This window comes from Bacillus rossius, chromosome 10 (assembly GCF_032445375.1).
Source record: "Bacillus rossius redtenbacheri isolate Brsri chromosome 10, Brsri_v3, whole genome shotgun sequence".
Taxonomy (NCBI): domain Eukaryota; kingdom Metazoa; phylum Arthropoda; class Insecta; order Phasmatodea; family Bacillidae; genus Bacillus; species Bacillus rossius.
The window spans coordinates 42,940,905-43,215,899 of NC_086337.1; the positions used below are offsets into that span (position 1 = coordinate 42,940,905).

A 274,995-nucleotide genomic window follows, 5' to 3' on the forward strand; every position below is an offset into this window, starting at 1 on the left:
ATCACTCATTAATTAATTATCATTTTATTTTCACTAGTTGACCGTTTTTATGGTTCGTTAGTTGCTGTATATATCTGTCTGTATGATGTATAAATGGGTGATTAAAATTAAAAAGCCGGATCCCGAAAAGGATTACTCGATGACTTATATGCAGTCGCCGACAAAACATTTTTGTTGTATTCCAAAAGTTAAAACTTTTGCCCACTCTTATTTGTGTATTTTTATTATTTTAATATTTAACATATTTGGGTTATGTTACAAAAACTCCCTTGATTTGTTGATTTTAAAACTTAACATTTGAGAATGTTTTTTCCAGCTTTTAATTGGCGTCTTCAGAAAACATGTAAGTACGGTTTTTCAAAGCCACCAGCATGAATTCCGTGCAAACAATTTGTGCAATTTACTTTATGGCTCAACAAAGCTTTAAACTGTAAATAGTTTAGTAGTTTTCCTGGCGATTAAAACCTTCAAATCCATAATTTGTCATAAAAAATGTTAAAATTTTTACATCTGTGGATTTAATGTTTTTGTTCGGAAACACCTTTAATAGCACCATTTTGCGCTTTCAAATTCAAATTTTTCCGGGGGAGGACCCCCCGACCCCCCGCTTTAGGCTCGGGTCCGTGAATGACAGGGCTGTTGTGTAATCTGGCACCACCAATACTGAAGTCCTGCGCACGCCTATGATATATATATATATATATATAGTTTTTAAAGGTATTATTGTAAATATCACATGATAATTTTATAAAGTACGCACTATAATAAAAATTATATAAAATTTTGAAAATTGTGTTTTTGAGTTCCTCTCATTCTGTTTGATAACGGCTAAAGAGCATTGCAATATGATACCTAGTTCACTGTTTTGAACAGTTGATACAGTTAAATTAGCTACATTTAAAATGCTGTTAATTGTTGCAAATAGTTTGTTAGTTTAAGTTATCGAGATTAAAATCGCCTAAAAGTGTTTTCGGGCACAAGTATTTTAAAATACAATTTTGGGAGTTTTCTTATTTTTCCAGATGAGCACCTATTCTAAGAAATTAACAATTTTATCTTTTCTCACGGAATTATTTATGAAATAAAAAATTTTCAAAAATTCAGATTTAAAGTTAACTGAAGACTGCCATGCCAAAACGCTGTAAGTGCCAAACCGGGCGAAATGTGTATTCCTGTAAAAATAGGTTGTAAGTGCCATGCTTTTTCATGTGTTAAAAATTGGTGACGATTGTGGCGCTCCAAGTGGCAAAATATGTTATGTGAATCTCAAAACGTTGTAAGTGCCATAGTGCGAGTGCATCACATTTTTCCTTCTGAACATTTTAGTCAATGGCACTTACAACGTTTTGTCATGGCAGTCTTCAACTATGTTTAATTGTTAAAAGTTGTATGATTTTTGTACTTTGGTCATCATTTTTAAAGTTAGGTCATTTCTCATGATCTTTTAAGTCAGTATATTTTTGTAGATTGTGAAAAATTGTTTCGATGATGAATACACTGTTTTAATACAAATATATGGACGTAAATTAATTTCGCGATGACAGCAAGTTTAAGATGAGAGAAAATCTGTGCAGAGATCGCCTATTATTATACGCAGAAATTTGAATTTCGCGGGAGTTCTTCAGACGAAGCCGTTAGGATCGTTATAGTCAGGTTCACCATGTTAAAAGACTTAGTTTACTAAATATTTGTACTATAACATTTGGATGCACTTTTTATTACTTTACTTTTATTACTTTACTTTTATTAATTACGTGGCCTACAGCTTGCACCAACAGCCATAGTGTAATTTGTCCTTATTCGAATCTTTTATCATATCTTAACAATCAGATCTCTGTACCTATGTAAATTAACACCCATGCCTTACCCGGGATTCGAACCCAGAACCCCCTCGCACCGCTAGCTGGCGTGCATCCGACTGCGCTACGGAGGTCGGCCGATGGTTGCACTCTTATGACGCGATTGTGCGACTTTCCAAAACGCCGGCACTACCTACGTCAGCGCACTTGGGAGGGTCGGCGTTGCGTCACGTCTTCACGGTCTCTGGCCTTCGTTCGTGTGCGGCCAGACCTTTGCGACGTCGCCTTCGCATCGCGTCGCGTCGTCGCGCATCGTTCGTGCTGGAATCACAATGCCGCGGCGAGTGCGACGCGAATAAAATAATTTTCAAACCAATCATGCTGGACGTTACTGAAATGAGCGTCCGAATTTTGTTTTCAAATGATATTCAGACTGGTGCATTGGGGGAAGCCTTCTTTTCACAGACGAGAGAGCCAAAACCCGAAGTTCATGTTTTTTTTTTCCGTATCTTTAATGTAGCTATCCTAACCAAATCAACCGTCCACAATGTTTTAAAGTATTTATGATGTAGCTAACCTAACCTAATTGGCCATTAGTATCCTTTTATCAATACCGCCATATGTATTTACAATGAACAAAAAAAACCGAAGATGCACGGTCGGGCGTTTGGCTGTCTCGTCTGTGAAAAGAAGGATTCCCAGTGCATTGGTGGTGGTTTTATTATCATGCGGGTATTTTTTAAAGAGTTTTTTTTACCAAGTTTATCAGTAATATTTTTTTAAAATTAATTTTGAGCTAAACATTTGTTTTGTTTTTTGTTTCAATCATGTCGATTAAAATAAACCTGTAAACATTAATGGCTCTCATATGTGTTGTGGGTATGTAATTGTAAGAAACATTTTATACGTACCTAATCGTTTATTATAATATAGGATGTTTTACCTTAGTTTACACAGCTCACAAGATTTTTCACTTAAAATCTGAAGCTTAGTGCCCGCCAATGCTATGATACATGTTCGACGGTAAATGGGACATTCTGTTTCCGAAAGCTGTGTCTTGAGGTGTGGCGACCTCCAGAAATGGAATGCATTCATCATCACACTTTACATGCCAAATTGTGTCAACTGTGGCACCTAAAACAAAATATACTTTAATTAAAACGTTATGTTTCATGACTAGATATTTCATTCATGAATAAAGGTTTCACTACATATTCCTCTTGTGGTTTTTGAAGACTCGTATAGTTTGTTCAGCATTCACGTTTATGTACTTTTAATTTGCGTCTGCAGTTGTTTTACTTTAATTATTATTTCAGTGTTTTCTTTTAAAAAAAATCATTTCATTGTACATAACTTAACAATCAGTGTCTCTGATTCCATGCAGCTGTTTCAAAATCATCGTAATGAGTGTTACATACCAGCCAAGCATCCAAGTACTTATTTTTAAGGTGGTATAACGAGGCGACCTATTTCGTTACTTTTGACATGTAGATTAATAATCAACATTTAAAAACTTCAATATTCCTTCGCGGTACCATAATTCATGGTGAAATTAGAACTTTGTCCTGAATAATTTCAATTAAATGATTTCACTTCAGCGACAAGATTTGCAGAGATTTTTTTTTTTTCAATGAAACGTTACACAGATGCTTGACGATGATTCATCATAAATAATTTCTTTATTATTGTTCAAATAACCGCCTGTTCAGCTGCAACTTTAGACCGTTTGTCGTAGATTTTATCAACTTATTTTTACGTGACTTTGCTGCCGATGTTTGTCGGTCGAATTCAGAATATAGACGTATATTTATTTATAATTTGCATGAATTTAATGAGTGGTAGAAAATACCCAAACAAAACAATTTAATTTATGTTGAGGAACATAATGTCCTGAACCTGCAACCTTGCAAAGTTACAGTTACGAACAATAAGCACCAATGGCGGCTCCAGGAAGACCTCTCGGGCAGGATGCAGTTAATAATAATGACATTGCCCTTGGGATATTCACAAAATATATGGTCTCAAATACTGAAATTTAGTATTTTCGTACAAATTTTGATTGATAGAAGAGTTTAGCACATTGACGAAAGTATTTAAGTTAACAAAGAAATAAGAAGTAAAATTTGGGCTCGGAAGGGGCTATCCTCTGGAGCCGCGCTTGACCACGCAAGTTTGAATTTCCCGCGCACGGAAGGAAGCGCCACTCCAGTGGCTGAGAGGACCCCCGCGATCGCAGCGCCGTAGATTTCAAAAAGCTCCGCGCGAAGCAGGTGACGAGCGTGGCGCGGAATCTTCGTCAAATGCACTCGCGACCAGGTGTGTTGTGCGGTCCAGTGAGGGAGGGTGGTTCGCGGTACGTTCACACGGCCGGTTCTGGACGGACTGCGCAGTTTTGACGGGTTTGGTGAGTACGATTCCTGCACGTTATGTTAGACTTGACGTTCACAGCTATGGCCGATGTGCACGTGGTGTACGGGAAACCTTTTCACAGACGAGAGAGGCAAACTCCCGATCGTGCATCTTCGGGTGGGAGGGGGGGTTTGTTCATTGTAAATGTGTTGATAAAATGATACTAATGGTCAATTTGGTTAGGTTAGCTGCATTATAAATACTTTAAAACTTTGTGGACAATTGATTTGGTTAGGATAGCTACATTAAAGATAGAGAAAAAGAAAAGCGAGCATGAACTTCGGGGAACTTCGGGGAACTTCGGGTTTTGGCTCTCGTCTGTGAAAAGAAGGCTTCCCATGGTGTACGGGAAGGCAAGAGGAATTTCAGAAAGAAAGAAAAAAACAGTGCGCCTTTACCAAGGGCACGTTCACAACAGAAATGTACCGAATAGGCGACTGCCTGAAACTGGAAATCTCGTACCACGTACAGCGCATCCCATCCTTAGATCGCAGTACGCGTTTAAATGGGCATTTACTCTCTCTTTCCAGTACACGATTTCTGCCATTAGCTCTGTCCTTGTTTCAGTGTGCTCTTGTCACCAGACTTTACAACATTGCGCAAAGACGTTTCAGACAAAACCTTTTTAATGTAATGAAGAAGAAAAAATTTCAATGCGTGTCTGAAACGTGTTTTGTAAAGTTAAATTTGAGTGAAAATTTTGGAAACACACCTTCCTGTTTTATTTCATCGATAGAATCATCTAATGTTATTCATTCTAAGAAGTGGTAATTGAAAGAATCCATCTTGTATTAATTTTTTTTTAAATTTTGAATATGATTTAAATTTAAATTTTTTTGCTCTCTTGAGCATAGCGCATAATTGTATGGGATGCCTTGTTATTAATAGTGATGGACTGCTTCCAATAGTTTCTCCTTTAAAATAATAATTGGTGTTAAGTATTGAAGGATTTTTGTCAGATTATTACAGCTGTGATAATACTGCCAATAGATACTAATTTATACTCTTTAAAATAACCAACAGTATATTTAAAATGTATTTATAACATCTTATCACCTGTAATTAAAGATGCTGTATCAAATACAAATTTCATTGTTAAGCCAAGTAGTATCAATCTGGCATCAGTGGTCGCCATTTTCTCTGTACTGCAATCCAAGCGTGAGACAAAAAAAAAAGCTGTATCCGAATACATAGAGATGCGTCCAGAGCACACCCATCCTTACATCCCTTAGCAAATGCAGTTGCCGCGGATAATTACAAAACCACGAATAAGCCTCTTATATGCGTACATCAGACACAGGCATAATTAAGTAATAATACAGTATTTAAAATATCGTAGACTTTAGTTGCCAGTCACTTACGAGAACTTCCAGGCTTCTAGGTTTAGGACATGCACGCCTGTGGAAAAGTCGCACTGTCGTTTAATAGCGTCTTGCGTAAAAAATAATATAAAAAAATTAATGAGAAATTCATTTGTTTCATGAAGTTTTTCTTCCGATCCAACACTTTCAAAAATGTAAAACCTTCTATTACCAAAGGAAGCATGAACACACAGTCGAACCGAACTTAGAGGGAGGAAACAGCAAGTAAGACCATTTTCAACCTGTTTGAGAAAACGAATTACTTCTTATAACATTAACTTATTTTATTAGCCTTACAGATTTATACCAGAAAAAGGCTTGTTCAACGTCCTGTCGCCAAAAAATGAATACTTAAACAAGCCAAATTTTAAAAATTTTTTTTAGCGATCTTCATGCGCGAAGTTAGTTAACAGTGACTACTTACGAACACATTAATAATATTTTTTTACTAAGATGTACATATTAAAGGTGTAAAATCATACAAATATGTTCACTTGTTGTGACTAAAAGGGAGCATAAATAATGTTTTCGCCTAGTTTTTAGCAAGTTGGCAGTGCGAATAAGACTTGACAAACGGCCAGGCAGAGAATCGCACATCGCAACTAACGTTTGTTTGCAGGACAAGGAAACTAGTACTGCGTTATCTGCGTCGGTGTTCCGTAGATAGCAGCACTCACTCACCAGGGTCGTTGTTCACGTCAAAAACACGAAGACATAGTGTTAATCGCCAATGACTCACTTCTAAGTAACCGGTTTCACATGTCGACTTTATCAGCAGTTTTATTATCTAGGAACACTGAATGACGCTTTTCGTCAGTAAAATTTCGTCTAAACTCTAAACAACATGTAAAAATACTTACCTAAATAATCCTGTTTTGAAAAACTGTTTCTTTTTTACAGTATGGTTTCATATAACAGCCTTAGATAATATTTATAAGGTTTACAACCATTCGAACGGATTTGATAGTGTGAGTAAATGAGATGAATTTTTTTGGTCTCTCGACCCTAAATAATCTACCCCTTGCAATAATGGTATATATTAATGAAAAATATTTCATACTAAATTTATAGATATTATTTAGAAGGTTTACAATAATTAAAAACGGATTTGACAGTGTTCATGGTATGGAAATAATATTTTTCTTTGTTTTGTTCAACCCCTATTTTTTTTTCCTTTATCTCCTTGCAGAAATGGTTCTAGTTATCAAAAATAGTTCCAAACAAAAATTTATAAATTTTACGAACACATTGAATGGATTTTATAGAGTGCCTACTAAGGGAGGTTTGACTTTTTTCGTCCTCCAATACCAGTTTTATCCAACCTTTGCAATTATGGTTGGTCGTATAAAATGTTTTTTTTTGTATTACTTTAACGAGATACATCAACTTCATACGGATGTGATATTTTTGACATTGAAGGGTCTACAGGGACTTTTCTGTTTTTCAAAATAACTCCTTTGTTCGGATTTTGCCCATTAACGAACTCCACAGAAATTTTACATTACTATATTTTATTTATCAGTTTGAAAGTGATTTGTATAATGTTACGGAAGTTATCGTGTCCATTATATATGTAAGCGTGTGTGTATGTATATATATATATATATATATATATATATATATATATATACACACACATACGAGTCTACTGGAAGCGGGACCAAGAAGAAGTCCAGCGACCTGGCTAGCCAGCGATCTGACCCGTTAGCCCGCGGATGGGGTGCGGTCTATTGTCACTAGATGCCTAATTCGATTGGCAACGGCGGATTTCTATACCTCCCGCCATAGGCTAATATCTTTCTCTGCATCTCTGGAGGGTTCCTCCCGTTCCCAGAGCCTAGGCCTGCGTGGAGTGGCGTAACTGGGACGCCATTGTTCTGGGAGCTTCGGGTGTCGAGTCGACACATAATGACGCAACACTTCGAAGGGGTGCGAGATAATTTTTCATGAAGGGGGCTGAGGCGTGTATGAAAGGTGACGCCAGCCTCCGAGGCAGTGAAGTGAAGAGGGGCGAGTGGTTCCTTGGCGAGCGATAACGGGACGACGAGCGACGGACTTGGCGTGCGGAGACTGGTGCGTCGGGAACTGTGTCGTGTGACTGTGAGGCGGTGTGTTGGGACCATGGGCCTCTCTGGTAAGTAAATTTAGTGGGGGTGGGGGGCCATGGGATGTAAATATGTTTGGCGAACAGAAGTAAAAAAATATCCAAATAGAATGTATTGTATGTAATGTAATGATAATAATAGTAACAATGTAATGATAATAATGTAATGTTGAATGAAGAATTGTGCAGAATTCTTTGGGACGAGAGAATTCACACTTGGGGAAAATAGCACACAAAATGTACTTAATTCTAAGAGACAGAAACAAAACATTTCTTAAATGAAAGATATTTATTCTGAGAATCGTAGAAACTTGAAAATAAGAAAAATGAAAGAAAAAAAATTACCATTGAGTGCTATTCTGCTGAATATCACTCTCACTTCTTATGTATACAATGTTTGGAGAGGACATGTCCCCTCCCCCCATCCCCCCGCCAATGAGAGCCACTGTCGAGCCGAGCTCCAGTTGCGACAGTAAACTGTGAACTAAACGAAAGAGTGATTAATTTGTGAACAGACATTTTAAGTGTTGTAATATAATTTATATTGTAAATAGTAGTTAATAAATGAAACTGTATTTAATTAATCGGATGAACCGTTTTTCCCACTCGTAACAATATATAAACTTTTGAGAAGACGATGGGTTTAGGGTCTATGGACCATGAAACGAAAAACTAATGTAAAATATTTTTTTCGGAAGTCACACCATGGTAACGGCTACATTGGTAGTCTTTCTTCTCAAACTACTTAAAAAGCGACCGCCACGCGGGTCAGTAGTGAAACTTCGCACCTCAATGCATAATTCACTTGAACGATAAAAATAAACACTGGAGGTTGTTAGTACCGGGGGTTTACAATATTGTAACAAGCATGGAGACGAAAAATAACTACAAAGAGTTTTATAGTTGTCTGACTTTACTTAATCGTTATTAACCGCCCTCCCTCCCCCTCCAACCCAATTCATCATCGTGTGTCCTATTCCTGAGAGTTGCACTTTTCTTTACGTTCTGATCATTCACCGCATCGACATGTCAAGGGTGTATCTCTGTGTTGGTGAGGTGGGATGAAAAGTTAGACGCTCGCTGGTGCTTCTAGCGCAAAGGCTGTGGACTGACGCGCAGTCTTCTCGTCGTGCATGGAGCAGCTATGAGATTTGAGCGGTAACTGTAACATTATACGGCGGGGAAATTAAGATAAAAGGCGTGATGCAAGTCCCTCGGGTGCTTTCTATGAAAGCAGAATTACTCATCCGCCCTCAGCTTTCGTAGGCACACAGGGCCGGGTTCAGAGGCCTGGAGGCTTCGGAGCAACAGAGGAGCGGAGGCCCCCTGGCCCCAAATTATTTTCCAAATAAAATGAACAATTTTTTTCAGTCGAGTTTTCCAATAAATAATTTATTGTGAAATCAAGTAGATTCTCTTAGTATTTAAAAAAAAATAAATAAATATAATCGGCGACAAGAATTATATGAAATTAAATTTTAGTGTTAATGAATATTTATGTTAATATTTGACAATAATATAATCATGTATGTACAAAGTACTGTAAGTAAACGTAAAACAGCGAAAAAAGGAAAATATGTTTACTAGTGTTTACTTGTCGGAATTTAAAAGATTTTTTTTCCGAAGTGGGGGGGGGGGGGGGGGGGGGGGGCTCCGTTTCTGGAGGCCCCGGGGCTTTCGCCCCGGTTGCCTTCCCCTAAATCCGGCCCTATTAGGCACAACTCTTACATATGTTTTCTAATCGCGTGGTTTCTTCTGAAGCTCCGCACAACCGTATGCGCGTGCCTGTAAAGGAATTTTCGCTTGATGGGTTGGGTCCGATTTACTGGAAGGTACGACCGCGTGCACACGCCCACGCGACGAGAGCACGTCAGCTGCTGGCGGAGGTGAAAGCGACTGCATCCCCCTCTCCCCCCACTACATCCTTCTCTTCCCCGCCCTCCCTCCTGCTGCACCGCGCCCCGCAGCTCCAAACCCCGGGCTCCACCCCGGAAGAGGGCATCCCCCCGCGCGCGGGACGCCGGAGCGTGACGCTTCCGGTCACGCGGGTCCGCGCAGCTGCCGCCCGGCGCATGCGCCGTGAAGCGCATTTGCCCGACCGACTGCGCAGAGAACATGGGGAAGCCTACAACTCACATAGTTTCGGTTCCCTACCACGTTCGTGCAACTTCGGATTTCTCTCAAAAAATTGAAATTAAAAAAAATCGAAGGGTTAGGTTAGGTTAGGTCAGTCACAACATGCTTGTTTTCATTGGAAACTTCTGATTTAGCGGCTGAAGTGGCGTTAATACCAAAACGCAAAACTTCAGAAATCGGAAATTCTTGCAGGGAACCGAAACTACGTGAGTTGTAGGCTTCCCGCAGTGAACACGTGTCTGTAACCCCTGCGTTAGGCCCGTTCCACAACGACGCATGCAGACGGAAACGGACCCGTTAACGTTGCTCCGTGCTATCAATCGAAGCCGAGCGATGGTATCCATGATCAGGGACAGAGAAAAATTCGCGTTTTCAATGACCTCTAGGCTAGGACAGACTCCACGATCCTCTGCGTACTTGTGCATATTACACCTTTCTGATTGGCTACTCATCCGTGACACCTGCCAAATGGAATGCTTGTGATTCGCTGTTTATCTCCTTGATCAGGTAAACTGTTGTCCAATCACTGAAGCAGCATGAAGTCGAACTAGTTTGGATTCTAGCCTATCGCGAAATGAATCCGCGAATTTTTCCGGTCTCTATCCATGATTGTTTATGTTTTAAATACGTTAAAAATTGTTATCAAATGCAAGAATATCTAGTGTTCTATTACCTACTGTGTCGACGTTTATTTTTTTATTATATATGTGAATTCTGCCCGTGCTATGATCGATCTCAGTGAATTCCGCTCTAAAACTTATATTTACAATATATTTAAAAAAAAACACTATCAAATTTATGAAAGCATTATCCAGAGATTTTTCCTACAGCTTCACATTACTGTGTTTTTGGATCGGATGGCTCAACTTTTCAAAACTCTCTCTCTCTCTCTCTCTCTCTCTCTCTCTCTCTCTCTCTCTCTCTCTCTCTCTCTCTCTAGTGGCGTATTCAGATCTCATCTTGACGTAATTTCTAACTCAATCTTTCCCACCCTGTATTTTTTTCCATTTAGATATTTAAAAAGATATTAATTAAAATTATTTATTTATTAACTACATGGCTTTATGTATTGTCGGCATCTGGAACATTAAAGATCATGAGGGGTGACTGTATCGAAGTCATAATAACGAAGAATTGATGGAATTGATTGGTTGGTTTGGGGTTGGGGGGGGGGGTTACAGAAGTACTCCGAGAAAACCCACCAGCTCACGGCAACGTCCGCCAAGTCTCCCCTTTGCGGAAAAAAAATGGCGGTTCGATCTCTCCCCGGAAAACCTTGCCGAGCCGACATTTTATCTGATGAGTAATCAAAATAATTTTTTTTCCTTTCTCTTTTGTTCATAACGCGTGTCTCTTTAGGTGGTTAACGATAAGCTACGAACCAAATATCCCTTCTTAATGGACTTGTTACCAACAGTTCGGTAATTTTATGTTGACATTGTCACTGACTTTGAAATAAAAATATTTTTTGTGACTAATTTGGACGATATAAAGTCACGCCCATGCTTTACCCGAGACTCGAACCCGGAAACCCCAGCACTGTCCAAGCCGGTAATCATCCGTCTGCGCTACGAGAGACGGCTTCTCAAACATAGTGGTCCCGTAAAAAATAATTCAAAAATTAAACTATACGAGGGGTGATTAAATAATATATATTTAAAAAAACTAAAAAAAAAACACTCTTTTATTGTTATACGAACTAAAAAGTAAAAAAATTATAATCACTTGAATTTTCCTGACTTTAATAGAAAAATCTGGGGCAAATAACCTCCACTCGACGGAGGGTAAAGGAGGGGTAATCGAATCCGAGGCTCGTTTTAAACCATGCCCTGGCCTCTTGGAACGTAAACACTCTAAATGGATAGAGAATCTGTTTTTGAAATTTCCGAAATTCGGGTTTGTCCTCCAGTACGGGTGGAGGGGGGAGGGTGCAACTTTTGACCCCCAGATAAATTTTTCACCATGTCCTGGCCTCATGGATAAACAAAAAGCACTGTTATTGCCCATAGCTCGAAAGCTGTGTTTTTTTTTGACCCTCTGGACTCCCTCCCCATCCTTTATTCAGGTCATGAAATTATTGTATTGTGAATTAAATATACTTGCAAAGTTTAAAACTGATACTACAATTAGAAGTATGTTACAATCGACTTATAATATTTTTAATATATAGTTGCAAGTAAGGCTAATAACAGCGTTAAAAAAATACAGCGAATAATTTTATCACGAGCAAAGTAATAAGCTTACATAACATTTGAACTAATCTCCTTCAAAACAATCCCCTTGGCTAGCGATGCGCACTTATTCACATTTCTGGAAGACTTCTTTCGGAAGGGCCTTCAGCTGCTCTGTCGTGATCCTCTCAATGTCGGGAATTGTGTCAAACCTTTTTTCTTTGGCACGACACATTTTTCTGGTCTCTGTTTCGCAAACAAAAACTTAATGTTAACGCGTTATTCGAAATCCATGATTAGATACATGGGAATTTTGCGCATTCATTTAGTCGCAAGTTACAATGCAAACCTTCACACTATCGCACTGTGTTCGTGATTGGACAGCAGTTATTTGTGGACACGCCCCCTCTTCGACTGTGAGCCAACGAAGCCCAGCTAGGAGAGAAGCTAATCAGGTAGTGGCGTAGTGCCAACTAACAAGGATAAAAAAATGTCTCTGTTAGAAATCAATCGTTGTGAACGCAAATATGGGTTGAGCATATACCTAATGGATTTGAATTCTACCCTGACGACAGACGAATCCACGCAATCCAACTATCCATGATGCGCGACAAACACGGGTAAACGCGACCTCACTCTTCTCTTCCGTCTCTGGAAGCCCGACTGACAAGTCACAATTTGTTCAAACTTGACTCTGAATATCTCAATGGATAAGGCTATCGGGCTTATTTCTTCAAATAGATGTAGCGTCAGCAGTTGCTGCTATTAAAATTCATTATTTTTTTGATCACACCTCGCAGATTTTATAATGTGAGCCAAACTTATCCCACAAGATACGCACCCCTCCCGTTGATCCAAGTGATTTTAATAAAATGTGGGCTGCGTCAGAAATAATATGTACAAAATGAGTCATAGATACTTAAGTTTCTGGCTTCACACCAGTGGCGTAGCCAGGATTTGCGTATGGGGGGTGTTAAGAAGCATGCCCCCCCCCCTCCTCGTATTAAAGCGGGTGGGGGGGGGGGGGGGGTCCAGGGGTCCTCCGCCGGGAAAATTTGGATTTTAAGGTGTAAAATAGTGCTATTTTAGCAGTTTTCGGTATTTAAATTTAAATATTGTAATGGTAAAATTTTTATTAATTTTAATATTAAATTTGTTTGAATGATGAATAAGAAATTAATTAAAAATTTGGTGAAATGGGGGGGGGGGGGGGGTTGAACCCCTAAAACACACCCCCCCCCCCCTGGCTACGCCCCTGCTTCACACACACTAAATGCCTCGCATGGCAGTATGATGGATCGTTGGAGAGCATAAACAACACGCAATTAGTCAAATTAAAAATTTTAGCTATGAATTATTGCCTGTATTTTTGGAGTATCAACTTTGTATATACAATAGGATGTTGGCATGTATGTATGGCGTCGATAAACTCCGACACTGTTTTTTGTAACACGCCGCTGGATGGCACTGCAGCGCATCAGCTTCTAAACAGTTCAACCGATCGTCGTAGGTAAACAGAAAATCATAGGTCGTAGACATACAAACAGTAATTGTGTGTAATTTATCAGTGTCCACCACACTGTCATATAGCGCTATCCATTTCGATTTGACCTCGCGGGCAATATATCACCCTGTGTTTAGCTCAGGCAACGCCGGGTACTGCAGTTAGTATATATAAAACAAAGGCTTTAGCGCATAACTGGAGGTAAAATTTACGATACATAGAAGGCAATGATTATATGCCTTCAATGGAACATCCACACTGTTTGGCCTAAGCAGCGTGGTTGGAGCTTCAGAATTCGTCCGTAAGTCTGCTGTTAAGTTCTGGCTTTGAACGGCGTCTAAGAATCTTCACGCGTGCACTTATGTGTGTGTATGAGTTATTTTTTTCCCCCTTAAAAGCTCGTTAAAGTGTTATTTACGCTACGTGTTTGTTTAGCTAAAACGACATTTTTACGTAATTTTTTTTTTTTTTTTTTTTTTTTTTTTTTTTTTTTTTTTTTTTTTTTTTTTTTTTTTTTTTTTTTAAGAGTTTAAGCATGTGCACGAGTTTCAAGTTTAAAAACGTTCGATCAAAACGTCCGCCGACAAAGGCGTTGCTAACGTGGCCACTCTACGGGTCGTTCCGTCTCGGAGCGGCGCTGCCGCGGCTACGTCGAGCGCGTATTTTTATTTCAAAATCACCGGAAATCATGGCGACGGCTACAGCCCGGCAAACAAAAAAAAGAGAGGGGAAAAAAAAAAGGAAAGTGCCGTGTTTAAAATCACCATCCCGTCAGTTTTGGACTTGTTGCTTCCGGTGAGTGCGACCGACGTATTTTTATTATTATTGTTGTTCGACTCGGCCACGCGCTGCCCGCGAACGTTACGCCTTCAGCCTGTTCTCTGGACGGTTCTTGCAACGGGAAAGATTGATTCAAAACATTACAGCCTATACATTTTTTTTTCATCTCTCTCTCTTCCTCCTGTAAATGGAAACATAAATTAATACCTGTGTGAATTTACAGGTATTCGTGCGTTTGTAAACTCGCGTGAAAAAAAAAATTATGTCACTACAAAATTGTTGTTCACAGTAATGCTGGGCTCGGATTCTTACCCGCGCGTTTATGCTCTGTGTTGTCCCAGTGCTTCCAATAGTTGAAGTTATTTGTGAACCGTTTCCTGAACTGCGTGCACAATAAGCATGGTACAACATTATTTTTTCATGTTTTTTTTTAAATATATATTTGAATGAAACATCAATTAAAATGCATAATTATGCGCCAATTTTTGTAAGAAATACTCAGTTATCTCTTTAAAAAAAAGTATTTTATATATGCAAAAAAAACATAGCATGTGTTGTACAATCTTACAGTATCTTTCTTGTAGTAACTATTAACAAACTATTTATTGGAAACAGGTTTCCAAAGGAACCTTTTTTTAAAAGTCCGGAAATATCTTTTCCTGTGTATTTTTGACATACGCCATCTCTATATTACGCTGTGCGTCATAGAGAAAAACCGAAGAACTGTCTTGTCGTTTTCAGCCCATTGGGTTCGTCTGTGCTGTGATAATGTTATGAGTAATTCCTACAACGGATTTCTCTGTGCTGTCTGTGCAGTTAACATCGGCTGATTTGCCATGGCAATAAAATAAAGAGCGCAAATACGCAACATACGAAAAAAAAAAACAATAAAATGACGATAGTTTACAAAAACACGTGAGTTGCAAGACGTTACCATCCCTACAACTGTAGAAAAAAAAAATATTTGCATCGTGCTTCTTTTATAAATTATGTTTTCCACGAAAACGTGTGAAGTTCTTAATCACTTTGATTTAAAAGCGTCATTTGCGCTCACTGTGCAATGGTCTGATAAGCGAAAACGTGATCCGTGCGATAAATAAAAATCCGCAGCCTTCTATAAACATCGAGATTGAATATTAAAAAGTTTTCGGAACTCTTCACTTCAAATATGGAAAGCAGAAACGCAAGTAGACATGCAAGAGGTTGAAAGAAGGTCGATGCTTCATGTAACGTCATTTCCTTTTATTATTTTTTTTCCTTAGACTGTCGAAGTGTGACGTATAACTTTTAAATGCACCAGGTGTAGCCTATGAATATACTTATTAAAAGTGTTATGTGTAAATTCGTTCATGGGTTGGATTTTTTTGAAGTTTAACTTTTTTTTTAAAAAATTAATTAGCCCTTAGGTTTAATTTTCCTGCATACCCTCGTCAACTGAATTTTTGATGTATTCGATTGTTTGTTTTGAATAACGAATGCAATTTCAGGTCATTTAAACACGTGACCAACACAGGATCGTCGAAAGAATTTAAAGGCTCGGGAGGAAATAATAATACATAAAAGCGAAAATACTTTAAAAAAAATACAAAACCCCGGCTTTGTTCCTGATTCTCGACAAGTAATTTTATTAAAATACAGCCCATCTAGTTAAAATTTAAAAAAAAACAGTTAATACTATAAAGTTTTCCTTTGGCTTTGTGAACTTTAGTTCGCGCCATCCGCCACAGATGGCAGCACCGTGGTAACACATTACCGTTCCATCCACGAAATTGCACCTGCAAAATGCCGCATATCGAGAGCTAAGATGTTTTTTTTTTCACACCAAAAAATTACACATGTGTAATCATTTGTTTATGTTTGTCGCCCGCGTGAGAACGTGCTCACTAACGCCGCGATATTTGGCCGTCGCGTCGCGTCGCGTCTGTCGCGCTGCTTTGATGCCCGCATGAGGGTCTTAACCAGTAGGCGCGAGGAGTGTGCGTACTCCGTCGCGTCGGTCACGTGACCTTCAGCCAATAGGATGGCCCGAAAAATCCCATCCGTCCGTCAGCCACGAGCTTGGCAAGATCTAGCTTTTGAACGGACGGACGGATGGATTACAACTACATGTGTGGTTTTGGCCGGGGCAGTCAATTATTGTCACGAGAACACAGGCCTGTGGTGTTTGTACAGGTCGTTCAGATGTTTTTGTACAACAACATTGCTTTTCTTAAAACTCATGTTCACACCATGGCCCCCCACAAGTGTGTAAATAAATAAACATACTTGCTGTAGTTATTTTAAAGTAAAATAATTTTATAAATAAAGCTTAGTTTGGACTTATAAAATAGTAACCATACCCTGAATTTTCAGGTTAAATAACATTCTAAAAAGAGTGTAGGTTAAGAAATAACCATGCAATTATAATGTAGCACGTGAATGTAAAAATTCCACCCCTTCCCGCACCGACCCTGGGTCCAGGGACCGTAATCTTTGAATATATATACTGTATAGAAGTCGCCAACCCAGGTTAAAATTTCTAATACGGTTTTGAGGTAGTTGGTTAATTCACCGCCGCAATCGCCACCATCTCTAGGGCATCGACTTGTGGTGGTCCCTAGCGGACAAGTGTCCAACTCTTCAAACACCCCTTCCCCCTCCCGTTGAACGACGTTGAGCTGCAGTGAATGATGGATTGGGGGGGGGGGGGGGGGTGCGGGGAATGACAGCGGGCGACAGCGCTGCGCTCTAACGTGTAAATAACAACTAAGACGATACAGGGCTTTACGGCAGCGCACTGCAGCGGTGAAGTTCCCAAGCTGCTCATCATATGCTTCTGAAAAACGTAGAGTAAATCCTATCCACTCGCGACTTCTATAGGCCTACAGTATATATATTCAAAGCCGTAATCGAATGTGGGGGCCATGGTCCAAGCAATCAAATCACAAATATGAATTTTTTTCCGACCACATGCTAATAGAATACATACATAAAGATATATTATGAATCTCCGAGAGAAAGAGAGAGAGCGAGCGAGAGAGAGAGAGCGAGAGAGAGAGAGAGAGACAGAGAGAGAGAGAGAGAGAAAGGAACACGGATGCTGGCCAACACCTATTGGTAAAGTATTCTGAAGGATGGATGAGGTCAAGTTGTAAATCGCTCGACCGGGGTGCGTGGCGTTGACGGGGCGAAGATTGACGGACGGACGCCTGTAGTGCCGCGAACTGGGACGACCGCCGACCTTGGCGGGCAGGAACTGTCGGGTGAGGGTGTAGTTGAGGGGAAAGAGGGGGTAGAGTGCGCAATGGAGAATCCTCGTTCGCCGCGCCGTGGTCCGTGTTGGTTGTTAACCATCGCGGACCTGGGTATTTCCTCCGGCTCTCCCTCCCCCCACCCCCTGGGGGCTTGCGGCGTCGTTATTGTGCAACGTCCCAGCTTCTCGCCCTCGAGAGCGTCGGTCGTCCTTGCGACACCTGGACGTCTGACGTCACTCCGCGCCCCCTGCTGCGGCGTCGAAACCCGTGATTCACCGAGAGGAGTTGCCGCCACTCACAGGGGATTGGTCCTCAACATTCATTTCGAGCTTGTGTTCTCAATATTCGCAGAGTTGCTTGAAACTTAATAAAGAGTGCATTAACAACCCTTCCAGAGTTCTCAATATTCGCAGAGTTACTTGAAACTTAAATGAAACATCACAACAACCCATTCAGAGATGGAAACCAGTGCTGCCAATTATTGCGTAGCTTCCTTGTCTGTTACTGATTCGTCCCTACAGTTGCGGGATCACGGAGTGGTAGGTATTTATTTACTGCAGAAACGGAGGAACTTTGGTGACGCGTCAGAAATATCATGCATGTAATTGGACCAGTATATGCCAAAATAATTTTTGGTAAAATTCAGTTTGGTGGATTCCAGTTCAGCTTAGCACGTGTGCAATAAATAATATTTACCCTCAACAAGATTTAAAAATCTAAAGATGCTTGCTGGGTTATAAATTTTAAATTAGAAGTAACACCTATTACAAAAAATTTGTGTTTTGTTTCTGTGTACTTTTCAATTTTTTTTTTTTGCTATAAACGTGTTAGCTATTGCGTACAGTCTAGTTTATGGCGTAAACGTAATTACGTTTTCTTTACGTATGTTTTTGTTTTTTTGCGTGCGTAGATATTACTGATGAGTGTGCGTGGAGGTTGGCATCACTGGGTGATAACAATGTAACCAAGCTTAGAAAAAAAAATTGTCATTAAATGTTTTGTTTGTTCTTTTAGTTTTGAGCACGGAATGTGTGTGCGACGTGGCACTTTTCAAAAAAAAATTGGTTGTCTGTAAAGTCGGTTTACAGACGATAGTTTAACGTGACAACGTCATAACAAAACATTGATGAAATGATTGCATACTTTTATGAATAAAATTATATCATTTTTATTGAATTATCACTATTATGTACGGATACAAAGGAGTGAAATGAAATATACAATTTAATTGATAAATTTACTTTTATTCGCACTCTTTTATTCAAATATGTTTATTACTTTAACGAAGAGATTATTTTAACTATAACTTTTATACATGTTTGCTATTTAACTTCTTACAATCTGTGTTATTCTGTTAAGGATAGGACGATGATAGGGAAAGTAGGAAACAAATGGGAGTGTTTCAAGTTTAATGTGCCTCGAAAAAGTCAAATCTATGGTTTTTCCAATCGAGTGGAAGAGAGATAGATGCGGCGCAAGCGTACAATGAGCGTAACGGGACACAGTGTAACGGGATAATGTGCGTAACGGGACACAGTGTAACGGGACAATGTGCGTAACGGGACACTTTTTCGTGCGTGCAGCCGGCGTTCATCGATTTATTAGACGTTGTCACGTCAAAATCAAAACTCGCTCACCGCCGCCGCCGCCGAGTCCTCGTACGTCCTCTCCCCTCCCCAGCGCCCCTTTGTCACGCTTTGCGTGTCGTGATGCCGGAAGCAGGAGCTCCCACGAATCACTGGGTTGTTTTGTTCGCCGTCCACTTGCACGCATTTGGTCGCTCGCTCCTCCACCGCACGTGTAGCTCTACGTTGCTGCACGCGGCTGTCTTTGGTTACTGTAGCGGCCTGCCATGACACGTGCTAGTGCATTTTCTCTGGCGAGCAACGTCCTTCATCCATCCCCGCTCGCAATAAGCTGTTCGCGATGAGGCACTTTCAGCTTGCAGAATCACTCCGTAAACTTTGAAAGTATCTAGATAAGTTTACAGGGAATGAATTTAACCAACAAGACGGGAAATTCCTTCTAAAGAGTTAAAAAAAAAAAACCTTCCTCCCCCCAATCCCCCCACCCTACGCAAGTATCGAACCCCCCTCCACGAACTCAGAAGCGCATGTCTGCAACGTTGTTACGACAGATAAGACGCGAGGTGTCGAAAGCAAAGCCTGAATACAAATTCACATCAGATCGGACGAGGTTATTCATTCTTTTGTTTGTTTATCTTGACGAAGACGATCGATTTGACGGACGCTAATGAGTGCGGGATGGAACAGAGACTGATTACCCGTGCCGGAGCTCGCGACAAGAACAGAGCGAAGAGAAACAGAGAAGGTGTACACAATATCCCGATATTTTTTTTTGCAGAGGTTCGATTTATCGATTCACCCGCCCGTTGGCCCCGACGCGTCGCTGAAGTGCGAGAAGACGTCTACGTGTTTGGAGCCGCAAGTGTCCCGGACATCAGTCGAACATCCTGTTCGAGTAGCGCCTAATTAATAATTCATCCCTAGCTCGTGTTTCTTAAGTTGGCATTGAAAGTTTTTCAACGGAAAATCAATTGCGGAGGGGGGAAGGGAGGGGGAAAAAACTGTGTTGAAGGCCACTTAACATTAAAAATGTTACGCTTCGTGTGTGGAACTTTGGAAAAACGATTATCAGACAATTTTAATGAAACAAACATTTTTTTTAGTAAAAAATTATTTGCAACCGGTAGGGTAGGTCAACATTAGAACGTGTAAGCTCATGAGTGGCTTGCTCAATGGTGAAGTCAGGAAGGGGCAGGGGAGATAATGAATAAAGGAGAGTCAGTAACAAATATAATTTTTTTTTTGTTATTTCGCGTTCACGCTCGTGATCCTCCAGAGTGGAAGTCCATTGTGTACTTTATTGAAGGCAAACATATGCATAATTGGCTACGAATTAACTTTCCTGAAAACAAAGGCAGGATCAGCAGCGCTCGCGGGCATGTTTGCGTTAATAGCACGTTTGTACACTTGAACGCACACATTCTTATAAACTGGCATGCCAACATACTCGTCTGTACGCTTGTATATTTGCGCACACGTACGCGTGATTAAAATATTTATATAAACTACAAATTTCCTATAGGCCCTATCACTATCTGTGAAGTTTCACTTTTAACGCGCCCCCATTTTTTTTTGACGTGACAACGTCTAATAAATCTATGAACGCCGGCTGCACGTACGAAAAAGTGTCCCGTTACGCCGTGTCCCGTTACGCTCATTGTACGCTTGCGCCGCATCTATCTCTCTTCCACTCGATTGGAAAAACCATCGATTTGACTTTTTCGCGACACATGAAACTTGAAGCACTCCCATTCGTTTCCTTCTTTTCCTATCATCGTCCTATCCTTAACAGAATAACACAGATTGGAAGAAGTTAAATAGCAAACATGTATAAAAGTTATAGTTAAAATAATCTCTTCGTTAAAGTAATAAAGATATTTGAATTAATGAGTGCAAATAAAAGTAAATGTATCAATTAAATTGTAGATTTCCTTTTCGCTCCTTCTTTGTATCCATACAAAATAGTGATAATTCAATAATATGATTCAATTTTATTCATAAAAGTATGCAATCATTTCATCAATGTTTTGTTATGACGTTGTCACGTTAAACTATCGTCCATAAACCGACTTTACAGACAACCAATTTTATTCCTAGTGCCGTTCAACAGCTGTAGGCCATTATCAGGTCGACCATTAGGACCAATCTAAAGGTCAGGGGCTTCGACATTCAACCACTCCCGTACAAAGAGATTCCAAACGGGAGGGGTTCCATCCTGATGCCGAATAATGTTTACAGTTTCACTCTCTGCCAATTGGGGAAAGAGCCATTCATCATTCATTCGCGCTGCAAAGCGAGAAAACAACAAAGCTGTATTCGCGCATGCGCTCATCTAAAAAACCCGTTTGAGTTACTCTTTAATTGTGACCTTGAACCAGCATTCCACAACGCCTACAGTTGATACTATTCAATTCTATAACTGGGACATTATTTTATGGACATACTGTACAATAATTTAACACATAAAAATATTACACTTATTAACACGCGTTAAAACAAAAACATAAGCACAAGATATACACGAACACATGACAAAAGAAATGACAAAGACAAGGGTACCAAAAACAACAATTTAAAAAAAAGACACAGTAATAAATAGCAAGGAGATGTAATGTGGAGTGAACTCAAATAATGAAGCAGCGACAGGGTTATTTGTGGTGAGAAAAAAAGAGTACCTCGAGAAAACCTACCGAAACAAACTCGCCAGCAATGCAGAAGTAAACCCACCGGGGTTGGAATCGGGATCGCCGAAGTGGGGGAAGTCTAGAGGCTCTGCTTCTGACACGAAGCCGCACGACAGTGGCGTGTGCAGCAGACATTCAAAGGAAGGGCACACGATTCAGCTCATACTTTTTTTTTCTTCTCGACAGCTCCAACATATATTCACATTTACTTTGGGTAGCTTCAAAATTGCGTTTAGTACCATCCTCAGCTTTCAATTCTGTTTAATTTACTACTTATTTATATACATTTTTGACAATTTTATTTTTCCAATACATAAAGCTGTTTCAATACAGCCTTTCATTATTGTGTTGGTTTGATGTGAAATTAACATGAATGACAAAAATTTGATTTGGTAAACAAGAGGTAGCTAGGAGTACGTCCCTCCCTGCCACCCCTGAAATATCTTGCATCCCTTCTCCGAAATACACTATTGCAAATTTTTCCCTTCGCTGAAGTGTTTGCTTCGAATATCGAGCCAACAAAATTTATATATATATTTTTTCGTTTATGTAAATCTGCAATGTAACCGTGTGGTGACTGTATCTCATGCAAGGGTAGTGTAAAACGTATAGAAAATAAACAATTTGTAAACACTCGTTATAAATCTCAAGGTACAAGAAATTTCTTTAAATAATAAGGTTTTATGAGATCAGCCAAGCGTGAAGATGGAACATAGTATTAGCTGCACAAATTGCGCTTGGTTCCATCAACTCAGAAAGTTATTTGTACTATTCATGGTTTTACATCCAGGAGAGTTTGTTTTTAAGTTGTTTTTGTTTTTGTTTTACCAGACATGATTTTAGTGTTCAGACATTTTTTACTTCCTTGAAGGCATTACTTTTGAGTTGCATATCTCAGTGTGGTTTTCCTGGCAGACTTTATTTTGAGAACTGTAGGCAAGCAATGCATGGACAGCTACCGTAGGGACCCAACTATTCCACAAATGTGAATTTATTTTGAGTTAACTATTTACGGAAACCATTTTCTGTTACATGTTATCTATCATCAATTCTTAAAATCATAGTAATTTAGTGTTTCAAGAAGTAGTTTAGTTTTGTGACCTTGGGCATAGGCTTCAGACAGTGGATTGTGTACGGGGGTCAATGATGACCTCCCGCCAGCTTTGATTTCTGTGACTTTGACCTCGACCTTGAATTCTGAGCTCGAAAAACGATAACATCTACTACAATTTGACACCTAGAGTGAATTTTGACACCCCAAGTATGATTTTAAATGAAAACCAAAACGAATTATTTTACTAAAAATTAAAAATGTCATTTAAAATATGTATAAACTAAAAAAAATTATAAGTTGGAGCCTCAGCGAGAGGAAACGTAATTTTCGATGAAAAAACAGGAAAAATAATAATTAATTTACCTTAATAATAAACACATTTGTTAAAATAACTATTTAATAAAATATATAATAAAACAGCTGTTTATTGTGTGAAACAGAACGAATGTAAAGATCTGATCGGTGTGTTAAATTTCACACGATGTGCGGGGTTTCGAGGTCAGTGTTCAACAGCAAAGGTCAAGGTCAAAAAAATCCAAAAAGGCGGCCGGTCATTGAAATTGTACACTCCGAAACCTGGAGGTTGTGCACGTGGGATCACAACTATGCTAAGTACAGTAAAAAAAAAAATTGTTTATGACATTCCTGCGTTCTACGTCCCAGACATAGGCATGTTTAGAGCAGAGGTGTGCACATAGCATATAGGTTGTATTCCCTTCTAAACTGACAGCACGAAGGTTAAAGATCAGTAGTAACCCATTTGGGAATGCCAATACAGATAATCAATGAAATAAAAATTGTGTATAATTTTATGTTTGATTCCGAGCCGGAAAAAAAAAGACACGATGGCAGAACGGGTTACGGTTTTACGGTAGCTGAAGGAAACTATAAGACACGGTGAGATATTATTGTTTATGGTTAGCGCGAATTATCCAGAGCCATAAATACTGTAATTATATTATTTCACTGGAAGTATTATTTTACTTGAACACTAGATTTATCTTCGCGAGTGGGAAACGAGGTGGACGTTGCCGTGAGCCTGTGGGTTTTCTCGGGATATTCCCGTTTTCATAATTTTCTTCCCGATCTCATTCCAGGTTGTTTCACTGTTCGACGCCATGTGCAAATCTAATAAACTCATTGTTAAGGTATAAAATCTTGATAAGAATTTACATATGGAAGTAAATGATAAAAAAGTGTACATACTAAAAGGCCGAAACTGTAAATCTAGATAAACTTCAAGCAAAACTTTAGTTAGTCTTAAAAATTTGTTTAAAAAATTTATAAGCGAAACATTGAATACCGTTCATTTGAAAGATACTCTTAAAGAAATGCTTGAGGCGGTAGTGTTGTATTTATTCATTTCCTTATCCAACTAAAGCTAAAAGTGTAGTATGTTTAGGAGGGTTCTGAGCTAAGGAAGGATTTGACTGAATCTCCTGTGTAAGCACTTTATCACGCTGGGTTGTGTTTTGCTTGTGTTCTGTGTAGTTACATGTTCGCGTGCAGTCCTTTGTCCAAATCTGTGAGAGGGAAGCGCATCTGCGGCCAAAGCGGCCCTTGAGGGTTTTTTTCTTTTTTTTTTAGCTGGCAAGAGGTCGAGGGGAAAGGAAAAAAAAAGGATTAGACGAAAGAAAAGTTGAGGAGGGGAGATTAACAAAAAAAAAAAAAAAGAACCGACTACCTGGAAGAAGGGAGGGGGGAGAGGCTGGAATGTTCACCAACGCTACCTGTCCGCTGACGGCAGTACTACACAGCTCCGCGGCGAGTGCGGACGTATCCGCGTAGAAAGTCGGTCACTGTGCTGCTCGGCTGAGGTTGGGTTTTTTTTTTTTTTCGGCCGGACCCTAGCGTCGCATTGCCGTCGAGGCGTTATTATTTTCTAACCCCCCTCCACCTCTTTTCCAAGCCCACCATGTCACCACCCCGCTCCGCGGGAACGCGTTCGTGAGTCAGTGTTCCAGTAGCGTTCGAGTCAGACTGCGTAGTGGTTGCGCGTTAGTTCGCGAGAGAGCGCAGTCGACGCAAGGTTAGCGTAGCGGAGGGAACAGAAACTCGATCCCGCGCGTCTAAGCTTGTGCGCTCTGGTGGTTGCGTGGAAGCTTTACTTCTTTTTTAATTTATTTATTTTTCCTTTTTTTTTTACTTCCGACTCCGGTTGTTTGCCGGCGTTGGCGGTTCCTCTCCATACTCCGAAACACGGAGCAAAGAAGAGACTGTTCAAGGTAAGTGTAAGAATAAGGGGATAGAGAGGAAGAGCTCAGAGCTTGCCTGGACCAGTGCTAGAACAGGAACGCGTGCTTTGTGTTTTCAGGTTTGTTTCTTTTATACGTTTGTGTTTTTTTTTTCCGTTCCTCCCTCTCTCTTTTTGTTCGTGTTTTTTTTTTGTGGCCGGGGATCGGCCATCGGATCGAGTTAGGGAGGAGGTTAAGTAGGAAAATCTCAATCGTACCGCAAGGTGGCGTTCTTGCGTGGAAAATGTGCGCTTGAACCAAATAGTTTCTTACAATTCATTCGCGTACGTGTGTAAAACCTACGTAAGTACTTTATTTTTTTTCTGGGTTTTGTCTCACTTTCGTCAAGCAAAATAATAAATTATTTTCATTACAAGTAGAATAAGCAGTGAAGCAGTTTTGTATATTTGAAGGTCTTGTGATCAACACAGAAGGCATAAACCTGACATTTTTTGCTTTTCGAAACGTACGCTTTTTTTTCTTTTCGTTTTTTTCTAAACTAGGTAATTCTCATAACCCATGATACCAATGTTTACTGTTGTAGATTAACGTGTGTTTTTATGAAGAGACTTGTTGACATAACAGAACAGTTAGTAGATGTCAAAATTTTTTGGATTGAATGCAGTTAGGGCTTCTTATTGGCTTATTACATAATAACCTTTCAGGTCAATAAATTACGCACACGTTTGTAGTATGACCCATGCGTAAGATAACAACATTGTTCTAGTGTAATTCTTACGTGCCTGTCACAATGCTCCGGCCTTTAACACTAACTAAACGCTAACTGTAAAAGTGGATTAGATTCGTAGGTGCGAAAACTGTCGTGAGTTTTAAAATTATATTTTTGCACGATTCATACAGGTTACGTTATGTCAATGAATTAAAATCGATTTTATGGATACACTCCAGTGCTGGTTTTCACGTTGTCATAGAGAAACTACAAAATGGACGAAGAAAAAAAAAACACAAACATAAGAATCAGCATCGACTGATTTTGGCCCGTTTTCTGTGGGTTTGTGTAGTCATCTTTTTTTTTTTTTCCGTAAATTTTTGTGTACAAAAAGTGAAAACCAGCAATGGCGTATGTCCTTAAAAATGTTTTAAATCTAACTTCCCCATTGTTAGAACCAGTCAATGAAAATATAATAGTGGTGGTGGTGATTGTGTGTACGTGTGTATTCTCCCCAGTGATTTTTACGTTATACTTTTTTAGGCGCTTTATGAAAAAAATTATGAGAGTGAATTTGTTCTATGCGCGCCTCATGCAATGAAATTATCACAGGATGAAAAAAAAGGCCACATACAAAAATAAGGCTACATAAAAAAGGCTACATACAAATAAAAAGTATATATATATATATATTCTTTTAAATCTTATACTAATGATAGATATTGGATACTGGTTTATGTAATTACAAAAAAAATATTGTGACTAAGTGATATAAATTGTAATTATAAACTTTTCCAACCTAGGTTATGTGCTCGAATGTATATATTTTTTGCATTACATATTATTAATTATTATTTAATAAATAATTAATTTTATGCTCGTGTTTATATTAATATTGAATACCGAGTATTTATTAAAAATTATTTCAACGGTTTCAATTTATAATATCACTCCAGTCCTATTAATATTTTATTTCGGTTAATTATTTGCATGCAAAATAATTAAAGTTATTTTTTTTTTATCACGCCAAGTAAAACTTCTAACGGGCTTACGTATGAACACACTCCTTTTTTTTTTCCCTCCGTGCTACCTAGCTATGGTACTACATAACATACTGCGACCCGCAAACGAAGATAAATATTATATCTATTTCGACGTGATAACGGCTTATAAATCGACGAACGCCGGCTGCACGCACGAAAAAGTGTCACTTTCCGCCTGACCCGAGCGTGCAAGAACCGGCCGACCACCGTGCGAGAAAATCTTCTATAATATCAAACGGGTTAATGCGGGCTTTTTAACTAATTGTTCGTGATTATATTTAAACAAATTATTGAAATTAAATTTGCAAAAATCTGTAAATAATATTTGAAAATTAAAAAGTATGCAATTTTTCATCAATGTTTTCTTATGACGTTATCGCGGAAAAATTATAGTCCGTAAACCGACTTTACAGACAACCCCTCCCTCCCCCCCTTTTTTTTTTTCGCTCCGCCGCCGGTCTCTAGCAACAGTGACCAAGGAAGACAATGTCCTCAACACTACTTGTAGCAGTGAGCGTCCCGGCATTTAGCCCATTAAAGGCGAGTTGGCAATTGTCACCGACCACGCGCCGTGACAGCGAGTAGGTGTGCTCCACTTTGTCACTTGTCACTTGTCACTCTCGCCGGAGCATGTGACGGCGGGAGGGCAGTGCGTTGGAAGGAACTTTCCCGGAGAAATTAGCGCCGAGATTTTTTTTTTTTATGGGAGTTTACGTTCTCTAAATCAAAACAATAGCCGAGTCTAATTATAATTAACTCAGTATATAAATTAAAAAGAAAAAGTTCTTTCATTCAGGTTTCATTTTTTTTAAAGCAGTATATTATTATTACTGTAAACAAAAATTATTCGTGAAACTCTTTTGGTTTCTAGAAAATAATAAATTATGTTGCTGGGTTCATAGTAAGTAATTAATTATGGTGCATAAAAATCACTAGTCGTAAAACATTTCTTTTTTATTGCTGTTAAATAATAAATTCTGTTTCTCGGTGCATAGTAACAATTATTTGTAAAACTTATTTGATTCCCACTAAATAATAATTTTTCGATTGCTTGTAATATATTATGCTGTTCGGTACACAGCGCCAGAACTTTTCATTTTTATTTCCCTTGTTTTCTAGTTTTCTGTTAAAGAAATTCGGAAATTACAGAGAAAAAAAGAAATAATTGAATTTTCATTAGCATGTAATTTTAAGGTGCTCGCCAATACCTTTCGATTTCAATTGAGTTTTAATGTTTTCGAACTAAAAAAAATTCTTTGAAGGTTACATTGCCTCATGTAATCACATGATTTCACCGGAATTTTAACTTAGCAAGTATAAACCCAACCCGAGCGTAATATATCAGGAAATAATATCAATTTTTCTTAAGCTAACAAAAAAAAACTGTCGCCTGAATATTGGATCCAGAATGGTTTAAAAACGTTGTTTAAAGTAATTTTTTTTTATTTTTCCAAATTTCCCTAGTCCCCTTTTCTCTCTCTGAAGGCTATTCCATTCCTCCTAGGCCCCCGATAAGGTCCTTCTTCAAAATATTAGTGCCTCGCAAAAGTAACTTATTGGTTACTTAACTTATTAGATGACACCGTAATTAAGTGTAATTATGATCTGTACTGAGATAAAAAAAGCAAATGCAAGGTAGGTACTTTTAAGTTATTAATCACTATGGTAGCAGTTTTTAATGAAGCGTAAGAAATCAGTATTATGATTACGATGAAAGAAGTGTAATTACAATGTTGCGCTATAATCCGCGTGAGATGAGATTTAAATTTAATTTCCATAACTAAACAAGTTACTTTGGGGGATCATTATGTAAAGTAACGTAGTGGTATGATTGGTGTGTGTGGTACATGGGTGGTATACTGATCGTAGACCTCTAGTGCAGGATGCAAGACTCGGTCTGTAGCATATATTATCAAGTCCGTGATTGGTATCATAGTGTTGATACTACAACACGATTGTCTGCATACACATAATTATGTTGGCTGGTTCTGATGCTGGTTAACGGCCACATGTTAAATCTACTACAGAACTGTTGTGTTATGTCTTTTCTGTGTTCGTTTTTTTTCCTGTGCACAATATTTGGACAGCAGGAAATTTAACTGCAAACGTTCCAATGAACGAGAAATAACCATGGCACGTTGGCCATAATTTATTACCCGAATTATCATGAACGTCTTCATAGGCCTGTGCTAACAGTAGTATTTTTAATTCGAAACTATTTCTTATACAAATTTCGAATTTGAAATTGAAAGGAATGGAAAAGTTTTTTTTTCTTTCAGTTCATTTTATGATAGTTTGAAATTATTATCTTTTTCACAAATATTTGTGCGTGTTAGTTGAGATTTATAGCGTTATTTTTTTTACAGTTGTTGCATAAAAAATTTTCCGGATTGCAGACTGTCCCCCAATCCGATCATATAAGTTGATCTGCCGCTTCACTGTGCATGTGTTAAAATAAACTCTGGCCAGTTATATTGGCCAATGAATGTATTAAAATTAATATTGTACAACAATTACTTTAAACCTAAATTATTTCGATCGTTGCACGGAGTGATTATACACTTGAATACACACAGAAAAAAGTTTTCTATATTTCCAAAAAATATTTCTTTGGAAACCAGTTGCCAAGGAAAAGTTTGTAATACCTACTACAAGAAATATATTGCAACTTTTTACAACACATAGCCGTGGTTATTTTTGCATATATGAAATACGCTTTTTGTGAAAATATTCAGTAGCCTATTTATTACGAAAACAGGTGATAATTTTATATTTTGGATGATGTTTAATTTTTTCTTTTCATTAAACCATGAAAAAGATAATAGAATATTCCATAATTTGAATTTAATTTGTTTTATTATGATTATTAATGTGCGCAATTAATTACTGGAATGGTTTACAAATAACTTTAACTGTTGGAGGTACCTACTGGGTCAATACAAAATAGGAATTCGAACCCGGTATTACTGCGAACACTATTTTGTAGTGAAACATTTTTTTAAACACGTTTTTATTATCTTCAATTGTACCTAACTATGTAATAAAATCTTGTAAGTCGATTTCAACTTACTTATAATTGTCGTTTCAATTTGAAATTTTGCAAGCAAATGTAATCCGAAATATAAAACAATAATTTAATGAATATGACCCGAAGAGAAGGGGGAGGGTCATAGGGGAAAAATACCACTACTTTCAAGCTATAGGTCAAAACACCACTACTTTTATGCTACGGACAATAACCATGCGTTTTATATAGCCATGAGTCCGGAGCATGGTGGGAAATTCGCCCGAAGACGACTACCCCATCCTCCCTAAAAGGGGAGGAGGAGTCAAAGCCACAAAAATTTCAAAAATTTCAAAAAACGATTCTTTTTTTTTATTTGGAGTGTTTCCGAGTCATTCAGGGTCATCACCCCCCCCCCCCCTCCCTAGTTGATTCTTATTTTAAGCTTATAAAAAAATCACGTTATACAGAAGTGTTCAGTCTGTAGCTGTTGAACAAATTAGGTTCTTAAATTTATTAATTTTTTTAATTTTTAGTTCATACAACAAAAAATCCTGTTTTATTAGTTTTTTAAAAAGTAAAATTTTATTCATGCAAAGGTACAAATGTACGAATATCTGTATTTTACATGAATAGTTCTGTTTCATTTACAGAAACATATATCGAATATTCGTTATCTCGAAGTGTAAGTATTTGGGAATCGAATCGAATTCGATCAGTGAACTATTCGCCGTCGTTGGTTCAGAACGTAGATGGTTCGCGCAGGCCTGAGCCACTTCCCCCTTGGCTTCGCTCCAGAATGTTCGCGAAAATGCGTGGCGCGGCTTGCAAACCGGTATTCCGGCCACGCCCCTCTTCTGTTCGCACAGGGCTTAGTGCCCTGTCTCCTTGGCGCGTGAGGCAGGGTTACCAGCCCTTAGCCGCTGAGTCGTTACCACAACGTCGAAATACCACAACGCCGAACGTACAATAACGCCGAATACCATAACGCCGAATGTCAAAATTGACCACAACGCCGACAGCTAGAAAACTGCTGTGTACCACATCGCCGAATTGCCACAACGCCGAAATAACAACTGAATGAATTTGTGTGTGTTTCTTAAATGTACCTTAACGCCGAAATACCACAATCAAACCTAACCTTACCTTACTTAACCTAACCTAGCGTAATATAACCTAACCTAACTTAACCTAGCCTATCCTAGCCTAGCCTAACCTAACCTAGCCTAACCTAACCTAGTCTAACCTAACCTAGTCTAACCTAACCTAGTCTAACATAACCTAGCCTAACCTAACCATTGTGGCAGTCCTGCAATGACATTTTTCGGCTTTAGTGTATTTCGGCGTTGTGATAATTCGGCGTTGTGGTACACAGCAGTTTTCTAGCGTGTCGGCGTTGTGGTCAATTTGGCATTCGGCGTTATGGTATTCGGCGTTATTGTACGTTCGGCGTTGTGGTGCGTCCCCTTCCTGGGGCATTTCACCGCCGCGTCTGCTGCTTCTCCACGACGCACGGAAACGTCACACACGACAACCAGTGTGATCGCATTTTCAAGGTTACGAAATATTAATTGAATTAAAAAAAATAATGTAAATAAGTTTTACGACTAATTATTTCTATTCACAGAGATACAGAATTTATTATTTTAATAGCGATCAAAAAAGGTTGGACGACTGATGATTTTTTTTTAGTAGCGGAAACGTCACAAATGACAACCAGTGTGAGTGCATTTTTAAGGTTACAAAATATTAATGTAATTAAAAAAAAAATTGGTAGTCTGTAAAGTCGGTTTACGGACGATAGTTTAACGTGACAACGTCATAACAAAACATTTATGAAATGATTGATCCAGAAGAAAATGAAATATCATATTCGGCCTGAGAGTGAGCCGTAATAGGTTTTTGCAACCAAACCATTTAGGCATTAAAAATATTATATTCTTTGAGGAAGAAATTTTTTTTTTTTTAATTTTTCTTCTTTTGTATGATAAAATCTACCTCTGCATACTTTTATGAATCAAATTGAATCATTTTTATTGAATTATCACTATTTTGTATGGATACAAAGTAGGAGTGAAATGAAATCTACAATTTAATTAATAAATTTACTTTTATTTGCATTCATTAATTCAAATATATTTATCACTTTTGAATTGTCAAGCGCGCCGTATTTATTTTAACTAATAAAAAAAATGTACCGCATCGGCCGAGATTCGATCCGTCAACCTTTAAATTGATAGCCAGCGATGCTGATCGCACGGCCACGAGGCCATATTTGAACAATAATAGTTTCAGATGTTATATATACATATTTATAAAAATTTTGTTCACGGTATGGGAATAATATTATTTTGTTTTTATAACACAATTTTATAACAAATACGCATCCCAAATACACCAAACTTATTTATAACGTGTTACAATATTTTTAAAAACATTGTGCAAAAGATCCCGGGTGTAATTTAAATTATTAATTATTATGTGTAACTGTAAAACACCATTGTTGGTTCAAAACGTTTTGAATATTCAACATTACTTTTAAATAACCGTACCGATTGTGCTGAAAATCGGTGGACGATCGTTAAATTACGCAATATTAATAATTCAAACGACGAAAAAATGATTCAAAAGTCAAATCGATGGTTGTTCCAATCGAGTGGAAGAGAGATGCCACGCATGCGTACAATGAACATGAAGAGAGATGCCACGCATGCGTACAATGAGCATGAAGAGAGATGCTACGCATGCGTACAATGAGCAAACAGGATACATCCGTAGTGGGACAATGTGCGTTACGGGACACTTTTTCGTGCATGCAGCCGGCGTTCATCTATTTATTAGACGTTGTCACGTCAAAAAACTAAACAAGTTTTACGAATAATTATTATTATGCACCGATAAAAACAATTTATTATTTAACAGTAATCAAATAAGGTTTTATAACTAATGATTTTTTTATCGGTGGAAACGTCACAAACGACAACCAATGTGATTGCATTTTCAAGGTTACGAAATATTAATTTAATTTAAAATAACGCTTCGAAATCATAGCACGGACAATTTGTGCATAAATAATAAAAATAAACGACAAAGTAGTCACAGAACACCAGATATTCTTGTACGTACTTGAAACAATTTTTAACGTAAACGGAAGAGTTTTACCCATTACACGACGAACGTAAAACAACTCCCTCACGATGCATCCCTGTATTTTGTTACGTACACGTTATTTTTTTAATTTCTTTTTTTTCCTTCTTCATCCTTTTCGAGTCTGAGCGAATTCTGTATCCTAGAGAACGAAACGTTTCACGTTTTCAGCTCGTCTCGTTCGCGACATCGCGGAGTTATTTTGTATCTGGTTGAAGGTGCAGGGGCGGACCCAGATTAAAAATTTAGGGTTGGGGGATTTTGGGTGAGGGGTGAAGAGGGAGGGAGAGAATTGTGGATGACCGTAGGGCAGTTAACTGGTGTGTCTGATTACGAATAGCATTCAAGAGCCATTGCGCTTGTCCGTACAGGTTTCGTTCCATGGTTTTGTCTTTAACGTGTATTTTTTGGACAGTGAAAAAGGCTAAAACGGGTGTTTTCACGGATATTTTTAGTTTATGGAAATTTCAGCACCGACAGTGGATTTAAGTGGTATGTGGACGTGCAGGAAACTTTTATCTTTAATGTTCCGTCGTAAAATGATAGGAATCATAAGAGTCTTAATTACGGACGCGAATACTGCACGCAGAGTCCAGTGCCTGGCGCGTAGAGGCGAAAAGGCGTGTGATCCGCGAGCGAGTGTCGCCCTTAGCCCCCCAGTGGTTTGAGAGCTCGTGTGCCTGACCAGGCGGCCATTTAAACGCATTTCTGACGTTTTGAAAAGTATATATATTTTAAAAAACTTATACAGTTTTTGTTGAGGGGTTCGGGGGGGGGGGGGGGGGGGGGAGAGAGAGAGAGAGAGAGAGAGAGAGAATCGTCCTACCCACTGAGAGACGGCGGCACCACCATCACTTCGTCCGCGAACCGCATCGAGGAGAGAAACGGATGCTGATTGGTGCACGTGACCTCGATGCGCAGGGACTGGAAAACTCCGCTGGTTCAACGACCTCTCGGATGGACTCCGATGCGGATAGGTAGTTCTGCTTCCGTGTTTCGTTTATAAACTGTTGTTTTCAGGAGAGTGAAAATGGTCAAAACACGTGTTTCCTGAATAATTTTTAGACATGAAACGCCCGGTAAAGATTCTTGAAAGCACCCAAGGGCCAAATATTACAGTTGCCCTGCGCACGACGAGAAGACTGCGCGCCAGTCCAGAGGCGACACCGCGCTGGAAGCACCAGCGAGCATCGCCCTTATCATCCCGCCTCACCAACACAGACGCCTGAATATGCGGGCCGAAAATGGCTGATAGCGTGGATGGTGTTCAATTAAGCATGGATATATTGTGAACTAGTGTACATTAGTTTGTCTCGTTAAAAAAAAAAAAAAAAAACTTAAAGAATATTTACTGACAACTTGGTAAGGTTGTGAGTAGTCTGTTGTTATGGCGTGTTAGGACCTTCACTGAGAAATGTTAAATCAAACGAGCGGTCATAGATTATTTTTTCATTATTTTCGCATTTGTATAGGACAAAAGTATTGAACGCTACCGTGGGTTTTCACTAAAGTGGTCATGGGTAGAAGTAGTTAGGAGTTGGTATTGTGGTTTTCTGAATGCACGAGGTAAAATCACATTTATCTATTGCGCGTTTTTTTTTTTTTTTTTTTGCTAGGGAGTGGGAAGGGGAAGTGAGGAGGAGGAGGAGGAGAAGGAGAAGGAGATGGAGAAGGGAAGGGAAAGGAAAGGAGGAAATGGTTGTCCAGTGTTGTGTAAGGGTACTTACTTTTTTTTTTGTTGCGTGTTCGTGCTGTCCACATTATCAGCGAGTTATTTCACGTTTTATCGCCGTACATCGCCTGCCTTTGTATGCAACGTGGCGTGCTTGTCTGTGTAGCCGGCTGTGCATGTCTTACAATTCAGACGTCGCGATTCATTTCGACACACCACGTTGGAAGCAGTATATAGTCCTGTGTCGCGATCTTGTCTCAGATTTGTCAGTTCCCACGAGCAGTATCCTTCCGCCACTTTTGTTCTGTCAACAGACTTCATGTGGTTGTCAGTGTTAACGTTGCAAGTGACAGTTGGGTAATTGGTGCCTGGGTACTTTTTTCGGGAACTGTCAAATTTGAGAAAAGTTACGTGACACAGATTACCACTAATGTTGCAACGAGGAAATTTCTTTGGATAACATATTTTTGTAAGTTTTTTTTGTTGTTTATACTGTTGATAGATAGGATATATAAAACACGGAAATGTACTAGAGCGTGTTAGCGATGTTTAACGAAAAGAAGAGGTAAAGGTTGTTGGATGTATTTTATTTAATGCATCCTGGGTCAAAATGCCATGATAATTTTTTTCATTCCAAATATTTATGTCAAGAATTACGGCTATTCGTCGTCGACCTGGTAAACGTAGCGATTTGTTGCCATGGCATCGTTTGATTATGCGCAACTGTATCTCAGGGCGAGGCCTACTGTGTATTTTATGTTGTTTTTTATAGCTCGTTCGTTTCTTCTAAGTGTTTAGATTGGTTTGACTGACTCAATTCCTTCTTCAGGATTCCATATAGGCCTATTTACTTATTGATTTTTGTCAATTGCTTGTTTTCCGGTATGGGGCATACAGTATTTATATCTTTTTTTATTTATCGGTCTTGGTTTTCTATAATAGAAAAATTCTTTGAAGTGGCACATGTCCATAATTTTCGCCGTAAGACCTACAAACAAACTTGTATGATCACATGTTTAAGTAACCACCAACACCTCCAAACTACAAAGACAGCTAACTGTGCACAGCAAGGCAGATCAAACGAAACAATGACCAAGGCCGTGTCCGAATTAGCTTGTAGTATATACTTATATGCACTTGTCATCAGAAGTGACGTAGCGAGGGCTGTCACAACTTGACAGGTATGCAAGTAAACGAATCTGTGTACTTCTCGCAAACTTCCAGGCAAAGAAACGTCACCATTAAAAAAAAAATTGTAGGATTTATTTGATTGAACACTTAAGAAGTTAAAAACTCATAAGAAAAGGTTTCACTTTATTTATTTTTAACAGGATTAACATATTGAATGTAAAACAAAATATTTGAACAGTTTATAATGAAAGAATGTTTCAGCAAATAGATGTATAATATACCGATCGTAACTTCCGACATTTCGGTTGCGCGAGGTTTCATTCGAAATCAAACCATCTTTCCGCCTTAATAATCCGCGCGCATGTTCAATGACTGGGCGTACCAACTAAAACACCACAATCTACTCAACACATCTCGTTACATTAATTAGGTGTGTGTGATTAATTAGTCGTGTCTTCCGTGTAGCATTCATTAACGCGCGGATGTTGATGAATGATTCATTAAAGCTGCCCCGTAGGTGCAGGGCGTTAATTGTTCCGCCACTTAAAAAAAAAGAGTGCACGCGTGCGCTTCAATCACGTATGCGTTTATTTCGGAACGAAGAGATCCCTCGTTGCGTAACGAGGAACGAGTCGGGCACTTCGAAAGCTGTTGCGGAAACGATTCCGTGGAATGGAAACAAGTAAGTAAGTGTTCCGTTGCGTCAGCAGCTGTTCAGTCCACGCCTTTTCCTTCTTCTCGTTCAGATGACGCGGAGGTTCAACAACCAACGCTGGGAAGCAAAAATGGCTTGCCCTCGACCGTGTAGTCGATAGCGTGGCCGTACGTGGTGGGATTGTCTATGTCTAGAGACCTACAAAATTCGCGGTTTCGATGGCCTTCAGGATAGACTGCACATACCCCTATACACTCGGGCAAATAACGCAAGTTCATTGGCTGCCGACTTGTAAGTCGTCTCAGCTGGTTTGTCTGTGATACGATCCTTCTTTGGTTGAGGGTTTATAACTAGCTGAGATTTGTCCAGATTAACAGTAAGCCAATAGCAAAATTATCTAAGAGGTATATGTGTTTGAATTCTAGCCTATTACTGAATGAATCCGCGAATTTTGCAGGTCTCTATCTATGTCGAAGGCAACGGGCCCGCCGCACGTATGTTAGTTAAACTGCACGCGGGGGAAGCAAGCACAAACAAGCATCGTGCATTCTTTAACTATTCGTTAACGCGACATTAAAAATATATAACAATTTCACACCTAAGAATTCACGGAAACCAGGTTTAAGAAACATTCCGTTAAGGACCCTGTCGACGCTGTCAAATTTTCGCTCCCGACACCTTCCGGTATGTTGCGTCGAATAAAGTTTGGAGGGTTGTGACGTCACCGAAAAAAGTCACTGGGGCAGCCATGTTTGTTTTGAGTTTCCATCAAATATTTTGCATTTTTGACAGGTTTTAAAATAGTTTGGATCTTGGATACATTCAGCCAATCAAACTCGTGCCTGTCGGAAACAGAAATGACATCCGTTTCCGACACAACGAGTATTTAAAATGTCGAAGAACACATGGGCACTCAAAGAGGTCACAAAAGTGAAGTAGGCTAGCTAAAATAATGATCATATGAGTTTCGAATGCGAAATAATTTTATGTGTAAAGAGGAAGTTGTGTTTCGATAACTTTAAATAATAATAATCATCCGTGGAAGTTTATAATCGAGTAAACACTTCCAAAATTATTTATTTTTTTTCGTGTTTCAAGTGTGCAAGTAAAGTATTGTCTGGAGATTACGGGCTTTAATGAACTATTAGTTACGATCCAAAAACTGTGTCAGCGTGTGCGGAAATTTTCCATTGTTTTTTCTTTATTTCTTTCTTTTTTTACTCCTTTTTTTAAAGTTCTCGAATTACCGAATAATCATGTTTAAAAAAAATTGTTAGTAGAAAAAGCTATTGGAAACTAAATAGTATATTATTATGCTTCCTTTGTGTGAGATGACGCCGTTGCGTGCCTATCGTATAGTCTTGTCTCGTATAACTTGTCTCAAATTTTAACATTTCTCAAAAGTATTACCAATCGTCTGCATATCCTTCTGCCACTGTTGTTATGTTAACAGTGCTTGAAAACCACTTCTTATGGTTGTCGGTGTTTGTGAAAGAAAAAAAAAATCATGTGATACTTTGCGAGTGACAGTTGGGAAATGGATACAACTGGAACTACTTTTTAGAACGGTCGGACTATAGCTCGACAGAGAGCATAGTTCTTACGTAACGCCACGGAAGAAATGTCGTGCGATAAGAGGGAAAGTTAAATGGCAGTTGCGGTAGAAGGTCTTTTTTTTATCGTATATAATGTTTCATGTGCAGTTTAACTTGTTGTGCGGTTGAAAAAGTTTTGAAATCGTTCTGCTTAGACGTTGAAAAGGAAAGGATGCAGCTTATGTAGTTGGTTTTTTTTTTTTGTATATTTCTGGAAGACAGCTAAGTGAACGATTAGTTGTGCCATTTTGCAAGTGTTTTTTTTTTTCCTAATTAAAAACAGATGTAGAGAATTTATACAACACTTGTTGATTTCTGACAACAAAAAAAACATTTGGAAGGTTTATCATGTATAAATAAGTGCTGACTGGGAAAATTCGCCGGTTCAATGACCTCTAGCATATACTGAAGAGTCCTCTGAAACCATAAGCTAAAGGCAACGTGTTCACTGACTGCTGACTTAATGACATGTCTCAATTGGAATGCCAGGGATTCGTTACTTCTTTGAATTGTGATTCCTCATTGATAGAGACCGGAAAAATTCGCGGGTTCATTTCGTGATATGCTAAAATACAAATAATTATACCGTTGTGCTGCTTCTGCTATTGGTTCACTGTTAATATGTAGGACTCTTGGCCAATTAGAGACAGTCAATCAAAGAGGTATCCAACCACAAGTTACCCACTTGAGACGGCTCATAATTCAGTACCCAAAGAACGGGCGCCGTTTCCCCAAGTAGGCAGAGGATTGTGGAATCTATCCTGGAGGTCATTGTACTCGCGAATTTTTCCAGTCTCTACTCATTGACACGTAAACGATGAACCAAAAGCATAAGCAGCAGAAAGGTAAAGTGGTTCGAATTTTAATCTATCATGAAATAAATTTGCAAATATTTCCTGGTCTTACTTAAGTTGAGGAGATCAGCCACATAATTTTTGGAATCATAACATGCGTCATCCCATAATAAATAGCTGCCAACTTGTACTAAACATGTAACGATAATAGAATAACAAAACAAAAATGTTGTCTACAGTAGAACCTAGATTATCCATCACCAGATTAACCGAGCATTCGGTTAACAGGGTTCTCAATTAAAAATTAAACATTTTTTGGGGTGAAGGGGGTTAGGGTAGGAGGAAGAACCAAGCTCGTGAAGTTTAATTCGTTAGGGAAGGGATAATAAAGGAGTAAAACTAAAAACTATGTACTGAAATTAGAAACGAACGGACAAAGAAACTGACTAGAAATTTCCGTAATAGTTGTTAAATTGTTTTGTATAAATTACTTACCAAACTTTTGTTGAATTGTGTAACCTAAATACATTTGAATTAAATAATCCGTTATTTTCATTTATCTGTGCTGACCTCTTTCTATATATATCTCTCCCCCCCCCCCCCCCCCCCAATTACCCCGGTTAGTCAAGGTTCTATTGTACTTATTTGTGTCTACACAGAAAAAAAGTATTCTGTATTTCTGCAATAAGATTCCTTTGGAAACCAGTTTCCAATAAATAGTTTGATACACTACGAGAAAGCTACTGTAACTTTGTACAACACATGGCTATGGTTATTTTTGCACATACGAAATACTCTTTTCGATATAATCTCAGTATTTCTTACGAAAATTGGCGCATTATTTTATATTTAGTTGATGTTTCATTCAAGCATAAATATTTTTAAACCATGGAAAATATAATAGGATATTCAAGAATTTGACTTTATTTTGTTTCATTATGCTTATTAATGTGCTCAGTTAATGCTGGGAAGCTAGTCAGAGAACGGTTTACAAATGACTCGTAACTATTGGAGGCAATGGGACAACACAAAGCATAAATGCCTGAGAAAGAATCCCAACCCCGCATTACTGCGAACTCAATTTTAAAAATTGATAACAGTTTTCTGATTGAATTAAAACCACATTACGCAGTAGCCACCGGCGTGGCCTTGAAACCCAGAAATTTTCAGTTACTTATTCCATTTGGTTCTCCTTGCCCGTACTGCACAAAACTGTTAAAAATTCAACTTTGCCAGTTAAGTATGCGAAACATATGCACTGTATATGTCGTATATACATTTTGTTGGAAGTTTGGCCACTCAAAAAGTCGGCAAGTTAAACGTAAATGTAAGGTAATGACTTGGAACGAGATGTACCGACCTTAACGGGCCCGCCTCGTCAGGGGTGTATGTGTGTTAGTGAGGTGGGATGATAAGCGCGACGCTCTACTGGTGCTTCTAGCGCGGTATTAGCCTCTAAGCGCAAGGCTCTGAACTGGCGCGCAGTCTTCTCGTCGTCACAGGACAACTGTGAAAATTGAGCGGCGACCGTAACATTATATGGGCCGAGAAATGAAGATAAAGGTGTAATGCAAGTCCCTTAAGTGATTTCAAGAATCTTTACCGGTTGTTTTACGCCTAAAAATTACTCTGAAAACGTGCGTTTTTAGCAATTTTTAACTCTTCTGAAAAGACAGTTAAAAAACTTAATCCGAAATCAAAAGTACTTTTCGGCCCTCGGCGAACTCTTGAATGCTTTTTCTCAAGCAGATCCCACACGGGTGTCTTGAATGGTTTTCAAATCGCGTTGTTTTTCCTGAAGCTCTGCCCGCACCGTGTGTGTGCCCGGGTAGGCGGGGCCCTTGACGGCGCACGGTAGGAGGGGGGTCGCGCTCACGGGGGCAGCTGTGCTGGTGTCGTCGTTCCGCTGCGACGTCGGCCACATGGCGCTGCTCTGAAGCCACCTAAATAAACCGACGACGCGGCGAGGGGAGAGTGGAGAGATAACATAAAGTCCCTCTCCCCCCCAATACCGTGAACCCTCCTCTCTCTGTGAGGGTAAGTGGGCGGTGCGCCCCCCCGGAAATAGAAGGCAGGGGTACGTCCAGGTGCGTGGACTCTCCCCCCCCCCCTTCTTCAATTCTCCCCTTAGCAATCCGCCGAGTTGGAAGAGGGGAGGGGGGGGGGGGAAACTCACGGCATGATGTGACGTAGTTTGAAGTCACTTTTCAACCTCACCCATCGCCACAACGTTCCGCCCTTAAACACTGCGGGGAACGGGTGCTTGAACCACACGTCTGATGATGGTGCGAGCAAATAACAGTCGATTTCCATTTTTTCCACTGCCGAAGTTTTTTTGAACTGCATTCCTTCAACTCATTAAACGCACTATCCTAAACCAACGAGTTCTAGTTGTGGATGCAGTAACTACGTGTGATCCGCGTCCAGAAATTTAGCTGAAAAAAAAAAAAAAAAAAAAAAAAAAAAACAATTTTTTGTGCGTTCATCACGCTCGGCATTATTTTAAAGAATTCTACGTAAATTTTCGTGTCCGAGTTTCGTATTATAAGCGTATTTGCAACATGAGAAAAATTTAATGTGCTTATTAACGAGGTCAGACGCCACACATATCTGGCGAGTGCTGAAACGTCTGACTCCACCCTGCGTGACGTGTGCAGCCTGTCTGTGCTCGCACCGGACACAGGCCGCTGCGGTTTCCAGGTCTTGTTGCTCCACGGTGAGAGGGGGTTGAGGGGGGGGGGGGGTGCGGTCAGAGCGCGGGGAGAGAAATGTTTAGTCGCCGCAACCGAAGCTGTTGCCGGTTGCGTCAACAAGTGTCCAACCGGGTTGGATGACGTCTACTCCTGTGTGTGTGTGTGTGGGGTGGTTAGGGGGGGGGGGGGGGGGGAAATCTTCCTGCACCAGTGCACAGAAACAAAATTTATGTACTTTTACGAAAGATTCCCTTGAAAACCTGTTGCCAAGAAACTGTGTGCACAACACTCGGCTATTTTTGCATACATATATGAAATGTGTTTCTACGAGATAATACTAACAAAAATTGGCCCATAATTTTTTTAAATATTGTAATTGATGTTTCATTCAGGCATAGTATTCTTAACCATGGAAAATATAATAGAATCCTAATAATATTATAAAACGAAATTTGGTGTGTATGATTTGTTACTCCTTGACGCCCGAACAACTGAACTGATTTGGACGAAAGTTGGCATGCAGCTAGCTCATAACCTGGATTAAAACATAGGCCACATGTTACAATGAAATTCCATCTCTAATGGAGTGAAAAAAAAAGGGTAATTTCATTTTATTATATCAGAAAAATCATAGGTCATAGACTGAAATACAGTGAGTGTGTGTCATTTCTGTATGTCCGCCACACGGTAATACCCATAAGTACCTAAGGTCTGGCAACTTCCTATCCTTCTCCTTGGTGAGACCCGTCCGCTTAGTGGAGTTCGCGGCAGTTAGCGAAATAACGGTGCTAATAACAGTTCAGTTTTGAACTTCGTCAATGGATGGCGTTGTCTTGAATTGGGGCGTCCATCACGTCTTGAATTTTGGTTCGTTTGACCCGTATGCTTCCCTGAACAGCCTGACTGTCTAGTCGATTCTTTTTTTTCCTAACCTAACTAAAACTAAGTGTATTTTGGAGGGGTCCGGCTTAGGGAGGGACCCAGGTGCGTCTTAGGCCGAAGCCTATACGCCTAGTCATGCTGGGATTAGCCATGAGGGGAGAGGGTCGCATGCATCAGCCCGACTGAATTCCTTCCACGGAATTATCCGTACATTTACGAAGATCATTCAAAATGACTAACCAGTCCTAATCATCAATTTTATTACATGCATTTTATATCTTTATTTAGAGATGAACAAAATTACAGCTCTATATGCCGCTTCACATTTTGTTGTATTTTATAAAAAATAAAAAGATAATATTTTAACACTGAAAATATTTCTGCGTAGTACTTCAACACTATTACAGAGACAATAAATAATATGTTACGTAGTCAGTATAGTTACTCAAAAAATAATCAAAACTTGCATTTATACAGTATATCTCAAATTATGAAATATAGTTAGTCATAATCGGCTGTAGGGTTCTCATTTCAGAAATGTAGTTAGTCATAATCGGCTGTAGGGTTCTCATTTCAGAAATATAGTTAGTCATAATCGGATGTAGGGTTCTCATTTCAGAAATATAGTTAGTCATAATCGGATGTAGGGTTCTCATTTCAGAAATAGAGGCCCAGTTAGTCATAATCGGATGTAGGGTTCTCATTTCAGAAATATAGGCCCAGTTAGTCATAATCGGATGTAGGGTTCTCATTTCAGAAATATAGGCCCAGTTAGTCATAATCGGATGTAGGGTTCTCATTTCAGAAATATAGGCCCAGTTAGTCATAATCGGATGTAGGGTTCTCATTTCAGAAATATAGGCCCAGTTAGTCATAATCGGATGTAGGGTTCTCATTTCAGAAATATAGGCCCAGTTAGTCATAATCGGATGTAGGATTCTCATTTCAGAAATATAGGCCCAGTTAGTCATAATCGGATGTAGGGTTCTCATTTCAGAAATATAGGCCCAGTTAGTCATAATCGGATGTAGGGTTCTCATTTCAAGCTCGGTGCCACGGCTAGTGCGACAGGGTGCCTGCTAATATTTTTTCTGTGAAGAAATTTTTAACAGTGCTCGTGAGTATACGCAGATACGGTCTTTGTGACTTCTTCACTGGAACACAACACACGGAAAGAACAATTTCCCGTGCCCTCCTATACCTGGGATAACGGACTGCGTGACATATTACCGTCGTAAACGCGACCTCCTCTTCGCGACAGGTCAAAGCACAAAAGTCACGCTGCGTGATTTATGTATACATGCGTGATGCGGCTCGTGTAGGAAGGCAGTTCCGGAGAGAACAGTTACCCTTGCCCCATCCTTTCGCAACCGTGGATATTCCTCCGTTTATTTATGGGGCGTGTTCCCAAACGAAACAGCGTACAGGACAGTTCGTATATTACCGTGTCCACGGGCGTTTATGGGACACTCTCCAGTTGTCAATATAGTTTATGCCATGAAACTTGTCTAAAATTTGACAGTTATCAATATTAGTACCAGTTCCACCCTTTTTTTCCCAACTGTCACGTGCATGTCTTCACATGAGGCTTTTTACGAACACGTGAATATTTTTACTAACACCGAGGCCAGGGACGTCGGAACAGGGGGGGGGGGGGGCAGCAGGGGCGAGTCGCCCCCGTGCTGTTATGCATAAGGGGGGGGGGGGGCGAGAGTAGCATTTCGCCCCCCTCCTTTTCCCAGAATAAATGTTTGGTCCTAGTAGTATTTTTCTCAACCAGTAGTTACAAACGTTGCATTGGTGATCACATTGATTAGAAAATCAAATTTATGATTGTCAATATACTGTAAAATGATTGCAAATTTCTAGATGGTATTTTAATTTAAATTGTACTACATCTACTGTCAGAGTAGTATTTAATACATACTACGTCATCAAATTCTTGGAATGGTATATGTAATATTTTGGTTCGGAAACTCATTAAATAGCACAATTTTGCATCTAAAATTCCAAATTTTCCCGGACCCGCTCTAGCACTGAGGTAAGTGTGATACATCTTCCCCCCCCCCCCCCCCCCCACTCATGAAAACGTTCCGACGTCCCTGACCGTGGCCATTGGTTCAATTTTTTGAGAACTTTCACGTTTGAGACAAGTTACTTGTCACGCACTGTAGCAGCTCAGCCCAGTACTTTTAAACTACCGCACTTTTGAATTCTTAAATAATTTGATAAAAACTAATATTCACCAATAGTTCTAACACTTTTTTTACTATAATTTACCTACTGTTTTCTGTCTAAGGGACCTAAACATGTTTTCAAAAAACAATAAAAAAAAATAAAAAAATGCATTACAAAAAGCAGTTAAGCACAAGTTTAAATAGATGCATATAGTTCATATCAGCTAATTTAAACTCTCGGAATAAACTTCTAGCAGTTTTGTACAATTTTTATCTCCATGATTAAAATAGAATACCCTACGACGTTCACTGATAAAGGGCTTTATACTTTAAAAAAATTAATGACTAAATTTTAGGGGTACCTAATATATTGGAAATTAATAAAATTTCAACGCAATAATATGATTTTATATGCTGTTTAGTATGATGCATTTTATTTACCGTTTATATTATATTACATGGTAAACTATGTTACTACATACGACAGTCACAATAGTTTTAGTAAAATGTTCTACCCATCTTTGTTTTTTTTTTTAATTGGAAAAAAGGGGAGGGGGAAGGAGGGAGCATTTTGGAATACCTCATAGTTAAATGGAAAATCCGAAATTTCGATAAAAATAACAGTCCCTTAAAAGGCTATTATTTAACGCATTTGTGACGCCTTGAAAAGTCATTATCGAAACTGTGGAGTTTTTTTATATTATCTTTCAGTTTTTTTTTTTTTTTTTTTTTTTTTTAAGTTCTCGGATGGTTATGGAAAATGGGGCCCGGGGAGGGGGGAGAATCGCCTTCGTTGCCCTTCCCCTGGGACCACAACTGGTTTTACCTGAAAGTAAAAAGTGTGAACATACGTGTAAAATGCAGGCAGGTTGAGATAATTAACAGCTCGAAACATCTGCTGGTGGAACGCACGCATGTTTCTTCTCGATGAAAAAAAAAAAGAAATTCTTCAAACGTAATAAAAAAAAAAGGAAGCCAAAACTACACCTGCCGTGTGTACGGCAGGTGTGGGATAGATTCCACAGTCCTCGAAATGCTGGGCTGAATGTCGCCCGTTCATTGGCGGCTCACTCAGAATGTCCTGAGCAGGTGGTTGGCATACTTGGGACGGGGAGAGACAGTTTTGTTAGTTGCCACACGCTAGAAGTGACTCACAAACATTTAGTATCCTACAGATAATTTCAGGCGTGCCATGTACAGATCCCTGGGAAACAGGCTTGTTTACAAATAGATAGGGGCATGCATTTTTCGCGAAAAGATCTGAACACTTATTAGACTGCAACAAGGTATACCCGCACCTGTGGTTTCTTCCTTGTGATTAGCGGCCGTCTGCGAGAGAAGTCGTTGCCTTATTTGACCGAGCCACCCAGGACGCGTTTGCTTCCGCACTGGATTATCGTGATTGGGGTTGTTACGAAATACGTGTACCTGAAAGAAAATCACCCAATCACGAAACACAGACGATGCTACAGTGTTTTAACTTTCAGCTAGTCTCGAAATATTTTCGCGTTATCTGCATGCCCCTACAAATAGAGGGAAAAGAACAACCAACTGCAGCGCCGTACTACAGGACTGTGTAGTTTTTAGTCCGATGGCGCGAAATTGTAGCGTATCTTTACTACCAATCCCCCCCACCCCCACCCCCCGGCTACGAGTTTGACGAGTTAGACGCATTGCTGTTTCCCCCCGCGTCGCCGGTAAACAAAGCGCCTTCGCGTACAAAGGCGCAAGTATTTTCGGAAGACTAGGAAGGTCAAGACGAAGAGCACTGGGGGTTTTCATTGGGCCATAACCCCTCTCCCCACTTCCCAAGACATTCCTTTCTTTTCTAAGTCACAAAATCGTCGAACAACCGCCACCAAACTTTCAACAAGTCCGAAATGTTTTCTCTCGTAATACTACATTCGCATCGCGTTTCCTGCATTCACGATACAATTTTAGGTCCACTACTTAACCGAGTAACTGAAAATTTACAGATTTGTGATGCTCCGAATTTTTAAGTTTCTTTTGTAATATCGATCTTTTCTTCAATTACAGCAAATCCGTCTTGCTATGACCATCTTTTCGTTATATAGAGCTCACTACCCAATCATGTACATAATCCAATCACGTACGCATGTAAATTATGATAATGTTTTGAACGCACGGAATATTTATTGCATTTTTTAAAAGCACAAATTTTCGATGGAAATTATCAACATGTTTGTTCGCTTAAGTACGGGAATGCGGTTTTCGTGAAAACAAATTCTGATCATGTTTAAGACTGCAATAAGGTATGCCCGCGCTAACAATTGTTCCCTTGCGATTGACAGCCGTCTGCAAGAGACGCCATTGCCCTGTTTTGCCGACTATGATCGGTATATGCTGACAGTAGGCATGCACCTGAAATAAACCCAGCCAATAAAAATGACGCTAAAAAGTTTTAAATCACAGGTGGTATGGAAATATTGTCCCGAAAAGTACATGCCCCTACAAGTGAGGTTTCTCCTTGTCATTAAATATTAACTAAACACTGAATAAAATAACACTCTTAGAATTGTCTGTAGTACGTTTCAAACTATGTAATGTCTATGGACATGTATTTTAAGCAGGAAAAAAAAATCTGATCGTCTTTTAGACTGCAATAAGGTATGCTTGCGCAAGCAATTGTTCCTTTGTAATTGGCGGCCGTCTGCAAGAGAAGATATTGTCCTGTTTCGCCGGGCCATTCAGGACGTGTTTACTTCCGCACTGGGTGGCTGTGATTGTGATGTGCCGACAGTCGAAATGTACCTGAAAGAAACTCACCCAGTCACGAAACACAAGACGATGCTGAAAAATTTTAACACACGCTGCTGGTCTGGAAATCTTCTCGCGAAAAATTAATGGCCACGCTGTGTCTCTTCTGCGGAATTATCTGTTCTTGGGTGGTGGGGAGTGGGGAGGGGGTTGGATGAGAACCCGGCCATACGGGCTGCGCGAAGCCTCTTCTAGCCAACAATGGCGCACTTGAGAGTTCCTCTCCCTCCCCTAATTTTTTTTTGTCCCCGGCGAGGGAGGCGCCGATGAAGAGCAAACCAGCTGGTGTGGTCCCTGGTTGGGGGTGAGTCCTTCCACCTCCAGCGCGGACTTTTTATAGGGGGTGAGTCAGAATTCCACAGACAAAATTTAGATGCAACTTCATCGCGGAAAAAACAAAAACTTCGAAAACATGCTATCTACTCATTGTACAAAGTGTGCCATCACAAGGCTGGGTACACGCTTTTGAATTAGAAGCTGTGCAACTATTTTCAATTGCTAGAGACCGGAAAAATTCGCGAATTCATTTCGCGATATGCTAAAATACAAATAGTAATACCTCAGTCCTTCCTCTACTATTGGCTCACAACTCACCTGGATGACTCTGGGCCAATGAGAAACACCCAACCAAAGCTTTATCGAATCACAGGCTGCTACACTGGAACATCTCACTAGACAGCAGCCAATGGGTGGGTGACATTTGACCGAGTGTACGTAAAACTGTGGAGTTCATCCTGCAGGCCATTGTACCCGCGAATTTTTCCGGTCCCTATCAATTGCAAATACTAGATAAAAATATTTAAGACACTGACTATCTCAACGGATCAGGTTATCGGGCTTATTTCTTCATATGGATGTTACGTCAGCAGCTGTTGCTATAAAAATTAATTCACCATATTTTTTTTTGATCACACCTCGTACATCAGCTTCGCCCTCTAGAGATCTGCAGAAATTCGCTTTATTTTCTGGCAACAGGATAAACACCACTCACTCGTGTACTGATAATTCTGTGTCTGATTTTACAAATTACCCTCCGGCCGAACTGAATGTCATTGGATAAGTTCAATGTTGTTATTGGTTTCTTGTTCTCCAGGGCGTGCCGAAACTACCTTTGGACGCAGTTCACTTGCAGTGCCGTAGAGAGATAGTGATTGGTGAAGGCGGAAAAAGGGGGGGGGGGGGGATCCGGGGCCCGGGCTTGCCCTGATAGGACGAAAATTACAAATCTGTTGTTAATAGAATTCATATAAAACCTTAATAGTAATGCGATATGCATATATGAAATAGGATTTTCGAGATAAATTCTGAGTATTTCTTACGAAAATAGGCGCATAGTTATATATTTTAATTGATGTTACATTCAAGCATATTTTTTTTTAAAAACCACGGAAAATATAACCATATATTCAATATATTATTTTGTTTTATCATGCTTGTTATGTGCGCAGTTAGTACTGGAATACTGTCCAGGGAAAGGTTTAACTATTGGAGGTTCTGGGACAACGCAAAGCATAAATGCCCGGGTAAAAGAATCCGAGCCCAGTATTACTGCAAACACTATATTTTTTTGTAGTGATACAGTTGTGTTGCATGTAAGTGCGCAAATTTACAAGTATCTGTAATTTTATATGAACATTTCTGTTCCATTTAGAAAAAAAAAGGGGGGGTAGGGAGGGGGTAAATACTGTGTACACTTGGTCTTATGTTTCGGGAAGCCTTCTTTTCACAGACGCCGAGAGAGCCAAAACCCGAAGTTCCCCGAAGTTCATGCATTTTTTCCGTATGTTTAATGTAGCTATCCTAACCAAATCAACCGTCCACAATGTTTTAAAGTATTTATAATGTAGCTAACCTAACCTAATTGACCATTAGTATTTTTTTATCAACACCGCCATATTTATTTACAATGAACAAAAAAAAAACCGAAGATGCACGATCGGGCGTTTGGCTCTCTCGTCTGTGAAAAGAAGGCTTCCCTTATGTTTCGGGTGTCCCTCAAGCATGGCTCGGGCCGTCAGCTGGACGGGTTGCGACTTCACGCTCTGATCCACGTAGAAAAATGCATGCGGCAGCAGCTAAGCGAATCCTGACGCCTGTGACAGACAGGACGTTCCGGGGCGGGTAAAGACATCAGTTGCAACGTTAAACGTCAGTGACACATGTTCGGCGGTAAATTGCGTCCACATTCCAACTGCCCGCGGTAGGTGACCAGTTTTTAACACACAACAGCCTCGCCGCTGAACGTTCAGAGGATTGCATTTACGAGCTTGTCGCTGGCGGGGTCTGTCTGTCTTGGGGCGTTGGCAACACTGGCGTACATTCTGTAACGATGTCGTCGTTGTTTGGTTGGTACCCCTGCTCGGGAGGTACCGGCCGCTTCCTCCCCCATCCTCTTCTTCTTGCCCTTTGGGCTGATTGTGGCAGCGTTATTGTGGCGCGGCGTTGATAAATGGCACCCACTTCTTGCAATGCGGCCGCATATCGATCGGCAGATGGCGGGACGACGACATGCTAAGACTGCCTCGCGGAGACGAATGGAGTCATTAGTCGTTAGGGAAGCGCTTCTTCCTTTCTTCTCCCTCCCTCCCCCCTCTTTTTTTTTTTCATATTTATTACAGATGCGTGTCTCCCATGGTGTATGGTTCTCAGGTAAACAAGCCAGAGAACAGGCCTTTGGAGCGAAAGTTCAGGATTTTCCTCGGATTCCGGAGTTCTAAGAACTATCCGAACCCAAAGGATATTCTCTGGAAAGAAAACTAATGAAGCAGATAAAGGTCAATAGATTATTTCTGCCATGATGACGGTAAGAAGTTAATGCATGAGTGGCTTTGTGCAATCTGTACCGTGCTAATAATAATCGACCCTTCTGGATATCAAAAACATTGATCGTTTAAATGGCTGATTTTTTATGGTATTTGTTCTAACAATACTTACTTCATGGCGGTGTTTTTACCGTTCGTCCTAGCGAGTTCCTTTCAAGTTGTTTCAACAAACTTCACGGATTTAGCCTTTCCCCCCCCCCCCCCCCCAACACACAGTTCGACCTAAAATCTTAACTAACATTGTCCCCTACTAAATCAATATCCACACAATAAAATGTCTAGCGCGTTTAAGAATTTATTCAGTTTGATTCTATTCGGAGTTGGAAATTTTTGGAATATGTAACACGTAAGCCTCTATATATACCTTCTCCCGTTTTAGCGTATTCGGATATATATTAAAACGTCCTTTTTCACTTCATTAGGGAGATAATTAAATATAAACAAGTTAAAACATGCGCCTATTTTTATTTTAATGTAGATTAAGCTATCTTTCATACATTCACATATTAGTTTTTAAATATTTGTGTGCATAACCTATATTAATTTTTAATATTGACTAAATATGTTAATGCGCATTTTGCTTGCATAGAAACTCAACAACTACTAGCACACTGTTTTTTTGATGGTGTAAACAAAATGCATCACGCACGCACATATACACACACTTCTAAATACTACACTAAGCTTTCGATTGACGTAAAGCTAAGAGAGACTGTGTGAGTTTCAATTATGGTTCTTCGAAATCGGGTTGTGTGCGGGGCTAGGAGGAAGGTGCGCACACTTAAAAATAATTTGAAAAAATAAAAATCAAGTTTATTACCACTAGGTACCTTTTTTTTTATTTTCATCAGGAGGAATTTATCAATCTTCATCTACCTTTTATATTGTTTCACTTTCCTTGTTAGACGCTGAGTAAAAAAATAAAAAAACAAATGAAAGTACATGTTGGACACGTGTTCGTCACGTAATTAATATGCAGTAATGAGTTTTCGTTCGGATAATTGCCGCCGACGATCAGATTGCGTACTTAATGCTTGATTGACCACATGCCTTCGTCGAAGCGACCAGCCAGAAGAAGTTCCCAAATGTTTGGTCGTAAAACATGCAAGCGTTAATTCAGATGTAATTACGGAACGAGGACCATTGACCTCCGTCTTACTCTGTTCCGAACGTAAAAAAAAAAACCTATGTCAGCTTAAGAGTTCTGTGTTTTTTTATTGCAGTGTAGCAATTTTCAGAACGCGTTGTAGGAATTTTCGGTGCATAAAAAAATATTTTTGGTTAAAAGTAGAGACTGGGAAAATTTGCGGATTCAATTTGCGGTAGGCTAAAATTAAAATAATCGTATACCTTCAAGCTGATTTTGCAATTGGCTCACTGTTCATCTGGACGACTATGAGCCAACGAGAAACACTCAAGAAAAATAAAAAGTATCGAATCGCAGACAAACCAGTGGAGACGACTCAAAAGGCAGCAGCCAATGAACTGGCGTTATTTGCCCGAGTATACAGAGGCTTCTGTAGTCTGACCAGTAGGTGATCGTAACTCCGAATTTTTCCAGCCACTAGCTATTAGCAGAGACCAGAAAAATTGGCGGATTTAATGACGTCCAAGAACGACTCCACCGTTCTCTCCATACTCGGACAAACGTCGCCTGTTCATTGGCTGCTTACTTGTGAGGCCTCTCAGTATATCTTTGATTGAGGGGTCTCTGATTGGCCAAGATACCGCCAGATTAACAGTGAAGTATGCATAGGATCGTGGAGTCTGTCTTGGAGGTCATCGGATCCGCGAATTTTTCCTTTCCAGTCCATAAGAAACGAATAATGTTTATGTATTAACCAAACATCGAAAAACTTTTTAAGACTTTAGCAAAAACCATATTCTATCTTATGAGCTGTCTTGGCTTTCGAAGTTGAACTGCGTCCAAGTGATCGACTGCAGCGACGCGACGTTTCGTTCTTCATTTGCATGAGGCATCATCAGTTGGGACTGGAAAAAATTCGCGTAATCAGTGAGTGACCTCTGGGATGGACTACACAGTTCTCATACATACGTGGATGAAAGTCTCCTGTTCATTGGCTGCTAACTGGTGAAACATCTTGAAATCGGCTACTCCGTGATTCGATACTTAATTGGTTGATGGTTTTGTCGTTGGATCAGAGTCCTCTAGATAAACTGTGAGCCAATAGCAGAAACAATTTGAAGGTAGGAATAAGTGTTTGAATGTCAGCTAGTTTGCAAAACGAAACTGCGAATTTTTCCGATCTCTAAACTGGTCTGTGTCACGAATTTGTCTTAAATTGGACAGTTCTCAAAAGTAGTACTACCATGGTTTTTGCGTATCCTTCCGCCACTTTTGTTCTGCCAGCAGGGCTTGTAAACAACTTCACGTGGTTGTTAGTGTACGTAAAGCAAACATCATAATAATGCTGTGCAATGACCGTTGGTAAATTGGTGCCATTTGTAATTTTTTTCTTCAGAACTGTCAAATTTTAGACAAATTACCGTGACGCAGCCTGTACAGATAACTGTTCTGTTGTCCTCCCGCTTTCAATTTTTTTTCTCAGCGTGACGTAACTCAAAAGTCTGACATCACCAGTCAGAATACACCTACAACTCTTTTTGAAACATAAAAAAAGGAGAAGCTAGAATTACGACTTAAAAAAAAATATTACTGCGTTCAGCAGCAAACAGACTCTGGAAGACCTTAAATACAGTGACACAGCATTCGAGCGAAAACTTTAGAAGGTTCTTCTCGTAACGCGAAGGAAAGTTGAACGCTCCACTCTTAAACACCAATTAGGTATTATTTCACAGGAGAAACTATTTGTATCAGTTGGTAACTATTAATAACAGGTCATTCCATTTAAGTAAGTGCTATGCTCAGACAGAACCAAACATTTTAAAATATGTTGAACAAAGCTATTCAAACCAAAATGGCGTATTTCAGTTAACGCCTCCTTAGAAGTAGGAATGGAATATTGCCAGTTGGGGCATGTATTTTTAGCGAAGTAATCTGATCGCTCATAAGACTGCAGTAAGTTTTGTCAGCGCTAGCGATTCTTTCCTCGTTAATTGGCGGCCGTCTGCAAGAGAAGCCATTGCCCTTCTTGGCCGGGCCAGTCAGGATGGATCTGCTTCCACACTGGACGGCTGTGATTGGTGTGCCGACAGTATACATGCACCTGAAACAAACCCAGCCTACCACGAAACACGCACAATGATACAAAGTTTTAACGCACATATTTTCTGGAAATCCTTTTCGCGAAAAGTGCATTTCCCTAATTATCAGATCATGGGCGTGCTTATGAAACAGAGCACAGGACAGCAAATAATGGTAGAAATGGTGCATTGGAAAGGGAGAGTAAATGCCCATTAAAATGCATACTTCAAACTAAGGATGACAGTCGCTAGAAGTTACAGCAATGCTAGGCTTAGAAGTACAGGCCTGACCATAAGGCTGTATTTCTTGAAAAAAAAAATATTTATAATTTATTTAATGATTAGCTGTCGAAATCCTATTTTCGAAGTTATGGTTGACCACCCGAAACGAAAACAAACTGGTTTCTGGCTATTTCTTGACGTAATAATTATTTTTCTCTAAATAACTTTTACAACTCTATTGAGATGTCAAATTTCGTGCGTATTTAAAAAAAAAAGGGGGGGGGGTTGTAAAACATATATTTGCATTAATTTCATCTCAGAGAAATAAAAATTATGTCGTGAAGTAGTCAAGTATCATTAAAATTTGAACCTGGAAATTTCCACTTATGTGGACAATATAAATTGATGTAAGGACATTACTGTATATGCTCGGCCCTGCCATAGCATTACGGGCACACCTGTGTGCGTGCCGACCTCTGGACACTTTCCCCCCATTTTTTTTCCAGGGCCACACTATCGCCCTGTAGATAACGAGTAATTGTATTGATGCGCTCTCTTAAGCCGGAACAAAGAACGCTGAAAAACCCATTGCACTGGCTTTGTTAGTGTGGATAGTAGATATATTTTTTAACCTTGGCATTTTTAAGGCTTATTTTTTCTTAAAACGTTTGTTTCAATATGATTACTTAAAAAAAAAAAAATGTAGCGGCCTATGAATTTTTCCTTCTTTGTTTTAATTTTTTTTTCAAGATACCTGCATATCAAGAGGGAATTTAAAAAAAAATATAACACTATATAGGCCTACCAGTAAGTTTATTGTGTCTACGCATTTTCCACACATTTATGTGCATAAAAATTCTACTTTTCTAAAGCCTGTAAAATTTAATTAGCAGTAAACTAATAAACCGATTTAAATTTATAAAAAAACTTGTTTTATGGGGGGAAAAAACTGTGGAAGAATGTATCCCAAATAATTGCACCAAACGTTTTGTACTAATTCCGTAATAGACCTAAACGTTTTGACGTGTACTGAATATACCTTGGAAAGTCCTTGGGAATGGCCCCAAAGGCAAAAATAATGACATGAAAATGCAGCAAACCAACGTGGCGGGTGGGGCAGACTTATGCTGGATGTAATTACGTTAGTGCGACGCGACAGCAATGCTGTTTTCACCCGCGCTACAAACAAATATAATCAATCAAATCAATAAAATATATCTCGCCACTAATTCGCAACATACATACAACAGCCATAAATCATTGCATTAGTTTTATAATCGACATGTTTAGTTGAAATTTAATATTCAGTTGAAAATAAAAATAAAAAAAAACTGTGCGTGGACGCATTTCAGAGATCTCACAGTTACATTTAGTAAATATAAACCTTTCAAAATACACGAATAGCATTAGTACTACCGATCCGCCAGTCCAAACATCTTTCGAAAACGAAATTCTGACAACAGCGTTTCAGCAACACCGCACCTTCGACGCGACGGAAATAATGGAAGTACTATAAAATATTTGTAACACTGTTAATACACAGGCTCTTTTACTGCTTTTTGGCTGTGCTAGTTAATTTCCCTCATGTAGTACACATCTAGATTTTTTTTTAAGCAGCTTAATGTGTCACTGTCAATTAGTTTGAATTCTCTCTTGGGGAGTGGTGGGGGGGGGGGGGGGGGGGGGGCATGCTCTACGAATTGGTATGGAAGACGCCACTGGCCACTGACAGATAGACCTTCTCAGCGGGACCTTAATTGCAGGTTATTTTCCGAATCGTAATTCATCTGTTCTCGTCAACTTGTTCTCAAAACACAAAACGAAACCTTTATTCTGTCGCGTCCGCAAATTTTTGCTCGTGCCGACGACGTCGTCGCATGTGTGTCGGAACGTGATTGGCTGTTGCAGCCCCAGGCTGCGTGCGGCGCGTCCAGAGGCGGAGCTGAAGAAACAACAAATCGAACTGGAAAACTCATGACGTGACTCCCCACCCACCCACCCGCCCACCCACCCTCCACCCACCATGTTCGTCGAGACACGGGACACGCGGGCAGCGTCTCGAAAAAACCCGCCCTCGATTGTCCCCACCACCACGAGGTAGTTGTACCGAGCAGCGGGGTAGGGAAGGGTGTGGGGGGATAATGCCAACACGGATCCCAAAGGCGCGCGGTACAATGCCAGCAATTGAAGACAATGGTCATCGACCTCATTCCCCCCACCTCCCTTGACTTCTCCACCACATCCCTTTGTCGTGCGTCCCTGCAGGGGCGTGTACGCGCGGGGGGGGGGCGGGGGGACGTGGACAGGCGCCATTGTCTGTCGACGGCGCTTCGTGACGAGTCGTCATCGCCCGAGCGTCGTCCGACGCGGAGGGGTGCCGCCCCCTTGGTCAGGAAGGATTTTAGTTAGTCGAGGCTGATGAGCGAGACGTTGACGGGAGACCCTCCTTAACCCCCCTCCACCCCCTTTCCCACATCTTCGACATCACTGACGTACCCTTTCCCCCGCCCCGTCTGTCGTCATTACAGCGGATCACCTCAGGTCGTGTCTCCACTCGCAGAGAGAGAGAGAGGAGAGATCAATCCGTCGCAGGGCCCCAGGTTGTCTACGCTCGTAGTCGTAGCGTAGTCGCGGATGCACGCCCGACTGTCGGCAGGAGACCCGCGGCAAGGCTTATGGCTGTGCAAAATTCGTGACCGTCTACAAACAAGTCGCAAACTCTGCTTGCCACGGGTCAAGGAAGTCGCGCCAAAAGTGCGCGCCAAAAGTGAGGAAACTTGGAGGAACGGTCGCGAAAGTCACGAACGACAGTCCCCGAAATGAACAGTGACAATGCTGGAGGTAACTACAGGTTGCTGCTCCCTGATGATGGCGACTGCAATGTCGACCGAAACGTCGGTGAATTATTCGCTGAGGACGCGGCTACAACCCAGAAGCCAAGGTACTTCAGCACTTTTAGACTGTAAGTCAGATATATATGTTTTTTTTTCTAACGTATTTTGTCGTGACTGAACACGCAGCCTAAAGTCTGACGGTCGAATCAGAGAAGACTCGTGCCGTACACACGCATATCTCTGTGATCTTCGTGACGCGACACACCGGGGACGTGTCCCGACTTGCTCGCCGTCGATCTTCACCAGTCATCGAACAGCGAGGGTTTGATTCCTCTCGGAGCGCAGCTCACTTTTTTTTCTTCTCCACCCCCTCCCCCCCCCCCAACCCCTCGCCACCCCGATAGAGAGCGCGCGTCGTGTCCTGCGCCGTGGTTGACAATGGAGGGACCCCCCCGCTGACCGGCGCATGCGCGCACCGACACCATCTGATTCCACGTCTCTAGACGTCTGGGTTCATGCGCGACGGGTAGATCTGCCCTTGTTACCTCACCTCCCTCTCCCCCTCCCCCTTCTCCTTCCTCCCCGCACACACTTTTTTTTTTTTTTTTTTTTTTTTACTGTTTCTCTCCTCGGATGAAAGTCGTTCTGGCGCGGCGTCGTCGAATATTCCTATTTTTTTTTTTGACCAGGAAACGTCTATCCTCTCGTTAGAAACGGTTGGTCGGGAGAACTTTTCTCGTGTGACGGAACACCCGTCAGATTTGAATCGCCGACAACTACGAGACCGATAAATGCGTCCTTAGTAGAGACCGGAAAAAATTCGCGGATTCCTTTCGAGACAGGCTGGAATCCAAACTCGTTTAGCTTAATGCTGCGTCAGCGATTGGACCGCAATTTACCTTGAAGGACCCTTGAGCCAATGGCAAACACTCAACAAAAGAAGTATCGAATCATAAGAATCACAGTGAACAGGTGTCCCGAGTCGGTGGCCAATGACCAGGTGATAGTTGCCCGAGTACATAGAGAATCGTGGAGTCTATCCTAGTGGTAATTGAAACCGCGAATTTTTCCAGTCCCTAGTCCTTAGTGGTCTAGTCCACAACGGATAGATCATGTATAGGGACTGGAAAAATTCGCGTTTTCAATGACCTCTAGGACAGACTCCACGATCCTCCGCGTACTTGTGCAGATTACACCTTTCTGATTGGCTACTGATCCGTGACACCTGCTAACTGGACTGCTTGTGATTCGCTGTTTCTCTCCTTGAGGATTTTTTTCATTGGCTTAAGAGTCAATCAGGTAAAACTGTTGTCCAATCACTGAAGCAGCATGAAGTCGAACTAGTTTGGATTCTAGCCTGTCGCGAAATGAATCCGCGAATTTTTCCGGTCTCTAGTCATGTACTATGTAGGTACGTGTTTGTCGCGAAGTATTTGTTCTGCCTTGTGACGTCATCAGTGCAGGCGCGCACGCGCGTGATGGTTTTTGCGAATTTAAGCTTCGTGTGAAGTCGTGAATCGGCGTGGCGTGGGAAACGCGTCTAGCCGGGACGTTTTATGCGGGTGTCGTCGTGAAGAGCTTGAAGAGCACCACTAGGACCCAAAGTGAGACAACAAAAATGTTCGCCGGAAAATAAGTGAAAAAATTGGTATTAAATTGAGGATTTAAAAAAAATAATTAAAGATGTATTCTCGCATGACTCGTAAATATGCTCGGGATTATAGAAAACGCGAGTCAGAGGAAAGCTCGTGTCTAAAGGAAATTTAAAAAATATCCTAAAAAAAATTTTCAGTTCCGAGCGAATACGAAAGCTACGGCAGCGCCGAAAAGGAAATTATAAAGAGGTCGATAATTGAATTACACATTAATGCGAAACACTTATTGTAATTTTATCCCCACGTCTTCTCGAAACATCTACGGCCCGGACCCGAACTGCGTCATTCTCTGTATGTATGTATGTATGTATGTATGTATGTATGTATGTATATATGTATGTATGTATCTGTGTGTGTGTGTGTGTGTGTGTGTGTGTGTGCACAGCCTCCATGCGTGTTTAGGAGTGAAACTTTACAATTCAGTTATCCACAATAAATGCTGGTAATTGTAACAAGCATGGTGAAGAAAAACGTTCGAAGAGTTTTGATCAGTTTTTTTCTACTCTTTGCATTATTCGTTGCTAGTTGATTTGCTCGTGCTTCACTACGGCCTGCTACAAGCAGAACACTGCTCATTAATACATGTAGGCCTACATGCCATTCTCTCTCTCTCTCTCTCTCTCTCTCCTTGAGGGTACGTTACTACCGCTCCTGAAATGAAGGTGAAAAAAAAACCTATTCATGTTTCGAAATTCAACTACTGAAACAAAAAAAAGGGGAGGGGGGTTTGTCTGTAAAGTCGGTTTACGGACGATAATTTTGCGTGATAACTTCATAAGAAAAAATTAATGAAAAATTGCATACTTTTTAATTTTCAAATATTATTTACAGTTGTTGCAAATTTAATTTAAATAATTTGTTTAAATATAATCACGAACAATTTGTTAAAAAAACCGCCTTAACCTGTTTGATATTATAGAAGATTTTCTCTCACGGTGCTTGACCGGTTCTTGCACGCTCGGCTCAGGCGGAAAGTGACACTTTTTCGTGCGTGCATCCGGCGTTCATAGATTTATAAGACGTTATCACGTTAACAAATTTTTAGAACCAAGATAAACTGTAACAAATATAAACCAAAGACGCCGCCTTGGATTCAACCGTTTTTTAAAATACTTCAAATCTGCATTCAATTTAACCAATATCGTGTCGATATGATGGCAAAGATAACAATTATTACGGAAAGACTGGATTAAGATCCTAACGTGAATGAGGCATCAGAAATGCAATAAATAAATCCCTACTAATATTATAAATGTGAATGTAAGTTTGTTTGTTACTACTTAACCGATCGTCATGAAAATTTGTACACATTTTCTTGGAGGTATTAGAAGTAACATAGGATATTTTTTACTGAAAAAAAAGTATTTTTTTTTTACGAAAGATAAAAAAAATGTTTGTCAAAAAAATCTCAAAGTCTAGCTACTTTAACGCTATCTAGTATTCCAGTTATGAAGTTCCAACCCTGAGTACTGTAATACCGTTGCACTGTATTATCGACGGTCAAAATTCAAAATTATTTATTTTTGTTACAGAGAAATATATTTTATTGATTCATTTCTATTGCAATGATCTCTGATACTTATTTAATGGCTTCAATGCGAGCGAAGCCGCGGGTAAAAGCTAGTAAATAAATAAAAATTAAGACGAATTTCGAAACAATCTATTCAAAGTGCAAACCACCCCCCTCCCCCTCCACTCACCCCCTCCTTTACCTCCCTGGAGATTCCATGTACCATATTTCACGGCTCTATGCCTCGCCGTCTCCATACTACTCGAACTACAGATAGACAACTCCCCCCTCAGTTATACAGATTTCACCCTCCTCCGTCGAAGAACGACCCACTCCTGGGTGTTGAATTACCTCTGTTACGCTCTGGATGAGTCATGGTCTCGACTTACCCTACCGGGTGTAAATAAGTTTAACTTCAAAAATGTTCTTAATTCGACAGAAAGTCTTTCGTTACGATGTATGTTTGACTCCTTCATATAAGAAGCGATCGATATATTATTCGACCTTCTAACCAGCAGTGTAAAATGTTTCCGCATGTAACTACAACTAATGAATATTTATTTTAATTCTTATGAATTTTCTCGGAATTATTATTATTTTTTTCCCTTGTAGATTGAATTCTTAAAAAAAAAAAGTTACAGTGTCATTTACTACTTGGTAGGAAAATTTAAAGTCACAACCGACTTTTACCATTTTTATGTGGTTTTAGATTTTCTTTAAACCAGTGTTATTTTTCGCGAGTTCTGTGGATCGCAAACTCGAACGTGCCATCCGGAAAAAAAATTTAAACGAAATATTGAATTTTTATTTATTTTTGACTTTACAACGTCTAATAAATTGATGAACGCCGGCTGCACGCACGAGAAAGTGTCCCGTTACGCACATTGTCCCGTTACGCTGTGTCCCGTTATGCTCATTGTACACTTGCGCCGCATCTATCTTTCTTCCACTCCATTGGAACAACCATCGATTTGACTTTTTCGAGGCACATTAAACTTGAAACGCTCCCATTCGTTTCCTACTTTTCCTATCATCGCCCTATCCTTAACAGAATAACACAGATTGGAAGTAGTTAAATAGCGAACATGTATAAAAGTTATAGTTGAAATGAGCTGTTCGTTAAAGTAATAAACATATTTGAATTAATGAGTGCAAATAAAAGTAAATTTATCAATTATTAAATTGTAGATTATTTCATTTCACTCCTTTGTATCCATACAAAATAGTGATAATTCAATGAAACTAATTCAATTTTATTCATAAAAGTATGCAATCATTTCATCAATGTTTTGTTATGACGTTGTCACGTTAAACTATCGTCCGTAAACCGACTTTACAGACAACCAATTTTTTTTTTCTCTCCTTTCAGTTTACGGAATATAAGTGTAATTTCCAGACTGACAGCTCCTGTCGGCCACTTGGCTACTCTGTAACCCCGCGAGAGCCGCGTGACTCCCCTCCCTCCATCCCCCTCCTCCTGCCATGTCTCCAGGTCGTCGTGTGGAATCGAGGACAGGCCGAGCCTTGCGGCCGACACCGCCCCCCCCCCCCCTTCCCCACCTTTCTCATCAAACACATCGTGAATCGAGGGCACGGGAAGGCTCTTTTCACGCGGCCTACAGATCACAGGGATGCGAGCCGCACCCGAACAGTTTCGAAGTTCTCCGAAGTTTGCCGATCGCTCGTCAAAAAAAAAATTGATGAATTGATTGCATACTTTTATGAATAAAATTTAATCTTTTTTATTGAATTATCACTATTTTGTATGGATACAAAGAAGGAGTGAAATGAAATCTACAATTTAATTGATAAATTTACTTTTATTTGCACTCATTAATTCAAATATGTTTATTACTTTAACGAAGAGATTATTTTAACTATAACTTTTATACATGTTTGCTATTTAACTTCTTCCAATCTGTTTTATTCTGTTAAGGATAGGACGATGATAGGAAAAGCAGGAAACGAATGGGAGTGTTTCAAGTTTAATGTGCCTCGAAAAAGTCAAATCAATGGTTGTTCCAATCGAGTGGAAGAGAGATAGATGCGGCGCAAGCGTACAATGATCGTAACGGGACGAAGCTTAACGGGACAATTTGCGTAACGGGACACTTTTTCGTGCGTGCAGCCGGCGTTCATCGATTTATTAGACGTTGTCACGTCAAAAAAAAAACCACCAGAATAAAGGTGTTCGATCCCTCGTTGCGGATGTGCTCCAGCTGCTGTCCTGCTCTGTGCCGAATAGATTCGACAAGAAACAGACAAGAAAGCAGGTTTTAGTTGTTGTTTTTGCCTTCGCTTGACTTGATTTCAGCTCTTTTGAGTTGAACCCGGAGTTTCGCTTTCGATATCTCGCCACCTCTCCCCGCGTGGCCCTTCACAGGCTGGATTTTTTAAAAAAAAATTTTCCTAGCCTATACATAGAGACCGGAAAAAGTCGCGCTTTCGATGACCTCTAGGATAGACCCCACAACCCTCTACATACTCAGGCAAATGCCACTTGCTCATTGGCTATTGACTCGTGACACTTGTCAACTGGGACGCTTGCGATTTGATACTTTTTTGGATGAAGGTTTCCCATTGGCTAAAAGTCCTTCAGATAAACTGTAAGTCAATCACAGAAGCAATATAAAGGTGCAGTTGTTTGAATTCTATCATATCGTGAAATGTATCCGCGAATTTTTCCGGTCTCTACCAATACACTCTACCATGCGGGGTATTTATTAATAGAAACAGGAAAAATTCGCGGATTCATTTCGCGACAGGCTAGAATCCAAAATAGTTCGACTTCATGCTGCTTCAGTGATTGGACAACAGTTTACCTGATTGACTCTAAGCCAATGAAAAATCCTCAAGGAGAGAAACAGCGAATCACAAGCATTCCATTTGGCAGGTGTCACGGATCAGTAGCCAATCAGAAGGTGTAATCTGCACAAGTACGCAGAGGATCGTGGAGTCTGTTCTAGAGGTCATTGAAAACGCGAATTTTTTTCCAGTTCCTGGGTATTAACCATGCAGGACAAGGGCGCGGGCATCATGTGCTTATTGGGGTTTATTGGCCAGCCATGGCTGCGATTGGCGCCATGGTTGACGCCCCTTTGGTAGTCTAGCCTAAAAGCTAACTGAAGTGACCCAGGTAAACCCTGGGCCGGGGTCATGCGGAGGCTGGAGGTCCGAATAAAAGGAATGGAAGGCCAGTCGCGAGCTTACATCACCACTCGGCGCGGAGACACCACTTCCTATGAACACGAAAGTTTGGGCCAAGAATGGGTTTGAAACAAATAAGATTTGATTTTTTAAATATAAAATTTATTCATCAGAGTTGATAGTCCCTGAAGAATAGACTCCATGATCCTCTATGCACTCGTGCAAATTACATCTGCTGATTGGTTACCGACTCGTAACACCTGTTGACTGGAATGATCACGATTCGCTAAATCTTCTGTTAAAGATTTTTCATTGGCCCAGAGTCCTTCAGATAAACTGTGTCCCAATAACTGAAGCAAAATAATGTCAAAAGTATTTGGACTCTATCCTATCGCGAAGTGAATCCGCGAATTTTACAGGTCTCTACATTACGCAGTCAATGCTAGAAAGCTATTCAGGGAACGGTTTACAAATAACTAACTATTGGATGTATTGGGACAACACAAAGAATTAAATGAACGGGTAAGAGTGATGCAGTTGTTTTCAATGCAAATGTACATTACAAATACCTGTAATTTTTCATGAATATTTCTGTTCCATAAAAAAAAATACAGTGTCATCGGAGCATTTTGTTGAGTGCACACTACTTTTTTTTTTTTACTATAATGTGAGATTTATTTTTGATTAAGGTGTTATAATTTTGTATACTCAGTATTATTGTGTAGTCTATGTTTGGTAGGATGTTTTATATTTGTGTGGGATACGGAAAAAGAAATATAAATTAACAAAAAAACTGATTGAGTTATTTCAGTGAGCGATGAAAGGAACTCTTGAGTTGTGGTGCGATTTGGCTACGACAAAACGGGAATGCTAACCTAGGAGAGAGAAAGAGAGAGAGAGAGAGAGAGAGAGAGAGAAAGAGAGAAATTATTTACTAACTTGTTATCGAAAGGACCGTCGATAGAAACCAAGGGCCAAAGGGCAAATGCTTTTGTCGGGCTCTTTCCCAATTATTTAATGCACAACTTTTCAAACCCCACAGTTCAAAACAAAATCCAAACACCGCAAACATTACTGTGGGCCACAGCTGTAAAACGTAATCTGCATGTTGCATTACTTGTAAGGTTTCCTTTGAATTCTGTTGACAATAGACTTGTATGTAATTTTAGTCCTATCAGCGTAAACGTAGGCTGCATATTTTGAAACGCATCCGTCTCCGTAGTCGACAAGATTGCGGGGGGGCTGAATTGTATCCTCTTGGAAAGGGTACCTTTCAGACTTATGGTGGCGTTAGTGTAGCTGGGTAGGAACTGGAAAGGTACCCTTTTCCGATTTATTTTCTGCTGTGTCATTGTACAAAAAAGTCCTGAAAGGTACCCTTTCCGAGGGTATACCTTTCCAGTACATATTTGCATTAAAACTAAAACATTTTAAGAAATCGGAAAGGGTACCTTTCCAATTTATTTTCTGCTGTGTCATTGTACAGAAAATCCTGAAAGGTACCCTTTCCGAGGGTATACCTTTCCAGTACATATTTGCATTAAAACGGAAACATTTTAAGAAATCGGAAAGGGTACCTTTCCAGTTTATTTTCTCCTGTGTCATTGTACAGAAAATCCTGAAAGGTACCCTTTCCGAGGGTATACCTTTCCAGTACATATTTGCATTAAAACGGAAACATTTTAAGAAATCAGAAAAGGTACCTTTCCAGTTTATACCCAGCTACACTACCGCCACCATAAGTCTGAAAGGTGCCCAGAGTTAGTACGTCCAGGAAATTCTTAACCTTTCGCGGAGGAAGAGTTTATTTCGAACCCCACGAGCGCGAGCTGTACATAAATTCCCCGCGTCGCCATAAGAGAGACGCGCAGAAGTAATTATTATTAGCCAGGGACCTTGAGGCGAAATAATAATAATAATAATAATAATAATAAACAGTGTTTCAGCAAATAAATCACGCGTTCGTTAATGATCATTGCTTTCGGACGTGCCAGCCACATCGTAATTGGTTGTTCAAGAGGAAGACGGCGGGTTATTCCGAAGCCTGTAAAGACAAAGGAAGGTGAGGTTCGAGTCCCAATACGGGAGGATTACATCTTTCCCCTCCCCCCCCCCCCCCCCTCTCTTTCTCTCTCTCTCTCTCTCTCGCCATTCAGTCGTCTAGCCCTGTAGGGAAAATCACTTTGCATTCAGGGGCGTTAAGCCCGGTGTCATTCGTTAAAGGATGTTTTGTGGTTCGGGGTGAGGGGTGGAGGGAGACCTTCGTCGAGCTTTCATTTCCCCCGGCCCTGAGCGAGGAGGCCCCGTTGTCATTCTCGCCACACACACACGTCGCTAGGACGAAGGCGACGTTTAGATGCGTGCTGCTTCTTCTGTACGTCCGCGGGTGTCAGCATGCGAGGCGCGAACTCGAACCCCTACCCCTCGGGCCGGCCCCCTCCACCTTCACTACCACTTTCCGGAGGAGACCCCCATTGTTGGCCGGCGGCAGCATGGCCGCCTCTGGTCTCCCTCCCTCCCTCCTTCTACTCGTACGTGCCTGCGCGACTACCACCTTCCCCCTGCTACCTTTCTTCCTTCTTCTTCTTCTTGCTCCTCCATCTCCTCCTCTCTCTCCCATCCTGACGGACGCACAAAGCCGAAGACGGTGTTGTGTTGCCGAGCGCCCCAGCGGCCGCATGCGGTAGGCCTTCACCCCGGGGAGGCGAAGGTAATTTTTATTTTTTATTTTAAATATAATTCTGTGCTTATTAAGGGGCCCGCCTCATCAGGGGTGTATGTGTGAGACGGGAGGATAAGTACGACGCTCGCTGGTGTTTCTAGCGCGGTGTCGCCTCTAAGCGCAAGTCTCTGAACTGGCGCGCAGTCTTCTCGTCGTGCACAGGATAACTGTGAAATTTGAGCGGTGACCGTAACATTATATTGCGGAGAAATCAAGATAAAGGTGTAATGCAAGTCCCTTAAGTGCTTTCAAGAATATGTAATGGTTGTTTTATGCCTAAAAATTACTCTGAAAACATGCGTTTTAGCCATTTTAACTCTTCTAAAAATACAGTTTAAAAACTTAATCCGAAATCAAAAGTACTTTTCGGCCCTCAGCGAACTCTTAATTAAATGCTATTCGTAAATAGGCCCCACTCGGATATCTTGAGTAGTTTTGAAATCGCGTTGTTTTTCCTGAAGCTCTGCGCACCGTCTGTGTGCCCCGGTAGGCGGAGCCCTTAAGGGTGACTGACCAACACCATCCTTCTTGTCCTGTATTGAACGTGCCTGCTTAGATGCTTTGTATTTTATCTAACCCCCGCGCGAAATGGGCCCGGGTTTTTTTTTCCCTGGGCGCATCTTGACTAGTTATAGTCTGGAGTTAATATAGGGGGGTGTTACTCGTGGTATCAATTGCTGCCATGGGCTGGCCAATCCCCGGCAATGCACACGATGCATGATTGCTACTTTTCTGCGTGGCTGAAACCCAGGCTTCGGCCTGGGACGCACCTGGAGTCTTCCCTAACCCAGACAACTCCCAAACAAATACACTTAGTTTTGGTTAGGTTAGGAAAAAGATTGAACTAGGAACCGAAACACGCCATGTTAGTTTCAAATTTTTTTTTTTTAATGAAATAACAATTTGTAGAATTTTTAATGTTAAAAATCTGCAGATATCTTACACCAAGAGAATTTCGAAAAAACCACAACGTAGTGTCTGTTGACGGTATTATCTCAATTGTCATTAAAATAAATTGATTGATTCTAAAAGCGACGAATTCAAAAGAGGAACTATTTGTAGCAGTCAGTAAATACTAACTTCACGCGTTCCGCTAAATTATTTACTATGCTTTAACGAAGTCAAAGTTCCATTGAAAATTCTTAGGGCCTAAAAATCTGTTGAAAATGGCGTTTTCCGGTTACCATGCATCTCCCTTGTATGTTGGCGTTTGCGGTACATCGCAATGTTATCTACATTGTTAGTATCAGCAGTCCTTTCATGGTTTATTTAGCTTAGAATCCACTTTAATACTACACGTAAACACTTTATGAACCAACTGCACTCTTCTCCATCTCACTTCCCCCCCCCCCTCCTACTCCTTCACGGATCATTTCGGTACGTCAAATTTACGAAACAAAATCAAAACCAACGGAAAGGTGTATGGGAGGGAAGTTTTCTTTTTGCTCTGGGAAATTCGGCAAAGTGCTCACCAGTTTTAATTAAACAAAAAAAAATAGGTCTACAATTTTGGAAATAATGATCAGCCTGGGGAAAAAAAGGGGAGGGGGGACGCTTTCTTACATTGACACCCTGTGGAGGCTGGCGGTTTATTAGCCAGGCGATGCGATCACACGCTGTTGTGGAAAAATTGTCCCGTGAACCCCCCCAGAGTTCAAGTGATCCCCCAATTCGTGTGAAGTGCTGTGATGGTAAAGAGGGGGGGAAAAAAGGGGAAGGGGGGGTGTTAAGTCGAGGGCCCCGCGCCAAAGGAAACCCGTCACGTGTAAATTGCTGGCGACCATTTCTCCCCCTCCCTCCTCCCTCCTGTTCAACAAATCATGCTCCGGTGCCGCGGCGTATCCCGAACAAATTGTCCTTCTCGAGGACCCCAGGCCTTACACGTGGCCGACGGCACAATGAGGAGGACTTCCTGAAGGAACTCCCCATCCTCATCAACAATGCCCCTGCCGAAGGTGGTGTGCGCCTGCTAGGAGGGGAGGGCGGTCATTGTGCGAAGGAAGGGGACACACAAAAGAACGCCTAGGGGGGTTCCAGGAAACTTTTTTTTTATTTTAAAATTTTTTTTTAGATATATTCCTCCCCTTCTCCTCTTCTGGCCCTCGTTGTTCATCCCTCGCCTCTCTCTCTCTCTCTCTCTCTCTCTCTCTCTCTCGCATTTCATCAACCCCCCCCCCCCCCCCTCTTTTTCGTCGCACTCTTCTTAGGTCCTGGCGGTGGCTCTCCGAAGAAGAGGAGTAGTTTTCAATGCGTCACAGATAACTCTCCGGCAGACTGAGATGCGTTTCTTGAGAAGTGCTTTGTGGTGTAAGTCTCTCTCTCTCTCTCTCTCTCTCTCTCTCTCTCTCTCTCTCTTTTCTCCGATCTTACCACCCCCTTCCCCCCTTCTCACATATCCATGATGGAGTCTCTCCTTGACGAGGAGGAACCTTCCAGCACGTCTTGAAAGGCTTATACGAAGGACCGCGCCGTTGTTTTCCGGGAGAAGGTGTGGTGGCGCGATTGTGGGTAGGGGCTCGTACTGCGGGAGAGAGACGTGGTTCCCCTTTTCATCCTCCAGCCACGAAAACGGGTGGTTTCCGTCACTTAAAAGAAGACGGAGGGGATAAAAAATCAGAAGGGTATTTTTTTTTATTCCTCTTGATAGACTCGGATCTTGAAATTGATGCTTGACGTCGCCACACTCGATCCTTTTTTCTTCATTTTTTTAAAAAATAAAACAAGAGAAGGCACGTTTCTGTTAGAAATTTATTTCCAGAGGAGGCGGGGCGTTGTTTGGAAATAGCGCCAGCATTTCCACGTCATTTTCCAGTTCTCAGTCCCCCCGTAATTTTATGTCGTATCTGTAATACGCTTCTCACATTTACACGTTCTTTATCTGATGAATAAATTGCAGTCTTTGTACGTCCATTATTTAGTTATTTTATTATTTTTTTTAACGTCGTGCTTTGTCGGAAGAACTATTGCAAGGACTTTTCACAGTCGCGCCGAATCGTCTCTTTTTATTCGACTGAAATCTCACCAGTACTGAAAAGACTTATGATAAATAATGTTTGTATTGATTTCAACATCCTTCCTACTATAGTTCATAATTTTTGCTGATAGAAGTCATTTTGTGTGAGGCGTATGATAAATATGTTTATGCATCACTTCCCACCCTGGGAAATTGCTCAGTGCAGTCTCGGTAAAGTTAATTTGTACCAGTTAGACAACAGTTCAGTTTGTTGTGCCCGTTTACTGTCAAGTCACCTGTATTCCAACTGAAAATAACACCCACGAAAACACTTGGTAAGCGCTCAAGTTCCAGTCTAATGTATCTTAGGCTGACTTCTTTTCTACTGCAACTGAAGACATACGGAAGCGGAAACACTGTTAATTTGTGTCACAGGCCAGTTGCTGCAAACCGAAACAGGCATATTGTTTTTGTAGGACACAAACACGCATCAACGCCATATCTTTGTTTCCTGTTTCGTGTAAAAATTTTCGTATTCATGAGTCACAAAGGAACAAAATGTCTTTCGTAGATGATGGCAATAATAAAATTATTATTAACTTAGTTCGTGAACCTTATATCAATGAAAATCTCAAAATAATTGTATCCTGAATACGCATACTGCTATTATTTCTTCCTGCCATACACGATTGTCTTCTATTAAAAGAATATATTTCTGAAATTAATAAATGCTGTAAAACAAATATTGTGGAACTTAAAAACGAAGAAACTAAAATCATTGCGTTTACAATGAAAATACACTTTTAGGTATGTATGATTATAAGTTGGACGACTCTGAAAATTCAATTAATCCTTTTATCAAAGATCTTGGCATCATATTAGATTCAAATTATATTACCATAAACATGTCAACTCTTTAGTTTACAATTATCTAGAACCCTAGCGTTAATTAAATACAGTACTTTCTTTGCCACTAATATTTATTCTATTCTTACACTTTATATAGACTTAGTAAGATCAAAATTAGAATATGGTTCTGTGATTTGGAATTATATTAATAAATCATCAGTCAGTGACAAAATTGAAAGTATTCAAAACAAATAACTAAAAATTATAATTTATAAAAATTAACATCATCCTAATCTACTGTCAGTTTTATGTTTTTATTATTGTGTATCTGCATTTGTGTTGTGCCTATTTCTAAAGTTAACTAGCTTAAACTGACGATAGGCATGTTACTAATAAAAATAAAAAATAAAATAAATTTTTCACATACAAATTTAGCACACACTAAAAAGGAAACATAACAAAGAAGTGTTTTCAAATCATTCTTAAGATAATGTCTAGATGGACCTCGAGTCATAAGAGGTCTGTCGTAACATTTTTTGGTGTGTAAAATTAGTGCCATGACTTCTCTTACGTAATCTTATCCCGAAAACTCTATTTATTTACACCATGTTTTTTCCTTCCTTTTGTTAAATATTTATAGTATGGTCCTCTATCAACACAATTCAATTGGTTGTTAAAATTACTCCAAGTCAGATTGTTTCTAGTACTATGAAGGGATGACTTTCCTCCTCTGGTATCGTGAAACCATAGTATAAATTACAATAGCCGAATTATGCTGATTTACCGGGTGTTGTGAATTTTTTTGTTTAAAATGAAAAAAAAATAATAATTTTACTTAAATTTATACGTTTTCTTTACTGAAAACTAGAACTGTGCATCCCGTATCAGGTCATAATTTTATTTTTACGTTAAACACTATTCAACATTTAGTTGTTTAGTGGCTTGGTTTTCATAGTGTTATATATTGCATACTTTGTTGCATAGTTAGCAACGTTTTTGGGACGTGGAAATAAGGAGACTAAATTGATTGGAGAGATGAAAATTGTACTGGTTACTTCAAGTTTGAATTTTCTTACAGATTTTTTTTTTGTGCTATCAAAATCTTCACTTAGGTGCAAAGTTATTTTTTAGAAAGACACAGACCGTGCTATGCGGAGGTTGTGAATCAGTAGATTCTAAATCATTGAGGTCAAATCTTATGCAGACGCTTAGGGGCATGTATTTTTCGCAAAATAATCTGATATCTCATTATATTGCAAAAACGTATGCCCGCTCTTGCGTTTGTTTCCTTGTGATTGGCTGCCGTCTGCGAGGGAAGCCATTGCCCTGCTTGGCTGGGCCATTCAGGACAGGTTGTGATTGGTGTGTGAACAGTAGATATGCACCTGAAGTAAACCCAGCCAACCACGAAATACAGACGATGCTACAGATTTTTAACACACAACTTGTATGGGAATATTTTCAAGAAAAATACATGCCCCTACAAAAAAAATTAAACTTCTACAAAATATTTCTTTGGAAAACTAGTTGCCATGAAATATTTTGTAACACAACAAGAAAAAAAAATTGTTAATTTGTACAACACATTGCTATGGTTGCCTTTGCATAATACATGAATAAAACATTTTTTGGAAACAGCACTTAATATTTTTTTGTCACGATTACGAAAATTGTAACGTAAATATAAAGTTTGATTCAAGTATTATACAAACATATTTTTTTGAAACCATGGAAAATAATATCAGTTGTTAAACCATTGGAAATTTATTTATTTTATGTTTTATTATAATTATGGTTGTTAATCGGCGTAGTTAATACTGGAAAGCTGGTGAGGGAACGGTTTAAAAATAACTTTTAACTAAAATAGGTACTTACCGGGTAGCAATTCGAACCCAGTATTAGCCACTGAGAACATTTTTTTTTTTGTAACGGTACTGTTGCTTGAGTGTAGATGTAGACACTTACAAATATCTGTAATTTTATATTGTTATGTTTGTTCCAGTTACAAAATATTTTTTACAATATGCTACTGTTATTTATTTTTATGTTGTGAATCCAGCTTAACCCCTGTTGCCCACTGCTCGTTGTTGCAGATTGGTGGACGCCCAGGCATGTTCGCCTCCAGGTGGCAGGTGATTGGCTGCGCCCTGGCGGCCCTGTTCGCCGCCGCGGCTGCCGCTGGTGAGTGCCTCCCGACCAATCACCGCTCTGCTGAAGTGACGTGAAGGTCGTGCCAAGACGGTACCCCCTAATCCACGTTGCCACATGAAAATGAAAATGAAAATCTATCGTTCACTCAACAATATCTGAATTTCTGAATAAGCTGGGTCGATTTTTTTTTGAAACGTTATATCAGACCTTCTCAATTAAATTTACTTTCAGACCATTTCCATTAATTATACAATCACCTAAGATTCAGATGAGCCATGGGTAGAGACCTGCAAAATTCGTGGTTTCGATGGCCTTCAGGATAGACTGCACATACCCCTGTACACTCGGGAAAATAACGCAAGTTCGTTCATTGGCTGCCGACATGTAAGTCGTCTCAGCCGGTTTGTCTGTGATTCGATCCTTCTTTGGTTGAGGGTTTATAACTGGCTGAGATTCGTCCAGATGGACAGTAAGTAAGCCAATAGCAAAATTATCTGAGAGGTATATGTGTTTGAATTATAGCCTATCACGGAATGAATCCGCGAATTTTTCAGGTCTCTAGCCATGGGTAAAAAAAAAAAAAATAAAATAATTGTGAGCGAGTTCTCTCTTCAGTACTCGCCAGATATAAGAGTAACATCTAACCCCGGTGACGAGCAAAGTTCGTGTGTTTCTCATGTTGAAAATACATTTATAATACGAAACTCAGACACGAAATTTAACGTAGAATTTTTTTTTTTTAAATATTGACGAGCGTTTTTAAAATTACGCAAATTGTGTTTTTAACTACATTTATTCACGCACCCGCCGCTAGGATTCGTTGCCGGAGCAGTTAGTAGGCTTTATTCCTTACATCATTCGGAGCAGAATACGTGAGTATATTTGTGGGTCATGTACCCAGTGTTTTCATAGGAATTAAACAAACAAGGAATATCCTACAACTAACAGCTTATTGCATTGTTCACCAAAGGAATGCACTAACGCTTACCTTGCAAGTCGCTGCAGTAACATGAGCGTGCCGCCAAGTGTTTGGAAATATGCGGAAACATGTTCTAACATCTGTTGTAGTGATGTCCAGACGTAAACAATACGGTCAGATGGATAATACATCTATGTATAGGGACCGGAAAAAATTCGCGGGTTCAATGACCTGTAGGATGAACTCCATAGTTATACGTAATCTCGGTCAAATGTCACCCACCCATTGGCTGCTGTCTTGCGAGACGCCCCAACGTAGCAGCCTGTGATTCGATAAAGCGTTGGTTGGGTGTTTCCCATTGGCCCAGAGTCATCCAGGTGAGTTGTGAGCCAATAGCAGAGGCAGCACTGAGGTATAACTATTTGTATTTTAGCCTCTCGCGAAATGAATTTGCGAATATTTCCGGTCTCTATCTATGTATTGATCTCTGAATGGGTTATTATTAGAGACCTGTAAAATTCGCGGATTCATTTCTCGGTAGGATAGAGTCCAAATACTTTTGACATTATTTTGCTTCAGTGATTGGGCCACAGTTTATCTGAAGGACTCTGGGCCAATGAAAAATCTTTAACATAGAAGAATTAGCGAATCACGATCATTCCGGTCAACAGGTGTTACGAGTCGGTAACCAATCAGCAGATGTAATTTGCACGAGTGCGTAGAGGATCATGGAGTCTATCCTTTAGGGATTTGAAATCGCGAATTTTACAGGTCTCTAGTTATTAATATTGTATTCGTAATTGTCTTATAACGTTTCCCATTACCGTCGTAAACATTGGGAATGGGTGGGACCTTCATTTGTGTGACATATTGCTTGCTGCACATGATACATGGCATAAGCCTCGTAGATCACCCTGTTTATGTATTGGAAACGTGTTGCCTTCAGCCATTGTTTTAGTTTCGCTGTTTGTACGTCTCGTCCTTGTAACGCCTCGCGCACGATGGGGCAGTTAAAACGACGCCGTCAAAGGCGGTATCGATAGTTCGAGTCTCGTGTCCTTGAGGAGGTGCATCAAACAGGACTAGCCGGTGGAGTAGGGAGGGGGGAAAGAGATAGGAAAGGGGTTCTCGAAATAAATTAAAAAAAGGGTCGTTTATCTTCGCCAGGACCTGCGGTAAATCTCTTAAACATCGCCCCGCGTTGCTAATTACGTCGTTTACAATCTGTGTTTCTTTTGTGCGCCGTAGAAATGAAAAAAAAAAAAGTTATTTTATTTTTGCTGTACAGGCAGCTCTCCCATCACCCTGCTGCAACAGTGCTGTGCTAATTTTCGCGCGAATTCTGTCTTCCCACTGTCCTCTGATTTTTTTTTTTTTCCCCCGTGTGTCCAGTGTCTTTTTCTTTGTACCTTTTATTCCCTTCTCCCTCCCACCTTCCATCTCTCGACGTGGTCTGCCGAGCTTCGGTGAAAATTACGAAACCAGTTAAGCGGGTATTTTATAGCTTTTGCTTCCAACCCGTGCGAGCGAATTTCGGAGAGTAATGATGGCTTAGCGAAACTTGAAACGAAAATTACGCGTGCAAGGAGGATGTGGTCGGATTTGATTTCGGTGGATAGTCTGGTACCGCGGGTAACTTGTCTCTCAAATTTGACAGTTGTACCGCTGGTCTACGTCATATCCTTCTGCCGCTGTTTTTCTGTCAGCAGCGTTTGGACACATCTTCATGTGTAGAGACCGGAAATATTCGCGGATTCATTTCGCGATAGGCTAGAACCCAAACTATTTCGACTTCATGCTGCTTCAGTGATTGGACAACAGTTTACCTGATTGACTCTAAGCCGATGAAAAATCCTCAAGGAGAGAAACAGCGAATCACAAGCATTCCATTTGGCAGGTGTCACGGATCAGTAGCCAATCAGAAAGGTGTAATCTGCACAAGTACGCAGAGGATCGTGTAGTCTGTCCTAGAGGTCATTGAAAACGCGAATTTTTCCAGTCCCTGTTCATGTGGTTTTCTATTTTAGTGTAAAAAAGTGAGCGAATCTTTTAGTACTCGCCAGTGATGTGTGAACATCTAACCTTGGGAAACGAACACATTCATGTGTTCTCGTGTGTTTAATGTTGCAAATAAACATATAATATGAAACTCTAACATGAAATTTAAAGTAGGATTATTTAAAATAATGCCGGGCGTCATCAATATACTGATAAAAAATATTCGCTTTTCAAGTGCATACTAAACTTTCTAGACGCGAATCACACACGTACTTTCTGCGCCCGCCGCTAGAATTCGCTGCCTGAATCGTAAACGTTGCTTGCCACCATCCTGCACAGATAGCAGAACGAAACAAAAATAAATTTTAAACCATAAGAATCGGCTCCGATAAAAGCGAAAAAGACTTGAAAAAAATTCGTAACCCCGGCTTTGGACCTGATTTGCGACAATGAATCTTATTAAAATATTGTCCATCTTGTTAAAATGCATTAAACAGTTAATGATATAACGTTTCCGCGCACGTTAGAAGTTATACTTCTATGGCATTACCAAAATAATAACATGAAACATTCTAAAACACACATTATTGCGCTAAGTTTGTGTTTGTATCTTTGTTTTTGCTTAAACGTCTTCCCTTAGTCGCCACTGCCTCGCATGCGGTACAAGGACGTTGTGAACCCAGGAAATTGATTCAATGCCATTTTGATTCATTAGTTTGGAAACGTGTGATGTTTTACCCTTAAGTTAATTTTAGCAGTTGTTAGCCTGAAAATAATTTGGAGTAATATGTAAGTATATTTTTTGGTTGTATTTTGTAGCTTTAACTCTGGGCTTTGGACATTTGAATGGTGACTATTTTTTTTCCTTCGGAATACTACCTAATTTATCGTCGTATACACCTTTGTTATGTTAAATTGTTTATTTGGAATAGCTAATGCAATGGTAGTTTAAAAATTAATTTAAATGTAAGAGAATGCTTATCGCTTTTACTTAAAAAAAATTGTGGTTGCCCGCGTTATATTATATTTTCTTCATGGCGTTTGATAATGAATATCACAATTCATTATTGGTCTGCTTGCCGTAAATTTGGATGAAACTATCTAACTTTTAAATCATAACTTTTTTAAAATTCAGTAAACGCAGGAACAAAATACTGTAGGTGGTCAGCACGAGTCGATAGTTTTCCTTCACTTGTTCGAACCCATTTCAAGCCTGTTCACAGTCGCGCCTTATGGGATATTTATAGACTCGCTCTGTTTACTCACTTGAATTGGTTTTACGCGTACGTATTAGAACCGTATATTTTAGATTTACGCTGCAAGATATTAATATTTAACGTTATTTTTTTTATCATGTGTAAGCAGACTAGAAATGAAGACGAATTTATTTTGAAACCAAATGTTCACACACGAACTTCAGCGCCCATTGTCAACAAAATTTTTAGTGTCGTGTTGAGTGACACTTTTACAACTAACGTTCATAGCAGTTGTTGGAGGGCCCCCGTGGTTTGACCACAGTACTATGTGAGTCAACATAGTCAATATGTTGAAGAATTATGGACCGTAAATAAGAAATACTGGGTTGTAAATATGTCACGCGGTAAGACCAGTCCTGTTATAAATGTAGCGCCTTGCCAATCTGTTCCAACGTAATCCGTATTACCCAGCGATGTTTTATACCAGGAAAATAACATAATTTCAGACTTCTCACTCCGAAGTAAAAATTCCAAACATAAAATAACACTTTCCTAGCTACCTGGACCAGGCGTGGAAGCCATTTCAAGTTCCCCCTAGCTTTTATTTTATTTTCGAAACCGAAGAGCGAAGGGAACCTGTTTCGTTTTTATGTCGTCTTGTCCGTATGACAGTCAAACGATTTGGGAGAATTTATCCTCAGGGATTCGAGTCATAAAAGTTGACTATTGTAGAAATCAACACACACGCACACTCTCCTAACAACGTCTCCAAGCCCCCCCCCCCCCCCCCTCGACACTTTATTTATTTTTTTGTTTTATTTCTATTTTTCTTCCTTGAATCTTGTTCACGCCTGGAATTCCTCGGAAAGATTGTAATATTGGAGGCAGACAGCTTTCGAGGCGCTGGAGGTGCGAGCAATGAGCGCAGTTATCTGTCTTAGTCCATTTTTTTGTGCTCAAAATTAACACTCTGTCAACCTGGTTTTGATTCGTTTCACTGCTTTTACTCGCGTTTGTGTAAAACATGAGGCATGCACTACGGAACCGCTTTCTTTGTCACAATAAATGGCTAACAAACAAACAAACAAACTGGTTTTGTTCAATTATGAGCCACCTCCAAACAAAGTCACTGCAAACAACATTTTCGTTCGACGTGTATATTTAGTCCGAAAGCAAGCTTGCATTGTTGTTAAAATAGCGCAACAACTTTCATTGGACGAAGTTAGCCATTGTTTCTCTGAAGAGGAATTTGTGTTGCAAGCAAAATTGTAACCTCAAAGAAATATTAGTATCCAAACAAACCAAATAGTTAGAAGAAAAATTTTATAAGCCATTTATATTTGAACAATTTTTATTTGCTGTATAAAGTGTTGTTTTGTGTGTGGAGAGACACAAAAAAGTTACAAACTCATTTGGTCTAGAGCAAAAACGTTTTGTTTTGTTCTTAGTTTATGATTGGGCGGAAGTAATTTGACATGCCCGTCTACTTCTGTTAGCCAGTAACCACTTATTATGAAGCAAAGCAAGTGAAAAGTTTCACACATTGAAATCAGCCAAGGGAAATAGTATACGACTTTGAATTATAGCCTGACTCCGAATTAATTCACATTTACAGTTCTCTGGTCCAGCAGAGCTATAGCGCCATTTACAAAACCACTCAAGATTGGTCAAAGATGTCTAATTAGGAACAACATTTAAGGGTCATTGCACTTTCCTACGTAGTTTCGTTTCATGATTTCTTTTTTTAGCAAGGTTTTTTTTATATTTTGGACAGCGAATAATGTTTTAAAAAAAAGATTGTTTTCACGTGCGTTTTTAGGTATAAAAAATTAAGGTCGCCGATTAAAGTGTCGTAGAGGCTAGTGACTGGCGATAAGACTGCACGCCGGTTCTGTGCCTGGCGCATAGAGACGAAGAAGCGTGCGATGCTCGAGGCAGTGTCGCCCTTAGCGCCCCCTCCCGGTTCAGCGTGGAGCGGTCCCTCGACCTAAATGGCCCCGCCCACCCGGACACACACACGACGTGCAGGGCTTCAGAAGAAGTCACGCGATTAGGAAACTGCTCAGGATACCCGAGTGGGGTCTGCTTACGACACCGAGTGCTGATGAGAAGTTCTGATTCCAGATTTTTTTTTTAGACTGTACTTTTAGAAGAGTGGAAAGGGCTAAAACGCGTGAGACCTGAAACCCCCGGTACAGATTCTTCTTGAAAGCACCCAAGGGACTTGCATTACACCTAAATCTTCATTTCTCCGCCATGTAAAGTTGTGGTTACCGCTCAGGTCGCAAGGCGAGAAAAGACCGCGCGCCAGTTTCAGAGAGGGAGATACCGCGCTGGAAGCATCAGCGGGCGTCACAGTCACCAACCCACCTCACTCGCACAAGGTTCAGTCCTGACAACTGGGCGGGTGAAACGTCTGTTGAGTCACCTTAACATCCGCGAGAAACTGCTCTTCCGAGAAGCTGGGATCAGTCTCCCGGTTCCCCCAGGCGTTTGACCTTGTCACTTCCGCATTCCGAGCTTACGTCCAGCGTCGACCCATGCGCTAGCGTGAACGCACTTGCGTTTGTAGGGCGTGGAAAAAAAGAGGGGAAGGGAAGTTGTTTCTGAGAGAAAGAGCTGTGACGAATACGAACATCGGCAGGGGAGAAATGCTAGTGCTCCAAATCAACCAGAATAAACCCACCGGCTCCACCCACGGAAACGCCTGCCACGTTTCCCAGTTCCCTCCTCCCCTCCTCTCCTCTTGTGATGGATCGAACGCCGATCGTCATTTGTAGAAAGCGAGTGGTTTTTTTTACTCGGTTAAGTACAGAGCAAGAAATACTAAAGACACGGGCAAAAAAAAAAAGGGTCAGTCGACAGTGTTTCGAACCTGGGCCGTTGAGAATACATTGTTTTGCCACCACACTGCCAGTGTCCCAACAGGGGGTTTATTTAGGCGAATATTAATGTAAAAAAAACATGAAAAAAAGTAATCGAGTTTTTTTTATGGGTTCTTCGTGCCCGTAATATCCGTGGCCAGTATACATTAACGACGATAGCGATCGACTGATAACGAGACGGCTCGAGGATAGAGCTTCGGGAATGGTCAAATACCGTCACGGGTCCACGCTCAAAGGGAAATTATGTGGAAAGGGGGGGGGGGGTTTGCTTTTTCGCCCTGGGGTTGGTTAATTCTTGCGTGAAATAATAAACTGTCTGCGAGCAGCCTTTTAAAGGAACTGGTTCGAAAAAAAAAAAAAAGAATAATACAAAGTAAAATCCCCCCCTCCCCCATGATCATCCTCCGCGCTGGCTTAACTAGTTTCGAATTCATTAATTTTTTTTTAACGAGGGAAAAAAAGTATTAAAAAAAAGTATTGGATGGGATGGGGGCGAGGCGGAAAATGGTGGTGCTTGGACGATGCAAATCGGATGAAAAATGCAATTAGTTACTGATTTGCCGCGGCATTAGAGTAGGTATTTGATATCACCCGAATACTTGCCATCTTTTGAAAAAAAAAATAGAGTTCTACCAACTTTACTAAATGAAAATGGAAGTGTAAACTCGTGGGAAAAAAAACCTTGTTGACTACGACACTCAATCATACTTCGTAATTAACATTGTTTACAAACCTCAAAAAACTGCAAAAAAAAAGACATAAATTAATTCCCTTCGCGCAAAATTTCCAAACGAAGAAAAAAACCACACAACAGTCAGTTGACAAGCCTGCCTTCCAAAATATTACAGCAACTTATGTCTCAGTTATCAACGTATTTTTTATCACCCGCCCGTTCCATAACACCCAAACTTTATCTAGATATTATAATAGTTTTCCAGTAACAAAAAATAAAATATTAAATAGTTAATAAGTATATTGTTAGTGACTGTATAATTAAGTAATCACGTTTTATCGTAACGAAGTTCTAGCTAATATAATATTCTAAGTACTTAATAAAACTCTAACACTGATTGACAGGCAGACAGCGCTCAGTTTAAACCGGTGGGTTTAGAAGCATGAAATTTTGCATAATATTTACTTATATAACGTAGGTAATCCCTAAGAAAGGATTTTTTTTTTAAATTCATCCCCTGAGGGATTAAATACAGGATGAATGTTAGAATTTTGTAATTTTTGAAGTTAGAAATATGGAAATTAGTGTTTAGGCTTCTGTTTATGAATAAATGTCAGTATGTTCTTTTTTTGTGGTGATAAATTTTAAATGAGGCACATATACTTTCCCATCGGGCACACGGCTAGTATATAATATATTTATGATGTAATATATCATGCATTCTAACAAACGTTAGTTTATATACGAAAAAGAAACACGAAAATGATGCTGCCAGTTTCCTTACGAGTTTCGTTTTTTTTTTTAATTCTTCCAGTTGATGAGTAAATTTCCGTCTTAGTGAGCTAACACTGGGCACACGTACTGTGTGCAGGAGGTTAAGAAGAAACAACACACGCTGTTTGAAAACTGCTCAATATATCCGAGTGGCGTCTGTTCACAAAAAAGCATTTAAAAATGCGCTGAGAGCGGATAGGTAGTTATGTTTCCGTGTTTCGCTTTCAGACTGTAATTTTTAGGAGAGTAAACATGGCTAAAACGCGTGTTTTCAGAATAATGTTTTAGACATATTCATCTGTACAAATATTATTCATAGCATTCTTCATTTCTCCGCCGTATGTTGTTATGTCCGAGATCTCAAAAGTTGTCCCGTGCTCGACGAGTAAGACTGCAGTGCGCATAGAGGCGACACCGCGCTGGAAGCACCAGCGAGCGTCGACCTTGATCACGCCTCGCTGACCAGGCGGTGCTTGCTTTCTCAATTGGCTCGTCCGTCGCGTCGGGAGGAAAATAAAGTCAGAACGTCGGCGCAGAGTTTTCGGAACGTGTCCCCCCTACGGGCGGGGGACGTCGTGAAGCCGAAGATGTATATCAAGTTCTGTCCCTGCCCGAACACGCCCGAATATTCACCTTCGGTCAACCTCGGGTTCATTTTTATATATTTATATTTCTCTTTTTATTTTAATGTAGCTATACTAACCTAACCAACCGTCCATAGTGTTTTAAAGTGTTTTAATGTAGCTAACCTAACCGACCACTTTTAATTCTTTGAATTCATTTTTCCTGCGCAAAAATAAAACAAATCCCGAGGTTGGCCGAAGGTGAATATTCGGGCGTGTTCGGGCAGGGACAGAGCTTGATGTACATCTTAGGCTGGGTTCACAATTGAAAAAATAACAGGAACAGTAACAGTAGGTCGTGCGCATAGGATATGAACGCCGTGTTTCCTAACCTAACGATTCACAATGGCAGAAAGTTGGTCGTGTGCATGGGAGTGAAATGAATATATTTTATTTCGGTCGCGTACACATGGCACAACAGCCAATGAGAGAAGAGCAGGGTGCTTTTTTTGGCGGGACTAGAAATATGTTGATATTTACTAACCATATTTTGGTAAGAAAATGTCGAGATAATAATAGTTTTTTCATTATTTTGAAAGTTAATATTTTTATTTACTAACACTGCTAACATATCTCGCATAGTTCGCGAAATTTCATTGGATGAAATTAACAGTAAGAATTCAATTGTGAACCGATCTCGTAGTTCGCACAGGTCGTGTGCATGGCTTGCTATGCACTCGCTTAATTTTTTTTAATTGTGAACCCAGCCTTAGGCTTCTCGGGGGACGTCCCTGACGATGCGCGAGAGAAAATGGTGTGTGTGTGTGTGGGGGGGGGGGGGGGGGGGTTGAGACATTCCAAGACCGCGGCCCCCGCTCCCCTCGCTTGCGTCACAGTGCGTGTGCACCCGAGTGCGTGCCGCCGATACGCACCCCGACGTCACACGCATCATTAAGTCGCGGCTTTCCCCGGGAGACTTTCCCGGCGACCGACACACTTCTCGAGCCTCGAGCGGCGCGTTTCTTTGTTCCTCTGGAGTCTAGAGTGTCCACGAGAGAGAGAGAGAGAGAGAGAGAATATATATATGTGATACGTAGAGACCGGAAAATTTCGCGCATTCATTTCACGATATGATAGAATCCAAACAACTGTACCTCTATTTTTCTCCTCCGATCGGCTCACAGTTTATCTGAAGGACTTTGAGCCAATGAAAAACCTTCAACCAAAAAAAAGTATCGACTCGCAAGCGTCCCAGTTGACAGGTGTCACGAGTCAGTAGCCAATGAGCGGGTGGCATTTGCCCGAGTGTGTAGGGGATTGTGGATTCTATCCGAGAGGTCATACAAAGCGCGAATTTTTCCAGACTCTAGTGATACGGTGTGCTTGTGTACAGATGTGGTTGGGAAATTTGTAGAAAATTATAACCGCATTTATCCCCCCGGGGAAATTATCCTTTTTTTTAACATGACACACACACACACATTTTAAGACACGTTGATATGCGTTATACGATAATTTATTTTCTTCAGATACGTAGATAGGTACTGTTTAAACAACAATTATTATTATTATTATTTTTCGTTCCTTTCAGTTGGTAGAGGGTTGCATGTGTCCCTACCCAACTCCTAAATGTTATTGCGAACCATTGCGTGGTAAAGAAAGATCAAATGAATGTTTTATTTGTTGCCGTTTATTGTCTGTTTGATTTAGTCTGAATAAAAATTGATAAAATCGAATTGTTGGTTGTTGTGAAAGTTCCGATGTCTCAAAACTTTTCCTATAGATTACCGGAAACTAACATCTCTTTGTGTGTGAATATATCAGTAAAAGAGAATTGTAAGAAAAGGTCCCTAGACGTGAAATGATGATTCTCCAAGGATCATCGGCGGGACGCGGGTGAGCTGAACTATTTTACAACCGTGAATACTGTTTTAAAAAATATATATATTAATATTCCAAAAACCACAACCCGAACAGTTTCGAAGTTAACCGAAGTAAAAGCTAGGTTATGTCGGTGTAATAAATAATAGTTCCTTGTTAGGTATTCCTTTTTCAGAAGGATAGGTTAGGTTAGGGTAGGTTAGGTTATCGTAACTAAAATTAAAGGTTGGTCAGGTTAGTCGTCTTAGCGTTATTTAAAATACTCTTATGACCGTAAAACGTGTAAATCCGTTCCGATGAGGTGTTCTTCCGCGAGCGATCGGCAGACCTCGGTGAACTTCGGATAACTTCGGAGAACTTCGGAACCGTTCGTGCGTGGTTTCACCCCTGTTGAACTGCAGGCTTCCATTGGACCCTGTGTGCCATCCATCATCACGGAGCTCCTGGTCACGCGGAAACGCGCAGAGCCGGCGGGCGAACCTCCGTTCACGCGCGCGTGGGACCGACCGGCCGGTGTCGTGAGCCGCGGCCCACCGCGGAATAACTGTGTGTGCTTTTTTTTTCTTTTTTAACCTGAACGGAGCCGTGCGGATCCTGTGCTGTGGTTATTATTCGTCTATTTTCTCGTGGCGAGAGTCACGCACCGCGACCGCGAGAGCCGCTGTTCTGTGGGAACCCGCCAGGCGGCGCTCCAACGAGCTTCCGCATCGCGGCGGGGAGCTCGACCGGCAACGAGATCTCAAAATTTCATTTTTGACGTGACAACGTCTAATAAATCGACGAACGCCGGCTGCACGCACGAAAAAAGTGTCCCGTCACGCTCATTGTACGCTTGCGCCGCACCGACAGAAGTGAAAACTTAAAACTACTTTTTTTATAAATGTGTCATATCAAATAATTTCTACGTCAAATGAAGTACGTAAGAAAATGAATCTGATTACTAGTATAATTTCAAGTGTTTATTCTTTTATTATTAAAAAAAAAAGTAGCATCTGTCGGCGAGTGCAGTAATAATAGGTTATGTTAAAATTGACTAAAAAAATTATGGTGATTCATATAATTTGATGATAGATATTTGATCACAGTTCATTTATATGAAAACGTGTTCATAATTATATTTAAACTTTATAGCTAAACGCCAGTTTTTTAAAATTAATTACAAGTCATCTACACGTGAACTGTTTCGTCAACTGTTTATAAAGTGAAGTGAAAAGTTAATGTGGTTTTCATTGCTCATTACAACAACAATTTCGGCAATAAAGGTTAATTATTCTTGCATTTTAAAAATCTGATTACTAGTATAATTTCAAGTATTTATTCTTTTATTATTAAAATAATAAATGATTCAATTTTATTCATAGAAGTATGCAATCATTTCATCAATGTTTTGTCATGGCGTTGTCACGTTAAACTATCGTCCGTAAACCGACTTTACAGACAACCAATTTTTTTTTTAACGTATAACGTGACAGCTAGCTCTCGGTGTACGGCATTTTGGCGGGAGTAACTTCGTGAGTGCGACGGCTGTCAAGGAACGGAAACGTATACAACCATGGTATGCTGCCTCCTGTGGCAGATGGCTCAAACCAAATTACACAAAGACAAAGGGAAATATATATTGACGTGACAAGGTCTAATAAATCGATGAACGCCGGCTGCACGCACGGAAAAAGTGTCCCGTTACGCACATTGTCCCGTTACTAGGTGTTCCGTTACGCTAATTGTACGCTTGCGCCGCATCTATCTCTTTTCCACTCGATTGGAACAACCGTCGATTTGACTTTTTTTTTGAGGCACATTAAAACTTGAAACGCTCCCATTCGTTTCCTACTTTTCCTGTCATCGTCCTATCCTTAACAGAATAACACAGATCGGGAGAAGTTAAATAGCGAACATGTATGAAAGTTATAGTTAAAATGATCTCTTCGTTAAAGTAATAAACATATTTGAATTAATGAGTGCAAATAAAAGTAAATTTATCAATTAAATTGTAGATTTCATTTTACTCCTTTTTTGTATCCACACAAAATAGTGATAATTCAATAAAAATGATTCAATTTTTTTCATAAAAGCATGCAATCATTTCATCAATGTTTTGTTATGACGTCACGTTAAACCATCGTCCGTAAAACGTCTTAGAGACAACCAATTTTTTTTTACCTCGTCATAGCGTTTCACCTCAAACGCGCGTGGTGGTCACTCCCCTTGCTCCGCTGTTGCGTTGGGCGAATGAGCGGTTCAATGTCGGGCCGCACGCGGATGTACATACGGCGCAGTTCGCGCGCGTCGACTGTGTACATCATTCGTACGTCGGTGCGAAGCGAAGGACTGCGTGCGTCAGCAGTAGGTTGCGTCATCACGGCCAGAAGGTCGCGCACCTGCGCATTGGTGGCCGATCCGTCTGTCGCGTGTTTCAAAATGGCGCGATCTGAACATTGGAAACTTCTGAACCTAGCCCAATGTACTGTTTTTTACCTTCTTTTCCGAACGTTTGTTCCGTCATTTTTTTTTGAAAGATAAAGAGGTTACACCAGGTGAGAATCCACGGGCAGCCTTCTTTTCACAGACGAGAGAGCCAAAAGCCTGATAGTGCATCTTCGGTTGTTTTTTTTTTGGTTCATTGTAAATAAATATGGCGGTGTTGATAAAAGGGTACTAATGGTCAATTAGGTTAGGTTAGCTACATTATAAATACTTTAAAACATCGTGGACGGTTGATTTGTTTAGGATAGCTACATAAAAGATACGGAAAAAAAATAACATGAACTTCGGGGAACTTCGGGTTTTGGCTCTCTCGTCTGTGAAAAGAAGGCTGCCCGAGAATCCACACCCGTTGCTGGTTCAACGACGGAAGTAGCGTCAGCGGAGGAGGAATGACTAGAGACCTGCAAAATTCGCGGTTTCGATGGCCTTCAGGATAGACTGCACATACCCCTGTACACTCGGGCAAATAACGCAAGTTCATTGGCTGCCGACTTGTAAGACGTCTCAGCTGGTTTGTCTGTGATTCGATCCTTCTTTGGTTGAGGGTTTATAACTGGTTGAGATTCGTCCGGATGATCAGTAAGCCAATAGCAAAATTATCTAAGAGGTATATGTGTTTGAATTCTAGTCTATCACCGAATGAATCCGCGAATTTTGCAGGTCTGTAGAATGACGCAGAGCGCCGGAGAAGAGCGAGAGTGCCCGAGGTTACTACAGTACAGATCACGATGGCGGACAGACTTGTGCTGACCACGTGGTCGCCAATGGAAGTGCGAGCTGCTATCCCTGCACTGAAAGCCGCACTCTCTGGACCTCACTTCCAAAACAGTGCCGAGGTGGACCAGGCTGTGCGACAATCCCTTGCATCCAGAGTGGTTCCTGCAAACTGATTGCAGGCCACGACAAATGTCTCAAATGTCGGTGGTGACTATTTCGAAAAATAGTGCAAGTGTATAGTTCATGGTGCCGTGGTGTATATATATTTTTTGGCAACACATTTTCTGTGTGAAAAAAAATTACGAAACTTACTTTCGGAACGTTCCTCCGTGTGTCCCTCCGGGTCTCGCCGTATATTTTTCGTGAAAACGTCTGACTCTCGTTATCTATACTCCCGAGCATATTTACGAGTCATATCTCATATGAGAATACATCTTTAATTTTAAATAGTGACACACTATTTTATAACCAAAAATGTTAATTTTTTTTTACATATCGTAGATCTTAGTGTTGTATGCCACTAGAAAGAACGTCAAACTGTGGTCAAATTTATGGTTAAAAGTGAATTTTGCCCAAACGTGGACATAGTGTATTTATTACGCCTCCGAGATACAGTGTGCGACATTTCAATGAAGATAGTAGTTGTATGTTGTTTTTTTTTTTGGATGATACAAAGTGATGTGAAGCAACAACTCAATTCACAAACCACAAAAGAAGTTGATGCATTTTGAGGATGATAATGTTAACTTGTCCAAAACACCTCGTTGATGACGTGGAATTTTTTTAAATACGATTGTTTTTTTTTTAATCTCCTCCGTAAACAAATTCTTGCATCGGCCACTGTACCGCCGCTCCCGCTTATTTTTTTGTTCTCTCTTTGTCTGGCCGGACTTCACAGACGCTCAGGGATCGTAGGTGAGACTTCGCCGTAGAGCATGTTTCAATCGTAGAGACCGGAAAAATTCGCGGATTCATTTCGCGATAGGCTAGAATCCAAACTAGTTAGACTTCATGCTGCTTCATTGATTGGACAAAAGTTTACCTGATTGACTCTAAGCCAATGAAAAAATCCTCAAGGAAAGAAACAGCGAATCACAAGCATTCCATTTGGCAGGTGTCACGGATCAGTAGCCAATCAGAAAGGTGTAATCTGCACAAGTACGCAGAGGATCGTGGAGTCTGTCCTAGAGGTCATTGAAACCGCGAATTTTTCCAGTCCCTGTTCATTCGTGTCGCCGCCCGCATGCGCTGCTCCTAGAACAAAAGCGGCGGAGAGAAGGTTTGTTGTGTTCGGGAGAATGATGGTTGACCGTGGTTGGCGGTTGGAAAAGGGGGGGGGGGGGGATAATACCTGAGCGACTACGAGCGATACATCCCAAATGAGCGCCCGCACAACCTTGCCAAGGTCTACGGTAAAACCCAAGGTCGCGCCCGTCAAAGGGGGTCCTCTTTTCCCCCATCCCCCCCCCCCCCTCGCATTGTGAGTCCCACACTTCCGCGATGTGCACGCAACGCGAATGGAAGAAGACGACGATGTTCGCATCGTTCTAAATGGACGGGTGTTGAAAACGGGTGACGGCTCAGTCACGCTGTAAAATATTTCGTTCCCCAACTGAGTTGTAAAGGGCGTAACATTTAAACGTATATGGCTTACTTATTTCACTCAAAATAGAATTATATAATATTATTAAAATATAAATTTTTTGTAAGAAATACTCAGATTTAATAAGACAAACGTATTTCATAAGTGCGAAAATAACCATAGCCATGTATTGTTACAATATATTTCTTGTAGTATCACAAACTACTTCTTGGCGATTGGTTCCGAAAGGATTATTTTGTAAAAGTACAGAAAAAAAAAATTTTTCCTGTGTAGTTCCATATGTCAGTGGGTTTAGTGCAAATATAAATGAAAGCATACTTAAATACACGTGTTCAAATTTTAATTTTTTTTTTAATTATCCCGTACTCTTTCTAGAAAAAAAATATTCCTGTATTCGCCCATGCGAACCGGTAAACTTCTACTTTAGAACAGACATACAGCCCGTGCAGCAATCTCCTCCCCCCTTACCGCTGGTTCTCTGGAGCCAGGGGCGCAACAACAGGGGGGGGGGGGGCAAGGGTATTTACCCCCCCCCCTTCTGAATCCATGAAGTGGGGGCAAACAGGGGCAAAGAAAGTACTGTGTAATCAATTTTTAGATAGTAAAACTGCTTAAATAGCACCATTTTCCACCTTGAAATACAAATTTTCCCGGGGATAGGACGCTTCAATAGGGGGGATCGATGATTCTTTATAAAAAGGTATATTGCCCTCCCTTTGGAAATTTAGTTGTTGCGCCCCTGTTGGGACCGGACTGTAACTATAGCCACGGACAGCGCAGTCTGGTCCGCGAGAAGGAAAGAAGCGCACTGCCTGGCTTGATGAATAACAGGCGCGCGGACGGCTCCACATCCCGGCGTCGCGTCGGGGCAATTCCCGGATTATTAACGGACCGTTTACGCTCCGCCGCCGTCCACGATGGTGTAGGGGGATAGGGCAATCACCACCACCCCCCAATTCCCCCCCTCCCACCACCATCACGAGGTGAAGACAGCTGAGAGACGGGAGATAAGTATTCCTCCCGCATAAGTCTCGCGTCATTATGCCACGCGGTGATCGATTGTGTGTGCGCGCGTTTTTTTTTTTTTTTTCTGAGAGAGAGAGAAAGAGGGAGAGAGATATGGCTTTATACGGCGCAAAGCCCGCAGGGGAGATAGTAGTTATAGTTTTCTTCCACGCTAGCAGCACGGTAGATCAACGAACCCCGTCAAAAGAGTGCTCGAGATAACCAGTCTCGCGTCACCTCTGACCTCCAGAGCACTTTGAGGAGGATGGGGGGGGGGGGGGGGGGGAGAGAGAGAGAGAGAGAGAGAGATTTTGCGCATGGCCGCCACGCTCGTTAAAAGATAAAACTTCACACTTTTCATCAAGGGCCCCGCCTACCCGATCCCACACACGGCATGCTGTGATCATAGGAGAGTGAAAATGGCTAAAGCGCGTCTTCTCAGGGTAATTTTTAAGGCATGATATATATACCCGGTGCAGATTCTTCAAATAATTCAAGGGAACCTGCATTACACCTTTATCTTCATTTCTCCGCCATATAGTGTTATCTTCACCGCTGATCTCCTATATTGTCGTATGCACGTCGAGAAAGACTGCGCGCCAGTTCAGAGTCTTGCGGCTTAGAGGCGACACCGCGCTAGAAGCACCAGCGAGCGTCGCACTTACGTACGCCCGGGGAATCTTTAGAATTCATTTGGGGCTTTATGACAGTAATTTATTCCTCTCTGAAGTCCAATATTTACAAACGTATATGATTGTATGTCAACAAAATACACTTTAATATCTATGGAGGTCACAAAATTAATTCTTAGGATTAAACTTGTGTTAACTTAAGGCGAACATTACAACACAACTCGTACGTTAATGTAAAAATTTTACAAATGTGCAGGCGAATGTGTAGCGTCATTTCATTTCCAATGGCCCATTTTCAAGAAATAAACTTAACGTTTGATTTATGTATTGTGTATTTTAATAAAAAATCTTCTTTCCAATTTTCAGTTTCGAAAAAGTTGTTTAGGTCCGGGCTACCCTCTGGAGCCGCCACTGTTTGCGCCCCTGCAAGTAACATTCTTCCTTTTACACACAGTCAAACTACACATTCCTAATAAGTAGAGACCTGCAAAATTCGCGGATTCATTCGGTGATAGGCTAGAAGTAAAACACATATACCTCTTAGATAATTTTGCTATTGGCTTACTGTTCATCTGGACGAATCTCAACCAGTTATAAACCCTCAACCAAAGAAGGATCGAATCACAGACAAACCAGCTGAGACGACTTACAAGTCGGCAGCCAATGAACTTGCGTTATTTGGCCGAGAGTAAAGGGGTATGTGCAGTCTATCCTGAAGGCCATCGAAACCAAGAATTTTGCAGGTCTCTACTAATAAGTTCATAGATAACCATTCGAATTTTGGCAGGTCTCTAACCATGCCATAGGCCAAATAGTTCTGTGTGGTATACTGGTGTTCCACAAATGGTATAATCCCTATACTGCACTTAATATGTTTTTAGAGGACTTGTTCGCATTAGAGATTTAAAAATTTTCGAATGTCACCTCGGAGGAGACCCTGGATCAGATAATCTCAGGCCACACTGCAGAATAATGTCACAAGTCGTGATGTTTGACCGTTCTATTTCGATGTCCTTTGTCAAGCATCGGCGCGGAATGCACAGGAGTTAAAAAGTGTGAATAAAATAAAAACCACGCGCACATACCACTGTTCTGGCCGGGGAGACAATCAGACAACGCACAAAGGAAAAAAAAAGGGGGGGGGGGGTTACAAAAAAAATTTAAAGATCTTGTCTGTCCAGAATTTACATGGAGCGCAGGGACATTCGATTCGTTCCGCCCCGTGCGAGTTGGACAGCCTGGTTCATTCCTCGTGCGTCTGGGACTTCGTCTCAGTGGTCGTCAGTCATCTCTTGGGGGAGGAAGGCAGCTGGATCCTGCTTGATATTCAGTTAAGCCGTATTTACAATTTAGAAAATAAAAGTGAACTAGTCTTTCAGTACTACTGTGAACCAATGGGAAACACTAAACCAAGAAAGTGCCGAATTACGGACAGCCTAGTTGAGACGTCTCACGCGTCAGTAGCCAATGAACAGGTGTCATTTCCGCGAGTATTTAAAGGACTGTGGAGTCTATCCTAGAGGTCAATGAATCCACGAATTTTGCAGGTCTCTAGAAATTTAATGTGTTCTCATGTTGCAAATAAACTTAATTAACGAAACTAGTACATGGAATTTTAACGCGTAATTCCTTAAATTAATGCTGAGCGTGATAAGTATACGCAAATTGCGTTTTCAAATACATTTCTTGACGCCTATCACATCTAGTTTCCGCGACCGCCGCTAGAATTCGCTGACCGGAGCAGCTACGTCGACTATTGAATTTTTAACCTGTCTAATATAATGGGTTCGATAAAAGCGACAGACTTGAAAAAAAAAAATACTAAACCCCTGCTTTGGACCTGATTTTTGACGAGGAATTCTATTCAAATACTGCCCTTCGTGTTAAAATTCACTAAACAAGTAATATTTTAAGTTTCCCTTTGTCTTTTTGAAATTTGGTTCGCGCCATCCGTCACAGGCGGCAGCAACCGTGCTTACACAAATTTTTGTCAAGTGTGACTTCCGTTCCATTCACGAAATTACTCTTACCGAATGACGCTTCCCCGAAGGGAAGCCTTCTTTTCACAGACGAGAGAGACAAACGCCCGATCGTGCATCTTCGGTTTTTTTTGGTTCATTGTAACTGATTATAACTAATGGTTAGAGACCTGCAAAATTCGCGGTTTCGATGGCCTTCAGGATAGACTGCACATACCCCTGTGCACTCGGGCAAATAACGCAAGTTCATTGGCTGCCGACTTGTAAGTCGTCTCAGCTGGTTTGTCCGTGATTCGATCCTTCTTTGGTTGAGGGTTTATAACTGGTTGAGAATCGTCCAGATGAACCGTAAGCCAATAGCAAAATTATCTAAGAGGTATATGTTTTTTGAATTCTAGCCTATCACCGAATGAATCCGCGAATTTTGCAGGTCTCTACTAATGGTCAATTAGGTTAGGTTAGCTACGTTATAAATACTTTAAAACGATTGTGGACGGTTGATTTGGTTAGGATAGTAGCTACGTTAAAGATACTGTGAAATCATGTGAACGGTTTCCTAGCATGAACTTTTCGGGGAACTTCGGGTTTTGGCTCTCTTCGTCTGTGGAAACGAAGGCTTCCCTTCTCCGAAGCCGAGTCACAATCCCAGGGCCCCTTTTGGACCGTTTTCTCTCCTCCCACCGCCGCGCCGCGCTGCGCCTTCGTCGTGACCGTCTATGGCGGAGGGGGCGAGGGTTCGTAACCCCTGCCCACCGCTTCGTCGCGTGCACCCACCCATCACTCTCCCCCTCTCCCCCCAACTCGCCCCCCCCCCCACCTCCTCTATCCTGTCTGCCCGAGGGGGCAGGTCGTTACTGCCTCGGCCGACGAACCAGCGGCCCGTTCTTAAGAGGCCGCTCCAGTGTTTCAGGGGCACTACGCAACCCGCGTTAACCTCGTAAGATTCAATGCTGATTTCATTTTGCTTATAACTGATTAACTAATATGGATTTCGAAATGATGCTTGCTTGATATGTAAGACAACGATGCTCTTATCAAAGCCCCTTTCTTCAAAAAACGTGCATAAATTATGGTATTATACTAATCTTTACTAATATGCAAAAGTGTATTGTCTAGGTTTGAACCATAATTTATGCACGTTTTTGAAGAAAGGGGCTTTGATAAGAGCATCGTTGTCTTACATATCAAGCAAGCATCATTTCGAAATCTATATTAGTTTATTAGTTATAAGCAAAATGAAAATAGCATTGAATCTTATGAGGTTAACGCGGGTTGCGTAGTGCCCCTGAAACACTGGGGTGGCCTCTTAAGGCCCCCGCCTACCCGGGCACACACGCGGTGCACAGAGCTTCAGGGGGGAAAAAAACGCAATATATTCGAATGAGGTCTGATCACAAAAAGCATTTAAGAATTCGCCGAGGATCGATAAGTAGTTTGGTTTCCGGATTAAGTTTTTAAAACTTTATTTTTGGACGAGTTCAAATGGCTAAAAAAATAATAAAAAAAAAGCGTGTTTGCAGGGTAGTTTTTAGGCATAAAACGACCAGTGCAATATTCTTGAAAGCAATTAAGGGACTTGCATTATACCTAAAAAAAAAAAAAAAATGTCCGTGTAAACACCCTTGCTGGCCTTTTCCACCGTCTAAAATAATACACTTTTTTTTTTAGGCGAAACCATGGAACGAGACTAGTTTAGACACGTGCAGTGGCTCTGGAATGCTATTCGTAAACAGACACTTTTAATAAATGTTGAGCGGCTTGTAAATGGCGCGTTAACAGCTGAGGCTCCGCCTACCCTGGCACACACACGGTGTGCAGAGCTTCAGGAAAAACAAACGCGATTTGAAAACTACTTAAGATATCCGAGTGGGGTCTGCTTACGAAAAGCATTTCAGAGTTCGCCGAGGGCCGAAAAGTGCTTTTGATTTCGGATGAAGTTTTTAAACTGTATTTTAAGGAGAGGTTAAAATGGCTAAAACGCATGTTTTCAGAGTAATTCTTAGGCGTAAAAAAACCAGTACAGATTCTTGAAAGCACTTAAGGGACTTGCATTACACCTTTATCTTCATTTCCCGGCCATATAATGTTACGGTCACAGCTCAAATTTCACAGTTATCCTGTGCACGACGAGAAGACTGCGCGCCAGTTCAGAGACTTGCGCTTAGAGGCTGTACCGCGCTGGAAATAACAGCGAGCGCCGCGCTTATCATCCCGCCTCACCAACACACATACACAGGGCCGGTGCAAGGTAAATTGGCGCCCTAGGCGAAAAACCTTAAGGACCCCCCCCCCCCCCCACCACCCGGCCGGACACCCCAAAAAAATTTTCCTTGCCTCAAAATACATTACGTAACCTAAGATTTTGTCAACAATCAAATGTAAGCAGGCTTGTGCTTTTTTTTTTTTACTTTTTTACTTATTACAAATCATAAACAGGTCACCGTGGACTTTAAATAATTACTTGTATCAATATAAACATTCCAAACTGTTACAAAAATCCATTTTCATCTAGTTCCAATAATCGTTAAACATATTGTATCAGCTGTTATGTGTCGTGCTGCACCGCCCCCAGCTACTTGGCGCCCTAGGGCGGTTGCCTGGTTCGCCTGTACGGCCGCGTCGGCCCTGCACATACACACCCCGAGTAGACGGGCCCCCCGTAAATTTCTCGTCTTCCAGCGGCGGTGAAGCAGATCGTGAGAGGCCGAGAGAGAGCGACTTGCGCGCGGCACCGTCGCGTCGCGGCGTCAGCACGCGAGAAGTAGGCGCCTGGTGCAACTCGAGACGCTCTCGTTGTTCGGAAACCCCCTCCCCCCCACACTCCCAACCCCCTCCTGCAGAACCAGTTCCCCCTTCCACAACACACCCCGTTTATATACCTTCTCTGGCTAAACTCGCACAGCCCGCTTTCGGATTGGACCATTATCACGGTGGCTGGTTAGGAACGGAAATACGTCATGGTTAGAGACCTGCAAAATTCGCGGTTTCGATGGCCTTCAGGATAGACTGCACCTACCCCTGTACACTCGGGGCAAATAACGCAAGTTCATCGGCTGCCGACTTGTAAGTCGTCTCAGCTGGTTTGTCTGTGATTCGATCCTTCTTTGGTTGCGGGTTTATAACTGGTTGAGATTCGTCCAGATGAACAGTAAGCCAATAGCAAAATTATCTAAGAGGTATATGTGTTTGCATTCTAGCCTATCACCGAATGAATCCGCGAATTTTGAAGGTCTCTAGTCATGATGGCTTGCATGCCATAAAATCTTTTTTCATCGTTTATTATTATTATTTAAAAAATTGTGTTCGTCGAGACAAATAATCACACGCTAAAGGGCCCGCCTAGTCTGTGTCGGTGAAGCGGGATGATAAGTGCGACGCTTGCTGGTGCTTCTAGCGCGGTGTCGCCTCTAAGCGCAATGCTCTGAACTGGCGCGCAGTCTTCTTGTCGTGCACGGGGCGACTACGATATTACAGCGGTGACCGTAACATTATATAGCGGAAAAATGAAAATGGAACTATCATGCAAGTCCCTGGAGGCCTTTAAACAATCAAGCCTCAAAAGTTTTCTGAAAATGTTTTTTTTTTAGCCATTTTCACTCTTAAAGAAAATTCAGTTTGAAAATGAAATACGGAAACAGAACTACCCATCTGCCCTCATTGCTTTATTAAATGATTTTCGAGAACAGACACCACTCAGATATCTTGTGTATTTTTTTTTATTAAATCACATGGTTTTTTTTTGAAGCTCTGCACTCCGTATGTGTGTCCATATAGACGGAGCAATTATTAAGAGCTTTTTCAAAGTCCCGAATATAGAGGATATCAACAGTATTAATACAGTTTTCTTTCCTATCTCGCTCTCTGCATCACAGTCTGTAGTCGTGACTGATCTAACGTAACTTTTGTCGTGAACTTCGAACGTTAGAAGACTATCAGTATTTCATTTCTTAAATAATTTTGTGGAAATGCGTAAACAGTGTTTGCTTGCATGGCTTATTAATAACGCCTAAGTATTCATTTTTTATGTTTTTAATTTCGATTTGTATAACTGTTCATGGGCATGCAAAGTGCCATTGCGGAAAAAAATCATATGTAATTTGTCATAATAAAAAAAAATATGATTTTGTTCACATGAACCTCTCATGCTTCAGCCCAGATTCTCTCTTGGTTGTTATTTTGTTATTACAATGTGTCAACATTGTTTTCATTTTGAAGTGTTTGATGAATGTTTGAAAGGAACATTCAGTGCTATTGTTTACCGGCAGCTCGTGCCGTTTATCCAAACAGCCTCAAACTAAAATAGCACAACTTCACCTCTATCGGGTTTTAACTGAAATAATCGTAAAAAAAAAAAAAAGGAAATAATATATTAGTCAAGTATAGTGGATAACTTATATTTATAATATTTATTTTTTAGACCGCACCTAATTTTTTAAGTTCAATATCCTTAAATTTAGATGACATCACACGTGTTGTTCGTAATGTCTAAATGAATAAATATTAATAAATGAAACGTGCCTTGTCGTTGGTTCAACCTTTTTTTTCCTCTGTGAAATATTAAAACCCTTCCACCGAAGACGAAGCCCAGCGAACATCCCGTGGCTTCATGGGCGGGGCGGAGACCACTAAAAACATTTGTCGGATACACGTAGTCATTAACGTCACGCGGAGTCACGCTCGCTATTTACGATATGCGTGCTTTTCGCCAGTTATGAGGCTAATAATTTTCTAATGTTGTTCGGGGTTACCAAACATCCACAGCAGTATATTCCGTAACGATAGGTTTTTATTATTGATGATACCATCCGTTCAAAGATTCAAGGGAGCCAACCGAAGTAATTTGGTTAATTAATTGCCCTACCTGGAAAAACATTTTTCTCTTTACGAGTTCTACCTCAAATAAAGTAATTTACGCATTTGGTTGAGGTAACGTAATTCCTATTTGAATAAGGCTTGCCACGCTAACCTAACATCAGCCTGATTTTCAAGCCTGATTCAAACTATGGCTTGACTATAAGGGTTTAGGAACTTGCTTTACTCAAGCAAGCCGAAGACTTGAATTTTGTGTGCTTGCCTTGGCAGGCTTGCTGCGAACGTGACGCGTGGGAAATATGATCAGCTTGAATCAAGCTTCCTGCAAGCTGAATATTTTGTAACCATCGTTATTCGTAAATTTGAGGTGATAATTTCTATCAACTGAAGATCAGGAAAGATCAGCGAAACATTTGTTATGCTATGGATTTTAAATGAAATGTTTTAGAAAACTGCTAATCCTGTATCGCTAACGCACTGACTACCATGCATATTGCATTTTGGGTCCAGTCTTTGTTGCAGTGCTGGTGTGTCGAGTATTTTTGATGCAGAGTTGTATATATATATTTTTTGCAGTGTGGTGTAAGAAATATACCTTTGTGCAGAGTTCCAGTATTTTTACTGCTGTGCAAACAGATTTGTCACGGCATTGAAGAATCCGCAAATCCGTCTTTGACTATGACAGTATTAGAAAATAGTGAGAAAAAAATTATACTAGTGGTTTTCACTGTTCCTGTTCAGTTAAGAAAAAAATAACACAAAAGACCAGAAAAAAGTCAGGAAAGGTTAGGATAGGTCTGTGTGTGGGCTTTGCTGGGCAACCTCTCGTAATTATGATCGTTTTTGTTACATAAACATTTAGTAAATAGCCAAGCAATAAACCTAATAGAAGAACCGCGGTATATTTGCAGGAGGAAGAGCCTTTTAAAATGTAGTGATTGCAACGAAATATGATTAGCTTGAATCAAGCTTCCTGCAAGCTGAATGATTTGTAACCAGCGTTCTTCGTAAATTCAAGGTGATAATTTATAGCAACGAAATATCAGGAAAGATCAGCAAAACATTTGTTATATTTACAGGAGGAAGTGTCTTTTAAAAAGTAGTAATTGCAACGAAAATTAAATGATACCGAAATGGCGTGTGGGACCAAGCCTAAGGTAGAAACAACTGTCTGGCGTCCTTTAAAAAAAAATGTAAAATAAAAATGGAATGAGCGCGAGCACACCTCGAGACTACCCGTCAGGTCCGCGGGGGGAAAAGTGCCGCGCCGGAGCGGTGTTACGTCACGGCTCCGTTCCGTTCCAGTGCGCGCCTCGCCTCCTCACCCCCCCCCCCCCCCCCACGCTTCCTCCAACCAACCATCACACACCCTCCTTCTCGTGGTGGTTTATTCGCATGACCGGGCGCGCTCTCTTGCGCCGAGTAAATTAACTTCGTGACGGCCGCCGCTCGGAACAGCTGCAGCACGCGCTCGCGTGGGAGACGCCATATTGGTTTCAACATTTTTTTCTTTTTTACGCCATAACAAATTTTTTTTTAGTCGTTCGGGAATTTGAATTTTGCCCTCGTTAAAGGCGTAGGGTATTTATACATCAAGAGATTTTTCCGAGACTATAAAATAGTGTCTATTCACGAGCATTCTCAGAATTTCTTTTCTGGACGAGGGGGGGATAGAACCACTTTACCCGCTGTTTGATTTTGAATTTTTTTTTCCTTTTGTTAAAGGAAATAACAGAATTATATATATATATATATATATATATATATATGATTTCAGGGTTATTATATATTTATTTAATAATTGATATATGAACACTAGGCCGGCATGAAATTTTTTCGTGTTATACAGTATAAACAGTAAAATAGATACTAGTTTAACACTAAACATTTAAACTATGCTCTAGCACACGTTTGAGAAACTGAATGATTAAAAACTAATGGAAACCAATAAATGAAATAAATCAGTGCAAATACCTAATATAACGTACTTACGAGAGTACATATATAAAGTATACCGCAACTTATCTAAGCCCCTTTGCCTATTTCATGTATTATTATAATTTTAGTTGTTCCTATAAAGGAATTTACATTGTACGCCAGTGACACAATAAACTTCAGGGCTTTAGTTCGCTCAGAATTTATCGTTGCTGTCTGTTTTAACTTCAGTGCAGTGTTGACTGTTTTATAACGGGTTGCATTTCACATTTACACGTTAGGGATTCCCGTTCATGCTATATTGGCGTTCGATAGTCCGGCATGTCTGTGGTGCCGAACCTTCCGTGTCATTACCCGGGGGGGGGGGGGGGGGGGGTAAGTTAACAGGAAAGTAACCTTGATGGAAGCCCGAAGGTGTTGGGGTCATTCAGTGGCGTGTGCGGATCGCAGGTAAGGAGGTCGTCGGTTTGATCTCGGCCGCATTCCCTTTTACAGATATATTAACACAAAAAAATTGGTTGTCTGTAAAGTCGGTTTACGGACGATAGTTTAACGTGACAACGTCATAACAAAACATTGATGAAATTATTGCATACTTTTATGAATAAAATTGAATCATTTTTATTGAATTATCACTATTTTGTATGGATACAAAGCAGGCCTGAAATGAAATCTACAATTTAATTGATAAATTTACTTTTATTTGCACTCATTAATTCAAATATGTCTATTACTTTAACGAAGAGATTACTTTAACTATAACTTATATACATGTTTGCTATTTAACTTCTTCCAATCTGTGTTATTCTGTTAAGGATAGGACGATGATAGGAAAAGTAGGAAACGAATGGGAGTGTTTCAAGTTGAATGTGCCTCGAAAAAGTCAAATCGATGGTTGTTCCAATCGAGTGGAAGAGATAGATGCGGCGCAAGCGTACAATGAGCGTAACGGGACACAGCGTAACGGGACAATGTGCGTAACGGGACAATTTCGTTCGTGCAGTCGGCGTTCATCGATTTATTAGACGTCACGTCAAAAAAAAACCGTGAGCTAGTCTTTCAGTACTTGCCAGAGATGTGTAACATCTATCCTCGGCAACGATTAAATTCATGTGTTCTCATGTTGGAAATACACTTGATAATACGAAACTAGGACACGAAAATTAACGAGGAATTCTTTTTAAAAAAAAAATGCCGAGTGTGATAAATATGTACGCAGATTGTGTTTTCAAACTACATTTTCTGGACGCGAATCGCACGTAGTTTCCGCACCCGCCGCTTGAATTTGCTTTCGGAGCAGCTACGTCGACTTTTTTAATCATTCTATTCGCATACGGAAATTTTAAACTATGTAAATGAAACGGCTCCGGCAAAAGCGTAAAAGGCATTGAGAAAATAATCCCCGGCTTTGGACCTAATTGTCGAAGAGGAATTTTTATTAAAATACTGCCCATTTTGTTGAAATTCATTAAATAGTCAATAGTATAAAGTTTTCCTTTGGTTTGCGCACTTTGGTTCGCGCCATCCGCCACAGATGGCAGCACAGCGGTCGTTACACGTTTCCGTTCATTGACTTCCGTCGCGTTCGCGAAATGCCGTCATACCGAGAGCTAAGACGTTACGCATCAAAATCAAAAATTAAATATAAATAACGAAAAAAGGTGAATATGTAGGGACCGGAAAAATTCGCGGGTTCAATGACCTCTAGGATTAACTTTATAGTTCTACGTACACTCGGTCAAATGTCACCCTCTCATTGGCTGCTGTCTTGTGGAGGAGGTGTCCCAACGTAGCGGCCTGTGATTCGATACAGCTTCGGTTGAGTGTTTCTCACTGGCCCAGAGTCGTCCAGGTGAGTTGTGAGCCAATAGCAGAGGCAGCACTTGAATTTCAGGCTGTCGTGAAATGAATCCGCGAATTTTTCCGGTCTCTATTAATATGCAATGCTTGCATGATGGAACACCGTAGGGAACCGAGCGATGGAAGCCGGAAATAATGACGCGGACACGCGAATGCACGAACCCGAGTCCCAGAAGTGGAATGGAGGTAGGATCGACGAAGACTTCGGATGCGTGTTCGTCCAATGACGGTCGCGGGAAGAGAGGAAGAAAAGCGAGCATGGGGAAGATGTCCATCAAGTTCTGTCCCTGAACGATTACACCCGAACAATTCACCTTCGGCCAACCTCGGGTTTATTTATATATATTTATATTTCTCTGTTTATTTTATTGTAGCTATACTAACCTAACTAACCGTCCATAGTGTTTTAAAGTGTTTTAATGTAGCTAACCTAACCGACCATTTTTAGCATTTGAATTCATTTTTCCTGCGCAAAAATAAAACAAATCCTGAAGTTGGCCGAAGGTGAATTGTTCGGGTGTAATCGGGAATAGCATAACTTGATGTGCATCTTAGATCTCCCGCGAGCATGGCCCACGCTGCGATCACTGTACCAACATCAGAAAGTCATTCACTTTCGTGGCTAATTTATAATTATATTTCTTTAATAATGTGACTTACAAACAAACCGTAATCTTTTTTTTCTAAATATGATTATTTTGACTTGCGTAACATTGAGGTTAACATTTTACAATTTTTTTTTTTTAAATAAATGTGTAAATCAACAAATGTTACACCGTCAGGTTGGTGTTCTTGTTTCTTGAAAACTGCGCTCGTCAACAGAACGTTGTTTTTTTGCACATGCCTCTATGATGTATTAAAATTTATAAATATGATTCAAATGTGAAGGTATCAGTAAACGTCTGAGGTTAAAATAAAAACATTAATGTTAAGTTTTGTTGGCCGTTGTGTTTTTGAATGTAACTGTTGATTATTTGAAGGAACTCGCTAAACAAAAATTGTACAATAATATTTGTGGCTACCACTAAAAAAAAAAGCCACTTATGTCCTAAAGTTCTTAGTTTAAGATCATCGACGAACACGGCCTTTAGTATCTAGTAAAATCTTCTAAAAATCCTTAAATTTGTTGAAATGAATACCAAGACGTGATAATACAAATTAGACAGTAGTTCAGTAAAGCGTAAGAAAGTATTAAACAAGACTTAGATGCTGTACTCGAAAAATTCTGAAATTTTAACTATATATTCTGATATCGTTCGTGACAAAACTAATATTTTCCATGGTGTTGTGATATGTGGTTGGCAGTGTCAGAAAAGTTTGTGGCCTGATTTAAGATGGGAAGGGGGAGAGGGAGGTATTATGTTTTAACCTTGGGAGTGAAATCATCTGTTTACTTGCATGCTCCTTTGGTAGCGAGTTTGGCAACGACTCTGGTTCTTCGAGAGCTCCTGATCTCTCGAGGGGGCCCACGCCTTATTTCTTTTGCCCCCTCTCTCCTGGTCTTGAAAGCCAATCACTCTTCGGGGGAGGGGGGGTAAGGGATAGGGGAATCAACAATGGAAATCCCATCAAGTTGACGACAACCGTCTCCTTCTGGGCCTCTTTTGTTGCGCTCTCTTGTATCTGTGCGTTGTAGGTGTTCGTCCGAGCGTTGAACCTGTCCGCCATGGAAGGTTCCGAGGTGAAGTTTTTTTTTATTTATTCCTAATTGCCCGCAGATGTTGTTTTGTAAATGAGCCAAAGGGAATAAAGAAAGAGAGAGAGAGAGAGAGAGAAGGGGTAGAAAAGGAAGACGAAAGCTTGTCGAGTAATTCGTCGCCCCGAGGGCCGAAGGCTCTGTTCTGGACCCTGCGTGAGCGGTCCGAAGCCGCGCGAAATAATTTGACGCCGTGCCGGGCTTGTAGTCGTTGTGGATGTGGGGGCGCGGAGAGAGAGAGAGAGAGACGAGAGAGAGAGAGAGAGAGAGAGAGAGAGAGAAAGATGCCTGGTACAGTCCGGGCCGTAGAAAAACTTGCACGCGTGGATTCTCAACCACGCTGTTAGAAATTACAGTAAATATATACGTACTTTCCTACGAAGAATTAACCTTAAATAAAACGAAGTATTCTACTTCGCAATCCCAACTGGATCATTGTAGAAACAACACCTGATTTCTACATTGAGTTGAGTTTTTCGTTGTAAACAGGGCAAACACAAACGTGGAAGGAAAGAAATTACGAAGAGATCCCTGGATAATTTGTAACCCGTGTTCTTCCTAACTTCAAGGTGAAAATTTTTAATAGTGCGGACACCCAGGGCTGTCAAGAGGTACTAGGACCCCGAGGGGCAAATATTTGGTTATACTTATACATCATTGGCATCATTAAAAATAGTTTTTAATTGCATGCAAATAATTAATTACAATAAAATAATAAAAGGGATGGAAAAGATAGTCAACACAGTCAACAAAGTTCCTTAATTTAAATTTGAAAAATTAAATAAATAAAATTTAGAGAATAATAATTATATATGACATAATTTGTACTAAATATTATAATATTCTTAATTTTAAATATTTATTATTGATTATTTAATATTTTAAAAGAAAATAAATAAAATTAATAATGATTAAACAATTTAATTTAAGTTTATTCATTTTTAAATATTTATTATTTTCTTAATTTAATATTCACTTTTCAAAGTTTTCAATAAATTTGTTCATATATATTTTTTAAATGTTTATTATTTATTCAATTTAATAATAAATATTAAAAATTGATATTTTAATTTGAAGTTCGATTTTAATTTTTATCACAATTTTTTTTATTAAATGTTTTATTAAATTTATTTCTTTATTTTGTAAATATTAAATAACCATTAATAAATATTTAACATTAATAATTTAATAATATTTAGTATTAATCATATTAAATAATAGTATTTTGATTTATATCAATAAATAATACATACGGATAGTTAACCTCAATTATATTGGAGCACTTGAAAAAGTATAAAGGCACAATTTTTTTATTAATATTTACGAATAGTAAATAATATTAATCAAAATATTCACTTTAAATCACTACTGAATATAATTTATTAGCACATATATAATTCGCACTTGTATGAAACTAAAACACGTGTTGTGAATGTAGAAACTAGAAAAATGTGGATAAATATTATAAATTTGAAAACAGTGATCAGAGGCGCCGAGCGTGCCAACATGCGCGACTAATAGAGGTTCTATTTCTATTTTGTTGGTAGATTTTTTTCGAGACTTAATGAGAGGTTTAGCGGGCAGCTTAAACCTGTTAATTTTGTGTTACAGTGATGCGCGCGCATCTTAAAATTTCACTCTCGCAATTTTTTCATAACGCGCCTAAAGAAGTATAACTTCAAAAATTATATGCATAAGACTAAGGGCATGTATTTTTCGGAAAAAGCTTCAATTGGCGGCCGTCTGCAAGAGAAGCCATTTGCCCTGTTTGGCCGGGTCATTCAGGACGCGTTTGCCTTCCTCACTGGATGGCTGTGATTGGCGTGCCGATAGTAGACATGCACCTGAGATAAACCCAGCCAACCACGAAACACAGACGATGGTCTGTAATCTTTTCGCGAAAAATGCCTGCCCCTTCCAATGGTCTACCTATACTTCTGCTACGGTGTTTGTAGATAACTCCCATATGGTCTAGGAAAATTACTGCAGGGAAATGTGAAGCGATACATAGTTGAACTGAAAGCTCTGTTATCTGTTAGTCGCGATGTAATGCCTGATGAGGTGAAAAAAAAAAAAAAAAAAAAACGAGCTGAAGGCTATTGTGACCGCATCACGTGACGTGCAAAGGGTAGTAGGCAGTTATTTACCTACGTCAGGCGATACTCGTAAATCTTTCGCCAAGATTCTGGAGCCGTTGACGAGTCCGTTCACTGGCGGGGCCACGCAGAACTTTACCGAGCTGAAGGATATTTTTGTGTCCAAGCACAGTGAGACTTTCCATGTATTGAACAAATGATTTGGTCGCTGCACGCGATGTTCAGTCTGATGTGGTAGAATATCTTAAGGAGGGTTGACGGCACGAAACCACGCGTCGTTTACCGAAATATTAAAACCCGTGGACGAGAGAAATGTTCGCAGGCTTTCACGGCCATTTTCTGAAGTAGCTTGGCTTCTCGGTTGTAACCGCGTCCTTGGCAAATAATTCACTGACGTTTCGGTCGACATTGCAGTCGCCAATATCCTTGGAGTAGGTGTAGTGATGCGGAAAACGGGTTTAGTAATTAACCAGACCTAGCCACGCCCTCAACTGGCTGACACTACGAGGTGGCGGTGCATCTACTACCGCTTTGACTTTTTCATCACTCGTATGCAACCCCTCCTTTTCTACTCTATGCCCCAGAAACGAGACTGCATCTGACGTAATACTGGGAAGCACACTGATTTCTGGCCATTTTGAATGGCTATCCACAAGGTGTACGTAACTTCTCCCTGATGATGGCGACTGCAATGTCGACCGAAACGTCGGTGAATCGTGGGCGATTGGCCAAAGCTCGTAGGTAAGGAAATAGTTTCTGATGTGGAATTTCAGTTTACCACTTTGATGAGATCTCTACTTGAGGATAATGCCAAATTTGCTACGGGATCTCTGGTCATAATTGAGGCTAAGGTGGATACTCTCGTTAGTGGCCCGAATTCATGTTTTCCATCTCCCGCATACGATTAGTCGCACCGTAAACAGCACGAAGAGTCATCTAGAGAGATTGTGTGGTAACTGTTGCACGTGTATTCTTGCTGGAACGAAGCTATGACTAGAGACCCGGAAAATTCGCGGGTTCAATGACCTCTAGGATAGACTCCAATATCCTCTACACACTCGGGCAAATGCCAACTGTTCATTGGCTGCTGACTTGTGAGTCGTCTCGACTGGGTGGCCTGGGATTCGACACTTCTGTAAGCGAGGGTCCAATGACAGAAGCAGCACTAAGGTATAATTATTTGAATTTTAGCATAACACGAAATGAACCCGCGAATTTTCCGGGTCTCTAGCTATGACCCAAACCCGTGGACCCACCGTTGCGGTCCCCGACCCTCGCCGACTGCAAGAGTCGCCACTTCTGCGATTATTCGCTTTCGTAACGTATAACAAACGTCTTAATTACGGTATTGTCATTCAGTTGGGGCCCAAAGAGGCGAGTAAGCCTCGCCGTGTTATAAACAAATGTGCGTGAAAAGTACTTGGCAAAAAGCGTCCGTCCAGCTCGGGATGCTATCAACGAAGAGATGTTCAAGTCCCGTTGCTTCACGTCTCGATGATGGTGATCGCCGTTCGTCTGTGGACACTTCCTCAGCTGATGCGAAGAAGCATGGACCCGGGAAATGTACTTTTGAAACCTCCTCCAATCAAAGACTCCATCGAGTGAAAGCGAAGATGATCGTGATTTGCCACTGACGGCATTGCGTGAGCCCTTAGGCGAAGAAGCTCAAGCCGATTTAGACTGGTTTAGCTGGAAGTTAAATGACATGACCTAAGGAATTTACAAACGCAATAATCGCTGTTTTTTTTAGGAAACCAGGTAACCCCCCCCCCCCCTTCTTAATAAGATAATTCGCACTGATGATGAAATTATCCGGACTGCCCCTGGTTTATGCGAAATACTGTATTTTGAGGGAGCCAAATGTGTATTTAGAAGCTGCATTACGTCAATACCATCAGAAAGTGCGTGTTTTAAAATGCCTCTAATCTTTATAAAACTGTTGACCTTCCAAAGCTCGGCATTATTAAATAACTTTTGTCCGGACATTGGTACACAGCATGGCAGTGGCCTAGCTCAAAAATTGGGTTTAAAACGCAAAAAAAAAAGTTTAGAATTTGGTCGATCGTTTGAGATTATTATTTGCTTCACAATAAGCTGGAAATACGTCACACTTAAACGAAATACTGTCGATTATTGAAGAATTGGTTGAAGTAGGATATATAATAAAAATCCCTTTCGGCACAGCCTATAGGCCTAGGTAGATTTAGAAGTACCTGTTTCTTCTGGAAATTTTTTGAAAAATTATATAAACTCCTGAAACGTTTTAAGAACTTAATGTACATATAACATCCTATATGTTCGCCAAGATTCAAAAACAGATCGATTAGACATTTTATAATTATCCAAGCTGCGAAAATAGTTTGAATGTTTTTAACTCAATGCATACAGCATTGAATGTCTTAATGAATTTCATATTATGCCTACTAAGGTAGATATGCAATTATTTTTTTTATCCCTGGCACTAATACGTGGTCGTATAATTTTTTTTTAGACAAGGTTTTAAGTTAATATTAAGAAGGTTATAAATAAATTCCGATAAGTCTTATACGAAGGAAGTTTTTTTTTTATATTCAGAATAGCTGGAGTGGAGGCAGTCATGTACTAAAAAAAACTATATTCCAAACAATTAACCATTACATATTTTTTCATACGAAAACAATCCTGTAAATTTGCATAACCTTTCTAAATTGATTACGTCAGCGCAGTTTTTAAATCAATGATAAATTTTTTTTACAATTTTTAATTTAGAGTCTATTGCATCATTTAAAGTTTGGGTCAACCTGCTGGTACATTTATGATTATTAAAAATAGACAACGTACTCAATGCTGATTAATCAAAACGTTATGAACCTACTTAAATTTTTTTTACTGGCACGTGTTTCGAAGCTGTTACGAAAACCGTACGTGTCGAATACAGAAAATGGACGCAAGAAAAATGCGAAGGGAAATAAACAGCTTGTAGCTGCGGATAACAGGTTATAAGTTGTGGACGTAACAAGACCTGTCCGGTTACAAATGACCGGCGGACGGGGAGTTAAACGTCCCCCAACCTGTCCGTAATTACAGCCGGTTTTTAACTGAGCCGTGACGTTGCGAGAATAACTCCGGGACGCTGGAAAAAAAAAAGTATCGTAATGTATAGCGTATGTGTACTTCAGGCCGGTATTCCAAGACACAAAGATTAGCGTTTAGGTGTTGAATATTCTACGCGTGTGCCCTAACCATATTCCTTGTGCACGATAGGCAACGAATTTTGGTGTCCTATCCGTCGCTGAGTTGTTGCCGAAATTCCGCGCATGCGCACAGCTTACTTTTTAGTTGATTTCGTCCAGTAGGTGGAACCGCATCAGGCGCTCGTATTTATGTAGTCATTTTTATGATCATCGGGAGGAAGTACCTAGCGTGTTGGTGTGCCAAACGAAACTTTATGATAGCGAATCGGTTCTGGAATACATTTTGTGCATTTTAATGGTCATAGCAAGAAATAATCGCAACTTTAAAAGTCCTTGAGAAAATTAAATTCATACAATTCAATTCACACGATAGTTCTGCTATCTGTAGGATATTTGGCGTATCAATGTATCGATGGTCGCAAAAAAAGTCCTCTTGAATGCATTGAAAATAATTTTGTAGCCTCTAACAGGGCACAGTTTATTATAACGGTTGCTTTTTTCGTTACCTAACAGGGATTGAGTTTGGACACGTTCTGAAATCCGGTCTACGAGTTAGGTTACAGTTGTATCCCAACAAGGCAATGCTTATATTCGCTATTTTACCCGGATATCTTGGAATACCGCCCTTAGAGTTTATTGCGCATTTTAATGGGCATTTACAGAGCACCTGCTATTACTGCTGTCGTTGTTACGGCGTAATCCGTTGCCAGATATATACTGAAAAAGCACAGAAGTTTTGGGCACAACTTTGTAAAGTAGCGATATTTTTGTTTTTAAATTTTCTTAAAATATTTCCGTTTTGTAAAGGAAAATTTGGAATGATAATTTTGGTAAATATGTACATTTTCAAGTTGTACTTCATCAAGAACATCATATGATAGTGTTCAATTTTTAATTCTCAGGAGACGTAAATGAAATACATTATCTTGGTACTAACAACTTTTGCCATCATGTGTTTTTTTTTTAAATTGATTAATTTAACCCTGTTTTAGCTCTGTTTGAGCATAGGACATAAAAATGGATTGCCTTGTTATTTAAAAAAGACTGCTACAAATAGTTTCATCTGTGAAATAATAATTAGTATTAAAATATATATTTTTTGTAAGAACACATACACGTGTAATAACAATACTGTCCAAAAACACTATTTTATGGTCTTCGAAAAATCAACAAATAGTACAATTAAAAATTAAAACTTATTATATTTACAGATGTGATTCAAAATAAGAATTTGAATGTTAACAAGCAGATTAGTATTAATCTGGCAACGGTGAGTGATGTTTGCTTTGTACTACAATCCTAACGTGAGACAGACTATAGGATCTCTATCTCTTTCCCCCCTTTTCTCTCTCTCTCTCCCTCTCTATCTCTTGCCACATGAGTTCCGACGTATCTCTGCATCTCTCGGGCTAAATTTATCCTCCGACATAATTTACTTGTTTCTCTGAATTTTTCTCCGTCTGAGATTTACAAACCGTACGCAATGGTAATTGAATGGAGTGTTTATTTTAAAGTACGCAATGGTAATTTAAAATAAACACTCCATTCATCACCATCACTTCACCAGGTAGTTTCAGGTTATATTTACGATTAACACTCTTAAACTTGTAAACGTTTTGAGTGGCTTTGCTTTCGCAAAAATATATGATAGTTTTTTTGATTATCAGCGGCCAAAATATTACATACTTTTTTTTGGTGATGAAAAGGGATAATTAAATTGATTACAGATTTGAAACCTTTTTCAGGTGTCAGTGAAATGTTTATGGCTAATTAATGTTATGATTTCGATAATATTATATAAAATTTGTATTTTATTTCACTTAACTGTCAAAATGTTTACAATTACTGAGAGGCCAGGTAAAACGTTAAAAATGTAACTTTGGCAGCGAAATATATATAAAGTTAAGAAACCAAAAAAAAAAAAAAAGTCTACAATTTCAACGGTATGTAACGTACATGTAAAATGATGATCTTATGGGACGCACCTCATTATGTTTTCAGTAACTGCAAATTCAGTGAAGCATTCTAATGCTTGGTTTTCTTTAATTGGCGTGTTGACTTGTGAATCAGCTGTATCGTATCCGCATGTTGTCGCTTGTATTTCGATACCATAGTTATCGGCAGTCTTCGTAACGATACCATATTTATCGGCCTTCTTCGTAACGGTACCGAGAACTCCGCGCGTATGTGTGCGCGTAACTTGAGTCGCACTTTGCTCTGTTTAAGTTATTTTATCATTTAAGTACTGTGCTTGTATCTATGAGTTATAGTATCATGTAACTTGTAAATTTGGCGGTGTTTAAAAATGTATTTATACATTTCATGAAAACAACTGTATCACTACAAAATAATTTTCGCAGCAATACTGGGTTTGAATTCTCAGCCGGGCAAGTTATTTGTTAAACGTTCCCTGAATAGCTTTCCAGTATTAACTGCGCCATTAATAAGTATATTAATACAAAATAAAGTCAAATATCTGAATATTCGATTATATTTCCCGTGGTTAAACATAAATTAAAACATAGAATTATGTGCCAATTTTCGTGAGATATACCCAGTATTATCTCGATAAACGTATTTCATATATGCAAAAATAACCATAGCCATTTGTTGCTCAAAGTTACATTATCTTTCTTGTAGTATTACCAACTAATTCTTGGCATCTGGTTTCCACATTGCGAGTTCTTCTGGAGGAACCTTTGAAGTTATAAATATGGAAATTTGTGTTTAGGCTTCTGTTTATTAACAAAAGTCATTTGTATCAGCCTTTTTGATAGTTCATAAAAAATGAGGATCAAATACTTTCCCATTGGGCACGTGGCTAGTGTTGCTATTAAAGTGAATTTCAGGTAAACTGAACAAGTGATTTTGTGTGAGTTTTCTCTTAGCCAAGAATACGTGAAAGTATTAAACTTTCTCAAATGTTTAAGATCAGCTGGAATGCGCTATATAAGGGCACAATGATGCCAAAAAATACTGTAAGGGTTAAGGGGGAGGGATGGGAACGGGCATATGCCATTTTGATTTCAACAGAATTAAGCCATTACTTTTTTTTTCTAGTTTAATATTGGTTATTTGGCTTTGTTAAAGCATAGTAGTGCATTATTTAAATGGAGATCCTGAAGTTAATAGTGATTGGCTGATACAAACATTTTCCCCTGTTTAATCACCGGCGATTAGCTATGAGTTTGTCCTTGTGAATCAATTAGACTGTGATGAACTGTCAGTAGTCAACTGAACAGTTTCCGAGATCATAATCGGTTCGATTCCGAGACAAAATCGGTTTGGTTCCGAGACAAAATCGGTTTTGGTTCAGAGAGATCGGAATGAGATCTCATTGGACCGACAGCTATTCGGCTTGTGTCGCCGCGACGTCTCGTTCACGGTTCGTTGGTGCGTGTCGACTCCGGTCCGAACCCGGAGCCCGGAACCCGGGGCTAAAACCGGTGTTGTGTTGTGTGGCAACACGTCCGACCCTCCCGTCGGCCGATCTGACATCTGGATCGGAAGTCGTCACCGGCGAGTCTTCACTCCCCGATTATATATAGAAAGGAGAAGAAAAAAAAAAGTGATTGAGTCTTTCAGAACTGGCCAGAGACGTGTAACATCTAACCACGGTAACGAGCAAACCCGTGTGTTCTCACGTTGCAAACACACTTATAATACGAAAATCGGACACGAAATTCACGTAGAATTATTTTTTTAAAATAATGCCGAGCGTGAGAAATATACGCAAATTGTGTTTTCGGGTACATTTCTAGACGCTAATCACGCGCATTTGTCGCACACGCCGCTAGAATTCGCTGCCGGAGCAGCTACGTCGACTATAGAATCATTCGAAAAGCGGAGCGAAATGTGAAACAATATAATGAAACGGCTCCGATAAAAGCGAGAAAGTGTTGAAACAATACTAAACCCCGTATTCAGACCTAATTTTCCGTAAGGAATTTTATTGAAATACTGCTCATCTTGTTAAAAATTAATTTAACTGTTGATACTTCTACTGTGATAATATCAGGGTTCTCGCACACAGGGAAAATAAGAAAAAAACAAGGGAAACACAGGATTAGTAAAACCAGGAACAAACAGGGAAATTAACATAATTTTGGACACCATACTGTATTGGTTGTCGCAAATAAACAAATGAATAAAAGACAGCGATGTGCTTGCTTGCTCAGATTCGGTACACACGAGTGCTCCAATATGAGGACGTTGTCGAACTATCTGGAGATGAATGCGTTCGCACTGAGTTTATAACGAGCTACTCGCTTCCAGCCTAGGGACTCCCACACCTCGTCAAGCGAACATCAGGCTATAGGGACAGCTGACAGTTGCCATCAGTAACATTTATTTTTTCATTCGAAGCTAACGAGGAAAGCCAAGGATAAATATCTACAACTACCTACAGTTCCTACCAAAAGTCAATTAGTATGGAATATTTAGATGATCATGTTTTGGTTGTAAACTCGTGCACTGGGAAGAGAGAGTAGACGCCTGTTTGTTTCGAAATGCACACTGCGATCTGAGGATAAGTCATGCTGTAGTGGGCGGCAATATGCGGGTCCTTGCTTCGATGCCCGGATATGGCAGTCGGACCAAGGAGCACGTACAAATTAACAGGTTAAACATCATGCCTTATTTTCTCTCTCTCTCTCTCTCTCTCTCTCTCTCTGAAATCGGTCACTAATGATTCTCACACTACCAACCACAAAACATAACCAAAGAAATTTAGTTTTGTCCCCAACTGTATCAGGATCTATGTTCTCCTTAGCTATCTTTGGGTTCAGGATCTAGTGCTTTATAGAGATGGAAGGTGGTGTTGATTGGTGGTCGAAAACAATGTTAGGTTAACCTAGTTGTTTCACAATACATACCCTTCTTTGGCTCGTAAAATCGTGATATTAATTTACATTAATGACCATCTAATGCAATACTCACAATTTGGCTTTTTTTGGAGCGGTAGCAACAATCAGCGTCAATACGTAAATAGTAATGTACCATTAACTGATACAGTCAAACACACATGGCTACAACAAATTAACAAAAAAGTTGGTATTATAAACACAAATACTTACCGAGGTCTCTCGATTCTTTTACATTTAGGTGCTACACATTATTAAATAGTTACGCATCCTATTTATTATTTTTAATATACGCATTACACAGGTACATTAAAAATGTAACAATATTTTAACGAGCGCGATTTAAACAAAACAAGAACTCCAACCTAACGGTTAAACATTTGTTGATTCACATCCCTATTTAAAAAAAAAAATTGTTCCCTTAACACTAAAATGTGTTACGGGTCAAAATAATTATATTAAAAAAAGTAAATTCACAGATCGTTCACAAGTTACATTATTAAAAAAAAATGTATAATTCAGCTTTGAATGTGAATGACATTCTGATGTTGGTATAGACGGTATCCTTAGAGACCGGAAAAATTCGCGGATTCATTTCGCGGTAGGCTAGAATCCAAACTAGTTCATCTTCAAGCTGCTTCAGTGATTATGGACAACCGTTTACCTGAATGACTCTTAAGTCAGTGAAAAGTCCTCAAGAAAAAGAAACAGCGAATCACAAGCATTCCAGTTGGCAGGTGTCACGGATGAGTAACCAATCAGAAAGGTGTAATCTGCACAAGTACGCAGAGGATCGTGGAGTCTGTCATAGAAGTAATAGAAACCGCGAATTTTTCCAGTCCCTGAGAATCCTTATTGTGAAGTAAGCGCGTCGTAGGCCCCTGTCTAGTGACGGCCCCGTGCAGTGACGGCCCCGTCTAGTACGGCCCCGTATATTGAGGGACCCGTCTAGTGACGGCCCCGTCTAATGACGGCCCCGTGTTATGAGGGCCCCGTCTAGTGAGGGCCCCCTCTAGTACGTCCCCGTGTTATGAGGGCCCCGTGTAGTGAGGGCCCCCTCTAGTACGTCCCCGTCTAGTGACGGCCCCGTGTAGTGAGGGCCCCGTGTTATGAGGGCCCCGTCTAGTGAGGGCCCCCTCTAGTACGTCCCCGTCTAGTGACGGCCCCGTCTAGTACGTCCCCGTCTAGTGACGGCCCCGTGTAGTGAGGGCCCCCTCTAGTACGTCCCCGTCTAGTGACGGCCCCGTCTAGTGAGGGCCCCCTCTAGTACGTCCCCGTGTTATGAGGGCCCCGTGTAGTGAGGGCCCCCTCTAGTACGTCCCCGTCTAGTGACGGCCCCGTGTAGTGAGGGCCCCCTCTAGTACGTCCCCGTCTAGTGACGGCCCCGTCTAGTGAGGGCCCCCTCTAGTACGTCCCCGTCTAGTGACGGCCCCGTGTTATGAGGGCCCCGTCTAGTGAGGGCCCCCTCTAGTACGTCCCCGTCTAGTGACGGCCCCGTCTAGTGAGGGCCCCCTCTAGTACGTCCCCGTCTAGTGACGGCCCCGTGTAGTGAGGGCCCCCTCTAGTACGTCCCCGTCTAGTGACGGCCCCGTCTAGTGAGGGCCCCCTCTAGTACGTCCCCGTCTAGTGACGGCCCCGTGTAGTGAGGGCCCCCTCTAGTACGTCCCCGTCTAGTGACGGCCCCGTCTAGTGAGGGCCCCCTCTAGTACGTCCCCGTCTAGTGACGGCCCCGTCTAGTGAGGGCCCCCTCTAGTACGTCCCCGTCTAGTGACGGCCCCGTCTAGTGAGGGCCCCCTCTAGTACGTCCCCGTCTAGTGACGGCCCCGTGTAGTGAGGGCCCCCTCTAGTACGTCCCCGTCTAGTGACGGCCCCGTCTAGTGAGGGCCCCCTCTAGTACGTCCCCGTCTAGTGACGGCCCCGTCTAGTGAGGGCCCCCTCTAGTACGTCCCCGTCTAGTGACGGCCCCGTCTAGTGAGGGCCCCCTCTAGTACGTCCCCGTCTAGTGACGGCCCCGTCTAGTGAGGGCCCCCTCTAGTACGTCCCCGTCTAGTGACGGCCCCGTCTAGTGAGGGCCCCCTCTAGTACGTCCCCGTCTAGTGACGGCCCCGTGTAGTGAGGGCCCCCTCTAGTACGTCCCCGTCTAGTGACGGCCCCGTGTAGTGAGGGCCCCCTCTAGTACGTCCCCGTCTAGTGACGGCCCCGTGTAGTGAGGGCCCCCTCTAGTACGTCCCCGTCTAGTGACGGCCCCGTCTAGTGAGGGCCCCCTCTAGTACGTCCCCGTCTAGTGACGGCCCCGTGTAGTGAGGGCCCCGTGTTATGAGGGCCCCCTCTAGTACGTCCCCGTCTAGTGACGGCCCCGTCTAGTGAGGGCCCCCTCTAGTACGTCCCCGTCTAGTGACGGCCCCGTGTAGTGAGGGCCCCCTCTAGTACGTCCCCGTCTAGTGACGGCCCCGTCTAGTGAGGGCCCCCTCTAGTACGTCCCCGTCTAGTGACGGCCCCGTGTTATGAGGGCCCCGTCTAGTGAGGGCCCCCTCTAGTACGTCCCCGTCTAGTGACGGCCCCGTCTAGTGAGGGCCCCCTCTAGTACGTCCCCGTCTAGTGACGGCCCCGTCTAGTGAGGGCCCCCTCTAGTACGTCCCCGTCTAGTGACGGCCCCGTGTTATGAGGGCCCCCTCTAGTACGTCCCCGTCTAGTGACGGCCCCGTCTAGTGAGGGCCCCCTCTAGTACGTCCCCGTCTAGTGACGGCCCCGTCTAGTGAGGGCCCCCTCTAGTACGTCCCCGTCTAGTGACGGCCCCGTCTAGTGAGGGCCCCCTCTAGTACGTCCCCGTCTAGTGACGGCCCCGTGTAGTGAGGGCCCCGTGTTATGAGGGCCCCCTCTAGTACGTCCCCGTCTAGTGACGGCCCCGTGTAGTGAGGGCCCCCTCTAGTACGTCCCCGTCTAGTGACGGCCCCGTCTAGTGAGGGCCCCCTCTAGTACGTCCCCGTCTAGTGACGGCCCCGTGTAGTGAGGGCCCCGTGTTATGAGGGCCCCCTCTAGTACGTCCCCGTCTAGTGACGGCCCCGTGTAGTGAGGGCCCCCTCTAGTACGTCCCCGTCTAGTGACGGCCCCGTCTAGTGAGGGCCCCCTCTAGTACGTCCCCGTCTAGTGACGGCCCCGTCTAGTGAGGGCCCCGTGTTATGAGGGCCCCGTCTAGTGAGGGCCCCCTCTAGTACGTCCCCGTCTAGTGACGGCCCCGTCTAGTGAGGGCCCCCTCTAGTACGTCCCCGTCTAGTGACGGCCCCGTGTAGTGAGGGCCCCCTCTAGTACGTCCCCGTCTAGTGACGGCCCCGTCTAGTGAGGGCCCCCTCTAGTACGTCCCCGTCTAGTGACGGCCCCGTGTTATGAGGGCCCCGTCTAGTGAGGGCCCCCTCTAGTACGTCCCCGTCTAGTGACGGCCCCGTCTAGTGAGGGCCCCCTCTAGTACGTCCCCGTCTAGTGACGGCCCCGTGTAGTGAGGGCCCCCTCTAGTACGTCCCCGTCTAGTGACGGCCCCGTCTAGTGAGGGCCCCCTCTAGTACGTCCCCGTCTAGTGACGGCCCCGTGTTATGAGGGCCCCGTCTAGTGAGGGCCCCCTCTAGTACGTCCCCGTCTAGTGACGGCCCCGTCTAGTGAGGGCCCCCTCTAGTACGTCCCCGTCTAGTGACGGCCCCGTGTAGTGAGGGCCCCCTCTAGTACGTCCCCGTCTAGTGACGGCCCCGTCTAGTGAGGGCCCCCTCTAGTACGTCCCCGTCTAGTGACGGCCCCGTGTTATGAGGGCCCCGTCTAGTGAGGGCCCCCTCTAGTACGTCCCCGTCTAGTGACGGCCCCGTCTAGTGAGGGCCCCCTCTAGTACGTCCCCGTCTAGTGACGGCCCCGTGTAGTGAGGGCCCCCTCTAGTACGTCCCCGTCTAGTGACGGCCCCGTCTAGTGAGGGCCCCCTCTAGTACGTCCCCGTCTAGTGACGGCCCCGTGTAGTGAGGGCCCCCTCTAGTACGTCCCCGTCTAGTGACGGCCCCGTCTAGTGAGGGCCCCCTCTAGTACGTCCCCGTCTAGTGACGGCCCCGTCTAGTGAGGGCCCCCTCTAGTACGTCCCCGTCTAGTGACGGCCCCGTGTAGTGAGGGCCCCCTCTAGTACGTCCCCGTCTAGTGACGGCCCCGTCTAGTGAGGGCCCCCTCTAGTACGTCCCCGTCTAGTGACGGCCCCGTGTAGTGAGGGCCCCCTCTAGTACGTCCCCGTCTAGTGACGGCCCCGTGTAGTGAGGGCCCCCTCTAGTACGTCCCCGTCTAGTGACGGCCCCGTGTAGTGAGGGCCCCCTCTAGTACGTCCCCGTCTAGTGACGGCCCCGTCTAGTGAGGGCCCCCTCTAGTACGTCCCCGTCTAGTGACGGCCCCGTGTAGTGAGGGCCCCGTGTTATGAGGGCCCCCTCTAGTACGTCCCCGTCTAGTGACGGCCCCGTGTAGTGAGGGCCCCCTCTAGTACGTCCCCGTCTAGTGACGGCCCCGTCTAGTGAGGGCCCCCTCTAGTACGTCCCCGTCTAGTGACGGCCCCGTGTAGTGAGGGCCCCGTGTTATGAGGGCCCCCTCTAGTACGTCCCCGTCTAGTGACGGCCCCGTGTAGTGAGGGCCCCCTCTAGTACGTCCCCGTCTAGTGACGGCCCCGTCTAGTGAGGGCCCCCTCTAGTACGTCCCCGTCTAGTGACGGCCCCGTGTAGTGAGGGCCCCGTGTTATGAGGGCCCCCTCTAGTACGTCCCCGTCTAGTGACGGCCCCGTGTAGTGAGGGCCCCCTCTAGTACGTCCCCGTCTAGTGACGGCCCCGTGTAGTGAGGGCCCCCTCTAGTACGTCCCCGTCTAGTGACGGCCCCGTCTAGTGAGGGCCCCCTCTAGTACGTCCCCGTCTAGTGACGGCCCCGTGTAGTGAGGGCCCCGTGTTATGAGGGCCCCCTCTAGTACGTCCCCGTCTAGTGACGGCCCCGTGTAGTGAGGGCCCCCTCTAGTACGTCCCCGTCTAGTGACGGCCCCGTGTAGTGAGGGCCCCCTCTAGTACGTCCCCGTCTAGTGACGGCCCCGTCTAGTGAGGGCCCCCTCTAGTACGTCCCCGTCTAGTGACGGCCCCGTGTAGTGAGGGCCCCCTCTAGTACGTCCCCGTCTAGTGACGGCCCCGTCTAGTGAGGGCCCCCTCTAGTACGTCCCCGTCTAGTGACGGCCCCGTGTAGTGAGGGCCCCCTCTAGTACGTCCCCGTCTAGTGACGGCCCCGTCTAGTGAGGGCCCCCTCTAGTACGTCCCCGTCTAGTGACGGCCCCGTGTAGTGAGGGCCCCGTGTTATGAGGGCCCCGTCTAGTGAGGGCCCCCTCTAGTACGTCCCCGTCTAGTGACGGCCCCGTCTAGTACGTCCCCGTCTAGTGACGGCCCCGTGTAGTGAGGGCCCCCTCTAGTACGTCCCCGTCTAGTGACGGTCCCGTCTAGTGACGGCCCCGTGTTATGAGGGCCCCGTCTAGTGAGGGCCCCCTCTAGTACGTTCCCGTCTAGTGACGGCCCCGTGTTATGAGGGCCCCGTCTAGTGAGGGCCCCCTCTAGTACGTTCCCGTCTAGTGACGGCCCCGTGTAGTGAGGGCCCCGTGTTATGAGGGCCCCGTCTAGTGAGGGCCCCCTCTAGTACGTTCCCGTCTAGTGACGGCCCCGTGTTATGAGGGCCCCGTCTAGTGAGGGCCCCATCTAGTACGTCCCCGTCTAGTGACGGCCCCGTGTAGTGAGGGCCCCCTCTAGTACGTCCCCGTCTAGTGACGGCCCCGTGTAGTGAGGGCCCCGTGTTATGAGGGCCCCGTCTAGTGAGGGCCCCCTCTAGTACGTCCCCGTCTAGTGACGGCCCCGTGTAGTGAGGGCCCCCTCTAGTACGTCCCCGTCTAGTGACGGCCCCGTGTAGTGAGGGCCCCCTCTAGTACGTCCCCGTCTAGTGACGGCCCCGTCTAGTGACGGCCCCGTGTTATGAGGGCCCCGTCTAGTGAGGGCCCCCTCTAGTACGTTCCCGTCTAGTGACGGCCCCGTGTTATGAGGGCCCCGTCTAGTGAGGGCCCCCTCTAGTACGTCCCCGTCTAGTGACGGCCCCGTGTAGTGAGGGCCCCCTCTAGTACGTCCCCGTCTAGTGACGGCCCCGTGTAGTGAGGGCCCCGTGTTATGAGGGCCCCGTCTAGTGAGGGCCCCCTCTAGTACGTCCCCGTCTAGTGACGGCCCCGTCTAGTACGTCCCCGTCTAGTGACGGCCCCGTGTAGTGAGGGCCCCCTCTAGTACGTCCCCGTCTAGTGACGGCCCCGTCTAGTGACGGCCCCGTGTTATGAGGGCCCCGTCTAGTGAGGGCCCCCTCTAGTACGTTCCCGTCTAGTGACGGCCCCGTGTAGTGACGGCCACCTGGGTCGGAGCACGGGGTTCGCGGTGTCCGAGGCGACAGCCCTGGGGCGGTGTCGCCCGGCCGAGCGACGAGTCCTCCGTGGGCCGAGGGTGAACGGACCGACGCCACACACACGGAGCGGGTCCCGTTAGTGCGAGTCCCTTCCCCCCCCCCCCCCTCTTTGTCTTCGTCGGGTTCCCCCACGCTCGCCGCCGTTCGAACCCACGGAGCGCCGGTCAGTTACGTAAGTTTCGTCGAATGGCCGCCAAAACACCCAACATCGGTAGCGAGCAGATTCGCGCGTTCACGCGTGTTGCAAACACACGGGCACCAATTTCGACGTAGAATTCTTTAAAATAATGCCGAGCGTGATGCATATACCGACATGTGTTACCAACAACATTTCTGGACGCGAATCACGCGTAGTTCCCGCACCTGCCGCTAGAATTCGCTGCCGGAGGAGCCACGTCGACTATAGCAACATTCCATTTGCAAAAAAAGACTTGAAAAATATACTAAACCCCGGTTTTGGACCTGATTTTCGACAAGGTATTTTTTACTAAAATGCTACTAACCTTGTTAAAAACTCATTAAACAGTTAATACTGTAATTTTCCCTTTGTCTTTATGAACTTTGGCTCGCTTTATCCGCCACAGATGGCAGCACCGTGGTCACAAAATTCCGTTCCATTCACGAAATTACTCCCATCAAATGACTTACATCGAGAGCTAAGATGTTACACATTAAAAAAAAAAAAAAGTATCGTAACACCTCTAGTTTTTGAAGTGAAACTTCTTTACAGCCCGTAGATTAGGTCGAGATACGAGCGTAACGAGAAACGAAAACTGCAACGCTCAAGGATGCCGCTCGATAGCCTGGGAGACGAAGGGTAGGGGCAGACATTTTTCGCGAAAAGATTTGAACACTTATTAGAATGTAACACGGTATACCCGCACCTGTGGTTTCTTCCTTGTGATTGGCGGCCGTCTGCGAGAGAAGTCGTTGCCTTGTTTGACTGAGCCACTCAGGACGCGTCTACTTCCGCACTGAATTACTGTGATTGGTGTTGTAAAATTGATATGTACATGGGAAAAACCCAATCACGAAACACAGACGATACTATAGTGTTTTAACTTGCATCTACTCTCAAAATCTTTTCGCGAAATCTGCATGCCCCTAGAAATAACGTGTAAAGTAGAGAGTTGCTGGTTTTTCGTCGCCATTACAGTACAGATAAATCCGTGGAAGGAATTCAGTCGTTATTTTTTTCTGACATAACTCCTTCTATTGAATTCTCTGTGCTTTCGAGACATTTAACGTTTGACATGAGCTTATTTTAGCTTGTTCTCCGTCTTTACTGTACATTCTTGAATATTTTTTTTGTACGACGTACTCTTGTCAACCAAAAATGGCGTATGCCAATAAAATTGGTTTATATCATAAAGGTTGAAATTGCTCCATTACTGGATATGTTATATAAGCATGATACAACAACAAAATAAAGTCAATTTGTTCAATATTTGATTTAAATAATTATGCTTGAATGGAATTTTAATTGAAATATAAAATTATGCGCCAATTTTTGTAAGAAATAACCGGTATTATCTATAAAAAAAATGTTTTTCATGTATGCAAAAATAACCATAGCCATGTGTTGTACAATGTTACAAAAAAAATTGTAAGAGTACAGAAACCATTTTTTTTACCTTGAAAGCGCCTGTAAGACGGATTGTTAATTTTTTTTTTTTTTTTTTTTTTTTTTTTTTTAATATTATGGGGACAGGTTTTGTTCGGCCGTAAACGTCAGCGCGGCAATCAGAAGCGCATCAGGTCCCCCCCACGTTGCCATTAGAGACAATCTCCGCGTCGCAGAAGCAGCAGCAGCAATCCTCTTGCCGGGCAGATTGCTGATGCTGGTCTGATGTGATGAGGAGGCGGAAGCTGGAAAACTGCAAATGGCGGGTGGAATATTCCCGCGGCGGCGGAGATGATTAGCGGTGAGTCCTAGCCCCGCGGAAGTCGTCGCTGTGACCGCCGCCGACTCTCGGGAGACCTCATGGGCGTCGCAAAAAAATATTTTTTGTATTTTTTTTTGGGGGGGGGGGGGACTTCAATTGATTTAGTTGTTAGAGGAATATCCATCCCCTGGAAAAAAAAGTGGGGTGGTCTGGGGGTCCTCCCGCGCGAAAATTTGGGGTTTGAAGGTGCAAAAAAGGTGGTTTTTAGGCATTTTTCTTTCCTAAATATTCTAATTATAGTTGGTTGCAATATATAATTTATTTTTTTATAAAAAAAATATTTTCAGGGAACAAATTTGTGAAAACACAAGTTAATCATATCTGCTGGTCGGTGCTATAGCCACACAAAATCATTAATTTAAACATCAGGAGAAACTATACGAAACTACGAAACTAAATATATTATTGGAGGGGACGAAATTGAAGACTTTTATTATTGGGGGGGGGACGTGTCCGCCCTGCCCCCCCCCCCCCCCCCCAGGTTGTGACGCCCATGGGAGACCTCGTGACTCGAGGTGGTACCTTTGAATATATATACTGTATAGAAGTCGCGAGTGGATAGGATTTACTCTACGTTTTTCAGAAGCGTATGATGAGCAGCTTGGGAACTTCACCGCTGCAGTGCGCTGCCGTAACGCCCTGTATCGTCTTAGTTGTTATTTACACGTTAGAGCGCAGCGCTGTCGCCCGCTGTCATCCCCCGCTTCCCACATCCATCATTCACTGCAGCTCAACGTCGTTCAACGGGAGGGGGAAGGGGTGTTTGAAGAGTTCGAGACTTGTCCGCTAGGGACCACCACAAGTCGATGCCCTAGAGATGGTGGCGATTGCGGCGGTGAATTAACCAACTACCTCAAAACCGTATTAGAAATTTTAACCTGGGCTGGCGACTTCTATACAGTATATATATTCAAAGGTGGTACTGACTCCTGCGGGCGATGGTGCCGCCTGTTGCCCGAGGTGTCGAAGCTGCTGCCGGCTCTTGTAGCGGCCCGGGCGGAATCCGATCACGGGAAGAGTGCGTGGGTGCGAATACACGGCCTCTCGGGCGCCGAGGCAACTCACACCTAGAGACCGGAAAAAATTCGCGTGTTCAATGACCTTCGGTATAGACTCCAATATCCTCTACACACACTCGGGCAAATGCCACCTGTACATTGGCTGCTGACTTGTGAATCGTCTCGACTGGGTGGCCTGTGATTCGACACTTCTATCAGTGAGGGTCTCTATAATTGGACCTCAGTCCTCCAGATTAACAGTGAACCAATGGCACAAGCAGCACTAAGGTATAATTATTTGAATTTTAGCATAACACGAAATGAATTAGCGAATTTTTCAGGTCTCTACTCATACCTATAGAGACAGGAAAAATTCGCGATAGGCTAGAATCCAAGTGCGTGTAACTAATTGCCGCTACAGTGATTGGAACACAGTTTGCCTGAAGGACTGTGAGCCAATGAATGACCCTCAACGTAAGAAGTATCGAATCATAAGCATCCCAGTTAGCAGGTGTCACGAGTCAGTAGCCAATGAGCTGGTGTAATATTCCCGCGTACATAGAGGATCGTGGAGTCCATCCTAGAGGTCATTCAAACCGCGAATTTTTCCAGTCCCTACTCATACCTAGTAGTGGCTGTTACTGACTCCGCGTGTTCCAGGGCGTGTCTAGACAATTGGAGATCGGAAAAATTCGCGGATTCATTTCGCGATAGGCTAGAATCCAAACTAGTTCGACTTCATGCTGCTTCAGTGATTGGACAACAGTTTACCTGATTGACTCTAAGCCAATGAGAAACCCTCAAGGAGAGAAACAGCGAATCACAAGCATTCCATTTGGCAGGTGTCACGGATCAGTAGCCAATCAGAAAGGTGTAATCTGCACAAGTACGCAGAGGATCGTGGAGTCTGTCCTAGAGGTCATTGAAAACGCGAATTTTTCCAGTCCCTGCCAATTATATAGGCTAAGTGAAACAGATGTATGTTTCATGTCTACTTTGCTGCCGAACTAATCAGGGAAATCCTCGTGCCTCTGTTACACTACTATGCACGTGACAGTGCTATAGTGTCCGTGGAAAACAATAAAAAAAATGTTAAGTGGCCGCTATAGTTTCCCTAAAATCACTCTAGGAAATATTTTGCAATAGTTCACTGGCGATTCGTTCAGATCACTTCCCCCCCCCCCCCCCCCAAACACACACACACAATATGTATGCTTTAGAGACCTGCAAAATTCGCGGTTTCGATGGCCTTCAGGATAGACTGCACATACCCCTGTACACTCGGGCAAATAACGCAAGTTCATTGGCTGCCGACTTGTAAGTCGTCTCAGCTGGTCTGTCTGTGATTCGATCCTTCTTTGGTTGATGGTTTATAACTGGTTGAGATTCGTCCAGATGAACAGTAAGCCAATAGCAAAATTATCTAAGCGGTATGTGTGTGTGAATTCTAGCCTATCACCGAATGAATCTGCGAATTTTGCAGGTCTCTATGTATGCATTACCGTCGCATTTAATATGTATATAATGACACTGAAACCATCAATACATAAAATCCGTTTTCCTTACAAAAAATTACTATATGGTAATAATTATGATTTGGATAGTTGTATCTCATGTGCTTGACGATGACAATTTAGGCCCGGTTTCATTCGCCATTTTAGTTCATTGCAATTTATATTACAATATTATTGTCTTTATCTAGGATAATTTCTAAGAACCTTCCATTATATAAGCATTGATTTTTGTGTTTCGTAGAGAAATTTCTGCCAGGTGTATGCTGTATGTTATCTTTAATTTGTTACAATACAGGCAGATATTCATTAGTATTTTTTTTCGCCTGACTGATCGTGACTTGGTAAAATAACCAGAAGTTAATTATTTAAATTTCCTTTTGGGAATTTCTCTCACAGTAGGATAACGAGTGCACATTTACTTCGATGATCTCACTTTTAAAATATCATTTCAAAAAAATTTTTAGTTTAAAAAAATCAACATGGGCCCCGTCTAGTCAAGGGTTTATTCGTGTTGGTGAGGCGGGATGATAAGTGTGACGCTCGCTGGTGCTTCTAGCGCGGTATCGCCTTTAAGCGCAAGGCTTTGGACTTGAGTGCAGTCTTCCAGTCTTGCATGGGGCAACTATGAGATTTGAGTGAGAAGTAAAAATAACATATTGCGGATAAATGAAGGTAAACATGTTGTTCAAGTCCCTTGAATGCTTTCACGGCTAAACAAACGAAATACGGAAGGAGAATTACTAGGGGCATGCAGATTTCGCGAAAAGATGTCGAGATTAGCTGAAAGTTAGAACAATGTAGCATCGTCTGTGTTTCGTGATTTGGTGAGTTTATCCCAGATACATATCGATTGGAACAACGCCAATCACAGTAATTCAGCGCGGAAGCAAACGCTTCCTGAATGGCTCGGTCAAATAAGGCAACGACTTCTCTCGCAGACGGTCGCCAATCACAAGGAAGAAACCACAGGTGCGGTTATACCTTGTTGCAGTCTAATAGGCGTTCAGATCTTTTCGCGAAAAATGCCTGCCCCTAAGAGTTACCTATCCGCCCACACAGCATATGCATTAAATGCTTTTCGTGAACAGACACCACTCGGATGTCTTGAGCAGTTTTCAAATCGCGTGGTGTGTTTCTGAAGCTCTTCACGCCGTGTGTGTGTGTGCCCGGGTTGGCAGGGGCCTTAAATGTTTTAAATTTTAATCGTGGCAGAACCCTTCTTCCGGGGACGCACCACAACGCCGAAATACCACAACGTCGAACGTACAATAACGCCCAAAAACCATAACGCCGAAATGCCAAATTGACCACAACGCCGACAGCTAGAAAACTGCTGTGTACCACAACGCCGAATTACCACAACGCCGAAATACATTAACGCCGAAAAATGTAATTGCAGGACTGCCACAAAGGTTTGGTTAGGTAAGGTTAGCACACAAATTCATTCAGTTGTTTTTCATTTTGCTCCTGTGCCCCCCCCCCCCCCCCCCCCCCCCCCCCCGCATCAACATTTTTCGGCGTTACTGTGTTTCGGCGTTGTGGTACACAGCAGTTTTCTAGCTGTCGGAATTGCGGTCAATTTGGCATTCGGCGTTATTGTACGTTCGGCGTTGTGGTATTTCGGCGTTGTGGTAACGACCCCCTTCTTCCTCTCGTCGAATGGGACCGGGGGTGGTTTTTCCCACAGTTCTCGCCGGTCGTCCTTCGTCCGCTGATTGGTCGGGGCGGGGTTGTCGCGGGGTTGTCCGGGTCGAAACCTGGACACTCTCCCCCCTTCTTCCCCCACCCATTTTATTCTGATTCACTGCCGTCCCTCCATCCTGCACAAGGGGCCGGCGCTGGCCTCCTGACCGACTGATTCACTGACACCGTCTACTGCCTGCCGCCTGCTTGCTCCGGGTGTAACGGGAAGTTTGTCCACGTCCGCTCTTTCTCTCTCTCCCATAACTTCCAGGCCATTCCTCCACCCCCTCTCCTCCTTATCTTCACTTCTTCCCAACGGCGCAGGTCACATCCCGGACGCTTCTCCGTCCACACGTAAGCCTAAGTTCGCAATTAAAAAAAACAAACATAAGCGAGTGCATATTGCATAGTGCACGAATGTGCACACTAGTGCGAAATCGGTTAAAAATTTTAATCGTACTGTTGATCTCAGCCAATGAAATTTCGTGAATTATCGGACATTGTTGACTGACTGGTTTTTGTAACTATATTTAACCACCAATTTATTATCCCGTGACATCTGACCAGCGATGCGTGAGAACAGTTTTTCAACGTATAAATAAGTTAAGTGTTACATAAGAAATTTTTTTTTGGCTAACCAATCCAACCGTGACACTTTTCTTTTTACTTAAAATTTTTTGCTAATGACTGATAAGTAAGACCTGAAAAATTCGCGGGTTCATTACGTGTTATGCTAAAATTCAAATAATTATACATTAGTGCTGCTTCTGTCATTGGTCCACTGTTAATCTGGAGGACTGAGGGCCAATTAGAGACCCTCACTCATAGAAGTGTCGAATCACAGGCCACCCAGTCGTGACGACTCACCATACAGCAGCCAATGAACAGTTGCCATTTGCCCGAGTGTGTAGAGGATATTGGAGTCTATCCTGGAGGTCATTGAACCCGCGAATATTTCCGGTCTCTACTGATAAGTAATACCATTTATTTATTTTTAGGGCACGTTGGATAAACCTAGGCAGAAGCAGCACAAAAGGAAAAACGGGCTTGAATTCTAATCTATCGCGTAATGAATCCGCGAATTTTTTTTCCCGGTCTGTGTCAATGCAACTTTCTTCGTCCTGTACGACCCTGAGCCAAGTACTCTGTAACCTGTAATAATTTGTTTTGTAAATGGCACAGAAATATTAATGTAAAATTACAGGTATTTGAACATTTTATCGTACTACAAAAAAAAGTGTTATCAGTAACACTGGGTTAGAATTCTTAACACCCGGGCATTTATCCTCTGCATTTTCCCAGTAGCTCCAATAGTTCTCTCAATCGCATTCCAGTATTAACTGCACACTTTAGTAAGAACAATAAACAAAATAAAGGCAAATTATTGAGTACACTTATTATATTTTCTATGGCGGCCGTCAGCAAGAGAAACCGATTGCCCTGTTTGGCCGGACCACACAGTCAGGACACGTTTGCTTCCGCACTGGGTGGCTGTGATTGGTGAGCTGACAGTAGACATGCACACCCCAGCCAACCACGAGACACAGACGATGCTACAAAGTTTCAACTCACATCTGGTCAGGAAATCTTTTCGCGTAAAATACATGGTTCTGCTCATTGGCCCAGAGTCCTTCAGATAAACTGTGGTATAATCACAGGAGCAGGAAATAGGTAAACGGGTTTGGCTTCTAGCATATCGCGGAATGAATCCGCCGAATTTTTTTTCCAGTCTATAATCATTCATAAATAGGGGCAGGAAATTTTCGCGAAAAAATCTGAACGCCTACTAGACTGCAACAAGGTATACCCACACGAGCGGTTTCTTCCTTGTGATTGGCGGCCGTCTGCGAGAGAAGTCGTTGCCTTGTTTGCACGAGCCACTAAGGACGAGTTTGCTTCCACACTGAATTAATGTGATTAGTTGTTGTAACAATCGACATGCCCCTCAAAGTAACTCACCCAATCACGAAACACGGACGATGCTACAGTGTTTTAACTTCCAGCTACTCTCAGGATCTTTTCGCGAAATTTTCATGGCCCTATTCATAATGACCGGAAAAATTCCGCGGATTCATTTCGCGATCGGCTAGAATCCAAAATAGTTCGACTTCATGCTGCTCTAGTGATTATACAACAGTTTACCTGATTGACTCTAAGCCAATGAAAAAATCCTCATGGAAAGAAACAGCGAATCACAAGCATTCCATTTGGCAGGTGTCACGGATCAGTAGCCAATCAGAAGGTGTAATCTGCACAAGTACGCAGAGGATCGTGGAGTCTGTCCTAGAGGTCATTGAAAACGCGAAATTTTTCCAGTCCCTGCCTGATCATTCACGGATACCGCGCCGTAAATAATTTCGCCGTCGTTTTTTTTTCCACGTCCGTCAACCGTGTGGATGCCTTCAAGCACGTGACCTCGAAGGTGCGTCGGTGACGTTTGTCGCTAAAATTACCAGGTCTTCGTCGCGTCGGCGGGTTGTTCGAACTGGGTCAAGCGGCTCTGCCACCTTTCTCTTGAGTCAGCCGCAGCCTTAGAAACGTGAGCGTGAACAGTGTGGTGTTCGGGAACACTTAGATCCTGGTGGTTAACAACTGGGACCTAGAGTAGTTCGTGCAATAATTAGGGACCGGAAAAATTCGCGGGTTCATTGACCTCCAGGATGAACTCCATAGTTCTACGTACACTCGGTCAAATGCCACCCACTCATTGGCTGCTGTCTTGTGAAACGTCCCAACGTAGCAGCCTGTATTTTTTTTTTTTTTTTTTTTTGGGACAACAGCCCCTCCACGCTGAAGTCCGTCTCGCACAACCGAAGTGATTGCGAGCCCTCCTAACAAAATGGGAGTGATTTTACGGGAGGTTCCTAATACGTTCCAGGCCGAAGCCTATACGCGTTTCGTAGAAAGTAACAATGGCCTGAGCCCTCCCTCACTCTCGTGGGTGAGGACTCGGCGGCCCACGTGCGTCTGGCGCTAGAATAAGGCTGCAGGGGCGCGGCAATTAGCTCCCCGGCAGCCATAGGGAAGTTGCAAAGTGGGATGGCTACAGTAAACCAGCGAGCGCACTGGAGGAAACCTGTAGCCCGATTGTAAACGCGGTTCGCACCCGGCAGACCGGAGAAGGCGGGAGCGAGGAATATAGGATAGGTTTGGTGCCTCTGCCTGTGATTCGATAAAGCTTCGGTTGGGTGTTTCTCATTGGCCCAGAGTCATCCAGGTGAATTGTGAGCCAATAACAGAGGCATCACTGAGGTATAACTATTTGTATTTTAGCCTATCGCGAAATGAATAATTTTTCCGGTCTCTAGTAATAATTAAGGTTAGCACACACACAAAATCATCTTTTTTCTATACTTAAACAAAATATTATTTTGGAAACCAGTTGCCAAGAAATATGTAGTTTGTTATGCTACAGGAAAACTATTGTAACATTTTACAACACGCATGGCTATGGTTATTTTCGCGCGTATGAAATACGTTTCTCGAGATAATACTGAATATTTATTTTATTTAATTGATGTTTCATTCAAGCATAATTCTTTCAAACCAAGGGGGGGGGGGGGGGAAATGTACTTTATTTTGTTTAGTTGTGCTTATTAGTGTGCGCAGTTACTGGAAAGCTATTCACGGAACGTTTTACAGATAACTGTAGCTATTGGAGGTACTGGGACAACACAAAGCATAAATTACCGGGTAAGAATTCGAACCCAGCATTACTACGAACACTATTTTGTAGTTATACAGTTGTTTCCATATAAATGTACAAATTTACAAAAGTACCTGTAATATTACATGAATACTTCTGTTCCATTTACAGAAAAAAGTTTACCGAGTAAGAGATTGTTTTTTTTTTTTAGAATTGGACAGTTAGGTCATTAGAGATGAAAACGTGAAGCATCACCAGTGTAGATAGACAGGCCAATTAGAGATGGGCATTTATATTTCACTACGAAAGACCACCCTTCAAATATGTATGCTTTTCTTCCCGTTGACAGATGGGTTGGAACCTGACATTCGCGCTATTATTTATAAATTTGGCAATTGACTAAACTGCCAAACATAACGCATTTTATCAAATGTATAATTGGATCATGGCTGGAGACCGGGGGGAAAAAATTGGCAGATTCATTTTGCTACAAGCTTGAATTCAAAGTCTACTGACTCACGGTTTATCTGGAGGACTCTGAGCCATTGACAAACCATTAATCAAAGGAGTACCGAATCACGGAGTAACGCATTTCGGATCCCTCACAAGTCAGCAGGGGACTTTTGGCAGAGTATGTACGAGGATTGTGGAATCCGTCCTAGATGTCACTGAATCAGGGAAAACTTTTCCAGTCCCTTATCATTAAAGACCGGAAAAATTAGCTGATTCATTTCGCGATATGCTGAAATGCAAATAGTTGTACCTTTATGCAACTTCTGCTATAGGTTCACTGTTAACCTGGAGGAGTGTGGGCCAATTATAGGCCCCTCAGTCAAAGCAGTATCGAATCACGAGTCTCCCAATTGAGACGCCTCACGAGTCAGTAGCCAATGAACGGGTGACGTCTGCCCGAGTATGCACAGGATCGTGGAGTCTATCCTGGAGGTCATTGAATACGCGATTTTTTCCAGTCCCTACTTATCATAGACCTCCAGGATAGACTAACCGACCCTCTGCTTACCTGAGCAAACGGCGCTTGTTCATTGGCTGCTGATTTGTGTGGCGTCTCATCTGTGGGTAAACTTTTGATTCTATGCTTCTCTGATTGAGGGTCTCCATAACAGTGAACCAATAGCAGAAGCAGCATAAAGGTATAATTATTTGAATTTTATCACATCACGAATTGAATTCGCGAATTTTTCCTCTGTCTAGTAATTTGTAGAGACCGGAAAAATTCGCGAATTCATTTCGCGATAGGCTAAAATGCAAATCGTTATACCTAAGTGCTGCCTCTGCTATTGGCTCACAACTCACCTGGATGACTCTGGGCCAATGAGAAACACCCAACCAAAGCTTTATCGAATCTCAGGCTGCTACGCTGGAACGTCTCACAAGACAGCAGCCAATTAGTGGGTGGCATTTGACCGAGTGTACGTAAAACTATGGAGTTCATCCTACAGGTCATTGAACCCGCGAATTTTTCCGGTCCCTAGTAATTTGCAATGCTGTCGTGGCGAGTAATCTTTGACACGTGAGGCTGTATTCAATCTGCGATGTCTCGGAGTGTGACGTAAACACTTGGTGCGTAGTTTTCAGTAATTTGTGTTACGTGTTAACAGTTATCCGCATTGAAGAAACCGTAAGTATAGCCTATGGTTTGACTATGGCAGCGTTAGGAAGCGGGGCAAAAAATGAATATTGGTCGTTTTCCGTGAAAGTATCACATGTTTTGGTCTGTGAAAGATTTTAAAATACCGGGATAAGTAATAGAAAAGTCGTAGAATTGTGTCTGTGGGTTTTGGTGGACAGTCTGATTTTAGGACGTTTATTATTTTCACCCTACATTTCGTCAACTAAATGGTATCTTGCCTGAAACACGAAAACACTGGTTTTAGCAAGCATATGACTATCAACTATACTTATTTTTTGCAACTTCGTAAAAATTAACGGACGTCGAAATCAATGGAAGGTAGCCAGTTGTTTTTTTACAAGAGTTTTTTTTTACCTAGATTTTCCCACAGTATCGCACGAAATTTTCATACCCGCTAATTATTGAGCATTGCGAGATGCATTGGAGCCATTCAGTTGGTTCTAACAAGAAAAACAATATATGTTGTGTAAATATTTAGGCCTACATGCTGTAGATAGCTAGCTCACTATGCATTATAATCAAAGCACCTTCTTTGTGTGTAAATTGCGTTGCGTTGTGTTTGAGACAGGAGTTTTTAAAGAATATTTCAAACATATCCTTTATCGGTTTTGTTATAAAAAATGTGTTATATTCTCTTCAAAATAGCCGGGAATGTAATTTTCTATTTGTACTGCTTGTATTCACTTTAAGCACTTGCGTATATTTTTTTGTAAATTTGTGAAAATATTAGTATTGTTAATCCGAAAAAATATGGGTTACTAAAATATCCTACAAGTCATTGATAGTTATTACTTTTTTTAAATACAGATTTTAAGATAGTGAATGACAAAGCGTAGCCATTAAAATATATCACAAAAATAATTTACCTGCAGCATTCGAAAATGGGCTATACTTGCATAAATAACCAGGGTGCTGTGTTGTTTGCAATTAATCAAAAAAAAATTTAAAACTAAAACGTGAATATTAAAACAGGAGTTAGCATGCGTAATTATTCTGGTTTGACAGCTTAAATGTAATAATTCATACTCCGGGTGTTCGTTATGTCTACTAACGCCTTGCTGTCTCCTTCTCCAGCGCGCCTGTAAATTTTTTGAAATGCAAATTGTGAAATTATCGTTTCTTCTGAAATTTGTAGACGTAAGAAAAAAATTTGCTGTAATTAAAACCAGATTTTCGTTTATTTTTAATTTGAACGGCAGCTGCCAAATTTTTTTGATTTTTTTTCTGTGCAAGTATGAACAAGCCCTGGGAAAATTAATATTATATTGTATTTAAAAAACTTTCAGGTACTTTTTTTCCCTTAGAAAAATTAATGTTTAATTATTTTTTTAAAAAATACATTTGTGTGTGTTTATGCATACGTATAGTGATTATTCTAAAGTTCGTATTGACAGTAAAAAAAATTAAACACTTTTTGTTGGGTAAAAAGTCATTTTTCTCGTTTTCACATAACGCGGTCGCTTGTTCAACTCAAATCACACTTGGAACCACCATAGCGCTGGCAAGATAAGGAGTCTTTGTGCATAACAGTGCAACTTAACACTTTTTCACTGTTTTGTTTTAGACAATTTGTAAGGCAACAAAGCATTTTTAATTGACTTTTAGTTTAAGATTTTTTTAATAAAGTTTTAACGCGCTCTAAATTAACAGTTCTTTGAATGAATATAAAGTGGAACCAAAATTGTGATGAATAGATGTTGTACCAACGTACTAGCCTCATTATTATTTGAAGGGTTAAAATTCAAGATTCAGTATTTTCGAACACGCTAAACATTTTTTCTGGATATTTTTAAAATCCAAGCCATGCCAATTAAAATAACTAAGTGTCCATCTTAACTATCATTTAGTGATTTTCTATTTTTATATTTTTAGACAACTTGTTAAGACAATAACTGCAACAAGGTATGCCTGCGCCAGCGATTGTTCCCTTGTGATTGGCGGCCGTCTGCAAGAGAAGCCATTGCCCTGTTTGGCCGGGCCAGTGGACACGTTTACTTCCTTCACTGAATTATTGTGATTGGTGTGCCGACATTATACATGTGGCTGAAAGAAACCCACCCAATCACGAAACAACAGAGAATGCTGCAGTGTTTTAACTCGAAATCTTTTCGCTGAAAATACCTGTCCCTACAAACGTGCCACAAGAACCGCGGACTTGAAATAATAACGATGATGAAGATGCAATAACTCATGGAGGGAAAAGGGGACCGGGGTTGCTGTCATAACTTAGAAACACACAAGACAGATTTTTCTAAGTTATGGCATTTCAAGTTGAGTGTTTCGGCGTTGCGTGTTTCTAAGTTACGTGTTTCTAGGTGATGACATTTCTAAATTGTGTGTTTCTAAGTTATGACAATTCTAAATTGTCTCTTTCTAAGCTGTGATAGTTCTAAGTTATGATTTGCTAAGTTGTGTGTTTCTAAGGTACGCTGTAAAGTTATGATCGTTATAACTTACGACAGTTCTAAATTATGTGTTTTTACTCAAAAATTCTAAGTTATGACTAGAGACCTGAGAAATTCGCAGATCCAATGACCTCTAGTATAGTCTCCATTATCCTCTGCATTTCTCAAGCAAACACGCGTGTTCATTGGGTGCTAACTTGTGAGGCAGCTCCACTGGGTAGCTTGTGATTCGACACTTCTTTGGTCAATAGTCTGTCATTGGCCCAGAGAGCTCCAGTTAAACTGCGAGCCAATAGCAGAACCAGCAGAATTTTTCACAAGTTTGAATTTCAGCCTATCGCGAAATGAATCCGCGAATTTTTCCGGTCTCTAGTTATGACTGGTCTAAGTTGTGACTTTCTAAGTTATGCGGGGATCCCGGGAAAGGGAGGAAGAGGACGAGGACTGGCCGGCGGTTCGCGAGCAGGAAACGTTACTCCCCTACCCGCCCCCACCTCGTGTCAATGAACAATTACAGGAAGCACGGGCTCCGCGAGGCGCGACGCGATTTATTGTGTCAGCCCGGGGTGAAATTCACCCGGTCGCCGGACCTGGCGCCCGCGGCGAACCTAGCGGCAGCAGTTTCCCCCAGAGTCCAGGGGTCTTTACCTCAACGCCGAAATACCATAACGCCGAATGTCAAAATTGACCAAAACGCCGACAGCTAGAAAACTGCTGTGTACCACAAAGTCGAAATAACAGCTGAATGAATTTGTGTGTGTTTCTTAAATGTACCTTAACGCCGAAATACCACAATCAAACCTAACCTTACCTAACCTAACCTAACCTAGCGTAATATAACCTAACCTATCTTAACTTAGCCTATCCTAGCCTAGCCTAACCTAGTCTAACCTAACCTAACCTTTGTGGCAATCCTGCAATTACATTTTTCGGCGTTAGTGTATTTCGGCGTTGTGGTATTTCGGCGTTGTGGGGCGTCCCCGATTCTAGTATTCACACTGCGGTTAGTTCCAGCCAGTCGGAGCACTGGCGCGTGTTTTCTACGCCCCGGGGTTGGATACATCATAGGCTGGGTTCACAATTGAAAAAATAACAGTAACAGTAACAGTAGGTCGTGTGCATAGGATATGAACGCCATGTTTCCTAACCTAACGATTCACAATAGCAGAAAGTTGGTCGTGTGCATGGGAGCGAGGTCGTGCGCATAGGAGTGAAATGAATATATTTTATTTCGGTCGCGTACGCATGGCACAACAGCCAATGGGAGAAGAGCAGGGTGCTTTTTTGGCGGGACTAGAAATATGTTTATATTTATTAACCATATAGTGGTAAGAAAATTTCGAGATTATAATAGTATTATCGTTATTTTGAAAGTTAATATGTTTATTTACTAACACTGCTAACAGATGTCACATAGTTCGCGAAATTTAATTGGCTGAAATTAACAGTAAGAATTCAATTGTGAACCGATTTCGCAGTTCGCACAGGTCGTGTGCACAGGTTGGATGCATGGCTTGCTATGCACTCGCTTAATTTTTTTAATTGTGAACCCAGCCTTAGTCACACTCCCGCGCTGTGTTCATGATTGGACCGCAGTTACGTGGACACGCCACCTCTACGACCGTGAGCGTGGCAGCCGGGTGACGGGGATTGTCCGGTTTTTTTGACGTGAAAACGTCTAATAAATCGATGAACGCCGGCTGCACGCACGAAAAAGGATGACTCATTGTCCCGTTGCGTACATTGTCCCGTTACGCTCATTGCACGCTTGCGCCGCATCTATCTCTCTTCCACTCGATTGGAACAACCATCGATTTGACTTTTTCGAGGCACATTGAACTTGAAACACTCCCATTTCGTATCCTACTTTTCCTATCATCTTCCTATCATTAACAGAATAAAACGGATTGGAAGAAGTTAAATAGCAAACATGTATAAAGGTTATAGTTAAAATAATCTCTTCGTTAAAGTAATAAACATATTTGAATTAATGAGTGCGAATAAACGTAAATTTATCAATTAAATTGTAGATTTCATTTCACTCCTTCTTTGTATCCATACAAAATGGTGATAATTCAATAAAAATTATTTTATTTTATTCATAAAAGTATGCAATCATTTCATCAATGTTTTGTTATGACGTTGTCACGTTAAACTATCGTCCGTAAACCGACTTTACAGACAACCAATTTTTTTTTTAAATCTATTTTCCCCCATGCTGTTATGTATATTTTTTTTTATCGTGTATTGTAATCTCGTGTGCCATGGTATCCTTTACATATTATTCATTTCACATTCCGCAAGAAGAGACGATGAACTAGCGTCTGGAATTGCAGCTGTGTCTGTTTCAACATGGCCCCCACATTCGATTACGGGTCCTGGACCCAGGATCGGAGAACCCCCCCCCCCCCCCCACGCTCCACACCCAATTTTACAGTCACGTGCTACATTATAATTGCATGGTTATTTCTTATACCTATACTCTTTTTAAAAAAATGTTATTTAACATGAAAATGCAGGGTATAATTAAGGTACAATTTTTATAAGTCCAAATTAAGGTTTATTAAATAAAACTATTTTACTTTAAAATAACCACAGTGAGTATGTATATTTATTTTACGCACTGAGATAAAATAGAAAATAGTCACAGAAAAAATAAAATTAGCTGTAGGTGCAGAGTCGTCTAAAATTTCATCGGATGAAAAAATATTCAATATGTTTTTTTTTTTTTTAGTTTGTAAAAAAATTATGATAGTTAAACATTTAGAAATAAACAGGGCTGGGCCCGGGCTATGGACACAGGGGTCCACCCAGCCCCACCCTTGTGGTTGCCATGGTGAAGTGTAGTGTTTATTTATTGATTTGCTCTGTATGTTGTTGTGTTACTTGGCTTATTCCTAGAGACCCGGAAAATTCGCGGGTTCATTTCATGTTATGCTAAAATTCAAATAATTATACCTTAGTGCTGCTTCTGGCATTGGTTCACTGTTAATCTGGAGGACTGAGGGCCAATTAGAGACCCTCACTCATAGAAGTGCCGAATCACAGGCCACCCAGTCGAGACGACTCACAAGTCAGCAGCCAATGAACAGTTGGCATTTGCCCGAGTGTGTAGAGGATATTGCAATTCTATCCTGGAGGTCATTGAACCCGCGAATTTACCGGGTCTCTACTTATGCCTAGAGACTGGAAAAATTCGCGAGTTTAAATGATCTTCAGGATAGACTCCGTGATCCTCTGCCTACTTAGGCAAACGGCGCATGTTAGTTGGGTGCTTGCTGAATTTTGAGGTGCCTCAAGTGGGTAACTTGTGATTGGATACTTCTTTGACTGACGGTCTCTAATTAATTGGCCAAGAGTCCTACATATTAATAGTGAACCCAATAGCAGAAGCAGCACAATGGGATGATTATTTGAAATTTAACGTATCACGAAACGAATCCGCGCACTTTTTTCCGGGTCTCTACTCATGCCACCTGCGCCCTCCTCCGCTCTAGCATTGAATATATATACTGTATAGAAGTCGCGAGTGGATAGGATTTACTCTTACGTTTTTCAGGAGCGTATGATGAGCAGCTTGGGAACTTCACCGCTGCAGTGCGCTGCCGTAACGCCCTGTATCGTCTTAGTTGTTATTTACACGTTAGAGCGCAGCTCTGTCGCCCGCTGTCATTCCCCCGCACCCCCCTCATCTATCATTCACTGCAGCTCAAGGTCGTTCAAAGGGGGAGGGGGGAAGGGGTGCTTGAAGAGTTCGACACTTGTCCGCTAGGGACCGCCACAAGTCGATGCCCTAGAGATGGTGACGATTGCGGCGGTGAATTAACCAACTTCCTCGAAACCGTATTAGTAAATTTTAACCTGGGCTGGCGACTTCTATACAGTACTTATAGAGACCTGTAAAATTCGCGATTTCAAATCCCTAAAGGATAGACTCCATTTTCCTCTATGCACTCGTGCAAATTGCATCTGCTGATTGGTTGCCGACTCGTAACACCTGTTGACTGGGATGATCGTGATTCGCTAATTCTCCTATTAAATATATTTCATTGGTCCAGAGTCCTTCAGATAAACTGTGGCCCCAATCACTGAAGCAAAATAATGTCAAAGGTATTTGGACTCTTATCCCATTGCTAGAGACCTGCAAAATTCGCGGATTCATTCGGTGATAGGCTAGAATTCAAACACATATACCTCTTAGATAATTTTGCTATTGGCTTACTGTTCGTCTGGACGAATCTCCACCAGTTATAAACCCTCAACCAAAGAAGGATCGAATCACAGACAAACCAGCTGAGACGACTTACAAGTCGGCAGCCAATGAACTTGCGTTATTTGCCCGAGTGTACAGGGGTATGTGCATTCTATCCTGAAGGCCATCGAAACCGCGAATTTTGCCGGTCTCTACCCATTGCGAAATGAATCCGCGAATTTTACAGGTCTCTAAGTATATATATATATATTCAAAGGCCGAGTGGGAGGACTCGTGAGAGCTGAACCCGCGGTGTTTATGGTTGCAGAGCACGCCGGGCGCTGCCCCGCGCTGGCCGTCTGCCCAGGGCCCTTGGCGGCGTGCGACGGCGACGACGACTGCGGCGGACAGCACAAGTGCTGCGCCTCTCCGTGCGGCCGGACCTGCGTCAGGCCTCTCTTCACAGGTGCGCTCCCCCGTCCGCCCCTCGCACCCGCAACTCGACGAAGGACACTTGTCATTAGCAGGGACTGGAATATTTTTTTTTTTTTATTGTTTTCCACGGACAGTATACCTAGAGACCCGGAAATTTCGCGGATTCATTTAGTCGCAAGCTAGAATGCAAACCTTCACACTCTCGCACTGTGTTCATGATTGGACCGCAGTTATCCGGACACGCCCCTCTACGACCGTGAACCAACTATGTCCAGCTAGGAGAGAAGTAAGCGAATCAGGTAGTGCCAAATAACAAGGATAAAAATGTTCTCGCTAAGAAATCAACCAATGGGAAAGTAAACATGGGTCGAGCACACCTATAACTTTGAATTCTATCCTGAGGCCAGAAGAATCCGCGAAATTTCCGGGTCTCTTAACTATAGCACTGTCACGTGCATAGTAGTGTAACAGAGGCACAAGGATTGCCCTGATTAGTTCGGCAGCAAAGTAGACTTGAAACACATATACATCTGTTTCACTTAGCCTATATATAGGGACTGGAAAAATTCGCGGGTTCAATGACCTCCAGGCTAGACTCCACGATCTTGTGCACACTCGGGCAAACGTCGCCTGTTCATTGGTTGCTGACTTGTGAGGCGTCTCAATTGGGAGACTCGTGATTCGATACTGCTTCGACTGAGGGTCTATGGTTGGCCCACAGTCCTCCAGGTTAACAGTGAACCAATAGCAGATGTTGCGTAAAGGTACAATTATTTGCATTTTAGCATATAGCGAAACGAATCCGCGAATTTTTCCGGTCTCTAACTGTGATTGGTGTTGTTATAATCGATATGTACCTGGGAGAAACTCTCCCAATCACGAAACACAGACGGTGTAACAGTGTTTTAACTTTCATCTAGTCTCGAAATCTTTACGCGAAATCTGCATGCCCTTAGTTATTAGCAGGGACGTTTTCAATGACCTCTATGACGATCCTCTGCGTACTTGTGCAGATTACACCTTCTGATTGGCTACAGATCCGTGACACCTGCCAAATGGAATGCTTGTTATTCGCTGTTTCTCTCCTTGAGGATTTTGTTTTATTTTAGAGTCAATCAGGTAAACTGTTGTCCAATCACTGAAAGCAGCATGAAGTCGAACTAGTTTGGATTCTAGCCTATCGCAAAATAAATTCGCGAATTTTTCCGGTCTCTAGCAATATAACCTAAAAATTAAGAACATAATTTTTTTAATACCTACAATTACTATGCAATGCGTATTTTATAGTAATTTAGGAGTTATTTTACTAACGTGATAAAACAAATTTGTTGTGTGATAATATTTATTCGTAAAAATTGCGAAAACGTTTTCACTTCTGTCGGCAGTCCTCATGACTGCTTTGAATTTTTTTTTGATTCTAGCCTATCGTGAAATGTTTGCGCGAATTTTTCAGGTCTCTAGTTATTAGGGGCAAGCATTTTTCCGCGAGAAAAAACAAACAAACCTGAACGTCTGCTAGACTGCAACAAGGTATACACGCACCGAAGGTTTATTCTCCCTTGTGATTGGCGGCCGTCTGCGAGAGAAGTCGTCGCCTTGTTTTCAACCGAGCCACTCAGGACGCGTTTGATTCTGCACTGACTTAATGTGATTGGTAGAGACCTGCAAAATTCGCGGTTTCGATACCCATGTACAATTGGGCAAATAACGCAAGTTAATTGGCTGCCGACTTGTAAGTCGTCTCAGCTGGTTTGTCTGCGATTCGATCCTACTTTGTTTGAAGGTTTATAACTGGTTGAGATTCGTCCAGATGAACAGTAAGCCAATAGCAAAAATTAGAGCCTCCAGGATGAAAGTAGATGGGCCCAGGTACGTTCTTTAAATGTTTCATGCGATGGGGAACCTTGATTCAATGCAGTTTTTTTTTGGACGTACGCCATTGCAGTTTTGCACTGTTTGTCACGGAAAAAATTCTTTAAATAAAAGTATGATTTTATTTATTTCAAGAATTTTTTTCCATGACGAACGGTGCAAAACTGCAATGACGTTATGTCCAAAACAACTTCATTGTGTTTATATGGGCCCAGGGCCCTGGTTGCAAACAGCGAGTGAGTGGTCTTGGTGGGCGGGTTGTCCTCAGGCTGCGAGCAGGTGCAGGCGGAGGCGGGCCGGCGCGCCAGGGCGCTGGGCCCCCAGGGCGCAGGGGCCCGCGTGCCGCGCTGCGACTCCGCCGGGGACTTCGAGCAGGTGCAGTGCTCCGCCGACGGCTCCAAGTGCTGGTGCGTGGACGCGGCGGGCTTCGAGCTGCCCGGCACGCGCGCCCCCGGCCGCGACCTGGCCAACTGCTCCGGTCAGTTCCCACAGTCACCCCTCACCGTCCGTCCGTCGATACAGTGGCGTGGCAAGCGGCATGGGCGTCGCAAGGATATATAAATATATATATTTTTTTTGGGGGGGGGGGACTTCAATTGATTTAGTTGTTTGAGGAATATCCATCCCCTGGGAAAAAAAAGCGGGGGGGGGGGGGGGGGGGGAGGTCCGGGGGTCCTCCTCCAGGAAAATTCATGGGGTTTGAAGGTGCAAAATGGTGGTTTCTAGGAATTTTTCTTTCCCAAATATTCTGATTATAGTTGGTTTCGATATATAATTTATTTTTTTATAAAAAAAAATATTTTCAGAGAACAAATTTTGTAAAAAAAAAAACACTGTTAACATATCTGCTGGTGCTATATCCACACAGAATCATTAATTTTTTAACATCAGGAGAAACTACGAAACTACGAAACTAAATATATTATTGGATGGCACGAAATTAAAGACTTTTTTTATTGGGGGGGACACCCCCCCCCCCCCGGTTGCGACGCCCATGGCAAGCGGGTGGCAGGGATGGCCTCCGCCAGGGGTGCTTGACCTGGGGTGGAGGGGGGGGGGGCACCGCTGTGACGGTTTCGCGGTTACTGACCCCCTCCCCACCCCTCTTTTAATACATGAGGGGGCGCCATTTTCAAGTCTGGCCAGGGGCGCCAGTCACATTAGCTACACCACTGCCGTCGAACACCTTTCCCGTCTCAACGCCGCCGCCGCCGCCGCCGCCGATTCATCATACTGTAATCATCCGGGGGCAGTAATCGTGTGCGTTTCTTCAACTCGCTTTAAGTGCATTGTGATTCAGGTGCACCCCCACGCTGGTGTAGAATCATTTGAATCGACGGCGGGGGTGCGTGTCTTGTGGGATAGGTTTGGCACACGGGCCTGTGTGTGCGCTGGTAGGTTGTGTAATGCTATAAAAGTTACGTGTACCTAATTCGGCGGCGGAGTGAAGCTCCCCCCACCAGTTTAGATCGGCTAACTGTCGTGACGTAGTGTCGTGTTGGTGTGCATTAGAGGCTTGACAGTGTGCTGTATTTTAAAGTGGTCGAGTTAATCTCGGGTTGTGGCGTGGAGTGTCAACGCTGCCAAAAGAACCAAATACCTTTAACACTCCTGAAAATTCACCTTGCATCAGGGCCCCCACATGGCCGGTGCTACCGTTGCTATGGCAACGGGGCCCATGGGTCTAGAGGGCCTGCGAGGAAAGAAAAAAAAACTTAAAACAAAAAAGTAGACAATTTTAAATAAATCATTGAAAACAATTAAACAGTAAGGCCTAAATTTAGTTACTGATGAAATATTACACCAGAGTAATATTATTCGGAATATGCTGTGCGTACAGAACGTGTCTGAATCCACAACTGTAACAAAACCAGCCCCAATTGACGTGACATGTTGACTGTGCAGAACACTTACACTCATTTATTTGCCATTATTCAAAATCAATTTACGTTGACAATCGAAACACTTACTTAAAACTAGTTTTAATGTGTTTTAAAAATAATTGTGAAAAGGTTAAAACAAATATAACTAAAACAATATACATAAAGGAAAAAAAACTTTTTTTAACTTTGTTAGAAAAAAAGAGGGAGGGGGGCATCATGACTTGTAGCAACGGGCAGGGCCGCAACTAGAGGGGGGCAAGCGGGGCATACGCCCCGGGCGCAAAGCTGTGGGGGCGCCGAAATCGCTTGCATTGTAATTCCTAGTACAACTAGTAACTGGTAAAACGTTTTTTAACTTGCATGCCAGGAATGGCTAATCTGATTTACAATATAACCTCTCAACATATTTAATGAACAAGTCTAGTTATTATTAGGACTACTTTATGGACATAGCGGGTTCATGCATGGAAGTTACAGTAGCACAGAAACTGTTACATGTAGGTATGGAAAATGCTTAAATAGCACTATTTTTCCGTGGGAGGGCCCCGGACCCAACACTTTATTGGTGTGGTATGTGCAAAAAAAGAGGGGGGGGGGGGGGGGGGGCGCATGAATCCATTCATGCCCCGGGTGCCAGAGACTAGTTGCGGCCCTGGCAACGGGGCCCACGGAATGATGTGGGGGGGGGGGGGTCTGCCTTGCATAGATAATACGATCGTGAAAGTTAAGCACGTACCTAATATATAATTCAATTCAATTTTTTTTTCCGTTGTTAAAAAATATTTTTCAAGCACATGTTAACGATATTTAATGTAAGCAGCTGAACAAATAAACACGCTTAAAAACGTTATAAGACAGTAAAGGTCGCCGGCAATGGGTAATCTTTCTGACGTTTTGGAGGTTATTTCGTCCGTTGGTAAGGTTTTGGCGGTTGGACGGACGGACGGACGGACGGACGGACGGACGGACGGACGGACGGACGGTTGGTTGCAGGTTACGTGATTGATGGACGGATGAATCGGATGATTGCGATCAAAAATGATGAATATAAATAACACTTTAATTTAACACACACGAAATATTTATCAAAATATTCAATTAATTTTAATATTGTGCAAATGAGAATTATTTCTTATGTATGCATAACTATAAAAATAAATATTTACTTACTTTGCGATGTTAATTTATCAATATCGAAAAGTAAAATGATAATTAAAAGCTCATAAACAAAAAAAAATCTTTAATTTCTAGTGACATATTTTGCAGAAAAATTCAAATTAACATCTTAACGAATATAAAATGTGTAAAATGCTATGATAGTATGTGTGCATGTAAAGTTTATGTGATGCTAGTGCCATTGTGCAGCGTTATAGAGTCAGTGAGTCAGTGATGAGCATATTTATTATTTAATATTTTACTGGTAGGGGAAAATCAAGAGTTATTTGTAATTTAAAATAACTGAATATTCGTAGAAACTACGGCGTATTTTAATTTCAGAGTTGTGTGTTCCGTTTTAAATGAAGGTAAACACACACGTGAACAAAATAAGAGTATTCTTAATACATTTTTGAAATGTGTGTTAATATATCAAAGTATATTCTTTTGGATTCATGTTCAACGAAAAGTGAACTTGGGTCCTGAAATTTACGAAAATAGAAGTAAATTTACGAAAATCCCTGGATAATTTGTAACCAGCGTTCTTCGTAAATTGAAAATGAGAATTTCTAACAGTGTAATCCTTACTGAGCTACAATAATGTATTTCCTCCCCATTATAGCCCATGCGACATCCCTCATACACAGAAGCAATGGGAATTGTTTTTCCTAGTAGTCTATATTAAATACCGGTTTTCACATGTATTACTGTAAGCGTGTTTTCATACAAACTTAACGTGTGTGTTTAACGTAATATTAATATACATGTATTTATGACTTCTTTTAACAAAAATAATCTTACATTTGACATGAGAACGAAGTGTGAGCAATAGTTAAATAAAAGCTAAAATATAAATTTTCAGTTTTTCCTCTTCACCAAAATCTTTTCTTAAAATTCTGTATGTAAACTTTGGGGTTCTGGAGGTCAACTATTCCTTGAGATTCAAGTGTGACAGCCAATTTACTTTTAACAGTCACCAGTGTGCCAATCCCCTCCCCTTTTAATGTTGTATTTATTTAGGTAACCACGAGACGTTGAGTGGTTTAGTTATTTTTGTAGCCAAGGACACGATCAGGACAAAACAAATTGCATCATAATTCAAATATTAAAAAAAACCTAATCATAAAAATGATCTAATGGTTATCATGGACCCCCTCTTTCACGAGATCCTGGCTACGGCACGGGAGCAACTATGAGATATGTACCTACAGTGTAATGGATATTTAAGTAAGTGATGAATTAGAGTCAAGATTGTATGATTTTACAGTTTTTTCAGTTTGACCAATTTTTTTTGTGAAAAATTAAAGATCATGGTGTATGTGCCTAAAGATATAAAATAAATTGAATTGTGGCGCATTTCAAATTGTCTTTTAGTTTAGCTTCAAAAGTAAAACTATTTTTTTTCTTTTACTGTATACTCAGGGGGGAGGGGAGGACCATCGATAGAAACTTAATAAAATTTCATACAGGATACACAAAATTGTTTAATTTAAAAAAAAAAAAAAAAAACTAATCTAAAGATTTGAGAATTTAATTTTACATTTTAAAAGACAGAATTAGGTAATTTATGTGAGTTTCATTTGTATTTTACGTTTTGCCATAGATGTTTTGTGTTTATTGCAGCGCATCGGCTTTGTGATTTCGGTGTTTTCGTTGGTGTTTCGCCATTGCCTCCAGCCAGGGGCGTAACAACTAAATTTCCAGGGGGGGGGGGGGCAATATACCTTTTTTTATAAAGAATCATCGATCCCCCCCCCTCTATTGAAGCGGGGGGGGTCCGGGGGGGGGGGCTGCCCCAGGAAAATTTTGTATTTCAAGTTGGAAAATGGTGCTATTTAAGCAGTTTTATCATCTAAAAATTGATTACACAGCACTTTCTTTGCCCCCGTTTGCCCCCACTTCAAGGTTTCAGAGGGGGGGGGGCAAATTACCCTTGCCCCCCCCCCCATTTCCTGTTGTTGCGCTACTGCCTCCAGCAATGAGAAGTTGTCGCGTGTTCCCCCCGCAGACCCGAGGCCCTGCAGCGCGGCGACGTGCCGCATGCTCTGCCCCCACGGGTTCGCCCTGGCGGAGGACGGCTGCCCCAAGTGCCAGTGCTACGACCCTTGCAGCGAGGTGAAGTGCCCCAAGGCGACCCAGTGCCAGCTGGAGGACGTGGCCTGCTTCCGGCAGCCCTGCCCGCCCGTGCCCAAATGTGGGTAACTATTCACTATTCACTGTTCACCGACGGTCATTGTTAAAAAATATGGTTCAAACGCATGTTAACGACATTTAATGTAAGCATCTGAACAAATAAACATGCTAAAAAACGTTATAAGACAGTAAAGATCGCCGGCAATGGGTAATCTTGCTGACGTTTTGGAGGTTATTTCGTCCGTTGGTAAGGTTTTGGCGGTTGGACGGACGGTTCGAATTTTCCCGGGCCATGTGATTGGTTGCAGGTCACGTGATTGACGGACGGATGAATCGGATGATTGCGATCAAAAATGATGAATATAAATAACACTTTAATTTAACACACATAAAAAAATTCAATTAATTTTAATATTGTGCAAATGAGAATTATTTCTTATGTATGCATAGCTATAAAAATAAATATGTCGCGAAGTCTTCTGAATGCCTGTCACACTGCACAATATTACATGCCTGCACCAGTAGTTCCTTCCTTGGCTGCGAAAGAAGCAAAGTTCCTTATTTGACCATGCCTTAGAGGACGAGTTCACTGCAATCATCCTAGGTATTTCAGCTCAGTGGCTGATCCGGGGGGTGGGGGGGGGGGGGCACCAGGGGCAAGTGCCCCCCCCCCTTCCCCGAAAAACCAGTTGTCTGCTACATTAATATTGCCGACAAAAATGATTGTTTCTGAAACCAATAAAATATTTTAGTGTAATTAATTAATTTCTTGTAGAATCATAAAATCTGGTGGTTGGATGTGTTATGTGTAGTATGAGTAGATTAAATACAAATTTAGTAATTTTAAGACATTTTTTTTCTCTGGCTATTCTGAAATCCTAGATTGCCCCCTCCGAGGTGAACCATCTGGATCCGCCACTGTTTCAGCTTCTGCACGTATGAAATTTATTCATGCCAATTTATCAAATCTCAATGGAATTAACTAAGTTTATGTCATAATGCAGGAAGTAATCATTACTTTCATGTGATTAATTTACTATAGACTTGTTAAGAAGACATTTAAATTCTTAAATTGAACATAATTACAGTATGTACACAAAATAAGTTCCCTAAACTAAGGGTATTTTGTATTTAATGTTTGTAAAGTATTTATGTTCTCCGTAATACTGATTGTAAATATGTATCAGTAACTTCAGTAGGTTAGTGACGGGGAAAAAAAAAAACAGTTAATCTTATCTTTCACATAAAACTTAATTTTTGAGGAAATAAAAGTTTTGTTCTTCCCCTCCCCTAAACAATATAAAGAGTGTGTGTACACGTGATAATAGTGAAAATTCTTTGGCAGTTCAGACCTCGACTCGTAAGTACCTATATCGTAAGGGGTAAAACGGCAGAGAGAGAAAGAGATGAAGACAATTTTCTAAATAAAAATAAACATGAACTAAAAAAAATTATTATTCACTTAAATACAACCGCTCAGGATAACAATAATTATTGATCAATCAATAATGATTAACTAACAATAAATATTACTCATTGTTGAAATACACCAAAAAGAAAAACTGTGTGTGTTTCTGTTTTTTCAAACAATTCTGCCATTTGGAACATGCTAGATGTCGGAACGAAATATTAAATTCATAATAGGATGCGCTATCTATGAGGGAAATGCAGGCACTGTCTCAACAGCGCTCTCTACGCTGCTAGTTTAAGAAGGAGGAACGCGAATTCGCTGGTAGCAAATATAAAATTCATGGCACTCACAGCTGACTGTATAGGATACTTTAAATTTTCTGAAACAAGCAAAGCAGCACTCACTCTGTCTTATCCATCTATTTTACTCAGTTTTTTTTTCTTTCTTTTAGGTAGCGGACGAATAATCGCACAAAGAGAACGATAATGAGCCCAGCAGCATAGTTCTCTCTTTATTTCTCTTTGGCCAAGTACCTATCTATCCTCTGTCTTTTTGTGTCAGAAACGTTTCACAACAATGTTTCACCAAAACTTTGCATTAAAATTTGGCCTTGAAATTTTACTCTCATTGTGCCCAAAGAAGTTTCACTTTCAAAAAACATTTTTCGGAATCACTGTGATGATTAATAGTGAACAGGGACAGGGTGTATATCCAGCATTTTTCAAAAAAAAGGGGGGGGGGGGGGGGGGAATTTCATGCATGGTTGCATGAATAAGTATATTGTGCTCAGAATGTGGTTACTCACTTGATAGTATTGGCAGTAATAATACTAATTAAACATAGTCACTCTGATGTTGCAAAATTTTCAATAACCTGTCCACAGCCAGTTTCAAAGAGAATACAGCAAAAAGTTTTTAAATTGGCACGTGCCAGATTACTCCATATTATTTAAACATAAATTTAGTTTTTAAAGGGAATATTAATTGTAAAATAAATGTGAGCAAGTCTTTCAGTACTGAACTTGAACTGCTCCACTCCATAAGTGTAAAAATGCAGAATATGTCCAGTCATAGAATATGAGATTCAAGACTTTCCATTGTATTCAAAATGCCCATCTCCAGTCTTATACAGCTTGCCATACTCATGCAATGTGTGTTTATCTCAGCATCATGAAACGCAAGAGTTTAGTACTAAAAACTTTTATGTTAACTAATTAGTTCCAAAATTTTCATAATTTGCGATAAAACACATACAAATATATGTTTGGTACATTTTTGCAAATAAAGGGATGCCAATTTCAAAGTTTTTTATCGAACAGTGGCATTTGCAAAAAAATAATTTTTCCTTATTTTATTTAATAATCTATTTATCTACAAACAAATTATATTTTGTGTATAAAAATTATTTTATATTTTTTTAAGGATTTTGGAACAAATAAATACATTTAAAAATTTTTTCTTTGTTGAAAACTTTGTAAGTTAAGTTTGTTGTTACGATGAAGTAATTAATAATAATTTTAAACACCTTAAGTCAGAAATGATTCTATTTTTTTAGGCCTGCCATCCAGACACGTAGATGCTCAGTGCACTTACCTAGTTTGGCAGGTACAAATGAAGAGGTGCGTTCATTGTTTGTGGATGTGTGGCTCGCCCTTCTTGCAGGCAAGAAAGGCCGTAGCCTGGAAAACGTGTGCCCCGCGGGGAGCCCCCTGACCATCACGGACAGCAACCGGCCGTTCCTCTGCGGCACCAGCCCCGGCCGGCCGAACTGCCCCCCGCTGTTCCGCTGTCTCGTGCAGCCAGGTGAGCCTTTCCCTCTTTCGGACATCGCTCACCGTTCATTCAGGGTGTTGCCGATCGACACCCGCAACTCCTTACGAGATGAGACTTTTCAAACTTTCACCAAAAGGTGATATTTTACTAAGGTAGCCATGCACCATAACGATTTGTTTTGTTGAACATCGTAAACTACTTATAGCTAACTTACAAATTGGCTAATAGTGTTTTTTTTATATCACAAAGATCTTACACCGTTTCCAAAAAAAATGTCAAAATCATTTCTCTTCACTATATAAAACAGAGGTCGCCAATCTTTTTTTTTTAACCTGTAATTTTATAGCACTGAACCACCATTTGTGTGAATCCTCCTCTGACTTCTGTACATCATTCAGAATGTAGCACTAATTAAACTTTGAAAATCAAAGAAATGCACAGACTTGTTCCACAGTTTGCGAGGTTGGTTAGTCTCGTGCTGTTTTACCAAAACAGTTCATAATCTTTGTTGTCGTCGGCCCAACCTCAGAAGGGCAAGTCGGTTGCACACCCGCTTTATGGTGCGAGGGGTTCCGGGTTAAAGTCCCGGGTAAGGCACGGGCGTAAAAATTTTGTACTGAAGGGGGAAGGTGTTCACAATGAAACGAGTAATAAAATTGTCTCTGGTCATTGGCATAAAAAGCTGTCGATAAAAAAAAACTGTTGTTAGATTCAGTCATGTAGTAACTTCCAGTCTATCTGCTTGCGTAACTCATTCCGTTTCGTTCGTTGATCCCATCAGGTTTGTGTATAGAGGTGATCAGGGGCGTAGCCAGGATGTTTTTTTTTTTTTTTTTTTTTTTGGGTTCAAACCCCCCCCCCCCCCCTAGCACAAAAATCTTTCATTAATTTCTTATTCATCACTCAAACAAATTTCATATTAAAATTAATAAAAAATTTTACCATTACAATATTTAAATTTAATAAGAACCGAAAACTGCTAAAATAGCACTATTTTATACCCCTTAATATTCCCGACCCCACCGCTTTAATACGGGGGGTGGGGGTGGGGGGGTAACTCACGCTTCTTAACGCCCCCCCCCCCCCCCATACACAAATCTCCTGGCTACGCCACCGGAGGCGATCGGTACGACCGAGCGTATAGCCCGCCGGTTGCGATCAAAGTGTGGCCGAGAGCCGGGCTTCCCGGTACACGGAGAGTGGCGGTGTGCCTTGCGCAGGTCACGACTACGGGGTGTGCTGCCCCGCGTCGTTCGAGCTGCAGAAGCCCGGGTCCTGCCCGCCGACGGGCGAGGACGATGCCTGCGGCTTGTCCTGCGAGCACGACCTCGAGTGCGCGTCCATGCAGAAGTGCTGTGAGAGCCCCGGGTGCGGCAAGCACTGCACCCAGCCCCAGAACGTGACAGGTACTGTGGCGCTCGCCGGTGTGGTTGTAGGTGTTCCTGAGGCTCCATCTCACACACCACGCTGATTTATTTTTTTTTTTTCATTTAAATTTTTGTTAAATCAATTTAGTACATAGGATATTTAAATGAGTTGTATGAATATTCGTTCGTTATTTGACGTTTGTACACGTTTCGTTGAACAGATGAGAATGTTTTACTTTTTTGTTGAATGTGTGTCCAAAAGTTTGTGTGTCTTTTTAATTGAATGTACGTATGTCCAAATGTGTGTCCTTTTTGTTGAATGTGTCCGTTTTTGTTGAATGTGTTTCCAATGTGTGTCCAGGATGACAAATTTGTTCCAATATGTGTCCAGGATGACAAATGTGTGTCCTTTTTTAATTTAGTTTAATATTAAATTTAATTAATATGCATTTATCATATATATTTATTTTTCATCATTACTGTTATTTAAGACAATTTTCTAAAAATTTTAATGTGGTAACTGCCTTGCATTTTTTATGCTCTGTCGCTAATTTGTTAAACAGATATTCACTAACACACAAACACTTGGTGAACTTTCACGCCCATTATATTATTCTTAGTGAATATCTGATGAAAAGATTTGTGGCCAAACAACAAATAATGCTAAAGAATTCATGAAAAATAAAAAATAATAACACAGAAATCTTCTGTTTTAAAAACTAAACTGGCCTAAATATAAAATCATAAAATCTTGCCTCTTAGTGGTTACTGATGGGTGTGCGTGGAAGTAAAAAAAAAAACAGATAAAAACCAAAATGATCCAATTACCGATACAGTTCTTTAACAGATCTTATAACCATCAAAAAACCTATTTGATATTTTTTTTTTGTCAAAATTACATTTAATTTCTCCAGAAATTCAATAGTTTTAAGAAATAAGTCAGTATCATAATAAAATTATATATTATAAGAATTTCTGGTGGATGACAAAAAAAAAAGTATTTTACCGAATTAAATTTGTGGATAGCACACTTTGCCTCTGACTAATTAACGAACATCATTCAAGTATAGCCTTAAATTACAGGAAAAATTGGAGTAAAAGACACATGTGGAACTATAAACAGGTAAAGCCCGCCGCACACGGTACAATATTCCTTACAATATTGTAAGCTAGGAGTCGTACTGGCTCTACTACTAGTTTCTTCACTCGAATTCAAACTGGATACTAGTAGCTGTACGAGCTGGGATACTGGTTTTGCGTAATAGACAGCGTCCTATTTTCGTTGCTTGGTGTGTTCCAATATTTAAGGAGTGGCCAATCAGAGCTCACGAAAACGGCACGAGGGGTTGTTTACACTTTTAAGCGCGCATGTCCTGATAAACATGGACGGAAAGAAGTGGACTAGTGACCAACTTCTCGTTTTAATAAATGCATACACAGAAGAGCCTTGTTTGTATGCAGTAAAAAATGTGAATTATCATAATAAAAATTTGTTGTGGAGAATATTCTCTTAACAAAACTAGTAAGGCAGCTAGAATCGTGTGCAGCAGAAACTTGTAGTGCACCTAGTGTTTCAACTTGGAGCCTACACAGTACAGAAACCAGTAAGCATTCTAGTAAGCAAACTAGTAGAAAATATTTTACCGTGTGCGGTGGGCTTTAGTTTAAAATATGGGTCACAGCTGATTGGATGAAATTATTGTACTTTTTCCGTGGGTGTCAGTTTTTGATAATATCATAAGTCCAGTAAATTCCGGTACTAAAACGATCGCGTCGGCACATCGCCACGTGGCTGACGTCGCGCCGACCCGTTCTGCCCGCAGTGTGCCTGCAGCAGAAGATGCTCTCGGAGCTGCTGGTGATGAGCGAGAAGGAGGGCAAGGGCTACGTGCCGCAGTGCTCGGCGACCACGGGCCAGTTCGAGCCCCGCCAGTGCAGCCGCAACGGCCTCGTGTGCTGGTGCGTCGACTCCAACGGCAACAAGCTGCCCGGCTCCATGGGGTCGCGCGACGCCGTCCGCTGCTCCGGCGTCCAAGAGGGTGAGGTGGAATTGACAACCTTCCCCCCCCCCCCCCCCCCCCACGTGTCAGTCAGACCTAGCCTGCCTGATGATTACCTGACACGGCCTACGCTGGCCTACGCCCAGAAGCCAAGAAAATGCAGACAACGGCCGTGAAAGCCTGCAATCTTTATTAATTTAGAAAAATTGATACAATTTACTTTGTGCAAACAAATTCACACTTTCTCTTTGTACTGAAAATTATGGAGTAACTATTTTATATGTTCTATAAAGTAATATATAAGATCAGGGGCGCAACAACAGGGGGGGGGGGGGGGGGGGGGGCAAGGGTATTTTGCCCTCCCCTCTGAAACCTTGAAGTGGGGGCAAACGGGGGCGAAGAAAGTGCTGTGTAATCAAATTTTTAGATAATAAAACTGCTTAAATGCACCATTTTCCACCTTGAAATACAAATTTTCCCGGCTCTTCAATAGGGGGGATCGATGATTCTTTATAATAAGGTATATTGCCCCGCCCCCCCTTCCCTTGGAAATTTAGTTGTTGCACCCCTGTATAAGATAGCATGAATGTTCTACCGTCTAAGTATTTATAATAATGTGACAAAATCTGTAAGATACATTATTTACTCATGGCTTTGCAATTTTACCCGAAATCCACGGTCCGCAGGCCGTTGGCCTGTGCTTGAAGACGTGCCGTTGTCGGCTCGCGACCGGGCGTCCTGACCGTGCCGTGGCGTGCCGTGTGTGTTGCAGCGAGGGCGCGCGGACGCAGCTCCTCCACGCTGTGCGACACGAACCTGTGCGCGCAGGTGTGCGAGTACGGCTTCAAGGCGGACGCCAGCGGCTGCCCCACGTGCGAGTGCGACGACCCCTGCGAGGGGTTCCGGTGCGGGGCTGGGGAGCGGTGCGTCGTCGTCAAGGACAGCTCCTGCACGGACTTCCTCTGCCCCACCGTGCCCGTGTGTGAGTGTCATTCCCCCCAGGGGCCTCGCTGCCGGCAGCAGATACTAGCTTTGAATATATATACTGTGTAGAAGTCGCGAGTGGATAGGATTTACTCTACGTTTTTCAGGAGCGGTATGACGAGCAGCTTGGGAACTTCCACCGCTGCAGTGCGCTGCCGTAACGCCCTGTATCGTCTTAGGTTGTTATTTGCACGTTAGAGCGCAGCACTGTCGCCCGCTGTCATTCCCCCCCCCCCCCCTCACACCCAATCATTCACTGCAGCTCAAGGTCGTTCAACAGGAGTTTTGTGCGTCACAAAGCTGTAGGGTTGAGAAGTGGGGTGGAGAGTGGGTGGAGGACAACGCGTGTTTGAGGGAGAGGGTGGGGAAGGGGTGTTTGAAGAGTTCGACACTCGTCCGCTAGGGACCACCACAAGTCGATGTCCTAGAGATGGTGGCGATTGCGGCGGTGAATTAACCAACTACCTCAAACCGTATTAGAAATTTTAACCTGGGCTGGCGACTTCTATACAGTATATATTCAAAGATACTAGTGACGGGCGATACCAGTAAAAAACAGACGCCGATTAAATTACAGATTCATTTCTTTAGCAAGTCCGATAACCAACACAAAACCATTTCAATACTTTTTTGTAAATAATCACAGTGCGTATTGTTAGACAATAGAAACGAAATAACACAGGAAAGTACGTCAATCCACCATATGTAGAGACCTGAAAAATTCGCGGGTTCATTTCGTGTGAAACGCCCCTCGTGTCCTTGTTATTACTATTTATGAATATTGACAGGATGTCGACAAAACTGGCCTTGGAAGTGGCGGGCAGAAAAAAAATAATTAAGAACAAAATTTTAAACATCAGAGGCGGACACGGGGTGGGTCCAACGAAAATTTGTAAACTCCCTATCAAGACCTGGGAGCATAGTGTGGATCGTTATTGCCTTAAGTAATAAAAACAAACAGTTACGTTTATAGGCATCCTTTATTTAAGATCAAAGTTTGTTTTCAAGATTTTCTATTACAAGTTATAAAGAGAAAATACTTCTATCATTTAACCATTATTAAAGAGAGCTTATTTTACCTAATCGTTTGCCGACCCGGGCCGCGAATAGAAAATTATTTTTCCAACACATCATTCTTAAATAAACCTTAAAGTTTTAACATTTTACAATAATCTGTAATCACCATATTAGCTTATCATTGGTTAATTATAACCATTTCGCATATACAATTTCGAGATGGCTGAAGAGACCAAAACTGTTAAACTCGTTAGAATCTGATACCTGAAATTACATTTGGAAATTTAAAAAAAAAAAAAAAAACTTTCACTGGCACTCGCTCTCACGAACTGAATATTTTCTGGTGGTTCGTAGCTGATGGCGAAAAGGCCGGGAGTGAGGGCTTCCACTGGCGAAACCACCAATTCAAAATTGGAGGTCGCCGGGCTTCCTTAGTTCCCCATGATGGTTTCTTTCTCTTTGGGAGGGGGGACTAGGACCCTGTCTGTGGACAGACCAAACCAAAAAAAATTAGATCTGCACCACAGACAGAACAAGGTCGGGTCAGAGAACGACCGCAAGAGAGACAAACTTCAAAGGACCGAAGAGAGAACTTACCAAAACAGGGGTAGTAGTTGTTAGGCACAGCCATGTTGCCTGGTCGGAAGATGGAGGGCGATGCGCGGCTGACGTCGTGGTTAAAAGAAAAGAAAAATATGCGGCACCAGACAAGAAATTTGGTTCGCGGAGAAAATAGCATTACTACGTAGGGGCTATGCTGAGATGACTAAAATAAAAAAAAAAAAAGTTAAATAGGGAAACATCCCTTTTCTGATCAGACTACATCTTAGTACTGTTGCTCGGCGTCAGCTTTGATTTAACTTGACGGAGCCCGAAACGCGATCAGCGGACTACCGACGCGGTCGTTCCAGAGTGCAGAGCCAGAGTCCTCTCACATCCGCGCCGCGTCGCTAATTAAAACAAGGTCTTCGTCCTAGAGGGTGGAGGGGCGTCGGAAACCTTCGGCAACTCTCGCGTCCGGCCCGAAGTGAACTATCGTAAAAGACTTCCCTCTGTCGGAGTTTGCACGCACTAAGGTCGACCAGGGGCGAGTCGCGGTTCAGTCGACTTAAAAAAAAACTACACCCTTATGTAACGAGATAAATTAAAAAAATAAAATTTCCCAAATTAATTTAAAATTATTGTAAAAATTTAAAAAAGGTGTCGAAATGCCTAATTTCCGGCACATACTCCCCCGCTTGAATGCGGAGCATAGAGAAAAAAAAAAACACTTCTTGTTAGGTGAGTAACCAGGTTCCCCTGTATCCTACTACTAACTTTACTTTTATCGCGCTGCGCGCAGCGCTGTCACGTCTCAAAGTCAGGCTTCCGACGTATTCGGACCTCGTAGGGTACCATGATTTAAAACATGATTCTGTAAACTTGAAATACTGTTTATATTATAAACTTTAGTAGGTACTAAATTAATGACGTGAAATTTAGATGTGGTTGATCTCTATGATTGGACAAGCTGTAGATTCCATCTGTTGGGCACTGTGAGGGAGGCCATAAGGCCACTGAGGCGAAAAGGCACGCGCGTCCTTGCACTCAGTATAAAATGGAGACTATACACTCCTTGTAACTTAAAACTAGAACGGGAATTAAAACCCCTGTACAAAACATCTTTCCACAAGAAGCCGAAGGCATTGGGACTTAGCCCTGCTCAATCAGGCTATGGATAAGACTTGATGCTTGCTAAAAGTGAAGCAACACCTCGGTCCCGGAATCTAAGGATCTTAGCTACGTAGGCTCCGTATGTCCGTGCACTGATGGTTGATCAGACCAACAGGCCGGAGCAGAGAGACCTACGAGGTTTTTTTCTCCCCATGCTAGACTGGGTTCGAGACCCAAAACGATCAACCACATTAATAAATTTGAAAAGGTAAAAATACTTTGAATGAATTTAGGAATATTATTAAAAATAGCTTTGATTATACCTCTAATTAAAGTTAATGTAATGAGTCAGAAATATAATGTACGTTTTAAATATTTAATCTTATAGAGTGATGACTGCCTTGTATATTTTTCTTTTAGGGATTTCAGCCTCAACAACTCTGATGTTTTTAATACAATTAATTCAATATCTGTTATTAAAAAGTTTTCTGAAAACAAAAAAATTTATTAACTACTCTTCGCACTCGGATTTAAATTATTTAAATATATATATATCGCAATAAAAATATATTTAAAAATCTAAAAAGGGGTGAATTACAATTGAGCGGTTCGACCTTCCATGACTGCTGATAGATTTCACACTGCCAGTAAGGGAGGGTTGGACAGGTCGTCCAAAGTAGAGTGCTGGGTATTTGACCCAGGGTTCACTCGAGTGGTCATGGGATATTTCACCCAAAGGACCCAGTCTTGGCTCGTTGGCTCAGAGGACTGATTTTTGTGCTGCACTGTGGCTAGCTTGACCTAAGTCCTACTTTTGAAAACACATATAAAAGAAACCAGTTTGCCGTCTGGAAGTCATGTTGCTCTTACTTAAATAAACAATGTGATCATTAACGGTGTAGAACAAATACAACTTTTGGGGTAGAATGCAAAAGACAAAATAAAAAATGGCTAGATGAGACAGCTTCTGTGCTCAGACTCTGTATACGTCGCTGTACATCACATTTACGTACAAGGAAAATAAAAAATATAAACTTTGTTAAATCAAAAGTCTGTTAAATAAAATTACTACTAAAATTATTCTTGCTTACTTTACAGATTATTATTATTTATTAAAAAAAAAAACTTGAATGTATTCAAAAATTCACTAGATAAAAATATCGCCGGACAAACATTCATGAAAATTCAAAAGGCATCAGAGAAGTATTACAGAGTAAAAAAAAAATTTTAAAATTAAAACTATTTACGTTAGTCAGTTTGCTAAAGATTAAACTTACGTATGTAAAAATTAACAATTAAAGTATCTTAAATTACCTAGAGTGTGCTAGCCTATAAACGGGATGCTTAAACATATACAAATTAATTTAATGGACCTCTCGTTGGAGGTTGAAAAGGATTTCACCACTCTCGGTGATTAGTATAAATATGAAATGAGGCTAGTCACCTCGTAGGTGCTTAATTTCGGTGAAATACTTTTTTTTGAATATGCTTGATTATATTATTATTTTATTACTATATTATATTTTCAAGTATTACTACTTTAACAATGTAAGAATTGAAATTTTTATAAATCAAATGTCTTTAAGTATAGGTTGAAATAATTATTATGATGGGGGAGGGAAGCCCTTGAAACGTAGGTATACTAAAAATCATTGTTTAACTAGTACTTGCGTGTTAAACTAGTAAAGACATTGGTACCAGATAAAAAAAAATACTCATAACGTATAGTTCTTTGTTTACCACTAAACTTAATCCTTAAATTTAAATCAGTTAGTTAACTTCTGCGAGACAACAGTAGTAAACGATAATTTAGATAATTCTCCGTCGTAAAGAAACTACGGCAGGCGGAGATAAACACAACCTGGCGACACTACAGAGAGGTCAACTTTGGTCAGCCCTAGAAGAATAGACGCTGGCGTGCGACACAGTCCGCATGGCGTGGAACGGAGAGGGGATGTAACAACATGACAGCAACAACCTGGCTATCAGAAAAAAAGTGAACTAATCAGTGGCTCACGTGAAACTTTACTCTCCAGGATTTACTGGGCATAAATTTTAAAATCATGTCGCGGGCGATAGCCTTGCGCTAAAGGGACGAAAGGGTCCCGGGGAGATGGACTTTGGGTACCCCTGAAGAAGGTACGAATAAGCTAACGCGGCCCTGGGCGTCAGCAGGGCCACTGGAAGGGGGGGGGGGGAGGGGGGGACAGGCGTCGACGGCCGGTAGAGTTACAAGCGATAAGGCAGGCGCTTGCTCGGCCGGCGTCGCGCGGCACCTCGCGCAAGCTTGCGTGGGCGTTGGAAGCTACGACGTTCACCGCACGTGAAAAACTACGAGAGAAAAATTAATTTAAAACATTTAAAGAAAGACAAGAAAGTAGTTTGGTGCCAGCTCCAGCTTACAATATATCATACAAAACAGGTCTAAGTACCAAAAAAAATTTAAAACTTTTCAAAAAAAATTCTTTTTTTTTTTCTTTTTTTCTACGTATGCCTATTCAGGTATGCCTATAGACGAAACCATGCTCTGCTACCAATTGAAACGCCCCTCGTGTCCTTGTTATTACTATTTATGAATATTGACAGGATGTCGACAAAACTGGCCTTGGAAGTGGCGGGCAGAAAAAAAAATAATTAAGAACAAAATTTTAAACATCAGAGGCGGACACGGGGTGGGTCCAACGAAAATTTGTAAACTCCCTATCAAGACCTGGGAGCATAGTGTGGATCGTTATTGCCTTAAGTAATAAAAACAAACAGTTACGTTTATAGGCATCCTTTATTTAAGATCAAAGTTTGTTTTCAAGATTTTCTATTACAAGTTATAAAGAGAAAATACTTCTATCATTTAACCATTATTAAAGAGAGCTTATTTTGCCTAATCATTTGCCGACCCGGGCCGCGAATAGAAAATTATTTTTCCAACACATCATTCTTAAATAAACCTTAAAGTTTTAACATTTTACAATAATCTGTAATCACCATATTAGCTTATCATTGGTTAATTATAACCATTTCGCATATACAATTTCGAGATGGCTGAAGAGACAAAAACTGTTAAACTCGTTAGAATCTGATATCTGAAATTACATTTGGAAATTTAAAAAAAAAAAACTTTCACTGGCACTCGCTCTCACGAACTGAATATTTTCTGGTGGTTCGTAGCTGATGGCGAAAAGGCCGGGAGTGAGGGCTTCCACTGGCGAAACCACCAATTCAAAATTGGAGGTCGCCGGGCTTCCTTAGTTCCCCATGATGGTTTCTTTCTCTTTGGGAGGGGGGACTAGGACCCTGTCTGTGGACAGACCAAACCAAAAAAAATTAGATCTGCACCACAGACAGAACAAGGTCGGGTCAGAGAACGACCGCAAGAGAGACAAACTTCAAAGGACCGAAGAGAGAACTTACCAAAACAGGGGTAGTAGTTGTTAGGCACAGCCATGTTGCCTGGTCGGAAGATGGAGGGCGATGCGCGGCTGACGTCGTGGTTAAAAGAAAAGAAAAATATGCGGCACCAGACAAGAAATTTGGTTCGCGGAGAAAATAGCATTACTACGTAGAGGCTATGCTGAGATGACTAAAATAAAAAAAAAAAAAGTTAAATAGGGAAACATCCCTTTTCTGATCAGACTACATCTTAGTACTGTTGCTCGGCGTCAGCTTTGATTTAACTTGACGGAGCCCGAAACGCGATCAGCGGACTACCGACGCGGTCGTTCCAGAGTGCAGAGCCAGAGTCCTCTCACATCCGCGCCGCGTCGCTAATTAAAACAAGGTCTTCGTCCTAGAGGGTGGAGGGGCGTCGGAAACCTTCGGCAACTCTCGCGTCCGGCCCGAAGTGAACTATCGTAAAAGACTTCCCTCTGTCGGAGTTTGCACGCACTAAGGTCGACCAGGGGCGAGTCGCGGTTCAGTCGACTTAAAAAAAAACTACACCCTTATGTAACGAGATAAATTAAAAAAATAAAATTTCCCAAATTAATTTAAAATTATTGTAAAAATTTAAAAAAGGTGTCGAAATGCCTAATTTCCGGCACACGTGTTATGCTAAAATTCAAATTATTATACCTTTAGTTCTGCTTCTGTCATTGGTTCACTGTTAAACTGGAGGACTGAGGGCCAATTAGAGACCCTCACTCATAGAAGCATTGAATCACAGGCCACCCAGTCAAGACGACTCACCAGTCAGCAGCCAATGAACAGGTGGCATTTGCCCGAGTGTGTGGAGGATATTGGAGTCTATACTGGAGGTCATTGAACCCGCGAATTTTTCCTGTCTCTAACCATATGACACCAAAATTCAAGTTAATACGCCACAAAGTCCCGAAATGCAATTAAAATCATTAGACTAATCAGCATTTTCAACCAAAACCATACTCTAGTGACAAATACGTCAACTTTTAAATATTAAATTCAATGAAGGTAATTTATTTAGCTTAACATAGGTACCACGATTTATTAACATTTTTTCGAACACAGAACTACTTAACAGAGTTATTTTATTTGCTCCGAAAAGTTAGACATGCTTATTACAAACCTTTATATTGAACAGTGAATCACGAATCGGTTAAAGGTGACACTGTTTTGTAGAAATTAACATCATGGAACATTTAAGTATCAAATTGGTTCAGTAATAAGATATCTTTTTAATTAACAGGTTTCATAAAATATGAAAATAGTAATACGGAAATCTCCGGTTTTTGAAAATGAAATTGGTCTGAAAATAAAACCATTAAAGGTTGTCTCTAATAATAAGTCAACACCTTACTAAAATTCTTTATTTAAAGTTTTTGTGGGAATTTACAAAAAAAAAATATTTTACTTCTTGAAATGTTATGCATTTGACATATTAGTAATACACAAACACAACATTGAGGCATAGCTTTAAATTACAGGAAATTTTGAGTAAAAGGTATTTTTTTTTTCCTACTATCAGGGTGAACAGATGCATCAAAAAAAAAATATTTCAAAAACTTAACCAGGCCTCTTCCGGTGCCCGGACCTCAGGGATTTTCTCCCCTCCCTCATCCTTGAAGGCCTCTGTACTGCCGATTTCCCCTGCCCCACCTACCTGTTTATGAGTGTCTCCCCCGGGCTCACTGCCAGTCGCTTACTAAGCATGGATTTTGACTGCACATTAAAAAAAAATTTCGGACAACCCAACCACCCCAACACCGAAGGCTTGCATGCTAATCGGAGTCAGGAACTGTGTTGTTGAAGTTGGAGCAGTCTCGAGTCACCGTGAGTGCGTGGGTCGTAATGCTGCAACGTCGTGTTGCTTGCAGGCCAAGCGTACCGGTGCCAGGCCGGGCTCCCGCTGGTGGACGACGTGACGGGAGACACGGTGATGTGCGACTCTGAGCTGGACGACTGCCCCGGAGGCTACACGTGCGCCAAGGGGCTGTGCTGCCCGCGGGAAGAGATAAGAGGTGAGAGCATCGGGGGCAACTTGTCACCAGGACGTATTTCTTATGACAAGGGTAATGAAATTTTGACTAGTGTGACTATCATTTTTCATTTCTCACACTTCCCCCCCCCCCCCCTTCCCAAAAAAAAAAAAGTTTTACTAAATATAAATGCTGCTTTTAAGGAATGATTGAAAATCAAAAATAATAAGTTTAAATGCCTTTTGGGTGTTCTTGGTTTGCGTCAGTGATTTTCCTGTTTTATTTTTTTTCCCGGCTTCAATTTCATTACATATAAATGCTGCTTTTAAGGAATGATTGAAAATCATAAATGAAAGTTTTTAAATGCGTTTTGGGGTTCTTTTTGTTTACGACAGTGATTTTTTTTTTGTCCCTCTAATTGTTAACCCAAGGCCATCAGTAATTTATTTTACCAAATTAATTGAAATTAGTACTGTGCTCATAAATTAAATTGTCAGGATAAATGGCATCTTAAGTCCTCTGGGAAAAAATAATTGAAATGACTGTAACATTTCTATTTAATTTTCATTGAAGTGCACATTGGCTAGTAAATACTGACTGCCACTATCTTATATAATGCAAAAAAAAGAACAGTTCTTGAGTATATGAACTGGCTTTTTTTAAGAGTTTTAACAATTGAACGAGAGTCTGGTTTATTCGAGCCGATTTAAAGCGCCAATTCTAGCAAAGACTGTTGAATATAATTTGATTGAGGATCTAGATAATTATATAATTGTAGTTGAAATACCTAATGAAAATTAACCTCGACGCTGCTATTTATTGGTTGGGGGCAAATCATGGAAGAATGTACACTTCTGAGAAAAGCTGGTAAAACATCACCCCGAATAGGCCAACTGAAAACCAAGACGATTTTCTTACTAAATCAGTGTTATCCGAGATTTCGCTTATCCGAGGTTGCCATGTTCAACATTGACTCGTTTAATTGAGGACTGTGCTGTATTGCAGAGGTGCCCACCCCTCCCCAAACACTATGACTCACCCCCCCCCCCCCCCCTTCCTAACCTAAAGAGGCCCCCCCTCCTCTCCCACCCCGAAATTTTTTATGCCATTTTCTCAATGATTTACTCAATTATTTTATAATATTATACTTTTTTAGTATTATATTATATCACATTTTGCATTAATTAAAACTGATTTTCTAATAATAATTTTGGTCATATCAGGTAATATTTCCATCCTGAACCGACAGATGCCAAACTGCTTTTATTGAGGAAAGTGCGGGGTTGCCAATTTGATTTACAAGATCCCTTTCAATTATCAAAGCACCAGAAACGTATTTTCACATTAGAAGCTATAATTATGTAAATAATATATACATTTTTCTCGTCTCCCCCCCCCCCCCCCCCCCCCCCCCAACTGAAATTTTAATGGCGCAGTCTGCGTCGTTACCCCCCCTTGTGGGCACCCCTGTGTATTGCAAACAAGATGTTAATTCTAGGGAGACATTGGTGGCGTTGTGGATTGGTGAGCTTGTTTGGTGTCCAGAGATAGAGAAGCCTGGGAGGTGCCCCGCGCTGACCCCGGAGAGCTGCGTCTTCCCCAAGGACGTGTGCGAGAAGGACGAGGACTGCCCCGGAGACTCCAAGTGCTGCTCGTCCAGCCACTGCGGAGTGGGCTGCTACGACCCCGTGGAGGAGCCTCGCCTGCCCACCAGTCAGTGCCGTCCGCCTCCTCGCCTCTGCTCATTCGTTTGTGGAGACCTGCCAAAATTCGCGAGTTTCGATGGCCTTCAGGATGGACAGCACGTACCCCCGTACACTCGGGCGAATAACGCAAGTTCGTCGGCTGCCGACTCGTGTGTCGTCGTCAGCTGGTTTTGTCCGTGATTCGATCCTTCTTTGGTTGAGGGTTTATAACGGGTTGAGATTCGTCCAAATGAACCAGTAAGCCAATGGCAAAATTATCTAAGAGGTATGTGTGTTTCGAATTCTAGCCTATCGCCGAATGAATACACGAATTTTGCAGGTCTCTATTCATTTGTTCTCGCGTTTATCGGACTGAACGTTAGCGGTAGGGCATGCGACTTATAGTTAAATATCATTTGGCACTACCCATACCCAGATATGCCTGCATGTTCCTAATACGTACTGTAATACTACAGTCAACATTCACAATTACTGGCCACGCTATATGAATAAATATATTGATATTTCTAAAATCTAATTTCAAAGCAATTTTATTGAAAATTGTGCATTATGTTATTTATTAAGTAAATATCTTAATTTTCTGTTAGATAATCAGTGCTTAAGTTAATAATTTTTTACTGTCAGTTTTTAAAAATGTAGTTAAACAAATCCGTTAAAGATAAGGGTATTATTAAAACTATGGCAAATAAAAATAGAAAGTATTTTAAAACAAATCAAAGATGTGATTATAATTTTTCCGATACTTCCGATGTCTGTTCAGATGCTTAGTGTTTAGTTGATGTCATTCTGTGTGCAATTTTTAAAAACATAGAAAGTTTTAAGAATTATTTAAATTCTCCCCATTATTTTTGCTGCATTTCAATTAAAATTTATGCAAAAAATTCAGGCATCCATATTGTTTGCATTCTATTGGTGAATTAATTTTCTAGATGTTAATGATGTTGAAGTTGGTTGAAAACAACCCATCTTTCTTCTAAAAACTAAAAAAGAGTAAAATGTTGTTTTAATAAATAGTAGTATGTGTCACAATATTTTTAATGTTTGAAATAAAGTATGTTTTTATGTATTTTGTCACAAATATATGCCAAACTTCTCTGGTTTTCGGCTAGGTTAGATTACATGCACAAGTGTCAAAGTAGGGAAGGTTTAAATCAACATGTTAATTTATTACTAACAATTATGTTTTTTCTACACGACTCTTCTAAACAATACAAAGAATAGAAATGCGATAATAGTGTTCATAACAAATTTTAGTATTTATTTTCCCAAAAATAGGCACAAGTTTCCAAACACATAACTGGGAAACTGCCTACCAGTATACTCCTTGTTCTAAAAAGTCACTATTCCATTTTTAATTGTTATTGCATATGGTTATTTCAATTTTTTTATTATTAATTTACTAAAAGAACTGTCTTCAACACACGTTAAATCTTCTCCCAGACAGCTTTATTTATTTTTTGATATTTACCTGAAAACTTTGTTACTGATTTTAAACGCAAAAAATTTTTTGTTATCATGGCATAGAAAACATTAAGGACAGCCAATAAGAATGTGTTGTTTTTATTTCATTATTAACATGTTCTGGTTAAAGTATTTGTTGAATCCATTTGTAATTTAATTATCAGTACGAAAAACAACTGTACGATGTAAGTCTCTGTCAAAGTTTTCCTAAGCTTAATGTGTGGATTAAGTAATGAATGAGCACTCTTACTTACGTCTCTAAATAAAACAGATAGCAAGAAAAACTTAAAAAGAATGCATTTTATTTTAAAATATATATATATTTAAGGTTTTTTCGAATAAACAGTGTATTACTTTAAAAAAAAATCACACAAATAAAATTTTACATTAAATATGTTCTGTGGGCAGTAATACCTATTATTATGTTATTTTTTATATTGTGTTTTTTTTGGGATACAAAATGCACCAAAAAAAAATTTAATTCATAAAAAATTTTTTATTTGAAAGTTTACAGTCTATTGAAAACAGAGCAAAACAACCATTATTCTCATACGTAATATATTGGCAGGCATGGTATATAGAAATGTGAAAGCACTGACAAAGAGTGCGTAGGTCCATATAGCAAAGTTGCTGTGAAGTATTTTTGTGTTTGTACAGTGTGCGAGTACCTGCGGGACTTCTCCACTAAGATGGAAGGCACTCGGAAGGGAATGCAGCTCGCCCTTCCGCCCCCGACCTGCCACGCAAATGGTTCGTTCGAAGCCACCCAGTGCGTGACGACCCTCGAGACGAAAGAGTGCTGGTGCGTCGATGGTTACGGGACAGAAATACCAAACACCAGGTGAGGAATGTGATGAGGTTCCTTTACCTCACTGACTAGCAAAGTGGTATGCTTTGTGTTGTTTGTGTGACCGTGGCTACCTAAGATAGATCTTTACAATTGGTAAGCCTTCTTAGTGTATTTTTTTTTTTAAAAAAAAGGCACATTTACAGAAAATAAAGTGTTTTCTTCAGTGGGCAAAAAGTGAAGGTCTCCAACTTTCCATCTTTAAGATCAATGGTGTATTCAGAATGATTTAAAACTTTTATTTTACGTTCTTTGAATGATTTTTTGCATTTTGGACGTGTGCCATTTCTAGTTTGCATTGTTTGTCAGAGAGAAAACTTAAATAACCAACAAAGTGAAATTAATACCAAAAAAAATCAAAATTAAAATCAGCCAATGTCAAATCTTAAATGTAAATACGGTACAGAGAATTCCGTAGAAGGAATTTTTAATAATAAAAAAGTGAGAGCGAGTCTTACAGTATTCACCAGTGATGTGTAAATATAACCTCAGTAACAAGCAAATTTATGTGTTCTAATGTAGCAAATAAACTCATAATACAAAAGTTACAAAAAATTTAACACAGAGTTCTTTAAAATAATGCAGAGCATGATAATCATATGAGAATTTTGTTTTCAATTAAATTTCTCGTCATGAATCATGGGCAGTTTCCGCACCTGCCGCTAGAAATCATTGCCGAAGCAGCTACTTCGACTATTAAATCATTTGATTTGCAGAGCGAAAGGTTAAACTATGTAATGAAACGGCTCTGATAAGAGGGGGGGGGGGGGGGGGGGGGGGTTATGAATCCCGGTTTGGACCTGATTTTTGGCAAAAGAATTTTATTAAAATACTGTCCATCCATGTTAAAATTAATTAAACAGTTAATACGTACTATAAAGTTTTCCTTTGTCTTTGTGAACTTTGGTTTGCGCATTCCGCCACAGATGGCAGCAACAGCTGTCACACAGACTTAATCCTCTTATCAAATGCCATATACCGAGAGCTAAAATGTTTACACATCAAAATTTTTTTTTGTTTGTTCTAATAATTATATTATTGCTGCCAAAATGCCGAACGAATATCTGAGATCTTTGCGCGAAACGCACGTCAGTTTGGTTTCGGCACGAGGCTGAAGGGGTCGGGAAGGCCCGCGTGGGAGACAAAGGGCGCTTGTCTCCGCCAGGGGCAACGGCAGCGTGGACTGCCCGGTGCTGAGGCGGGAGCTGGGCTGCCTGGACCAGACGTGCCGGCTGGGCTGCGACTACGGCTTCCTGCTGGACCCGGCGACGCGCTGCCCCCTGTGCGAGTGCCGCGGCCCCTGCGAGGGGGTGGCCTGCCCCGACGGGGGGGAGTGCCTCGTGGTGGAAGTCAACTGCGAGGAGGGCTACTGCCCTCCCGTGCCCGCGTGTGAGTCCCCCCAAACAGAACAACGTCACACTCTTTTCATTCAAAATTTTTTTCTGAATTAGTCCCACTTGTTAAGGTGGAATCACAATGCCCCGACGACCCCGACACGACAGTCCCGACACGACGAAAAATTTTCAACAGCCAATAAGAACCTGGTTCATCCCGACGAAACAGGTTCTTATTGGCTGTTGAAAATTTTCCGTCGTGTCGGGGTCGTCGGGGCATTGTGATTCCACCTTTACACCTACTGGTAGAGACCCGGAAATTTCGCGGATTCCTCTGGCCTCCAGAGATAGAATTCAAAGTTGAAGGTGTGCTCGACCCATGTTTACTTTCCCCTGTCGGGTCGATTTCTTAGCGAGAACATTTTTTATCCGTGTTATTTGGCACCACCACCCGATTCGCTTAACTTCTCTCCTGGCTGGGCGTCGTCAGCTCTCTCGGTCGTATAGGGGCGTGTCCAAAAAAACTGCGTGCCTATCGTGAACACAGTGCGAGAGTGTGAAGGTTTTGCGTTCTACCTCGCGACCAGATGAGTCCGCGAAATTTCCGGTTCTCTGCCTATTGGTAACGAAAAATTGAAAAAAATACTAGATTTGAAATGACGAATTGATTATCAAATTATTCACGATTACAGAATATTTTTAGAATACTCGCAGACCCATTGATATTTGTAGGGGGTACACTAATGTTTGAAATATGTGTACAACTGTGCGAGTATACGAGCGTAAAGGCGAGTGTACAGAGGGATGTGTGCAAGTATCGGAGTGCGGAAGTATGCGAGTGAGGAAGTACTATATGAGTAAGCAAGTATGCAGTTGCGCAGGCGTGCAGGTGTAGATCTGTGTTCCAGTTGCATTTACTTCAACTACAAACCGAGTCTGAACATTCCAAAGCAAACAGTAGCTCGGCAGGTTTTGCAATAGGTCGACAACAGCAGCCATTGAAGTGAAGTAAGTGTCCAGACGGAGCACTGTGTGTGTTCATTGCGAGGGGAGTGAAGCCTGTAGATGGAAGAGTTAAGCAGTGGAATTTACGCATGCACCAAAGTGTGAGCCAACTGTTCACATCTGTATCAGCTGTTCTTGACTGCTGTAAAACTGGTGTATTTTTATCTGGATGATGAGTGTTTCTGAGCATCGTAATGAAAATGAGATTTACTAGCCTAGATTATGATCCAATTAACTTATGAAGACTATACTTCATGAACATTAATTGAATAATCACCGTATTGATTGGTGCAAAACAAAAAAAAAAAATTCTGAAACAACGTGCTTCACTTCGGTTGGCCGAATGCTCAATCTAATCATATCCCTAGTTTCGTGACTGTGTATTTGAATTTGTACTGTCCTACTACACAGAACTGCTATGTAAAAACATCTTGAAGGGGAGATTCAAAATTTCTAACATTTAAATAATTAATTAGAGGAGTGTAATAAAAAGATTGCAATACATAATTGGTAAGGTTTTAAAAATGAAAATAATAATAATAATAATAATAATAATAATAATAGTAGTAGTAGTGGTTATTTTCATTACAGAATATTTACAGACTTAAATTCCTTGATATATTGATTTTCTTATAAATTCTCAAATTTCTTTGGTTTTCTTTAAATTAGCTAGTTAGAGTATTTTTTTTAAAATTTGACAGTGAGAAATATGTGTGACTCCCCTAGTATCGTCTCCAGAAAAATTATCTTTATGATACAATACCAACATAAATATTTTTCATTCTGCGACTTCAGTCTGAATTAATTTTTAGCCGGATACGCGGTGGGATGATTTAATTTACTTTCCCTCCTGCTCCCAGGTTTGCCCAAGAAGATCGGCCAGTGCCCCTACCTGATCCCGGTGACGTCTGGCTCGTGTGACTACGAGTGCAAGTCGGACATAAACTGCAACGGCACCGCGAAGTGCTGCTCCAATGGCTGTGGCACCCAGTGTGTGGAGCCCGTGGTGATGACAGGTAGGTAACCATGGCGACGAGACTGTAGGGGTACCCGCAGATTCTGGCATAATTCGAATTTCTGCGTTTTCTCCTGAGGAGGTGTTTCGGGGCGGACCGGAGAAGAGTCTGGTTTTTTTTTCGCAGAATGACGATAAATACCTTAAGTTTGCGCCGCAGTTTGCGTTCCCGCGAAATCATCAGAATTCATGCAAATGCTGGAACATCGAGAACCTGGCCGCCGATAATCTGCGCCAAGCGGAATATGAGTTTTTGGAATAGCCGAACAGCTAGGCCAATGAAGGTCATTTTTGGACTTTGAACCTTAGAATTTAGTCTCAAATACAGTTGAAGCCCAGTATTGCATGTAACTCTCACATACACTTCAACGTAACCACAGTGTGATGGAGACTGAATGAAGTAAATCATTTAACTTTTATTTAAAATGTCAAAAGTAGTTAGTTTAAATGTGTGGTAGATATCTACGGAACAAAGGCGGGTGAAAGATCACTAAATAAATCCTTAACATTTTAACTACTCACTTGTTATGTTTATTTGCTGTTGTGGTTCACCATTTAGCTCAGCTTATTTCAGAGTCCCAGGTATATTCTACCATGTTACCTTTCATTGTAGATATAAAATCTGAGGTAGTCCTTTGACATTCGAATTTAGTGTTTTATAGGGTTCGTCATAATGTGGTTTTAGTGTGAATTGTAAAAAATTATCTCATGACTGGGCAGAGGCTTGTGCAAAACTCATTAAAAGTTTTCTGTAAAATGTGAAATGAAATAAAAAATAATAATCCTGTGACTATTTCCATACCATATAACATACTATGTTAGAATCTGCTATTATTTTATTTTCAAAATTTAGTTATTTTCAAATGAACAGAATTTAATGTGCAAAGGTATGTACCTATTATTTACAATATTAATCAATAGTTTAACTACGTACTAAAAAAAAATTTGTTCACCTTATCTACAATAGTATTCAAGTGTTCTTTTAATGATTCTTGCAGTGAGGAAGGTTGATTTAAAACATTATGTTAGACACACACCATTGTTAGTTCATACTGTGTGTCATGAAGAAAACCTGAAGAACGAACAAACAAAAGATGAATACACAAACACACACAGAGAAAACGAAGCCAAAATCAGCCGATGTCAAATGTTAAATGCATAGACAAGAATTCTCTAAGCTGTCTATTCATTTAACATTTGACATCAGCTAATTTTGGCTTGGTTTTCTGTGGGTGTGGTTTTTGTGTTCATCTTTTGTTTGTCTGTTCTTTAGGTTTTCTTAATGACACACAGTGTGAACTAACAATGGTGTGTGTCTAACATAATATTTGAAATCAGTATTCAGTAATTAATTGATTGTTATGAAAATGATGCAAGTAGTGCATTGTCTTGGCTTCTGGGTGTAGGCCGTGTCAGGAAATTATCTTGCGACGTTTCGGCAGTCATTGCAGCTGCCAGGTGGACTTAAGTCAGTCAGACTTAGTCGTCTACCTGATGATGGCAGCTGCAAACGTCGCAAGACAATTACCTGACGCGGCCTACGCCCAGAAGCCGAGAAAATGCAGACGACGGCCGTGAAAGCCTGCGATCTTTATTGATGTAAGCAGTGTTTCTGGGAACTGTAGAGTTATTTTTAAAAGTGGAAAGAAGGAAGAAGTGCGTGTTGCGAGTGGCGTGGTCTCGTGCGTGCAGCGTGCCAGCACCAGAGGACCATCCTGCAGCACAGAGCGCACGAGATGGGCACGCCCGCCGGCCGCCTCTACATCCCGCAGTGCCGCGAGTCCGACGGCGGCTACGAGCCGGTGCAGTGCCACCCGCGCAGCCGGCAGTGCTGGTGCGTCGACGAGAAGGGGGAGGAGGTGTCCGGCACCCGGGCTCCCCCTGACGTCCAGCCCTCCTGCCACGGTGAGTCATGAGTCCCCTCTCTCTCGTTCTCTCTCTCCTCGGCTCGGTCGCGTCTTGTTTCCCGAGATGAAGGGGCTGGTCCTCTGAGTCTCCAGTTCCCGAGGTGGTCCTGTCTGGACTGAGACAGTTATCCCCGTTAGCTTACAGGCTGACAGGCTGGGGAAACCCCTAGTGCCATGGGCAGTAGTGCGGGACGACCGGTCGATACCAAGAGTTCCCCCGCTGAGGTTCCCTTACTGCGCTCGTGCCATCTGAACAGGATTCATGCTGGTAGATGGTCGCTCTGTGCTTAGAGCACGCTCACAGGGGTCCCCACTGTAGAGTTGTCAGACGGAGAGCCTGGAGAGCTAGTAGAGGCTGGACGGATCCTCGGCCGGATCACGGGCTTCGAGGAGTCTCTTGGTTCCCCCGCTGAGGTTTCCTTACTGCGCTCGGATCATCTGAAGAGGATTCACGCTTTTAGCTGGTCGCTCTGTGCTCAGAGCAAGCTCACAGGAGTCCCCACTTTAGAGTTGTCAGACGGAGAGCCTGGAGAGCTAGTAGAGGCTGGACGGGTCCTCGGCCGGATCACGGGCTCCCCTGGTGTTCCGAGGAGTCTCGGAGATGTGATAGGTTCAGATAGGCACCACCCACAGTGCTCGCTGGAGGGGCGAGCCGGTGAGCTGCTGTTGGTTGCTGAACGGGTCAAGGGGGTAGCGATGGTGTCGATGCTGTGATTGATCTTCTCAGCCTCTGGTCGTAGCCTCTCCCCAAACACCTCCGAACCGCACTGAAGTCGCATATCCGCTTCCTTCTCCATGTGGGGCCATGCCAAATCAGCTCAACCCATGCCAGCAGGGTGTATGTACTGGTCCCGCAAGGGATAACTTTCATGAAACGATGGGTAGTTTTGATGATTTTGCTGGGTTCTCACAGTGGGGATTGAAAGACGTCATAGGTTCAGTCCTTACCTCCCCTGGCATAACTCAAATTTGTGAGCAGTTAGCAGGTACCTGATCCAGGGCACAACCGAATTGTTGCAACGTAAAACCCTTTCCTCTTAGTTTGATGATTTTTTTTTCTTTCTGTAATTTTTTTTTCCACTGTTCATCCAAACTTTTGGATTTGGGTACTGAGATTTTGCTGCTACGGTCTGACAATGCTCCAAGTTGTATATTCTAGGAAGAAGAAATTATCTTTGTAAAAAGACTGATGAAACAAACCAGTTACCATAATTTCTCAAATTGATCATGTCATTGATTCTGAGACGTATTATTCTTTTGAAAATGGATGAAGTTTCTCTAAATAAAATATCTACTTCAGTTTTAGTAACACATTTATTTGTAACAAGTTAATGTTTAAGTCTCTTGCATTGTTTTTAGTAGTGTGCCAGCTCTAGTGTGTTGTCTAGGTGGTTTTGTCAGAGTTCCCGTCCACAGGAAAAGCTCAGGGAATTGGAAATTTGTCTTCAAAACATGGAAAACATATGAAAAACATGTTAGTTATTACACTGATTAAAAATTTTTTTTTTTAACTCTGGTGTTTTTGTTAAATGTTCCAAAAATATTCTTTATTCTAATCACAAATTAATGTATATTTGAACTCCATCTGTTTACACTATTAATTGAACATAAGAGGAACAAGAAATTAATGAACTATGTATTGATTTTAAGTATGATCAAATGTCAAAAGTCATTCACTTAGTCAAAATAAATAATACATTGTTTGGAAATTAATAAAATGAATTGTATATTACGAACTGGCAGCATTTGTTGCATAGTTTTGATGAAAATGAAAACAGCGAAAACTGTGTGTGTGTATTGTGCCCAAAAAGATTTGTTGGTCAATTTGAAATGTTATGAGGGGTTAATATGTGTTTTGATAAGTATTTGTAGTTTAATTTAAGTACTTGTGTTATATTGCGAGCTTTATTTGGTTGGATAGGGAAAATGGAAAATTCAGGGAAAATTTCTTTAGTAAGAATGATGGGTATCCTATTTGGTTGCACAGGCTGTCATAGTCAACAGTACAGTATTTCAGCTTCTTCAACCTTAAGAAATTAGAAGTTGTTATTTGATATCTAAAGTAATTTTCTTTCTGAAATTCACATGACATAGTGTGCTCCTGTGATTATCAGGATTTTATCTTTATGTGGCAGTCGACTAGTCACTTCTGTCTCCTTGTTCCTCATCCTGAGATACCACGTTGTTAAATAACCTCTTCTGTTTATACTTTTACTTATATATATAAATGCTGATGAGTTTGCCTTAAAGCGTAGGTTGTCAGGAATTTTATAAGCCTCATCTCATTTTAAAATCTCTAAAACTCAATAGATATGTGTGTCTTTAAATAGAAAACAATTCTGCAATTATAAGATGCCAGCAATATGTAAGATGGACCCTATTTTATTAGCTCATAAAAGGGTGTCTTAGAATTGAGAGAATCAGGTGTATATTTTTTGAGCATGAGTGAGTGTGAAGTCAATGGCAGGTGTTTGCCACAAGGTTGTGACGTGCCGTGACGCGCGTGTTTGCAGCCCCGAGTGAGTGCCCCCTGTACAAGTGCTCGACCAACTGCCAGCACGGCTACAAGATGGACGCGCGCGGCTGCCGCACGTGCGAGTGCCGGGACCCGTGCGAGGAGATGCCGTGCCGCGGGGAGGGCGAGGCGTGCCGCCTGGTGGAGGTGGCGTGCGTGGACCGGCCGTGCCCCCCGGTGCCCCTGTGCCTGCCGCGGAGGGACAACCCCTGCCCGGGCGGGCACCCCTTGCTGCGGCCGGGCTCCGGGGACGCCGTGCGGTGCGGCCCGGCCCAAGACTCCTGCCCCTCCTCCCACAAGTGCCACCTCAGCCCGCTGGGCGAGTTCGCCGTCTGCTGCCCCAAGCCGAGTGAGCTGCCCGCCTCCCTCCTTAGCGATTAGATTGTACTGGTACTAATTTCGGTTTCTTTAGTAAATGTCTTTGTTAGTGTAAATGATGCAGTAATCGACACACAAGACAGACAGATTTCACCAGATCACTACCTTTGATTAGTGCTAATTGTTTGAAATTATCTTACATGTTAATATAATGATGTTTGTTTGAATTTTGGACGTAAAAGGATAAAATTATAATAATTGAAAATCTTTGTTTAAATATTATTTTATTTCTTGAATTAAATTTGTTTGGCTTAAAGATTAGTATTATAATTATTGTTTTTTTTTTTTTTTTAACTTAAATATTTGTAAAATATGATCCTCCAAACCTCATATTCTCAATCATTTAACCCAGTTAAAAACTTGACACTCGTACAAGTAGATAATCCTTGATCCCTTCTAGTCCTGATCCATTAGCAGCCCAAGAATGTGGCGACTAAAATGTCCAGTTGAATGAACCTACTTTCCATGCTGTTCTAAAATGAAACAGTAAACCTCTACAGCTTATAACAACAAAGATGCTTACTAGACTACCAACTTCCTCTACCTTTATCCTGGTAATCCTGGTGAAAGGTGCCTAGCTTGAGACCGGAAGCAGGTCTCCTTTAGAGACGTGGTGGCCAGCTCAGAACTGCGCTTTCCAGTTCCTTCTTTCGTTACTTTAAAACATTATCGGACATAATCAATTTGTTTAGTTAGTACCAGTAGGTTAAAAAAAAATAGTAAGCTTAAAGTTAAATTATTCACTCTTAATTTTAGCCCCAACCTTGTGTCAGAGTGGGTCGTGATAAGCGGAAAACATGCATGCACAGTAAACCGTTGCAAGGGTTTCAAAAAATTATTATTACAGTAGTCGTGTTTATTTTTAAACTGTAAGTGCACAGCATTTGAATGAAACTGCAAGCCATTTTCGTAAAAATTTTGTGATTTCTATTTTAGGAGACGTGTGTTTCGAGCCAAGAGACGAAGGTCCGTGCAATGCTTCCACCACTCGCTGGTTCTTCAACACGGAGAAGAACAAGTGCGACATGTTCGTTTTCGGCGGATGTGCGGGCAACCAGAACAACTTTGAGTCCGAACAGATCTGCAACACTGTTTGCCCAGGTGAGCGTCTTGCAGAAGACGAGAAACATACGAGCCGTTCCATTTTTTTAAAAAAAAATCATAAAAAAATTAGAGATGGGCCAATTATATTCTGAAATCCACGCAGCCTCCTTTTTTTTTTTTTTTTTTTTTTTTAAATTTTGGATTTTGAATTTTGCTCAGAAAACATAATATTACCCAGTGTAAATTGCAATCAGAAGGGATGCGGGAAAGAGAGTTTGGGTAGAGCCCCTGTAGCTTCCCTCTTTGGATCGGCCTGGCCGTGGTGTTAGTGCCACGGCAGAGCACGGGAACACGGGGTGTGCCACCGAGGTGTCCGTGCGCAGTGCTGAGCCAGTGCGAGCGGCTGCGGGAGAGGAACCAGAAGGCGGCGGAGCGCTACAAGAAGGCCACGTTCGTGCCGCGCTGCGACCCGGAGAGCGGGCGCTGGCTGCCCGTGCAGTGCCTGGACCACGTGGGGGTGTGCTGGTGCTCCGACCCGGAAGGGGAGCCCGTCAAGGGGTCCCTGACGCGGGACGCGCTGCCCGTCTGCAACTTCCGGCAGGCCCGCCGCAGGATGGACGACCTCGGGGATTCCGCCCTGGGTACGCTTCCTCGCGCATCACTGTGTTTTCACTTTGCGGCGAACCCCCTGTTAAGGAGATTTCATGGTACATAGAAATTTAGATTTATTAACAGGATACTTCTTAGTTCCCGTTTTATTTAAATCAATATTTCGGACATAAACCAATGCTAGTCTTCTCTGTACATCACAGAGAAAACCTGAAGAAAGGACAAAAAGAAAACAGAACACACAAACACACAGAAAACAAGCCAAAATCAGCTGATGTTGAATATTAAATGTTAAGACTTTATTAGTAGTTTGAAAAGACTTTCGTCCGGCATTTTCTGTAACCCAGCACCAAACAAGCCGTTTGCATTCAGATTTTTTTAGTGTTTACTGTTTTCGAACAGGTTACATTTGACATTTCAGAGTACATTTCCATAATGATTTTTCGAAGAATAACTCAATCCAGGATACTAGATATTAAAAAAAAAAAAAAAAAACTTTTTTTTTAAAAAAAACAGTAATGCGAACCTGCATTTTTTTTCCTACTAAAGAGCAGTTTATTACAACTGTTTAAAATACCATTCTACTGCATATTCATTATTCTTTGATATTCCCGTTAAAACTATGTTGTAGTTTTTATGGTCTTGCAAATTCACTTATCTGGCATGGGCATGGTTCCGAAGTGGCAGTTTGAAGACCCTTCTCTATGTTTAGGCTGAGTGATGACACGTGAAGGCTACTTCGTAGCTAACAAAGTGTTGTGCGAACATCAATGCTTTAGGTTTTATTAGCTGGGAGGAATTTGTACCAGTTTGTCTGACACCTTCCAGAACAGATATGTTTATTGTGACACATTTAATACATTTATTTTTATATTTTTTTATTTATATCCTTCTTTCATTCATTCATTTATTATTTTATTCTTCATTCATTTGTTTGTTCTTTCATTTTTTCTTTCATTCATTTTCTAATTTTTTATTTCTTCCATTCATTCATTATTTCATTCTTCTTTCTTCTGTCTTTCATTCTTTCATTCATTTGTTCTTTAATTTTTGCTTTCATTCATTCTCTCATTCCATCTTTCTTCCTTTCATTCGTCCGTTCGTTCGTTCGTTCATCCATCTTTGTCCTGATGTGAATATTTGACCGCGACGCCTGCACGCTCCGGTGTGTGCGCAGCGTTCGAGGAACTGCTGAAGCAAGTGTCCACGCTGGACGACGAGGAAGACAACCGGGTGGAGAGGAGGACGCGCTGCCAGGCCCTCCGCCAGCTGATGACATCGACCAACTCCCTGTACGCGGTCGAGTGCGACGCTCACGGAAGGTGGGTCGCGGTCGAGCCGAACACCTTTCAAGGAATTCTTTCTTTGAATGATTCCTGCAGTGGGAAGGATTGATTCAACATAAAAGTTTAGACGTACACCACTGCTGATTTACGCTGGTTATAGAAAAATAAACATACATTCCTCAGCGTAAAACAGCAATGGTCTAGGGCCAAAATTTTATGTTCACACTTTTATGACTAGCTAGTTAATTATGCAGTTAAAATATGCCCAACTAGATTTTCCTTTCTTTTTTTTTTAATTTTAATTTTTTTTTTAGTTAATTAATGGTTTTACCAGCATATTAGTATGTTAAGAATTCTTCTTTTAGTCATACATTACAAAATCTGTGTAAAAGCAGTCACTGAAAAAAAATGTGCAGTGTGGGCAAACGTGTGTTGGATAAAGGAAAGTCTCTGCATATGTGGAGTACGTGTTCCGGCTGTCAGACTAAAACAGCCAGTATGTACACTTGTATCAGCAGAAATGTCAAAATTCAGCCAGTTTATACAAAGCTTCATGTGTTGGTTTGCAAATGGTTTCCCAGTTCAGACACACGTTTTTGCTAAAATTATTTAATTCAAAGAAAACAGTTTTATTCAGAAAACACACTTAAATGCAGTGTTCACAAAATATCAAACACTCAACGCATCGAAATTTTTGGTACAAATCGCCAGGACCGTCGAAAGGGCAGGGATGATGGTCAAGGGGAATTGGGGGGGGGGGGGGGGGGTTAGGATCCCTGGGTCCCAGTAGTTGAGTTTTGAAATTTTTTTAATGCTTTGGTTTTATTGTGATAGGATGAAAATTGCAAGTCTTTTGCTAATAGAATACATTGGAAAGCTTACGAGTGATGTGATCCGCGCATATCGTGTTCACAGTTATGGATGGCCACAGTAACGTTTATGGTAGTGGTGGGTCTGTTCCCAATTTTCTCGAATCCAAATCTTGAATCCGAATCTCGAATTCGAATCCTAAAGAGTACCTCGAATGTACCCCTCGAATCCGAATCTTTGTATCAAGGGTCAAAAATAAAATAATGTAAATACAGTTTTAAAATGAATTCCAGTAACAGAACTACTCATCTGACCTCAGCGCGTTCTTAGATGCTTTTCGTAAACAGACCCCACTCAGATATCTTGAACAGTTTTCAAATCGCATGATTTTTTGAACCTTTTCCCAACTAGTCAGGGCTGTTAAGTAGATGAGTAAGTAATTTTAATTATATTTATTATTATTTTGAAGTTAATGGAATGTGCAGATCAAAATTTTCATTCACAATTAGTATTATCGCAGTCAGCAACATTTTTACAGTATTATCACATTTTACTATTATATTTATTATTTATTTTTATCAAATTACCATTTTAAAATAGTTAAATGCTTTTCTTTTATTTAGTTTTTTTTTTTTTTTCATTTTTATTTACATTTCTATCATTGAAACATGGAAGCAGCCATTTTTAAACAATAATTTTGTGCTTACGTGTTAAAAGAAATATATTTTATACCTAATAAATCTTCAGCGTTTATTACAAATTTCAAGAATGAAAATTTGTCACAGCAAACCTCTTGTAACAGACACTCATTGTATAGATCTAGTAACATGAGACTCTCAAGCAAATTAATTTTCTTGCCTGTAAGAAGCTAATAGCTAGCGTAATGTAATTGATATTTTACGGGCTAGTGGAAATCCTGACAGTTCAAGTTTTGCCTTTGGGGAGCTGCAAGTGATGTTGTTGATAAAGGCAACCTTCCTCTACTAACCTTTGTTCGGTGTTTGGGTGTTGCCTACATGATTATAACAGTCCTTTGCATCATCTCAAATGTTTCAAGTTTAAAAGTGGTCGCTGGTAAATAGTTCTGACGAAACAGCTACTAAGAGCATTTGTTTGTACAGGGCTATTTACATTGTGCAATGGGAATGTGACCCTTTTACATTTACCTTTATTGTTTTACTCTCAGCAGCTGAAATCATAAACGAGCATTCCTTTATAACTAGAGATGGTGATTTATAGCATTTAAAATAATGACATTTAGCATTTTGAATTTGAAATTTAGCATTTTGTAGCATTTTTAAAAACACGATTTAGCCTATTCTCTCATTTTACATTACTGAAGAAAAGTATATTTTTAAAAAAGAAACCGTTGCTTGCCGTTTTACTGACTTGTTTCCTTCAACCGACTTCTCGGTAAATCTTTTTTTTTTTTTTTTTGCAGTCTGATGTCCCTCAGATTTAATGTGATTTTCAAGTACATCTTTTTTTTTCCACTCCAGACGGCGATTACATAAATTGCGCATTAAAATATTCATATCACTTTCGTAGAACTGTTCACTTTTGTATTCATTTATGCGATCGCGAATGGAAATGACTTTTCGTCCCATTTTTACCACGAGAAATAACAGTAACTTATACAACACATTCACGAGTATGCACGTATTTGTAAACACGCAACATTCCACAGACTACACAAGAACGCGGCTTTCACGTGAAACACAGCCAGAAAATGGGACTTACAATTGTTAGCGCGGCGAAGCAGAGATGTCGCAATATGGTGGATTAAACACTTGTACTCTGCAAGATCACGGACAATCTTCCAGCTAGTTGTTCTTTGCTTTGTTTACGATCGCGAGGCATGGATGGCCATTCTTCATTCAATATTTACGAACAATAGTTGTGAATGACGTTACAATAAGATACTTGTGCTGAAAATGCCATAAAATGTTGTTTTCTTTTGATACTGAACTGAAACGAAATATAATCAATAAATAAATTGTGTAGAGTGAAGACGAATCTACATTTTTACCTTGATTTTGCATTTATCTCGGAATATTCTGGATTTAGCATTTTATAGCAGAAAAAACATAATTTAGCATATTTTCGCATCTATTTCGCATAAACAAAAAATCACCATCCCTATTTATAACCTTAGACTAGACATTTTTTTATTAATGCATTTTAACATTTATCATTTTATGGTATTTTGCAAATTGAAATCTTTACCAAGATTCATAACAGAACTCATGGGGGAGAAAAAACTTGGCTCTTACCCATTTCTCCCCCCTTGATGTTAAGATCTTCAAAAAAAAATATTATTCATTATCAAACTTAGCAGCTGCAGATAGTCAGCTAATGCAGGCAATATTCCTACTCCAGCACATGTTAGCTGCAAACCAAATAAGTTTCTGCATGCAACATGAAGATATCTTAATTTTTAATTTGAGTTTTTTTTTTGTGCTTCATTTGGAAAGGTTTGCCCCGACGCAATGCTACCCTCGCAGCTCGGACAAGTTCCCGGAGTGTTGGTGTGTCGACGAGGCAGGGAACCAACTGCCGAACACCACCACTTTCAGGAAGGGAGCAAAAATTTGCTGTAAGTCGGTTCAGTTGATTTATGATTATCATAACCTTTGAAGGTCTTTGATTTGGTTGCTTACAAGTCTGCTTGTGGATTTTCCACATGTATATGGTAGTAATAAAATTAATTACTTAATTAGTAGAGACAACATTTTTTAAAATTATATTTGGTCTAATTTCATTTTCAAAACAGAGGATTTCGGTGTTATTGTTTTTATTTTTATAAAAGCTGTTTTTTTTTTTTTTTTTTACTTACTCCACCAAAATAGGGGTAAAATTTATGTGCTGCATTTTTATGGTAAAATAATTTTTTTAATTGGTCTATAACAAATACATCATGAACAATAAAAATAAATTAGTGAGCATTTGTAGTTTAAAATTGATTTAATAAAAGATACACAATAAAAAAATTAAATTAATTTTTCTGATACATGCACTTTGGTACAAACTTTTGTCCTTGAATTTCAAACATTAAAAGATCCTTTTTTTTATGATTTGCATTAAGTTTTGGTTAAATGCTACTTAATTCCATGAATATAACTTACATTTTGGTGCTATATGGTGTATTCAACTTGATTTCAGTGTTATGCTGTGTTATTTTGACATTATTTTCGTTGTTATTTTGGTTTTATCTCAATTCACCGTATAATCTTGTCTATATTAATTAGTTACATGACTGATAATTAAGTAATTGAACAAAAATTCTTTTGTTTTATGATAGTTTATGTTTAGTTATAACAAGATTAAAAATTTAATATTATAGTTATGTACAATTTAATGTATAGTAGTTGCAAATTTTTTTCAAAATTTAGTTCAGTCAATGCTCATCAGTCCGGCTGCCTGAACATGAAATCAAAGACTTTTCTACCAGTTACACTCATCTGTAGAGACCCCTAAAAATGGTGAAGCGCGAAATTCACGAAATAACGCGAAAATTTGATTCTTTAAACGAATTTTGCGACTTTCCTTTGATTTTGACATAGTAGCAAAATTCACGAATTTTCGCGAAGTTCACGCTTTTTCGCACGAAATTCACGCTTTTTCGCACAAAATAATGTCCTTATGTCGCAAGTTCTATTTATTTATGCCATCATAAACATAGGCGTGAAATAAACATAGACTGAAAGATTAGTGCCCTGATATTATCTTCGTTGAGACACGTTACTGAAATCCACGTATTTTTATTACTCTGTTTACAAGCAGTAAATATTGCCATCGCAAATGAAAACAAAATGTAACAAATGTCAACAATCAATATGTGCGCACTACCAACATAACAAATTTGACTCCACAGTTTTCGTGTTTTGAATAATGGTAGTTTCTGCCGCAAGGCGCACTGGTGTTGATTTTTCTAACCTAATTTAATCGCATGGAGCTAAGATGGCAGTCATTTTTGCGTGCACATATCTATGAGTGTTTTCAACTACCGTCCACATTTTGTAAGTTTTGTGATACAATTGAATTTGTGGCTAAGATGCCGAAAACTTGGACAATGTTTGATCGTGAAAGAGAGATCAAATCGGATGGATTTTATATTTTTGATCAGCGGGACAAAATTATGATGTGCAAGTTCTGCAACGTGCGGGTTGATTGGACACGCAAAGACATGTGCAAAAAGCATGTGGTAAATGACACACACAAAACAAAACAAAAAAGACAAGACAATTATTTTGTCAAGCATTCTACCGTGTCTAAACAAATCTCGATAGGCGACAGCGTGAATAAAGCAAACAATGTTGAAAGTGCAGAAAACAAGAAATTTTTTCATATTTTGTTAATATGATGCTGTAAGTTAACATTCCTTTGGAAAAAGCTGATCATCCAGCTATGAGAGAATGGTGTAACACCCATGTTGAAGGTTAGCCTTATTTATTTAGAAATGTTTTCCCCCTCTAATAAGTTCATAAGCATTATGTAGGCCTACAATATTATCGATTAACTTACCTTTAGGCCCAACTTACCTTTACTTCAAATAAATATGCAAGTACCTCAGATTAACAAACACATAAATACGATGGATTGCATTGTGAAATGGGGAGCACACCACAAGATATTTTTGACTGATTGATTGATGGTTTGACTGTAATCCAGCAGTATCTTGAAAAGGTTAGGTTAGGTTTGGCTAAGAATTGTTTTGAGTAAATTAGCCCATTAATATTTTCAGCGATAACCTTATAAATGCTACCTATTTATAAGTATATTGTAAGTTATGTATACATTTTAAGTGCAGGGGGTTTGCCATCATCAGCCAACACTCTTAGAGAAACTTATGTCCCAAAAATTGGCCAGGCAAATAAGGAAGCAGTAAGGCTATGAGATTTTTTTTACATTGCCAATGGCATAATATTTTCACAATTTTTTGAGTCTCTACTGATTGCTTATTTTTACACCGATTTTTTGCACCGCTTGCTTATTTTTACACCGATTTTTTGCACCGCTTTTGTCATTTTTTTACACCGAAATCAGCCAGTTTTATTTACCATTTTCTGGGGTTCCTACTCATCTGTATTTCTTCTTGCCAAAGAGGATCATATTAGAACTTGTTTTTGATACCATTGTAACATTTATTAAATTTTTCTTTGTAATAGTCCCAAACAAGGCAGATTAAAAAGCCTTTATTGTACATATTTTTGATGCTGACCTTAATACCACCATATTTTCCTGCATTAAAGATATTGTGTGTGACTGTACATATGTCGCTGTTGTATGGAGTGGAAATATAGTTGGTAGAAGAGAAAGGAGGAGGATGGAAAATAGTTATTTTTAAAATGCCTTGACATAGCGTGAGCCTGTTTTTTTACCCTTGTATCCGTATTTACAAACATCAGTCAGTGTATCTAATGAGCTTTTCATAATGATAAGGTCATTTTTTTCCCCCTAAGCGGCAGAGTTAAAAAGGCAATTTAGTTTAAACAGATTTTCCCTATTTTGTGTTCAAAACTGTTGGTCGATATGTTCCCAAATGTTTATATCACATGTAAGGTTCTGTTTCTTCTGAGCCCAAGATCAAGTAGATGGATGCCTTACTTGGAGTCTGATATTTATTTTTCATTTTGCACTACTGAAAACATGAAAAGCTTACTTTATGTTACATTTATATACCATGTTCTCTTATTTTCCAGAAACTATTTTATCTAATTTTTTTAAAGATTATTTGTTCTTACTGCCACTTTTTTTTTAATTTTATAAAAAGTAAGTTTTTTCGGTTAGTGTAAAATGATTAATTGATTACACAGTGTGTAAAATGTCTTGATTATTTTTCAAACCATTTCAGAGTTAATGTTCTAAATTGACATATTTTTGTTTCAGTGCCTGTGCCCATTGAAGCCGTGCAGGTGAAGTTGGGCTTCAACAACTACCACAACAAGTCTGCAATACAGCAGATTGAAGCTGAAATGAAGAAGATGATTTTTGACCTTGGGGCAAAGCTGAAAGATGACATCATCCAAATAGAGATATATCCAGACATAATTTACGTCCATTTTGATATTATTGGAGCCAACAAAGTAGATGTGGCATATTACCTGGAGGAAATGGTACGTCTGTAATAGAAATTCTCAATAAGGCTTTGTAATATATAGACACACACACATTTTTTCCCCCTAAATTATTAATTTTCTGCTTCATGCCAGATATCAGAGAGAGAGGTGGAGTTCTTAGTAAAATTACTTACTTCAAGACCAACACATTTTAACATGAAAATACATTACGAGTGCGAAGCTGATGGCATGACTAACAAGGATAAATATTATCAAAAAAAATGTTAGTAAATATTTCCTTTATAAACATGAATCAATGTAGTGTAAATATTTTCATAAATTCAATAAATTTAGATAATTTTATTCTTCTTCCAACCATATAGTTGTATTTATGTGAAGATACAGAAGATAGGAATTAGTCAAAAACTAAATAATTTCAGGAAAGGAAAAATAAAGTTTTGGATATATTTAATATTACTTATTATACTCATAAAACATTAATAAATTTAAGTCAGAGTCCTTATCTTTAAATAATCCTAGATTGCTTTGGCTGCTTTTAAAAACCTGAAATGTTTGACATAACCCTCTCTCTCCTCGTATTTTTACAGTTAGATCTGTGCCTGTGATCATGTCACACGCCTCCCATCAAGACTGTCCAGGTTCGATTCCCGGTGGGATCAAACCCAGATTTATTGGCAAGTGGTAAAATGTGACAGACGTTGCATTTTATCAGTGGGTTTTTCTCATGGTACTTTTAACCCCCCCCCCCCCCCCCCCCTTTCCCTCCTCCAACCAGGCAATCAATTTATATATTCCATTTTTATCTCATCTCACCTAGTCTCTAATGGCCCTGAAGTGGACAGACAGTAAGACCTAATTCTCTTATTCGTGTGCCATGATGCACCACAAGCTGACGTTACCTATCAGTAGGGTGCAAGATTATATGGTGAATGGCAATGAAACCGAATTAATAGCAAAATTAAGTTAATACACCGCCAAACACCGAAGTAGAAGCGAGTGACACCTCACTACATCAAAGTGTAGAAAAAGTTACCTAAATTAACTTCATTTAAGCTATTAAAATATAAAATTCATTTCGTAAATTTTTATTTATTTAAAAACTAACAATTTTATTTACCATGTAAAACAATAATTTAGTTTCAATCATTTTTTTTTTTTCAATAATAAAATCAGTCTCTAGCTTATACCATACAGACATGAGTAAAAGCCTGCAGAGAAATATCACAAAGGAAATGTATACTACATATAATGATTTTGTGCTTTTAACATTACATAATGATTATTTGATTATTGCATGTTTTATTTGCAGTTTTTGTTTAACTGACTCCCATCAGTATATGTAGTATTGTATTATGTAAATATTTTAAGTGTTTTACCACAAATTGTTGAAGCATTAGTTCAGTGTTATTGTAGGTACTTTATATGTACTTATTATGTTTTTTAATATTTAATGATTAATTTTTTTTGCAACACCATAAAATCTTGGCTCAGTCCATCAGTATCGCCCACAAAGAACAACCAATACTAACACCGGTTTTTCACACAATGGCGTGCTCGGCACTTAGGGGAAGGGCACATGATTTTTATTGAAATACATATCAACTCTCTGTGTAGTTGGACTCACCTCGAAGGCTAGAAATATTGATTACTTGCGGCATGTGACTGCCTCGCGATGCATGTTTGTGGTGGAACTAGTTTTTGTTTGATGGTTACCATTTGCAAAATCAATACCTCAAAGTAGGTGAAGCTTTGACTAAGTGAAACAATTTAAGCTCTTTTCTCCATAGAATCACATATTTACATATTGGTGTTCTTTGTGTTGTTATTTTTGCCAGCAACCCTTGACTGCTCGGTGCTGACTGCTTCACTTTATGGGTAGAAATTGAATTTTCTTTTACCGCAGAAAGAAGCTAAAATCCTTGTAAGTCAAATCACCTAACCAGTCCTAAGTGAATTTGTAAAGGTTGCTTCAAAATATACCAATTTGGTACATTGCATGTTCGTCTATTTTATTATCTAACATCTATATAACATTTTATATCTTTAAGTAGATAACATTGTTTTAGTGAAGTTTTTGCTTCGTTTGGGTTAGTGTGAAATCAGCAAGAGTTTACACCTGTGCCACTCCCATAAACACCACATCGTTGGTTCCAGGTGAAGTCGAACAAAGTGACGCTGTCGGCCGGCCCGGACATCGAGATCCCGATCGTGGCGGACATCACCAAGTCGCGGTTCAGCCACAGGCTCCCCGCGGGGCCGGGCGCCGCCGCAGACCGCGTGATCGCCCTGGAGCACCGCGAGGTGGTGTCCGAGTCGACCCTGTCCGAGGTGAAGCCGTACCAGACGGCCGTCGTGCTGCTGTGCGCGGGCTCCGCCTTCGTCATCTGCGTGCTGGTGCTGGTGATAGCGCTCTACCGCAGGAAGATGTCCTCGGCGCCGTTCGGCGGGAAGGCGGCGGGGCTGGGGGAGCGCTTCGTGGACCGCGCGGCGCCCGTCTACGTGGTGTCGCTCCCGAAGGACGCGGACGCGCCGGGCGGCGGCGGCGGCCTCCCGGCCTTCGACGGCTTCCAGTCCCGGGAGCCGGAAGACTCCGTCCCGAAAGTCTGAACTCCAGCAAGCCCCGCACTAACCCATCCGCGTCAGCGATGAAACGATGGGCTGAAGGACGGTAGTCATTTTGAAACCTATTCTTGCTCGCAATACGTATTTGAACTAGGTTAAGCTGAGAGGATGGAGATAAAAAAAAACATGATAGCATTTTGTAGTTCTGCGTAGAGTGTTGCATGTAAAACTGAAGCTGGAATACCTTAGCGTCCTTGAACTAACACTGTAAATAACATTTAGAGATATGTAATAGTCATTGCCATGTAAGTATAGTCGGAGGTCAGATTTTGTTACTGATACGCAGTGAGTGCTTACCTTAAAACATTGACATTGTTCTAAGACTTCGTACTTTAAAGCCAGACTGGTTTGCGTTTTAAGGAAATAGTTCTAGTTTAGTGAAAGGTGCATGATCCCTGAAATTATGAAATATTGTAGTTATTGTAACCTGTTGAATTTCAGCTGGCTTTTTTCAAAGCCATGTTCAGGAATTAAAGATATTATTTTCTTTTGACTCCATACAAACATGAGATCTATGGGCTTGAAATCCTTAAATATAAAAAAATTATCTCTGCTTTTTTTTTTTTGCAGCTCTAAAAGCATTTTTTTTTCTTGTGAAATATGTGAAACTTTTAAAGTATATGTATGTTTATACCCTCTTCTATAAACTTTAATCTGAAAATATTTTGCAATGCCTGTGTGCAGTTGCAAATCATAGTTAATTTGCAAAAACTGTAACTGATATTTTGCTAATTATTTCCTCTTTCCGTAAGGACTATATAAAGCATTTGAAATGGTGAAAACATAGGTGTCTAAATTTTGTGTAACTTATTTCCTAAAGCAGTAGCAATAGAACCAAAATTATGGTTTTTCCTTTGCATAGATCTTTTTAAATTGAGGGTTGAATTCAAAAATAAGGTAAAGTAGTTTGAATATGAGAATGAAGCATTGGCTGTTGTTTGATCTACATTCGGCACATTTTTACTCTATGGTTCAAATCACACAAGTGAGCTTGTAGAAGGAGCACAAAAATAGAAAGCAGAGTATACCCAGTCATTACTCTTATGGTCTTTCGATCCTCAGAATATATTTACCTTTACACCTCAACTAAAATATATAATAATTTGTACACTTTCACCATTGCAGTAATTCCAGTACATACTTTTCCTGTCAGCTCTAAAGTAATACTGTGAAATTATATTTTTGTTTATATTTACCTGCAGAACTAAAAACATTATCTGTGAATATGACAGTTGAGGTAGTGCTTGCACACTCTTTCACCTGAAATAATTTTCATTATATGTGATTGAAGATGTAATTTAATTACTTATCAAGTATGTAATTATGAAATCTGTGTGTGAGTGACAGTTGTCATTTAATGTTTGTGCCAGTGCTACTTTTGAAGTTTTATAACGGTACTGCAAAATATTTTTCTTCCCGAAAAAACTATCAAACTGGTTGGGACACAACAATTCTCTAGCCTTTGAACAGAGGCCTTATGCGTGAAATTTTTTTTTAATTTGCCAGTTATACTGGGCAGTATTTTGTACCTCCAGAACTTATTTTTGTAGATTTTTTGAGTGCTGAGCAATAACGATAAGCTAAAAAGTATTTTGTACTGTCTATAGATTTTAGTGAATGTAACTTTTAAATAAGTGTGTATATTGAGATTTTGTCAAAATGAGATTGTATATACTTTTAAAAATAAATGTGAAGAAATAATTTTTTTTAACATTCTGCATTTGTTTGTTTTTATGTTTTTAAACAGTTCCAACTTTTTTCCTATGGATCTTACCTGTTAACACTCAAGTTATTTGAGTTTAGTATGGTTAAAAACTTGTTGATATAATGTCTGTTTGCTATCACAGTTTTTTTTAATAAGCTACTTTAATTTGTGTTGCTAACACTTTGTTCCAGTAGAATTTTACCTTGTGTATAAAATTTGCAGTCACATTAAGCTGAAATACTTGGGCAAAACACAAAAGGTTTCCCTTGGTCATTGTAAAGAAACATAAAATGCATTTTGAGATTTTTTTTTTTAATACTTGCAACACACACATGGAAACTACATGTTTTTTTTTTAATAGTTTGTTTAAACTCATGCATATTAAGATAATGATAATGAATATACATATTGGAGTACAAAATTCACATAACCATGTCTTTAACATAAACTCTTTGACAAGTTAACCCATTATTGAAAATGTTTAATGTAAGATTTTACTGAATGATAACAGATGAAGGTCTTGAATCGAGCATTCTGCGGTATGGCACATCTGCACCGAATCAAACACCTCACAATGATAAAGTATCGAATATAGAATCAATGGACACTGACAACTCATAGGAAACAAGAAATAACAACATTACACTTTGGAACTTGAATTGAATTCATAATTTTTTTTTTTTTTTTTTTTTTTTAAATTTCTGTACTCTTGTTTTTTAGCGGGTTAAATTCCACATTTCACATTTTATCATAAATTTCTGTACTCTTGTTTCTTGTTTTTTAGCGGGTTAAATTCCACATTTTATCATTCAATATTACCATTAAAATCATAATGACACTTGATAATCTGAAAAAATTGCTAAACCTGCATGGCTGTGGTTCTGAACCTACTAGACTGAAGACCTTTCAAAGAACTAGGATGTGGAATTTCTTTGCCTGGCAGGCACTGTTCAAAATGCAATCAATAATTACTATAGAGTATCCTAAGCTCAAGTAAGGACAAAAAAAATTGTAAAAATTATGCTCATTTTGTAAAATTTGTACTATGAACAATAGCTTTACATTTTTACAGGGTTGAAAACAGAATCAAGCCTAGCAATTTATGATTCAAGATCTGATGTAAGAAAGCTCAACTTTTTGTACCAAAAGAAATTGCTGTTAGATGATGAAATGCTTATTATATCAAATTTTGTTGAAACATAAAGAAATTTATACAAGTGTTTCCACCATTGTGTTTTGTAGCACATGTTGGCTGATTAGTCAGTATAAAAGAACACCACGAACCATGCAAGCCTAGGTGTTACTAATATTAGCACTCAGCATACCGAAAACTGATGCAGTTTCAGTAATTCAAGATCTATGACACAACAATGTAACTCAGATTGTGTTGTATAAAAGAAATTTCAATCACTCATTTGATTATGCCTCGTCATAGATCCTTCGGCACTACAAAAATAATCTGCCAAATTTTCTCTGATTGTCAAAGCTGATCGTAGACCAACAATTTGTACTTCAGTTTTACCTTCATCTAGTTCCACAATAGTCGGAGCACTGTCAAAGTCTATGCCATCCCTCTGTCTTACAAAGTTGTGTAGTACGCAGCACGCCTTTGTGATGGTTTCTGCATTCCGCACGTTTACATTCAGTGGCGTGTGGAGAATACACCATTTAATTGTAAGAATGCCAAACGAACATTTATGTAGCAGCTTGTTCGCGAAGGTCGGTAATTGAAAGGTCCTTGTGCAAAAGATTTTTTTTCCACCACTGTATCTGCATGTGGGTGGAACTGTCCACTAGACAACCATTCTGATGTAATTGAGTGAATCCATGATGGTCGCTGTTGACTACAACGACGACATACGAGGAGAACCAGAAGAGCTTCCTCATTGGCGTCCATGACCATACTACTTCACTCTGTGGCGCTTCTTTGCAGCTTATTCATTCACAAAGGCCACTGAGTGGTGACGCTCAGTGGCGCAACTTGGTGGCTTACTCATGCAACTGCAAGGCGCCAAGCAATGGTGCGACTGAGTGGTCTGTGTGCGAGGGGCCTTAATGCAAAGCAAGGTAGGTAGGTAGGTTTCAATGAGTGAACAAATTACATTTTAATATAGGAACTAATATTGAAAAAAAAAAAAAAAAAAAAAATTTAATGTGTGACATCTTAGCTCTCAGTACACAGCATTTGGTAGAAGAAATTTCATAAATGGAAGTGGCACGGAACGGAAATGTGTAACCACGGCGCTGCCATCTGTAGTGGATGGCACGAACAAAAGTTTACAAAGCCAAAAGGAAACTTTATAGTATTGCCTTTTTAATGAATTTTACAAAGCCGGGTTTTAGTATTTTTGACGTGACGTCTAATAAATCGATGAACGCTGGCTGCACGCATGCATGCGTGGCATCTCTCTGGTATGTTGCGGACGGTACAGAGAACTCGTCCGGCACGTGGCGGCGTACTGCTCAGGTTTCACTTCTATATATGTATATATATGAATGATGTTAATTAATTTGGCTTCTTTGCCTAATGAGTGAGAGAAGTGTAGGTTTTGTATTAAATTAAGTGATTTATAAAGCCCTGTTTTTTTTTTTTGTTTTTTTTTAATTATTTGCACATCCTATTTTAAACGAATATAAAAAATATAAATAAATATAAAATAAAAAGTATCTTTCTTTATGCTGTCAGACCGACCGCCACCTTTAAGCGATTGATGTATCCAGGGATCATAAGCACACGAGAGGTACAGGCGTGTCACACCTCCACACACGATATGCTCCCCGGATACAGCTAGGTCCCATCCGCGCCTGAACGAGGCGATTTACGGCACTGGCCGGCCGCACGTGAGCATTGGATATTGTATCCGGGGATCATGAGCGAATGAGAGGTACAGGCGCGTCATACCTCCACAGCGCACATGCTCCCCGGATACAACCACGTCTCACCCGAGCTTGAAAGGGAAACAAACGCCACACGCGCTCCTTCCTTTCTTTCCTCGTGAGCTCATATTATAAATTAAATAATAAATTGTAGTTATAATTTTTCTCAGTTGGGGTAATAAATCATAATTTTTGATCAATAATAATTATTGATATCCTGAGCAGTTAGTTATTTTGAAGTGAGTAGTAAATTTTTTGTTAATTCATGTTTATTTTGAAATTGGCTTCTTTCTCTCTGCCGTTTTACCTCTTATGATATATATACTTACGAGACGAGGCTTGAATTGCTAAAGAAGTTTCACTTGTATCACATATGCACTTTTTTATTCTTTTAAATGATAGGTTGAATGCTTGAATGTTTTTTGTCTCTAACTATGCCTCTCGTGATTTGAATTTCCTTTATCCCCAATTATATCCATGTTTGCAGCTGGCAGCTGTGGCCACTATGCTAGTTACGCCACCAAACAAGTTTTGTGTGGGGAAATAAAAATGATGAAATGATGTGTGAATAATAAAAAAAAATGTGAGCAAGTCATTCAGTACTTGCCAGAGATGTGTAACATCTAACCTCGGTAACGAGCAAACTCATGTGTTCTCAAGCTGCAAACACACTTATAATATGAAACTTCGAAAAAAATTTAATGTAGAATTATTTTAACTACATTTAGTATTCGCACCCGCTGCTATAATTAATTCGCTGCCAGAGCAGCAACGTCGACTATTTGAATAGCAGAACGAAATTTGAAATTGTATTAAGAAACTGTATAAGGGCGAAAAGGACTGTAAAAAGTATGCAATCATTTCATTAATGTTTTTTTATGACGTCACGTTAAACTATCATCCGTAAACCGACTTTACAGACAACCAGCCAATTTTTTTTTTACGTGACAACGTCTAATAAATCGATGAACGCCGGCTGCACGCACGAAAAATTGTCCCGTTACGCACATTGTCTCGTTTTGCTGTGTCCAGTTACGCTCATTTTATATTGCTTTTTTCTAACCTGAACCTCCTAGCATTGCAACATTCGTTTCCTACTTTTCCTATCATCGTCCTATCCTTAACAGAATAACACAGATTGGAAGAAGTTAAATAGCAAACATGTATAAAAGTTATAGTTAAAATAATCTCTTCGTTAAAGTAATAAACATATTTGAATTAGTGAGTGCAAATAAAAGTAAATTTATCTATTAAATTGTAGATTTCATTTCACTCGTTTGTATCCATACAAAATAGTGACAATTCAATAAAAATGATTCAATTTCATTCATAAAAGTATGCAATCATCAATGTTTTGTTTGTTATGACGTTGTCACGTTAAACTATCGTCCTTAAACCGACTTTACAGACAACCAATTTTATTTTAATAAACGCCGAAAACGTATTATTTTTTTTTGTTGTCATTTTCAGGTTGTAATTTATTAGAATCGAAAAATAAAATGTCTCATCCGACCCAAACAAAAAAAAAAAGCTCTCCAGCCCGCACAGTTACGACACCGCAAGTATTAGGCAGTCATGACAAGCAAGGAGGTAGCCTGACCGTCCACTTGCTTCACTCCTGCCTATAAGCGCCTAGTACCATCTGCTACTTGGGCATCGCCGGCTAAAATGGCGGCGGTCGCTTTTCGTCGCCGGGCTTAACACGCTCTTTTGTCACCGGGTGTATGTCATACTTCTACACGACGAATCCTAGGGTGCAGTGTGGCCAGAAACGTGACTTGATTTCCGGTGCGCCCGTTACGTGACGTGTGGCTCGCGGCGACACACCGCTGCCACTCCGCCCTGGTATCAGGCGAACATGTAGCACAAGGAGGTTGGTTCGTTTCTCTCCGCACCAGTAGCAACTTACTGCATGCGTGCAAGGAACAATTTTATGATTGTACGAATGCAATATTTATACTACACGTCCACCAGTATTAAGAGGTGATGTATATATATAATTTATTCTTCTATATAACTGAATTTTAAAAGAAAATTTACTGCCTCACTTAAAATCACTTAAAATCTCAGGGAATATCAAACTTTTAGAACTCCAACCTTCACAAGTAGAAATTTTAGTAATGATTTTGTTTTAAGAAACTGAACATTTGAAATTTTTGTTTTTATTAGATTATTTTTAGTTAGTACTTTGTTCTTTAGTCAATTATTTGATGATTTAATAAAAAAAACAGTCATAAATACACAGAGCCTATACTAATGCTATTATTTACATGAAACATACATAACAATGTATATACTACACGTGTTAAAAACTGGCATTAAATATTGACTTCTTGAAAACACAATTCCTGTTGCTTCTGTTTACGAGGGATGTCGGACGGGCTATAATTGGAAGGATATACATTATTGTAGCCCAATAATCCTACTAAAATAATCTATAATTAGTTAATTTGCTATAATTTTCTTATTTCGTCTTCGCTTTTTTATTTTAAATCCGGGAAGGGTCCGGTCCCAAATGGACCTGCCCCCCCCCCCTTTTTTTTTTCTGGCTACGTGCCTGTTCGAATGTTCTTAAAAGAAATTAACTTTTGTTGATTACATCATTTAAATATGAATACAACACGCTTATATTAAACAAAAGCTACATTTTTGTGAAAACAATTAAAAATTACATATCTCACTTTAAAATATATGTTTGTTACTGCCAATTAATCAACGTAGTCATTGTCTATTATACATTTGACGCAATTAAACAGGCAGCGAACGTGTAACAGTTGGCCAGTGACTTTACGTCTTAATAACACTGTAATATTTTATTTGAGGAAAACTGAAATTTGTCACATTTTGAAAATGGTAATAGTTACTGTAATTATTACTTATAATTATAATTAACACTGTTTCGATTTCCTTAACCAACTCCTTGAGACAAGTCCTTGTTTACTTAAGTACGTTATAGGAATACACAGGTTAGCAAAAAAAAATTCATTTTAATGCGAAAAAAAATTTGAAGAGGGTGTTTCGGAATCTCGTGAACTTTATTGGTCCTCATCACTTGTGAATTCAAACAAGGCTAATATCCTGGTAAATACGTGTCTGTGCAAGGCATTATTAGCAGTTGAAGACGGCACAGCTAATCCGGAGATAGGCCTACACAATGTAAATACAGTGATGCATAACTTTAATGGCTAAGGCCGGGTTTATAAACTACGCAGGGGTCACTGCAACTCAAAACGCAACCAACGGTTGTTTATAAAGCACGAATGTCGCAGGAATTCACCAACCCTATAAATATAATAGTAAAACTAGTGTGTGTCCCCGTGCAAATATACCACACGGTGATTTTTTGTCTTTAATTATCACATGCAGTTAAATAGTTGTCATCAATCGTGAAATAGTTATTGATTGTGATATAATAAATATATTAGATAATGTATGTGGTACTTATTAAGTAGTGTTGGTGGACATGGAAGCTCACCTTATATTGGTAGCACTTGGTTTTTGCATCTCCAGCTTCCGTCATCAGAGCGAGATAAAATATACACCGTTCTTTAATTATAATCATAAGCTTTTTAAACCAAAAAGTTTCATCAAAATCTTTCCTGCAGTTTTTGCACGATACTCGAACAAACCAACATATAAACAGGCAACAATGCTTTCTTCCTGATATCACACTTCCCGTAACGATCTGAGCGCTGCACTTTGCTTCGTTGCGCTCTGGTGACGTCATCGCATCAACTTAGCCTAGCGGCTGTAGAGAAGTTTCACTGTAAAAATTTATAAATATAAGATGGCAGCTTAAATATACATGCCTTAAGTAACTTTTTGATCAGATTCTCTATAATACGGAACTATTAAAAGATGGCTGAGATTCAGTCCTACCTCGATCTGCAACGGAAGTAGACAACAGAAACGACGATCAGGTAACGCATAGCAAGGCAGGCAACCTGTGTAGCATGGCCGCTGACAGGCTGTGTGATACACAGGAACTGCCATGGTGGTGGACACACTGGGACGGGTTGCTGTCGTAACTTAGAAATACACAAGTTAGAAACAAACAAGATAGAATTTTCTAAGTTACGCATGTTCTAAGTTGTGTGTTTCTACGTCATTACAGTTCTATGTTGTGTGTTTCTAAGTTATGATTCTCTAAGTTACGACGTTTCTGAGTTGTGTGTTTCGGCGTTATGGTAAGTTATGATCGTTCTAACTTATGACAGTTCTGAGTTATGTGGATCTTTTTTTTTCGAGAATCGTAAGTTATGAATGCTCTAAGTTGTGTGCTTCTAAGTTATGTGTGGATCCCCAGTGGGACGTATTGGGCACAAGAACGTATAAAGAGTGCATGCACACTTTATCATATACATACTTTACCATCGGCAAGATGTCAGGAGTGATCTTGTAACATAGCACATTTCCCGCCCCTTGATACTAATAACGTAATAATAAAACAAAAGTCTGTTTAAAATAACTCTTTAATTGTAAATACAACTAAATACCAAATTTTACCTTGAGGGAATATTTCATCCTTAATGTTGGTAACAAGACAAATTTAAAAACATAACTTCAAAGTCATCATATAAAAAAATCATAAACTTTCCATTGATTAAAGTGTCTTGTTACTATTCTGGGTTGATTGGCCGGGCCAACCTGGAATGTAACAATCATTGGGTTTACTTAGGTAAGCCATAAATTACAGAAATTTGCACGACTGTAACTGTGTTCGACCTGGATGGTCTGGAATGTGAGTCTAGTGTCTTCACACTTACCACTTAATGTCCCTTTTAAACCAACACTTGAATTATCATTTGGTGTTCTCCTACAGTCAAAGAAGTCGCTAGTATATAAAGCATGTTTGTCCTTATCTACTCCAGATGGAAAAATAGGCTTGATTCAATCTTATGATATGTTAGCTTGACTCAAGCTAAATGGTTGACACATAACAAGCTTGTAGCAAGTCTACCACGACAAGCTTGAATCAAACTTGCCATGACAAGTCTGTCAGCTTGAATAAAGGTAACTATTTACACATGACAAGCTTGCAGCAAACTTGACACGGCAAGCCTGCAATCTTGCGGCAATGGTTCATGGTTCAAAAAGGCTCGAGTCAAGCTTCATGTTTCAAGCTTGCACGGCAAGCATAATTCAAGTCACATTAAAAGCTTGCCGCAAGCTTTCATGTTATGTGGGCTATCAACTGAAAAAAAAAAAAAGAACCACGGGCTGTGTTCAAGTTAAATTGTCTACGTTTGTCGACATGAAAGCCCGCCAGAAGTTGATTCCAGAATGTTTTTATTAGCTGGAATGCACTAGATGCGTAAAGTGCTATCTATACACGTTCAATAATGGCTTCAGAAGAAACCACACGATTTAAAAAAAAAATTGGTTGTCTGTAAAGTTGGTTTACGGACGATAGTTTAACGTGACAACGTCATAACAAAACATTAATGAAATGATTGCATACTTTTATGAATAAAATTGAATCATTTTTATTGAATTATCACTATTTTGTATGGATACAAAAGAGTGAAATGAAATCTACAATTTAATTGATAAATTTACTTTTATTTGCACTCATTAATTCAAATATGTTTATTACTTTAACGAACAGATTATTTTAACTATAACTTTTATACATGTTTGCTATTTAACTTCTTCCAATCTGTGTTATTCTGTTAAGGATAGGACGATGATAGGAAAAGTAGGAAACGAATGGGAGTGTTTCAAGTTTAATGTGCCTCGAAAAAGTCAAATCGATGGTTGTTCCAATCGAGTGGAAGAGAGATATATGCGGCGCAATGAGCGTAACGGGACAATGTGCGTAACGGGACAATGAGTCATCCTTTTTCGTGCGTGCAGCCGGCGTTCATCGCTTTATTAGACGTTGTCACGTCAAAAAATATTCAAGATATGAGAGTGGTGTCTGTTTATGAAAAGCAGTTAAGAATATGATGAAGGCAGATGAGTAGTTCTGTGTCAGTACTTCGTTTTTAAACTATATTTTTAGAGGAATAAAAAATACCGAAACACTATTTTTAGATTCGCATTACTCCTTTATCTTCATTTCTCCTCTATAAAATGTTATGGTTACCACAAAAATCTCATAGTTTTCCTATGCACGACAAGAAGCCGTGAGTTTAGAAGCGATGCCACGCTAGAAAAACCATCCTATCTCACTAATACGAATATCGAACCTGAATATGTCTGCAAGAACTGAGAAAGATATCGCAAACACAACATGTGAGATGATTTTACAGAAATGTGAGTCCTTAATTCAATTTCATGTTTCCTTTTGCAGTGTGAGATATTAGCAAATAATTTAGAAACGGGCTTATACATTATTTAAAAAAAAGGCATATTCGTGAATAATTTCTGTGGGTATTTTATTTATAAGGGTATGTTAGCTTTTTTCTTCATTTTTATGGGATTGTCATATTATTTCACTAACCCGAAAAAGGTTTGTGGCAACTTATTACTTATATATTATTTTCATGTTTATGCGAAGCATTAGATACTATATATATATTTTTTAGACCAATCTTGTAGGCTTGTTAATTCAATTTGGGAAAATACACAGGTTCTACTTGTCTGTAAAACGAAACATGAGGTATAAAAATTAAAGGAAACTTTGCGTATGTAATTCTTTTAACCTCAATTCAAATGAAAATGATGAGAAATAGTATTATAATGTTAATCAAAATTTCCTGTCTGGATGAAAGCTCTGCTCTATGGGGAAAGTTCTGTCACGATTTGGAAAACAAGTTTTAAAAGGGTAGCCCAATTAATTACAGTTTTATTTATTAACTTCTATTTACACAATTAATTAAATTAGAACACTTTAAACTGCCTGTCTCCTAACTAACCACGCTTTTCGTTCAGTCCACAGTTCACTCTCCCCACTGGAGCTCGACAGGACAGTGGCTCTCCCTACCGCAAGTCTCTTACCGCTACCTCTGTCCCAGCACATTCCCTCGCACTAATCACTCTGTCCGTCGCACACAGCTTAGTCCCCGATTAACCAGTCTCCCGTCGCTTGTCGTCCGCGTTCGCTCACTGAGGGCACGCTTTCCCTCCTCACTTCACTGACTCGAGGACTGGCATCGCCGTTTTCATACCCTCGGTCCCCCGACTGGAAATGTCTCGCGCCCCTTTGACGTGGTCCGTGTCAACTTGATACCCGAAGCTCCCAGAACAATGGCGTCCCAGTTCCGCCACTCCACGCGGCTCCACTCCGGGAGGCCCAGAATCATCCAGAGGGACTGAGGGAACATTGACCTTAGTGCCGAGGTTGATTTAGTGAGGGGTAGAAGGTAGTGAGGAACACTGCTAATCCGACAAGGAATGTTACGTGTAGGACCGCGCCCCACTCGAGGGCCAATAGGCCAGCTGACTGCTAGCAGATCCACTGACCCTTCTTAAAACTGTTTGTCCCCAACAGGTAACACATCTCTTGCGGTGTATTCCCTCAGTCGGTCCAAATGTACCACTTTCATTCGTTCCCTTTATTTTCCTCTGGATGCGGTAGACCACATAATTGAGCCATTTAAACACTTCGTGTGGGTCTTCCCATGTCGCATGCAGCTTAGGGCAGAGCGCGGATGATCACCGCTGTGCCTGCCACCTCCAGATGGCCGTTGGCTTCTCTGGGTACGGTTGCATAATAGGCACCTTGCAACCACAGCTGGACCTGCTGTACTTAGTCCTGAGCAGATGGCCCAGCACAATGGACACTCCCGTGTCAACAAAGCACACAAAGCAGCAGAACCAGTGGCAGGGCACAGACAGTCACCTCTGTGCCTGCCACCTCCACCTGGCAAATGAACTGCTCTGGGTACAGTTGCACAATAGTCAGCTTGCGACCACAGCCGGACCTGCTGTACTTGGTCCTGAGCAGATGGTCAAGTACACTGGACACTCCCGTGTCCGCAGAGCACGCAGAGCAGCAGAACCAGCGGCAGGGCGCGGACGGTCACCGCTGTGCTCGCCACCTCCACATGGCAGTAGACTGCTCTGGGTACAGTTGCATAATATTCAGCTTGCGACCACAGCTGGACCTGCAGGACTTGGTCCTGAGCAGATGGCCCAGCACACTGGACACTCCTGTGTGAGCAGAGCACGCAGAGCAGCAGAACCAGTGTCAGGGCGCGGACGGTCACCGCTGTGCTCGCCACCTCCACCTGGCAACTGAACTGCTCTGGGTCAGCTTGCGACCACAGCCGGACCTGCTGGACTTGGTCCTGAGCAGATGGCCCAGCACGCTGGACACTCTCGTGTCAGCAGAGCACGCACAGCAGCAGTACCAGCGGCAGGGCGCGGACGGTCACCGCTGTTCTCGCCACCTCCACCTGGCAACTGAACTGCTCCGGGTCAGCTTGCGACCACAGCCGGACCTGCTGGACTTGGTCCTGAGCAGATGGCCCAGCACACTGGACACTCCCGTGTCAGCAGAGCACGCAGAGCAACAGAACCAGTGTCAGGGCGCGGACGGTCACCGCTGTGCTCGCCGCCTCCACCTGGCAGTCGACTGCTCTGGGTACAGTCGCATAATAGTCAGCTTGCGACCACAGCCGGACCTGCAGGACTTGGTCCTGAGCAGATGGCCCAGCACGCTGGACACTCCCGTGTCAACAGAGCACGCAGAGCAGCAGAACCAGTGTCAGGGCGCGGACGGTCACACCTGTGCTCGCCGCCTCCACCTGGCAGTCGACTGCTCTGGGTACAGTCGCATAATAGTCAGCTTGCGACCACAGCCGGACCTGCTGGACTTGGTCCTGAGCAGATGGCCCAGCACGCTGGACACTCTCGTGTCAGCAGAGCACGCACAGCAGCAGTACCAGCGGCAGGGCGCGGACGGTCACCGCTGTGCTCGCCGCCTCCACATGGCAGTAGACTGCTCTGCGTACAGTCGCATAATAGTCAGCTTGCGACCACAGCCGGACCTGCTGTACTTGGTCCTGAGCAGATGGCCCAGCACACTGGACACTCCCGTGTGAGCAGAGCACGCAGAGCAGCAGAACCAGTGTCAGGGCGCGGACGGTCACCGCTGTGCTCGCCACCTCCACCTGGCAACTGAACTGCTCTGGGTCAGCTTGCGACCACAGCCGGACCTGCTGGACTTGGTCCTGAGCAGATGGCCCAGCACACTGGACACTCCCGTGTCAGCAGAGCACGCAGAGCAGCAGAACCAGTGTCAGGGCGCGGACGGTCACCGCTGTGCTCGCCGCCTCCACCTGGCAGTCGACTGCTCTGGGTACAGTCGCATAATAGTCAGCTTGCGACCACAGCCGGACCTGCAGGACTTGGTCCTGAGCAGATGGCCCAGCACGCTGGACACTCCCGTGTCAACAGAGCACGCAGAGCAGCAGAACCAGTGTCAGGGCGCGGACGGTCACACCTGTGCTCGCCGCCTCCACCTGGCAGTCGACTGCTCTGGGTACAGTCGCATAATAGTCAGCTTGCGACCACAGCCGGACCTGCTGGACTTGGTCCTGAGCAGATGGCCCAGCACGCTGGACACTCTCGTGTCAGCAGAGCACGCACAGCAGCAGTACCAGCGGCAGGGCGCGGACGGTCACCGCTGTGCTCGCCGCCTCCACATGGCAGTAGACTGCTCTGCGTACAGTCGCATAATAGTCAGCTTGCGACCACAGCCGGACCTGCTGTACTTGGTCCTGAGCAGATGGCCCAGCACACTGGACACTCTCGTGTCAGCAGAGCACGCACAGCAGCAGTACCAGCGGCAGGGCGCGGACGGTCACCGCTGTTCTCGCCACCTCCACCTGGCAACTGAACTGCTCCGGGTCAGCTTGCGACCACAGCCGGACCTGCTGGACTTGGTCCTGAGCAGATGGCCCAGCACACTGGACACTCCCGTGTCAGCAGAGCACGCAGAGCAGCAGAACCAGTGTCAGGGCGCGGACGGTCACCGCTGTGCTCGCCGCCTCCACCTGGCAGTCGACTGCTCTGGGTACAGTCGCATAATAGTCAGCTTGCGACCACAGCCGGACCTGCAGGACTTGGTCCTGAGCAGATGGCCCAGCACGCTGGACACTCCCGTGTCAACAGAGCACGCAGAGCAGCAGAACCAGTGTCAGGGCGCGGACGGTCACCGCTGTGCTCGCCGCCTCCACCTGGCAGTCGACTGCTCTGCGTACAGTCGCATAATAGTCAGCTTGCGACCACAGCCGGACCTGCAGGACTTGGTCCTGAGCAGATGGCCCAGCATGCTGGACACTCCCGTGTCAGCAGAGCACACACAGCAGCAGTACCAGCGGCAGGGCGTGGACGGTCACCGCTGTGCTCGCCACCTCCACCTGGCAACTGAGCTGCTCCGGGTCAGCTTGCGACCACAACCGGACCTGCTGGACTTGGTCCTGAGCAGATGGCCCAGCACACTGGACACTCCCGTGTCAGCAGAGCACGCACAGCAGCAGTACCAGCGGCAGGGCGCGGACGGTCACCCCTGTGCTCGCCGCCTCCACCTGGCAACTGAACTGCTCCGGGTACAGTCGCACGATGGGCAGCTCGCGACCAGAGATGGGATCCGTGCACGTGGCTCTCTTGACCTGCTCCATCGCAGAGGGCGCGTCTCGCAGCACCGCCGACTGAGTCTGCGCAGTCTCGCGCAGCCAGCGTCGCGTCCACTGTCCCACCGTCACAATGGAGCAGTCGCACACCCACAGGTTTCCATTCAGCACCAGCCCACCTGCACACAGCGGGTTCAGGGCATGGAATCTCAAAAAAAAAAAAAAACAATCTCTCATACGGGAGTTTAACGAAACCGGAAGCTTTAATTTTTAAAGGGAACTTATATTTTGATACATATTATTTTATTTTTGTATAGTAAGTGCTTCAAAAACACATAAAGAGATAACTTTTGATTACTGGTTAGCTGGCAGTATTTTTCTTTTTCGAGCTCTAGGGTGGCTGGTGTTTCAGATGTTTGAACCTTAAAGAGTAATGGTCTCATTTTTAACTGACGTTATCAGTTAGGAGGGAGTGGCTACAAGTTTTCACTGGATAGTGTAAAAAAAGATACAGGTAAGGATCTAAGTTGTACAGTTATGCATGGATAGGCATAAGCAGGTCCGTCGAGATCTTAATGTAATTCATAATAGTAAAACTTACCAGTAATGCCCATACACGCAATCACGTTAGAGTTATGGGTCAAATCAATGTTTACAATATTTAGATTTTTTTTTTATTGTGGGGTTTCAAAAGTGGTACATTAAATAATAGGGAGGGGGCCCGACAAAATTATTTGCCCCCGGACTATTGGTTTCTCTTAATTTCCCTGGGTGTAAAACAACAGGACCATGAAATTGAAATGGGATTTGAAATATCTTGGGCACTGACTCTGCTTTTAAATAAATTTATCATGTTAGTCTTCTTTACATCTGTACCTCGGGTAAAACGCACTTTTAACCATACAATTTACCATAATTTAAAGTTCTTTCTAATCGCATACAACACTTAGATCTACGATATGTCAAAAATTAACAAATTTTGGGTAGAAAATAGTTGAGTAAATAAGTTAGGTACCATTTAATGTTCTTTAAACTGCTCTCATGAAAACATGGTTTATGTGACAAGTATACTATGTCTTCTAGATACAGCTATGTATATCGCCTTTGCGATTACACCCATCTTATATGCTACAGAATTATGTAGAGTGTTAGTGATGATTTTAAAATCTGATGTTTTATTATGTTTACAATGTTTGATCAATGTTTATTTTAGAGTTTACTAATGGAAGTGTTATCAGAGCGAAGAATGCTCACCTGATATTTGATTGGTGCCCATGTTCTCCCAGGTGGTGCTGTTGGCGAAGATGGTGCTCAGCTTGAAAGATGAGAATTGGTTGTTGCTGATGTCGACCGTCAAGTGCGATACCCGTTGCAGTTCAGAGAACAATCCACGTGGAAGTTCCTTTATCTGGAAAGAAAAAAAAACAACGTTGCATTGAAATATACAGCGTGCAAAACTTTTCGATTATAAAAATTCTGTTACTAATGTAAATAACCCAAAGTATTTCGCCAACTAAAAAGAAAGTGTCTATATTTTGGGAATAAGTGCTACTTGTCGCAAACTCTGCAGACTGAGTGCTGCTCAGAACCTTCTTACAAATTTTCTTCCTGAGATTTGTCGCTCCACTAGCAGTTGAAAGGTTTTTTTCATAAGTGGGAATCAGTGTTTAGATCAGCAGCAAAGTTACGGATATTAATTCAAATGCTAAGACAGTGTATTGAAACTACATTGAATTATTATTTAACTAAAGCTTACTAAGGTACATAAAATATGTGATTCCCTGGTGGAAAACTTGATCATGGGAGTGCCCTTTACACCAGCAGCATATCCATTTTTACCCAGAAATAAATTTATCTGATGTAGGTTGTGATCAGAAAAGGGGGACTTATGCTCCATGAAACCCCTTCCCTTCCCCATGATCAGCCATTGCCTACTACAAATACCACCACCGTCACCAACTGATCAGTGGTGTGTTGGATGGGGCAGGGGAAAAGAGAGGTAAAATTTATACACAAGCTATTTTTTTTTTTTTTCAAATTTGTGTTACATACATTAGGGGGTGATAGAATTAAACTAGACGAGCACAAGTTACCATAAAATGTATGCTCGATACTCACTCGGTAAATTGCTTAGAGGGTGTTTTCCATCAAATGATATAAATACGGAGTTCACAGCAACTTTCGTCATTTTTTGCTGTGGTTCTCCAACGTGGTTGATGAGTATGCGAATCAAGAAAGGTTGATACGCATTACATGTACGGACTTGCGAATGGCAAAGCAAGCGAAGCATAAAGATTGCACAGAGAAAGTTCCAACAAAACGGTTGTGAAGCCTGCGTCGATGTTAGAAGTCGTAATTTTGAGCAGTTGTGATGTTGGATTTGAGTAGTTGGGAGATGTTGAATAAAACATTTTCCTCAAATCAATCGTTTGCCTGTCTTTCTGTCTCTTGTTTCTCATTATCTTTTTAAAACAGCATGTACCACCATCAGTGTAGGATGAAATTTTCGTGCCTAGTTTAACATACCTATATTAGGTGCAGGAAAATTAACAGATAAAACAAAAGCTGACCTAATTCAAAGTGACTTGTACGTAAGCACCTCTACAAAAAATATTGAAAGGGACATGGATCATGTAGGTCCCCCTCTCTTTCTCTCCACCTCATTCCCCACTTGGATCCACCACTGCAGAAGATGTGCAACTATATAGTCTGGTGCATCATGTAAATTATCTCAAGTTTGACAGTTATTAACAATATCACCAGTGGTAACCGTTCTCCAGGATAATTTATCAACAAAGAATATCAAAATATCCTAAAATAAATTAGGAATATCACAATCAAAATTCAAGTTAAAGGTTGGGTTGATAATGTTGTTTGGAAGAGAATTTTTCAAATTTTCAGGGAAAGACCCTCCCTAAAAGTAAATAGTCCAGGGCCCCGCAAGGGTCTAGGGCCGCTACTGGCTGGAACAATGCATATACTACGGTTAATGCTAGAAGGAGTAACCCTAGGTTTATCCGGGTTAACTTAGCATCATCCAAGGTTGTATGGCAAATTCCGAATAATCACTAAAAATAAATTCGAATCTGGAGGTTACCCGTGTACACCTAGGTCTAACCAACGGTGGCTGAGTAATGTTAGGGGTTGCATCATTTTTGAACACGTTAGGTTAGTTTAAGGTGTCAATGAACTAAAGTTACCAACATTGCCCAGTCAGCGTTGGGTGGACCTAGCTGTACACGGCCGAATACAAAATTTATTTAAGTTATCATTCGAACTTTACCCAACGAACTTGGATGATGCTAAGTGAACCAGGGCAAACCTAGGATGGCCTGTTCTTCATCTGGTAGCGCATACAGGATCACCGAATAGGTGACGCGGGAGGGGAGGGAGGCTAGAGCATGGCCCCCCACAAGGATGGGGCTGGGTGGACCCATGGGTACAGGGCCCGGGCCCAGCCCTACGCAATTTTTTTTTTGAAGTGAAACTTCTTCGCCGAGGGGGTAACGATTTTTGAGCATTAAGATAATTCTGATCCAATTGCAGGGGGGGGGGGGGGGCATCCCTGCCACCCGCTTGCTACGCCGCCGGCTGGGTCCAGGGCCAGGGTGAAGTGCCACGGGCTGGTAGGCTACCTGGGTGCCGCGGATCCTGAGCACCAGCTCGTGGTTGTTGCCGATGCCCTCGAGGGAGTCGCCGTCCAGGCGCCTGAGCCCCTCGCCGCGGATGTCCAGCCGCTGCAGGCGCGAGTCGAAGGCGCCCAGCAGCTGATCCTTGAGCTCGGGCTCCTTCACGTCGACGACGAGCCCGCGCAGCGACGGCACGCCGGACAGCACGTTGCCCAGCCGGAAGCGGAAGCGCTCGATGCGGGGCCAGGTCTGCACGTCGAGCTCGGCGAGCGCCGGCAGCGAGGCGAGGCTGTCCGCGTCGAAGCGCTCCACCAGCGGCAGGTCGCGCACGGCTAGCTCCTGCAGGCGCCGCAGCCCGGCGAAGCTGGCCTTCGTGACAATCTGCGGACACACACCCCCCGGGGTCGCGCGTCTCGTCCCCTTTGGCCCGACGTATCGCAGCCGCGTCCTCGGCGTCGGTCGACATTGCAGTTCGCCGACATCATCAGGAAGCAGTTACCTACTCAAGTAGGTAACTGCTTCCCTGATTATTACGACTGCGATGTCAACCGGGGGGGGGGGGTGTTTTAGGGGTTCAAACCTCCCCCCCTCTTTAGCTCCAAATCTTTAATTAATTTCTTATTCATCACTCAAACAAATTTCATATTAAAATTAATAAAAAAATTTGTACCATTACAATATTTAAATTTAAGTACCGAAAACAGCTAAAATAGCACTATTTTACACTTTAAAATCCAAATTTTCCCGGGGGAACACCCCCGGACCGCCTGCTTTAATAATGGGGGGGGGGGGGGGGGCATGCTTCTTAAAACCCTCCATACACAAATCCTGGCTACGCCACTGGACCGAAACGTCGCGTCGGTGAATTATTCGCCAAGGACGCGGCTACAACCCCGGAAGCCAAGCTACTTCAGACAATGGCCGTGAAAGTCTGCGAACATTATTAATATCGATGTATCGTTCTTTCGATATTCTGCTTTAATTACATCGGCCATGAAAATATCGATGCACAAAATTTTTAGCCATGCTTTGCTTATTATAAAATTATTATTAAATATGTTTTTATATATCTAAACTAACATGAATATAGCATCAGTTACCAGACATACGTCCACGTATTTATTTCCACGTCACCGACCACTGCCCTTGCCCAACAGACGACCTTTCACAGTGAACTCCAATATTTCCCCTTTAAAACTCAATTATATAGAGTGAGTGGAATTATTGTAGTGAGTGGAACTCGTGGGACAGAACCACGAAGGAATGCGTGGTCGGGGGATGCGGGAATATTGATAGTTCACTCACGGATAGAATTGTGTGTTCTATCAGATCTGTGCATGTTTTATTAAGTACATCCTACAGCTGATAAATGACACCTTACAAGTACAACAAGTAGCCACATTGATGTATCCAATTTTTTTTCCATCATTGTTTTATATTTTTTTGTTTTACTTATTTGTGACATGTGGACATGCATAACTATGCTTCTACACTCTAAATATGAAACTGTATAAGCTACTGCAATTAAGGGGAACGTGAGTGAAAACCTATAGGAAACATATTTCTTATTCTTGTACCTGTTTGGATAAGTAGTATCTGTCTGGATAAGTTGTAACAGAAAACAATAGGAAACCTATTTCTTATTCGTGTTTCTGCCTGGATAAGTTGTATCTGTCTGGATAAGTTCGTGTTTCTGTCTAGATTAGTTTTATCTGTCTGGATAAGTTCGAGTTTTCTGTCTGGATAAGTTTTATCTGTCTGGATAAGTTCGAGTTTCTGTCTGGATAAGTTTGTTTATCTTTCTGAATAAGTTTGCGCATCTGTTTGGATAAGTTTGTGCATCTGTCTGGATATGTTCGTGTATCCGTCCTGATAAGTTCGTGCATGTGTCTGTATGAGTTCCACTGAAGTGTGGTTAGTGAACTCCTACTTTTTTAGTACGTACAAAAGACGGTGTGAGCTGGCATATGGTACATAATTACATTCCTTTGAACCATAAAATTGCTAAGGACGATGTTTATCCGCTCCCTACTGTTGAGTCTGCCCTTCAACATCTAGGTAGGGCCAGATATTTTTCGGTTATTGACTTAAATTAAAGTTTTCACCAGTGCCTTTTAGATCCTAGTTGCCGTAAATATACCGCATTTTCAACTCCTTTTGGCCATTTTGAATTTAATTGTGTGCCTATGGGCGTTAGTTTTTGCAGTCAGGTTATGAGTTGAATCCTCGATCATGTCTTATCTGATCTCAAGTATGATTATGTGTTTAATTATGTCGATGACATCATTGTTTATAGTAACACCTTTGAGGATCACATTACTCGCCTGACTGAAGTCCTTTCTCGTTTACGAGGGGCTAATCTCACTGTTAACCCCAAGAAGGTTACACTAGGAAAAACGTCTGTTAAATTCTTGGGTTATGTTATTTCACAAGGTACCCTCCTTATGGATCCTGACAAGATTGCCCCTATCATCCAGTTTCCTAGGCCTGTAAATTTAAAGGGAGTCCAGCGCTTCTTGGGTTTGTTAGGTTATTTCTCCAGGTTCATTAATAATTTTGCCTCTTTATCTGCGCCCTTAAATTTCTTACGTAAGAAGGATTCAATTTTTGAGTGGGGCCCCGAACAAGAGAAATCTTTTCAGGCGCTGAAGTCTTGTATGTCTTCACCCCCAGTTCTTATTCTACCCGATTTTAATAAACGGCTTGCCGTTCACGTTGATGCCTCGCACATCGCGCTTGGAGCCATCCTAGGACACCTAGAGGAAGGCCAGATTAGGCCCATTGCCTATGCTAGTCGCTCACTATCGGAGTCTGAGCAGCAATTAGGTGTCTACGAGAAGGAGGCCTTGGCTTGCCTATTCGGCCTAGAAAAATTTGAAAGTTATCTCGATGCTCGGGAGTTTGATTTATTCACCGATAACCGAGCCCTTAGTTGGCTCTTTAATCATCCTCATCAGCTGGGTAAGCTCGGTCGTTGGATTTTGAGGTTATCACGATTTCAGTTTGTCATTCATCATATTCCAGGTAAAGATAATGTTAAAGCCGACTCTCTTTCGCGCATGTTTTGCACCGATGAATTCGAGCCCTTGGAACTCCGCTCATCTGATGCTACTAAATTTATCACTGCTTTTAAATTTTTTCCTGAATCCTACTTAAATATCAAGGAATGTCAGACTCGCTCTGCCAGCAGGTACTTAGAGATCTTCATGATAAGAAGGCTGTTCCCTATGTTGAGGAGAGTGGTTTGTTGTATTTTACAGGAACTTCTGGCAGAGCCCGAAAGGCTGTTGTTCCAGCTGTCTTGAGGCCTATGGTGTTAACCTATTTTCATGCATCTCTCCTAGGTGGTCATCTAGGAATAGATAAAACTTTTCGCAGAATTTCAGCGCATCTGTTTTGGCCCGAGCTTCATGCTGATGTTCGGAAGTTTGTTCGATCTTGTCTCGATTGCCAGATTTCCAAGCCGCCTCATAATTCTAAGGTGGGTCTGTATGCCGCTGATCCTTCCGTTCGTCGCCTCCTCCCTACTGGTGGTACCTGCCTATGAGAGCCCATCGTGCTACTGCCCAGCGTGCTACCATGATCTTGCCTGGCGGCTTCCTGCTTGAATGGAGGCTCGATGCTGTTTCGCCGCTTCTGGGTCTTGGAGAGCGGCCGTGTTGATTCCGGCTGAGTGCTTCCGCACCACCGTGAGTCCATGGCTGCCCCTAGCCCTTGCTTGACGGGTCTTGGACATCGTAGCTGACCCCTTCGTCAGCCTGCTAAGGCACTGAGACTTGGTGCTCCCTGCTGGAGTCCCCTCCCATGCCTGGGTGGTTGAGACTCGCGGGGCTGCCCTGCTTTGAGCCCTTGTTCTGGGCCGATTACCGACTTCATTTCTGGACTTCTCACTCCTTATCAGTCGTTGGTTGTCGTCTACCGCTGTTCTGAAGACCTGTTCTTCAGCATCCTTCGACCTGCGTAGCACCTGACTACGTTCGAAGCAATCTTGTTGATCGCCGCAGCGATCCTGAAGCTTGCTGTTTGATGCTGTTACCAGTCTCCGATTTCAACATCATGAACTTTCTTCATCATGTGGATCTTCTGGTTCTCTGGGCAGGGACACTTTAGGGAGGGAAGTTGAAGCAGTTCGGCACTGTTCAGCATTCCTTCCCCTCCTTTCCCCTCCCTCTCCTACTTCCCCTTCCTACCCACCCCTCTTCCTCACTTCCCCACCGCCTCACCAGCGCTCTCTGGCGAGTGGTTTACCAGGCCTATATATACTCGACTCCTAGCTTATTCGTCGCAGTCTCTCGGTCGTCTGACTCGAAGGCTGTCACTGTGGGGGTGGCGTTGCGTTCTGGTATGTACTCGGCTATGAAACTTAGCGTTTATAATTAAGTATGAAGTATTATTCCTGCCGGCGCATTGTGGCCGCACCTTCATTTTTGTATTTCTGCCATGTACTGTAATGTTTCCTATTTGCTATCAAGGTTGGACCCTTTAGGTCAAGTTTGAATTGAGTTTCTTTTGCTCGCGCCGAGTACTGCCTGTAGATTTACGTAATACTTCTGCGGTTGTATATGGGCATGCCACGATGGCATTGGACACTTATTTTCAGGCCGCATTATAATTCTTTTCTTGATTTTGCCTTCAGTTTTGCTTTCAGCCTAGCGGCCCATATTACTTGTTTGCTACTTCTAACGCTTCGCCACCACGTCCGCTTTACTTTCACACTGTTTAACTTGTATGAATGATTGTATTTATTCGTTGTGGCTTCCCGCGGGAGCGCACTAGCAGCGCATGATTATTATAAATGATTAATATAACCTTTGTTAATATGTTCTCGCTCGAGATGCAATTATCTATGAATAAATAATATTTTTGTAAACCTTTTTATATTTTTTTCCCATAGCACCTGCTGTCCACTGTCGTGGGGTTTACTGTAAAAACCCCCATCCCTGCTTTCGGTCTTAGTCGTAGCTTAAGGCGGCTACAGAAGTGTGCTTGCCTTGATGGGGTTGGCGGACAGCGCCAGCACGCGCAGCACGGGCAGGTGCGGCCAGGCGCCGGCGGGCACGGACGGCAGCCGGTTGCCGGCGAGTGACAGCTCCTGCAGCCGGGCCAGCTCGCGCACGCGGTCCCCGGGCAGGTCCTGCAGCAGGTTTCCCGAGAGGTCCAGAGCCACGAGCGCGGGCAGCGGCAGGCGGGGAGCCTCGCGCAGCCCGGCGGCGGCCAGCCCCAGGCGCCGCAGTCTCCGCAGGGGCCGCAGCACCCGGGGCAGGTCCCCGCGCAGGGAGTTGCCGCCCAGGTCCAGCCTCACGAGCCGCCCCAGGCCGGCGAACACGTCGTCCGGCAGCGCCGTCAGCCTGTTGCGCGCCAGGTCGAGCCGGGAGAGCCGCGAGGCGGCCGGGAACATGCTGGCGTCCAGGTGCTCCAGGCGGTTCCCGGAGAGGTCCAGGCGCCGCAGCGTGGCGGCCACGGGGCCCAGGGCGCCGCCGGGCATGGCCACCACGTCGTTGCCCGACAGGTCGAGGCGCTCGAGCCGCGTGCCGGCGAACACGTCGCGCGGCAGCGAGCGTATCCTGTTGCGCGACAGGTCAACGACCCTCAGCCGCCGCAGGCACGAGAACTGCTGCGCCTGCAGCTGCTCGATCGCGTTGGCCGACGCGACGAGCACCTGCAGGGACTCCAGGCCCCGGAACGCGTCCTTGCTCACCTCCGACACCCGGTTGCCCTCCAAGGTCAGCACCTCCAGCACGCCGAGGGTGCCGAACGCCGCCTGGTTCAGCGCGCGCACCAGGTTGTGCCCCATGTGGAGGCGGCGCATCGAGTCGGCGAACCGCTGCAGGAAGTTCACCGGGACCTCGGCGACCTTGTTGTGGCTGAAGTCGAGGCTGTGCATGTGCACCGCCGACCCGGTGTCGCCGGGATACAGCTGCGATATGTTGTTGCGCGACACGTTCAGACTCACGGGCGCAGAAACACTGGACACGTTGTAAAAAACACTGAGCGAGAGTTCGTTCAGCGAGTTACCCTGGAGGTTCAAGTGAAGTACTTTGGGCAAGTTGTAAAATGACCTGGGGGCAATGGAGCCGATCATGTTCTCGGACATATCGATGGTAATCACGTTCTGTAAACTATCGAAAGCGTGTGTCGCGATACTCTTCAACCTGTTATCCACCAGCACGACGGTTTGCAAACTGTTCATTGAAGAAAAAGAGTCACTTTCAATGGTTTCTATATTATTGTGAGATAATCTTAAATCGCGCAAATGTTCGTGTATATCTCCATTGAAAAGTTCAGGAGGAATGGAATCCAAGCGACTATATTCGAGATCAAGATACTGCAATTTTCCGAAACTGTACAGAACATTTGAATTTAGCTTTCCGAAATTGTTATTGTCCAAAGAAAGCCATTGCAAATATTTTAAAGGTTTTAAGATATCATCAAGAAAACGTTCACTTTCTAGACTAAAACTTAGCTCAAGACTTTGTAAATTCTTAGAAATGTCAGTAAACGTTCCTGGGTCAAATTTTGTTAGTTTGTTAAAAGACAAGCTCAATTCTCGGAGAAGTGGCGTCTTCTTGAACGTGGTTGCAGCGAGCGTGGTAAGATGATTGCTTTGCAAGAAAAGCGTGTCTAGTGATTCCGCCCACTCCAAGTCCTCGGCACTTACGACATCTATCTTGTTGTAGGCGATGTTGAAGTACGTGAGCGACCTGCAGTCCGCCAGCGCCTCTCTGGGGATGCGGCGGAGGAAGTTGCCCGCCAGGGACAAGGCTCTGAGCGACGCGGCGAAGCCTTCGAACGCGTCCCTCGCGACGACGCTGATGTTGTTGTAGGAGATGTACAGGTAGTTGAGCCTCTTGAGCAGCCGCAGGGCCTTGGGGACTTGCTGGAGGTCGTTGTGGTCCATGTCCAGGAACTCGAGCGTGTGCCCCAGACCGACGAAGGCCATGTGGTCGACGCTCCCCAGCCGGTTGTACGACAGATACAGCCTGCCCACGTTGGTCCCGCCGAACGCCTGCGGCGGCAAGGACTTGACGTAGTTGTAGTCGAGGTTGAGGTCGCGCACCGTCAGCGAGCGGTTGAACATGGTGGGCGGGAGCGTCTCTATGACGTTCTCGCCCAGGTCGAGCCTGTCCAGGTGCTTGCTCGTGCGGAAGGCGCCTGCGGGCACGGAGTCGATGTAGTTGCCTCGCAGGTCGAGCCACGCGAGGTCCGGCAGCTCCTCCAGCGCCGCGGCGGGGAAGCTCGTGAGCAGGTTGCGCGAGGCGCCCAGCGTCCGCAGGCTGGCGGGAAGCGTGTCGGGCTCCAGCGAGGACAGCTTGTTGCCGTCCAGGTTGAGCCAGGCGAGCTTGCGGCAGGCGCGGAGGGCGGCGGGCGACAGGCCGCCGCGGTAGGGGGGCAGCCCCGTCAGCTCGTTGTCGCCCAGGAACAGCGTCGTCAGCGAGCTCTCGGCCTGCGCCCAGCCGTGGGTGGTCGCCGAGTCCACGCGGGTTATGTAGTTGCTGGAACAAAAGGAGCTCTTCTGTCCGTGCCAGTGGCGTAGGGCGTAGCAAGGATTTGTGTTTGAGGGGGGGGGGGGGTTAAGAAGCATGGCCCCCCCCCCCCGTATTAAATCGGAGGGTGGTCCTCCCCCGGGAAAATTTGGATTTTAAGGTGTAAAATAGTGCTATTTTAGCAGTTTTCGGTACTTAAATTTAAATATTGTAATGGTAAACTTTTTTATTAATTTTAATATGAAATTTGTTTGAGTGATGAATAAGAAATTAAATTAAGATTTGGTGCTAAGGAGGGCGGGGGGGGTGTTTGAACCACTAACCCCCCCTCCCCTGGTTACGCCCCTGGTCCGTGCACCAACATATCCGTCTCGAGCGGCAACCGTAACACTGTACAGGGGCGAGTCACCCCCGTGCTGTTATGTATGGGGGGGGGGGGGGAGTGGAAGGCGAGAGTAGCATTTCACTCCCCTCCTTTTCCCAAAATAAATGTTCGGTCCTAGTAGTATTTTTCTCAACCAGTAGTTACAAACGTTGCATTGGTGATCACATTGATTAGAAAATCAAATTTATGATTGTCAATATACTGTAAAATGATTACGAATTCCTGGATGGTATTTTATTTAAATTGTACTACATCTACTGTCAGAGTAGTATTTAATACATACTACGTCATCAAATTCTTGGAATGGTATATTTAATATTTTGGTTCGGTAACTCATTAAATAGCACAATTTTGCATATAAAATTCCATTTCCGGGGGAGTGCCACCCCCCCCCCCCCCCCCCCGCTCTTGGACTGAGGTAATTGTGATACATATTTTCGCCCCCCCCCCCCACCACCTCATGAATGAAAACGTTCCGACGTTCCGACGTTCCGACGTTCCTGCTTTCAAGAATACGTACTAAATCCCGGCTTTGTACCTTTGTCTTCGTGAAATTTGGTTCGCGCTATCCGCCACAGATAGCAGCACCGTGGTGGTTTCACATTTTACGTCGCATTCACGGAATTATACTCACACCAAATGAAGTAGTACCGAGAGGTAAGATGTTTACAGGAAAAAAAATGCATTTGGCATGGTCACTCACTTTTGCAGGTTGAGCCAGTCGAGTGTTCTCACGTACTGCAGAGGCACGAACGGAACTTCATCCAACTCGTTGAAACTGAGATCGAGGGACATGAGTGTAGCCATCGAACTGCAAGAGATCAAACATTTAAAAATAAAAAAAAATAATTGAAAATTGGAAATAAGTCTTTTAAAAAAAATTACACAAATCATATTAAAAGTTAGGTTTATTTTGAAAACTAGAGAAACGTAAATCTTATTTTCATCACAAACTGTTATCGACTGTCCTGAGAAGGGCAGTTTTCAATAAAATGAAACTATGCATTCGCCTACAGATTTGTAACATTTATACATTAACGTACGAGTTGTGTTCTAATATTCATCTTATATTAAGGCTTCACAAATTTAGCACGTGATCGTGCAGACGTGCTCCCCCCCCCCCCCCCCCAAAGGGTGGGGCTGGGTGGACCCCTGGGTCCAGGGCCCGGGCCCAGCCCCGTTTGTTTTTATCTCAGAGTGAGAAATAAATATACATACTCGCTGTGGTTATTTTAAAGTAAAATAATTTTCTAAACAAAGCTTAGTTTGGACTTATAAAATAGTAACCGTAAGTATGCTCTGTATTTAGGTTAAGTAAGATTGTAAAAAGAGTTTAAGTAAGAAATAACCATGCAGTTATGATGTAGCACGAGACTGTAAAATTGGGGATCCTGGCTGCGCCACTGGCTGCGCGCACCTGAAGACGTCCTGGTCCAGGTGCTGGAGCTCGTTGGACGCGAAGCGCAGGAACTCCGCCCGCGCGCCGCGCAGGGAGTCGCCGTCGAGTACCTCGAGTCCGGCGCCCACCACGTCCAACTGCACCAGCGCGCCGCCGGCGGGCAGCTCTGGCGCACACACGGACACACCGCATGACTTAAAACTGCCACAACTTAGAACTGTCAGAACTTAGAACACTTGGGAAAATACACGTAACTTAGAAACACACAACTTAGAAAGACCATAACTTAGACACGCACAACTTAGAAATACCATAACTTAGAAACACACAACTTAGAAATACCATAACTTAGAAACACACAACTTAGAAATACCATAACTTAGACACGCACAACTTAGAAATACCATAACTTAGAAACACACAACTTAGAAATATCATAACTTAGAAACACCCAACTTAGAAACACCATAACTTAGAACCACACAACTTAGAAATACCATAACTTAAAAACACACAACTTAGAAACACCATAACTTAGAACCACACAACTTAGAAATATCATAACTTAGAAACACACAACTTTGAAACACACAACGCAGAACCACACAACTTAGAAACGTCATAACGTAGAAACTCATAACTTATAACACACAACTTATAACTGTCATAACTTAGAAACACGTAACTTAGAAACAAGCAGCGCAGTGTGTTTCTAAGTCATGACGGCACCCCTGGCGCACACACGGACACACCTCTGCGTCGGTCTACCCCTGCCGACACCCGCGGGGTCGCGCGCGTTCCCTCGCAAGACTGCAGCGTCGTCCAGGCGGGTTCCGCGATCCATATCAGCCTCACTCGAGAAAAAGGGGTCTTTCGTTCGTGCAGGTACTCAAAACGTTTCGCGTATGCTTTCCATTCACTCGGTCGTTTGGACGTGAATACCGTCTTTAAATATTGCTTCCGTAGTGTGAGGCAATTAAAAAAACAAAACAATGAAAACAAAATCAGGGGGATACAGTTTGGTGTTGCAGCTGCACGTCTATCATCTCCGTCCAAAAATTTAATTACACCACTGGATAGCTAAAGGATAAAAAGAAATCGCTACGCTAAGTGGGGACTGTGAACGCATCGCGGGAAGCGCCGCCATTTTGAGGTCATTTTGCTGTGTTTCGAGACTTCCATTTAGTATAAATTTTTGACTAGGAGAAGCTACGACGTTCTTTTGGATTTCAATCGTCAGCTCTCGTCAAAATCTATCGACTGCATATATAAAACATTAGTGTAATATAGTTACAGTGAATATATGGTGTCTAAATAAAAAAATAGCGTATTTTAATTTTTTGAATAGAAAATACCTATTACGTGTACATGACACAGTCACACGCCATTTTTTTTTTAAATCTTTGTTTTGATGTTATTTATTGTGTTTATATTTTCCCCGATTATATATTTTTCTAATTTTTCTACTTAAACATTTCTACTGTGGTCTGCAAATGTGCAAATGCATATTTAAAGTATTACACGTCCATCGGGCTCTTGCCTACGGTCAGAACACCAATCACAGTGACTCAGTGCGGAAGCGGCTCACGAGTTCTCTCGCTAGACGGCCGCCAATCACAAGGAAGCAACCGCCGGCGCGGGTGCACCTTGTTGCAGTCTAACGGCTTTTTTTTTTCCCGCGAAAAATACCGGTCCCTACTAATACTATAGACACATGCAAAATTCGCGGATACATTTCGCGATAGGCTAGCATCAAAACAACTTAACCTTCGTACCGCTTCTGCGATTGGCCCACATTTTATCCGGGGAACTGTGAGCCAATGGGAAACACTAAACCAAGAAAGTGCCGAATTACGGACAGCCTAGTTGAGACGTCTCACGCGTCAGTAGCCAATGAACAGGTGTAATTTCCGCGAGTATTTAAAGGACTGTGGAGTCTATCCTAGAGGTCAATGAATCCGCGAATTTTGCAGGTCTCTACGAATACAGAATGTTCCAAAATTCACGCAAGAAGAAATTACGAACTGTGTATGCCAAACCTACGATTTTTTCTTTCCTTCAAAATATGGCTCAATAATTTAAACGCGTTGTTCTCTAGTGTAGCGGCCCATTTTTTTACTAACCCTCAACTGTCAGCTGTCACGCTGTATGTTTGAAGTAACACTTCCTTAGGTGCGTTGTGAAAAAAAAAAAATATGTTGAAAGTGAATTTTTTTTTACGATGCGCGCGCACCTACAACGAAATTATCACATGATGAAAAAAAAAAAAGGTGTATACAAATAAAAATTTCATATATGTGCTTTACAATAAAATACTTCAGTGTTTGATATTGAATACGTGTCCATATAATTAAAACAATTTATTCATTGTGAATATAAACTTTTTCAAAGTGCCTTTTCAAGTGTATTTACATATATAAGTGAGGTTATGTTCCCGTATGTATAATTTATTACATTATTATTAAATAAACAATAAAAATTAATAATTTATAAAAACATTTAGCATATTGATTGATTTTCATTATTTAAAGTTAATATTGATTAATTTACTAAAATAAATAATTAATTTCGTACACGTTTTATATTAATATATAATACTGAGTATTTATTTCTTTCTTTGATTTGAATGCATTTATTCTTTACCAACCGTATTTACAATATCTAGAGATACGGAAATTTCGCGCATTCATTTAGTCGCAAGTTAGAATGCAAACCTTCACACTATCGCACTGTGTTCATGATTGGACCGCAGTTATCTGGACACGCCCCTCTACGACCGTGAGCCAACAATGTCCAGCTAGGAGAGAAGTAAGCGAATCAGGTAGTGCCAAATGACAAGGATAAAAATGTTCTCGCTAAGAAATCAACCAATGGGAAAGTAAACATGGGTCGAGCACACCTATCACTTTGAATTCTATCCTGAGGCCAGAGGAATCCGCGAAATTTCCGGGACTCTAATCATCATTAGAGACCGGAAAAATTCGCGGGTTCATTTCGTGATATGCTAAAATTCAAATAATTATACCGTTGTGCTACTTCTGCTATTGGTTCACTGTTAATATGCAGGACTCTTGGCCAATCAGAGGACAATCAATCAAAGAGGTATCCAACCACAAGTTGCCCACTTGAGACGCCTCATAATTCAGTGCCCGAAGAACGGGCGCCGCTTGCCCAAGTAGGCAGGGGATCGTGGAATCTATCCCGGAGGTCATTTAACTCGCGAATTTTTCCAGTCTCTAATCATTAGAGACCTGCAAAATTCGCGGATTCATTGACCTCTAGGATAGGCTCCACAGTCCTTTAAATACTCGCGGAAATGACACCTGTTCATTGGCTACTGACGCGTGACACGTCTCAACTAGGCTGTCCGTAATTCGGCACTTTCTTGGATTAGTGTTTCCCATTGGCTCACAGTTCCCCGGATAAAATGTGGGCCAATCGCAGAAGCGGTACGAAGGTATAATTGTTTTGATGCTAGCCTATCGCGAAATTTGAATCCGCGAATTTTGCATGTCTCTACTAATCGTCATCGTCGTCGGGAATCGTCGCTCGGATCCCAACTAGACATGGCGAACCAGACTGGCCTGGTCTGGATGGAAGGGGACCCACCGGGCACGAGCGACAGCGGCACGCCGGAGCAGGCCACCTCGGACAGCTCGCGGCTGCCGTCGTGGAAGCGGCACCGGCACATGGGGTTGGCGGCGCAGGGGCCGTCCGCCTGGACTAGGCAGGCCGCGGCCAGTAGCGCCAAGCAAGTCGCCAGCTCCATATGCCCGCCGTCCGCCCGCGCCTATCCTTGCAACAACACGTCTCACTTTTCCGAACAAACACGCTAAAAAAAAAAAAAAAAAAAAAAAAAAAAAGTTGTCTGCAAAGTCGGTTCACGGACGATAGTTCAACGTGACAACGTCATAACTAGAGACCCGGAAAATTCGCGGGTTCAATGACCTCCAGGATAGACTCCAATATCCTCTACACACTCGGGCAAATGCCAACTGTTCATTGGCTGCTGACTTGTGAGTCGTATCGACTGGGTGGCCTGTGATTCGACACTTCTATGAGCGAGGGTCTCTAACTGGCCCTCAGTCCTCCAGATTAACAGAGAACCAGTGGTAGAAGCAGCGCTAAGGTATAATTATTCGAATTTTAGCATAACATGAAATGAACCCGCGGATTTTACGGGTCTCTAGTCATAACGAAACATTGATGAAATGATTGCATACTTTTATGAATAAAAATTGAATCTTTTGATTTTAATAATAAAAGAATAAATGCTTGAAATTATACTAGTAATCAGATTTTTAAAATTCAAGAATAATTAACCTTTATTGCCGAAATTGCTGTTGTAATAAGCAATGAAAACCACATTAACTTTTCACTTCACACAGTCGATATAAGAGAGATAGATACGGCGCAAGCGTACAATGAGCGTAACGGAACACAGCGTAACGGAACAATGTGCGTAACGGGACACTTTTTCGTGCGTGCAGCCGGCGTTCATCGATTTATTAGACGTTGTCACGTAAAAAAAAAAAAAAAGAAATGGCGTAGTTAGCATCCCCTCTTTTGAAAATAGGTGGAGGAAATAGAAAACACGGATTTTCTTTTTATGCCAAGCATTAGATCATCGTTAAATCAGATTTTATAAGCAGCATGTTTCCTTCAACCAAATGTATTACTTTGCCAAATAAACACGTTAAAAAAAAAATAGGTTGTCTGCAAAGTCGGTTTACGGACGATAGTTCAACGCGACAACGTCATAACAAAACATTGATGAAATGATTGCATACTTTTATATGAATAAAAATTGAATCATTTTTTATTTTAATAATAAAAGAATAAATACTTGAAATTATACTAGTAATCAGATTTTTAAAATGCAAGAATAATTAATAGAGACCTGAAAAATTCGCGGGTTCATTTCGTGTTATGCTAAAATTCAAATAATTATACCTTAGTGCTGTTTCTGTAATTGATTCACTGTTAATCTGGAGGACTGAGGGCCAATTAGAGACCCTCACTCATAGAAGTGTCGAATCACAGGCCACCCAGCCGAGACGACTCACAAGTCAGCAGCCAATTAACAATTGGCATTTGCCCGAGTGTGTAGAGGATATTGGAGTCTATCCTGGAGGTCATTGAACCCGCGAATTTTTCCGGTCTCTAATAATTAACCTTTATTGCCGAAATTGTTGTTGTAATAAGCAATGAAAACCACATTTAACTTTTCGCTTCACTTTATAAACAGTCGAGTGGAAGAGAGATAGATACGGCGCAAGCGTACAATGAGCGTAACGGGACACAGCGTAACGGAACAATGTGCGTAACGGGACACTCTTTCGTGCGTGCAGCCGGCGTTCATAGATTTATTAGACGTTGTCACGTCAAAAAAAAAAAAGAAATTGCGTAGTTAGCATCCCCTCGTTTGAAAATAGGCAAAGGAAATAGAAAACATGGATTTTCTTTATGCCAAGCATTAGATCATCGTTAAATCAGATTTGATCAACAGCAAGTTTCTTTTTCGTTCAATCATTAATGTCTTACTTTGCCAAATAAACACGTTAAAGTCATTTTTCGCTTTTTAATCGGAACCGTTTCGTCGTATAGTTAAACCCTTTTGCTCTGCGAATCGAGTGATTCGTCAGTTGACGTAGCTGCTCCGGCAGCGAATTCTAGCGGCGGGTGCGGAAACTACGCGTGATTCGCGTCCAGAAATATAGTTGAAAAACACAATTTCCGTAAATTTATCACGATCGTCATCAGTTTAAAGAAAATCTACGTTAAATTTAGTGTCCGAATTTCGTTTTATAAGTTATTTGCAACATGAGATATCATGAATTTGCGCGTTATCGAGGTTAGATGTTTCAAATCCTTGGCGATTATTGAAAGACTCGCTTCACTTTTTTTTTTATTAATTACATGGTCTACAGATTACGCCATTGACCAGAGACTCAGATTCTTAGTCGAAACTCTCTGTCATATCTTTACAAATAAAATATATTGAAGGTAAAGGTGTAATGCTAGTACCAGAAGTGCTTTCAAGAATCTGTACCAGTTGTTCTATGCCTAAAATGAACTCTGAAAACACGCCTTATACACATTTTAACTCTTCTAAAAATACAGTTAAAAAAATTAATGTGAAATCAAACCTTCTCTTCCGCCCTCAGCGAATTTTTGAATGCATTTCGTGAACAGACCCCACTCGGATACATCGAGCATGTTTACAAATAGCGTTTTTTTTATCCTAAAACTCTACACATCGTATGTATGCCTTTAAGTTTTATTGTGATATAACATTTACCAAAATATTATATTTATGTTAATCGACTTCAGTTTATTTCAATGCATCTCTTGTTAAAACATATGCCTACTTTTTTTGAGGAAAATATGCAATTTTTTCCAGGGAAATTAAGTTATTGAATGTATTATTTTATCCATTTCGAAACAAAATTTGATCTCTGTAAGACTTTACGTGTGTTGGCCCACACAAAAACAGAAGGAGAGTGCATCTCTAGTGAGTCAGCAGCTTCTAACAGAGCGTTCACACACTGAACTAATTTAACCCATCAGAGTTCGTTAGTGCCTCTCTGAGCCCAAAAAAAAAAAAATTGTTACGACTACAGCGTGGAGTAAGTAAAAGCATTCTGTTGGCCCGGTGCCGGATACGGGGAATTTTGTTGGTTCGGAAACAAGGGGAAGTGGAAGGGGGTGTAGATTTTAAGAGAAAAATAAAATGGGGGCAAATGTTAAAACCTGAATGTGTGTATGCAAGAATAAACTTACATTTCTACTGACACTAACACACTGACGTATGTTCTTTAAATAATTCATGCATTGGGGAAATTTTGATTTAATGAAGTTTTTTTGGACATGCGCCATTGCAGTTGTGCACTGTTCGCCTAGGAAAAATTTCACATAGAATACTTACAATACTTACAATACTTGTTTAGTTTCATCGTTGGTTCCGTTTGTCCAACATCAGCTGATTCAGTCTTGTTTGCGGTGAATTTTTTACCTTCATATTTTTTATTTATTGACCTGACAACGTCTAATAAATCGATGAACGCCAGCTGCACGCACGAAAAAGTGTCCCGTTACGCCATTGTTCCGTTAAGCTGTGTCCCGTTACGCTCATTGTTCCGTTACGTTGTGTCCCGTTACGCTCATTGTACGCTTGCGACGCATCTATCTCTCTTCCACTCGACTGTTTATAAAGTGAAGTGAAAAGTAAATGTGGTTTTCATTGCTTATTACAACAATTTCGGCAATAAAGGTTAATTATTCTTGCATTTTAAAAATCTGATTACTAGTACAATTTCAAGTATTTATTCTTTTATAATTAAAATTAAAATGATTCAATTTTATTCATAAAGTATGCAATCATTTCATCAATGTTTTGTTATGACGTTGTCACGTTAAACTATCGTCCGTGAACCGACTTTACAGACAACCAATTTTTTTTGTTTATTTTTTGATTTTTGGAATTTTTCCATGACAAACAGTGCAAACCTGCAATGGCGTATGTCCAAAAAAGCTGCATTAAACACTGACGTATGGCCGTGTTCGAAGCTGCTTCTCACACAAGTTGTAATTGCAGGTGTTGTAACAGCTCACCTTACATCACCCAAAATAAAATACTACCTACTGACTTCCCTGATATCTTTCAAATTTATTTACAATTTCGGAAGGAAGATATATCCCCCCCCCCCCCCCCCCCCCTTCCCTTAATCCAACCCTTATCCAACCTTGCGCCCGCCTCTGTTTTGGACCAACTAAATGGTTTCGGTAACAACCTGAGAGGTACCTACTGAGCTGATAAATGGTAGTATAGTGTATGTATATGATCTGTTTTAGTTAGAGATATTAGATATTTGATATTCGTGTGTCTCTGTGTTTGTGTGCGCGCGCTCGAGCTATTTGTGTGATTAATCGATGGCAGCACAGATTTTAAATAGAAGAGAATCAATAATTTAAAAATAGCATATATATATATTTATTGATATATATTCTTCACTCTATCTCTCTATATCTGTATATCTCACTCTCTGCACCTCTCTCTTTGGCTCTGTGTCTATATCTCCCTATCTATATCTTTATTATTGACAAAACAGAAGAACACACATTCATATATATATATATATATATATATATATATATATATATATATATATATATATATATATATAACCTATTTATATTTTATCTGCCTTTTTACCTGTCACAGGTGTGACATAGGTAAACATACAATAACTCGCGCGTATTCGAATGCAACGTTGTTTCAAAATTTCAAAGCAATCTATGGAGAACTTTCGGAGATTTAAGATTTTGAACGAACATTTACATTAATAAAAAAAAAATGTTTATATAGATAATGTCACAAGCCCTTCAAAGCCCACAAGTGTGCATGAGAGGACGCTAGTGACTCGTTATTTCCCGAAAGGCTGCATCGGCGATTCTGTATGAATCCTTGCAACGTTACTTCTATTCGTAATGTCAGCAAAAACTGCCAATATGCGCTTTTCAAGGATCTGTTAGGGTAAAGCCTAAAGCAGTGTCGGCCCTACACTTTGCGGGCCCTGTGCCACTTACCTCTGTGGTACCTGCACATATTGAAGAGGGGACCTTTCTTGTGAAATCGTGAGGTTAGGAAAGAAAAAAAATAATAAAAAAAGAAAAAACTATTTTAAACAACGTTTTTAAACCAACTTATATTTCGACGACGATTTTGCTTAGGAAAATTTTGATAATTTTTTCCTTGCAAATTAATTTTGGGAAAGTCTTGTAAATACCAGCAATCATAATCGGCGAAAACCGCGTCATTATATAAGGCAATAAAAATCTTTTAAAGTTTTTCTAATACGTAATCATGGAAACTGAATTTAATTGGAAATGTATCGCCACAAAACGGCAGTTCGAACTGAGGTTTTCTCGAGACCACATTCCGATTTGATGGGAAGCCATCAGCTCGTCAGTCACATCAGTTACGACTGACCAGCCCACCGTAACTGCACACGCATGGCAGTCCAGACTGTTCAGTTCTTCCAAACTGATACGTTTGAAATAGAGTGTGTGTGTGTGGGGAGGGGGGGGGGAAGAGGCCTTAAGGAGGTATTCGGAAACAGACTTCGTCCTGTCCGAGCGAAGCCAACAAGACTCTACTGTTCACACGGAGGCTTTTTTTTTTTTTTTTATTTTTTTTTTTTAGTTCCTTCTGTTTCCCGCGCAATTCTTGCCAGCGAGAGGTAGAGTTAAGTAGCGTGGGCGCTGGCGGGGAAGAAAGAAGTCACCTCACGGACCAGACCCTCTTTATTTATAAACACAGATGCTGAGGAATGCCCGCTCTCTTTCCCAGTCCACAGAACACAGAAGGCCCTGGTGCGCGGCACGCAGGGCCGGCGCGTCCATATAGGCGAACTAGGCAACCGCCCAGGGCGCCAAGTAGCTGGGGGCGGCGCAGCACGACACACTACAGCTGATATAATATGTTTAACGATTATTGAAACTAGATGAAAATGGATTTTTGTAACAGTTTGGAATGTTTATATTGATATAAGTAATTATTTAAAGACCACGGTGACCTGTTTATGATTTGTAATAAGTAAAAAAGTATAAAAAAAAAACCACAAGCCTGCTTACATTTTATTGTTGAAAAAATCTTAGGCTTACGTGATGTATTTTGAGGCAAGGAATTTTTTTTGGGTGTCCGGTGGAGGAGGGAAGGGGGGGGGGCATTAAGGTTTTTCGCCTAGGGCGCCAATTTACCTTGCACCGGCCCTGGCGGCACGCCACACGAGTAGTTGGCTGTGTACCTCGGCGATGTTTGAACCACGTCAAAAATTACCCCGCAGAGCTACGGTACCGAAAATATTGAAACGTAGGACAGAGACTATCTATGTATCATCAATACTGTAATGCAGTGGCGGATCCAAGGGGGGGGGGGGGCACCAGGGGCAAGTGCACCCCCCCCCCCCCCGAAAAACCAGTTGTCTGCTACATTAATATTGCCGACAAAAATGATTGTTTCTGAAACCAATAAAATATTTTAATATAATTAATGATTTTCTTGTAGAATCATAAAATTTGGTGGTTGGATGTTATGTGTAGTGTGAGAAGATTAAATACAAATTTAGTAATTTTAAGACATTTTTTCTCTGGCTATTCTGAAATCCTAGAGTGCCCCCTCCGGCCTCCGAGGTGAATCTCTGGATCCGCCACTGCTGTAATGTCAGATTTATTTCGTATTTAAAACCAAGCTGCAGTAATCCTTGCATCAAACAGCTCACAAAAACCATGGTTCACCGAAACAACACTCACTACCACTGTCCTGCTGCTTGTTTACTTCTACAGCGCGCGAAACTACGTGCCCGCCTGCAACAGTGCGAATCTGTGGGCGGTTCGTCTCCTTATCCTAATATCGAGCGCCAAAATAAATGTTTTTCGATTGTTTTTGTTTACTATTTTAATGTTTAGTAAATGTGTAGTTACGTAGCTAAGTTTTCAATATTTAGTCAACTTGTGACATTTGTGTTTGTTCAGTAATATTTATTTTTATTCTGTAAAGGAAAAGAAAATGCTAATAAATGTTCGTTATTTTCTGTTTACCTTTTGAAACAGAAACCGAAAACAACAAAAAAATATCGCGAGTGTTAATTATTCTATGCTACCAAAGGACACAGATTAAACAGTAAAGTTACCAAGCAGTGTTGCCAACTTCATGTTGATAAAATCCTCGGAAAATATACAGGTAAATTTCTCACTAATGATACGAAACATTTTTTTCAATATATCCTTTGATAAATGTATTAGTGTCGGTATTAATAAACAGCATTCCATTTTTTCCTCTCGCAAAGTTAGCCTCTTAGTGGGCGAAAATTTTCCCCGTTTTCACCCCTTGAATCCGCCTCTGGTATACTTTTTGGTATGGCACATGTTGCCCGAAATGAGTGAGTAGGGAACCCCTGTAAGGGGCAACTCCTCGTCAATAATCCTTTATGTGAACGTGCTGCATGGGTTGATTTGTGTCGGTGTTCCGTCGCCCTTGTTATAGTGATTGGGAAGATTGATTTAAATATTTTATTTTTCATACGCCATTACTATATTACACTTTCAATGAGAAAACCCGAATAAGAGTCCGTCTACAATAGTCCGAACCTGTGCGTGGTCCGTGTCATCCGAATGTGAGTGACGTCACATTGTCTCACCGAAAACTGCCCTGTCCACAATTGCGATGTCCGATGTCCGAATGTATTGATTTCTAAAGTTGTCACCAGAGCGCAGTAAATGTGCCAAACCAAATGTTTTTGTTTATTGTTTTGATGCTTTGTAGTTTGAGATTGAACTTATGAAAGTTGTGGGAGTTCAATATTATATATTTATTCAGTAAGGCAAAGTGGCTCTTCTTGACTTACAACACCTTCCATTTCCTTCAATAACAAAAACCAACACCACGTTTTCAAACGGGAACCGGAAATTCAAATGTCGTGAGTGTTCTGTTCTTTTTCTGTGTCCGAAGTACACAGGTTAGGACAAAAAGTTCAAACTGACGAAAGTCTTCGGACCTTCGCCCACTTGACGCATGGCGTCAGAGGGTCACGTGGACCAATCAGCGACGAGTGTTCTTCGGACACAGTTTAGGGCATTGCTATTGTAGACGGGCCTTAACAGGCAAAGATATACGAATACACAAACACACAGAAAATAAGCCAAAATCAGCCAATGTCGGATGTTAAATGTATAGATAGCACAAAGAATCCTGGGGAGGAATTAATCAGAACAATGTCACAGCACAGACGAACACAGGCTGTGTTACACAGCGGGCTTCCCGAGACAAAACAGTTGCGACGTTTCGGGAACTGAGACATGTTACCGTCATCAGGCACAGGCAGTGTCTGACACGGGACAATAGAAAACAGTGGATATTTACGTGTTTGACCCTCTACTGGCGTGGACCATGTCCCAGAGCTCAACTGTCCGTTTTTTTTTGTCCCGAGGTTGTCGTGTGTCTGTATTTACTGTTCTCGTCGTTAGCCCACGGTGTTCACCTGTGCCGCGATAATGTTCCGATTCCTTCCACGAAATGTTCTGTGCTGTCCACACATTTAACATCTGACCAAAGAACAAGGAGGGAGCTATAGAAGTGCGATTCTTACAGTGAAAACTAAAAACTTCACTTACGCGACGTGGGACATTGTTGGGTGGGCCCATTATTACTACAAGGAAAAAAAAAAACTCGGACGGAAGGTTCAAACCCAAGTGTTCGGTTTATTATGTTAATTTAACTACTTGACGAATAATGCTACTTTGTAATAATAATAAAAAAGGACGTTATGTATAGATAAGCAGGAGATGCAAAATTTCTGGTATGTCATTCCACAAAATGTACGCGCGCGTGTGTGTGTGTGTGTGTGTGTCTATTAATCGGAATTTCCCTATGACATACAGTGCAAACTAGCAATGCCATGTCCGAAATAATGAATTTAAGTCTCCGTTCCATCTGACCTCGCTGTCGCTGCCCGGAAAAAAAAAACTTACCAACGCTAAAGAAGAAGAAAAAATAAGAGTGAGCTTACCTTCAGGTGTTGCGGCGGTAGGGGGCGAACGTCCGCCCAGGCACTGGACGGTTCGACGCGTGGCGTGACGCCTCTTCCTGTCGCTGGCACCGCGCCGCCTCGCGGACTGAAAATAGTTCTCGGAAATGCGCGGTCACGTGTCATCTCGCCCCTCCACCCCCCACCCCCTACTCACAGCGAGGGCGACGCGCCTAGCTACGTCATCGACGCAGCGCCGTCGAGAGAGAATGGCAAAAAAAATGGATGAAGGAGGTAGTGGAGGTGGGGGATGGGGGGCGAGAAACCCCGCAGTCCGAGCTCCAGTTGAGCAACGATGATTATTGATGATCATTGAAATACGATACTTTGTGGAAGTAATTTTGTGAATGGGACGGTTAGTCGCCTGGAACGGAAATATGTGTGCAACAAACACGGCGCTGCCATCTGTGGCGATTGGCGCGAGCCAAAGTTCATAAAACTTTGTGTAGTATTGATTGTTTGATGAATTTAAAACAAGATGGGCAGTATTTTAATATAAATTCCTTGTCGAAAATCGGGGTCCAAAGCTGGGATTTAGTTGTTTTTTTTTTAAGTCTTTTTCGCTTTTATCGGAGCAGTTTCATTATATAGTTTAAAATTTCAGTCTGCTACTCAAATTTATGTCCATGTAACTGCTGCGGCAACGAATTCTAGCGACGAGTGCGGAAACTAGGTGTCATTGGCGTCCAGAAATGCAGTTGAAAACACAATGTGTGTGTGTGTGTGTGTGTGTATATCATACTCAATGTTAGTTTAAAGAATTCTATGTTAGATCCCATGTCCGAGTTTCATATTATAATTATATTCGCTCATTATTAAGGTTAGATGTTACACATCTCTGCAGAGTACTGAAAGATGCCCTCACGTGTTTTTTTTTTAATGGTTGGGTTTACCTCGATAGAATGAAAATCTTAAGTTAATTATTAATAGAATTTATGATTAACCTTACAAGTTATGCAATAACCACAGATCACGTATACAGTTATGGCCACGCTAATGATTGCAGTCTTTAATAATTTTTTTTTCCATTGTGGGGTTTTAAAAGTTGTACATGAAATAATACGGTAAGCCAACAAAATTATTTTCCCCTGGACCCTTGGTTTCTCTTGATGGCCCTGATTGGTGGCCAGACATGAGTCTTCTAGGGTCGTTCTCACTCGCCTGCAAATTCACTTTTTTACTGGGTCACAAATTACTTTACCAGAGGTTTACTAAACATAATAGCCTATTCCAGCTGTAGAAGGCCACAACGGTGTTCATATTTATTTACTATTTACTGCTGTTATATAATATTTATTAAATATATTATGAGAGAATTTGCAAGACAGCTATCATGATAAATTTTAAATAAAACTTCCACAAATAATAATAATATAATCAACAAAATGGTGTACTAGCATTTTCATTTCAAGTAAATAGTTACGTTTAGCACAGTTTTGGCGAATTTTGATGTGAAAAACATTTTTACCTATGGTAAACAATGGGTGTCATCCCTGAAATTATGAGCGACAGCAAAACTGTCACGTTATAAACGACTATTACTCAAAGACGATGAGACACTGGACGTGGAAGACAGCACTTGACAAAATAAGGTCGAAAGCGATGAGCAAACCAGCCAAACTACCCTCATACTGCACGATGCGGGGGGAGCAGCCCCAGAGAGCGGGTGTGTTTGTTTCTTGCATGGCTAGGAACAAATAAACTACCCTTTTGAATATATTAAGTACTGGAGACATTTTACAGCTGTTTAGACTGTGTACAAATAATTTTATAACAAATGTTACACAGTGAAGTAAAAAAAAAAGTGCAACATGATAAGAAAGTGGAAGCAGGAATGAGCGAAACGCAGGCAGAAATAAAGCCAACCCAATCGGAAAGAGGAAAAGTGCCTTGAAGAAGAAAGCTGAGCGAGAAACGCCATGCGAGCTTCGAGGCTGGCGCAATCGAAGATGTGCAGCAGCGAGTTTTCGGCACGCAGACTTTGGTGGGACACCATGTTTTGCAATGGAGGTTGGGGATGCAGTTTCTGGTACTGAGCAATATTATATATTTGTGCTTGATACCTACTTAATACCTAAATGCTAGTTTCATTGGCCAAAGAGAGACAATTTAATTACATTGAGAAAAAAATGTAATAGAAACAAAAAGTTGGAATACATATACTATTTCCAACATTGTTATTCATGCTTAACTGTGGTGCTGGAATTGAGCCGCCTGTAAGGCAATATTCCCCTCCTTCGTCTAATTTTTCTGACGTTGTCATAAACATGCAACTGGCATGCTAATTAATTTGAATCAAATAAATATAACAATACTCTGTGTAAGACTAGGTTGGAAGATGTGGCGAAAAGGTGAGGGAGGCGGGGAGGGGTGTTGGGGAAGGACAATTTTTTTTTGTGTGCAGACAAGGCAGAGTTTGAACAGTGTCGGACTATGTCAGATCAAGTATGTTACACCCAATATGTAATTTAAGATTTAAGATTTAAGCCCTCAATGATTCGTTCGTGCCAGATAAATGAGAGCACAAAATTAGCACTGGTATCTTTTTGACGTGAAAACAACTATTCACTCGTTACAGTGATAGTTGGTCAAACTTTCTTGTGTGACAAAATACAGTCAGATTTGAATTGCTAATAACTACGAGACTAATAATGTGTCAACAATGGTTGAGCCCACAACAGAAAGATCATGTCTGCATGTGTTTGTTGCGCAGTACTGTTTTGCCTGTGACGACATCGTAGCGACATTTATTTTTGTGTTTTGAGTGGTGTAATTTCAATCATGTGACCTAAACTACGGGAAAATCACTACTGTAACTTTCTCAAGTAAATATCATCCCATACCTTTTGAATATAAACTAGGTAATCAAGCAAATGTAAAATCCTATACTCTCACACACATAGGAATCTTGCTTTATTGAAAACTTTGATCAAATGCTAACAGAATGAAAGCTCTGATTAAGTATATTACAATTAATGCATCTAACTTAGATTCAATACTTAGTCTTTATACAGCTTTGGTTAGATCTAAACTTGAATATGCCACTGTTATTTTGAACAACATTAATAAAACGGATAGTGACAAGTTGGATAAATTACAGAACAAACTGATCAAAATTGTAGATCTAAATAGTAATATTAATCATGATGTAAATTTACACTCCCTTCTTGGATCTTTGTCATTAAGGATTGCTACATAAGTACAATATATTGTAATTATCTTATTGATACTATTGAAATTATAATACATATTTTCTTTCAATAGTTGTCAGCAACCATTAATATGAACACTTAACAAAATAAATGATTTTTTTATACAGAATCATTATAAATTTCAGTAAGTACAGAAGTTACTTTTCTTTATCTTAGACCATATTTAATTAACAAATTTGTTGAGAGGCATATAAATATGTTGTTTTTTTATGTTATTTGGTAGTTAATTGTCATAAAGTTTTTCACGGCTATGACTGTTTTCTGTAGCTGCATTTCTCGTATTTTTTATTCATATACATAAATTTTGTTGTATTCATATACACACATAATTTTTTTCTTCCTTTGTTATCTTTTGTTTATGTTTTTAATATTTTAATAGTGCCTTTATGTACAGCACTGTTTTGTCTTTGTATAAGTTTAATTTGTTTTTGTACTTTCCATCCAAGGCTATAGCCATAATAGGCATGCAACAAATCACAAATAAATAAATAAATATGTATGTAGATTATCAATTCAGTCTTATGGAAACATTTACTTGAAGACTGTTGTCGAAAGCCTTAGTATAATTAGCCCCAATGATGCAAATTACTTGACAAGCAAATCACAAATTGAAACTTCTGGACCAACTGCAACCCTGACCATTTTCAAATTTTATCCAGGTTATCCAAGGTTGCAGTGGTCGACATTAACTCAATTAATAGAGACACTACTGTGGGTCAAAGTTTAAAAACTCCAAGCGTTCTATTATATCTTGTGGGGAAGAAATAGTTAATGTGTGTTTTCATCCCTTCTATAAATAAAACTGGTCTAAAATCAGTGATAGTCTCTAATAAAAATTTAAGTTTGGTATTCCTTAAAAACATAACACATTTTTGGATAAAACATAAATTTTAGATTAAGATGGTTTTCTATTCAAGTAGATATCGTAATACATATAATAGTTATTTAACTTACCTTTGACAATGGAAAAATTAAATGTCTTTTTACACAAAACGGTTGCTAGAAGCTCAAAATTAAAAAACAAAAATTTGAAAAAAAATTTCTTTGCACTCCCAGTTATATATGGAACCAGAAAATGTAAAATTAAAAATTAAATTAAATGTGTCAGCAACAACCATGTTAGGTTAATGTAAAAAAAAGAAAGAAAGGAAAAAATATTTTTTTTTTCAACACATATTGATATTATTTATTAAAAATTCCATACATAAAACTTTCAAATTATCTCAGGCTATAATAATTCTATGCACAAAGACCAAAATAATGTGATTGTTAATAACCGTATAATTTATCCTTGATGGAAAGAGGAAATATTTTTATTACTGCTGAAAATTATTCAATGACATAAAAGTCTTACAAATGTTCATCTCAGGATGACGCCACAGAAAAGGCACTAAAATGTGCTGTAAATTCACAGCGTCAGAATGTCCTGCGCCTTGGATTCAAGAAGTCCAGACATTCCATTAACATCTTTACACCAGGTTTCAAGACGCTGTACCATTGACGATATCTGGGAACAAACAGGTACAAGGAAAACATTAGCAATGTTAAGACGTGCTCCATGCAGGGCCGGAAGAGAATCAATTAAAACCGGTTACCTTAACATATCTAAAACCTCAAAAACATTTCCAGAACCCTCCAAATTTTTAGCTGGTAAAATTTTTTTTTAAGTGTTCAAGTTGATTAAAGCCTTCCACTAACATCAAACATAAAAAAAATCTAGCCTATTAAGAAAATTAATAATTCAAATTAAAAAAAAAATCATAAAATATTATAAGGTATTAGTGCTGGACTTGAAGAATTTTGGTTCCATGAAAATTTCAGATGGAAAATAAATTTATGGAAGGAAATGGGGTGGAACATGGTATTACTATTCGAGGCTATAAATTGCACAAATTTCTATACATTTATAAAGGAAAAAAATTATGGCAAATACCAAGGAATAAGGCAAAATTCATTCATTCAATTTTATGGTAGTGGCAAAACTAACCTGCTGCTTGTCAAGCACCCGTGGCTGGACCCAAGTTATGTGGACCCAGCCGTTGACCTGGTCGATGGCCCCTTTGACCAGTCCCTGAGCGAGACCTTTCATCACCAGCAGCTCCACTTCGTTCATGGGCAGACGCGCTTCGTTCGCAATCTCCTCAAACGTCAGCTGCCTGCTGACGGCTGGCCGCTTGAACGCCATCTGCGAATCACGCAGAGGCGGAAAAAATAAACACACTAGCCGCGTAATAACGGCTGCTAACTGCTGACAGTCCAGCACATACACATACTTACAACTGCCAAGTTTATAACAACTAATAGTGAATGACAAACGGCACACAGTGGCGTAGCAAATACCACACTAGACTTACATTTTGAAGGGCCTAGGGTAAAGTCAGCCTGGCAATCCTATTTTGATTTATACCGTTTTCCAAAATCACTCCAGAAAATAATTTTTTTTATTCTGGTATTATATCTTATTAGAGATTATAACGTTATTAGCAACACTTTTTTACATTAATGAAGTTGGCCCATTTTTCAAATAAATAAAATTTTGCTCATTTATTTTCATTTTGTAAAAGTAAAACATGTATCAGTTTTTTGTTGAAGTAGTATTAAGAAATATTAATTTTCATAGCTGTTAAATAATACATTATCTTCATGAATAAATAAATTTACAAAAATGAAAACCATAAAATCTTATCCCTAGTAATCGGTAAAGTGAATATACTGTCAATGCACACAAATTACCTCCATCAAGCACAACAGAGAGATCTTCTGCCGCAGTTTCAACTCGTGCGCTGCGAGGTCGGCAATGCTGGACCAACGAGGTTTCATCTTCTCGAACAGGTTTATGTCGCCGCTGTTGAAGGCGTACAGCAAGTCGATCAGCCACGCATTCTCGCTGCCTTTCAGCGTCGCTAGCACAGGATGAGCGAGCTGCGAGAGGGAAAAATATCTTCTATGGGTGATTGTGATTCACGTAAACTGCGTTATTGATAAACCTATTACACATCAAACATACTAGAAACCAATACTGGAATGCTTCATGATTACTGTACGACAAATCTGCCATTGTTGGTTCAACCGCCCAATAGATGCAAGAAGATACGTGGAGTAGAAACGTGAGTGGAAAAATGTTTGAAGAAAATTTTCTCACCCAAAATTTTTTTGGAAAAATATACCATGTATTCATCTGAAAAATTTTACTTCTTTCCAATACCAAGATAGATTTACATAATTATGATAGGTAAATATACACAGCTAATAGTGCAATATTTCTATGCTATAGTCTGCAAATGTATTTACCCCCTATTATGAACTTTTTTAACAATGGTAAAATTTTATGCTGCAATTATATTACAGAACCGGTATAAAACCTGGAAGTTGTAAAGTTAGTACAGAACTTTTCTTTACCACCTAAAGGCTTACTTCTTTGGTTATAGTTGTTTGAGACAGTTGGTAAAACTTTATTTGAATGTTTTACTGTGCAAGTATTAACTTGGAAAATTTTCAGGTTTTGTAGATACCTTTTTGGTATATTATTGGAAAATTTTCCTAGAATACTTTTACAGAAAAATCATATCTCCAATGTGCAATGTTAACACTGTATATGTTTAAAATTCATGATACCAACATTATCGATGGTAAATTTTTTTTATCTCAGTAAGATTTTTTTTATCATCACTAAGAATCATTGTGAAAATCAACCTCCAGTGCTTCAAATATAATAAAACACATTATTTACTTATTGTTAGTAAAAAATGTGGTAGTGTTGCTTCATGTCACTAGTCATTTGTCTGGTGTTAGTTTATTGTGTATTTACTGTTCTGTATGCCATTACCTAAAGGTTTCTTATCATTCCACTACAGTGAACATTGTATCAGACTAATAAGAAACTTAAGATTTGCATCAACTGTGTGTTACTTAACTCTGCTTTTAATTATAAATAATCACTATGTTGATGAGATAAATTCTCACCAGTTCGCCAATATTGTAAACTCCTTCCCCAAGCAGTGCCGCTAATCCCAGGAAAAACGCATGACCTTCCTGTTCTGCAACGCTCAGCTCAGACAACTCAATGCAACCAAGATACCTGTAACAATAACAAATATATCTCAGGGCCAAAAATTAACAGACAGTCACAGCTAAATTTTTGGGAGTTTGTTTGGAAGTTCCCAAAACAAGTTATGCAGCATCACAGTTATGCTTTTGTGGCTAAACCTAGCAAGAGCAAGTGGTAACTATGATTAACAACAGTAAGTGATTGTAAGCAAACCATACACTTAAGAATGTAAATGCTTAGGTACTCTTTAAAGTACAGCATATTTCAGTTCGGCACATTCATATTCTGTAATCTAGCACTCATCAAGCCGCTAGCGTTCAGATTCAGGTGGATTTGACTGTTTTTTTGACTGATGTAATGTGATATCAGAGACATTTTTAAAGATTAGTGCTCACTTGTAATTTTTTTTGTCATGGGGTAGCTTATTATGACTTGTTTTAAATATTTTTGTGTGTGTGTGGAACACAGGTCCCGAAGGATAACATAAGTAATTCATCAATAGATTTATTTATTAGCTAGTAGGTACCCTTTTTCCTAAAATTACAGCAACTTAAATGTTTGTGCACTATTCACTCTCCCCACTAGAGCTCAGCTTGACAGTGGTTTTCTTTGCTATTCGTCTCTGACCACGCACCTTGGTCCTAATACACTGATTCACACAACTCTCTGTCCGATGTGTCAGAACAGCGTGCAGCCACTCCGATCTTCGCACGTGAAGTCCGTCCCTTGCTGATCGCTCTTGCTCGTCAAGGAGACAATCAACCTCTTCATTTCACTGATTCGATTGGCCGGTATCGCTAACAGCCTCCCCCCCCCCCCCCCCCCAATCTCTCTTTACACACACACAGAGAGAGAGACACACACAGATCAGCCTTCTTTTATGTACCTAACAAGCCCTGGAAAGGTCTTGTAATCCTCCGAAATGTCAAGTCATCAGAATCCTATCTTAACACTCAATGCTGCAGGAACAATGGTATTCTAGTTATGCCACTTAATACGACAGTGCTCTCGAGACACGCAGAAGGTACCAGACAAGACAGTAAGGCACCTCCCGGGACTCTGCAGAACAGAGGTGTGGTTTTCAGAAAGCAGCCATCTAATGGAGTCCATTAACCGGTAGAAAGGGGAAGGGGGAGGTGCAGAGAAGTACGGCCAATGCGTCGCTCTAGCCACATCTGGCCACCTCGTAACAAATATAAGTGAACTGTATACCAATTAAATTTTTTTTGGTATTCTCATTAAAAACTACGTTAACAATCAATAATCAGGAAAATCGCAAATCTAGCATGGCAGTTGTTCTTGAGAGTTATGGTCTGAAGAGAATTTACTGTATTTTACTAATTGGACCAACATGCTCAGTATAAATTCAAGCCAAGATTCCAATAAACTCATTCACACATTTTTACAGTGCAGACAACATTGGACACAATAATGTTCGCAGGCTTTCACTGCCATTGTAGCAGTTACCTACTGGTACAGTTAAATGGTGACTGCAATGTCGACCGAAACGTCTGTGAATTATTTGCCAAGGACGCGGCTACAACCCAGAAGCCAAGCTACTTCAACACTGAACACACACAGCTCCTGATCCCGGCAGAAAAAGTACCGACCTCAGCGCTGTGCGGTAGTACTCGGCGTGCTTCCCCTGGATACGGTACAGCTGACTCGCGAGCAGGTAGTACCGACCGTGAACCGGCGTGATGCCTGCCGTCTCGTCGAGTATGTGCTCTATCTCATCTATCAGCACCTGCGCACATCCCACAACACAAAATACTTACTGTGTAACCACAATACAAACATACAGGCAGTTATGAGTTGAACTCACAGCTGCAAAATGACATACACGTGTAACAAAAATGATAGAAATCCTTGTATATATTTTTTAAAAAAAAAAAAAAAAAAACACCACCTTCATTTTCACAGGCCTGGTCCAAAAAAACTTTCTATATGTATTGATGATGTAAACATGTACTTGAAACCTTTGTTTATCCGGGAATATGGTATCATCTCAACATGGTATGCCCGGAATAAATCAAGGCCGCGAACTATGACTTCATGACAGGAGGTAGTTCTGCCTAGTGGTGGCGTGAAGTTCACAATTTTATTCATTGTACATAATCTGCTTCCTTCATTTCCTCGATAATGGAGATTATCTCTTTGATCACTTTGATTTCTTTATTATGGAAAGTATTCCAAGCTGCTTGGGAACCCATCAATAACTTCAATCCTGTCACAAGTTCATTTGATCCGCAATTTTTTTAAAATTTTTAATAATCGTTTTTAACCAAAATAGTTTAATCCCAAGAGTCTGCTTAAATTTTGGAGGTATCAATAATTATAAGTCTTTGTGGTGTGTAAAAATAAAAAAAAAACTTTATTTTTATCAGGGACTGGAAGTAACGCGCTACTAGTAATGACGTTATTTGTAACAGTTACTTTTTATGGTAACGATCGTGGTAACGCAATATATTAAGTTTTCAGTAACTGTAACTGAATTACATTTTTCCGCCTTAAAGTAACGATAATAATAATAAATCCCGACAAGCATATTATTTGCGATGGTATTTCTTGTACTTGTAAAACTGCTGTTGGCTAGCCTGCGCTCGTATTATGATTGTCATTTATTTAATATTTGCAACATGCGGGTTTACTGCTGTTCTGTTTTATTATTTAACCTATCTGTGCACATGCGCGAAAGCAATGACAGAATCTAATGAAGTGAGAAGCCGAGAAAGCAGTCCAGAACTTTCGTTGCCGTGGCCTTCATATTCTAATTATTTCGAAGTTCGGTCGAGTGATCAAAATAACCTTATTGTGAAGTGCTTGTTGTGTGGTGCTGCGAACAATAAGATGATCCGAACGAAAGAACATTTCATTATTTTGTAGTGTAAACTAATTACTCAATGTAATTTAAGACCTAATTTAAAAATTTTCAGTTTAAATAAACATATATCTTTACTAAACACAATATTATTTATTAACTTTTAATTATAACAATATTACATATCACATTTTTTAGTTTTTCACAAAGTAACTGTTAAAGTAACTTATAGTTAGTTTTCTCAGAACTGTAACTGGTTTATTTTCAGTAGTGTAACTTGTAGTTGTAACAGGGTTACATTTCCAATGGAGTATTTGTAACTGTAACTGAGTTACTTTTTAAAAGTAACTTTCCGGTCCCTGATTTTTATGTACTATATACAATACATCTGTTCTAGAATACTAAAACCAACGTGAATGTATAAAATCATTTACTCAATGCAAATCAAGAGAAAAAATGATATTATTTTTAGATTAATAATCAATTATAATAGATTAGACCTAATAGTAACAAGCTTAAACCAATTAGTAAATTATTTTAGTAGCACTTGCAGTCAACTCAATTAAAACAGTGCATCTCTTTGTTTGTTGGCATTCTAAATTTACTATTATTCTAAATTCACTAATTTTCTTGCATTTTCGAATTTATCAATTTTTTTGTTTTTAATTTTTGTGTCCTTTGTCCGTGGTGTCTCTTGTGTATCGTGTTTGTTTCTTTTTTTTGTACCGAGCACACCCCCTGTAATCTCTTCTCAGAGTGCTGGTGTGCATGTCACAATTTGTAAATAAATAAATCAGATAAAATAACCAAACTTATAAAGAAATAAAACCCCTTGCGGGAGCCGCACCTTGACCGCCGGCTGGTCGCTGAGGTGCTCCAGAATTATCTGCGCGCGCAACACCTTGCACAAGGCCGTCGCCTCCTGGCTGCCGCCGACCTTCGCCTCGGTCCTCGCCAGGAACGCCGCGGCCTCCTGCTTGTCCGTGAACTGCTGCACCACGTGGAACAGTATCTCCACCAGCGACAGCGGGTTCATCCTACCCGCGCAAGCACCAACAGTCAAAACACAAAATCACGATGGTGTTGTTGAACTGCAAGCTCGTATGTCAGAAATGTTAATTTTACATGGCAGTCAAAAAACACTTATTACATGAATGACTTTTGCACATTTTTCAAACGCACAAATTGAGCTGTTTAATTTTATTAGTTTTGTAAGTAAATTTGAAATAAGGATCATGAAACATTTAAGTGTAATATTTCTTGAACAATACACTATCTTTACGAATAAACACAACTCTTCAAAGATATATATATATATTTACTAAATATTAAACATTGACTGTTCATACACGTTTACAATCAAAGTAAACTCTTTAAAATTATGTAACCATAATTTTTCATTCAATTCATTTTTTCTCAAAGTGACATACAAGTATGCTGTATGTAAATTTTGGTGGAATGTTGACATAAGAGGTTGCAGTTCAACACCATCGAAATATTTTATTTAAAAAAAAAAAAATTTATTTGGGTTTTACATATCATCAACAGCGAAATGATCAAGGATGGAAAAAGAAAATAAAATCATTACAATTTGGAAATGCAACGCCCATGGACCTATAGGTAGGGGCAAGCTTACGTGGTGATTTGTGATAAAGCTGAAAAACACATCAAAGCATGTCAACACAACACACAAAAAAAAAATATTATATAGGTACACCATTTTGCTTTAAAATGTAACTAATAATATGAAATTGTTCAACTTTTTGACAAAACTTAAATCAATTAACAACAATTTTACCTTTTGTATCGCTGAATGTAATTTATTTGGCGTGAATTTTGTATCAAAATGTATAAACTAAATGGATTGAAGGAAAAAAAAATTACGTTGTTTGATATTGCATTGGATTAGTAGCACTTATTACATGACTGACTTTTGCACATTTTTCAAACACACAAATTGAGCTGTTTAATTTTTAGTTTTGTAAGTAAATTTGAAATGAGGATCATGAAACATTTAAGTGTAATATTTCTTGAACAATACGCTATCATTACGAATAAACACAACTCTTCAAAGATAAAAACAATCAAACTAAAATCTCCTGCTTTGAAAACAAAATTGTACCTGAAAATAAAACCACAAAATCTTGTCCTTATCTATTGTAAGGAACTAGACCATCACTTTCCTGGAGTGATTTCAGGGAAATATGGAAAACTGAAATCTGGCTGGACAGGAATTCTAACATGGGCCCTTCAAAACGAGAGTCCATGTTTTATCATTACAATACCTCACGCGGTGACATTTATAAAGATAAATGATACATAAAGGAGACAATAGTATTTCCTCTATGTAACTGAAACAAGCTGTAATTCTACTCAGCTACAGATGATAAAACATGGTTCGTACCCTCTCGTGTAATCAAAAATTAAGGAGTTTTTAAGGACCCTTTATTTCATCACATTCACTAACCATAGAGAGGTAGAAAACCATTTGTAATATCACAAAAGTACCTCAAGAACATAACAATGTTAAATAATTAATGCACAAAACATAATTTAGTTAGTTATGTCACTTCTTACAGATAAGCCCCCTATTGTCCAGAATTACTGGAACACATCTAACCCAAACAGCATCTACGTATATGAATTTTATGACCCTACCATTTAATATGATCATTAATTATATTTACTTTATAAGTTCAAAGTTAGACAATAAAACACATCTCTTTGGTTCAAAGGTGATATACAAATTATGAAAAACAACTCTAAATCTTTATTTTTTTACATAAAATCTAATCATGTGGCCTGAAATTTACAAATTATGGTGGGCATGCACACAGCTTCGTTTTCTGCCACTTTAGAAACAGAAGATCATTAAAATAACAGCATTTATCCATTACTTGCACTCTATCAATCTTTATTACAGGGTTTTTAGGATTCTTAGTGAAAATGATGAACTTTTAAAGGTCCTTAATGAAATTAAGACAAATGAAGGACTTTTTAAGGATATAAATGAGGCGTATGAACCCTATAAAATGTGTACTGACAAAGTATAATTTTAATTTTTGGAATACTTTATATATATATATATATATATATATATATATATATATATATATATATATATATATATATCTTAAAGAAAGATAAACATCTATCAAAATAAATAAATGACACACATGTTTTTATTTTCAAGGTTAAAACTAATAACGGAGAATATTACATTCCATTGACTTACAATTTTGTAGGTTCCATTATGATAAAAAAAATGTTTCTTTGTACATGGTTTTAATGTTCTGGCAGAAAAACAGAGCTTTTCCTATGAGGAAACATCCAGCACTCATTACTTTAATAAAATGTACTTACTTATTTTCGAACACTTGTATGAAGTTGTTGTACAGATCAATCAACTTCCCATCTGTCTGCAGAGATGGATGCTTCACAAAGGTTTCCAGCTTTAACGTTATCTGATGCCATAGCCTAACAACAGAAAAGCCAAGTAAATAAATCAAATTACGTAAGTAACCAATATGAGAGAGCTTTACATCATATACAAATGAGCATGAGACAATAAATCTGGTGAAATGGGCTGAAACTACAAAATAATACTATAAATAAATAGCTAGGTAAATAATAAAATTTACAAATTGGAGACAAAAATTTTTTCACTTATGCAGAGAAATCCTGATAATCCAAAATGATTGAGACCATACATACCCTTATCGGATTAACAAATTTTTTAGGATTATGCAAAATCATTCTTAAACTGAACATAATAATGTGTGATTACATAAATATGTATATTATCTGTGATTGCACAGTTTATTTAATAAGGTCTGTTTAAACATAACCAAATCTCAATACCAAATGGGTGATTAGTGAGCAGAACACTGCCTAGTTTAGTAGTGTTAAGTTTTTCCAACATCATCACAGTGCTCGACAGTTCGAGAGATGCGGCCTGGTGGATGAAGGGGGTACAACTGACTGAACAAGTCCAGTTTTGGTGTTGGCGTCCTTCCTCACAGAACTTAGTTCTTTTAGACTTTAGATTTCAGATTAAGCTGACTTTCGATTTCCAAAGTTTGCATTGCATTTACAGTACCCATATATGAATGATAAGCTTAATAGGCTATTCACAGTGCCTTCTGCACATGCCTGAAAACTGCAGGAAGTATGATCATGCGATTTCCACAATTTCTTCTATTTTCTGCAATTTTTGGCATTTTAGATATTTATTTTGAAAAAAAAAAAAATGTTCAAGTATTTAAAAGAAATGCTCAATAATTTGAGGTTTGTACTATAACATTGGGATACGTGGATTGGATTAAGCATGCCTCTTGCAATTCAGCGACCTCCTTCAATGTGAATTCTCTAGGATTCCGTGAGAAAAGAAAGTCACAGTTTTGTATGATCATCAAGACATTTTAGCAGTTCTCAAAAATACCATGTTGTACATATTTAGGTCAACAGTGCGAATAAAAAAAAAAAGGAAAAAAAGATGATTATGTGTTAAGTTATGATTTATTCCCTTGGTGGTTTGAGTTTATTTATTTTATTTATTTATTATCTTCCTGTTTTATACACTCACAAGGTGAAATAGGAGTTGTCAATTGATTACAATATTATAAATGATAAAAATCATAAGAAACAATATAATAAACATCACACAAAGTATAAAAAGGACATATTATGTAATAGCTAATAAATATAAAACAAAAATACACAATAAAATTATAAAATTGACAAGACAATTAATAAATATCTATACATTAATCACAATTATGAGAAGATATTAGGTATTCATCCACACTGTAATAGGCTTTCTTAATAAGAAATTGTTTTAAACTTTCTTTGAAAACTGGAAATTTATTTATTTTAAAATATAATTGAAGATCTTTAGGAAGTTTGTTTATTAATTTTGCTGCTGAAAAATAAGGATTCTTTTCATATAATGTTGTTCGATGAGATTTAAAATATATATCAGCCTTTTTTCGAGTGTTATAAAAGTGGATATCATTATTATGGGGAAACTTAATGTTTATTAACCCAAAAATTATTGTTTGAGATATATATATGTATATGTATATGTATATATATATGTGTGTGTGTGTGTGTGTGTATATATATATATATATATATATATATATATATATATATATATATATATATATATATATATATATATATATATATATATATATATATAAACTTGGCACAGTAAGGCCTGTTACACAATGACACGGAAACGGAACAGACGGAAACGGAGACGAAAACGGAGTATTGTTCCGTTCCGTCCGTATTTTTCTCGTTCTACAATACACGGACCCGTAAGAAATCTTGGCCAATAAGAAAGAGCGAGCATGAGTAACTGAAAACTACGAGTACCAAGTGAGCTACCTGTTAAATCGAAATGTATGGTTGTTAACTTGGTAATGTAAGTCAATTTTTTTTTTTTTTTTGCGTTGTGGCGGTGGTAAAGTAGTCCTTCTCCGTATTCTCATATATATCAGGTATATCTTTAACCATGAAAATTAAATGTTCATCAAAATTCGTCATGATGAAACCCACGTGCACAATTCAAATTTCAAAACAAAACTTGTTTTGTTGTTCACGCATAAAAAAGTAGTCGAAAATACGGGAACCAACATTAGTCAAAACTAATATCTTAATTAACATGAACGCGCAACTGTAGCTTGACAACTGCAGTGAATAAATAACGTGCTCCTATTGGTCTAACGGAGTAACGTAAACGGAAGACTTCAGCACTGCTGAGCAGGTCCGTGCGGGTCCGTCTCCGTTTGCGTGCTATTGTAGAGGCTCTGTTCCGTGAAATCCGTCTTCGTTTCCGTGTTCCGTCTCCGTTTCCGTGTCATTGTGGAACGGGCCTTAGAGTAATATCAAGATTATTTCACTATATTATGAATTAATTTTTCCGTCAAAGGCAATGTGTTAATATTTTGATCCAGTCATGCATATCATCAATGAATAATTAAAACTTAACTATGACAAAATTAGATCACATACTTTTTGTTGTATAGTTCCTCGAGCTTTGACCAACATTCCGCTAAATCTTTATCTGTTTCAGATGCTTGTTTAGCAGCCAAATACGTCCCAACATCCTTCACTGCTGAAGCCGCCATTGTGACTATTGCATTTTAAAATAATAAACATTGCAAACATCGAAATATGAAATGGTTTGTTTCAATCACATCTACCTATAGCCAGAGGTCGTTTCGATATAAACATAAAGGGATGTGAACGTTTAAGAAAAACATTCCATTATAATTACTGTTAGGTAAATAAAGAGAGAGAGTCTAACTACTTCAAATTGTCTTTGATAAAAAGATTTGAAACGAAAATCGTCTAATCACCGGGTGAAAGCCCAAATGGGAGTGTAATATATCAATAAATCAACCTACTACGTTCAATGCTAGGTGTGATTGTGATAGGATATTTCCAAAAACTATAGTATTTGCTCTCAAGTATTCAAATGGTCTCTTAGGTCATGGCATCTAAATTATTTCTGATTTCGTTGATTTTCTGACGTTGTGTGTAATCGACTCAAATTAATTAACTTAAGGTAAAGAAAGCTCAATTAAAAATAACTGTTTTGTTAACAGTATACACACTTTCAAATATTTGATTTAAAAAAATATCTTAACATTTGGACCCCTATTATTGTACTGCCTCTGTATGCCTTCTATCTCCGCATGATTGTCTATGGAAAATAGTTGTAAATAAACAGAGTGGTTTTTTCCTCCTAGCGATGGGGCATGCAATTTATTGACATTTAAAAATATTCGTCTCTGAGTAAGTTACAAAGTAAGTTCACTCATTAAATATTACACCAATATAAATATTAACCTTTACTAAAATAAACAGTAATGATTTTATATTGTACACTTGACGTGTTCCAATTTATTAGTGCTTTTAGTGGATTGAAGACACGTGCAAAGACAAGAAGAAGACAAGTGTTTGTTAATTATAATAAAAAGGCATCGTAATTTTAAGTTTTTTGTTGTCATATTATTTGTTTCTCAATATTAATGTTTTCATTCACAGTGGCTGTAAATACGTTAAAATTTAACAAACCTAGAATGGGACCGCTTCAGTAGTGAATACTAATGGAGAGGCTGATAACTGTTAAGTCTCATACATAAAGAGAATCTACAGAGATTCCTGTATTGTGGGTTTGTTCACAGAAGGAAGCTAGTTACTACATAGGTTATTATACTTAAAACTATCAGTATTTGGAGAGTAGTCTAGATCCTGATGTAACAATAGTGATGACGTTACCAACGTGGCGGAGCTAACGTAATTTCCACCGTGACATTCTTACGGAACAATCTTAGGAATATGGGGTTTTGGGTAGGGAGCATTCAAGTGCTTGTTTTGCACAAAATACATTTATTTATTAAACTAACTTTCTGTTATTGTATTCCATTATACAGCCCTACTTATTCAAGTATAAAACACAATATTGAAGATATCTTTCCCACTGTATTGTATACCATAATCCCACCCGGTTTAGTATATTTTGCAACACTGACAAATTTTTCCTTAACACCAAAACTTTAATATGTATTCATGACAAAATGTTTGAATCAAGTAGAAATTTAACTGTATTTCCTAACTGACCACTTTATTTTTCTACCAATTCTGTTGTTCACTCTAAACACACCATTTTTTCAGAAATATGTTTTTTAAAAGACCCAGATGATTTAGGAGAACCAATGTATAAAAGAGAATAAAATAAAGATGATATAACCAATAATTATAAAGAGCTAAAATGTACACCCAAGAACAACTCAATTAAGAGAAATTGGGCTTATAGTAAAGAATCATCCCAACTTTTGCCTGGAGGAATTTCAGCAGTGGCGGATACAGGAATAGAAAAAAAATTAATTTGAACACCTGTAGGTAAAAAAAAAAATTCTATTGACACTTAACAAACTGAAATATGGGCCTACAGAAGAAGCTGTTGGCGACGTGGCTTCTTACACAGTTGGAATCGCAGGTGTTGCAACAGCCCACATGGCATCACCCAAAATAACAGACTGCCTTCACTGATATTGTGCAAAAAAAAATTCCCAACTTCAGGGAGGATATACAGAATGTTCGGTAGAAAGACGACACAACTTTTTAAGGGATTGAGGAGGTTATTGGCTAGTTATTACCCATAGACTCTATGTTCCAACTGTCATGGTAATGGAGGTATGTTTTTTAAAATTTTTTTTTTTAACATTATCTAAAAGTCTTGCCTTTAAGTCGTCATAACTTTTTTTGTTTGTTGTTGTAATAGCACAAAATAACTTTTTTTATATCCAGCAGTGTATTTTTATTCTGAATAAATATCATTATTTAATACAATTGGTTTCAGTAAAATAATTTAAGCACTTCCAAAGTAAAAAAAAAGTGTAAATATTAAATGTTAATTATGATTTGAGGCTCGTTACTGGGTCACGGCCCTTTGATTGGGAAACACTTAGTTAACTACGTAGTAGGTTTCTATTTTTTTTTTTTTTGACGTGACGTCTAATAAATCGATGAATGCTGGCTGCACGTACAAAAAATTGTCCCACTACGGATGTCCCACTACGGATGTGTTTGCGCATGCTTGGCATCTCTCTGGTATGTTGCGGACGGTACAGAGAACTCGGCCGGCACGTGGCGGCGACTTCCAATCCAAAGGTTGTCGGTTCGAATCCCGGCAGCTGCGAATTTTTTTGTACTTGTAAAAATAAATACGGTGCACACAACATTTCAAAAGTAATAAATATATTTTAATTAATAAATGCAAATAAAAGTAAATTTATTAATTAAATTGTACATTTCATTTCACTCCTTCTTTGTATCCACACAAAATAGTGATAATTCAATAAAAATGATTCAATTTTATTCATAAAAGTATGCAGAGGTAGATTTTATCATACAAAAGATAGAAAAATTGAAAAAAAATTTCTTCCTCTAAGATTATAATATTTAAATGCCTAAATGGTTTGGTTGCAAAAACCTATTACGGCTCAGTCTCAGGCCGAATATGATATTTCCTTTTCTTCTGGATCAATCATTTCATCAATGTTTTGTTATGAGGTTGTCACATTAAACTATCGTCCGTAAACCGACTTTACAGACAACCAATTTTATTGTTAATAATAGCTAAAGTATTTTAAGTAGAACACTGAGCATTTGGATTATTTTTAATTGAATGCATTTCTACAACATCCCGCTTTTTTTTACAGGAAACCAAACCATGACGAACAGCAAGTGCAAGAACTGCGGCTGCTCGGAAATAGACGTCGACCCGTCCCGCGGGGATGCCGTGTGCACGAACTGTGGTGTTGTCCTTGAGGACAGCATCATTGTCTCGGAGGTCCAGTTCGAAGAGAACGCTCACGGAGGGGGTTCTGCCATTGGCCAGTTTGTGTCCTCCGAGTCGTCTGGCGGCATCACCAGCTTTGGTGGCTGTGAGTATTCCTCGGACCTTTTTAAGTTTAGTTTTTTTTTGTATAGTTTATTGCAGTAGGCCTAATTGTTAGAAAGCAGGGGCGTAACAACAGGGGGAGGGGCAAGGGTATTTTTCCCCCCCTCTGAAACCTTGAAGTGGGGGCAAACGGGGGCAAAAAAAGTGCTGTGTAATCAATTTTTAGATAATAAAACTGCTTAAATAGCACCATTTTCCACCTTGAAATACAAATTTTCCCGGGAGAGGACCCCCCCACCCCCCGCTTCAATAGGGAGGATCGATAATTCTTTATAAAAAGGTATATTGCCCCCCCTTTGGAAATTAAGTTGTTGCGCCCCTGTAAGTAAGTGTTTATGAATTTGGACAAAGATATTTAAAAATTAATCTTATACAAAAATAAAATATGTAACATCAGGTTTAGATAGTTACAGACTAAATTTTAGGAGCGTTGAATTTATACTTGGTGTAGTTATATGTTTTAACTGATAGATGAGAATTTAAATTTGTTGTGCTCCCTCCTAAAGTTAATTTACATTTTTGTACAAATTACGAAAAGGTTATTACTCGTAAGGTAGAACTATACATCTTTAAAGTTGAGCTCTTTAATGCATAATTTTTTTTTTATATTTTAGATTAAAATGTGGACAAGGTATTGTGTACTGTTAATAATGAATTATAAAAAAATTATGTTGTACCTATGTATGTTTACATGTTTGTATAAATTCTCTATATTTTTTAGCATTTCACACTGGATTGGGAAAGGAATCAAGAGAAATCACTCTAAAAAATGCTAAAAACGCAATTTCTAATCTTGCACAGCAATTGAGGTAAGGGCCTACCTATGATGGTTAAATATCTTAAATATTATGCTGCTTGCCATAAATATGTGTTAGTAACTTTTATTATGGCACCACTTATTGCCAGTTTTACCGTTCTACTCTTTGATACACGATCCAGTAATCTTCGCCCAACAATGTTCCAAGCTTTGCGCCAACAAATACTTACTGGGGCTATAAGATCTTCGCTCACATGAACTTATGTTTATAGGGTTTCAATCTGCTGCAGCAGGTAGCAGCAGTGTCAAGGAAATGTTAGGTGCATTTCTATCGGTGGGCTAGAATGATATTAAGTTGCTGCCTCTACAATAGGTTGTGACACGGCTAACGAATGGTTGATTTTTAACAAAGACTGAAAACACATACTGTTATTTTTAAGTTGTTACGAAATAATCAATTTTTTTATTTTATTTAAATTTTTCAAAATTATATGTATATGTACACGTGGTATTCCCAAGCTGTCATCCAAAATATATACAGTATGTAAGAAATAGCAGGTTTTTTTCATACACGTATAATATATGATCTGATATTTTGTAAACATTTGACTGGTTTTTATGTCTGAATACAATAATAACCTCCACAAAGTCAGCGCAAATTCCTGACATGTCTGTTCGCGCTGCGTTGATCCGAGATCACGGGTTATGAATCACCAGGACTGTCTGTTCATATCAAAGTTTCCAGTGATGTTCGTTCGGCTCTCAAAACATAATGGCACAAAAGAAAATACAATCGAACCATGATCGAACCAGTTTCTGAAACAAGGTCACTCTAATGGTACAACTGGCCATTAGTGTTTTTATATTATAAATAGAGACAAGATTTTGTGGTTTTATTTTCAGGCCAATTTCATTTTTAAAACAGGAGATTTTGGTGTTGTTTCATTTTTTATGAAATCTGTTTATCAAAAAAAGATAGCATATTACTGAACAAATATGACACTTAAGTGTTCCATGATACTAATTTCCACAAAACAGTGTCGTTTTGACTAATACTTAATGCACTTTTACAATATAATGATTTGTAATAAGTATATTTAACAATTTGAAACAAATCTGTTAGGTATTCTTATGTTTGAAAAATGTACTAACGTCATAATGTAAAAATGAGTAATTAATAACAGTTGCAAGATTAAAAAGAAGTAAAATTTTTTTCATATACTGTGGTACAATATTTCATGCTAAATAACTTACTTTCATTGAATTAAATATTTAAAATATGATGTATTTGTCATTAGAGTAAAATTTTGATTGATAATGCTGATCAGTTTCATGATTTTAATTTTATTTTGGTGCTTTGTGGTGCTCAGTGTTATTTCGGTTTTATCATAATTTACAGTCTGATTGTCCCTAATTATAAGTCATATTTTATGTTAAGCTACAATGCTATGACTTATTCCAGAGATTTTAATTTTCGGCCATGGTGCACAATTTATATTCTGTTATTTTAGGGCAAAAAAATTGTTATCATTTGGTTCTTTTTTAAATCCTCAAATGATTTAACATTGCAAAGCAAACAAGTTTCAACAAGTCTTAGTTTAACGTTTTAGTTCAAAGTTTTTCATGATGTGGAAATTTTGATAACTAGAGTTGACAGTGTTGTGTTGCATTTACAGGTTGAATCAGCACTGTGTGGAAACTGCGTTCAATTTCTACAAAATGGCACTGACGCGTCACCTGACTCGAGGAAGAAAGAATTCTCATGTTGTAGCATCGTGCGTCTACATGACATGCAGGATAGAAGGAACATCACGTATCCTTGCCTCACATTTATATATTTTATTTTGGAATGAGATTATAAGCAAATTAGTATTTTAGGATGATATTTGGTTCTATGATTGTACTGTAGTGTGTTATTTAAGTTAAATGTTATCGCTAAAGCTTTATATGTATACACACACACAGACATGTACACACACAGACACATACACATACACACACGCATGCACTTAATTTTTGAGTTTGTTAAGGCCGGGCTACATTCGCAATAGCACGCAAACAGCACACAGATAGCACACACGCACAGAAATAGCACAGAGCTTGATGCTACATTCACGCACAACACAACACAAAAGAATACCGGAAGCATTCAAAAAAGTATTTTAAATGTATAACTTCCGTTAACAATTTGGGTCACTGAAGTTGGCATAAGTGACGTTTGTTTATGTTATATTTGTTTAGATTCGTGTGTTGTTATTGTGGTACGGTGTTCGTTAAACCCAGAAATATTTTAAAATCTTCAAAGTTTACATACAAAACACAATGAGCATTCAAAAATACGTATCACTGTTTATTTCAAATCCGGCTTCTTTAACACATTCATACACGGACTTCCAAGCATTTAATTTAGCTTCTTCATTTTTGTATCCTGCGGATCCCCTGTCATACAAAATATTTTTACTTCCTATTACAGCTATCAAATAGCTATTAAAATGTGCCTTCCATTTTTATGTTATCGTGTGTTTGAAAGCAATAACAAACTACTCAAGTCAACAGCACCAATACTTTCGTGACAATTGTTCTTTTATAAGCCCACTAGAGTAGTACTTAAACTGTTTGCTGATTGGCTACACAGAAAATAACCTAAAAGTTAAAATTAATGAACTTTCTGTGCGCCGATCCTGTGCTATTTTTCTGTGTGCGTGCTATTTGCCAATGTGGCAGCTCATATCCAATAGTGTATGTTGAACTTCTGTGCGTCTGTGCTGTTTGCGTTTGCATTAATATTGCAGTTTTTTTCCTTAACCTCCTGTTAGATCTTTTGATCGACTTCAGCGACCATCTACAGATCTGCATTTACTCGCTGGGCCGCACGTACCTCCGGTTGTCTCGGGAACTCTGCATCAGCGTTCCATCGATGGGTGAGTGAATTACTATTCAATTTTTTTATTTTTGTTTTTATAACTACAGGATATCTACAAATACTTGGTGAACCAATTTCAGGACTTTATCAGGACCTTTTATAAAATTTTCCTTCAAGTTTTTTTTCTTCCAAGGGTGAATGTAGGTTGATTTGGAAGAAAGACTATACCTATTGTAGCTTATATATATCAAATTTTTACAGACACGATAACTACTGTAATTTTGCACTAATCACTTCCAGCTGATACATAAAATATAGTAATGGAAAATCTCTGTCAAGTTTGTTAATAGTCAAAATCCTATCAAAGGGGTAGAAATGGGAAAGATTAAAAAAAAAAAAAAAAAAAAACAGAAATATTGCTATAACCCCTATAATATTAAAAAATATCACATCCCTTTGAACGTATTATACTCGGAGTAATAGCAAAAACCTTTTGTCTGCTGAATAAATTTTTGATACGACGAACCACAACTAAAAAGGGTGGAAAAACAAGGGTTGGAGGACAAAAATATTCTTAACTCCCTTAGCAGGCACACCATCGAATAAGTTCAAGTTGTTTGTAAATCTAATAATTTTTATCTAAAACATTTGTCTGAAATAATTTTTGATAAGATGAACCATTGCTGTTAAGGCATTGAAAAAACAGGGGTAGAGTAAAAAAAAAATATTATTTCCATACCATGTAAAGTATCAAGTTCTTACTTATTTATTGTGAAACCCAAAATATTATCTACAGCTTTCATCCTAAATAATTTTTTATACAATCAACCATTGCTGCAAGGGGTGAAAAATAACAGGGTTTAAAGGACAAAAAAATTAACTCCCTTAGTAAGTAAACTATCAAATCTGTTAAAATTGTTTGTAAACCTTTAAATATTATCTAAAACTATTGTCAGGAACAATTTTTGATATAACCAACCATTGCTATTAAAGGGTGAAATAAATATGGGTTAAAGGTAAAAAATAATCATAACTCCCATCTTAGGTAAACTATAAAATCTATTAAATAAATTGTAAATCTTCTAAAAATTAACTAAAACTTTGGCCTGAAACCATTTTTGATGAAATAGACTATTAACTTAAAAACAGGGGTTGAAATAAAAAAAATTCAAACAAAACTCCTTTACTATCAAATTTGTTTGAATTTATTTTAAAAAAATCTCTATGGTATCTTAAACCTTGGTCAAAAGCAAATTTTTGTATGTCCACATGTTAGTGCAAGAGAAGAAAAATAGTGTTTGAAGGTCAAAAAAATTTATACACCTTTAGCAGACATAATAGAAAATACATTGTAAGTTGTTCAGTGCCTAAATGATAAGTGGACAGCAGCCAACTATTTATTTTTAAATTTCAACTATGAACTGAAGTGAGGCATCAAAAAACAGAATTTAAGTTAGCAAATAGCTGCTGGAAAATAAAGTTTCGTGAGTTCCAGCACCATTGTTGCTTATTTTGGAACTTTTTTGTTACTTTTGTGATTTTTGGAATTTTCATGACCTTAGACTCACTGAATTAGAACACTGAAGATGTTTTATGTTTTAGTCAATCTGTGAGTTAATTGGTTCGAACATTGAATACAAATACTTGTAGAAGGCACAAAGCCATATTTTTTTTTTATTCACACAAAATTGCTATTATACCACAGTCCGACATCAGATGGCACTGTAGTAGCCTCATCATTCTTGTGGCTCCATTTGGGGGGCATGTGTCGTTTTGCCTAATTTTAGGCAAAACACCGTTAGGTAAAACGTCGTTGGCCAAATAGCAGTTAGGCAAAACGCCGTTAGGCAAATCACTGTTAGACAAATCACTGTTAGACAAATCACCGTTAGGCAAACCGCTGATAGGCAAAATGCCGTTAGGTTAGGTAAGGTTAGGCTAGGTTAGGTTAGGTTAGGTTAGGTTAGGTTAGGATGGCAAAACGCTGTTAGGCAAATTGCCATTAGCAAAATGCCGCCAGGCAAAACAAGGTTTTGTCATCATAGTAACATTTTAGGCAAAACACCATTAGGCAAATCACCATTAGGTAAAATGCCGTTAGGCAAATCACCATCAGGCAAAACTCCGTTAGGGAAAACGCCGTTAGGCAAAACGCCTTTAGGCGAAATGACTTTAGGCAAATCGCTGTAACGAATTCATGTTTAGGCAAATAGCCTGTTACTCCATTTGGGTATATTCTACTATGGTTAGTAGCACTGGCAGGTTACGTTATTTCGGCTGCGAAATAGACTACCCGTCCTGCGGGGATGCCGTGTGCACGAATTGTGGTGTTGTCCCGAGGACAGCATCATTGTCTCGGAGGTCCAGTTCGAAGAGAACGCTCACGGAGGGGGTTGTGCCATCGGCCAGTTTGTGTCGTCCGAAATACTTAAAACCCGAAAGGCACAACATTTGCAAACGATAAGGTTATTTCATTATGAAAAGTTTCATTTGTGTTAACTCTTTAGTATAAACTCACTGCAACTTATTCAGCATTTTTCGAGTGTTATGAAAAATTCTTAGTGCTACTAGTGGTATGATAGTTTCGCTCATCAAATGGAATCACTGGTTAGGACAGAAGGCAGCTTCGCTCATTACATATGAGCAAACAAGTCTCCTCACATTTAGGTATATTTTACTTAAATTGTTTGGATAGAGCTGAGCTGGTATTGGTTTTGCCCCAATACAGATGCTGAGGATAATTATATTCCGATACTTCTGAAGCCGATACCGATATTATACTGTTTTTGATAGTAAACTATTGCCCAGCTAATTGAAATTTATGCATATAGGTTACTTAAGTTTATATATTTAACATCAAAAATTTTTATACAAACATATTTAAAAACAGCTTTAAGTACGGACACAAGTCAACATTTGGATATAACACCTAAAAATCAGTTACCAATATCGGCAATTTTTTGGTGAATCACACGCATTACCAATAATAGCGATACGGCCGTTTGCGATATGAAATATCAGTGTTGGTGCAGCTCTAGTTATGAGTAATGTTCCAAATGGAGAGAACACATCATCATGCAACATATATCTGTTTATGTTCATTAGGTTCATGTAAGACAATACTGTATATTTTAATGTAATAATTGAAATTACACATTCCATATTTGTGGATGTTTGAAGGCATATGGCATATTTGGTACTTTTAACTTCTAAAAAATGTGTTTGATTGTTGTATAATTTATTTATGTCAATTTCCATTTAAAGAAACATTGATTTTTTTTTTAAAAATGAAATAGCATAATATTAACATTAAGAATTGCAAAGTTAAGGCCTAGTTCTAATTTTTTAAGAGCAATACAAGGTTTCTTAAATTTTATACCTTAAATAAGGCAAACAATTGCACACCGAGTCATGAAGAACCTGTAAAAGTGAAAAGGAAAGGGAAAAAAAAAAAAAGCTTTCATAAAAATAACATCAAAGTAAAGTGACAACATTTATTGTCAAATTTACATAATTTGGAAAATAAATTTAACATTATAATAATACAGTTGGTATATTTAATTTAGGTCTACCCAAAATAACATTCACACACTGTCTTTACTGCTTACCTATTTCCTATTAGCACAAAAAAGTTTTATGGCCCAACAATCAGCAATATTTTTTTTTTTTTTTTACTGTTTAGAAGAAACACACACTTTGTGTAAAACTTATAATCGGCATGGAAAATACAGTATTGTGATTGTTAAATTAAACAAAGCTAATAAAATACCTAAAATGAAAAGGAACTTTTCGTAAATATCTGGAAACAGAAATTACAGTTCTGTAGATAGCCACATCAATACATACCTCACAGCAACTCACTCTCCGCAGTAACAATTTCCCATAGTTTAACATATCTATATCTACATATATATTTTTCAAACTGAATTAGCTAAATCCTTATTACTTGTCCGATGACAAATACAAATTAAATAATTTGTCAACATTTGCTAAATTGGCAGTGCAGAACAATTGTTTAATTACCTCTTATTAAATAAGCTGTGGATGACTTTTGAAAAAAATAATTTTCTTGTTTAAGAAAACATAATGTACGTCCTCACTAAACTCAGAGTAAAAACAAAAAAGATAAAATTCTTTGGCATGAAATATTAAGCAACTTGAATTATGACAAGTTACTGTTGTAACACCTCAATAGCATAACTAGAAGCATTGAATATTTTGACAACCTTTGTATAATGTTTTTCTTTGTACACTGTTCCACTTAAAAATTTAAATAAAAAATAAATGCATTCCTTCATATACTGTATAAACTGTATGAAAAACCAGATTTATATAATAAATTAAATTTCAAACACAACATTTTTTGTATGACAATGCACTGAAACTCCACGGGGAGGGGGGGGGGGGGGGGAACTTTCGTAGTCTGGGTTATGGCATACCGGAGCATGAAATTTTACCCTCAAATTACAATCATTTGGGACTTTCCATGATTGTGCCAGGATTTCAAGTAAATTCCCTGATTTTTTTCTATAATGTGAATACCTTAAACAATAAATATTATATTATAAGAAATACTCTATTATATAAATCATAGATATGTAGTTAGTAGAAGAAAGGTATGACAAATTTGGAAGTTGCCATTAAAGAATGTACAGTTGTGGATTTGATACAAATGTCACAGAAAGTAATCATGTTATTGTAAAACCATAATACATATTAGAACTGGTTTCAAAAACCAATTTTAAGAAACCGCTCAATCTCAATTTATTCTGGTTTGTGATTCACCATACACTTTAACTCTGTTTTTTCAAAGAAAAATTATATTGATGCTAACTGCTTGAGTTTGACTAGGATTCATTATCAACCATCTTAAATATAATTTAAAAAAAAGGATGCATATTATGTCTTAATTTTTATTGTGCAGGCTTATGTGTTTATGATAAACATTATTATTGTAATAGCTATGGCAAAACAAATTATTTTAATATTTTTGTGTGTGCTGAAACACTCAGTCCTCAGACTGTGTACATAAGATTTTGTCGAGCATTTCCTATTGCCTTCTGATAGGATGGTTGAAATTGTCTTTGAGCCACTACTGTACAAATTTCATGTACAATGTACTCATGAACACAATCCTAAACATTTGTACAGTTTTAGCAATGTCATTTACTGCAGAATAACATTGTAGGTTATGTTGATGCCCTTCAATGATATTTGTAACATCTAATTAAACAGCAGAGAGAATGTATGTACAAAAACATAATGTTCTAAAGTTTACATCTCACGCAAAGAAAATAAATATTAATATCGCAGTGAAACCACAACCTAAAATTCCTTTACGTTACACCAGCAGTTAAACTTTTCTTGTCTATTTTTTACACTGTGCATAAAACCCAAAATGCTGCTTGTTTGTTATGGTTTATTTGCTGCTTATATTTCCATATACCCATTATTTCTCAAGCTATTCCAATATCTAAGAATCTTATAACTCTGAAACATTTTCTCTCACAATTACACAAACATTTACATTCTTGTTTCTCCAAATGAGGCGTGATAACCATTTCCCTCACCATTAAGGCCACTCAGTTGACATAAAACACGTGATAGAAAGTTTTAACTTTCGGGAACTTGGTGGGGAAGACAACTGGGACTTAAGATCAAGTTTAATTAACCAATGTTTGGTGAAACGCACCCTTAATTTGTTTCATTTCTGCATGAAAAAAAAAATTCAGCACAAAGAACAGCATAGAGATGTGTGAAGGCACAAATAAAAAATATCTTTACTGAGTTAGGTATGGAAAAGTTCCTTTTAGTGAAATAGCACATATTTAATGGTAATTGTCTTTTAAGTCACACATAGCTTGTAAGAAATGTTCATAAATTATAGTTCATCCAAAATGTTATTTTTTTAGTGTAAAACTGCTTCCGTATTTGCTGTGAATCAATTTATATATAATTTAAAAATTGTCAATGTGAAAAATTTCCTTACATCACCGTTTGAAAATTTTATTAGGTTCTTAGATCTTCTTGTAACAACTAACTTGAGCTTAAAAATTATTTTTACACTTACCTATATTTTATAATTAACAATGATAAATGTGCACCAAAAATATTTCTCACAAAAACTGTTGCAGTAAAATGTTTTTGACGGCATAAAAGCAATAATTGCTTTAATAGTATGAAACATTTTAAAATTGTTGTATTACATACAATATACAATAAAGTTAATAAAAAATGTTCCCTTAAAAAATATTAAAATAATTATCCAAAGGACTTGTGTAATAACAGTAATTAACTTGTTACCTCCTGCGTAACAAACTAATTAATAACAAATATTAAAAAAATTCTAAATTTATTTCAAAAAAATTTTCTTAGCTTTTTGCCTCAATAATTTTCAAATGCCTAGATATTAAAAGCCTCCTAAAAATAATTTCTATCCATGCCAATAGCTATTATAAGGATAAAATATAGTTACATTGCTTACAATACATTACAATACTTTTTTTATTCTGCAGTCAATCTAAGTAGATATTTCATAATTTTGAATTTAACATTTTTATCATTTATAATAATTATGCTTAAATCCTACAAAAATGTGATGCTTATGTACACTGCTGAAACAGACAAAAATGCTTTCAACATTACTCCCTCTGTTGAGGCTAAGGCTGTTCTACTTACACTTACACACAATAATATTAAACATGCCAAATTATCAACAAAAAACAATCTTCTACAAACACAATCTTATAAATATAACTACAATATAATGTACATTGTGCCTTAGAAAAATGTTTAAATATATCACTACGTTCCTGATCACAGGTTTTACCTATTTGAGTGAGTATATTTTCAATACATGTTTTGTAAGCTGCATATGCCACATACACTTACAGAAGTACCATCAACAACTTTTTTTTTTTATCTTTCCAATCGATAAAATACGAGACTGGGAAAAAAAATTTTAATTTAATGCAAGCTTAAACAAAAATCTCGTGAAAACGTGTTGCCGGCAGTCAGTGGTCTTCCGTGTGCGCGGGACCGTAGAATATCAGCTCGGGTATCTGCCCTCCTTGGACGCCCGTCCCATTTGTGCTCTCGGAGGAGCACTGGAATTGGAATGTGACGCACCCCACGCTCACCTCGCTCATGCCCTCCTGGCCGAAATAGCTCAGCTCGCCCCCGTCGAGGATCGCGGACGCGGTGTAGAACGACTCGGGCTCTACCTGGATGGGGTGCTCGAAGTAGACGTGGAACGTGTTGCTCGACCCGTCGGAGAAGAACTTGGTGTTGTTGTCCGCCATCACGCGACCCAAGCGCTTCAGCTCGATCTTGACGTTGTAGTCGGAGGCTCCTCCCGACGAGCCGTACAGCCCGAAGCCGACCACGAATATCCTCTTGTCGACGCTGAACTGGATGCTGTCGCAGCGACCTCTGTAGCGCCACTGGTTGCTGCGGTAGGCGCACGACTGGAAGCGGTGGCACACCTGAAATTTTCACAAGTGTTATGCATTAATAAAGGAGGACCAAACGTGTTATGCACTTCAAATATTAATTTTAAGGAAGATATGAACTTATGTTCTTAAAACTTGAATGCGTTTTTAAGTAGCCTGCATGTACTTACTTATGGAAGATATAATTATATATGTTTTTTTTTTACATAATTAGTCAGGAAGTGAATTTTAACTAGGTTACAGTTTCGGAGAAAAACAAATATATGGGTGATTTTAAAGCTATTGTGAATTGTATTTTGTCGCCATCCAGTGGCAGAACTGGCTGAGACTAGGAGGTTGTGGGTTCTATTCTAAGTAAACATAAAAATTGTTGATTATATATTTTTTTTGGTAAAGTTTTAATCCCACAGTTATGCGAAAAGGCTTAATGTGATGAGACCTACAAGACTATACTGTGCTCCAATCCCTGGGGTATCGACTAGGTGCTCGTGAAGAGTTACACGTGCCGAGAAGGACCTTCAGTCGAGCATGCTCCGGTACCTGAGGCTTGAGCCAGAGTTACACGTGCCGAGCATGCTTCGGTACCTGAGGCTTAAGCCCGGCGCGGGGCTTGGTGGGGTAGCCGAGCTGGGGCTTGTTGTGCGCCGTGAAGTGCAGGAAGATGTCGATGGTCTCCTGCGGGGTGAGGATCCCCAGCTGCGCGGCCCCGTTGGCGAACTCCTCCAAGGACATGGTAGGGATGCGCACCAGGTACAGGGCAGGCCCCAGCACGGCCCGCCTGTTCTGGGGCGTGGGCTCCAGGTCGCGCCGGCCGCACTCGGCGCCCGCCCAGCCCAGCGCCGCCTCGAACAGGCGCATCTCCTTGCAGTTGAGCGTCTCGCGGGCGAGCACGGACTCCAGCGTGTGCACATCGATGTCCGCAAAGCCTTCTGACCGCAGCGCCATCTCGGCCTGCAGACAGTTCCAAACCAATCCGTCACACAGGCTGTCAAATAATCCTTTAAGTTTGACTAGCATTAATTTTTGAACAGAATATAAATACACTGCAAGGTTTTTAATCCAGCACGTTCGAGGACCATGGTCGAGCCGGTCGAATATCAGTATAGTTTCAACAAAAATACCAACTGTGGAATTGTAAAATGTAACCCCCCTAGAAAATAATGTATCGAAATGAAAACTCGACAGTAGCGATCAACTCTTAGCCAAACCAAAAAAATGTCAACAGCGCAGTAGTGAAACTGGTGACCAATGGTCAACAGATGGAATCCACCCAAAAAAAAAAATCCGAATGTGAGCAGCTTGATTGGTACCAGATCACAGAATGTCTTATCAAACAACTTTCACTGTATTTGGTCTTACATCGCGTGGCTATACTTCCCAAGATTATACAGGTTGTACTACTGACTACTGATTTTGTACTAATCAACAGAACTACGCACAGGTTAAAGATCTTCATATTTTTATTAACCAACCACTAAACATTATAACAGGAAATGTTACTATGACTCCTAAATTAGTAAGGGATATTAGAAGGATAAAGAATTAGATTAACAAGGCATGTTATGAGGTTAAACCAACTAGATGTTTCAAGAGCAGCCGGAAGTATTGAGGGAATAAGTACAGAAGTAATTAAAGTGTCTAAGGAGTCATTAATAAGTCCATTCATGTACTGATATATTTACTGCAATATAAAATATTGGTAATAATGACAAATAAATGAGTGAAAGAAGACGGCACAAACACGAACTCTACACACAGGTGGAAAAAATAACTAACATGATGAGGAGGAGGATTGCATTTTATGGTCACTTAGCTTGAATGAGCACAACAAAATGAACAAATGGGATCTTCACCTACTTTCTACTTTCCAATGGGACCTGGACCTGGTTCACTGAGATTGAAAGAGATTTTGAAGAAATGGGGGATTCACTGATGATATTCTAGAGCGTGAACCCCTTAAGATGAGATGTAAAACACAATGGAGTTTCCAAGAAAAGGCTAAGCTTAAAAAAAGGCAAGATGTGGACTCAATAAAGGAAGCAACAAGAGGAAGAACGAATGCGTTAGTACTGAGCAACTGTTAAAGCCAGAGGAAGGAAACAGTTTGAATAGTGTGGTTCATAGCTGGCTGAAACAAAAACAAAATTATAACAGTAGTTGTAGACAGACATGTGAAGAGATTAGGAAGAGATTGGCCATTTAGAAAATTTATATTTAGGAGGAGATGTTCAGAACTAATAAGGAATAAGTAAGATGAATTAAAGTAAGTGAAAAATAATAGGGAAGAGAGTAAAGACTGAGGAGTAGTGACATCAAAACACGTTCTCATAATGTTAAAATTACAGATATGGGAGACACTTCAATATGTACTCACTCAAACTCTTCCACATTGACTATTTCCCATCTTACAAGGTTTTTGGGGATTTTTTTAAAATTAATTTCTTCTGTGAGACAGTTACTTATTAAAATAAGGTTTCACAAAATTTTAACATATACTATTAATATATGTATAATAAGGACTCACGTTCGATAGGACCCAAGTACTAATCCTAGTCACCATTGTGATTTCAGTTTTTCATTGTTTTCCTAAATCACCCCCAGTAAATGTTGGGATGTTTCATAGCAATGGGTCACCGCTGATGCCTTTCCCAACTACCCTGAATTGTTTAGTGTTTGGCAGTCTTCCAAGACCTCGTTGACTAGATGTTAAAACACAAGTAAGTAACACTTTGTCAGCACACAAAATATTACATTCAACCATTAAATTTTGGCAGAAACTGTGGCCAGTGAAACAGTACTTAAACATGTAGAATGCTGCTATCTAGCAGCTTATTACAGTACAGAATAAACACAGTTAACCTCGGCAAGACGTGGCTGAACATGCCCATCATGGTGTGTCTATTTTAATTCCAGGACATTTGAAGCAGTGTATATTTTCATTTTAAAAGTTTGTATGGTATTTGCTGCTAATATTATATAAGTAGCCTAAATAAATAACAAGTAGGTATAAATACAAACAAAGAAGTGGTTAAGTTACATTTGTCAAAAAAAAAAAAAAAATTTAAATTATTTACTGTACGTCCTTTATCAGTGTTCACAAAACTATACTACTTACTGTACTTAAATTCTTGGAACTCAAGATTCAGAACTATTGGAATCTAAAAATGTTTCTGTTTCTACACATCTGATGCTAGTCTTGTGTGTATTTGATGGCTCTAGTTTAGGACCTTAAGGGATTTTTTTTCCCGGATGGTAATTTTTTATATTTTTTTATATTTTATTTAGAAGAATATTTCAGCAGCATTGGTTGGTGAAAACTCGCGCAGCTCTGACCCTTCAATGGATGTTCTCAAAAGATTGTCGATTGTCGTACTGTGCAAGTGGTTTCTGTAATACATCTTAACTCTCTTCATTGTGGAAAATGTTCTCTCCATTTGGGCATTTCAAACTGGAAAAAACACTTAGTATGTTGAGAATGTGGCAAAGTTTGGAAAAATCATTACTTTAGGTCTTGCACACATATTTCCACAGTTCATTACCTGAAAGATGCTTTAAGTGATGGTGCTGGAATATTTTGAAATCTGCCCAATAGTTTAAGATACCCTCCTCTGTTATGCTGTTTTTTCTCCAAGAGTTGCTGGTAGTGCTGTGACAAAAAATTTATTCTTCACCAAAAAATGTAAACTAGTTTTCATCTGTGGACCATATTTCACTTCCAAAATGTTTTACTGCCGCAGTAAAAACACCTGAGTCATGCAAATCAGAAAACCTTTTGTACACAGCTTTGTGCATGCACTAAGATTTCATAATTTTGTTGTATTACTTGAATTCTTGTCCCTGGACCTTCACTATTTCTCAATGGCCCTGGAACTGTGTGTTCAGAGATTAAACTTCTCCAAGTTTTACTTATGTATTGCATTCAGATGGTGAGGATTCTGTGGTACCAAAATGAAGAGCTTGCATTATTCGAAACAGCCACCAAAAAAAAAACTATTGATGGTGAAGTAGTAAACTGTTGCCAGGAGTTAACTGTACTTGCAAAATAATTTAGTGAATTGTTAAACACTCTACATGTTGTGATGAAGGTCTGCTAGAAAAATAATTTTCAAAACATTTAATCATAGCATTATACTCCCTTTTATTTTACTTCTCTAAATTTAGACAGACATTGTGACCAACACAACAGTATGTTCACAAGTAAAACCTCCATTTGAAAGGTATGGTGTTAGACCATAAGTTGTTGCTGAGTTTAAAAAAAACTGCTCAAAATCTAAATTTATAACTTTGTCACTGCATATCTTGCTCCGTGAACTTGGTTGTGATTATGATTTAAATCAAATATATATAGTTAAGAGGGAGGAATATTTAATATTTGAAAAATGATAATAAATTGTACGACACATGATGGGTACGAATGGTATCAATGTAAACAGATATTTTGTTGAGTCTGAAATATTTGTAGATGTTGGCCTACACGTCCATTTGAGGATTTATAGAAAGTGACTGCAGTGAGACAAATAACAACCATAGATTAGTGACTAATGATCTATTCCGTGACAAGAAGAATAATTTTCATGTATGCAACCTATGTTGCGAGTGAAGATGCTGCTGTCTAGTGGCATGTTACTGTAATGCGTATAGCCAATTACATTGCTTCAGAAGATGGGGATAATGTGACATGGACCCCCTGGATAAATAAATGTGTTTGTACAGAAGTGTTGTGTGTTCAATGTAGTTCCAACATATTATTAAAAGTTTGGTTTTGAAAAAATAAATTAATTAAATAGATTTTATTACTTTAAAAGAAATTAAAACACCCAAGATCTACGCAGTCTTTTTGAAAACATGGAGTGTCAACAGCTCTGATGGAAGGATCAATTATTGTGCTTGAATTTCCTAAAGAACTGTCAACATTTATTGAAGTTGTGTGATATATACTAAAGCTATTAAGTAAGAAAATTATCTCACTAGAATGTTCAGCATCATGTAAAACTAGTAAAATATTGAATAGTCTGGGAATTTTGAATTTTTATCAAGATTGGAGAATAATCACAGGATTCATATGACACTTTAGACAATGGCGAAGGCGATGAAGTAAAGGGGTCCTAAAAAAATTCCTTAATTTTTGATTGCACTAGAGGGTACAAACCATACATCAGGAAATATATGCTAGATTAGGAAATTTATATAATGGTTGGGCGAAGACTCAACCCAATAACCGTGTCGTGATTACTGTGTTTGAGTTCAGTTTGGTTAAGTATTTTCGAGCAGAGTTGAGTTTTTTGGCACGTGAGGCCAAATTCCAACTACGATGGTACCTTGGAGTATGGGTATAGTATCCATTTTTTTTTTGTTAGCGTGTGAATAGTTTTGTCATGACATAGACGAATATGTTAGCAAGTTGCGACTATGGCAGTGTTCTGAAGAAGGACAAACATTTATATAGGTTGTTTTCTACGTAAATATTGCAGGTTTAGATCAGTAGGAGTCAGGAAAAAGTCATGGGACTCTGTTGTAGGTTTTACTGAACAATTACTGCCTACAATACACCCTATGTGCTCTGGCATAACCTTAACTATGGTTAAGACAGTGTCATTAATGAAGGTCTGTTTGTTTACTGGTTATGTGCCTGAAGAAAGATTTAATTTGTCTCACAGTAGAGACCCAAAATAAGGTAGTAATTAAATTTTGTGTGTCAGTATTTGTATTTTCTTTACGTGGCTGAGCTTACATTAATCTCACTGTATCATACTTTCATGCATGAGGATGTATGCTTATATATATTCCCCTCTTTCCTTAATTTGCCTCGGGCACATATCAAATTCAGCTCTCATTCCCACAAAAATATATACCGTTTGTAAAATCATTCAGGATAAAAATTCTGTACACTGCATTAAGATATGATAGAAAGATATCTGCACGAAAAGGCTATCTGCAATATTTTTAATGCAATTCAGTAATGTTTAAATTTTTGTCTATTTCCACATCATGCAAAAAATAGTGAATGGATTCCAAAGAAATCTTTAACACTGAAGTTTTTGCAAATTTAAACACTGGGACGTATGTTTATCATCATGGTATTTATTCCTCCTCAAAAAATTGAGAGGAAATCTTTGAATCTGATAAAACAGGGAGTAAGTTATTGGGTACAAATAATGAACATACAAAGAGTACCAATCCACCTTAATTACTTTCTGAAATTCAATCACTATGGGATAAAAAGAAGTCCCCTCTTTTGAATTAACAAAAATAAAGAGTCCAAACTAGCTCAAACAGTAATTACTAACCCATTACAGTGTACTATGTAACTACTAATTATAACTACTATAGCTTTGATACAGTATTCACTATAAAATAACTATAAAAGGCTTTTTTTTAATCCACATCTGTTGAGAACTGCCAGATAAGTGCACTTCTTTTTGTGGGATGGACTATTATTGTTTGTTGACAAATGCTACTATTTTTTTTTGTTGAGAGTTCTTTCTGTTCTGTACAGTCTAAAGTTGTGGGTAATGTATTTATATTGGGTGCAAAAGCATCAAGTCTTATCTGCATAATTTTCTTCATTGTTTTGAGTAATTTACTTTGACTTCACTTATCAACAAAAGATGAAATTGGCATGCAAGTTTTTAATTTTGCTTAAATTTATACAGTCATACTTAAAATTAACTTTTTGTATCATTTGATTATTCTTGTTGACAGATTTAATGGAGATTTTATATTTCTTATGCTGAGTAAACACAATTTTGGTTTGATTATCTTCCAAAAACTTTTTGTGTTGATTACTTTGTTGCCAACATGTTTCCACATGTTTCCACATATCATTCCTATATATATATAGTAGTAGTTTACATAGCTTGTAGTACTGTCTGTAGACATGGAAAAGCTTTTCTCACAATTGACAACTAACTAACTAATATATATATATATATATATATGTCTACAGACAGTGCTACAAGCTATGTAAACTACTTGCCTATTTACATTAAAATATATTTTGGGACTTCCCAAGACATGTATTATTAATGGCACATATTAATCTCGTGTAGATGATTAAATTAATAGTATAATATCTATTTTCACAGCCAGACAAGAGAAAACTATATATTCCAAATCTACTTTTATTTATGGAACATACAGTAAAAATCATTATAAACATTCCCACTTGATACGATTTACCTGTCTAATATGGTAAAATGTTTCAGTCTCACCATTTTTGTGAAGTTGAAATCCATTATTTGTTACAAAATTACCATTTACTTATTTAATTAACATAAATACTAAGTTGTTTTCAAACGTTACAACGTCTATCTGTTCCGCCACCCCTGAGTATTGCGCATGAAAATGTAGCCAGTGCTGGTTGGCATCATATCTGGTTACGTTGATGCCTGTATATAGTGCGCACACGTACTCGAATAATTATATCAATTGCATTCTGTCTCATGCCAAGTAGCCCACATTCTTTTGTGGTCAGTGTGTACTATGACAACGATAGTTATCGGTACACTGTGTTAGTTTTACCTCTCGTTCAGGTTACATTTTTGTTATCATTTTATTCAAATTTGATCCAAAATTTATTTTCGTTTCGTAATATTTGTTTACTAGTATTAGTGTGTCAGCTACAAGTGGAATTAAACACAAAAATAGAATGTGTGTATTCAATGTGTAAATTCTCTTTCGGAAATGTTTTCAAAGACGACCTCAATAATTGGTACCCTCTTTGTTCTACATTTTTATTTAGCCACATCTGCAAGTAAGAATTAATTTTTTCAATAATAAATTTTGACTTCTTGTTTTATAGGTTTAGGCACTAGTTATCATTAGAAAATGTTACCATTTATCCATGTGTAATTTTAATAAATCATGAAGGAGAGAAAATTTTCCTTTTCCCCATCAAAGAAGTTTTTTTAATAACGTCTTAACAGAGTTTCATTGTATGTTTCTGCGTGGAAAACACGAGATTTGCCAGTCATATTTCTTTTCCCCAATACTATGGGCTGAATTTTGTTAAGCCATCTTGTCCAACATCTGTATTATTGCTAGATAAATTGTAGTCTAAGTGAAGTAACCTACTTCTCAGTTATTTTAAAAGTATTTATTTTTTATAAAAAACTTATGGGCTGCAATTATTGTGACAGCATACTCTCCATGTCATGCAGTACATTTTATAATATCATCTTGCACAAGGGTTGAAAGTGTGGTGCAAATGCTGATTAATTTACTGTGAATGTGCATCTATCAGCTTCAATAAAAGATACAACAAATTGTAAAAAGTGTAGTTTTGTTTTTTTCTATCTTGATATAAATCTATTCCAGTTTTTTTTTTAATTCCACTCCAAACAGGATATCATTATTGAATTTTTCTTAAGATACAATGCAAGCTATCACAAATTATATGCAGAACCACCTCTTTCTGAATCTTTACTGAACAAACGTTTTTAACATCAAAATATCATCCATACCCAAGAATATAAATAAAACAAAATGTATGCTTTGGTAAATTTGAACATTTTTGTTTCTTAAGTATACTTATTATTAAATTCTTAATTAAACATCAGTAAATGATATTCTGACATACGTTGCATGATGGATAATGGGGGGGGGGGGGGGGGGGAGAGAGAGAGAGAGAGAGAGAGAGAGAGAGAGAGTTCACAAGGTCTGTGGCATGTCGCAATAAACACAGCTTGTGGGAATACTCATGGGAACATGGTTTAATAACAAATGCATTCTTATTTTACATTTTTGAACACAGGAATCCAAAAATACCAACACTTTTCAACATATACAATTAAGAAATACTAGTAATTTGGAACAATTCAAATCACACACCAACACAACTATTGTTTTGATCCTATGCTTTTACCTATTTAACTGCACAATGCTGTATGTATCAGATAGTGATATGTTGGTGCTGATATGGCAGTTTTTCAAGGATTGACATCCAATTGCGGAATTGACAATACAACCCGGAGTAAAGACACATTTGACTAAATATGTTTCCCTCAAATGTCACAATAAGGCTTCTATTATAGGCCCTAAATGAAGTACTTAAACACGTGTACTGACATATTAATATAACATACAAAATTGAGTTCAAGAGGTACAAAAAACACAGAGGATGCAAAAGTTAATTAGTTCTTGGAATGATCTCTTTACTAAATATTTTTATTTACTATCCTGTCTTACCACATAAATAACAAATTAAATTCAAATTAATTTTGTCTGAAAAAATTGGATTAAAATAATTACAAAAATCTGTTTTTAAAACTTTAATGCCTGTTTTAAACATGAAAGCCACAATATATGAACAATTAATGCTGCATACTAATAGATAACATGAATGTATTTTGAAAATAAGCCTGTTTTGAAATAGGTCAGGTTTATAAATTACACATGAAGTGCAAGATGCAAAAATTTCAATAACAGAATTTTCAAATAGTTGTTTATAAACTACACAGCACATAAAAATGCAATGCAAGTATCGCTCAACTTTCAACTTCTAGAGGTTTGGCTTGCATTTCCGCCTCCCATATTTGAAGTGAAGTGTTCCAGTAACTTTAAATGTCTTTAATACAAGTTTATGTATAAAGAGGGCCACGGTTATGTTCTTATTATGTACATGATGATTTCACTTGTTAAACTTTCACACAGTGAAAGAAAATAACACTTTGAAATCAAATTATTGACAATTTATGTTTCTCATGGAAACATATGAAATTAATAAACGAGGGAATAAATTTGTTTTCTGCCGTTTTACAATTCCAAGTTGTAAGGTTGATAAAACCTTACAACTTTCTTGCTTTACAAATGACCATGATTTTCTTGCATTGGTTGAGTGTTGCATTATGACATCATTGCATTCCAAACATAGTTTATAAACCCAGCCTTATTATTTTTTTTTAACTTGTTAAATAAAAAAATAACAAATTTAGAAATAAACCTAATTTTTGGTTGGTTGCACATTATGTTGGTGATTCAAATGTTACCTCCATTTTCAAAAAAAAAACATACCTGCTCTTCACTTAAGTTAGCCCCTTTCCTATTCTTTTCTGTTATTTTCAACTGCACCTTCTGTCTTCAAGGTTTTTTTTAGGTCATGCGCATACAAAATATTCTACATTTCTTAATTCCTGGAAACATTTTCTTGCATCCTTTTTCTTGGCATAGCTTTATTTCTGTACTGAGAGGAAGGTAGAGAATGGGAACTGGTATTTTAGTCACTCTTATTATCATGCAAGAAATGAAATTTCATAGCTTGTTGAATTTGACAATTCGCAAATGTAACATGAAAATCACTGTAGCAAAATTAATATAAAAATGTGTGTGCAAGTACATGCATTTTGATAAAGGCACAAATTAATAAGCATTTATCTTTCTTTTTGTCATTCCCAAAAAACAAATATAGACATAGTAGTTTACACATGCATGATAAATATTTTATTGCTTTCACTTCCAATTATTTTTTCCCTTATATTTAGGCAACACATTCAAATCAAAACAACCTTTACACTTTCTTTCAGCTATAGTATGCAGCATATGTTAATGTATTCTTTCACTGTAGACCCTTAAAAGAACCATACTTTGTATAATCCATACTATTAATACCTTTTTCAAAAAGGTCTGCACATGATAATAAAACATTATAAAGAAAATATCCAACCGCCAAGAAAAAAATACAAAAGAATTACAAATGCCAATATAGTATAGATGGCAACATGTATCATAAAAATTCAATACTAACCCATAATTTTAGTTTTATTGTTTTAAAAATAATGCCATTTAAAATCTAAACAAAAAACTATACAGAATCATTACTTAGCACATGTAACATTCTTCTTTTATATAATTTTCAGTTTTTACATGGGTCCAGAATTTGAAAATGAAAGTGGCACACACTGGAATGTTATTTTCTGTAGTTTCGTGTAACTTTAGTAATACGATTCTGGTTATAACATACTGGCAGTTGGTTGGTACTTGTGACAGAAAAGTCAGCAACTCACAAAACAGTTGCCTTGAAACTGGAACCATATACAGTAACAGTTACATTTTTCCCCCATAAAAATACATTAAATCTTGATGTTAGGTATTCAAAGCCATTTCAAAATACCTATAACACAGTTTGAACAAGGCATTGTACTAGTGCAAGAAAAGAAACAATATTGACCAAGCGAACTTCACCAGCCGAGATAAGCAGACAGCGTACACACACTTGCCTATGTTACATAACTTGAGGTGTTATTGCAATGTGCTAAGTTATCTCGTAGACTAATGCGATGTTAATATCAAATTAAGAAAATAAAATACGCTTACATTATGATTAGGAATGTAGATATTTTATCCTGTTTTCGGTCATTACAAAACACTACAGGCACAATTTATTGAGCATAAAATGTTCTGAGTTTTGGTTTTATGAGGTGATAACGTACATGTCTTTGCCCTATATTTCCACAAAAAAAAAGAAACACAAAGTAGTTTAACATAAAATGATTACTTTCAAATTAAAATTACGAGTACAAAGTACTATGTACAAGCATACCTTTCTAACAAAGGATGTGTGTGTTCACTAAACCAAACCAAGGTTTGAGTAACTATTAAACAAAGAAATAATTCTTACACGTATTAAGTTCCTTACTTCCAGTAAATTGGCAATTAAAATCTTTCGATAAAAATACGCAGAATTTCGCTAGTAGGTAATTATCACAATTTTCTAAAGTAAAGGAGCCACAGAAAATAATTTCTTTCCCCAAGGCAGAGCTTGAATTGAAGCCATAACGTCTTTCCATACCCAATACGGTGGCATACAGAAATTTAGCATTCCTCACAGTTTGTTTTAACATTAAAATTTCAAAGACGGTAATAATAATTGGTTGTCTGTAAAGTTGGTTTACGGACGATAGTTTAACGTGACAAAGTCATAACAAAACATTGATGAAATGATTGCATTGAGCTGGATACATAGAAGGAGTGAAATGAAATATACAATTTAATTGATAAGTTTACTTTTATTTGCACTCATTAATTCAAAATATGTTTATTACTTTAATGAAGAGATTATTTTAACTATAACTTTTATACATGTTTGCTATTTAACTTCTTCCAATCTGTGTTATTCTGTTAGGATAGGACGATGGTAGGAAAAAGTAGGAAACGAACGGGAGCGTTTCGAGTTTAACGCGGCACGAAAAAAAGTCAAATCGATGGTTGTTCCAATCGAGTGGAAGCAAGATAGATGCGGCGGTACGATGAGCATAACGGGACAAAGCGCATAACGGGACGACGATTCCTCCTTTTTTCCGCGCGTGCAGCCGGCGTTCATCGATTTATCAGACGTTGTCACGTCAAAAAAAAAAAGTATTCTCTGCTTTTAGTGAATTATTTTTTACGGTCACTGCGCCAGTCCTAATCTCAAGTGGGAAAAGAAATTACTTTTTTAATAGTGTAGCTTTCCTACTCTTAAATAGGCAAAAAAAATTTTTTGTTACGCTGTTTGTTATGCTTCGAATGTAAAAAAAAAGAGGGGGGGGGGGGAGTAGTTTGTATAAAATACGACGGGGGAACGCACGCTTCACGCTCGGGGGACCGGCTACAGAACGAGGTGGGCGGCGGCGGCGTGCCGCGAGGGGCAGTCCCGGCCGCCCGCGTCCAGGCACAGGGCGCCCAGGGAGCGGGAGAGGCGTACCTGGGCGTCGATCACCTCCCAGCAGCGCTGCATCAGCTCGGGCTCCTCGAACAGCCGCGACTGGCTGAGCAGCAGGCAGGCGTTCTTGGCCGTGAGGCTGGTCTCCAGGTAGCCCACGCACGCCCGCGCCAGGTGCGGCACTATGTACTTCTTGGCGACGTACAGGGTGGCCAGGACCGTGTCCGCCTCCAGCTGGATCTCGTCGCAGTACAGGTACCTGCGGGGGAGCAATAACTTCTCATTCCCGGTTCACGGATTGCTTCGAACGTGTTCGGCACAAAACAAAAATGCAGCGTAACCATTTTATTTTTAAAGGGGGCAATTTACAGTTCGCACTAAGGCACATTCCGTGACCTGACACCTAAAGAGTCGCTTTTGTTCAGACTACCCTTCGTGAATTTTTTTTTTTTAAATATCATTGTACTATATCCAATTTTCCTTGGTACTATTCAGTTTAAACTATATTGACATTCGAAAATTGCAACATTGCTAGTCCTGCACCACCATGGTTCCGAACGATCAGGATTTTTAGAGCCTTTATCAGTGTAAAATGTAAGAAACCAAAAGTTACCATCTTTTGTTTACATGCCAACCAATTGTACAGTCAGGCACAACAAAGCTTAAGAAAGATGGGACCTCCAAGTCATAGCAAGAAACAATCCAAGAGTACTAAGTTGGGGGTTATGATTACAGCACTACCTCTTGTTTGCCTCACATGGGCTGTCAATATTGTAGTCACTGCTACCTAGAACTGCAATTTCAATGTTAAGTTGGTAATATAAATTAAAAGACAGATGAATATAATTAAAGAATACAACCAATTTTTATTATTATTATTTTTATCTTTAATTACAGTGCTACTGCCCATCATCGTAGGATCAAACAGCGAACATGAATGTGTTCCCTTCCAGGCTATATCTCACACTTCAATTAAGAATTGGTCTGATAATACTAAACCACCAAGAAAAAAACTCGGGAAAGGTATTCAGAAACAGCATAAAATTCCTTTAGCTTAAAGGATCCTTAAAAATTGTGTCTTAACGGACCTTCCAAATAGTTGCAAGGATCCTTTTAGAAACATAGTGCAACCTTTGGTGAAAGATTGTCACTCACATCCTTACATGCATTCTTGTTGCCTCTTGGGGCTTGTAGCACTTCCTTTGGTAGTTAAACTAGCTGTTCACAAACAAATGACTGTCAAAAATGTATTTCTTTCTTCGATACACCAGATTGTGTTAGGTTTAAAAAATTTCAGACATCTTTTCAATACTATTTTCTCACTAAAAGCAACCTTTAAATTAAAGGATTATTTGGTTAAGACTGCAGTAATGAATGCAGGCTTAATATTTGGAAACAGGCTCCGTACTGAAATTATGCTCTTTTAGCCTGCTTATATAAGAATTATAATTAGAAAACAGGGAAAGGTAGTCCAGGAACATCCGTGTGAACAACTGGGTACAGTATGATTTTTAATGTATCGACTTTGGAATTGACCGTTTAAAAGAAAATGGGTTATAGCTTATATGCAGTTTCAAACAAATAGATTCAAAATAAATCATGTTCCAATGCTCTGAATATTGCAGTAATTACATAAAATAATAATATTTACTTGAGCAGTGTCAGGAAGGCAGAAGGCTCAACATCAGGCACTTCTATTTCATCCTTATTTTCAGCCAATCCGCCGTAGAACATGGCGTAGAATACAGAACTCCCAGTGGCAAGCACATACTTATGCGCTGGAATAGACTGGGTATGCCCTGTAAACACACAAATTACCACTAAGCTACTTTCATTGTATTTTCCTTGCTAGTGAACAGTAATAAAAAAATATAAAAAATTAGCAAGTCATTTTACATTAGACCACTTTGCAAAACTCTTTGTTTTATTCTTTACATGCCACTGCTGTAGGTAGTGTGTTAGCTAATGTAACTTCACATAAAAAATTTATGCAAATTAGAAACCAACAAAAAAAAAGAAAACCTAAAAACAATGTCAAATGTTTGCAGTAAGAAATTTTCGAAAAAAATAAAATAAAATTGTTTGTTTAGCCAACAACTAAGCACAGAGAAACAAATTAATTTATTACACAATATCTGTTAGTATGAGCTTTAACTCCAAAACAATAATTGATTAATAGCAAAGTAGGTAATAAATTAATAATATATGCTTCTATGGTTGAACAGCAACATAGTACTCAAAAGCTACCAGGAGAAACATACAAATATATAAATTTAAAGGGTTTATAAAAAAATGGCCACATGCAGTGAAAAAAAATTTGGTCTCAATGAGAGCAAAGATGCAGCCTGGACATAAATTGATGGAGTGGAACAGAAAGTAAACAAAAAATGTTTTTGCTGTATATAACCCAGCTAACCCGATTCAGAGACAAAATGTCTTGACATCTGAGCTCGCTACTATCACTTCAGCAAATATCTGGCACAGTTAGGAATCCCACGCGATATAATCAGCACTTACCAAACTAGTTCGTACCATTAGAAACGCACTCGCTCATTTTCCTTCAGTTATGTGGCATGTACATTGATTCCACCGATGTATTTCAGGCTCAATTTTCATTACGAGACTTAAATGTGGTATTCCAAGATGTTCAGGGTAAGGTAGCGAATGAGCACTGCCTTGTTGGGATACAACCGTAACCTGACTCGCTGGACGTATTTCAGAACATGTCCAAAATCCCAGTAACGAAACAAATCTGTTCAAAAATGATTCAATAAGAGGTCCTCTATGATTAATTAATGATAGTAAAATCAGCTCAGAAATATTACAGGCAAAATAATTTACAACTAAAACACATAATCAGTTTTTAGACATTAGGATTCTACAAATTACCGAAACATTCTTGTAATAAAATATTGTTACGAACGTGAGCAAAGCCGCGACACGCGCAGGTGCAGTGCTAGCTGGCTGACAGGCTGCCGCAACATGAGATGTGCCATTCGTACCTGGGTCGCCGATTCCCCTCCCTCCAGCCCTCCGCTCGGCGCTGATAGCTAGACACCTGACACCTCGCAGCTGGCAACTGCCGACACGTGTTTCAAGAGATTTCTGCCGTCGGGTCGGCGCGGAATGACGCGACTGGCCCCAGCCGCGCTCGTGACTTCCAGAAATGGCTGCTAATACATAAAAAGAGGACGTCGGCCTCAGCAGGGGAGTTCAGAGAGAGAGTTCAGGCGGGAGCCTTCCCGCGGCGGAGCTTCCGGGGCGATAGTGCCGCGGATGCGGCAGAGTGGCGAAGTCCTTGGACGAAGGTTCCAGGCCGAAGAGTTCAGTTCCGGGTTATAGTGTCACGGGTGTGGCGGAGTTCCAAGCGAAGTTCCGAGCGAGGCGTCGAGTGGGATCTCGGCGAAGGCAAGTGCATCGGTGGCGGCGGAGTGCGGCGATGGAGTCTCGCGGTTGAGATCCACGAGGGGCGCTGCGGCGAGAGTTGCGCCAGAGGTGCGGCCCAGTGAGGTGTGTGGATTGTAAGAAACGTGTGACTGGTGAAGTAACATTTTTTAAGTGCAATTGATTATTTGGCAATTTTATAAGATTAATTGTAAGTGACATAAGTAGTGGCAATCAATAAAACTGTGCAGTGTGTAGTAAAATCTATTAATTGGGCTATGCTATACAAACCCGCGGTAAATCGTAACAATATATATATATATATTGCCAATTTCCCTGTTTTCCAGATTTTTCCTGTCTGCGGGAACCTGGACTCGACACTCACATATTTTTACTGTCTGCGGAAACATGGACTCTGTACTCATATATTATATTTTACCTGTCTGCTGTAACCTGGAATCGGTACTAATATATTGTCGTGTTTGCGGGAAATTTGACTCGGTACCCATATATTTTTCCTGTCTGCAGGAACCTGGACTCATTACTAATATATTTAAGTCACCTGGGGTGTCGGGATGGAACCCCTGGTTAGCGACGTACCCGGGCTGCCGACGACGAAGCGTATGTCCGCCATGAGCTCGTTGTTGAACATGGCCGCGTTGCGCTCGCGGACGGTGGGCTTGGTGGCCTGCCAGTTGGGGTCGACGGTGAGCTGGCCGGGTGACGCGAGGCTGAAGGCAGCACCTGAAGGGGATGCGCTTGCGGTGGCACCACTGCTCACGTTGCTGGGGGAGGCGAGGGGCGAAGTGGGCGCGCTCGCCGGCTGCGTGATCTGCATCGCCTCCCTCTGCGAGATGGTGTGCGGCGGCGACAGCCCCACATTGTTCAACGTTTCCGCTGGAACACACACGCCATTTCCGGTCGAATCGTGCTTTGACGAACACTCAAATGCCTGCAAACTGGGGATGAAAGAACGTGTTCAAAATTTAATTTACGCCCAGTTAGGTTAGAAGCATATCACAACAAGTAGGAGTATCTCTAATTATTAAGGCCTGCCTGCACACATCTATGGTGTGCAGAGTTTCAGAAGAAACCACGTAAATTGAAAAACACTCAAGATATTCTAGTTATGCGGTGAGGGCGCACGAGTAGTTTTGTTTCTGGATTTAGTTTTCAAAATGTACTTTCAGAAGAGTGAAAATGGCTAAAACGTGTGTTTTCAGAGTAATTTTTAGGTGCAAGCCACCTGGTAAGCAGATTCTTGAAAGCACTCAAGGGACTTGCAATACATCTTTATCTTCATTTCTCTGTCATAAAATGTTATGGTTACCGCTCAGATATCAAAGTTGTCCTATGCACGATGAGAAGCCTGCTCATCAGTTCAGAACCTTGCGCTTAAGATGTGATTCAGAGCTACAAGCACCAGCGAGCATCGCGCTTATCATCCTGCCGTACACACATACACCTCTGACTAGGAAGGCCCTTTAAAAACTTTAAAAAAAAAGGTCAGATTGAGATTGCTGTCTGCTAATTTTGATTTATTTCCATCAATGTGGATTAAAAAATAAGACTGTGTGATATCAACACAGGTACATTTCCAACGTTAGGCATATTTAGACATGTGGTGAAGGATAATGAAAGTAGATCTAAAGCAGGCATCCCAAAAATGTTTGTTTGATTCAGCAAAATTGAAAATGCTGGATTGAAGACTCTTCACCGTATCATGATAATCATGTAAACATATTCTCACTAACGAAATTGTATATACTTATTGGATTTCACATTTCAGATATGCTAATGAAGTCAAAGCTGAATACAGTATAAGAACTGCTTGGGTGGGCTCCAAACGATATTTAGAAAGTGTGTTGTGACATATTAAGAAAATATTTTTTTAGTATTTTACCATTTTAATTTTTATTACAAATACTGTGATGATGTTAGAATGTTTGGTTGGGTTAGGTTAGCTACATTAAAAATAATTAAAAGAATGTAGATAGCTGGTTAGGTTAGCTTCATTAAAAATACTGTTAAATCATTTAAACAGTTGGTTAGGAATTACTAACTTAAATGTAGCTAACCTAACCTACTGCCAATACCTAACTGTTCTCACAATGTTATGCTCTTTTTAATGTACCTAACTTAACTACTCGTTAAAACTGTTAACTACTTGAAGTATCACAATGCCCTATTAGAGAATGATTCTAAAATATGTCAGGAGCAAATTCCATAGTTTAAGAATTAAAAATGGTAACAAACATTTTGCAGGATAATTAACCAAAATTAGCTGTACCACCCTAAACTCCATTATTACTCACCTTACAGTTAAATTTTCTTCATTCAAAATATTTCAAATGTTTGCTTGTAGATAGTGTGGTAAGTAGGGCATATTGCAAAAATCTATTTTAGGAGTGTAGTCTGAAGTGACTTTCAACCTATTTTTAAATGTTTGGTATATTATTAAGCAAAACATTTGTAGGTATCTAACACACATCTTAAAAACTACATTAATCTGAATTGTTAAAAGCATAGAATAGCTAACTTATGCAGCGAGTTTATGATAATCCACAATTTGATTGCGCAGCCTCTACGCCACGTAAATTTAGCTTCTATTGCATTTTAGTATAACCTAAGTTATTCTACGCTTATTAATTTACGAGAAATTCAATTCAGTTTTTGACGTTTCACTGCCAAAAAAAAAAAAAAACACACTGTCTGTGCAGTTTGGCGTACGTGATATTCTATTTATATTCTTTCTATCGAAAAATAGGTACGTTGCTATTCAACGAGATATAAATAAAAACAAAACTGTTTTGCAGAGATGTTTATTTACATTTACGAACCACCGTAGCTGAACTAACGAAGGATGTTATTTCTCGCGCTTGGGTGGTGACGTGTTTTCAACTCACCATTCATCCAGGCATTGGTTTGTGAAACACCAATGGTATCCTGAAATCGTTTCGTCGGTTTCGGCGCAATTTTAGAGTACAGTGTCGACATGGCCATCCTATTGTTCGCGTATCGTATAACGTTTCACGAGCACGTAAACAAGTGCGCTCAATACCTACACGGCAGCCATCTTGAAAGTTTTTGTGAGGTCGATAACTCGATACGTCAGCGGAGGCGGTAAATAGAACAGTTGAAGTCACAAACCGCGGTTACGTCGTTTTGAATGTAGAAATGTTCACATCTTAACCGATTCGGGTACCTATCACCTACGCAAATTTAAAAAGTTATCGTGAGTACATTATCTACTTTCTCGTGACCCTAGTCAAAATGAAATTTATACTTAATCAAAATCATTGTTTTGCAGTCGATGTATAACAAGAACAGGTTAACTCATCCTAATAATATTGCCAGCTGTAGAGTAGCCGAATTGGCAATGGCATATCGAGCTTAAAACGCAAAAGGGGCAATTTTCGGACTGAAACATCTTTCATGGGTGTGTAGGTTCCATGGTACCATACTATAATAAACAATTACAAAAAAAATGTTTTTGAACCTGATTATGAGGATTAGTTACAATTTTTTTTAACTACAGCTCTTTTTGTTTTTTTGAAATTCGGAAGGGGGTAGGCCGCCCCTTACCTCCCCCCACCCCTCTATTCACCCCTTAATACTCCATTGAGATTTAATGTTCATATATTTAAAGTGTCAGTCATGCTGAGGGATGAATTTTTCATTTAACTTTTTGCGAGTTGAACATTGTAAGGTACAAAGCACAGTAGGGGAATGAAAGATAGACGATTAGGGGCATGTATTTTTCTTGAAAATATTGTTGAGACTAGCCGTGAGTTAAAACAATGTAGCAGCGTCTTATTTCGTGAATTGGTCGAGTTTCTTTCAGGTTATGTCTACTTTCGGCACACCAATCACGCCAATTCAGTACTGAAGCAAACGCGGCCTGAATGGTCCGGCAGACAGCAGACAATTACAAGCAAGCAACTGCTGGCGCTGGTATAATCACATTGCAGTCTAGTCGGTGTTCAGAGTATTTCGCGAAAAATACCTTCTCCTATTGTTGTGTATTTGATTAACCGTGAAGATGATGTGGAGGTCTTAATATTCACGTAGTGTATGATTTTAATAATACATTTAAAATATATTTAATTAAGATTTTCTTTACACAACGCACAAAGGCGCACCCAACTGTGAATTAAAACTATTAAAATGATTCACATTTTATTATTTTGCTTTATTCAATTCAACGAGTTTTTGTTTTCCTCTGTATACCTGTGACGGGTGAAATGATAAAAACATTTTTTTTGAGTAGCCATGAAAAATGTTCAGTTGTGTTTTGTACACACATACTCGAATTGAGTATAGGCATACCTCTACATGCTACACCAAGATGTCGCACAATTAATATATATATATATATATATTTTTTTTAAATATTTTATTGAGTCCGTAAAGGTATTCGCCAAGGCTTTCTGAAGTTCCATATCGTTTGTGTGAGTATCGAAAATCGAGTAAGCCTTGACCG

The 274,995-nt window shown here is 40.2% G+C and overlaps 6 protein-coding genes across 11 annotated transcripts in view; 2 read left to right on the plus strand and 4 right to left on the minus strand.

The window, feature by feature from the left end:
- Positions 1–24,587: 24,587 nt before the first annotated feature.
- Positions 24,588–184,982, plus strand: LOC134536030 (balbiani ring protein 3-like). 3 transcript variants are annotated; one of them, XM_063375540.1, is made up of 22 exons: positions 24,588–25,046; positions 71,269–71,356; positions 135,910–136,047; positions 138,157–138,366; positions 142,935–143,120; positions 146,132–146,272; positions 147,463–147,648; positions 149,433–149,648; positions 150,382–150,591; positions 158,549–158,692; positions 160,196–160,363; positions 162,475–162,658; positions 163,830–164,053; positions 165,864–166,019; positions 167,711–167,923; positions 170,439–170,789; positions 171,755–171,919; positions 172,246–172,503; positions 173,649–173,793; positions 177,042–177,163; positions 180,457–180,683; positions 182,802–184,982. In XM_063375540.1, exons 2-22 carry the CDS (start codon positions 71,287–71,289, stop codon positions 183,252–183,254), a joined length of 4,167 nt encoding a protein of 1,388 aa, XP_063231610.1. In that variant the 5' UTR covers positions 24,588–25,046; positions 71,269–71,286; the 3' UTR covers positions 183,255–184,982. The 3 variants fall into 3 exon arrangements, with proteins under 3 accessions (XP_063231610.1, XP_063231612.1, XP_063231611.1); XM_063375542.1 differs by lacking the exon at positions 24,588–25,046 and adding an exon at positions 25,151–25,358; XM_063375541.1 differs by lacking the exon at positions 24,588–25,046 and adding an exon at positions 65,287–65,361.
- Positions 184,983–193,528: 8,546 nt separating this feature from the next.
- LOC134536323 (TLR4 interactor with leucine rich repeats-like) lies at positions 193,529–205,702 on the minus strand. Its single transcript, XM_063376075.1, has 4 exons — positions 205,541–205,702; positions 202,010–202,384; positions 199,629–199,782; positions 193,529–198,553 (listed from the first exon to the last, which is right to left on the minus strand). The coding sequence occupies exons 1-4, from the start codon at positions 205,700–205,702 to the stop codon at positions 198,258–198,260; spliced, it is 987 nt and encodes a 328-aa protein (XP_063232145.1). The 3' UTR covers positions 193,529–198,257.
- A 1,179-nt stretch (positions 205,703–206,881) lies between these two features.
- Positions 206,882–223,919, minus strand: LOC134535648 (chaoptin-like). Its single transcript, XM_063374835.1, has 5 exons — positions 223,841–223,919; positions 214,881–215,061; positions 211,290–211,437; positions 210,576–210,683; positions 206,882–209,496 (listed from the first exon to the last, which is right to left on the minus strand). The coding sequence occupies exons 2-5, from the start codon at positions 215,038–215,040 to the stop codon at positions 206,976–206,978; spliced, it is 2,937 nt and encodes a 978-aa protein (XP_063230905.1). The 5' UTR covers positions 215,041–215,061; positions 223,841–223,919; the 3' UTR covers positions 206,882–206,975.
- A 4,307-nt stretch (positions 223,920–228,226) lies between these two features.
- Positions 228,227–240,275, minus strand: LOC134536034 (26S proteasome non-ATPase regulatory subunit 13). Its single transcript, XM_063375549.1, has 8 exons — positions 239,961–240,275; positions 237,303–237,416; positions 234,787–234,976; positions 232,729–232,865; positions 231,034–231,148; positions 229,804–229,992; positions 229,058–229,255; positions 228,227–228,577 (listed from the first exon to the last, which is right to left on the minus strand). Exons 1-8 carry the CDS (start codon positions 240,074–240,076, stop codon positions 228,479–228,481), a joined length of 1,158 nt encoding a protein of 385 aa, XP_063231619.1. The 5' UTR covers positions 240,077–240,275; the 3' UTR covers positions 228,227–228,478.
- LOC134536031 (transcription factor IIIB 90 kDa subunit) overlaps positions 240,132–274,995 on the plus strand; it is a 139,923-nt gene continuing 105,059 nt past the window's right edge. Inside the window, exons 1-5 of one of the 2 annotated variants that reach the window (XM_063375543.1) lie at positions 240,132–240,758; positions 243,179–243,403; positions 244,142–244,229; positions 245,854–245,990; positions 246,994–247,098. In XM_063375543.1, the coding sequence (XP_063231613.1) occupies positions 243,190–243,403; positions 244,142–244,229; positions 245,854–245,990; positions 246,994–247,098 (544 nt within the window). In that variant the 5' untranslated portion in view covers positions 240,132–240,758; positions 243,179–243,189. The remainder of the gene's footprint in view (positions 240,759–243,178; positions 243,404–244,141; positions 244,230–245,853; positions 245,991–246,993; positions 247,099–274,995) is intronic. The other variant, XM_063375544.1, reaches the window with a different exon arrangement.
- Positions 250,521–274,995, minus strand: part of LOC134536033 (BTB/POZ domain-containing protein 6-B) — a 72,811-nt gene continuing 48,336 nt past the window's right edge. The window contains exons 1-6 of one of the 3 annotated variants that reach the window (XM_063375546.1): positions 273,419–273,604; positions 271,113–271,409; positions 268,780–268,927; positions 267,171–267,387; positions 255,077–255,442; positions 250,521–254,524 (exon numbers count right to left, since the gene is read on the minus strand). In XM_063375546.1, the coding sequence (XP_063231616.1) occupies positions 254,054–254,524; positions 255,077–255,442; positions 267,171–267,387; positions 268,780–268,927; positions 271,113–271,409; positions 273,419–273,515 (1,596 nt within the window). In that variant the 5' untranslated portion in view covers positions 273,516–273,604 and the 3' untranslated portion in view covers positions 250,521–254,053. Of the gene's footprint in view, positions 254,525–255,076; positions 255,443–267,170; positions 267,388–268,779; positions 268,928–271,112; positions 271,410–272,827; positions 273,367–273,418; positions 273,605–274,995 lie in introns of those variants that run through there. The other 2 variants (XM_063375547.1, XM_063375545.1) reach the window with 2 other exon arrangements.

Coding starts and splice junctions, on each gene's coding strand:
- LOC134536323 (XM_063376075.1), bottom strand. CDS start 205,702: ATGGACTCACGGTGGTGCGGAAGCACTCAGCCGGAATCAACACGGCCG. Junction 202,385..205,540: donor CGATGGGCTCTCATAGGCAG/GTACCACCAGTA, acceptor GTGTGTCCGCAG/ATTGTCACGAAGGCCAGCTT. Junction 199,783..202,009: donor TCAGGATCCGCGGCACCCAG/GTAGCCTACCAG, acceptor TTTTCTTTCCAG/ATAAAGGAACTTCCACGTGG.
- LOC134536030 (XM_063375540.1), top strand. CDS start 71,287: ATGTTCGCCTCCAGGTGGCAGGTGATTGGCTGCGCCCTGGCGGCCCTG. Junction 149,649..150,381: donor CTGCTCCGGCGTCCAAGAGG/GTGAGGTGGAAT, acceptor TGTGTGTTGCAG/CGAGGGCGCGCGGACGCAGC. Junction 180,684..182,801: donor CATATTACCTGGAGGAAATG/GTACGTCTGTAA, acceptor CGTTGGTTCCAG/GTGAAGTCGAACAAAGTGAC.
- LOC134536034 (XM_063375549.1), bottom strand. CDS start 240,076: ATGGCGGCTTCAGCAGTGAAGGATGTTGGGACGTATTTGGCTGCTAAA. Junction 229,993..231,033: donor TTTACAATATTGGCGAACTG/GTGAGAATTTAT, acceptor TCCCTCTCGCAG/CTCGCTCATCCTGTGCTAGC. Junction 229,256..229,803: donor CTCTGTTGTGCTTGATGGAG/GTAATTTGTGTG, acceptor CGTGATTCGCAG/ATGGCGTTCAAGCGGCCAGC.
- LOC134535648 (XM_063374835.1), bottom strand. CDS start 215,040: ATGGAGCTGGCGACTTGCTTGGCGCTACTGGCCGCGGCCTGCCTAGTC. Junction 211,438..214,880: donor GCCGCTGTCGCTCGTGCCCG/GTGGGTCCCCTT, acceptor TGTGTGCGCCAG/AGCTGCCCGCCGGCGGCGCG. Junction 209,497..210,575: donor GACTGGCTCAACCTGCAAAA/GTGAGTGACCAT, acceptor CTTTTGTTCCAG/CAACTACATAACCCGCGTGG.